This window comes from Thunnus albacares, chromosome 6 (genome assembly GCF_914725855.1).
Source record: "Thunnus albacares chromosome 6, fThuAlb1.1, whole genome shotgun sequence".
In the NCBI taxonomy this organism is placed as follows: domain Eukaryota; kingdom Metazoa; phylum Chordata; class Actinopteri; order Scombriformes; family Scombridae; genus Thunnus; species Thunnus albacares.
The window spans coordinates 4213150-4440000 of NC_058111.1; the positions used below are offsets into that span (position 1 = coordinate 4213150).

Consider the following 226851-nt stretch of genomic DNA (forward strand, 5'->3'; position numbering starts at 1 on the left):
TTTGGATAAAACGTTGGATGTACTGTAACTCTGCAGTCTCTCTACTCTCTGGAACTGTTTTATAACTCTTTTCTTATTTTGAATTTGTAATTTCTTAAGTATGCCACTTACATCATCTTGTCCTGTGGGGGAAGCAGTCATACTGAATGTGGAGGAAGAGCTTTGGATTTTCTTCTGTTGATTGCAAAAATGTAGTGCATGCTTCAATTATACATGCTGGTCAGACGTGTAAAGACAAAGATGTGGCATGGCAGATACAATCGCCTGTGGCTGTTGGACGTTGAAACCACTGTGTAACTGGTTTATACGCATCAGTGTTAAAACACACACTTTACGTAATTCTTCCAGGATATTTCCAGTGGACATGATGAACAGAACTGCATTTATTTACAGATTTACCAAAAACAAGCAAGCCGAATTATGGCAGTCTTCATCTCCAAAGGGCTGGAGATGAAGACCATGGTATACAGCCTAATGTCTCTGAACCAAGGTTTAGATGATTAGATTATTCCTCTGAGAGAACAGATTCAGATCTCATTATCTGAACCAAATTAAAAGCAACTTTACGACCAGAGTCGTTGGCAGCGTTAGATTGGACAGCAGCCTACCGTTTTATCAGGGAAGGGGGCCGTCCTCTTCTCGCAGGGCACGAAGCGACGCTGGTGCTCATCCGGGTTCACGTGCACGTCCTCGTGGCCCCCACGCCCATGTAGGTTTGACCGGAGGACCCTGCAGATGTGCGTTAAAAGTCCTCAAAAGTTTATCATCGGCTCAGCCAGTTTGCCAAGATTGCCTGTAGAGAGAGACACAAGGAGGAGGAGGATGTAAGGACAGATGCAGTGAGAGGACAATAAAGCAGCTGAATGGCACAAAATATCAACTAGTAAAATGATTCAAGTTTCTTTAATCAGTGAAAAACATCCATCAGCGAGGAGAGAGAGAAGAGAACACAGAAAGAAAGAAGAGATGGAGTAGTGGGATTCAGGTAAAAAGAGGCAGCATTACTCCCTGTGGCTCATCATCAGTGACGGAGTGACAGAGCTCAGAGTTTAATGAGACTATAGTTGAGATACAGCAGCAGAATCGCAACATATTAATCAATCCGTGTCAAGCTGCAGCCATTACAACCTCAGCTACAGACAACTGATGTTCTACTGAAAAACAAAAGCCTCAGAGGAAATGTGACTGAGTGGGGGCCTGACAGAACACAGCAGTAAGACCAGACAGGAGTTCAAACATCTAATGTTGCTTCTATAATCATAATTTACAGTTAACTATTAAACCAGGTTGCACTATGTTTCCTAACAAATGTATGTGCTGTTGCAAATTAGTTGTATGTAAGCATAATTTCTGTAGATTTCACCTTGGGCTTACAAATTTATCAGAAAGTCTGTGTTACAAATAACTAGTTTGCAGTTGCATTATGGAAAAAGGATCAAGTGTTTTTGGAGCTAAAAGTCTGTTAGTTTGATTTATGAATCAGTCTCTTGCACATCTGTGAAAGTGCAATCTCCATTAAATGTTAAAACGCATATCTTATCAAGCGTTACTTTTGCAGTAATCTGTGTCAAACCGCATTAACCGTGAAAGCAAGAGGTAAAAACTGTGCTTGAATCTGCAGGACATCTGACACACCCTCAAGCGGCAGATTGATGCAGGCAGCCTCGCTAGTCCGCAATCTGCTCGCACCTTCAATAATCCCCTGCTGACAGCACACAATCTGCAGGTAAAAAGTTGACCTTGTCTGATGCTTGACGAGGTTCTACACGACCGATAGCTGTGATGATAAAAAAAAAAAAACAACAAACAGGGCCAAGCTGGAAACCTTTGGGAGGAATGACATCACATAAGGAAGGTGTGAGGCCCTTTCTTGTTCATCTTATCTCATCTCTCTCTCTCCTCTCTTTTTTATTTACAGCTCTCCTGTGTTTCATTTCTTCATTAAATACCCATCCCTTTCTCTCTCTCTCTGTCAGTAAGTTTCCAGTCTTTCTTCATCCGCACACAGAGAAACTCCACATACAGTCTCCCACAGAGACATATTGGGAGATGAGTTTGGCCCACTTCCTAAACTGTGTTGCCACAGTTATAAAAAGATCCATTGAGACTGAAGAGGGAAAGACTAAATAGGTGACTGCAGGAAATTGTCTGGGTTTTCTAAGCACATTTTCTGGTTGGAAACTGTTAGAACTTCTGTGAAATAATGCTGGCAGTCCTCCTCCTGCTCCAACTATAATGAGCCCAACTGGGCAACTCTACACTGGTCTCCACACTTTGCTTTGTCTACTGTCCTCCTTTCTGCTAATCCCTCAGGATTCTGTGGTCATTAAAGGAAAAATCTGCTCTAAAACTCTGATGAAAAGACACAGACATTGGTATTTTAATTTGCATTTTTACAAGTATGCTTATACTGTTAGGAGGTTTTTTTATTTACTCATTTTTTTCTGTTTCTTGTGGCTATGTGCCAGAGGAAGAAAACATCCTGTCACATCCAAAAGATATTTCCTGAAGCGACAACTCAGTGTGAAAGCAAGAAAAAATAGTTTCTATCAAAAACTTCAGCACTAAGTGTTAGATTTGGGTGTCAGTTCCTGGCTGATCTTCAACACTCAGACAGAAAAGGGAAGTCCGGAGAGTTTTTCAACAGAAAACAACACAATTAAATGAGAGAAAAAACTCTTGCCCTCTTTTCTTCCCATCGATTGTTTAATCTTTGGAAATAAACTGAATTGAATTGAGGTTGAGGAAAGGTGGGAAGAACAAAATTGTTTTTTAATTTGGCAAACATATGTATGCATGTGAGGTTGTGTTTTATGTGTCTACACATGTATCTACTGTATATGTTATATACATATATGGGAATATGTGTGTATATTAGGGATGTGCAGAAATCCTAGTATTTGTATTTGTATCTGTATTTGTTGAGGCAGCAAAATTATTTGTATCTGTATTTGTATTCAAATAAAAGTGGGAAGAGGCTTAAAAATCCTGTTTTTGTTTTTATTACACTTTTAATTTTAGGAAATTATTATGATTACTGAGCTAAAACTTTACTCATCGCCTCATTACAGCCAGACCTATCTATTTATATACCCATAGCACAGAGACAGCACACCGTATAACATGTAGGGAGGAACTTCAAAGGCAATTATTGCTTTGCACTTTTCATTTATTGCCTATTTTTTACAACCTAACTTTGTGGAAAGGAGAAGGGGACCAACAGGTTATAGAGAGTCCCTTGGGAGCACTTCCCTTGTGTCAGTAGCTCAGCTTTATCTCTGGGGAACACCCCCAACAAATAATGTTTAAAATATTTGTATGAAATCCACTATTGGTACTTTACCGAATAATGTATTTGTATTCCGGCACACCCCTAATATATATATATTGTTTAAGTGTATTTGGTATTTTATTTTGTCCTGTATTCTTTTTCACTGTTTTCACTTTTATTTTATTTCCTTATGCCTGCCCTTTTGTGAATCACTTTAGTAGTAGTAGCAGTATTATAAAAAAAGTAGATTACAACAGTAATTCAGTACTAATCACATATCCATCATGTCAAATGTATTAATTATTTCATTGTCACGCTGTAACTCAAACTGCACTTGTTTATTATTTTATTGTAAGTTTTATCTTCCTCTTTATTGTTTATCTCAACATTGTTCTAAGGCTTTTCCATAACTGAATGACAAAATAACACACATACTTACAAAATACATGTCTCTTATTTGTCAGCCTGAATGTGGATTTTCTGAGAAAACACCTCCTGATCAGAGATAATTTTTGGTTGTCAGCCAGTGTTTCTCATCCTGGTAGGACGCCACGCATTACCAAACCTTGAGGATGGTAAGTGTTTTGTGTGAAGCACCTCTTTTCTGCTTCAAAGTGTTAAATGTGTGAGGTGTTTTGCACACAGCGTTCGGCTCAGGCAGCCATCTTCAGAGCTACAATGAAAAAGAAATTGCTTTCTGCCGGTGCTGAGTTTCATTTCCATTTTGAAAACTCTTCTCACAATGAAGTGTCAGGCCGGAGGAGCTCTGATCACCACACTCACTTCTAGTGGCTGCTTCAAATTTTGGCAGTAGCAAAAAAATGAATGTTAACTTACTGTTCAACACACTTTTGGATACAAGAATTACTTTATGCCTGAACTGTTAAATCGAATGAAAATGGAAAAATATACACAAGAGACTTTGTAATAACTCATACTGAAAATACCGATGTGGTTTAAAATGTAAGCTTAGATACCTAAAAATACATAGTGGACGTGTTTCATTCTACCCATCCTGCTCATACATTTTCACAACTTTTATATTAAACCAGAAATGTGATGAGAAAACCAATGTGATACAGATAAACAGGTGGTCACAGATATATTGTACCTGGCCAGAAATTGTAATTCAGTTTATAAGTAACATGAAATTGCAGTTAAAAAAATATCAAAGATATATTTAAGGTAATTTAGAAACAGTGTTTCCATTACAGGTTTATTTTTCCACTATAAAACTTCCTGTGAAGTACATATCAGGGTCAAAATTCTTTAATAACCAAATTTAAGCAATCCTTAAAAACTTAAATATCAATAATGACCTCAGACACACATTGGGATTGATTACGCTCTACTTGGGATGTGCAGAGGGCCCAGTATTTGTATTTGTATCTGTATTTGTTGAGGCAGCAACATTATTTGTATTTGTATTCGAATAAAAGTGGAAAGAGGCTTAAAAATCCTGTTTTTGTTTTTATTACGCTTTTAATTTTAGAAAATTAAAGATGAAAATTAAAGTGATGTCCAAGTTAAGAAATATACACTATGCAGCAGGTGGATGTGACTCCCCTCATTGAGATAGCGATATAACTGACCTGCTCGCTGGTACTGACATATTTTGTTTTTTTTCTTCCCAAAAAACAAATAATTTTAAAAATATTTGTATGAAACAAATATTCGTAAAAAAACAAAACAAAACAAAAAAAAAAACACTATTTGTGCTTTGCCAAATGACGTATTTGTATTCGGGCACACCCCTACTATCTACAGCAATGACCATGTAACCAATCAAATAAATGATGTGTTCTTGAGCACATTTTGTATTTTGAACTGTGCATTTCTGAAAATAATGGCAAGTGAAAATTTCTCTCTCTCTAGTATCAACTCCTGCTGAAGGAGCTCAACTTTCTTAAAAAACAAAAATCTTCAGTCCAACCTGGCAACTTAAAAAGAAGTAAATCTAGATTGTGTTGTTACTTTCATATCTACCTATTTCTCCTGCTCCAAATAACCCCTCTTTTCTCTGTCCAGTTAACAACCTCCCCTTTTTTTCTCAAATGGCTCCAAATATCTCAGAGGTTAAACTTACAACAATCCAACCTGGCAACTCAACACTGTGTAAATAATTCCTTTCATCAGGCTCCTGAAGGAAATAACCTCCTTCTGCAGCTGATAGTATTTGAAGTGGGCAACACAGAAAGCAGTTTTAACTTTAACTTGCAAACCTTACTCCAACATGGTGATCATAACCTTCTCTGCCTCCCTGTTCCTCCCTCCCTCTCTACCCGATGACTCCATCTGTTTCTCCAAACCCTGCCATCGTGCATCTAACAGCCTCCTTGTAGAGCTATCATCAATACCCAAATTGTATTGTATGTACTATGTATTGCTCCAACCTGGCAGCCCTCCCTCAATCTGGCAACAAAAGTCTTTCTTGTTTCCCCTGTCTCAAGCCAAATAACCCTCAAATTTGTCTAAAGTCGCTGCTTTCTCGAGTGGATCAAAAACATTTTCAGGGTCAAGAGTTACAGTTATCAAACCTGGCAACTCGACACTGTATTGAAAACCAAAATTAGTCCTCCTGTGGTTTGTATTTGAAGAGGAAACACAGACAACAACCTCTATCTGTCACCTCTGAAGCATCACATCAACAGCTTGTACCGTAATGCTTCTATCTGTGCCAGCCATAAAATGTTTACACTGTCTGTGTGAGCTGAAGATAGATAGATTTTAAAATGTTGACATTAAACATTAAAAAAAAAATCTTTGTTATCAAATATAATCCAGGGTTTTTTCATACGTCTGAAATACACTTCAGTTATTTATGCAAATACCTGAAACTACATTTACGTTTAAATGGCAGAGGCCTTCTAGCAGTTGGAGTAATTATGATGGGAGGCAAATGAGAAAATCAGCTGTCATCGTTATAGAGCGACAAAGTCTACATAGGGTAGAGGTCGGAGTGGGTCAACAGAGCATCGAACTTTAACACTGGAGGTTAATGTTTGTGTCCGGATTCCAGCTGTGAGTCAACACAGTTTTTTGAAAACTATGACCACAATCATTCCCTTACCTAATCCCCATGGTTGTTATTGTAACCCTAACCCTAACTCCTAACCCTAACCCTAACCCTAACCCCTAACCCTAACCCTAACCACCCTAACCCTAACCCTAACCATGACAACAAAATTCTCCTAACCTTAAGGAAGTAGTCATTTTAACTCAAACCACAATGTTTCCCAAACCTTAACAAAGTTGAGAACTTATTTTAACCAAAACCATGATCTTTTTCTAAGACTAACTAATCTGTGGCCTCTTAACATCCACCCTTTTTTTTGGAATTTTCGCCCATTTGGCATACCCAAATGGAAAAGCTGATAACAGAAGAACTGTAGGGCCAAAACGCGTGTATCAGGCTTTATTTGAAAAGTAAGATCTTCCAGTTTCTGAAATGTGCTTGTTTAGCATGTGGCTAAAATACAACCAAAGTTACATCAAATCAAATATGGCTCAAAAAAGTGTTTTTGGTCTTTGTCTACAATGAGTCAAACTTGAATAACAAGAACTAGGACATGCTTTATGCCAGAACTATGCAAATCACCACATACCTCTAGGTCTAACCTTAGTGGAGCAAGTTTTTACTTTGTCGTGTCACTGATGTCCCTGAACCTCTCCAAAACGTCTCCAAGTGGCCAAAATGTGCCAGTTGCTTTTACTCATCACTACATGACACTAAGCCACTTACAATTGGCTTAAGCAAGGTCGTCGGTGACCCGGTGGATGTTAAGAGGTTAACCACAGCACTGTCACATCATGAAACATATTTATTTTTCTACAGCGATTTGTAACAGTTTTGGAGGGCACAGGCGTGATCCTGCTGATAGAGGTGTCAGATCAGAAAGTGCTTGTATGTGTCTTTCTGGAGTGCGTGGGCCTGTGATGTATTTTGTCATTTAATTTGGAGGACTTGTTGTCTCTGTGTATGTTTTTTTGCAAGCTCACAACCTCTATACGACCACTACAGTTGCTGTTTGTGGTGAACAAACACGAAATGCAAATTGCACGCTGAAGCAGCAAAGTTCAGACAGTGTAGGGAGAGTTTTGCTTTGCATTCAGTGTATCTTGAAGGGCAACTCAAGAGGAGTACTACCCAGCCCTGTAAAACAGTTGTATACGTCATGAGGGTAATCCTGTTTTATATTTGTGGACAAGTAATGAACAGAAAGTCTCCATTACAAATAGTTGTGGAGTTTGAAAGATGTTGGGCACTGATATGCAGGGCGGGTGTGATGAAAGATGCTATCGTGTTAGATTATTGAAGTATACAGTGGGATCCAGTGTTCATGGAACTAAATCAGTAAAACCTTTTATTCGAGCAGTCACACACATCAGTTACTCTATTCGTCTTTCTTTCTGCTTAAATTGAATTAACCTCCAACAGTCAATACTGGAACAGCTGTCATACATAATTAACTGTATTCCCAAACCAATTAACAACACATTGTGTTGCAAACTAAACAATGTGAAGAAATTATCTGGCTGTTGAGTGGTTTAACAACATATACCTCAGTCTCTCAGTGCCCAGCTGCTGTAATTGCTACCCTCTATTTCTGTATAAATGCTCCCTCCATCACTGATGCTTGTACAATGCAACCCCTGAACAACAAAATTGGATATCTTTCCAAATGTGTAATAACTGCAAAGGTTGTCTGTGTATCTCACCACTAATGTCCCTTCATATTTCACCTAACACGCAGATCATCTAATAATCTGGGGTTGTAATGTTTCTTTGGTTGTCTGTTCTGCAGTTTTTGTCTATCTTTTGTGGTCCGAGACTTGTCGAGGCTGTAGCGGAAATTATTAATTAAGAGTTTTAATATAGTCTGGGGTGCAGATTCAGGAGATTTGGTCAGTAAATTTGAGTGAAACACAGTCTTACTGTTTCTGACATGCAAATCCCACTGAAAGCAATGAAACAATCCTAAATCACACAATGTCCAATATGATTCTAATTTTCAAAACTCTAACTTAGTTTGAGAAATCAGATTTTTGTTTAACTTCAAATCAGTGGCACCAACTTCTGTCCTCCCTGTCTGATGCCACCGCACTGAAACTCTGATGAACTGCTTTATGTGGAAGAGAGAAAACATGTCCAAACACCTTCCCAAGACAAATAACCCTCCTGTATGTCTGATACAACCACCAATTCTCCGCATCGCACTCTGAGTTGAAAAAGCTTCCATCAATCCAAACTGGAAACTTTGCACTGGTGAAACCTACATCTCTTGTCTGTCTTGAGACTATTAAAAGCGCAGATGTCTTCAACCATCTGGCAACCAAAGCCCCCCCCCCCCTCTCATTCCATCTAACCATCTTTGATATTGCTTCTGTCTCCATATTTTGTTGGCAAGACTTGTAACTGCTGCTCTCCTATGCCAACAAAGGGACATTTAGCTGTTTTCAGCTTGTGTCCATCCCTGACCTGAGACTAACACCACAAAACATTACCGTCTATGTAATCAAACATCATCCCAAAGGCTCAAAGGCTGCTCATTTTTCTCTGTAAAATCCATCAATTCAGTCTGTCAGCAAGAGCCCGTCTCTACCCTGGTCCTTGAATAAATAACTGTACTTGAATACAGAGCCTGAAATGGACATACAAGCTACTGTATTTTCAGGAAAAAAAGCAAGAGAGCAGATAAATATGACAGACAGACCAAAGAAATGGGTAGAGATATGGATAAATGGTTAACATCATCCAATCTACCTCTGACAGAAAGACAGATGACATACTGGATCATAAAATTGGTGATAACATACAAGTCCATTTTGCTCCTTTTCTTCTTTCTTCTTCTGCTATATTTTACCAAAGTTTCTGTACATCATGCCTTGTCCTTTCTGAATATAAAACAAAAGAGCAAAACCTCTCCCCACCATCATTCTTCTGGGCCAATTTGTATCCTTCCATGGTAGAGAAAACCATCCATAATGTTACAGTACAAATACTAGCCCTTTCATGCATGATGTCCACTACAGTGGACAGATATTTGGGAGCCATTTTGAACCATTTACGTTGTAGTACCATGTCCCAACTACCAGGTGGTGAACCCCCAAAGTGTTGTGTAGACCAAGGTGACCTGGTTTCCTCCCTGGTTCGAGGAAAATATATGTGACACTTGCTCAGTTTCTGGATTGAAATCACTCCGAAACTGGCAGCTGAGTCTTGTCCAGTCCTGCTCTTCAAGTCATAAAAGCAACACACAGCCTTCAACTCGCCAATACATTCCATCGGCTGTGACAAAATGTCTCCTAAAAATCAGCCCTGAAAAAATCTGATTACCTTCAAACAAATAAGACACCATAGACTAAAAAACACTGGCACCACTGCTTTAAAAACCTGGCAATTCATATCTACCTCCACAAAACGCCCTCACCTGTTTATGCTGGTATGAAATCCTCAAACCATAACCTTTCCACTGGATTAACAACAACCCTGTTAGAGCACAGTGTGCTTCAAACAAGCAGCACAACAACTGAGCCTCCGTGTCACCAAAATTACCCTGTCCACTTCACACCTTTAAAAACGTGAGACCAATGTAGCAACCATCCCCGTTCTCCATTAACCTTTGCACCTGTTAAACATCCTGACAACATCTGCCTCCACATGCCTCCCCTCCAGCGGCTTAAAACTCACTCCAACCTGGCAACTTGTACCCTGCATCAAACTGAACCACTTTATATCCGAAGAGCTTGACATGGCAACGTCATTCTTTCCACTGTGCTCTGTCCAAATCCACTCACCTCCTCTGCTTAAAATCACTCCAACACCGCAACTCTGCCCTGCTTGTAAACCTCCCTGCAACCTGGCAACCGCAGCAGGTGCGGCGCTCAGTGGTGAGATAAGCTGAGAAGGACTAACTCTCCTCATCCTCCCCCTCCCCCTCCTCCCCTTCCTCTTCCTCTCCTCTCTGTGTCACTGCAGCTTTGGTAAGCCTGAATATCAGCCTCTTTAACTACACAGACATACACACAATTAAACTGATGTGTGTACAAAATTGTACAAGATGTGCAGAATGTGTATGCCTAGCAGCTTCATGAGGTAAAAATCAAAGCAAGTGAGTAAGTAACTTCATTTTTATAGCACCTTTCAAGAGCAGAGACGTCAGGAAATAAAGCATAAACATACATACAGACGTAAAACACAATAAAAAACAGAAATAAATACTTTTTAAAAGGTGTCCACAAGTCCAAAGGGAGAGAGTTCCAAAGTTTAGGAGCCACAACCTCAAAAATATCCTTTAATTTTAAGCCTAGATCGAGGAACAACCATCAAACCCTGATCAGAGGACCTCAGAGACCTGCTGGTGACATACAGCTGCAGTAGATCTCTAATGTAAGGCGGTGGCTGACCATGCAGAGCTCTATAGGTGATCACAAGAACTTTGAATCAGATTCTGAATTTGAAGGGAAGCCTGTGAAGAGCAATCAGAATCGGTGTCACATGAGACCTTTTTGGAGGACCTGGTCAAGAGTTTAGCAGCAGAATTTTGGACCACTTGTAAATGATCCACGGATGTTTTGCTGAGGCAGGTGAAAAGGGAGTTACAGTAGTCAAGACAGGACGATATAAAAGCATGAATTAACATTTCCATCTCCAGTGGAGACACAGTGGGCCTGAGCTTTGCAATGTTTCTCAGCTGGAAAAAAACAAGAGCGAATCAGACACTTGACATGTCGGTCCAGAATCAGAGCCTGGTCCATAGTGACACCTAGATTTCTTATGGAGGATTTAACTGATGAGGTAAGAGACCCAAGACCATCCCTTATCTTAGAGATGAGACTAGGAGGGGCAGAAATAAAGATTTCTGTTTTGTCTGCATTTAGCTTTAAGAAATTATCTACCATCCAGTTTTTTATATTGTTAAGCCAGTTATTTAAAACTGAGAATTTAGCTATATTTTGAGGTTTAAATGAGACATATAATTGAATGTCATCTGCATAGCAGTGATAGGAGATACCTTTAAAGTCTCTTATTATCTGTCAAAAGGGAAGCATATACAAGACAAACAGAACAGGACCAAGGACTGAACCTCGGGGCACATGGCGATACAGAGTTTCAGATGAGGAGGCACAGTTGCCAACAGAAACTGCAAAACTCCTATCAGACAGGTAGGAGGAAAACCACTGCAGAGCTGACACAGAGATATCCACCCACTGCCCAAGTCTCTCAACCAAGATACGCTGCTCCACAGTATCAAAAGCTGCACTGAGATCCAAGTGCACCAACACTGAATATTCACCTGCAAAGATATCATTTAAGACCCTCAGAAGAGCTGTTTGGGCAGAAGCCAGACTGAAACTTATGAAAGATAGTATGCTCATCTATTGCAGTTGTGAGCTACTTAGCAACCTCTTTTTCTAAAATTTTGGCTACAACTTGGAGATAGGCCTGTAATTTTGGGGTAGAGAAGGATCAAAGTTTGAGTTTTTGAGAAGTGGTTGAATAACTTGTTTGAATTGAGCAGGGACACAACCAGATAACAGAGAGTTGATTATGGAGAGCACAGCAGGACAAATAGAGCCAATGACATTTTTTAAACAGAGATGTTGGTAAGGCATGTGACTCTCCTACAGTCTCTCTTCAGAGAATGAATATTGTCATTTATCCAAAGGAAGGACTCGCTCAAAGGAACCGATCGAGTTATAATAGGAGCCACTTTATCCACTGCTGAAAGGCGGTGTTCATTAAAAGATTACACCGAGTAGTTAACATCACTGTGCATAACAGGGTTTAAATGGAAAATGGCAGAAAACTTTGCATCAGAAAAAGATGTGAGAGCTAATGATACAGTGGCAAGGTAAGGAATCAAGATTAAATGAGAAATCAAATAAAATACAGTTGTGATCAGTAATAAAAAGATCTGATCTGAAAATAAAGAAGAAATATTCAAACCAAAATCAAAAACAAGGTCCAGAGTATGCACTCTAGAGCCTGATACATGCTGAGTGAGACTAAAAGACTCTGTGATATTTATAAGACTAGAGGCAAAACTGTCAGAAATATCATCAACACAAATGTTAAAATCTCCAGCAATAAATCTGGATAGCTTAAGGACAGAGGACAAAAAGTCAATTCAGTTAAAAACGATCCGTTTGGGCTAGGTGGACCGTAGATTAAAATACAGTAAAAAAGGATTAACACGTCCAACTTTAATCATTTGAAGTTCGAAAGAAGAGAACAACCCAGTGCTCACCAAGTGACATACGCAGTGGATCCTGAACGCCGCAGCAAGTCCTCCACTGCGGCCGGAAATCCTGGGCGAGCTGATAAAAGTGTAATCCTTCGGGCAGAGCTTGATAAGAGGCTCAGTTCCATATTTCTCTGTCAGGTCTCAGTCAGGAACAGAAAGTCTAATTTCTTAGACAAAACGATTTGTTTGCAATGGAGCAAGCATTTAGCAGCGCCATTCTGAGAGATGTAGAGACCCAGCTATCAACACGGGAATCCCGGGGCGCACCCCTGGGGTAGCGTGCACAGATGACAGGGACTCTCTCCACCGCACAGGTAGATTCCACTCACCGCTGTCGGGGGAGCAATCAGCTCATTGGGAGAGTCGGGGAAGACATGTCGGAGAAAGTAGAGTCTGACATTCCCAACCACGGATAAGGAGAAATCATTCCACAGAGTAACAGAATACACCGAGACAAAGGCCATTATTGTTTTTGTTCTAACATGTTACCATCACTCAAATATGTTGGCTTTACTGTACTTATGAGTAACTTGAAATGAGTTATGTTTTGTAGAGACTGTCCTTCCAAGGAAAAATTACACAATAGGTTGTAATTGCGTTGTCACATCATTATTTTTAAACATTACATTTTTTGGAAAGCACAGACAAATGATATTGTCTTGCCGATTACTACCGATAGAGGGCGCCAGATTAGAAAAAGCTCCCATGTGTCATTCTGGAGTCACATGATCAAACGATGTATTTGGTTGTTTAATATGGAGGACTTGTCGGTTGTGTGATAGGACTGGGGATATGTGTGTGCAGAGCTGAGCTGTGAGCAAAGCCAGTTAAAAAGGATTCATGACATGTTCCAGGTGAGCCTGGTTCTCATAAACGACAGCAAAGCCTGTCATCTTTAGCTCTTCATCTAACAGTTACTGCCACTGTTTCTGCATGTTCCATTCCTCCTTGCAATATTAAAAACACCTGCACCGACCCGACAGCGCCGAATATGTCTATAACTTGTTTTGTAGGCTGATTTCTTTTTTTAAAGAATAGCACTGACTACAAAGATGAACCGACTCGGTGACAATCTCATTGCATTTCCTATCGCTGCTTCACAATAAAAGTGTACTTTGCGAGTGGAAAACTTTTAATGTGAAGCAGAAGAAAATAGCAGAAACCTAACACAGCTCCAGTTCAGCTTAAAGCTTTCAAGTAAACAGCAAAACAAGGTGGAAATCTGAATAAATGAACAGAAGCGTGTGTTGTGAGGCTAAACTTCAAACCACAGTAATAAGTTGTAGTTACAAACTATAGAAATATTGATTGCTGAAAACAGAGCATGCTCTCTATTTACCAACACATTCATGGCTTTTGTTTGAGGCGGACACCAGTTGACCCAGTTCAGTTCTGCTACCAAGGACTGAGGCTACAGTGGAAACATCCCAGACGAGCTGCTGAAAGTGGATGGATGGATTATTGCTATGCAACCCAATACTAATATGACATATATGATTTAATCTATAAAAAAAATGCTCATCTTTTGAATATCAACATACCTGTATCACAGTATAAAATAACATTTACCATCACAGATGATTAAGCATTTTATTATACCCGAATTCAATATCAAATCCACTTATCAAATCTGAATCCTTTCAAATCCCTCACTGAATCTCATTAGGTTAAGCTTTTCATTTGTAAATCACTTCAACTCAAAGATTCAATTTAGATCTGTGATGAGCTTTTGTTAGCTGAGAAGGTAGAGACAGTTTTAAATGGCTGTAATGAATGTTAGCACAACCAGAAGCTCCGACATGAGAATGAGATGAGCGGTATATGATATGAAATTCTGTTTGAAAATGTCTCTGACCTTTATACGGAGCCTCTAAAGTCCCAACAGGTGATATTTTTTTTATCTTGTGTGCACAAGATAATTATTTTGTGGGAACAGGTTAATATCCGTGCAGTAAAGGCATGATAGGCCTATATGCTTTGAAGACCACAGGGGTAAGTTGCATTTATATCTTTTAATAGTTTGTTGATTTTTCAAGTATGTTAGAAACATGGCGGCATTTGAATAGTCAATTTGCTATGTTTTTTATGGAGACCCTAAAGTTAATATAGTAACCTATAGTATAATTAATATCATGTGGTAAAAAGTTATTATCTTGTGTGCACAAGATAAAAAAAATACCAACTTTTGGGACTTTAGTGGCTCCGTACCTTTACACCTTTTTTCCCCACCAGCTACTTCATGTAAATACTGGAGATCCTGATCCAGAGTTACTCAGACTGTGAGGTTACATTACTGACAATACATTCAAAAAAGTTTAACTTGAAGATTCTTCTGAAATCGATGGGATGAGACCATTCCTCTAGAGAAGAGTTACATGAAAAATTATGTAGTTTTACAGTGATGACACATATAACATTGCAGGTTGTGTATGTGTTTGGGCTTTCAGTTCAGTCTCAGGTTGAGTTCATTCATAAGGCTTTAAAGAGCTTCACATCTCCTGCAGTTGTAACGATATACAAAAGTTATGCAGCCACTTGAAAATTTAAAATACTGTAAAAAACACTGAAGCTTTTACTTAAGATTTTAATTAAGATTTTAAAGTGAAAATAAGCATCTGTGAGTGATGTACTGCCCCGCTTTGATAACACAGATTTCTCTGCTGTCATGCCAGAAGAGCCGATATGAAGATTGACATGTTTAAAAAAACAGGGAAGATGAAAAAAGGTTGAATGATTGGAAGCCTGTGTGTGTGTGTGTGTGTGTGAGTATCCCGGCACACGGTTGACCTCATGCACTCATTGTCATGGCAACCTCCAGTTGATTACGACCATATGGCCATGGTTTGTGGTAATGGAATAACATTAGTGGCGCTGATAAACTGTGAAGGTGTGTGTGTGTGTGTGTGAGTCTGGGCATCAAGGTGTGTCTTTATCAGCGGATCCTCACACCAAAACGACAGAACGGGTCTATTTCCAATCACTCTGACATATATGAGTGTTTTCAGCGCCCTCAATAGGACGGATGGGAACCAGAAGAACCCACAGGACCGTTTTATAATATAATAATGTTTTATGGTGTGACAACGCTGTTTGGTTCGGTTTAGGCACAAAACCAACTTGGTTAGGGAAAGATCTTTGTTTGGACACCAGAGTCGTAGCAACTCGAGGTGTAAACGCCATTGAAATACACTGCTTCTTGCAGGGAAAAACACACCCGAGCCATGTCTTTCACAGGGCGAACAGTGTTCTCTTGCAGCCATCTTGCTAACTATCTAGCCGTACCCCCCCCACTCACCTCCTCCTGATAAGAAAGTCACCTGAACAGCGTCGTAATTATAACATCTGCTAGATGGCGTAAACATAACTATAGGTTGTTTTTCCTGGTCTTAGTTTTAGACCTATACTGTCGTTTTTCATGTGAGGACGGGCTGGTCTTTATGTGTGTGTGTGTGTGTTTCTTTTTATGTGTGTGTGTAAAGAGGTTTCTGACCCCATCATCACACACCGACACTTTCATCCTTCAGCCTCGGCCTCACTTTCTGTTTCTGTCGCCAATCAATTCTCATCGCCGCGGTGACCATGGAATCCAATTAGAGCCGCCTCGTCACAGAAGTGCCACATGTGCGCACCGCACACATACATACATGCGTGTGAGTCTGTGTAGACGTGTGTTCATTTGTGTCTGAGCTATTACAATGACCTTGAAAATGTATCAGGAAGCTGAAATCTGAGCATTTTAAACACTGCTTCTGCTTCACGGAGTGAAAGAATGAACCGGAGACAGATGAGAGAGAAGTGGGAGAGTGGAGGAAAGGATGAGAAGAGAGTAACACAGGGATAGTGGAGGATGGATATTAATCTCATGTTTGTGTGTAAGTATGAATCTCAAGTCAGGAAGTGGTTAGCCTAGCTTAGCATGAAGACTGTAATGGGGGGGGAAACAGCTAGCTTGACTCCATCCAAAGTTCAAAATACATCTACCGACACCGCTAAAACTTGCTGATCTGCACAGACACAGAGATATAACAGTTTTAGTGTGAGTTATGTGGAGAAACTATTTCTTGGCAATCAACAATTTATCCATTTATCCAATGCAGCGTCTCCGGATATTGAGCAGGTTGCCACATACAGTCAGTATTTGTTGTGTCATAAATTTTGTTTTGCGACAGCAGCTATTAACCATTCATGCAAATGAAGCATTTGAACTTAGAACACACACTCCATTTACCACAACACCATTTACTACCCAACCACCCAGTGTCACACACACGCACACACACATACACACACACACACCGAGAGTCGCTAAGCTGTAGCAGCCCTTTTGAAGTCCGACTCGATTTTGTCACAGAGCTAAAAATCCCATTATCAAAAAGGAGAGAGGAGGTAAAAAAAAAAAAAGAGAAATGCAGGAGAAAATGAAATGAAATCCTTCTCCTGTCTGAGTTCTCTGCTTTCTATGCTCCTCAACAGTCTGATGAGGAGACCAGTTCAGAGCAGGAACCAGACAGGGTCTCACTCCACATCACAATGGACATGAGGCTCCTTTCATTATAAAAGTGTTGTGTATAATGAAAGACTCAATGCAGGCGAGATGTTGCTGTATCCTCCTCAAGGACATTTTAACAACACAGATGTAAGTAAGGACGTGTGTTTTAGAGCATTACTTAACTGAGCTTTACATGTGACCTTCATTAGACAGGTTGTACATGGTAGCAGATTGCAACAAAGTCTGTTTGCATCTTAGAAGGCTGAGTTCAGTTGCACAAAATAAAAATAAATGCTAAAAGTACCTCCAAACTTCTCCAAATGGCTTTTATGATAGAATCCATGTGTTCTGTTGTTTAACAGTTGGGGACAAAAGTTCATTTTTTATCACATTGTAAAACTGAGTTGTTTTTTGTTCAATGAAACATGTTAATTTTTGTAAGACACCTTGTCAATCATAGATGTCACTTTGGCCAATGACATCCACGCAATGTCTGTCTCATAAAGCTACTTGGGAGTCTTTCTGTTGGTACTTTTAATTAGCTAAGTAACCACAACGAAAAAAAAGGCCAATGGGTTTAGTTTTAATCTCTACCTCATTGTCATGTACTGTATATTAAAGCTATTTATTAAATAAAATCTCCTTCACTGGTTTCAACCAGGAAGCAAACGGGCTAACACTTGATTTATGCATCAGGTGAATGGAGAACGATGTAGAGACAGATCAGGCCTGAACCAAAGCATACATGGATTTTGTACAAGCATGTGTACTTTCAAGCAATCTGCAACTTATACTGAGCTGGTGTGCAACTTTAAAATGATATTTATGTCTGTCTATTGCTATTGTATACCTTGGTATACCAAATATAAGTCAAATAAAGCAGCATTTAGATCAGAAATCAAATGGGATTCAGGGAAACCAGCTAACAAAGTATATAATGTCAACTTTCAAATGGTCAGATCACATCACTGCACAACCCGATCAAAGGCCTATATATATATATATATATATATGTATAGCGACAGCAACATCAAGAAGAAGGAACACGAGAAGATTGAAACCAAAGGAAACCTTGAACCAAAGGCTGAAAGAGAAGCTAGAAAAGATGTGGAGAGTAAAGGCAACAGTGGTGCCAGTGGTAATTGGAGCACTGGGGGCTGTGACCCACAAACTGGGAGAGTGGCCCCAGCAGATTCCGGGTACAACATCTGAGGTCTCTGTCCAGGAGAGTGCAGTTCTAGGAACAGCTAAGATACTGGTAGAGGACCCGAGCTTGAGGAAGACACACCACCACCACCACCGCCGCCCCATGGGAGGGGGGTGAGAGGGAGAGATTTTATTTAGTCCACAAGTGCAGACATGAATACAGACTGAATTTAACTCCTTTTCCTCTTGGCCTATTTGTTCTGGGGTCAATGTGTGAATTACATTCAGCAAACAGGTCATGACTGCAGCCAAGTACGTAGGTTCAGTACGTTTGGTGTGATTTTACTTATCAAACTCTTCTCTCTCAGGAATAAAGAAGAAGAGAAGAATTAAAGGATAATCCAAATGCTAAAATGGAAATGTATAGTGAATAAATTAAAGAGTGAATTACTGAATGAAATAAAGAAAGACTTTACATAAAGGTAAAGCGAGGCCAGAGACTTTGAGCGTTTGAATGTGGAAAGAGGCGAAGCGGAGCAGAGAAGCATCTTAAGAACTCTTCAGTTAAACATAATTAATGTGAGGATCAACCGTCTGATTCGGTGAAGAAGAAGACGACAGAGGATAATGATCACACCGCAGCTCCTCAAAGCCTCCACAGCCCTCTCATGTCCTCCTCCTCCTCCTCTTATCTCCTCCTCCTCCTCCTTCTCTCTCTCTCTCTCTCTCAGTTTCTTTCATCAGTAGGGAAAACTCTCTCGTTTCTTCTCTCTTTCATTTTTGTTTTCTCTCTTTCATCACACAGGACAGTCCTATCACTCTTTTCCAAGTCTTTTATCTCTTCATGCAATCAGTTTCTTTCTTTTTTTCTTTTTTTACAGCGTCTCTCCATCATTCCCCTTACCGTCACATTTGTCTTTCTTCCCCTCGTTCATCCATCTTCTCTTTTTACCTCCATGTTTTCCTCTCACCCTCTTCATCTACCATCCACCACTGTTTCTTCTCCATCATGGTGTCATCTGAGCATGATTTTGAGTATTTAAAAGTCAGATTTCAACTGACTGAATGCATTTTTCCAAAGGTTTCAGTACACAATCCTTCCAAATGTTGCACCAGTATTTCGGCAGACACAGAGCCAAGTATCTAGAGAGCAGATAGGCCTGTGTTGCCAGACAGAACCATAATTCAGCCCTTCATCGAGTTACAGTTATCATTTCAGGTGATTACTGTCAGTGTGATACGTCTGCATTAGACATATCTGCATTAGAGACCGTGAGTAGCTGCTTACGTTTGAGCAAAACATAATTGGATTTATATCAACTTCATCGTAAAACAGGACTCAGTAGACTCCCGTCCACCTGTCTGTATGCACATTTTCAATTTGTTCCTAATTACTCCGAGCAGAAGCACCCCAAACATTTGGAAAATACTTTTTTTTCTTGCTTTGCTCAGCTGGAAAAGGCAGCGTGTCAAAAAAAAAAAAAAAAAAACAGGTAATGTGATAAACATTCATCTCCTGCTGCCACTCCTCTTTATTCTACCAGAAAGACCAAAAAAAAAAAAAAACTGTCAGCAATCACACTTCACATCAGAATTTAAATTACAAACATCACCAGTGTGTGTAAAGTGCACAGGGAGATGGGAGAACATTTTTAATAAAAAGGCAAACCTCTGAGCCCATTTATCAAAAAGTCTTCACCTTGTGTGACTTCAAGAAAAAAAAAAACAGTAATTTACAGTCCCAGGAGTCTGTCTGTCTGCCATTTAGTGAAATTAGATCCTGTAATATTACATAACAATGTAAGTATAGCTGGAGAGGAAGGGAGGGAGGATACCACTAATTTTACTGTCACCAGACTGTCTGGCTGCAGTAATGTTCCAGTTTATGATTTTCTTTCCTAACAGAAGGAGAGACTGAAACACAGCGAACACACACAGCCTTAATATTTCTATTCATATCTATAAATACAGACATGATCACTGAACACTAACGTCATTATCAGACGCTCTAAATCTTTCAAATTTTGAGTGTAAACCTTATTTTGGTGATTTATTTATTGCAAGTTTAATAGTGAAAAAACAGCTGCATTACCAAATATCGGACAATTTTATACTTTGAGTCAAGCAAGTCAGATTTTTTACCATAAAATGATCTTTCAGCGATCTAATGAGTTATAAAACTCTCAGCAATCAGCCGGTCTGTCAGTCAGTAAACAAACAGTCTCCTCCAATCAGACATCCATATGTTTTCTGGATGAATTCACCAATCGCTGGGTTTTAGTTGGTTTTTTACTAAATCAATGCCTCTGATTTTCAAACTGGAATAACATGCCAGCTGTTAAGGAAACATCAATTCTCTCCAGATCATTATAACTTTAGAAACGGATCAAACAGCCGCAGAATCATGATTTATTTTATACTGATTGACTTAAACTTTTTGTTTACTCTGGGGGAAACTCACTGGAAGCTATCTCTTAATTTCTGGTTTCCATGTTTGTAGGGTTTTACTTTTAATAACAGTACAAGTTGGTACATGACAAAACACAACAGCAATATGTCAAATATGTGATGACAACGTTGTGATATATGTGTAATATATTGAAAACACCTTTTATCATAATAACTTTTATTCTTCTGTTTTATCTGTCTTATTCTTTTTTTAGCTTCTTTTTATTTCCAAATTTAACACTTTTTAAATTGTACTTAAATGTTTTTTACTTGTGTTGCTTTTATATTCTGTCTTGATGCCTTTTATGCTCTACGTAAAGCACTTTGAATTGCCTTGTTGTTGAAATGTGATATACTAATAAACTTGCCTTGCCTTCAAAAGTTTCAGTCGCTTTCTAACAGGCTGTATATTAAAAATGAATTGTGGAATTCAGTAATGATATGTGGTTAAATATTTATAACAAGATGCCATTTCCCATTTACTAGCAGCAAAATTAAAGAAGCTCATTTCAGATTCATTCATAAACATCATCTCAGACCAGTCAGGATGCACAAGCTCTCTAAAGAAAACTCCTGGAAATGTTGGAGATGTGAGACAGCAGCTGTCACTCTTTTCTTGTGTCTCTTCACATAATTATTCCTAGATATTAGAAGTGTGACAGGATATAAATATGTTATTCAGCAAAGAATTCAGCATAAAAATTATTTGTTTTCAGGAAGAAAAAAAAACAACATGTCAAATACCAGCGTGCAGGTCGGTTACATCACTATCTCAGTGTCTCTCCTCTGTTCCACTGTTACGTCTATCAGCAGGTCTCAACGAGGGGAGTCACATCCACCTGCTACATGACGCACATTTCCTAATTTGGACATCACTCCCAGAGTTGGGGGTGTTCCCCAGAGATAAATCTGAGCTACTGACACAAGCAAAGTGCTCCCAAAGGGGCTCTCCATAACCTGTTGTTCCCCTTCTCCTTTCCACAAAGTTAGGTTGTAAAAAATAGGCGATGAATGAAAATTGCAAAGCAATAATCGCCTTTGAAGTTCTTCCCTACATGTTACACGCTGTGCTGTCTCTGTGTTATGGGTGTATACATAAGTAGAGATCTGGCTGCATGTTTGTGATGCAGTTGGTTTTAGCTCAGTAGTCAGCGCAGTCATCTAACAATATAATATTCTAAAATTAAAAGAGTAATGAAAACAAAAACAGGATTTTTAAGCCTCTTTCCACTTTTATTGGAATACAAATACAAATAAATTTGCTGCCTCAACAAATACAGATACAAATACAAATACTGGACCCTCTGCATATCCCTACTAGATACTGAAATTCAATTAAATCCTTACTTATTTTTAATAAATTCCTCCCCAAATCAGAAAAATTTCACTGGAAAACAAGTATTGTGGAAATACAATACAAATGCAAAATGCGAAAAAAAAAAGTAGTAATAAGAATTTTGTAATAAGTGTTGCTGTGTTTTTGCTTGAGCAAATATGTCAGTCACTCAGTTATCTAGTAGGTAAGTCAATAGAAGTCAGTCAGTCAGTAGATCAATCAGTCAGTTGGTCGGTATTTAAGTTTGTCAGTGAGAAAAGGACTGCAGGGTTTTTTTTGTCACTGAGAAGCTTAAAGTCAAACAAGTGAGGATATTTTTAGTAATCCCTGTCTCACACACATGCAAACACAGTTATAATAACCAGTAATTAACTCTGTCATCAGCCCTTCTTCATAACACACACACACACACACACAGAGACACACACACACACACTTATCCCTCTGATTGACCTGCAGTAGACCTCTTCGCCTTCATTTTCTCAGTTCTGTGTTAATCAGATGAAGATTACAGAGGCAGAACAAGAGCAAGTGTCACGCACACACACCCACATCCACACACACACAGAAACAGACACACACACAACAGACACAGAAGACAAGAGATAAGAGAGATGAACACAGAGACAGATACACAAAACCCACGAAAGAAAAGACTGACAGAAAGAAGAAAGAAGAGAAACGAGTGAGCGGGGTGATGGATGGTGTGATGGAGGCAAAGTGGCTGCTGGTTGGATAATGACATGACAAGTGCTCTTTGTAGTGTTCTTAACTGCTGGCTGAGTGCCAGTTAGTCGGGGTGGAAAACACTTCTGCTTATAACTGTGAAGGACTCCCATTTATAGTCAAGTAGAGCGCTCTCTGCCTCTCTCTCTCACTCTCCCTTTTTCCTCTCTAATTTCGAATGAATCGCAAATTGTGTTTCTATAATCTTAAAACATTTTTTTACATAACTGAAACCATTTGGTAATTAATTCATGTGCTACAAATCCAGAAATATGTAGAAACCAAAACATTGCTCCCAGGGATATGCAGAGGGGCCAGTATTTGTATTTGTATCTGTATTTGTTGAGGCAGCAAAAATTATTTGTATTTGTATTCCAAATTGGAAAGAGGCTTAAAAATCCTGTTTTTATTACACTTTTAATTCTAGAAAATTAAAGTGTTCATGAAGTGTTCATGAAGCGTGTGTCAGTAGCTCAGCTTTATCTCTGGGGAACACCCCAAACTCCAGGAGTGATGTCCAAATTAGGAAATATGCGTCATGTAGCAGGTGGATGTGACTCCCCTCGTTAATACCTGCTAATAGATGTAACAGTGGAGCAGAGGAGAGAGACTGAGATAGCATTGTAACTAACCTGGGCGCTGGTATTTGACATGATTTATTTTTCTTCCCGAAAACAAATAATTTTAAAAATATTTGTATGAAACAAATATTTGTAAAAATCCCACTATTTGTGCTTTGCCAACTAACGTATTTGTATTCGGGCACACCCCTAATTGCTCCCATATGTAATACTTACATGCATGCATGTTTCTTCAAACATACATACCTTGGATAATTAGCAACCCGTTATGTATATAATGCAGATAGAGATCCATATTAAAATAATATTGCTTGTAAACTTTTATGAGCCTAGAATTAAAAATAATAAATCCACAAAAAACATATCCTTCAATCTTTTTCTTCATGTAGGGCCTTTTCTGGTGTGACATACATTAAAAGCTCTGGTTCTGCTTGGAGGAGGTTGGGTTGACACCCACACAAGTCCTTTTTCTGTTAGTATATGAGGTTCCCTCATCTGTCACAACTCAGACTGCTTCTCTTGGCACAGCTACTTGAATAGCAATAGCGATCGGCCCTCATCATGAGCTAATGTCGTCAGAGATAGCATCATCACTCTCCTGCTCTAGTTCTGCTTCTGAATTATTTGTTTCATCACTTTGCACAAAAATATGATCCTCACCGTCAGTTCCTTCAGTTTCATTTCATTTTCAGAGTTACTGTCATCATAACCTTTCTCTGCATTGTGCCTGAGACCCTGATGCTGTGTCATCATGATACTGTGACAGTAAACTTCTTCATTCTTATTTCTGAGTTTATTCATAGTAGCAGTCACACAACAGTGTCACAATGATGCCAAATAGGAAAGCACAATATTATATGTTATAAATAGCAACTTGCTAACCGTTAATAACCTGAACATTGTTCAAAACAAATAGTTTAAGGAATAGCAGGGAAATGAGGGTTCAACTGTATACAGACTGGATTTAATATGGTCTCAGGTCATTAATGACTTGACAAAATAACGTTTTTCTTCATGTAGTTCTGGTGTGACATACATTAAAAGCTCTGGTTCTGCTTGGAGGAGGGATGTACAGAGATCCCAGTATTTGTATCTGTATCTGTATTTGTTGAGGCAGCAAAATTATTTGTATCTGTATTTGTATTCGAATAAAAGTGGAAAGAGGCTTAAAATTCCTGTTTTTGTTTTTATGACAATTTTAATTTTAGAAAATTAAAGTGTATCTCAGCTTTACCCCCAACAAATATTTTTTTAAATATTTGTATGAAACAAATATTCGTATAAAACCTACTATTTCTGTTTTGCCGCATAAAGTATTTGTATTCGGGCACACCCCTAGCTTGGAGGAGGTTGGGTTGACACCCACACAAGTCCTTTTTTGTTAGTATATGAGGTTCCCTCATCTGTCACAACTCAGACTGCTTCTCTTGGCACAGCTACTTGAACAGCAATGGCAATCGGCCCTCATCGTGAGCTAATGTCGTCAGAGATATCATCATCACTCTCCTGCTCTAGTTCTGCTTCTGAATTATTTGTTTCATCACTTTGCACAAAAATATGATCCTCACCATCAGTTCTTTCAGTTTCATTTCATTGTCAGAGTTACTGTCATCATAACCTTTCTCTGCATTGTGCCTGAAACCCTGATGCTGTGTCATCATGATACTGTGACAGTCCTGAGTTTATTCATAGTAGCAGTCAGACAACAGTGTCACATTGATGCCAAATAGGAAAGCACAATATTATATGTTATAACTGACAACTTGCTAACCACTAATAAAAATGTAACATTTGACCTGAACATTGTTCAAAACAAATAGTTTAAGGAATAGCAGGGAAATGAGGGCTCATTAATGACTTGATGTATGTATATGAGGGTTAATAATTGAACATACTAGTATAATAATGCTGCCATAACAGCCTCCACTATTCTGAGTTAAGACTTTCCACCTGATGTTGAAATCTTGCTACAGGGATTTGCTTCAATTCAGCCACAAGAGCATTAGTGATGTTGGGTGATAAGGTCTGGCTTGCAGTCAGTGTTTTAGTTCACCCTGAAGGTGTTGGATGGGGTTGAGGTCGGGGCTCAGCGGAGATCAGTCAAGTTCTTCCACAGCAAACTGGGAAAGCCATTACTTTATGGAGCTGGCAACGTACATTGTTGTGACAAATTTGGAAGGCTGGCATTAGCTGGCAACCTGCAAGTTGCATGCAAGAGATGACAGTTTGAGACCACTGGTCGCCTCCTTCTAGACAGTTTAACCTCATTTTACTGCATTCATAACTGACGGTCGCCATGTTTAACCACCAAACCATGATCTTTTCCTAACCCTGACCAAGCTCTCACACAGCACATAGAGAAATATTAAATGATTTGGTATGGAAATATTAAAAAAATTAAGTCCAACTGCATCAATTAAAGCAGATCATACTGATATTGTTCTGCTAATTGTCTTCTTTTATGATTCACAACTGAACAACCACCAGTCATTACATGTTGGAAGAAATATCACATTTTTAAAAGAGTAATTTCATCGTTTAAGTCTTTAATTTAAGCCTTGATTAATTTCAGAGTTTCAGACTATTAAAGCACCAGCAGATAAGGTGTATTTCAGTGGAACGGGGGGATTCAGGGTCACTCCTTCATCATCATGCTCCTGCAGCGGAAACATCGACCAAGCTTCACTGAAAATAAAGCTCTTAAAATGTGACGCATCAACCAACAATAGTTCCTTTTAAACAAGGAAACTGATACTTCCATTACGCTATTGATGGTGTTCAAACAGATTTCACCACACTAAAAGAGTATAAGTAGGAGGAGAACATTTCTGGCGGTGAACTCAATAACAGCATTTATCATTATGTTGTTTATGTTTTGCTGACTGGTGACCTCACAGGGTGTAGCACGTTGCTACAGCACAGGGGGGGTCAATAGGTCAACCAAACCTTAAAGATTCCCTCCTGACATGTATTAAGACATATACAAATACTCTGCTTGGAACAATAATGCGTGTCTGATATGGTTTTTCCACAAAAAAAAGTATAATTACCACTTTAAAATTCTTAAAATTACATTTACTCTTCTCCATCACTAAAAATTCCAAAATCAGTCACTCATTCATTTCAGAAGTTTAACTATTGGACACCAGATGTCTCCTACTTCACTGTAAAGTCCATTCTCAGTGTTTGTGCACTGGAGGCTTCATGTTTATACATCACACTTGCGTAAGTTGAATATTGGACCAGGACTGACTTCCAAACTAGTCACAAATTCTGCTCGCTTTCACCTCTTACACTCAGATTTTAAATGAGCACAGAGAAACTTTCCACTCTAAGCAGATGAATGTGAAAACTTCCAGTGACAAACTCTGCACAGACAGTATTCTGCACGGTGAAGCTCAAACATCCAATTGAAGGAACAAGAAAAACATCATGTTTTTGGTGGAGGAGGATTTCTGTAGCAAGGCACCGGCAAACAATGTTGTCCCGCTAATAGAGGCGTAAGATCAGGGTCGCTCTGGAAGATGGCGACAAATTTATTTTGTAGTTTAGTTTCAAGGACTTGATGGATAAGAAGCAGCACTAAAAAGTCTTATTGGTTTGTGTCTTTAGAAAAGACGAGAGAAAATAATTATTTTTTTCATCAAAATTGTATAATGGTCATTGAGCAAAGGTACATTTTGGTCACATGGGGCAAAGGCACAAGCTTTTGTACTCTAAAACGTACAGTTTCACTCGACCTGAATTATAAGTGTAACTAACTACACTGTAGGGCTGTACAGAGTTCCCAGTATTTGTATTTGTATCTGTATTTGTTGAGGCAGCAAAATTATTTGTATCTGTATTTGTATTCAAATAAAAGTGGAAAGAGGCTTAAAAATCCTGTTTTTGTTTTTATTACGCTTTTAATTTTAGAAAATTAAAGATGAAAATTAAAGTGATGTCCAGATTAAGAAATATGCGTCAGGTGGATGTGACTCCCTTTATTGAGAGCTGCTGATAGACGTAACAGTGGAGCAGAGGAGAGACACTGAGATGTAACTGACCTGCTCGCTGGTATTTGACATGTTTTGTTTTTTTCTTCCCAAAAACAAATAATTTCAAAAATCTTCGTAAAAAACCCCACTATTTGTGCTTTGCCAAATAACGTATTTGTATTCGGGCACACCCCTACTATCTACAGCATTTCACTTTCAATTTTAGAAAACTTTACTCATCGCCTCATTGCAGCCAGACCTATCTATTTGTACACTCATAACACAGAGACAGCACAACCCCAACAAATAATTTTTAAAATATTTGTATGAAACAAATAGTGCCCGAATACAAATATGTTATAATATGAATAACATATTTGTATTTGGGCACACCCCTACTACACTGGCAACAGAATTACAAGGAACACATTACATTAACAAGCCTCCATAATATAAAGTACATTTGACGGATATTTGAAGCAGCATGTCGTGTCCCGGTGGGGTCTGACACTTAGATCACCGTGGCCTCTTATGGAAGCTCTGTGGTTCGGGGTAATTCCTGGAGCGCTCACATCTGATGTTTCCTCTTATCAGTGTTTTAACTGCCAGATCCAACATGGCAGCTTGTTGCCAAGTATGTAAAAGTCAAGTAAGTTATACGCAACAGCAAGACCTCTGGGTTTAGAGACAGATGGGAAATCCACAATGTTCATTATGAATATGTTCTCATGTTGTAACATATCTGCAAGTATTTTTTTATTGTTTTATTTTAAAGGTACAAACTGTTTTAAAACATGCAACCATTTGTCAGAGACAAGCCCTCAAGTTGTCTGATTTCTGTTTTTGTTTTTTTTTTAACAGAGAAATTTGATATTTCTGGCAATATTCAAGATTATAGTGAATTATAGTCATTTTTTCTGTTTACTGATTTTGTTTCATTTGAAACTTTTTCTGCTTCTGTTTAGATACTGTAGGTCTCTCATGCAATAGTGGTTTCTAGCTACAATGGGACTTTGTCGAATAAAGGTTACATAAATGTTAAATAGATGAATAAAATGGATGTTCAGTATCCTGTGATATGATTAGACACACAAACGATGGCCCCCTTTTATTGAGTCCTTGGGATAAAACTCTATAGTTTGCTTGGTTTTTGAGAAGTTTGAACAGTGGCAATTACCTCTTCCTTCCTCTGTCTTGTGCATGATTATGGTGGATTTATGTCAGGTTCCCCTCCAGTCAGGTATCACTAAATGGATTAGAGATCCAGACCCCAGAGGTGTAACAGAGCTTCAGCCGGACAACACTGTCGTCTCAGGCTCTTTGACTGCAGCTGCATCGATCACTGCAGGTCCTCCAGAGTGGAGCTCTTTAATTAAAATGCAGATTAGTTTCTTTTTGAAAAAAAAAGTGATGAGATTTCCTCGGGGCTCTAAATGTGTTTGGAGGTCACATCCAGATGAATTTTGCCTCTACTGCCCTGTACTGCTATTAGACCTCATCATGGGGATTCCCATTCAATACATCCTCAGCTGGCAATAAAGCTTCCAATCTTTAATGCTTTGGTCATTATATAAGATACATTATATGTTATATTGATGAGATCTAATGTTTTTCATGTTTACACTTTCACCAGTGGTGAATATCTGGTTAAAATCTCGACTTTATAATGCTACTTACTAGGGGTGTGCCCGAATACAAATACGTTATTCGGCAAAGCACAAATAGTGGGATTTTTTACAAATATTTGTTTCATACAAATATTTTTAAAATGATTTGTTTTCAAGAAGAAAAATAAATCATGTCAAATACCAGCGTCCAGGTTAGTTACATTTCTATCTCAGTGTCTCTCCTCTGCTCCGCCGTTACGTCTATCAGCAGGTCTCAACGAGGGGAGTCACATCCACCTGCTACATGACGCACATTTCCTAATTTGGACATCGCTCCCGGAGTTGGGGGTGTTCCTCAGAGATAAAGCTGAACTACTGACACAAATTAAGTGCTCTCAAGGGAACACGCTACTACTTACTTTATATGCTTGTATAAAAGACACCAGTGAAAACTACTCAGTAACTGTTGGCTGAATGAACTAAGTGGACTGCAGTCCAGCGCTGCTCTTATAAACCTGTGTTCTGTACTTTAAGCTCCCTCAAGTCTCTATTCTACTTTTCATAATGTTTTAAAAAATACATCACTTGTCGTCCTCCATATTTAATCTTTACAACCATGTTCATGAAATATTTTCATGAGAAAAACCTCAGTAGAAACCCAACAACACTAATCTGGATGTTCACAATCTCTGAAGCAATTACAGTAGCTGTGTTGAATCTGAGTAGATGACACACACACACACACACACACACTCTGTGATATAACTTGCAGAGATATAATGGTAATTTTCCCAGAATGATTTTATACATAAAATATACTTGTGACTCAATTGTGGTACAGGCAGAGATGGCCAGCCAGCTCTGAAATACAGAGCACAGTAGGTAAGCAGTTTTAACTTGGTTGCAAATCTCACAGATCTGCATGTGGAGACAGTGTGCTGATGCATTTAACACCATAATCAAGAGCTGGTAAAACGGTGGCAGCGACCAGCCATCTCCTTGCTTCAAAAGAAATTCAAAACCTAATTTCAGTCTTTGTACAAGGTTTTCAATATGTTGTTTGGGAGAAAGATGTTCATCAGGCAAATTACCTACAGATTTACAGTGAAAAGGTTGCTCCTCTCCCTTTTAACTCGCTCCTGGTTCCCCACATTACAAATAACTAGGAATGCACGATATCATTGGTACGTCATCTGTATTGACCAATAGAGGCTCTAAAATGATATAATAATATCGGCTGATAAGTTCAGCTGCACAGATGGGAAACACCTCGGCTGACAGGATGTATCACTCTGTTTGGAAAAAAAAATCTTTTTTTTATAACAGCAGTTGGCAACCAGCGTATTAGGTGCATTACCGCCACCTTCTGCTCCGGAGTGTGGACCAGAGATTAAATCCTACACGTTAATCCTATCTGTCTAATAAACTCAATGAAAACTCTACTGCTCCTCCCACTTGGCAAGTTCATTAAAGTTTTAATGCTGAGCTCCTGAACTTCAGTCTTCCTAAATTCTTCCTTCATGTATTGTCTTTTTTATCATACTTAGTACAATCTATGCTTGCATGTGTAATAGTCTCCTCAGCCAGCTGGAAAAAAAATATGTGCATATATCGGTATCGGCAATCGGCCACAATGAGTTGGAAATATTGGCATATCGGATATTGGCAAAAAATCCAATATTGTGCATCCCTACAAATAACAGAATACAGGCTTCAGTTGAGTAATAATGTTATATTATGTCGAGGAGCTTCAGTCCTGCCGTGATGTTTCATTTTTTAGAGTTTTGTGACACATCAGTGACAGTGACAACAGGTGTGAATCATTCATTAGCTGCACTAAGCAGTGAGTCATTAGGCTCTGTCAAGTCGAGGTACAAAGGATTAAAACTGTTCTGTAGTTAATGACATCTGTATAATTAGGTGCATTCATGGCTGTACGTGTGTGAGTATAGAACATTGTGTTTGTCAGTAGTAACGGAGGAATTCTACATTAATGTTGATCTATGTGTTTTGAAAGCTTTGTATCAGTTTAGCTCACCCTTTGGTAACCTGAGTAGATGGTACGTCCCAGTTAGCAGGTAAAAGGCCGGTCACTGGTCAGTTGTGAGGGAGGAGGGCAGAGAGTAGGCGGCGGCAGCTTGCTGTGAGGCTGCAGGTTTTATGTTTGATTTTTTGCTTTGCTTTGGTTGTTTTTGTTGAATTTCCAGGGTTTTCTTCTGTTTCATTATTATTTTTGATAATAAACATCACTTTTTTTTTTTGCACATACTCCTGGCTGTCAACCTGCTTCATTAACATCCCATTAAAAGTTTCCAGTGCCAAACAACTTCATCTGCCCTTTATATGGAGCGGCGGCAAACTTCTATTGTCTTGCCTTCAGCTATAATAACCACTGTGACTATAGGCTTCCCTATAGCCACTCAGGAGTGAGTCCATATGAAATTATTACATCATTATAACTGTTACACACAAAGACAACAACCCATCTACGTGACTTTTTTCAACTTGCTCAAGTAAGTTCAAAGTCATAAAAATTAAGCTTCTGTTCTGAAAATCAAATACATTTTAGATTTTATCTGTTAATTTTTAAACATTATTTGTGTTCACATGCAACAAGAAGTAGAGCAAAAATACCTGCATTTCTATATTGTTTTCCATATTTAAATAGATTTAATTCTATGACACATGACATTTCGATTTGATCATAATAATAATAATAATAATAATAATGTGATATCCGCATTATGACAGTATCAGTAACAGCATTAGAATTATTATCAATGTACCTAAACTGAAGGAAACTTGAGGACAATGAACTGCCGAGTGAGAAATCAGAGAAAAATAAATCTAAATTAAGAGAAAATAAATGAAATAAATTTAGTATGCTGGCAATAAATGGTACAAAACATAACAAATCATGTTAATTAAACAATATTCGCAGGCTGCAGAGTGTGAGTCCCAGAGCTCGGTTCGTGCAGAGCTAAATGAGGTCTGACTCTTGTGGAAATTAATCAGCCAGTGTTTTGCTTGCATGACAGTGATAAGAGCAGAAAATTACCTGTTTCTCACTTCTCTTTGTTTGGGCCATGTGTTCTCTACAGCGAAGCTCTGAGTGACAGGAGGAAAAGACGAGTGAGTGCGTGTCAAGTTCACATTCAGGATGTGCAATTTGCTTATTCGGCTCCTGTCAGATGGATGTTTGGTTACTTTAACATCAAGTATTTTTCTGTCTGAAATCATTTGACATCTTTCCTAAAAGGTCCATACAGTAAAATTACAGATGGCAGTCACATCTGTTTACACTGCACTATTTGTTTATCTGTGAATAACTGGATAATGCATTAAAATTCAATAAGGCTGCAACTCACTGTTATTTTCAATGCCAGTTAAGTTCTTACTGTTTTCTCGTTAAACATTTAGTTCACAAAAATGTTAGAAATTCCAATCAGTATTCTCCAGAGGATGAGTTTTTTTCAAACAAACAGTCTTGAAACCCAAAGATATTGAATTTGACTAACCTGACTAATCGATTCATTGACTAATTTAGCGCTGCAGTGATTAGTCAATCAATTGATAAGTTCCCAACTATCAAATTAATTGCCAGTTATTTTGTTAATTGATTCATTGTTTGGAGTAATTTTCTTTTAGAAAAGAAAAAACTCCAAATTCTCTGATTCCAGCTTCTCAACTCTGAATATTTTCTGGTTTCTTTAGTCCTTTATGACAATAAACTGACATTTTATGGACAAAATAACTAATCAATTAATCAAGAAAATAATCAACAGATTAATTGATAATGAAAATAATCGTTAGTTGCAGCCCTAGACTAATCGTTTCATAATCAAAACCTGTTTGACGAGCCAACATGTCTTCTGTGAGGAAGGTTTATTACATGACTCATTTCATTTGTTATATATGATGAAGATGTGATATGTATGATATGAATGTTTGATGTGTTTACGTACAGCGATGAAAAGTGTCATATGTTGCTGTAAGTTTAATGTGTGTTAACATCTTAAACGGAACTGCCTAAGAACGCAAAATGAATTTTAGTGTAAGCTGACGATAAAGTGGTATCCTATCGTGTGTGTGTGTGTGTGTGTGTGTGTGTGTGTGTGTGTGTGTGCATCTTCCAATCAGTGTAGTTCCTAGAAAATATATGCTGTGTTTCAAATCGCATACTTCTGTACTTACACTTAACATTTTGAGTGCATAAGTGTGTTCACACAGAGAAGTATGGAAAAATGCACTGTGAGTACCCAGATGGTGCACTCAAAACGGTCAAAAAGTTGAGTGTGGAACTATGGATGCTTCTCGCCCTCAATGGTTGCCATCTTGGCTATGTAGCGATAGGGGAGGGACCACTTTTCAAACAGGAAATGGCGGCCGAGTACGTTGTAACTACAGTGAACATCGCCACATTATACAAATGTAAGTTATACATGTGTTTTTTTTAGCACTAAGCACCACTATACTGTTGTTGGATATATACCATCAGTGTGTTTATTGGGTTAATTTAGCAGTCTGTAATGATTTGGTAGCGCGAATGTGAATGCTAACGCTAGCTAATGCTACTTTGCGATCGTCATTTCTGGTGAGTGCACAACGGCCGTGTTAGATTTGAGACAACACTACCCCGTAGAAATTTGCGCACTACGCCAGTAAGTACACAGTGTACACAGTGTACTACATAAAAGTGTACTAACAGAAGTATGTGATTTGAGACACAGCTTTAGACTAGACTGCAGTTAGTGTGTTGTGGTCTTTGTGCAGTGAGGAATCAGGGTTATTGATCCTGCACTCTGAGTTAGATTGTAAATCTTGGCGGACACACACTTTATTTTAGTCTCGGACTTTGTTTTATTTCACACTGCACCTTTTTAATCTCCCTTTGTCCCAATCTCCCAAAGTCCAGAAGCTGAAACTTTCACTACACAGATCAATTGTCTCGACTCAAACTCCATGACTTAAAGCTCTGTCCAGTGAGGATTGCAATAAAGTTTATTTAAACAAAGCAGCTGCGTCTTCAATCACATTGACAAAAAAAGAGAAAGGCCACATTTCACATTGGTGCAATTCTGCTATAAACAGAAAGTAAGAAGAGAAAAACAAATATATGGAGCCATAGAAGTCTGGAAGATGCAGACAATTGGATTGAAGAACTGCTGAAACCGCAGACAGCCGACCAAAACTTTTGACCCTCCAGAAATCCAACCTGATTCTCTGAGCGCCAGAATGTTGATTGTTAAAGCGTTTAATCTGGCAGCGTGACCTCAAACTGCACATCAAATAACAACAGATCTGGCAGATATTTGGCCTGATTCCTGTCCGGGAGCCGATCAATTTTGGGTCTACCCAGCTTAACTCTCCCATAATACACCTGCTCGTTCACATAAATATCTTACAGACTTCTGTTCTGTATAAACTGATGAATATAATCAGCCTCTACTTCTGTCTACACCTCATTAAACACTGAGTCTATACAGACAAGCTGCTCTTGTTCATTATTTCTCCTCAGTGCGATCACTTCTGACTGTCTTTACAGCTGTTTAAGTTGTGGTGTAGCTTATAGGAACGATATATCATAAGAGTTTGGAAACTCACAGCGAGCCTCAGTTTGTGTACATTGACATTTCTGCAAAAATCAGCACAACTGTGATGTAAGAGGGGATACACATAAAAACTGTACTGTGTCTGTGCTTGATAGTGTGTGTGTGTGTGTGTTTGTTAGGCAGACAGCTCCCACATGTTTAGAGTCCTTTAAAAATGTATCAAGGAGAGCGACACTCAGCACTTCTCCATGATTGTATTGATTTCCTCGAGCAGGCGGCTCGGACTAATATCTGATGGTATTAATGCTTGTTAAATATTCATGATGGCTATCACTTTACATACACTAAAAGCTGTTAAGATGCACACTTACCAATGGAGACGTTCAGGCATGCACATACACACATATGTAGTAGTGCCTCTTTTAGGGATAATTATAGTTTTGGTTCTATATCCGTCCATGTTTCAGTTGCTCTGATAGTGCTACAGCAGTTTAAGATACTTCAGATTTACATTTTCCTGACAACATTTTGCAGTGAATACAGTTATTTACAAATCTTGACCCTTAAGTGCCTGAATCGTGCATTTTGTACACATACTACTGGGTTCAGCTCAACTCTCTCTTTCCAGTGAAGATAAACATCTGTGAGTACATATTTACTTTTAGGTTGTCGTTTAAGTATGAGGACTTTCTGAGAAAGACTGCAGTCAGTGCAATATTAAAGGACGGGTTCACAATTTTCAAGTGTGTCTTAAAACAACAGTCAGGAGCCCAAATAACGATTGAAACATGTTTTTCTTGCTGTAATCATTCCTCCTGTTCATACTGACCATTAGAAGATCCCTTCATGATGCACTTACAATGGAAGTGATGGAGGACAAAATGTACTTCAAGTTTCTCTGAAGCTAATATGAGTCAGATCAAGTAGATATCTTTCAACGTTACAGTCTTTTTAGTGCCAAAGTCCCTCTTTTTGTTACTATACTTCCACCACAGCTCAACAGGGAAACGCAAAGAGGGAATTTGATGCTAAAAAAGACTGAAAATATGTCAGATATCCACTTGACTTGACTAACTCAGACTGCTGAAGCCTCATATAAGCTTCACATCAACTTTTAAATGACAAAACTGTGGATTTTGGCCTCCATCACTTACATTGAAAGCACATTTGAAGAGGATCCGACCCCACTACAGCCACAAACCTCAAATTGGTGTGAAGGGTTTACACATTACTTTATTCCACTGTAACTGATGCATGTGAAAACAGTTAACTCATTTTACTATCACTGCTAGTAACGTAAAAGCAAAACAACTAAGTGCTAAAATGAATTGAAGCACTAGTTATGTTTTTCAGAACTACAGTTGTCTTTTAGTCTAATTTATGTTGTTACGTGCAGCTTTAATATGCAGCCAGACAGACTGATTTATTTATGTTTTTGTCAACAGCGACGTATGCTGAAGTTTATTTTGCTGTGTGTGCTCGTTGGGACTTGTGCACCAGAGTTCTGGGACGGTTTGTGCACGGTTAGATTGTGTTTTCTAGGTTTTTTTTTTTTGGTTTTCTGTTTGCTCTGTGTTTCCCTTCTGTGTTTCTGTACTCCACACCTGCCCCGCATCGGTCTCGTTAGCCCTCCTGCCCTCCTCCCTGTAGTCTTCTCCAGCCTGTCATCTCCTCTCCTGTTCTCCTGTTCCACCTGCACTTCATCCCCCTCTCGTCAGTTTAGTTTGTATTTCAGTCCTGTAGTTCAGTTCGGTCTTGTGGGATCGTTTGTTTGGTTTTGTTCTGTTCAGTTTAGTCTCGCCTGCCTGCCTGCCTGCACTTCTGTGTGCTGGTTCCTGAGCTGTTTAATAAATATATTCTTCAGTTACTTTTGCCTGCTGTGTCCTGCATTCAAGGTTCATCTGCTCCGCACTTCATGACACAAACAACCACATAGGTCGACTGATATATAATGATGTTATGGTGTGACGATGCTGTGGTTAAGGTCTGGTTAGGTTTAAGCACAAACACCACTTGGTTAGTGTTAGGAAAAGACCATGGTTTGGGCTAAAATGATTATCTGAAACATGTTTTCTACTTCTGTAAAGTTGCGTCACGGCAGCAGTAAACACCGTGACAATCGTTGTTACGGTTGGAAACATGAAGCTAACAACAGTCTCCTCCACTGTTTGACATCTATGTAGCCATCCACCCAACCCGCCTCCCGCCTCCTAATAAGGCCGATTGTATTGAGGTCATCTGAACGGCGTCACTTCCTCGGGTCATAATTACTACAACCACTAGATGGCGTAAACGTAACTATAGGTAGATTTGAAGGCTTCATTTTCCACCTATACAGTCATTTTTCTTGTGACGACCGGCTGGTGTTTAGCATACACGCCTGGTTGTCGTGTAAATGCCAAACACAAAATATTGCTTGTGTGTGTGTGTATGTGTGTATGTGTGTGTGTGTGTGTGTGTGTGTTAAGCTCATTTCACAGTACAGTAATTTATGTGTGAGCGGAAAGAGGGAAACAAAGAGATTGTGAGCGTTTCTTAATTTCACACTGTTCACATGTTTGCGTGCGTGCGTATTAATAAGAGGTTTAAGCACATGAAGCAAACCAGCGTGGAGCTCAGTAGATTACAGTAGATCACTGCCTGCATGTTAACATTCTCACTGTGTGTGTGTGTATCACTAGTGTCTCTGCATGTTTTCTGTATGTTAGTCTCTCTGTGTGATCGTGAACATTTAAAATAAAATAACATGAACAAAGAACTCATTGGCCTCAATTGAGAAGTACAGGAAGTGGACAAAATAAAAGGAACACATTAAGGTATTTCTGAGTGGTTGCAACAAGCAGAGATATTTTTATTACCAGTGTACAAGTCTTTGGCATTCATATTTGTTTTTTTTTTGTGTAACATTAAGTACCAGGCAGATAGATAGGAGGTTAGCAGTTTTAATTACAACTTGGATGTTGATGTGAACATTATTTACAAGTTGTAAAATTGAAATAATAATAATAACATGAATGCTGACTTGATGATAAGAATGCAGCATTATTCCTGCCTTCAGACTGGAAGCAAATCCTGTTTACTCACCTTTTCTTTTCAGCTCATTAAGAGTTAATTATCATTATTTTTTTTACCTAAAACGTGTGTGCAGCTTCTTTTGATTCATTTCTGTCCTGTGTCATAAAACAAAACAGAATTAAAAATAAAATAACATGATCATTTATATGTCGTGTTGGACACCCTCCACATGCTCAGATTTTGTTCTTCTCTCTAAATGTGTAGGCGGGGTGTTTGCAGACTGTTGGCGAGGATTTTCTAGGTCTCTTCTCTCTGTTCCGTTCAGCTCCGTCTCCTCATTTTTCTGACCACTTAATGGTGGAGCGAAACCACCAGCAGAAGTCACATTTCTGTAACTTTTCTTTTATCTGGGGAATGCTGCCGCTTTAACTGAGAGGCGTCTGTTTTCAATTGTATCGGAGCGACTGAATGGATCCTGACAGTGTTATATACTCTGAGCGCCGGGCTGCTCTGAGTGCTCTTGTCATCTCACTATCCTCACACAGCGATCTGGAGACACTTGTCACAGCTGGAAGCACACACATTGTTCCTGCTGCAACTGTCGCTTGTGCAATAAGACACTGAATCAGCCCTGAGAACACAATGTAATGTTATTGTTTACCTGAGGGTTGTTTTTTTAAATTCAAAACAACAAGATGTGAGCATAATTTCCTGAATGGTTGGTGAATGAATGGCAGGCAGCTTTGGAACATAAAGGTGAGATGTTACAACTTATATAAAAAAAAACTTCTGAGCTCCAGAAAATTCTGTCAGAAAAGTCTTACAAAATTTTATCAGCCAATGACAGAAATTTAGTAATATGCTCTGAGAAATAACGAATCAACTGTACAGAAACCCTGAAAGGCAAGTGAGAATTTTTTTTTTTTTCTGGAGATCCAATTTCTAAGTCTGATCTTCATTCTTTTTGCTCTTGAGTTAAGAACAGGTGAAAAAAAGGTTTTGCCAGGATAATCTTTCTAAGTTTTTTTTCCACCTGTGAAAATAGGTGATTTTTTTTTTTTTTTTTTTTTTTTTTTGCAAGGATAATTTTTCTAAGTTTTTTTTTTGTTTTTTTCATGTGTGAAAGTAGCAGGTGAAATATTTTTTTGTTTGTTTGTTTTGGGTTTTTTTTTTGTTCTTAGTTGTAATACTCATTTCGGCCACAAGAGGACTTTTTTTTTTCTTCATCATCTGTGAAAGTAGCAGGTGATTCTGGCAAAACTTTTTTTTTTCACCTGTTTCACAGATGAGTTTTTTTTTTATTTATTTATTTTTTTTTTTTATGGAACTTAGAAAGATTATCCAGACAAAACCTTTTTTTTTCCACTTGTGCTTAACTCTTGAACACAAGAGAGAAAAGAATTAAGATCAGACTTACAAACTGGATCTCCAGAATTTTTTTTTTTCTCGCTTGCCTTTCAGGGCTTCCGTACAACTGACTTGTGTATATACATGTCACATTTTTCACATGGTGTAGCTCTCATTTTAAAATCTTTACACTAATGTGTTCACTGTGTTGTGACTCTACTATCTTCTGGAGGACTGTGTTGACCGGAGGAAGTGGTGCAGCGCATAAACAGCCTGATCATATTTCTCCAACATCAGCATGTCACAGCAGAGACTCTCCTGTTTGCGATGGGAAAGACGCCAGAGGCGAAAAAAAATCTCATCTGCTGCTGTGGAAAAGAAAAGAGAACAAGACCGAGGCCAGACTGGGCCGCTCAGTCTGATCTTACAGGAAATTAGTTCATGTTAGCACGATGACAAACAACACCTACAGCATACGGTGGTAAAAGTACAATGTCAAACAGTGAGGCAGTGTTTCTGTCCTCTCTGCTGACAACAAGCGGATCCGTATTTGACGGTGAAGATCTGACTCTGAGATGTCCTGAAATGATTGCCTTAAAGAAGATAAAACATTGTGGTCATCTGTAAAATGTTATTGTCCAGTATGTAATGAAGATTACACCCTCTCAATTACTGGACTGGATGCAGACATGTCGACTAATCCGACACAATCACAATTCTGCATAATTTTGCAAAAACTTCATGATACATGAAAGTGGGGCTTCCATTGATAAAAGCTATTTTAGGGCTGCAACTGATTGAAAAAAAAATGAAATTGTTGTTTTGTCCAATCAACAAATTAATGTAACTATAAATTAATGACACTATTAATATAGTTTCACCTGTACACAATCTCTTTTCATCTCCACTCATGATTGAGCTTCATCTGCTGAGGTAGACTGTGTGATATGGTTGAAAGCTAGGGTTAGGGTTAGGGGTTAGGGTTATGGTTATGGTTAGGGTTAGGGTTAGAATGATCTAGAACTCTTAGCTGTGTTACTTTCTTTTGTCTCCGTCTGTCCCTCTTCTCTCTTTCTCAGCTGTCAATAGCATCCTTGAAAACATATTTGTATTTATATTTCAATTGTTTTATCTGTTTTCATTACAACACACACACACGCACACACACAAAAACTAATCACATTTCTCTACAGGAGTGTGCAGTGTCACACTCACAGTTTAATTAATCCCTCTTTCGATGCTGTGCGTTTGGCTCACCCAATGGGCGACGATACAAACACACACACATGAATACACACAAAGAGCAGATGGTTGCTCTCCTGGATACTTAGCATGCTATCGCCGCTTCCGTTTCAAAACAGCCATTAAACACGTTGAAGATAATAACTCAGCTACTGATGAGATGCCAGATCAGATTAAACACACATACACACAGACACGAACGTGCACACACACACACACATTTAAAACAGTCCAGTTGTCTGGTTTCTCCCTAATTAAAAGTGTTTGGTTAGCATCACAGGACTGGCCATAGCTGCTGGCTCCAACATTACAGCCAGGTGTGTGTGTGTGTGTGTGTGTGCATCCAAAATTGATTTTTTTTTGACATACCAGCCACATGAACCAGTGGATGAAATAATCTACCTGTCTCTCCTCACCCTGACAGGACAGATAACAAAATGTTTTGAGAGCTGAAAGCTGGAGATCTGTCAGGAAAAGAGATGTAAGCAGCCGTCATGTTTTTAGACTGACAGTTGAACATGAATGAGATGTGGAGATCAATACCTTATTCCCAAGTAGGTCAGTTCATTTGATCAAATTTAAAGGTGCAATGTGTGTAGAATGTAGTGGCATCTAGTGGGACGGACTTGGCATAAATGGAATATAATATTCATAAGTATATTTTACAGTTTTTCTCAATTGCAAAGACACGTTTCTGGAAATTATGCTCCATTTCCCCAAAACTCTAAACACATAACTGCACACTCATCTTCACAAACTTCAAACTTCCAAGACAAAACTCCTCACTGAAAACCATGTAAACTTACATCTAAACCAAACTTTGCCTTCAGACATCAGTCAAAAGCCATCAAAAAACACTACAAAACAGCCTTTACACACTGGTGAGATCAATTCACAACACTACTGTAAAAACCTGTTACTGCAATGAATAATGGCGCTTATGGTTTTTACCCCAGAACAACCTCTTTACATGACAATATAAAGACACAACACATGCATACATTTCCAAAAAAAAATTAATTCCTCGATGTACTGTAGTAAAATAAACTGAAATTGAGTGAAAAAGTAAATGTACTGTAAAAATATGCAACTGATAAAGAACGTAGAATACAGTAATATGATTTCCATGTATTTACCAATATAAACCAATTAAAAGTTCTTTGTGGATTCATTGTTCCAAAACATGTGAACTGACCCACAGCGCTGTTACCTATCCATCCTGAGGTTCTGATTGATGTGTGAACAATTTCGACCCTCAGTGTTTCCTCCTGAGGCGTTGTGTGTTAATTGGGTTCCAGCAGAGATGACTTGAGTTAATGATATTGAATGCCAGTGCTTTCTAAATGAGCACATGAGTGAAAACAGGAAAGCAGTGTTGATAGTTTTGGGAGATGGGTCTGTCGTTTGGTAGATGGCGTCATGGTTTGGGATATTTAGTTAATTGGCCCAGTTACATATGTAAGCGATTGAGAAAAAACTGTAAGCAATTAGGTGTTTGGCTAGTTGGCACATATATTGGCCTATTGGTCCATGGGTGAGGCGTTTTGAATGGCAGTGTTATTTGAAATGACAAACAAGTGACTTTATGTCAGATTCCTGTGTCTTATGTAGAGAACCGAGTGCAGTGTGATGCAAAGAAGTGCCATGCTGAATTGCAAATTGGGTGCAAAGCTGAAAATGTGTTTGAGACTTGAGCTGAGGTTCTGTAACAGCAGCTTAAATGTTAAAGGTACAGTCACATCATGTCTCAGTTCTATGAAATTTCTCCACACTGTAGAACAAAAAGGGATGTTGTGTCATATCGCTGATGTTGGTGATGAATAAATATTGGTCAGAGCGCTCACAAACTGTGAAATTATGTGCTAGTCTGATGTAATTGTGTACTAAAGATGAAAACTACAATTATAATTTCTTCATTTCCAAACACCATCCAGTGTAATGTGACCATAACTTATGATTTACACTCAGGTGTTTTCAGTTTCTGGCTAATTAGACGTCTATTCAGTAAGTGAGCTACTTACAATCACACTGTTGTAAAAGAAAGAAATGTGTTAGCAGAGCAAAAACTATATTCTGAAATTTCCTGTTCAAACCCTTGTAGACAAAGATGATGAATGTCAGGTGTCTCTGTGCCTAATGGTCAAAGATGCACACCATGTGTACATAATCCTCAGTTCAATCCCAGATGGGGACCTGTGATCCTTGTTTATTTCTACTTTCATTCTGTCAAAATAACGAAAAAGAGCCAAAAGAAAATTCTAAAAACCAAAAGGAAAAATGAATCAGAGAGAATCTGTCCCCATACAGATCTGTTCAGGATAGAGTTTATATGGACATCAAAAAGTAGGATTTAAAGAGAATATCTAACGTCTTTATCAACAACTGCTGATTTTGAACACACGCAGCTCATGTCTTCCCTCCAAGGGACTTTATTCTGTGACTAATTTAGGGTCCCAGAAATGGGATTAAGTGGAAACCATCATACAAAGTGCAGCATCCATTTAGCATATTCTGCCTTTGGTTTCATACCTCTTTGCTTAAAATCCTCCTTGCACAAGCCTATTAAAGATGCAGTGTGTAGAGTTTAGTGGCATGTAGTGGAACGGACATGGCAGAAATGCAATAAAATATTCATAAGTATGTTGTCATTAGAGAATAATTATCTGAAAATAAGAATTGTTGTGTTTTTCGTTACCTTAGAATGAGCCCTTTATATCTACATAGGGAGCAGGTCCTCTTCCACTGAGCCCACCATGTTTCTACTAGGGATGTGCAGAGATGCCGAGTATTAGTATTTGTATTTGTATTTGTCTAGGCAGCAAAATTATTTGTATTTGTATTTGTATTTGAATAAAAGTGGAAAGAGGCTTAAAAATCCTGTTTTTGTTTTTATTACGCTTTTAATTTTAGAAAATTAGTGTTACAATAAGTGTTCATAAATAAACTACCTTATGATGGAGGTCCCCACATCAGGTCTTGATCTGGAGTCTCCCAGATCATAGATGACTGCGCTGACTACTGAGCTAAAATTTTACTCATCGCCTCATTGCAGACAGACCTCTAACTAACAAATATGTTTTAAAATATTTGTATGAAACAAATATTTGTAAAAAAAAAACCCATTATTTGTTCTTTGCCGAACAATGTATTTGTATTCGGACACACCCCTAGTTTCTACACTAGCCCAGAGCGGACAAATCAAACACTGGCTCTAGAGAGGGCCTTTCATGTTTTTTGCGAGTTTCGCAACCAGTGTGGGTTCTCCTACATGCTTGGAAGAGGAGGGTTATATACAGTTGGTTGCAATCTGCAACCTCACCGCTAGATAGCCACTAAATCCTACACACTGGTCCTCTAACTAACACTAACACTTAAATCTGCAAAGACACACATGTGAAGCTGAACAGCTGTTGTTTGGGGGGATGATTGATAGGAAGAAATTCGAAAAAACTTCTATCTGTTCCAGCAAACTGTGACCACTTCACTTCCACAGGACTGCATGTGTGAATGTGATGTGAAGTCAGTATTGCAGCACTCTGGAAATAAACTTTTCATTGGTTCATTATAATTCATGGCTGTTGTTTTGTGTTCTTCATTTCCAAAGCTATTTAGGTCTGTTGCTTTTAAATTGATCATTCTGCAGCCAATTTGGAGATACTGACTGTGGTAGTTAATTTTAAAAGTAATTTCAAAGTGTTGCTTTTAACGGTTCGTATTGGAAGCAATTTAGGGCCACTGATGGTAGAGAGTCTGTTTAGTGATGCTGCTGATTAATTGAGGAAAAACAGAGAACGCAGGATTGAAACTGTATCTGAGAGATTTTTTGCATCAAGGAAAACATGAATGTTGCCAAAAAAAGGTGAAAATGTTCCTTTTTAGATGGATGCTTAGAAAGACATTAATCCCACACATCACACACACAGTGCTGCTACAGTATGTGGGAGGTAATATCACAGTCTACAGAGTCTTCAAACGCCCACATTTTAGCACCGAAAAAGTATATTGAGTAGGTTCCTGCATCAAGACGAATCATCATAGATGTATTTATACTTGTGGATAAATTATTCTGATGAGAAAATATTCAGTAAACTCACTTTTCTGGCCTCAAAGGCTAAAAGTTTAAAGATCCCCTCCAGACATGCAAGACAAATAGTCTGCTTGGAACAACAATATGTGTCTGATATGGTTTTATGAAAAGTTTCTCTGTGTTCACCTTCAGTTTAACACAAACAATTTTGTGACATTACAGCTAGTTTGAAAGCCAATCACAGTCCAATAAGCAACTTACAGAAGTGTAATGTGGACCCTTGAACCCTCCGGTGCACATATACTGAGAAGTGATTTTCAGTGAAGTAGGAGACATACAGTATTTGGAATTGAAAAAAAAAAAAATTACATATTCATAGATTCAGAACCTTTCAAGGTGTAGATGCAAATTTTTTATGAAGTAATTATTTTTATATGTCTCAAAACATGTCTGGAGGGGATCTTTAAATAAAACATAGTCATTGACAAGCTGTGTTAAAAGTGTATGGTGTATATTTTGTAACCGTACAGGGTTATCTCACTAATGCATGCCCACTTGCCAACAACTAAAGTTTTGTTATTCATATTTTAGGACAGCATATATTTTTTAAAGAAGCATTAAATGATAAACATTAACAAACAACTCCTAAAAGTCAGCAGCCTGTCAGCCATGATTATTACGATTGCTTGCACACTAAAATTAAAAAAATAACACATTTGGTGAAATCTGAGACTCAAGGAGCAAAACCTGAGCCCAGATCTGAGCTATAAACACATTCTCAGCCTCACACTTTTTGCAAAACAAACTTCCCAACATTAGACACAGAAATCTAACATGATGTCACGTCTATGAACCAACCACCACACCTATGAACCAACTGATCAAACACAGTCAGCAGGTCCTCAGACACTTACTGAAGGTGCTTAATTGTAAACTCAACACAATCAGGCGTAAGCACTATAAAAAGGCAATAGGTGAGTGTACTTGTCTTCAACAAAAATGGAAGGCAACGTTGCAGTAAGAGGAAGAGGGAGAGTAAGGATGAGAGGGGAGCCTGTGGAGGAAGAGGAAGAGGTAGACCCGAAGGAGGACATGGACAAAGAAGACGAGGATCAAATTTATCAGATGAGATTCGAGCAACATTGGTTGACCATGTTGTAAACAATGGTTTGACATTTAGAGAGGCTGGACAGAGAGTTCAGCCCAACCTCAGCAACAGTAATTTGGACATTTCGACAAGAGCGCAGGTGAAAAACAGCTTTTCTCTACTGTCTACAGTAAAATCAGTACAATGCAGTGTAAAGGCAGTGAAAGACCAAAGGACTGGCTTATCATTTTAATGTACAGAGTTGTGCCAGGATGATCATTTGCTTTGTTAATGTGTGCATGTCCTTGTGAGAAGGAATGTGCTTCTCCACTCTTGTTTAGGCTCAGATAAGGTAACATCTTGGGTCTCGGAGTAAACAGGACAGGTTAAAGGGTCAAAAGCCACAGACAGGTTAGGGCTCTTGCCTTCCCGGGTCCTTGGGAGATGTGGTTCCTATCGAGCATACATGGGCATGTAAATGTATACCTCGTGCCTGTTTGCCTTTGGTTGTAATCCACAAGTTTGTATGTATGATTTGACCAATCACAGATCATTTCTCTGTTCCTTCTCTCACTATAATAGAATAGATTTGCTCTTCGTTCGGTGAGACGAACTGATGTGTGTTCTGTCTCCTTATTGTACAATAATATTTTTTAATCTTCAACCCAGCAGTGTTTTGTGTATTATTTCATATGTGTGTTTAGTGTTTTCAGACAATTTCCTCAACAGTAGCCCACTATATGCACTACATCAGTACTTTTTGGTGCCCAATCACTTCATTCCAAGTTTGAAACAACGCCTTGTATGCTGTCCTGTGACATTTTATATGTATTTTGATTGGTCTGCAAAGGACTGAGGGTTGAGAGCATCAAGGAGGAAGGGGTCCCATATTCTCAGAGGAAAAAGAGAGAGCTATCGTAAACATGGTTTTGGGCGATAATGCGATACGCCTCAGAGAAATTGAAGCATCCTCATAATGTCCATCAGGTCTCTCTATCAACACTGGGAAAAAAAAGCATCACTTACAGATGAAACAACTCTACTGAGTGCCATTTGAAAGAAATTCTGAGAGAGCAGAAGACCTATGGCATGAATATATGAGGAGGTAAATAATGTACACTTCAGTACAGAACCTTTTTGCATGTACATTTATAGTATTCCTATATTGAACTATACAATGTTGTCTTTTTTCAGAGAGATCTGCAAATGAATGCTGATGTAATCCTGTGTGAATGTATCCTGATGAAAGTAAGACGAAGAGAGAGAAACATCTTCACAGAGCTATTTTGAAAGTCCCAATGTGGCCAATATGGTGGTGACATCACAACATCTGCTACAATCAGGCAAAATGGAGTCCTCCACTGCCACGCCAACATTACAACACGGCCCACATACTTTAAACTACACACAACATGGTCACAGCAGAAGATCAAATGGATGCAGAGCAGATGAGATACATCGTACATCTGGGACAACGTATCCTTCAACCAATCTGCTCTGGTCCAAAACTGGTTTCATCACAATTTTCACTCCAGTATCTCCCACCATACTCTCCCCTCCTTAACCCCATTGATGAAAGGTTTACTATCAGGATTTCCTTCATTCAAGCCATGAAGGAGGCCTGCGACCATATCGATGCAAGGACGGGTTCACCATTCAAGAAGATTCTTCCCTCACTGTCTTGCGAGAGAGGACGTCACCTGTGATGTTGACAAAGTATGATATCCAGATCCAGCTAGGTGAAGAGATGATGCTTAGGGTTTTGTTTTTTTTTAATTCATGCTTTCTTTTTTTGTCTCCATAAATATTTTGCTGTGTTTATCTACTATATTCTATTTAGACTGTGTTCTGTTCTGATTTTCAGTGCAAAATGCAACCTTTGGAAATGCATGGACGTATTGACTGATTTAACAATGTGGAGAGAAATAAATATTTTCATCAGTGTGCAGTACTGGTCTTGTGTGTTGTGTTTGGTCAATATGTTCATGTGCTTTACTCTAACAATATCTCTGAAACAATCACACCCAGACTATATCATTAGAAAAGTAGAAATGTTAAAAGTGTTTTAGATTGAGCACAGCAGTGTGTAAGTGGTTCAAACAGAACCAGATCGTATAATCCATGCATACCATACGGTGACAAAATTGTGTTTTTATAAATTATTGTATAGTTTTGAATTGCAAAAGACCTGACATGTTCTGCTACTTGTGTGTGTGTGGTTGTGTGAATTGTGTATTTTGACAAAATGAGCCTGGTTTGCAAAAATTGTGCTTAAGCAATCATAAAAAACAAACAGACAAACTGTAATGGTTGCATTACAGTTGTTGAGTTACTTAAACATAATGCATTTGCTCATCCTCCGATCCATGTAATATTTAAAGATATGTGTGGTATGCATCTACATTATCAAACATTAAAAGAAACATCTCTCAGTGTAAAGTCTGGTTGTCAAGGATTTACTTGAGTGGTGATGCTGTTTTTATTTATGCATTGTGTTTACTATCTTTGTTCCGGCAGCACAGAGAGTTGTAATTATGTTAAGGACACTTTGTTCCAGCACGTCCTCACAAGAAAAATGACAGTATAGGTTGAAAATTCAGCCGGCAAAAGCAACCTATTTACATTTACGCCATCTAGCGGCCGTAGTAATTATGACCTGGAGAGGTGACGCAGTTCAGATGACCTCAATATAAGGTGATAAATGCTCATATTCAAAGGTTGCAGGTCGGGTGGATGTCTAAGATAGATTGCAAAAAGAGGACTTAGCTGTTCTCTTCCTGCTTCCAACTACGAGTGTCACATTTCCAAACGTGAGTTGGGACGTTTTTTAAAAAAATGTAACTTTGATTATCGTAGTGTTTACTGTTGCCATGATGACAAAGGTTGCATAACTTTAAGGAAGTAACTTTAACCCACACCACGATTCAAGTGATCATTTTAACCCAAACCATGATCTTTCCCTGAACCTAACCAAGTGGTTTTTGTGCCTAAACCTAACCAGACCAGCAGTGTCACACTATAAAACTTATAAAACTTTTTTTTTACTGCAGATTGAGGCGACTTATTAGAAAAAACTGCAAGTACAATCGACCTATGTGGTTGTTTCATTATGAGGATGTGTTGCTATGTTCTTACCACACTGCCTTCAGGACAGGAATCATATTTTGTTTTCCTTCCCACCCACAGTCAGTGGTTCATCCCAAACTTTCAAATATTCTACCAGCCAAACTGTTGTTTTAAAATTTCACACATCAACACACATCAATGCTGTTACATCCTATAACTATGGCCCTCTGCCTTTTTCCCCTCTTTTACCATTTCTCTGTTCTCTCATCTCTCTCATTTTTTGCAGCTGATGCTGCACCAAAACCTTTAATATTGTGTCTCTGCTCATAATGAGCCCAACCTTACTGTATATTTTCTTAATAGAGCCTATAAGAAGTATCTAAAGCAGACAAGTTATTAAGCTTCAAAGATTCAACTATTGGACAACTCTGCAAAGCCCTGCATATGTTCAATACAACAATTTTTGGCTGGACTGGCCACAGACCAGCCCTATAACCCTGAATGTCTGTCCATCACTGACTGACTGATTGATGAAGTTACACCATTGGTGCAACCAGCAGAGAGTTGGAGTTTTCCCATTGGCCGCTGCTCTTTCAAAATAAAGTGGTGCAAACAGTTTCTAGTACATCATCAGGGAGCGTTTACATCCCTTCCACCATCATGTCCACAGGCACTCAGGAACTGTGCACCGTCTTATTGTCAATTTTAATTATTATTATTATTGATTTATTGATTGGGACAGTGTGCAGTTTTAAACATTAAAGATGCACTGCACCAGAGTTAGCTCGAAGCTAATTTGCATCTATAGTCCCCGACAATCAAAACATACAACAGCACAACAACAAACAGTACAAAGCAAAAGAAACACACAGAACACACCGTACACAATACAAAATACAAAGCTACACACAACAGCACATCACATACACCCACAATAATGTCAATTATAAATTAATAATGTAAACTTGTCAAATTAAAAGCAAGATGAGAAGACCATAGGTGGAGTTTAGTCTCAGTGGTCACACAGCTGATTGGTCTTTCACAGATTTTTTAATTTTAAATTTCTACACGTTACATGCGTCCAGTGTCTTTTCAAAATAAAGCACTTCTGTGTTCATAGTAAATACAAATAAAAGTGATATAACAATATGAAACACACTGTATTGGGGTCAATTACACTCAACTCAACCTTTCTACAGGGTTGGGGAAAGAGTGCGGTTATGGCAAATAAACCATGGTTAACATATGGATATGGTTAGGCAACTCTTGATTACATCTAGGTAAAGATGGTGGTTATGGATAATAAAAGGCAAACAACACTTGTAGGTCTGTAGTTTGCTGCATGGAAGTCAATTTGCTTTATATTTGCTGTATAAAGGGAAAACAGCCTCCTGCTTTGGCACTGAACGTTGGTAATTGGATGCAAATCATGAGGTGAGGAAACGTCCAATAATAACATAATTACCAGGATACTAGGCTGTAAAACAAACACCTGGATGACGCTTTATCCAGATTCCAAGGATCGGCTCAGGACGCCCACAGATTCCATCTGTATTCTGTTCGTCTGATCTCATCTACATTCCAAGTAACCTATATAGGGTCTTGAGCTAATGGTTGAGAACCTTTTGTTTGAAGCGGTTCCTCCAAACCCTGGTTGGGCATCAGCCAAATTCCCTGATAGACGGGATAAATTTCCAAGAGTTAAAGTTGACCGTGATTTGACTGGTGTGAAATTTCAACCATTATCTGCATCACGGCTTCATTAATACTTTAAGGCTTACGGCTCTTGTTACTGATGCACAGCCTCTATAGATTTGCATATACACACAGTCTGTGTCAAGGTTGTGAATAATTAAACAATGCACAGTATGTTTGACAGCTTCATTAAAGCAGTTTGGTGGGTTAGATTATATCAGGCTGGCTGGTGATGCAAGTGCAAAACTTCATCTCTCAGCCATTGAACTCAGTGAACTACAATGCACACCATTGAATAGAGACATGTGAAGAAAAAGAAAGGAGAAGATGCTCCCCTAGGTTGACTGGTTGAGGGGCGTTGGCTGCAGATTATTAATTCAGGGGAAACACTGGACTCTATATTGTCCCATGATGCACTTGCGGCGGCAACTTATAGACCTAATTTAACTGTATCCTATAATAGCATTATTTATCATCATTCACATCACTGTGTTGCAGTCATCCGTGCAAATTAACAGAGGGAGTATCGTCTCCTGTTGTGTGTGATGTTAATTTCATTAGGGGAAGAGGAGGATTGTGGGAGTTTTGTGAAAAATCACAGCTCGGCAGTGACGATTTTTATGCTTAAAATATTGTTTCATAATCGCAAATCTTACAAGGAGATAGTGTTCAGTTAAAAAAAAAAGAAGATAACAGGATGATTCAATGAAAGCCAAGTGCTGCACACCCTCATTAAGTTTAATTGCATACAAGTATGGTGGAATAAAGTGTTTCAGCCAGACTCAAGTGAATTTTGTCTCTGTGACGGCAAACACAGAGGCCTAATTTACACAACTCTGGTGTCAGTAAACATTTGACCTTTAATTATAGTTCCTTATTCAGACCAAATGATATAATTATTATGTTAAAGATGCATCTTCCCTCCAGGTCTGGACAAATATGTAATGTTTAAAAACCAGATCTGCAGTCAGACACAAAACTCAGGGTCAGAGGTCAAGACTTAAACAATGCCTCAGAAACAAATCTCAGTCCTTTCACAACCCCTCCGATGAGCCGTAGGAGTTTATCCTTGGCTTCCTCTGTGTTTAATATGTAAGCGTTCTCCCACACCGCATCATTTAACTCATCCAGACAGATTTATGACTTTCAGGCCGCTCTGAGCCGCAGATCAGCCACACCGAGGGCTGATCTGCTCTCCTAGAAAAGCAATAATCAAAAATTTAGTTGACACATAAAATATGAATATATTTCCAGAAAGTACAAATTCGTTGACAGTAAAACATAGTAAAGTCCTAGTAGTGCTAAAAACAGTCAATTGATTGAAATGAATTGACCACAATTTTGGTAATCAATCATTTATCAAGTAAAAAAGCTAAACATCCTGTGGTCTCAGCTTCTATAAGCTGATGATTTGCTGCTTATTTCTGTTTTATATCATCATCATGTGATGCCTCTTTTGGACTTTGGTCAAACAAAATGTAGTTGAAGCTGAAGCTTTTACATATTGAGAAAAAAAAAGTATAAATTAATGAATAAGGAAAATCATCATTAGTTGCAGCTCTACTGCATTTCCTGTTATGAACTATGATTGTGTTTTAAACACAAACTCCTGATCACACCATATTCATATAAAATTAAAACTTGATTAGTAAGTTACTTTCCTTTTTTAAATTCCAAAGTTAAAAGACTGAGATTGATCTGATTGACCATAATCTGTATTTTTCTTATTGTCAGCAGAGACCAAAACCAACAATGTGTCTCTCATTACTTTCTGACTTCCCTTGCTTCCAACTGAACACATAAATCTTTAAAAACAGCTCAGAAATATATAGTTTTGTTTTTAATACTCAGTAAGTTTCTGGAACTGCTGGGCATTACAGTTTTTAGCAAACTTTACTCAAACAGAAGGAAATAGTGCATTTGCTGGGGATAGTAATAGTAGTTTTAATTGTACAAAGGGATAAGGTTTATCAAGTATTGGACACAGTTAATTGTTGGTTTGGATGAAAATGTCACCTGACTTATCTTTAAAGAATCAAGTAATTACACCAAATAATTGCAGTTAAGTGAGATGTCATCTGCAAAGCGCAGTCACACTAAGTAATTGCTGTGTGTTTATTTGAGTAATTACAGCACAGGTGTTGTATGGAGCCAAACACAGTGCAGGCAGATGTAACCGACATTGAAGTAAAGATATTCTTGCAGAAATATTTCTTTTCTATTATAATTAAGGTGATTCCTACAAACTGCTTTTTTTTTAAATTTCACAACAGATGGACTGAACAGAAGGTAGCAGGACTGTTTCAAATGGTCAAAATTTTATTTAAAATTTTCTGTCTGAGCTTTGTATTAGGGATATGCAGAAAGCCCAGTATTTGTATTTGTATTTATAATTGTTGAGGCAGCAAATTAATTTATATTTGTATTGGAATAAGATTGGAAATAGGTGTAAAAATACAGTTTTTTACAGTTGTTTATGAATAAACTATCTTACAAAGGACGTCTCCCAGATCATAGACTGACTACTGACTACTGAGCTAAAATCACAGCACAAACATGCAGACAGACCTCTTCTTATTTATACACCCATAACACAAAGATGGATGTAACATGCAGGGAAGAACTTCAAAGGCGATTCTTGCTTTGCACTTTTCATTCATTGCCTATTTTTTACAACCTAACTTTGTGGAGAGAAGAAGGGGAACAGCACGTTATGGGGAGTCCCTTGTGAGCACTTTGCATGTGTCAGTAGCTCATCTTTATCTCTGGGGAACACCCTCAACTCCAGGAGTGATGATGTCCAAATTAGGAAATGTGCGTCATGTAGCAGGTGGATGTGACTCCAATCATTGAGATCTGCTGATAGACGTAACAGCAGAGCAGAGGAGAGACATGTTAAATGTATTTAACATGTTTTTTGTTTTTTCTTCCCAAAAATAAATAATTTATGAAAATTTTTAAAATATCTGTATGAAATAAACATTCATAAAAAAAAAACACTGTTTGTTTGTAACCAGTGGGTTATGAATAACGTATTTGTATTCAGGCACACCCCTACTTTGTATGTGTTTACATGCTGTGATCATACGAGTCTAATCTCACCACGTTGATACAGTTCAAACTGAATGAAGAGGTAAGAATAACAGGAGGATACACACAGATAGAACAACAACAGGCTGAGGAGGGAGAGCAGAAGAAGAAGACAGAATGAGTGAGTGAATAGATGGAAGGATGCAAATAGAGCTGATTGTTCTTCCAGCACAGTTGCTATCGATTGTTCTTCCTGGCAGAGACATCCATATTAGCAGAGAGAACGCTACGCAGTGTGACCTATTTACAGCTGCTATAATTATACACACACACACACACACACACAGATCATACACACACACAGATCACACATAAACACACAGCAGGAAAGGGAATCACATGCATACAGGATACTTATGTAATCAAACACAAACATGCATACAGAGGAAACAAACAAACTGTGAATTAAATGCTGATGAGATCAAATTACATAGACACACACTTCTAAACTATACACTCATCCATGCTGTCTGAACTGCTACACTGTTCTGCTGCACACACTATATACTGTAATAATGCACTGCACCTCTTTAACCTGTCCTATGCTATATAAGTACTACTGTATACCCTACCGTACCTATGCAGAACACTTGATTTAGGCTGTTACTGCTGAAAATAAGCATTCGCAATTGATTAAATATTAAAAAAATGGACTTGAGGCATGAGACAAGACATGTAACTCTGTTAAAGATATATATATATACTACTAATTGGTTTAAAAAATGCAGTATGCTGTAAAGGAAATGTATTTACTCTCTGGATTATGTTCACTGGCAATTCAATTCAAAATACTTTGTCCCTCATTCTACGTCCCTCAAGGGGCAGTTTGAGGTTTTGTAAACAAAGTACATATATACAGTTCATTAACACGTACAAAGACAATCTAAAAATACAAATTCAACAATGTTAAGATAGAATTAAAATACACAAGGATATCCAACACCACAAAGGCACATATTATGTAAAAAGTATTGAAGTGCAAGTGCATCAGTCTATACACGAGGTAAACTGACTATATCTGGTACTGTGGCTGTTCACAAGTCTAATGGCTTCTGGAATAAAACCAAACTTCCTTCTGTTTGTTTTATATACAGATAATCAATCAAAAACGCATCCCCGATGGCATCAGCTTAAAGTAGTTATGGAGGACATGTGTTGGGTTGTTGATTGTTAAGGAGGTGGTCTTGGTGGTCTTGGTGTGTTGTTAGGCTTAGGTGACACAAGAATTCTGGTTAAGGTTTGGGAAAGATTGTGGTCTTGGTTAAATACCACTAACATGTGATGTCTCATGCTTCAACTCACTGTTGACTTTTTCAGTATTTAACCAAGACCAGGACCTTTTTGCTAGCCTTAACCAAGTGCTTTGAGTTGTGTATACATAATCATTAAATAAGATGTTTACACCTGTTTCTGATTCAGTGTGAAAATTGTGACTTGGCAGACAAAGAAGCATTAAGGTTTGGGATGTGTTGACGCTTCTATTGTTTTAGTAGGTTACACCTGACAGCTCTTAGAGCATGAATCCTATAGTTTCAGGTGTTCATGCTTTGTAAGCTCAGCATGCACAAATATACCGGTGATTTTATTTTAGCTACAACAGGCTATTTCTTTTTAAACCTGGAAATGATTCATTCTTTCTAGATATAAACAGACACATTTGTTTTCTACATGAAGTCACCTGTTTTCATCTTACAGAGATGCTTTCAAGGATCCACCTGATCCACCTTTTTTAAAAAAAAAAAAAACGCTGTGCCAAAATAAAATGTGTCACATTTTCTACATTTGACTAGTTTGTTCTCCACTAGAGTGAATGCAGACACTTGATGATGGTGATTGGAGCTGATGCTGCTACACTTACTGTATAAACTCCACAGATGAAGATAATAGATGCAGGGTGGTTCTGCAGTGAAATGAAAATGTTTCAGTAGTGGCATCGGGTATAATGTTAAAGAAGATATATACCTCACACCTTTATATATAATACATGTGTTGCAGTCATAGAATGTGCAAAACCTGCTGGAAGGAGCATCAAACATCTACATCACCTCAGATTATATCTCTGTATAACAGAGGAGAGAAAAAGAGAACTTCATCCATTCCTTCGGTGCACCGACCCCCCTCTGAACTCCCCGACTGTCTCTCTCTCTCCACCTCAGTCCGTTCAATCCTGCGTCCTTCAGGACTGAGCAAATCCACTTACACACATGAGGAGCAAGTAAGTAACCTAAGCAAAGAACTCAATGTGTTCATTCCACATTAAGTGACAGAGAGAGAGAGAGAAAGAGAACAGAACATCTAATCAGGATGTGATGATTTCCAACTAGCAACACAACCGATTGGTCGCGAGAGAGGATGATTAGAGCGGGAAAGAGATAAAAGGATAAGAAAAGGAAAAAAGATCATTGATATTGTCTTAACTAACTGCATCAGACTGAGATCAACAACTGGAGTCATCTTTATTTTCTGTCTATCTTCGGGGCAACGGAGCTACAGAAGCAACAGTGATTAAATCTGACCTTTTGTGGTTTAAATGGTGACTCATCTGCATGGCAGCAAGAGACGCATGAATCATGTGCAGCAGCTACGACTCCGACCTCTGCACTTTACACTGTTCACTCGCATATAGTACGGCTGTGTTTAATTTGAACATCTGAGAGGAAGGTTCAAGGGGTAAAAATGCTGTTTTTTTATGTTTTTTTTTTCTCCCTTTTTAAACATTATCCTGCTTCATATTTATACAGTTGCAAATATTCACCAGTAGGAGCTGCCGCTACGCTCAGACCACCAGAGGAGAACCTTAATGCATTTGGAGTGCTTCCTCTGGTAGTATCCTGATGCATATTCATCTGTTTCTGCGTGAAAAGCAAAGCATATACGGCCGAGATTATAAGGAATCTGGTTAAAAAAAAAATAATTTTCTGTGAGGTGAAGAGTGAAGAGGTGGAGACCGCTGATAGAGAAAGAGAAAACCGAGAGAAAGTATCATGGAAAGACCAGAGTGTGTTTATTCCTGGATGATCCTCCAGCAAGGAGAACACACTGACTCACCAGCTGATACGCACACACACACACACACACACACACACACGCACACTCAAGTAACTGAAGATGGAGACATAAAATTGTTATGATCAGAGAGGAGAGTATTCAGTGAGTCAATCTCAGGGCGACTTTCACATCAGATCAACGAAATGTGTGTCCGTGTGTGTCGAGGGTGTTTGTATAGAGAAGATTGAGATAAACATCAATATGGATGAAAAAGGCAAAAATAAACCCTGTAAACCATAAAGCTCACACACACACACACACACACATACACACACACGGCATCCCATGGTCCACTTTCTCTACTTTTGCTGTAATGCTTTTTTTTTTTTAAATCACATTACATAAACGTGGCGAGAAGAGACGTGAAATCAGCACAATCATCCTTCCAGCAGTACAATGACTTTATTGACTGACATCATTGAATATGATGTGTTATCATAATAACAGAGGTGTGGACTCATAGGACTTGAGTCAGACTGGAGACTTTTGATCCTCCAAATATATATAAAATGATGTTATGAAGAAGTGAACAAATAAAAAAGAACTCTTCCTTCACCTGACAACAGAATAGACTTCAAATCAATACAACAGCCGCAACTCAGACCATCAGACAGACAACAGATGACACCTCAGATTATCACACTCAGATAAAGACAACAAAAAATGCTGAACATGCAAAACATTCACAGTTACACTTCCAAAAAGTTGAAATGGTATTTGTTGAAGGGTAAATCATGACTTGTTTAAGACTTGAAGCACAAAGTTTCAGACAAGTTTCATAGCCAAGACTTTTTTTTTGACTTTGACCCACTTCTGCAAGATAATAGAACTTTTCAAAATAGATCAGGGACCAGTTTGTGGAAAAAAAGAACAAAAGGGCATCCTTCCCTCTAGCTCCCTTCTTGACTGTCTCATATATTGTATGGACCTCAGCTAACCTACCAAAAAGCTCCAGGGAAGCTGTTCTGTGGTGCTCTGTTAACAGAGATGGGACAGTTAACCAGATGTAGGGGAGACCAGGGACGGTTGTAACACCTTGAATTCCTCCAATCAGAAACAAGCTACAGTGATTACACTCACTATACACACGCTCAGTTAGATTGTCTTCTTGCTTACAAAAAAGGAGCCATATTCAAAACTCCCAGTGACAGTTACCAGCAAAAGTGGGTTTTGTTTTTTTTAGGTAAAAATGTAACTTTTCTATCAGATGTATTTTTTGGATACTGTCCTGAGATCAAAAGTCTTGGAATCCAAACAAGTGTTATTGGAATCACTGTTTTGTAAGCTAAAAACAGAAATGGCTAACATGTGTCAAACTAGCAGTCAAGCTAATTCACATGAAGTGAAAGCATGGCTGGTGATACTGGGACGGTTGTAACGCCTTGTTTGTACAAGTTTCATTTATATAAGACCTACATAAATTGGATGGATGGATGGCAAATTAAATGTAAAATGTCATAAAATTACATGCTAAGTTAATAATAACCAGTTCCATGCTTATAGTCAGTGGAAACACACGTGTTAGCTTACAGCATGCTAAATATCATCAAAGAGGATTTATCGGGAAAATTGCAAACAGTGTTACAACTGTCCTTGGTCTCCCCTACATGTGTTAAACCAACCAGTTAGTCTTCATCCTTAAAATCTTTACTCTTGTAAAACTGAAAATATTATTTGAAAATACATCTGATTGGGGCTGTGTGTTATGACCAAAATCTCATATCCTAATAACGATACATATCATAATATAGCACATTTTCTGTAAATTGTCTTTGTCCATCTTTTGCGTAGAAGAGTAATTTATTAATGTAATCCAAGCAAAAGATGGACAGACTCCAAATGATGAAAAATATTGCCATGAAAAGTGTGACTTTCCAAATGAATGATAGACCATAAAATGAAATGACATTTTTCTATCGTCACATGATATATATTATCATATTGACTACATCTGATAAAGCATAAATCTCACCTGTTTTGTGAGTATGAGATTCTTTCATTTTTTCGCCTCGTGGACGCTTGGGGAGAAAACACGACGACATCAAGTACCGCTGGGTGTTTTCTGCACATTATGGCTTGGCGTGCCAGAAAAGACAAACTAGCTGGTTTGGCAATTGTATGTCTGGTTAACTGCCCCATATCTGTTAAAGGGCAGCATGCAGCAGCTTCTCCAGGCTTTTTGGCAGGTAAGGGAACTACTTTCTCTCAAACCTGCACAGGGAATTTTTTTTTTTGTTGTCTGACTATCTTTGTCTGTGTGTTCATTCTGTGTCGAGTGTCGATAGGTATTCTGCACAATAATGAGTTTGTACCATGTTTTAAGACAAAAGCTAGCTCTGCTAAAACTTAACAATAGTGGAAATAGGAGGCTGGCTGTGTGTGTGTGTGTGTGTGTGTGTATATATTTGTGTGTGTGGAGCTGTCCTATCTCTCCAAGCAGTAATTGTCTCATAATTATTATTCATCATAGACCATAGACTCTTTGATCGGGGCGCTCTCTACTGATATTAATATTATCATCGACTAGAGAGAGAAAGAGAGGAGAGAGAGAGAGAGAGAGAGAGAGAGAGAGAGAGAGTGATGCAAAGAAGAAGGAAATAGAAAAACAGACAGCAATCAATGAATAATTTGAAAGACAGAGAAGCCCAGAGAGATTCAGAAAAAGAGAGAGTGAGAATAAAAGAGAAGCTTGATAAAGTAACGGGAGTGTGACAGAGAGAGTTAATTAGAGTCAATTTCAAAACAAGTCAAAACAATTAGAGTCAGCAAAATTATAACACACCAGAAACAAAACTACAAACTGGTGACAAATTAAAGTAAAAACAGGTCCAGGTCTGAATGCTTGACCCCTACAGTGAGGGGATCCGGTGGCTCTGTTATGCTTTGGGGGGGGATTTCGCTGGCAACGTTTGGGTCTACTTGTCCCCTCTAGAGGGAAGGGTCACTGCTAATCAATACAAAGTTGTTCTGAGTGATCAGCTTTATCCTATGATGAAACATCTCTATCCTGATGGGAGTGGTCTCCTTCAGGATGACTATGCTCTCATCCACAGGGCACGAGGGGTCACTGGATGGTTCGATGAGCATGAAAATGATGTGAATCATATGTTATGACCTTCACAGTCACCACATCTCGACCTAATTGAACACCTATGGGAGATTTTAGACCAATGTGTTAGACAGCACTCTCCACCACCATCATCAACACACTGAATAAGGGAATATCTTTTGGAAGAATGATGTTCATCCCTCCAGCAGAGTTCAGAGACTGTAGAATCAAGGCCAAGATGAAGCTGTTCTGGCAACACCTTACTAAGACACTTTATGTTGGTTTTGCCTTCAGTTCGTCACCCGTCTGTACGTCACTGACCGGAACACACAAACAAAAGCACAAAGCCAAATGCAGTGCTGTCTGGTCCTGAAAAAGTCAGTCGAGTTTGGCAGACAACAGTGACTGACGCTAAACAAAGAACTACCTCGACAAAGTACAGACTCGGCGACCAGAGCCACAACCATCCAGACAGACACAAAAAAATCATGGCTCTCCAAAAAAGTCTAGCAGCAGAGTGAGTCCTTCACACATACACCTCCCCGACAAACCGTTACAAAGCACATGATATTACCACACACACAAACATTTTCTCCTTTTTAAAAAAATGTATTATTATTATGTTCATATTGTTGCAGTTATGTTCAGCTTCCTGTTCTTGCTACCCTTTTTTTCTCCTGCAAGCTCAATTAATTTATATTTGTATCACAAAATATTGTTGTTGTTTTCCAATTATATATATATATATATAAACATAATGTTTTATTGTTTCTATGTTAAAACTGTGCTTTTCCCTGTCTGTACCTACCTGGTCATGTCAGTTATGGGAGCATGGGGACAGTAAAGTGGGGATAGAGGTATCCTGTGTGCGTGACAGAAATCACGGAAAAGCAGGAAGCAACAGCAACACTCTGACTGAAAGAAAAGACAAGATGAGGAGAAAAAAAGGGGAAGGTGACAGAAGATGACAGCGAGAGCGAGTGTGAGAAAAAAAAGGTGGCGATAAGATGAGAGAGAGAGAAAAAAAAAGACAGAGAGGGAAGTCAGGCAGAGAGAGAGAGAGAGAGAGAGAGAGAGAGAGGGCAGAAGGTTTTATAAGGAATGAGTTATGAAACCTGCAGAGAATAATAGAAAAAAACTCATCATGTTCCGAACAAACAGCTCTTCATCCCCAACAAAACAAACAAAAATAAATATGAAATGATTTGCAAAAGTGTACAAAAGTACAGCGTGTAACTTCTGAGTGATTTTCCTCTAATTTTCAGTGTTGCTGTGTCTCTGTAAACTTCACATTACTACTCCAGTGTTGGCGTCTCTCCTTTGGCTGCCGGTGGAATGTAGAAATAAACCTTTTAGTTTTTACAGCGAGGCCCCTGAGTGCATCTCTGAATTGCTGTGTCCACATAGAAACTTGAACATCTTCCATCTTGCCCATTTTCCCCTTACAGGACCACAGTGGAAATAAGCTTTTAGCTTTATTGTGCTTTTATCTTCTATAATTTCATTGCATGTCAGGACTGCGTGACTGCAGTCTTGTATTGTTGTCAAATAAATCTGTCGACCTATCTTACCTACAAGACCGTCCCTCACCGAGAAAAACAACAGGATCAGTCTTTAATGCAGGTGTCCGAAACAACATATAGGCTATATATTTAGAAGTGACAGAAGCCCTCTAGCAGACGTAGATAACATAGATATAGAGCGACAAAGTCCGAGCGATAAAGTCCATCTATAGAGGAGGTTGGGGTGGATGGATGGGTCAAGAAAAACATTGGACTTTGACACAGGAGATTGCTGTTCATTTCCTGTTTCCAACAGCTTGTCAACACTTTTTTATACCACGACCATGATCGTCCCCTGACCTTAACCACGTGGTTATTATGGTAACCATGACCACAAAGTTCACCTAACCTGAACAAAGTGATCCATGATGTTTCCTGAAACCTAACCAAGTGGTTTAGTCAACCTGATGATAGGAGCGCCAGATCAGTGCATGGACTGACAGCGTATTTTGTCGTTGAAACCTATGAATATCCGTACCTTTTGGATGTTTTCCAGGGTCCCGGATTAAAATGAAGGCAGAATGCCCTTTTCCAATCTTTGCCCCTAAACTTTACTTTGGAATATTTTACTACTTCTACACTAAGACTTCTCAAGACCTGATTATAGTCCCTCTTCGCTTTTCTTAACTGATGTTTTTGCATTTTGTTTATTTTGTTTTATCCTATTTCCTGTTTGTTTTAATCCTCTTTGATGCTTTGTACCTTTTTGAAAAGTGCTATATGAAAGTGCTATAACAATAAATCTTTATCTACTTACTGTCTTGAGTTAATACAGCTAACATGATTTTGTTTATAGAATGAAAACTTCAATTAAGAGACAGGAAAACAGGTAAAATTTTTAAGGACATGGGAAGAAAGCATTCTCCACATTTCTGTGTTTATGATTAATCAATTAAAGATATGCAGTAGAAAAAAGTAATGTAAAATTGAAAAAAAAAAAAAAAGATATGAGCAGGTGAGTGAGCTGTGTGTTAAGTTGATTTTTCCAGCAATTAGAACTTTTATCAACATTCAATAAGTGTTAATTTTGGAACTTGTGTTCATCAACGTTCAATAAAATCTTCCAGAGAGCAGCAGGAAGCAGAAGAACTAGATGTAGAGCCTCAGGAGTTAAAAGTCAGACAGAGAGAAATAGAGCCAGAGAGGAGGTCAAAGGTCGCTCATTTCTTGTTCTATTTAGGTACATCTGCAGATTAAGATGAGATATCCATCGCCCACATGATAAATGACTGTGATGGTACGCCGGTGAAGAGATCTGAATCACAGTAAAGAGACAGTTTTAGTATTTTGTGGACTGTGATTTGCTCCTCGGAGAGTGAGCGCAGCCCGGAGGAATACCACCACGTCTCCTGGTGCAAGAACAATATATCAGGTGTGTGTTCGTATCTCCAGCCATCCACCAGGGACTTTATGTCAAGAGCTCTCTGCTTGAATTATCAATTTGGATGGTAAATCTGACGATAAGCACAGTATCGGACTGTTTCATAACGCTGCATTCTCCAGAGTCAGACAATAAAAGCCTGGAGGACCACTGTTGCTGTTTTGTCGGGTGTATGCGGAGGTCTATAATTTCAGCTCTCACCTTGTTTTGAAGCAGATTTGAACTTTTCTACGGGCTGTGGCAGGTTCCCCCTGGGATAAAGCTGCCACCATACAAGAAAACTGCCTGTATGTGCTCTTAAAAAAATCAAAGGTTCAGGCAAGAATTCTTCCGTTATCTGCAGAGGAATCAGTGAGAATGTTAATGTTTCTCACAAGGACAACATGTGACTAAAAGCTTTGGTGACATTTGGTTCATTGAAACATTGTTGATGGTTTCTTAAAGTCAGCTATTACATGTAAAATGTATTAATGCAACAACACTTCATTATATTTGTGATTAACAGACTACATGGCACTGATGCTACAGAACCAGCTCATGCTAAAGGTGTTTTCAGACCTGCACTTTTTAGTTGAATTGTTTCTTAAAACAGAAGTAGTACTCAGGTGCAGACCAAAACAACTTATACCACGACCCTTAAGAGGAAGTGGTCTTGGTTCGGTCCCAGACAAATTCTGGAGCAGTTGGTTTGCGGTGGGAAAGTGATTCAACATCAATCCAACCCAACTACTCCGCCAGTCTGAGCTAAACGGGTCCCATTTTGCATGCTGGGATGCAGATGAGTGAAATCAACAGTTGCTAGCAGCTAGCAGGACAATGAATTAAGGTCCAACCTGGACTAGCGCAATGACATACATTGCATTTTTGATATTTGGGCAGATAAGACCTTCTTCCTGTGTTTAGGTGTTTGCTCCCGCCCCCAGACACATCTGACCAATGAGCAGAGTGAACATTCTCATCTAACTTGTATTAATGTGTTTTAGTTCACTTGTATTTTTCCAAGTGTGAAAAGAAACCAAATTAAAGGTAAAATACACCAAAGTTTACCAAGTCATCAACTGATTCAGACCAGAACAAATAAACAGTAGGTTTGCGCTTAATGTCACGATTTGAAAATGTTTGACTTTGGCTTCATCCAGGGGTAGTTCCATTTTTTTTTTTTTCTATAAACAAAAACACGTGCCATCAGAATAAATTAAAAAGAAAAATGTCACACATAGTGGCTTTAATATGGTCACCTGATAGCATAAACAACAACAACAGACACCAAACTGTTTCAAATTAAAAAGAAATCAACAAAACCTTTCAATTCTCTCTTTCTCTCTTTCTCTGGGACAATAAACATTATAAACTATATTGTGATGGAAATATTTCAGAGAAAGTTCCTGGTACTTTTTAATAATTTGTACTAGTAGCTTTGCAACCAACGTCTCACACACTGAAGGTCTTGACACCTTCTGTTGATGTTCACAGTAAACTAAACAAGGACTGAAACCAAACTTGGCAGGTAAAGATGCCAGGCTCCTCTCCTTGTAACATCCTGTGGGACGTTTCTATCCTTCTCCAACTTTCCAAGGTTTCCACATCATGTTTGCTCAATGACTAGAAGAGTTTTCTGCTCCACTGATGTGGTTTCTGAGGAGGGAGGTAATGAGGACAAAACTCTCAGATATACAACCCTCATTCTTCTGATTTTGTTTATTTGCACCTTTACGTTGGGATAAAACATCCTAAAGAGAAGAGAAAAAAAACAAACGACAACAAATACTCAATGTGTGAATGAGATAAAGAAACCAAAGTTCTCTGCTTAACATAAAAAGATAAAATATAAACACCATAATGACTGCTTTAATCTGCTTTCCAAGTCACTACTCAAAGCTTAATGTGTAGCAGGAAGGTACAACAACACTTTAGTTTTATATAGAAAGAGAACAAAACAGCTGGTTAACAAAGATGAAAGAAGAATTTAACTTTAAGTTAAAGTATTAACAACATACATTACTCCAGTACAAATAGAAGTATTGCATTCATAAAAACGCTAAAGTATGTAAGTATTACCAGAAAAATGTACTTAAAGTATAAATTATTATGCAGAATGGCCTCCTTTTACAGTGTTATGTTATTATTGCACTACTAGATTATTATTACAGATGCATTAGCATGTGAGTCACATTTTTAAAGTAATAACTTATGGAAGTAAAGCTCATTTTAACAACCTCACATACTGTTGGGTGGTTGAATCTATGACAATCCATCATATGTTATAAGCTTGTTGTATATTGTAAGATGTTAATCAGTGGTAGTAAGTCAGTATAATGGAGTAGAATATATACCAAATGTAGTTAAGTATGAAGTAAGATACTCTATAAGTACTTCAAAGTTTATTGTTTGATGATGTAGAAAATTGAACAGGATTTGTTCTCTGGGAGGAACGTTATCACCTTTCTTCACACACACTCACTCCATGATTGGCTGAGAATGGACTCCCTTTCTCCTTCATCTCCTCTGTTCTGCACTAATCAGATGGAGATTACAGAGAAGGAACGGACACACACGCACACACACACACACACACACACACACACACACACACAGAGTGAAATGGCTCTCTACAGGTGCTGCTCTCACCTGGTCTATTCTCAGAAGAAATGGCACACAATTAGATTTCCAAGGCAAGTGTGTGTGTGTGTGTGTGTGTGTGTGTGTGTGTGTGTGTGTGTGACTGCATATTTCTATATGGAAGGCAGTGTGTACGTGTGTTTGCACAAGGTAGAGAGACCACAAAAGACACAGAGAGAGAGAGAGAGAGAAGTGGAAAAGAGGTCTGAGGGGAGTAGAAGCTCTCCCATCATCATGATGTCTAATCATGATCATCATCAGCCCACACAGACTGTTTATCTCTCTGTTCCTGCATATTAAACACAGTATGAAGCAGGAGGGGACGTCCTGGTGGGACTGACTGAAGACACTGAGGGACACGAGTCCAAAGGATCAACCTCTCTGGGACCAAACACATGGAGTCAGTCACTGCGTGTTATTAAAAAGAGCTTTCCAACCTTTTCATGAAGCTGATCAACTCATCTAAAGCTCGTCTTCTAGTCTGTAGTATGGGTCAATATGCCTGAGCAATGTCTTCTAACGCAGGCTTTCTGTCACAGGTTCACCGTCTTAGTGACTATTTATCATGTTGTTCACCTGCCTGATCTCTAACTCTCCTGTCATTGCAGATCCTGCCACACTCATCTGCCCTGCAATCACCTCATTCCCCTCACCTGAGTTTCCCCACCCGTCTCCTCACCTGGATCCCATTTGGCTCATCAGTCACTCCTTATATGTACTGGTCCATATTCACATGCTCCTTGCCAGATGGTCTAGTATGTTTGCCTAGCTGTCCAGCATTTCTTTATCTATCTGTCTGCTTGTCTGTTACCTGATGTCCTGCCTGTTTCCTGGTCTTGAGATTTGCGTAGTTCCTTGGAGTTGTCTGGATGGTTTGTGACCCCTGCTTGTGTTTTGGGACTGATTAAAGAATATTGGACTCTGCTCCTGTCTCTGAGGTCTTGCTTTTGGGTTCTGAGGTTCTGAGTCGTTGTTTCTGATGTTTAAAAGCTCCGTCAGAGTCATAAAATATATTATACACTGTAAAAAATCTGGTTAAACTTTTTAAGCTTAGTTTGTAAGTCAACTTTAAGATGTAAATGTCTCAGCCGTCTTAAAAATATGAGTCAACCAAATTAATTTAGTGAGTTGAATGAACTCTTAGTGAACTTACTTTCATTCAAACCATAATTTCAAATCAAAAGACTTTAAATCAGATGAACTCTCTTAATACTTTTTATTCTGAAGAGATCTGGAGGGAGAATCTGAAAAAAAAAAAAGAATGAACTTGTAATTAATAAAATATACTCACTCAGTGGCCAGTTTATAATAGTTTTAATGTTCCCTTATCGAGGATATAATGTTCAGCTTTTGTTGACATAGTTTTCTAAAGGTGTTAATTCCACTTTATGGTCATTTTAGAGGCTGTAACCCATTTATATCAATGAGTGTTATAGGCTGATTATTATTTCTGATGACTAAACTCACATTCATGTGAAAACTTGTTGGATTATTTTCTTTATGATATGAGCATATAGTTTTACTATCCAAACAATGTTACTTTAAATATGTTCCTCACTGATTCCTTATACTAATGTTGTTTGATTGATTGATTAAATATGTTTTCTGTGGTATACAGTGTTGTAAAAGTGCAATAAAATGAGTTATTTTGTGCACCAAATGTCATATTGATCTTGTTTTACCCCCCCCGTGAAGAAGATCTTTCACCACAGATCAGCTGAACTGTAACTGACACACTCTACATGCTCTGTCATCCTAAAATAAGTCCAACATTTAAACTCTAAATATAAGTTTATAGGAGTTTCTATTCGCAATGTTGTTTAGTGAGATTGATCTGATTCTTGGAACGAGCAGAGCCTTTAGTGTGACACTCATACGATCCACTTTTCACACTTGTTTCTTTTCAGCTCAAGCTTAAAAAAAAAACAGATTGAATAACTTCAACTAAAAGTCAAGACCAATAACCTTGAAACGGTGATCTAATGCAAATTGTGCTTGAAATTATTGTTTTTTTTTATTCTCATAAGAAAAAAAAATCAATCATGCTGAAATAAAACACAGTCGAGTGCTCTCACCGCTGATTTTTACCACCTGAGCAGCTTTAAAAATCAAACAGGAGAGGAATTTCTCAGTTTCCCCCCCCCTCTGAATCTCTTATTTCAGCTCTTATTTCATGCTCCAGCACGCTGCTGTAATACAGTACAAGATCTCTTTTTTTATGGACACAGGAATATTTATCCCATCTATTGTCCGTGCACTGCAGCTCTGACCCTTGCAATCCTCTTAGAGCTCTTCTTCTTGGACACTTATACTGGTGGCGATGCAGGAAGTGCGGCTTATTGCGGCTTATACTGTTGCGGCCATTGTGAGTCACTCTGGATAAGTTAGCTGAAAGCCTCAACTGTGAGGCTTTAGCGGGACGTTGTATTTCTGAAAACGGCTGAGTAGAGTATCGGAGTAAAGAAGAAGACAAGAACAAGAGCAAGAACGGTCGAGCTTCAGATACAACGAGTGTATTTAATGCATACGGCGAGGAACTAATTGCTATGTTCTTCACGCATCAGTTTGCATGGACGTCTGCCATCTGTGATGTCACGTGATTAGTTTTTAGGATTGTAGAATAACACATTATGAGGTATTTATAGTGTTGTGAAAGCAGGACTTTTATTCATAGTAGGTACAGTATGTGAGATTTTTTACAAGCTCTGCTAAAGTTCAGAAGCTTTCAGTCTGCTATAACACACACACACACACACACACACACACACACACAGCAGGAATAAAGCATAGTGCCATCAGCTGTGCATGAGTCAGCAGAAGGTCTGTCCCGTCCTTCACATCTATTCAGGAAAACACACTCATACTGTGTCTATGCACACACACACACACACACAACCCAGTGTGTAGTCTTGCTTTTAGAGTACACACACACACACACACAGAATCAAAGATCAGGATAACGTGTGTCTGTTAGTTTTATCAGTTCATTTCACCAGATCAGGCTGAAACACCTGCACAGGCAAAGTTTATTGATTCATTCCTTCCTCCCGTCTTAGCTGCTGCTACAGTTTCCTTCAGTGAGGAGTTTAAGAAGCAAACTGCATTGTGGGAACTGATCAGTGATCAGGAACGTAACCAAATGTAACAGATTCTGTCAGATAGTGACCAGACATCATGGTGGAAGTCATCATGTCCTGTTATAACCAGACACTCCTGGTTTTAAGAGTTATTAACCCTCATATTAACCCTTTCATGCATAGTGGTCACTACAGTGGACAGCTATAAAAAAGCCGTTTTCTTAGATACGCATGGGGTTTTGATGGTATAGTTGCACATCAGCCACTACAGTGGACTCTAGTGTGTCATCCCATGTTTAAAAAAATGAAGTTCAAATATTTTTTTTTCATGCCTAAAGGGGAATAAAAACACTTAGGAAAAAAATCCTGACTGAGGTTATCATAATTCATGCATGAGAGGGTTAAACCTTACGCACTGAACCCTCACAGACTTCAGTCACCATTAGTGTCTAAGTGCACGAGGGCTCCAAATGTTGTTTAAAATGAACCAGACAGAGACATATCTGTGTACAGAAAGGTCTAAGGCTATATATATATATATATATATATATATATATATATATATATATATATATATATTTCATACATATTTGATTAATTTTAGGTTTATTGTTGGTTCCTTGTTTACAACAGTTCTTTTGGGACCAAATGAATATATTAGGAAGTCAATATCATGCCAATAAATGACCAGCAAGTGCAGACTGTGCTTGTTTATGCTATTTCTTCCGGGTTTTCTAAATTTTTTTTTGTTTTACAATGCAGCGTTCCACTTTTTAATGTGACAGAATGATGCATTGTGGGTTATATCCTTGACTAAAATCAGCAGATTTGTGGATTTACAGAAAGTGTCCACAAAGGACATCAAAATGTCAAGCAGAAAGCCTTCTAATACTTCAATTTTAAAGCGGGATAACCTTGAGCCACCAATCAAACTCTGTGAGTCCATAAGACCCTTTCTACAGGCTGTGCACACAAAACACAGGACGTCTTCAATTATTCAATTACACCTCTGCTCAAGTTGAAGGTCAGTGGATGTCACCAAACTGTCCCAAATTGTTGAGCGCTAACAGGTGCAACAAAGCTTACAGAAGAGTGATGGAGATGTCAATCAAGCCTGCTGTGCACTCCTCTCTCCAACTCTGTCATGGCTGAATATTTGGTGATTTCAGCAATTACTGAACTCCCGCGAGATTTCAGAACAAGACTTCTCCTTGAGCGAGACTTGGTTTGACACAATAACAAACAGATCGGATCAAGTATAAGGGACAGAAAATAAATATTTCTCTGTATGATCCTTTCCATGTTGTCAGACGCTCATAATAATAATCTGAGCCTGTCAGTGGAAAAAACAAGTACAGGACCACGCCTCAACTACACCACTTCCGGCATTCCTATAAATACCACCTAAGCCTCTCCTCTTCTTCCGCTCTCGTATTCTACGTCCCTCCTTCCACCCTATTTCTCTCTTCCTGTTTCTTCATGGTTTTTCCTCTCCTTCGTAGGGTCCTGAGGGGGTCCGCAATGCAGTCAGCAACCAGAAGAACTATGCATATCAATCGTTTTCCTTATTAAATCATCTATCTTGTTGACGGTGTGGTCCTTGCTAGTGAAGTAGATGTACATTGACAAGGTGCCTTCACCCCAAAGGATTACATTGCGGACCGTTTGGCGGCTGTCGGCTGCGGCGCTCTCGCTCAATACTGGACCAATGTTAAAGACCGTTGTCACCATTAGTCACAAAAACATGGGAAAATACCCAAGTTTCCCTTTAATGGCACCAACTGAGGAACTAACACCACCAACTGTTTATCTTGATGAACCAACTGCTAATATTCACATAACAATATTAGATGGAAACATGCGTTAATTTGCATTTTCTTTTGTTTGGTTTTGTTTAGTTTTCAAATTCTGTTTAAATTTGCATCACATTTGGATGGAAACTTGGTTACAGTTTGTACATTCATGTTCTCGCTCCTGAACGCCAAAAAAAAGAGAACAAATGGGTGTAAAATATGTATATATATGGGTGTATATAACATGAAGAACACAAGAAAACATCCATGTACATTGTCTATGATGTAACTGGTTAAAAAATCCAGGCCCATTTTTCTAAATGTGCATAATTAACTAATCAATGACCAATATTCCAGTTGGTGCTGATCAGTTGAGTGACATTGCTGGTTTCATTGACTTCCACAAGTCAAACTTCACCAGGCGTCACTCAAACATTTAACAACCGTCTGCTTGTTTGCTGACTCTGCTTGTATAATTATTCCATACACACATATATAATCAAACCGCATCGATATTTATCACATTCGATATTCGGTTATAGACGCCCTACCTGAGCTTCTCAGTGAAGCAGGAAGTCCTCGGGTGGAGTCAGTCCTCTAGTGGTGAATTCACATTCCAGTCACATCACTGGCCTCGGGGTTACAACGGGATGACAAGCTAACAAGGACACCCTCCTACCTGGAGAAAGGCAGAGAAAGAAGAAGAGGAGGAGGAGGAGGAGGAGGAGGAGGAGTGCAGGGATGGAGAGAAGAAAGAGAGAAATGTCAACATGTTGCATCATTAATTCATTAGTATTCCTAAAGGCTCTTTCCTTCTGTCTTCTGTCCCTTGTGAGGGAACTTACACATACAACATGTATAATCAAGTCTGAATATCTTTTTTATTACACATGTGTGCTTAAACAGTTAATTTCCACTATGTAATCATGTTTAATTCTCACTATATTTGATTATTCTGAATCTTGAGCATGTACTCGTTACCAGACTGGGAGGGATGCTTCTGCTGTGAGAGATGTCTTTATTCACTGAGAGCGTGAACAAAGGAAAAAACCAAAGCTAAAGGTGCAGATAAGAACGAGTGAGAAGGTGTCTAGTCCGCCGCTCCCAGCGGATGCAGAACGTATCAAAGGCCTCTCAGCAGCTGCGGGAGTCTCCCCAGGAAAGAGAAGCATGATGAGTTACAGACAATAGACTAGCTGTAGTTTTTAATTACTTCTGAGAGTGATGAAACGCTTTGTAGCTTTCATGCCAGGTGGCTATATATCGTGCGTTTCGCTCTCTGCGTCTTCGCTCTTTGTCTAACGCAGACGCCGAGCCCGCGTGCAAACGTGACGCTCTGAGCTTTAGGAAAGTGTGACAATATTGTAAGAGATCTTTGTCTCGTTCCTCTTTGTCAGAGAGGGAAATGCAAAATTGCCACAACACCCTCCTGTCACTTTACCTCCCTCTCTTTCTCTTTATCCATACCAACCACCTCCACCCCTGCCCCCTCCCCTCACGGCTGCTCTGCCTCTTTTCTTTCCCACATGTTCCTGTCTTCAAAGTTTAAGTGTGAGGGGAAAAACCCCAGAGCTACTGGTAGTTCTGCATTACATGGATGCAAATTTCTGCGGTAAAAACAAAATGTAATTCAATTCCAAAATGATGAATTATGATTTTAACGTGCTGATAAATTACCTTTCAATCCTTTCTAGCAAGCAATTACTTGGATTTTTCCATGTTAAAACATGTCTGTCATATTTAAAACTGGACTAAATTTGGTTTTTGTTGTTTTTTTCATCCTCATAATCATCATTTCAATGGATTTTTACTGATTATATTTCAATGTAAAGTCCACAATGAAATGTACTCAACAGTAAAATGCCTGCGATGTATTGTGAACTTGTAAAGTACATGAATCATTTGGGAAGAATAAAAAAATCATCTCACATCACATTAAGTCTTAAATTCCACCTTAAATATTGAAGAGTTATTGGTAATGTAACTTCTGTGTTTTAGAGCTGAAACAATGAATTTATCAGTTGATCTACTGATAATTAATTGTCAACTATACTAATTAAATAACTGTCTATGTATTGTTTTCAAGCAAAAAGCCAATTTGTTAACATCACCTCTGGCTTTTAGGGAATTGTGATGAGAATTTGTCACTATTTTCTGACACTTCATGGACCGAGTAGTCAAGAAAACAAACGGAGGATCAATAATTAATGTCCAGTCGAGTCCACAACTGCCTTTGAATTTTGATCATCATCATCTTTATCCAACTGAGCCCCGTCCACATCAAACCAGTGAGAGAAGACAAAAAGAGGAATATGAATCTGTCTTTGCAGGACTTCATCACATCGGTTTTCCGAGCCTTTCTACTGTATCTTGAGTTGAATGGGGTTTGGTGGGGTTTATGTTAAGGATTTGATCAAATATGATACGTAATATGCAGTTTGGAGCTGAATAAAACCATCTATTCAGTTGTAGTTTTTGCTTTAGGTTTTGGTTCAGGAGTCAGATGAGGGAGAAATTAATCAGCTCCAGCTATTCAGACCACAACGACGCCCAAACCAACACGTTCTCACTCCCAACTCATCACATATCGAAGCTTAGTCAGGACCACTGGCGTTACTTTTTAATGCACTAGGTACCCCTTTAGTGTAATTTTTCAACGCAGAGTATCTTAGTAGTCACTGTTAAAAACGCGGTGGTTAAGGTCTGGTTAGGTTTAGGCACAAAAACCACTTGGTTAGGGTTAGAGAAAGATCATGGTTTGGGTTAAATTAAAAAATAAAATAAAAACGGCGAGGTGCTCTGTGCTGATTTCCAACTTTTTGCCAACAATATTACAAGCCTTCCATCTCCTAATAAGAAAGTAAGTCAGCTTATATAGATGTCATGTGAAGCAACCTCAGAAATATCGATATGATACGTATTGTTGAAATGTTAATATGCTCCGTATTACAGCTGTTGAAATGTACATATTCAACGTATCTGTGGTTTGCAGAAACGTACAATACCAACGTTTTATTCTGGCGACCAGGCTGAAATTTGTCACCTTATATAGACGTCATCAGTCTCATAGAGTCTATGTCAGACGTTGTGGGAGCTCAGCAGAAGTCTATCGGACACAGCACATTAAAAAACGACTCTAAAGCGGTACTCAGTGCGTTAAAAAGTGACGCCACGGGGTCCCAACCAAGCTTTGATATGTGACGAGTTGGGAGTGAGAAAACGACACGGACAAACAAAAATAAATAGTCTGGTAGCTTCTACAAACCAATATCACCCAAAATGCATTAAAACATTTCAACACATTAAGGAAAAGAGGAATCTGGAATTATATATATAGTATTTGACACATACTGAGAGATAGCAGAAAAGCCTTCAGCATCACTCTGTCAGAGTGGAGGAGTCAGGAGTTTTTGGAAGCTGCTGACATTTACACCAACATTCAACAGTCATACAGGGAGAAATCCATCAGACATGAAGAGGAGATGTACTGTATTTTTCTTTTTTTTTTTCTTTTTCTGAAGCCTCAACAGATGAAAAAGAAAAAAAAAAACATTTTCTGAGTAAGTGGCACGACTCAGTTTTTTCTCAGATAGAAAAAAAAAAAAATTCTTTCTTTGCATATCACTCTGTCCACCTACACATTAAAAAACCTGCAGCTGCTTGTTCATATTTGCTCTCTCAGGTTTCTCCAGAGGCTTTTCTGGGAAACACAAGAAGAAAAAACTACTAAGCGATGTTGATGAGGAGGTTACAGGGAGGAAAGGAAAAGTGGGTACACCAAAAAAAAAAAAAAAAAAAAACCAGCAGGGAGGGAGGGAGGAGAGTAGGTACACCAAAAAGAAATAAATTAGAACATTTTCTCACAAAATAACTCCTGGAACACACTGAACATCTCAGACTGATGATAGATGACAGTGTGCCAGCGAGGCGCCTGAAGGTGAAATTTCCCTGTAAGTTTGATGTCGGGGTGATGTGGGTGTAGCGTAGGTGAGCGTTCGCCTTTTAGCAGCAAAAGGAATAGTTACATCACATTCTATGCATCGGCATATAGTATATATATACATATAAATATCTCTAATGCATGTTTTTTTTTAATTTTATTTAAAGAAATCCCATTTTCTAAATATATTCACTTGAAAGTGAATCGCTCCGGGCCTGCAAGGATGTATTTCTGTTTACTTTAGTTTAGTTTAGTTTGCATGGTCATAAAAGATAGAAGGTAATTAAACACGGTGATAAAATGCAGACACAACAGACGAACACAGCAGAAACACAATTTGTGCCGCGGAGATAAATGACAGAACAAGGCGGCGTGTAATAACCGTGGCTTCAAAACAAAAAGAGAGAAAAAAATACAAGAGAGCCCCGGTGATAAGGTGTAGTTGAATTAGATAACAACATCTTAATGTCTTTTAAAACACAAAGTGATGGATGACGGCTGAGAAACAAGCGTTCGCGAAAAATAAGCATAAAAATACATGAATGAGAGTGATGAAGGAAAAGTGTCACAAGGGAAAGAGTAAGTGGGAATGAAGAGGAGGAGGAGGAGGAAGGAGGAAGGAGGAGAGACTGTGTGTGTGTGTGTGTGTGTGTGTGTGTGTGTGTTGGATCACTGGGGAGAACTTCAAGCTGTTTTGTTCAGAAGCAGAGTGTTTTAGCAACGACAGGAAGATGTCTAGATGCCAGAGAATCAAATAAACAGGAGATAACTGCAGAGAACAAGAGAGCAGGAAACTTCCATTAGAACTGCTGTAATTTGAAGATGCACTGAAGTAACTGTGTGTCTAATTCCTCAAAAGAAAAAAACAAATGGTCTGTAAACCATTAACAGCTTTTTTTTTTCTTATAAACTCTTTAAAGGATAAGTCAGGTGATATTCTCTAGTTTTTACTGTCAACAGAAAAGATCCAAACCAACAATGAGTATCCAAATCCTACCACAGACCTCTGTTGTTGTCCAAAAACTATTAACAACACATCAGTGAGCCACACAGCTGCACTGGGTGACATGTTCCTTTATTACCATGAACACACACTGTAGTAAATGTAGACACAAACCATCCTGCTGCCAGTAATACTTATTAAAGTACAAAATGTGGATTCATCCGCCACTGAAAATAGTCCCCAACAAAAGCACTATTTCCTTACGATTGAGTAACGTTGGCTAAAATCTACAGTGACCAGCTGTTTTTAGTTAATTACTAAGCTGTTTTTATAAAAATAAAACTATAAATTTGTATGTTTTTTTGTAAGATTTACTTTCTCAGTAGGAACCGATGAAGCTTTTAGCGCACGTTCAAGAAGGAAGACGTCATCACACTGAGCTATCACATCACATACTCAACTATTATCCAATGATTTCACTGGACGCTGCACACAGACTTTTCTATCTTCCAGTGATCATATCAGCTGAAAGAATATTTAAACCACCTCACCTGTTTCGTCTCTCCATGCATTTATTACAGTCTACGCCTCATCGTCACTTCATTCCACAGAACGCTGCTTTCATCTCCTAGTTCACTTGTTCCAGCATCACCTTCCACCACCAACTTCCTCTTTTGTTTTTCCCTTTTATCACTGAACCAATGGCTATAAACTCCCAATCCTTGTTGTATTTCTGAACAATGTTTACTCTTTTAAACATATTCTTGTCTCTGGGGAAAAAAAATATTTGTTTCTTCTGTGTATGGTATGTGATTTCTATTATTATCTTGCAGGATCTCCGATTGGTTGCTATTTATAGGGCTCCATCCCTATATATCCATCACTTGACAGAGTCGAAGACTGTCAGATAAAGCTTTAACATTCATGTCAACTTGTGTCTTCCCTGATTGAAATGGGCTCAGGGCTAAATATTGACAGACAGACTAAAACTAACATTGCTTGTTTTTGTTTTTTCCATAGAAAGACATGCAAGTGAAATTTGTATATATAGCACTTTTGAAACAGTACAAGTGATTTAAAAAAAGGACACAACTTGTACAGTTATAAAAGCCATCCCAAAAAACAAGTGAATTGTACAATATGCTGTTAAAATGTGCACTGATTTGGATTTTCTCGTTCTTTTTGGAGGCTGATCTTAAGTAGAAAAGCAACTATTGCAAAATCACAATCGCATAAAACACACATTTACAAAATGTGCAAACCCTTCTTTATAGAATTGATGTCAGTGAAGATTTATGACAAAGAAAGCAGGGTCAGAGTGAGGTTAAGCATCAACCAACCTAAATTCTTTGACAAAGAGGGTTGGATTAGGAAAGACATTAGCAAGAATGTAGAGAAAGACAGAATAATGTAACAGGATGATGTGAGACAATGTGGGCAGAGATCTGTTAGAGATAGGGTTATAGGGTGACAAGACAAAGTCAGAGAAAGTGACGGAGGTGACAGGTGTCTCACAGGAACTCTTCTTCTCATCTCCCCGCCGGTCAGCGCTTGTCTGACTGACAGCTGTATTAGCATTAGCACGCCTACATGACAGAGGATTAGCATTAGCACGGCCCAGCGCTACAAAAAAAAGGGATTAGCCTTAGCACGAGCTAATGCTGAGGGCTAAAAGATTAGCGCTAGCTATAACATGGCTCCGAGCTATACGAGAAAATTTTAACTGTAGTCTGACTCCAAACTGAACAACTTTAGATGATCATGGGCATACAGGACCATACAGGTGGGCATGAGTGTACAGGAAGCATTGGAAATGTGGGTGGGACAATCTAACGGGGGTCTGGAGGTCTTCCCACTCAACATTTTAACAGTTGGTTTGATACTTTTATCAATATATATGGTACATTTTGCAATTTCATCCAGAGGAAGTTGTTGGGCCCAATGAGTGAAGTGGAGACGACAACTGTAGTCAAAGTGTCTTGATGCTCTTCTAATAAACTACATTCATCTTCCATCATTTCTACTAGTATGAAGAATCAGCAGGTCTGTGTCTCAAAGCTGGATCATGTTGTTAGAAAGTTATCTTGGTGGCTTTGTTTACACACACATTTTACACACATTTTGATCATCATTATGACTTTTCTAACTATTCTATTCTTTGTGTAATGCGGCTATTTTGCATATTTATATTCAAATAGATCCTTTTTTTTTGTATTTACCAGGTTGTATTTGTAACTTCTCTGTACACTGTATTAATTAGATGGCTGTAAATCCATTGTTTATTTGGGTCAATTCATATATAACTTTTTCTTTTATATAAATATAAAATTCCTAGGTTGGACGTGTTGAGTTAGTTTTTACAGTGGCAGCATTTGGTCAACATTTGTTGCATTTCAATATGCACTAAAAAGTAAATTGCTTCGCTTAAATTAGAGAGAAATTTAAAGTTTTAAAGTTTTAATAACTTTATGGACCATATTTTTTTATTTCCATCTTATTTGATGACAAGTCAGATACTTTATGACAGATGTCAACTAAAAATGAAATTGACTTATAGAAGCTACAATTTGAAAAATGGACATTATGGCAACTTAACATTTAACATGTACTACTTAAACAGTAACTTAACAACAGATATTCCTCTGATGACAGGGACGTTCTCTTATTGATTGGCTGCCAGACATTTCTGTCAGAGGCAAGACAAAACAAAATCAAATGCAGGGATGTCAGTGTGCCACAGAGTCGACCGCCGAGGACGATCAATCTTTCGAGCAGCACTTTGTTTTTGTTTTTTGTAAATGAGAACTGAATGAACTGAAAGAAGCACGATCATGAGGACTCCACCACCTACTTCAAGTGAAAGGAGACGACCGTGACCTAACCTTAACTACTTATCACTCGCTGCTCTCTGTAAGAGGATGGTGTGAGTAGCCTCCTGGCTACATGTTCACTAAACATAGAAAAATCATCACTCCAGTGCTACATGTGCTGTGACACAAACATAAAATGTTGTGATGGTTCAAAGTGTTACCCATCAAACTTGAATCATGTGACTTAGCCAGCTAGCTGTGCCTGTAAACCTCCATTAAATAAAGACTTTTTTTGGGTTTATAGGAATGTTTTTGTAGTTATATATTGAATCTCTGCAGGGAAACATTTTAGCACTTGAACTAAAGCTTCAAAAAGAACAAAATAAGCATACCTGCCAAAATTAAGTGTCAGGGCTGCTGTTGTGTTCAGATAAAAAGACATTGTTTCAATCTCAGGAGTGAGTTCAGAAAAGAAAAAAAAATCCTTTCTGACTTTGTTACACAAGCAGCTGTCAAGTGTCACTTGTAATTACAGAGGAGTTGCCGTTCCTGCAGTAAACATAGTTTGAGGAATGAGCAGTTACAGTAAGTCATGCTGTGATGCTGCGAGCACAGAGGACCGGGGACAAAGAAAATGAGTCTGGTGCTGCTGGGTTCGGGTTTTACATCAGGGGGCAGAGAGGAGGAATAATAAAATAATAATAAAATCATGCTGTGACAGAAAAGAGGAATTTTGAGGTGTTTCAGTCCGTTCGGCGTCTGCTAAAATTCAAGGAAAATCAAACCCTCTGAAAGAAGGTTGAGCTGCTGCTGTGTGTAATTACCTTACTTGAAATGGAAGTGTACTTTATGTGAAGAAAGAAAGGAACAGAGCAAAGCAAAGGTTCAAACATTATACTTGGAGTGTTTTCTCTTCAGTTGTGAAAACTCAGGTATGTAGCTCGTTCAGTCATTTCATTTCCTCTCCCCCCCCCCAATCGTCTCATTTACCCAACAAGGTCTTCAATAAACTGCTGATTAACCAAAATTTAGAAGCATGTGTGAGCACTCGTTCCATCTGTTTTAGTCCCTTTATGATCGACAGCATCATTAGAATTTTATTAGGGTGGACTCACAGAATGTTAATGAGACCCAAAAGGCTTGTTAGCAGTTTGAGATGTGAAAAGACAAAAAAAAAATAGTAATGAAATGACATCATAAAGATGCTGAGCAGTCATGAAAAGACTATGGGTAAATAATCAAGCCATTCAAATGCAAAAGTATTAATATAGCACTGATAAAAAAACAACCACTGAGGTTTATTTTGCTTATCAAAGACAGACATTTAGCTCTTTCAATGTAATGTGCAGGCGTGGCTTAAGAGATATTGCATGTTACATGTTAGGCTGTATTAAGATTTATACCATGAGGCAACAGAAAATTGTCAATGAGAGATTTTGCCATAGCATTTATATGTTTAAGATTTTTTGCATCAATGTGATGATGTACTTTGATTTTTCTCAGGTGTTTATTTTACTAGAAGAGAAAACTTGACATTCTCATTTGATTATTTTATCTGTATAAATGGTTTCCTGAACGACGTTATGCATCAATACTGCTGTATCAAATTACATATCGATGGCCAAAGCGCAAAACCTCCTATCTGCAGAATTCTCTGATTGGCTGATTTCACTTTGGATGATGAGAACAAGGAAGGCTGCTCATATTCAGTCTGTCTGCAAGATAATCTCACCCTTCCTTGTGATGGAAAAGTCACACAACTTAGACAATTTAGAGCATCGTTTTGTAGAACCTCCTCCAACTTGCACCAAGTGCAAAACTTCCTATCTGCACTTTGCGAGGCATTAATACCTTGTTGGTATTGTTAACATGTAATATGATAATATAGTCCAAAAACAGTGTATTATGTATTGGGTATCCTTAACAAATAGCATTCTGCAAGAAAACAAGTTTTTTTTAGTTTTCTCAAAAAAGTGCATTTTTCAGAGAGGAGGTTTTGCTCTTGAGCCATTATATATACCATGATGAAAAATTTGAGTATTTTGACATGTTAGTTTGAGTTAGATGAGATGATTGATACCACTGTCATGTACAGTAAACGTGCAGTCTGTATCTGTTTAGCTTAACTTAGAAAAAAAAGTGCAGATTTAAAAAAAAGTGCATTTCCTAAAATGTGGAACTATTCCTTTAATACATCCAGTATCGCCCGCTTCTACATCACACTGTTCTTATCTACAATACAGCTGTTGTGCCCCTCAGTTACATATGTCAGACAGTCTACGGTGCTGCAGAGATGTCTGCGCTCTGTCGTGCTTCTTGACTTCCTCTCCGTCTGTCTCACCGACCGTCTAAAGCTCAGTCATCCCTGCATTCGGCTGACAAGCACACAAAAACACACGTACACAAAGAAAAGATGTCTACATACAGAATGACAGAGGTTCACACACTGCAGAGATGCTGACTTGTCTGAGTCCGTGTTACAGAGGGATTATTGTAATGAGCTGTGCGTTCACTCACATTATACGCAGTGGGTTTAGCATTGAGATTTTGTATGTGTGTGTGTGCAGCAACAACAACAACAACAAGTCTACTACGGTACAACATGTACACTAGTGTGTGTCTGTGTGGTATCTGAGCTCTTCTATGCATGTGTGCATCACTATGTTAGTAACAGTTGCATGGCTATACATACTCAGGCTGTTGGTTTATTTGTGTTTGCTTGCAGCCTTGTTGTTTGTGCATGTTTATGTAAAGATTTTCGCAGCCTGCAGTTTGTGTGTCTGTGCCTTATTTATTTAATCCAATTTCCGTCTGCTAGAAATTAACATTAACTTGTTATTTGTAATTTTGGACTATGTAAATAAGAAAATATGGCTTAGTATACAGTATTTGTGTGAATGTGTATGTGTGTAGTACTGTTTATATGCTGTTTATGTACTGTAGGTGCATGTAGGATTGTGTGTTGATTTACTTTATTCATTGACATGTCTAAAGTATGCACTTTAATTACATCCATCAGTTTCTCCAAATTCAGGTCCTCCTCATATTTATATATTTTTTGTTGTGCTCTGCAGCCTCAGAGCTATTTGAACATGTTAAATGGGATTATATCCTGGCAATTAGAATATGACAAGAGAGAGAGTATTGATACTATTCTCAAATAAACTTCAAGTCCTTTATTTTTGAACTGACTCTTACATCTACGAGTGAACTGATTACTTCAAAAACAAGTGACAACATCCTGCAACAAAAGTCTCAGTATAATATCATCACTTGATTCAAAAGACAACTGAAACAATCACAAGTGTTTTTCAAAACACTTTCATTTATCCAGTTTGAGTGGCGAGTCAAGTGCGATGAAGCCCAGGTTTTGTTTGTGATGTGACACGATTCGGGGGGAAAAAAATGCTGAACATTTAAAATCTGTTTGTTTCAAGACATTTAGCTCTTTTTAGGAAAACACAACTCATATAATGTGAGTCTGACTTTAACAGTTGGTGAATCAGGTGACATTTAAACGAGAACCAATGAAATTAGGTGAAGGAAAGGATTCATACAGTCGACACTGTCTAGAATTAAATGACATGTCAGTAAAGACCCATCAGAGCAGAACACTGAGACATATAATCAAGCTCCGATCAGTTCACACTCAGCATTGGATCCGTGACATTAGAAGAATCGAGAGTAAAATATTTCACATGAGAAGCAACAACAGAGCTTTCGTCTTTTATATGAGACGTCATCTATCAGACCTCTGAAGAAGCTCCGAGGTCTTTAAACCTGCAGGAAGCTCCTGAACAGATCAGATTTCCAGGAAGCTTTATTGACAGGATGTCAATGAGAATATGTTTTCAGTCAGCAGCTTTAATCAACCAGCTCATGCTGGGAAACATGATCCTCTCAGAAATGCTTGATTTATACACACACAGGAGCACTCAGTGTGCACATAGAGGAGCCCATGGACACACACAGAGCATGAAATCAGTGCTTTGACGTGACCTTGAATCTAAATCTTAAACATTCTAAAAAGCTAAACAAAAGATTAAAATAATACACAAACATAAACAGACTATCGGAGCGCTGCCATTTTTCCCTGCACCTCCATTATTGTCGCTGTCTCCCGCAACATGCTAGCTCAGATAGCAGACTGCTTACATCCTCTGTTACTGCGTTAGTGCTAACAGCTAACGGCTGTGAACGTGAGCAGTGCAGCAGAGGACACTGACATCACATGATGATGATGAAGCGTCTCCAAGAAGTCGCCCATTTCTCTGTCATAGACCTCACTGGACTTACAAGCAGGGGCAGCTTAACATGACTATGGGCCCTGGAGCTACAGACGTTGTGGAGCCCCCCCCCCCCCCCCCCCCCCCCCTTCCATTCCTAGTGCACACTTCCCTTCACAATTTGCCACAACATGAATTCAGCACGGCGTATCAACGGACTGCAACAAATAATAAATGGAACACCCTACTAATCAGTAAACAGGATATGAAACTCACAAAATTAGACAATACATCAACAATAAGTAAAAACAATACAATAAGAACAAAATAAGCGACATATAAAAGACGTTGATAACACAATAACACAGTCTGACAAATTGTGTATTAAATAAAGGCCATCGGACCACCTGATTCTAAAGTATCAAAGCCATGGATGTATTATATGATCTTAGCAGGTTCGTTGTTGGGCCACATTTTCTACTGACAGTAGCGTTAGATATCTTCATATCTTCGTTTTAAATGGAGATTGTGTGAGCTTACATTGATCCATTATGGATATGACATTTACATCCTGTAATCCTGTTTTAATCTGTTCCAATCTGTCATGCAATGTACTGAACATTTAATAAACAGGCTATTGGTTCTTTTTCAGTGCATTGTGGGTCGGTGAACCATATGAAATCAATCCTGCTGTGTTCTGATCTGTGTAACTGGAATTAAACCATAGTAACCGAGTTATAGAAAAAACAAAACAAAACAAAAAACAACAATAATTTAGTACAATTTTAGATTCATCTATAAGTTTTAGTTGAAAAAAGTGATGGCTGACTAAGGCCATTTTTTTAAAGACTCCCTCTTTAAAAATAAATGGAGTTTTGAACCTTGTTGACATGTCTATGTGGTGTTTTTTTCATGTGCTACAAGACATATCAGGAGCAAAATAAGCAGTCATGGCTGAGCATTTCTGCTTTGAAGCTGCACTGAACCAAGGACAGTCTCAAAAACACAGATTCAGTCAGGTAGGAAATCTAAGGAACCAATCATTTATAATTAAAGATAATTATATGCAGAGTCTATCTTCTCTGGTTTTCACCGAGAGATTCCGATCTGTACGGAAGAGTAGCAACCCGTCGAGTTGAAAGCTGAGTCTGGCATATCGCTGTTTAGGTGAAAATCACAACAGTTCCTCATCTCCCAATGAATCAGTCTCAGTCGGATCAGATCCATTTTTGTTATCCACTGAGTGAACATTGACCAGAAAGAGTGATGGAATGGCTAGCCTGGTCATGTTAGCTTTTAGCTTGACTAACAAACCTCCGCCTCCCCTCCTCTCTGAACCGTAGTCTGCTACACCAGCTGCAGGGCCTCAGGAGCTGCAGTCTGCTGAGCGCCGCACTAAGCTTTGGTGGAAGTGAGGCAGCAGAGTTGCTGCTAATGTTCAGGAGTTGGGTCGGGCTGTATATACCTTCTTGGCCTAGTTGCACTGGTTGTGTTATCTACACACAGAGTCACTAACACTCTTAACACCATAACCGGGAGCCAGAGAAGCCACCATGACTATATTTGCATATTCATAAATTATGGAATTTTTGATGAGGGATTTTAAAGTGGTAATTATAATCCCCCCTCCCACCTCCCAAAAAAAAAAAAAAAAAACATATCAGACACCCATTGTTCCAAGCAGAGTATTTTATATGTCTTAATACATGTCTGGAGGGAATCTTTAATGAGAGGAAGAAAACTGTTTGCCAAACTGCACCATTTAGTTTTATCAGCTGGATCTGATTCATTGAGCAGAGTTTCTGAGCATTGTTTCAGTTATTTGTAAAGGGAAGAGCATGTTTTATGTCTCTCTGGCCTCTTTGGCCTGTATGTGTCTGTGTAGGTCGCAGTGTGTACAGTGAGTACTGTAAACTGTCAGTGCAAATAATGACCATCTGTACAAACAAATAAAGGCAAAGGGAGGAAGGGATCGTGTACTCTGAACTGCTGTTTGGCTTTTAATGTGAAACATCTGCAAGAGAAGCAACAGAAGTATCTAAATGCACCGATATAAGCAAGAACATCTCAGTCACATATCTTGTGGTTGTTTTTGTCTCCTCACTTCCTGTCTCCTCCGCTATCTCCTGTGTCTCCTCGTCTCCTCGCGGGGATCATCTATCCTTCTTCTGTCCGCCTACAGTCGACTGTCAGCTCTGACTGATGGTCGAGCGTTTGATACTGTCGGGGTTTGATTGCCGGGGTCTTGTTATCTGTCACCCTGGCGAAGGGGAAACTCAATCTCAGTTTCGGCTGCAAAACGGTTACCCCAGACAACGCCCCTCGGTGTGGAATCTACGTGCAAAAGCGGCACCGCCATCGCCACGTTCAATCCGACGACCCGCCATCTGTCAGCGTCAGTCAGTGTCCGTGTGTGTGTGTGTGTGTGCAAACATGGAAGTGTGTGTAAGACAGAGAGTGTGTGTTTATGGCATTTATCAGTGTCAAGGTGTGTTTACTTGTTGGAATGTGTATGTGTGAAGGCAACTTATCGTGTGTTTGTGTTGACAATGAGATCGTATGTGCATGGATGGTTGTGTGTGAACTAGCAGGATATGTATGTGTGCAGGCTTGTCATCTGTCAGTGTTAAAAGATGTCTGACCTCTTTAATCTCATTAGAGCTCCCCAACCCAGTGTCGGTGTCAACAGATTAATCCGAGGGGTCACGAGATGTTTGACAATTTTTAGAAAGTAGAATTTGGTCCCATAAGATGACGTTTATATATATTTTATTTATTGTTAAATACTTTATCTTTGCGTCTCATGCTTATAGCTTATAGAAATATGCAACTTTCTTCTCCTTCTTCTCTTTCTTCTCCTTGATTTGACACAATAACAAACAGATTGGATCATTTCTCTGTATGGTCCTTTCCATAATGTTGTCAGACACTTATAATAACAACCTGACCCTGCCGGTGGCAAAAACAAGCACTTTTAATGGACGTACATTGACGGCGCGGAAGCTCGTTTTGCGGCTGCCGGCTGCAGGGCTCTCGCTTAATACATTTCAAAAAAAAATCCTCATTAGTCACTTAGACACACAAAAAAAATGGAAAATAGTGTCCCGGTTGAAAAATAGAGAAGTTTCCCTTTAACTGCACCATAGTTGCCATGCAGAGATATTATAAACAGAACTAGTTTCATCTTGATGGTGAAGTTTGAACTGGTGGAAAACTAGTCGTGGATTCCTGTTTTGACTGTCTGCAGCCAAGATGTGGAGGAGAATCTGGAGGAAAACCAGCGCCAAGTAAATAAATTATACAGATATTCATATACACAGGCCACAACTGCTGATAAATACTAGAATATACCAGCTACTAAACACAGATGATGATACTGCCTACACTCTTCGAACAGTGTCAGCTGCAGAAAAAACAACCTGAAACCTCAAATCTCCATTTTCCTGCCTCCTCTGTATTATTCAGCACAGAGTCGCCGCTACAGACGGAGCAGGTCCATCCTCGGGTTCATGATGTTTCCACAGCATAACTAATACCTGAATCTCCTCTTTCCTTCCTTTTCTCTCCCTCCGCCTCTCATCTCTTTCTTCCCCCCCCTAGACTTCCCTTGTTTTTAACCAGCTTCTCTTCCCTCCTTCCATCATTCTCCCGTCTCATCCTACAACTCGCCTTGATCTTCTTCCATCTCCTGTCATCTTCCTATCTGTCACTATATTTCATCTTCCTATCTCCTTCTCTCCTCCCCCTTTTTGTCACCTCCATCTCCTCCTTTTCTTCCCTTCTCACGTTCTTCCCCCCACATGCTTCTGTTCTTCTTTCCCTATGCCCTTCTCTTATCTCATGTCCTAGATACCTCTCTTATCGTTTTCTCCTCCTCCTTTCCTTCCTTCTTCTCATCTCCTCTTTCCTCTCACCTCTACTTCCTCGTCGCACGTCTCTCACCCTTCCCCTCCCCGGTCGTCTCTTGCTCTCACACCTCTCCCTTCCCTCCATCTTTTTTTCTCTCTCTCCCACCATGAGTTATAACAGATAAGTATGGAGCTATCTTAAGCTCTACTCTGCTCTTCTTCCAAGAAAGTAATTTGGCAGCGGGTCGCTAAGTCACCCCCAACTGTCACCCGGCAACTGCCTCTATCACAGGGCTTCCATCTATCTCCTCCTCCTCCTCCTCCTGGTTAAATCCCTCTGCTCCCTGACACACATGTATACACACACACACACACACACACACACACACACACAGATACATTTGAAGCCCCAAAAGATACTAAAATAAACACACACAGATGTGATAAAACACACAAATATGTTTAAATGGCACAAGCGTGTGTAGTTACACACTCAAATATTCATATTCACACATATATTTTACATGTAAAGGGTTCAAAGACAATTATCATAATGTGTGTGTGTGTGTGTGTGTTAGTGTGTGTGTGTGTGTGCGGGCAAACTGGTGTTCTGCATTAGCATTCTTCTATTTCCCCTATTTCTTATCATTGTCTCTGTGTTCATACATTCATCATGTCATTATGTGTGTGTGTGTGTGTGTGTGTGTGTGTGTGTGTGTGCAGTTTCCAGCTGTACAGTAAATAATGTTAGCACAGCCAGCACAGGGCTCAGGCATAAAGAACACAGTCGGGGAGGAAGAAACGCAGAGAGAAAAGAGAAAAAAGAGGGAGAACAGACACAAACAAGAGATAGAAGAAGAAGAAGAGAAACAAACAATATGACAGGGGAGGGGAAGAGAAAAAAAAAAGGACAGTGAGAAGCGGTGAAGGACAGATGGAGGTGGAGGTGTAGAGCAAAGGAAGTCTACTTTAATGGACTGCTCTGCATTCAGGTTGTTGCTGGAGGCTTTCGGAAACCCCAGCACACTGTGTCTATTAGTCTAGTAAAAGGGCAAAGCACACAACGCCAGCCTCGCCGCCGACTACACACTTCACTGCGTCGACCATTTTTTTGGACAATCCTCACCCGCTCCGAGCTTTTCACCATGTTGTTGGACACGAGCTAAATCTGAAAACCAAGTCAGTAGAAGTCTGTTCACTTTGTACCACCTGATAAAGGCGGGACAAAACTGAGTGACAAGTAGGGGTTACGTTATTCAGTAAAGCACAAATAGTGGGGTCTTTTACAAATATTTGTTTCATTAAAATATTTTTTAAAGTTATTTGTTTTCAAGAAGAAAAAAGAACCATGTTAAATACCAGCGTGCAGGTCGGTTACATCACTATCTCAGTCTGTCTGCTCTGCTCCGCTATCAGCAGGTCTCAACGAGGGGAGTCACATCCACCTGCTACATGACGCACATTTTCTAATTTGGACATCATCACTCCTGGAGTTGGGGGTGTTCCCCAGAGATAAAGCTGAGCTACTGACACAAATGAAGTGCTACCAAGGGAACACTTATTGTAACACTTTAATTTTCTAAAATTAAAAGCGTAATAAAAACAAAAAACAGGATTTTTAAACCTCTTTCCTCTTTTATTCGAATACAAATACAAATACAAATACAAATACAAATACTCTCTCTGCTCATCCCTAGTGACAAGTCTCTCTTTTTTTTGTTTTGTCCCTTGATCTACTGGTTAACTCTATATTTTACCAGGCGGATTCACTACAGAACAGAGATGACAAGAGCTGGTAAGACTTTAAAACAACCAGGTTTAATGTCCCACTGACAGGAAATAAAACACTGATTATCTGCAAGTAGCTGTTCTGTAGCTGACCTCCCAGTGGAAACAGCGTATTGAGAGAAAAGCTTAATGCTGGTGGTTGACAGTAGGATATGATACATACCATCTAACCAATACTCCCAATCCAAATTGAATCCAGCTGGTAATCTTTGTTGCATATCATCAGCCTCTCTCCGCTCTGTATAAGATTAGATCTCGAAGCACTTGTATTAAAGCTCACACTGATCTGTGTTTTGCTGTGTGAGGCATCTAAAATAAATTACCACATGTGGGGGCTGCCAGTAATATTCAGCTCTCATGTCAAAAGCTGGCTGATGTTCACTATGTTCCTTTGGCATGTGTTGACAAGTGCAACCCTGTCTCCTAGATATTACGTTCATATGAAACTAAATTGTTTTCCCAGCTATGTTACGCTGGCAAACATAATCGCTGCCAGGATTATGTTCAGAGGCAATGTTTTTTAAATGAATGAAGTGTTACAAGCTCTGGAGTCGGAGGGAGGAGGTCGGGGTGGAAGATGCAGGACGCTGCCAGTGCCTGAACATAACCATAAAAAGTTTAACATTGCTGTCGCTATTACCAGCAGATACTGTACTGCAGGATCGGATATTTTGGTGGAAAAAGAAAAATAACTGTGCTGTCTTCACTCATATGTTCAGTATTAACATTTTTTGCAATTTGCCAAGTATGTTAATTAACATTATATTGAGAGAAAATGTCATTCAGCATCATTATGTTTCCAGCGAAACATATTGTACATATATTGCACAACATATCAACTTAATTTCTAGGAGACAGGGTTGACAAGTGAACTCTAATCTGCTATCTGCTCCGTCTCCATTTCCTAAAACTGAATAGTAAGAATGTGTATTATAGTAGAATAATGTATAACAGCCCTTAGTTATGAATTAATGCAACACTACCTCCACCTTGCTACTACTCCGGCAGCTGTTGATATAAGTATGCATTATTAAAGTTTTACTATGCAGGATTTTACTTAAAAACTATATGCAGACTCGTGCAAAAATAATCCCTTTCAATCATCACTTAGAAGTGTGTGGCAGTGTGTTTATCTGCAGAGACTCGGCCTGTAATTTATTATTTTGCTGCATTCAGGATGCTTTGTGCAGTGGGTGTGTTGCCCCCCAGCCAATAACAACACAGGGTGTGAGGTCGGGAGTCATATTGTGTTTTTATTTGATTGAGTGCGTCTCCGTCTCCTTCCTGTTCTGTGTGCTGCTCCAGAATCATTTTTATTTTAGCTTCTGTTTTCAAAGTTTTGACATCATGTTGATACTCTGTCTGATACAGCTTCTACTAGGGGTTTGCCCGAATACAAATACAAAGAAAGCACAAATAGTGGGTTTTTTTTTTTTACGAATGTTTGTTTCATACAAATATTTCAAAAATTATTTGTTTTCAAGAAGAAAAATAAACCATGTCAAATACCAGAGTGCAGGTCAGTGACATCGCTATCTCAGTGTCTCTCTTCTGCTCCGCTGTGACTATCAGCAGGTCTCAGTGAGGGGAGTCACATCCACCTGCTACATGACGCACATTTCCTAATTTGGACATTACTCCCAGAGTTGGGGGTGTTCCCCAGAGATAAAGCTGAGCTACTGACACAAGCTTCATGAACACTTATTGTAACACTTTAATTTTCTAAAATTAAAAGCGTAATCAAAACAAAAACAGGATTTTTAAGCCTCTGTCCACTTTTATTCGAATACAAATACAAATAATTTTGCTGCCTCAACAAATACAGATACAAATACAAATACTGGGCTCTCCGCACATCCCTAGCTTCTACATCTATTCATGGTGTCATATTATCAGCGTGCATCTCGTCTAATCAGTCGCAGTCACAAGCTCATCAATTCAGAATATAAAGTTTCTGTTAATCGTAAAACAGATTATTGCGATAAAAAGCTATTATGCAACATTTTTGAACAGTATCATATCTGCACATGTTCTGTTTTCTTTGTTGTTGTTGTTGTTTTAAAACGAACAGCAACACAAATCGATGTTTACAGTACATAATGTGATGACAATGCAAACCTTTTCAACATGGATGCTACAGTATGTTTCCCGCTCTGTTCAATAAACAACACAGTGCGGCGGCTTCTGTCTCATCAGCAGCACTTAAGTCATCATCTGATATTCATGAGTGTTCAAAGTTGACAAAGCATCTCAATAATAATCATTTAGTTCAATTTCATTTTCAGGTATCCTCCACCTTCCTTCATCCCTCACTTGGCCTCTGTACTGCCGTCTGAATACATTTAAATAGCGAATGAAGAGATGAGATCAAAGTGTAGTTACAGCAGTGAATTTAAAGCGTTCACATTGCTCAAGGGCTCCTCATTTATGCATGAAAATAAAACATAGAAAGAAAAAAAAAAAGCTTAAAGAAATATATCAGGTTGCAGTGACGTGCATGTAATTGACTGTTAATTTGTACAAAGCAATGAATGAAATAGTTAAAACTGAAGTTTCTCTTGTATCTGACTTAAGACACAAGCATTTTAATTTTTTTCTGATTAAATGTTTATAACTTCCAGCTTCTCTTGTCAGGTAATGATTATACTCTTGTGTATATTTTATCCTTATTCATAACTGTCTATTTTCTATTTCGCCTTTTCCATTTTGTCTTCATTTAAGCTCTGTGAAGCACCTTGAATACAACGTCATGCAGATATAGAAGCTGCTTGTATCTCATACCAGACCACTTTCTACTGGATGAATGCATGACACACTTAAAAGGGAAGTATCACGCACCTGTTTATGTCTATATTTATATTCTGGGGCTCAACTTGAATATCTTTACATGATTTATGGTTTAAAAAATCTCGGCTTCATCACGGTTGACGTCTGGCTGCTCAGAAAGCTGCATCAACAAACCATGAAACCACCTATAGTAGTACGATTTCACTACTTTTTCCACAGTCATACATGTTTGAGCGAGAATCTTAGCAACAACCTTAGCAACCAAGGCTGCAGAACAAGCTTTGCATGCATGAGCTGCATGACAGCAGCTCATCTGCAAAGTAGAAAAAATGTTGCAAACTAAGGATTTGGAGCAGATTGACGCCCTGTTTTTTTGTCTTGCAGGAAGCATTTCTACGCATGTTAACCTCAAACTTTGGAACTTGGACCATGTTTAACCTCAGACATCATAACAATATATAAACAACAGAAAACCAGAAACATAATATGTCCCCTTTAACAATGCAATGGTTTAAAAAGGTCAGTCATCCTTTTATAGTTGGAGCAAACTGTTTCAAAAGATATGAAAAGACTATGAATAGACTAAACACCCTCATATGTAGAGTTCTGGACCAACAATTAGCAAAGACACAAAGTGTAAAACAGTCTTGATCTTGACAAGGAAGACCAGGACTTCCATTCATGTACCACGGAGCTGCTGTGCAGAGAAAAATAATAAAAAGTGAAAACACGAATTAACACCTTCTTCTGACCGTTTCTCCTCTGCAGAGAGAGAGAGAGAACCTGCTTCCTGCTGCTGCTGTCAGGAGAAACTAAACTGCATTAAGAATGAAAAGCACAAGTGTGACAGACTCAGCTTGTAGTTAAAATCCAGAATAAACTTCTCCGGTCTTCACTTTACGCTCACAAATGTTGTTGTTCTGCTGTCTGCTCGGCTTTGAAGCTTTTGACGAATGATTGATTGTCCGCCGTTTAATCTGCTCCAATCAGAGCACTGAACAACTACCCCCAACTTCTCCCTCTCTCTTTCTCAAACAACATCCTCCACCTCACTCCTGCACAGTTCCTCCATCTTCCTCTTCTTCTATTTTTTTTCTGCATTTTCTGAAAAGCTCCAAATATATATATTTATATATATATGTAGGTCTGGTTGTTTGTGTATTCCTGAGTGTAAGATGTGTTTGTGGTTATTTTACCTTCTAGCTAGTTGTGCTGCACTTTCATTAAATAAAACGTGGAAGTCTCTCGCGCTCAGCTGCAGATCTGACCACGATTTGGGAACGTGATAGAGGGAGGGAGGGGAAAGAGGAGAGAGGAGGGAGCGAGGGATGCAGGGGAGGAGAGAAGTATTTATAGACAGTCAGAGAGGTAAACAATGCTGCCTGGCAAACAGCTTCATTGTTTTTTCTCTTAGTTTCTCTCTCTAACACACACACACAAACACACACACGCATAAACGATGCAGTCGAGGAACACATAACTAAGCTGTTTACCTCTCCTCCTATCACTTTCTCTTCTCTCTCTCTAAAACATGTTTCCATTCAAATGCTGCGCAAACTTTAACTGAAAATGTGAATCATTGTTCTCATTGTTTTCATTTTTCAATGGTGAAAAAAAAAATACCAGGTTGCTTAGTAAACAAGGATCAATTGTGTTGTCGACAGCTCTGAAAGTGAGAAAAATGGGTAGAAAATGCAAATGAGCTGAATCCTTCCAAGAATAACAAAAAAAGTTAAACTCTACGGTTTCCACTGCAAATATAATTTCAATCAAGTATAAATAGATACATTTGATTTTCGATAAACAAAAAGCCCTAATTTTACTCTAAGTAATGTCTTTACAGTAACTTTGCATTAATTGATGCTCATAGCACACACTGAATGTATCATACTGACAGAAGATCCACTCAAGGGGCAGTGTTCAAATGTGAAGATATTAGATCTTATAAATCATGTATTGATGTGTTAATACTTATGTTATATATATATAATTTGAATGGAAGGTTGCTGGTGCTGCTCTGTCAGTGAACAGGTGAGCCAGTGTGTTTTTCTGCACAGAGGAGGAGCTGATTAACACCCGGAGTGTATATGTGTGTATGTAGCGACCAGTTTGAACCAGTTGAGATGACATCCAGCCACACTGAGAAATCGACTGACGTATTCTGATGTGTTGACATATGTCTAAAATGTTATTTATGTTACTTGCATGAATCAAATAGATGCTCTGTGGTGTTTTTGTTGGAAACCATTATTACTTTTAGATTCTGGGGTTTTTTTTGTATTTGCAGCAGCAGACTGATGTTAAACAGCTGGATGTAAAATATGTCTTTGTGCCAACATTTATTCGCCCATTAACAGTATGAAACTGTGCATCTTCAGAGCCAAAAAAAGTAGAAAAAAGGGATTTTTCACAATATTTAAGCTTTTGTTTATTTTAATGGGTTCTTTCCCTGCTTGAATTCAAAATGTGCATTAAAAACCCTGCAGCTGTGTCTCAATATCACCTCCTCAAGTGTATTATCTGCCTCTTTTTTTTTTTTAACTTTGATTTTCTTTCTGCCATTCTTCACCCCACTCTCTCTCTCTCTCTCTCTCTCTCTCTCTCTCTGCTATCCTGTCATCAGCATGTCTCTCTTATCATGCTCTGTGTTCAAGAAGCTAATTAGGTAGGGAGGTACTTCATTAATCCCCAGAGGGAAATATCTTTATTACAGCAGCAAAAGCAATAACACAGAATAGAAAAGCACAACAAGAATTAAAAATAAGGATAAAAAAATCAATAAATAATAATGATAATAAAAAAAAAAACACAGGTAGGGATTAAAATAATAATAATTAGCTTCACAATTGTTAGCCGATACATCACCATCATCACTATGATTGGGATTGAGATGCAGTAGTTCTCTAGTGAGTCTCCTCTTGTGTGTGCGTGTGTGTGTGTGTGTGTGTGTGTGTGTGTGTATGTGTGTGTGTGCTGGGTGCAGTGAGCTGCAGTCTTGTTGGTTTTGAAGACTAGAAATCATGTGACTGATTCTGTATTGGACGCTGGTTTATATTTAGCAGTTTCTTCTGTTTCCATACAGCAGCAACAGCATTTACACCATCGACAGGAAGATATGAAACTATAACAGCGTGACTTTATTTTATCAAAGGCTTCCCTTAAAGAGAAACGCTTAGTTAGTTCAGATATAGCCTTCGTTAGGCCTGACAGATGTATGACCTCGTAGCAAATCACAATTCTGTTTTATTTCATTTTAACTCTTATTCAAAAAGTCTCATTAACACTAGGCAATGAGGTCTACATTTTGATCAATTATAACTTGAGTTGTTGCATGTGTTCTTTATGTAGTCTTATTTTGAAAACCTGAGCAGCACCAATCAGGCTGCATTAATTCACAGAGGAAGATACTCGTCTCATCATTATAAACCGCTGTGTCTAAAGATCTCAATGAAGCAAACATTTTTTCAATAAAACAGGATGGAAACACTACAGGAAGCTAATTCAGATTCTGCAGGTTTCCACGAAGGCGAGAGACTTCTGTTAAATCAGGACCATCATCCTCTGGTGGCAAATGAACTTGCAGGTGTGGAGCGATTTATTGAGACACCCACTGATCTATGAAGCGCATTTTATTTGTTTTTTTCTCTCTGACTGGAAGGTCAGAGGTCACGGCTCCGAGCCGACCACGCCACACCGCTCCTGCTGTCGAGCCGCGTTCGATAATGTTTCATTTGCAGACAAGTTTTTGGGCCAACTCTTAGATTGATTAAATGTCCCCAAACTCTTTCGCCGGTCATCAGAACAGCAGCTAAATCAGATTTGACAGTGTGTGTTTGTGTGTTTGTGTGTTTGTGTGTGTGTGACAGCGAGGATTAAAGGCATCCTGCTGGATCTCTCTCTATCTCTTTTCTTCTTTACCCATCACCTCTTACCTTAACTTATTTTACAGCCGGCGGTCCTGATGTTTCAAAACAACATGCGCCGGTTCTTGTGAGAGCGACGGAGGGAGCCTCTAGCCCGCGGAGAGGTTAATTACACTGCAGTGATCTATAACTTTTTTTTTAAGAAGGAGTGTCGTTGTGTATTAAAAGTCAAAGTCACAGATCACCTGAGGTGTCACAAGTTTGCTTTCAAGTTGCGTCACGTCCCATCGCTCCTCTCTCTGTCATCTTTGCCATCTCTTCACTTCCAATTTATTGTCCAATAAATCACAGATGACGGCGAATATCTTTAAACAGCGGCGATTATTAGATCAAAACATCAGGACTTAGAAGACAAGTCATGAGTCATGAGAGTCATGGCGAGTTAGATATCTGTCCGACCGAGTAAAATGACTCAGTACGACCTCTTTCTAATGAAAGTAGGTGGCTTTTGTAAACGAGTTAGTTTCCTGTTCAAACAAGTAGTGAGAGAAGGTAAACATATGCAGCTTCTGCACAATTAATCAGTTATAAATTAATAGTTTAAACATTTTTCAAAGTAAAAGCATCAGACAGACTTCCTGTGGCTCCAGTTTCTCCAGTGTAATAATCAGTTTTCTGTTCTCTGTTGTTTATGATTGTAAATCTTTAGCTTTCGGCCCGTTGCTCTGACGAATCATAGATATTAGAAGAAGCCATGTTTGAGAGTAATTCTTCACTATTTTCTGAAATTTTATACACTAAACAATTAACCTAAAATTAATCAATTGATGATGATAAGATGATGAAACTTATTGTTAGTGTCAGTCCTAGTATGTTTACTGTACAATAACCATATAAGCATATGTAAGCATATTTCATGTAAAGCAAGAGTAGACCTCCAAATGATATATATGACATGATCACTGGTTAACTAGACAAATATATCACAGCAGACACAGAAAAACAAACTAAAATCATTTGTCTACTTCTATTTTTGCATCACAATACTGTACAAAAAAACTGCTGCAGCATCCTTGTCTCTTAATTACATTTGTATTAAATCCAAACATATCATTTATATCTTATTACTGTTGTCTGCTGTTTAAATTAGATTGTGGATGTTAAATATGTCCAGCAGTTACTGTAGCTACAAGGTTAGCACTGTAACTGTGTCATTACTTGTGACAAACCTGTTTATTAAGTGCAAACATATCAACAAAATGTAGATTTAGTAATAGAGTATCTGTCGAGCACAGGGCGGTTCTGCAGTTAATCTGAAGATTCCCTCCCTTGTAAAATTCTGTCCATTATAGAAATGTGGAGGCTCATCTCTAGCTTAGCTATTAGCTTCAAGCTGTAACAGTCAAAATATTGATTAAACTACTATTAAACATATCTAAAATAATGACTCCAATCATAATATTTAGACTGTCTTTCACTTATGTGTGCATTTTAGCCTTGCTTTCCTATAAATCGGTAAGCCACAGTTCCATACTGTGTAATTACGTTAATATGTGTTACATTATTAACATGCAATACATTTTTTTTTTTTTCTCCAGCATCCTCTTATCAAGTTCACAGATATCACTGGCTGACTGTATGAGTGAGCTGAGCCAAATAATTTAATCTGGTTGAGCGGTGTAGCTGTTAGCAGCTGAAGTCACTCTGTACCCCTCGCTGGCTGCACGCCAAAACAGAGGTTTTTCATTTCTAAATTCAGTCCCTGGAATTTAACCAGATGGTAGAACTGGATGAGGATTCACTGGCTCTGTTATCTTCCCACCTACAGCAGACTGCCTTCAGCTGGGAGTTTCTGTACTCTAACATTTCTCAGCTTTTGGGGGGGTTCTTAACAAGAAGAAGTTTGAAAAGCGGAGGTATTTAAAGGTATTTAAAGTGATATATTCCTGCAAAAACAAGAAAGCGGATCTATATTTGAGCATTAACCACAATATCCTCCTCATACACCTGAAAGATGACAGAACAGTTCTATCCGAGCTCAGTCGTTGGCAAACCTGACAGACCTGCCACGAGCTCATTAAATTCAATCACATCCAGCGGGGAGTGACTTAAAATAATATTCCTACTGAAAGTCATGACAGCACAGTAACCTCACACTCGGAGATCACAGAACATTACAAGACATAATAAACCAGATGGAGTGGAAGAATGGCTTTTTTTACAGTCATTATAACTGCAAAAGGACTGTGTGAACGATGGGGGTCTGTGTCTGACTGGGAAGACTAGCAGGTAGCTGGAAGGTAAAGGTAGAAACAACAGTGCGGTGGCAGCAGTTTAGCTGCAGGTATGGCCTCTATTCTCCTTCCAAGCTCCCTGGAGGCCAAAAGGACTGCTCACCAACTTCTAGCAGACGTTCGCCAGCAGCTGACACGTCTATGCAGGCTGTAATATCCAATTCTCAAAAAAATCTGGTTACATGGTAGAAGTGGAAAGTGAAACTAACCACAGGGGCCTGTGCAGAAACGAGCACTGGAACAAAAATAATGAAGATAGCATTCACTGGAGAGCATGCCACTTTCCTTTTCTCTCAGTTTTAACTATCTCCAAAAGTTTGATGCATCACCATCTAAAACCTTAAAGTCCCATTTCACTCAATGTTTTTCTTCTTTTTTTTTCAGTTGGATGTTTGTATGTGCAGAGTTTGTTTTCACATTCCTCTACTGAAAGTGGAAAGTTAATTGAAAATCAGATTTTTTTAGGGGCGGGCCTACGGGCCTAGGATGGTGACATCACAACTATTTTGGAAGCCAATCCTAGCCCCAATATCCAACTTACACAAGTGTGACGTGGACACTTGAAGCCTCCAGTACACATACACTGAGAATGGACTTTACAGTTAAGTACGAGTCCAACACTTAAACTTCCGAAATTAACAATATTTGCATATTCATATATTCTGGAATTTTTAATGAGGTAGAAGGAGTGGATGCCTTTTAAGGATTTTAAAGTGGTAATTATGCTTTTTTGTGGAAAAAAAACATATCAGACATACATTATTGTTCCAAGCAGAGTATGTTTAAATGTCTTAATACGTGTCAGGAGGGAATCTTAAAGATTTCCTGCTGACAGACAAAAAGGCAGAAAAGGGGGATAGAAATATGATTGCCATCCAAAACCTGCTTTTAGACGAGATGACACTGAAATATCTAAACTCCACTGAAACCCCTAAGAAAGAAAGAAATACTTCTAGAAATACCTTATAAGACCTAACCTCTGACGCGCCAGATGGTTTGTTACACAGAACCATATGAGAAGTCATTCTTTGAAACTGTTTGGAAAAAGGGCAGGCACTTTTAAAAAGTACTTGGCAGGTGATTGAATGAACTATCTGTCTATCACCGTCTTACCTTGCGAGGCAGCTGGATTTATGAGATCACAAGATCACGCAAGAATCCTCAAAGGACGCTGATTGGTCTGAACCACCAGTGAACGCATAACTTGAATACAAGTGCTTAACTCGTAGCCTGACATGATGGATTCTCACATGATTTTGCAATGTTGTAATCTTGCCAATCCAGCTGCCTTGCAAGATAATGTGTTTCCAGGTGTTATGAGAAGTCGCCCTTGGAAACTGTTTGGAAAAAGGGCAGGCACTTTCAAAAAATACTTGGCAGGTGATTGGATGAACTATCTGTCTATCACCGTCTTACCTTGCAAACACAAGATTATGCAAGAATCCTCATACGACGCTGATTGGTCTGAACCACTAGTGAACGCATACCTTAAAACACAAGTGCATAACTTTTAGCTTGATAAGATGGATTCACGCATGATTTTGCAATGTTGTGATCTTGCCAATCCAGCTGCCTTGCAAGGTAATGTGTCTCCAGGTGTTATATGTGAAGAAAGTAGTATAAAGCCTATTGTGTCTCCAAAGGGAGCTGTAAGAAATCTGATAAGTCAGCATTGGTTTGGGCAGAAGACTACAAGTCTCAAGGGGGTCTGGAATTTGGTAGAAGTGAGGTTAGCAGACCTCTGTAGCCCACTCCTCATCTCTGCTGGAGGCTAGCAGCTTCAAGCTACATTAGCCGCTCATACCCAAACTGTTGGTTGTATTGCGGGTAATGTAGTCATCATCATGTTTTGACGAGGAATTTGTGGAGAATTTATATGCTGACACAGAAACCTGCCATTGGAAGCCCAGTGGGGGGTTTCTTCTTGGCTGCTGCTGCACCTCCACACTCTGCTGCCATGACTATGCACAACACTGAGGATGTTTTTTTTTTTTTTTTCTGCTCTGAGTGTGACTGATTCTCAGCATGACTGCATTACCCCACATGGGATACCCCCACCAGCTGTTCTGTAGTAGAGGAAATACCCCTGTGGTCCTCACTTATTCTGCCCTCCTAAGCTTTCCTCAAGAGTTGTTTGTAAATGGTTTGCGGCAAGTTCTTTTGCCAAAATCTCAAATCTGTCAAAACAAATCTGAGCCAAGTCAATTTAAATCTTCAAAATGCATGTATACCTACAAGTAAGACCTTATATGGAAATGTTTAAATGCTGTGTTATTTTAATAGCCAGCTGTCTTGCTATCATATATCTATATTATATTTTTAACCAGGTGATGGCAGACTGCTAATTATCAGATATATTCCAGGAGGTATAGGAGCCACAGTATCACCTTCTACATGTAAAAAGACTAACAGGCTATGCAAAATACTTTGAAACATGCAAAGGTTAACTTTAACATGGATATTATTCAATTTTCTGTTTTCTTCTCACTGGAAAATGTTCTGGTTTTGCTGTGGAGCATGTAATGAGGATTTGGTGGAGCATCAGAGTAAAAGTCAGAGCGCTGACTAGAGTCGTGTTAGACAGGGAGGATGAGAGAGACTCAGAAAAAAAAAAAGAGTGAGACAGAAGGATAACTTGATAAGATGCACCGGAGGAGACAGCCTCATCTTCATCGCTGTTAGTCTCTCACAGCCTGCTCGCTGTCTGCAGACTCTGAAATCTTGTGAGTCAACTCATAGTTTGAGAAGTCATTAAATTCAACAACAGTAAAAAAAGCCCATTGAATGTCTAAAAGAACATCCAGAAACAATTTTTGTGGAAATGTGAAATAGATTAGTGTTTCTGGACAAACTGCTGTATTTTGTCTAGTTTGAAATCAGTTCAGTGACTACATGGAAACTTTTCAGAGAAGATAATTTCAATGTTAATATCTCTGCTGTTCCCCAGATACAGCAAATTATAATTGCAGAGTTATAACTGTAGCTGTTTGGTTCTGGTTGTGTCCAGACAGCGCTATTAGTCCCGTCAGTTCTCCTTCCTTCTTCTCCGTCACAATCTTCCTCATTTTGTCTTTGTTTCATTGCTCAGCGTAGTGGTGCATCCGGCCTCTGCTCTGTGCAACATCGCTGTAGCTTATAACAATCTGAGGGCATGGCAGAACTACGACTAAAGTTCACATTTTGGAAGGAGAGCAGAGAAGACTGAAAGAGGAGCAGGCCGGCGATGTCAAACTGGAATAGCCGTTCCTCATCAGAGAGGAGGGACGGCGTCACCACTTATCAGCTTCTTCCACTGTTATCCTGACATTTTACCGTGCCAGATTCACAGGAGGTTACATTTCTAGCTAAACAGCCTCCAGTGCTCCATCTTGATGACGACTGACTTCAGCGACAAAGGCTGAAGCTCCTCTAGAGAAAATACACTGATGTAAACATGCAGGGTGACTGGGTTGGAAAATCTTTAAAAAATTCAGCTTTAGAACGCTACTTGTACGAGTTGGGGAAGCTTTCTGACATTTTATCACATGATTTGGTACCCTCATACATATAGGACAGAGACAACAGTGCCGTTTATGAAGTTTATAGTTATAAGGTTATAAGTTTGGGAACAGAAACCACGCCAACTTCCGCACAACACAGTATTTAAACACACCTCATTCGTTCTTCTCCCTTCATCTCAGTTGCAAGTCCCTTCCACCCTAACCCCTCTCTTTTCATCAACCATTCTCTCTCCTCCATTTTAACACAAGAACAGGGGGCTCTATCCAGGCAGTCGTCGTCCGGTCGACGTACCATACATACATCGTTGACCCTCAACCCTCCATTCTATGTTCTTCAACTCTCACAACTCACCCCTTTCCTCCGCCCATCACTTCATCAGGTTCTCCAACCCATCCATCAACATCTCAGCTCTCTTTCATTATCTCAATTAAACTATTGAAATCTAATGTTCTTGGCGTAGTCTCAGTTAGTGAAATTTAAGTTGAGGGAATTAAAAGTACTTGGTTATTGTTTGGGAAAGATCACCTTGACGGTGAAAACAAACCACTGTTGACTGTTGGTAACGGTCCACATAAACCATGTTCCCCAGTGTCAAGTTGTAAAGCCAATAGACTTTCCTCTTGACAGCAACAGTCATGTGTCTGTCCTCACTATGACTGTATAAGGTTTTTGTGCCTTATTGTAACTAAACCCCTAACTGCAGCAGTGACATATCAGAAAACAGTGATTTTAATTATTTTGTTATTGGTCATACACCAACATTTGGAAGAAAATGACCAGTTTTAATTAGTCATTTATTTTGGAGGACTCAGACTTCTCTCTGTTACTCTGTTAAACACCAGGCTTTGTGCAATCACTTTATTACCATGAATTTCATTAAAAAACAATGTCATATAATAATTGTAGTCATTCTGCCCTTCTCATATCAAAGGCTAAATGAACATGTCTACACTGACACTAGTATCAATGTTTTTTTTGTATTATCTTGCTGGTTTCAAACATCTTTCTTGAGAAACCCAAATATGCTAGCTGGTAAACTCTGTTAAGGACCATAATAGAGTTATGTGTAAATACTTTATTTGGGGTCCTGACTGTCTGCTATGTGTGCACATGTGCGTCCTTGAAATGCATAGTAGTTACTAAAACTGAAAATATGATGATAACAATGTGATGAATGAGAATAAACAGTGAAAATGCAGAAGATACAAAGAAAAGTGGGTTATCCTCAACTGCTGAGAAAATTCAGTCGGTACATAATTGACAGAGACTGACTGTGATGAATCTGCACCAGACTGTGTATACAATGAAATGAATAATAGGTTTTACTATATTCTGTGTTAAACATCATTACAAAGGGTGAGACTCAAAACTGAGATGCTCATGTCATATACTGAAAATATCAATATCAATGTATTATCTGACCACTACTCAGCAGTGTTTACTTGATCTAGAATCTGCAGTTTATTTTGACTTTTTTTTACCCAGTATCACGTCTTTTCGAATAAAAGCATCAGATGTAGATGTTTCGGGGAATAGGACCTGATTCCTCACTGCTCTGCCTCCAGGAATAAAGAGATAAATTGAGGCTGAGCCCCTGTGATGAATAGGTGTCATGTCCAGGGGGCTGTGCAGGTACACCTAAGCTGCTTCAAGCCACACAAACAAGAGATAAGCTGCTGGCCTACAAGTCACCTCAGCTCAGGCTTAATTCATAAATTTACTTCTTATGGCAGCAGGAACCTGTAGGGAAGAGAGGTGAGCCTGTGAGATGTTCAAACCCTGAACTGGATGGATTAAATGGATCAGAAGTCTGCTGCCTTTATTAAAAGGAAAACCTGCTTCTTGGTTTCCAGCTAAAACTGGTTTCCAGTTGTATTATTTTTTTTTAAAACCAGTGTGTGCTGTAGTATTATGTGAGTACTATTCACTGTGTGTACTAAAGTTGCGCCTCTGTGATTTCCTGCCAGGCTGTTTAATACGCCTCCGAACGTCCAGAACGCCTCCACCTTGTTTATGAGAGTTGACTGCATCAGGAGAACACCGTCTACAGCTCTGCTCTCTCTTCCTCTTCACTCCTCCATTTCAGCATTTTCCATTTCAGCATAACAAGCGCTCCAGATGTAATCAGCCCATTAAATGGCCATTATTAGTTGTTATCGGTACCCATAGATTTGAGGTAGTATGGCCCTATTCTACCTCCTAATTGGCTCAGTAGATGGTCATCATCTATTGGTGAGCTGGAGATCACCTTTGAGTTACAGAGTAGTAATTATGAAGTTCACTTCCATGGAAGGATGAGGCGGGGTGGGAGGACGTTGCAGGACATTTCTATCATAACATCAGGACATTTTTACTGCATTTTACTGCTTTAACAGTTAACCACGTTTCAAGTGATCATTTTAACCCAAACCATGATCTTGATCTTCTCTAAATGAAGTTTATAGACTTATAAACAAAGTTCGGGAACCAAAGACCACGCCTTGTATGCATCCCATTTCCGCACCATAGAGTATTTAGACACACCACATCCGCTCCTTCCACCCCGACCCCTTCGCTAACTTTTCTCTCTTCTCCGCTTGAATACAGAAACAGGGGGCTTCCTACGGACGTCTCGACCCCCCCTTGTTCCCACTTACCTCCCTGACGTCGACGCCTCTCCTCCTTATATCTATCACTCTCCTAACCACTCCCTCCTTCTCCTCTTTCCTGCCTGCTCTTCTTTCTCCCCATCCTTCGATCCTCATCTCATCAACCCTTACCCCCTCATCCTCACACCCCCGACCCTCTCCCTTCCCCCATCCATCCTTCCCTCTCCCATCATCCCTCTAACTATCCTTCCTCCTTTTCACCCTGTTCTTCCACCACCCTCCCAATAAACCATTAAATCCATACTCTAGAGGGAGTGGTCACACCATAAAACATCATTATTTTGTAACGGCATAGTACGTAGCATAACAAAACATAGTGGTGTATTATGTTGCTATTCCAATGGGTTGATATGCATCTAATGGTCAGTCCCCATCTGAAGCATTATAATGGTAGTGCTAACAATTGATAATGGCCATTTAATGGGCTGATAACACCTGAAACGGGTGACCATACTGACACAGCAGAGCGTGACATGAAGAAGAAAACCCCTTCTGAGCCATAAAGAGGTAGACAGGATGGAATCTTTACAGTGAGCTGGCCTCTTTCTGCTCTCCAGCTCTTCAATCTCATCTGCCTCTTTTCTTTCGAAGTCTCCATTTTCTCTCCAACATTTCATACATTTCTCTCACCGCTCTCTGCTTGTCTGTTTCCATCTGGGTTTCTCCTTCACTGATCTCAGTCTCTGTTTTGTGTCGTGTTTATGTCTCTCATTCCTCTTCTCTCTCTCTCTTTAGAAGAATTGCTCTTCATTAGATTTTGTTTTTTTCCAGCTTTCTCTCCATGCCAGTTGCATTTCTTCTTACCATGTCTGTGTCCACTTTAGGAAAAAGAAAATAAACCAAACAAACATTGTATTATCTGAATATTCATACATACGTAGATATCCAAACTGAGCCCAGTCCAGCAGTGAGCAGCATTATACTTCGCTAAAATAAAAATACTGTGTTTGTGTCTGTGATGCTGAAGCTACATGTGAGACAACAAAGACAGATCCATGAGTTTGATAGATTAGGACACAAAAACACTGCACATTTTAAACTATTAGACAGTGGTGGAAGACATATTCAGATCCTTTACTTAAGTAAAAGTTGAAATACTACTAATATAAAACCCTGAATTCCAAATGTTACGAGATGATGTTGCGTTATGGAAAAAGTTAAGCTTGGTTCAACCATTTTTTTCATATATACAGTATTAATTTTAGTCTGAACATTACAGGTTGTTTTCCTGTCCCACAAATATAATTATAATAAATTATAATTCTGTATCAGTGTAAATCCTCCACATTTTTTGGAGATTCGCTGATGTTTACTCAGGTTTTGGAGAAACTGAATTCAAGTGCAGAAGGATTAAGTGTGGAGTAGTTCAAGGAGCAGGAAGCATTCCCAACAAACACACAAAGTGTCAAAACAGGGTTCGTCTGTTTAGAAAGTTTAGAAACTCAGCAGCTAGTGAGGTTATTGATTATCACTGATCAGCAGTGCTTGCAAAGTCGTGATGTATTTGGGTGTTTTGTCCCCGAACCTTTTATACTTTGCATTTATACTTCGGACGAAAATACTTTTTGTTGTCTTTTTTGATTTCACCCTCAAATGTCATGCTAAATATATTGCCAATAAACTGAGTCCAGTCCAGAAGTAGGTAGGGTCTTCCTCTTCCCTGTTTCGATTATGATGATAAAAACCAAAACAATTCTGTTTGTCATAAAAACATTAAGATAAATGGCATTTCACCGCTTCTTCCATCTGTTAGATTCTGTCTGCCCCACTTTCCCTCCTTCTCTCTCCTTCTCCTCCTCCTCCGGCCTGTGCGATGTCATCCATCCTGTATATTTAAGGTGGACAATTTCAGGGGGTTATTAGGACGAAGAGGCACAGCCTGAATGCAAGTCAATCCTGATATTAAGGTAATTCATCACACTATTGATGCTTCACGCTTGCCACATTCTGCATGCTGGGTGTGTGCTTCCGTGCTGTGTCTTAGAATGTGTGTGTGACAAATAGAGAGTGTGTGTGTGTGTGTGTGTGCAGCTCAAGGCTCGGGGGTTAATATTGCTTCATAACAGACTATTTTCCATGCCACATTAGCCCCTCTCCCTCCTCTCTCCATCCTCGCTGCCTGTCTTGTCTCAGCCCCGATAATAAAATAACCCAGCATGCCGTGGGCCGGCACCGCCATCGCAACTGTTTGTTCAGCCCGACTGATCGATAGAGGCTGTGAATATTTTCTACTCATCTCTGTCCTGTTGTACAGAGCCATCGATCCGGCCTCAACAAGATGCCTCCGAAGATACGAAGTTGAGCGGAGTGATGGACAGGAAGGCAGACAGGTAGCTCTTCAAAGCGTCCTGGAATGCGAAAGAGCGAAACCTATTTCACCTCTGCGGTTCGATCTGCGGATTGCTCACTTTATATGTTCATGACAGCTGGAGGGGGGCGGGGGGGGGATGTCTCCGCTTCCAGACCAGAAGAAAAACGAGGAGAGGACGATGTCAAAACATCAGCGTCTGATGTAAACCGGGGAGATGGAAACTGTGACTGTGCAGCTGGTGCACATACATATCCATAACTGAGACATGTATTTTAGAAAGAAGGTCACAGGCTCATGCACAGCAAGAAGTTATGTTCTCACCAGATATGATTCGTCATGTCAGTAGTGCAACACATCTTTACCTCACTTGAAGTTCCACTATTTAGCATTTATAAGCAGTATATAAACATTTAATAAATTGTTTGTAACACACTGTAATAGAGATGTGCAGAGCGCCCAGTATTTGTATTTGTATCTGTATTTGTTGAGGCAGCAAAATTATTTGTATTTGTATTTGTATTCGAATGAAAGTGGAAAGAGGCTTAAAAATCCTTTTTTTGATTTATTACGCTTTTAATTGTAGAAAATGAAAGTGTTACAATAAGTGTTCATGAATAAAGTACCTTACAAAGCAGGTCCCCAGACCAGGTCTTGAACTGGAGTCTCCCAGATCATAAACGACTGCGCTGATTACTGAGCTAAAACTTTACTCATCGCCTCATTGCAGACAGACCTCTAACTATTTATACACCCATAACACAGAGACAGCACACCATGTCACATGTAGAAGAACTTCAGAAGTGATTATTGCTTTGAACTTTTCATTTATTGTCTATATTTTACAACCTAGAAAGGAGAAGGGGAACAGCAGGTTATGGAGAGTCCCTTGGGAGAACTTTGCATGTGTCAGTAGCTCAGTTTTATCTCTGGTGAACACCCCCAACTCCAGAAGTGATGCCCAAATAAGGAAATGTGCGTCATGTAGCAGGTGGATGTGACATCCTTCGTTGAGACCCGCTGATAGACGTAACAGTGGAGCAGAGGAGAGAGACTGAGATTATTCCCACTTGTCAAGGAGAAGTGTGGAATTTCAGTCTTGTGATAACATCTGCTGAGGAAAACCACAAGATGTGGCTGAAATCTTCAGACAAACCTTGGACCTTGTGATAAGGTTTTTATTTTGGTAAATCTGCTATTTCTAAGGTGAAACATGAACCTTCAAACTCAAGATGAGTAATGTTGCCATGTAGTCAGTGAGTTAGTGGTGGGCTTTTTGAAAGTCATACTATGTTAGCTGCCTTAAATCATGTCTGCACATGAATCTTAATACAGATAACATTCATTAGACTACTGTACATACTGAAGTAAAAGTACAGACTTGATAATTAAAAGGCAATATTTGAACTCACAGTGAGTGTTTCTTTATGATTTTTAAATGGATTTAAGGACATTTATCTTCAGCAGACATATGAGAAGAACCACCACTGGAAATGAGTAAGTTGCACTGATTCCAGTAGTGTGAGTGTGTCGTCTGTGTGTTCTGGTTTGACTGAGTTATGTCACAGAGAAGAAGGGTCACAATATTTAACACAAAATGTCTCAAACAGGCATTTGAGGTTAAATGATTACCAAGGAATAGGACTTCAATGTTACATCAAGCATTCACAAAACAAGTTTTACGTCTGAAGATTGAGCTGAAAATTGATTTAAGACTTTTTCTTTTTCCACTTATTCTACTTTTTGAATGACATGAGGAACACAAAAAAAAAACAACAAATGGTAGGCGAAATTGCACAGCAACAACAACAAATTACTTACTGGAATTGTAGAGTTTGATTCATACGGGCGTAGTATTATCAGGGGGGCCACTGTCTTCAGCAGAATATGGAAGGCAATTTGCACTTTTACTTTTACAAATTACAGACGCTGCAGATTCCTTGAAATCACTGGCAGTTTCCACAATTATTACAAATGACTGGTGTTCCCTGGTACTGTAGTATTAGAGCTGAGTGAACAAGTTAAAAGAGAATAACGTTGAAAAGATGGTGATGCTTTTGCAACGCTGGGGGAAAATTAGGGAAAAAAAAAACTGTGAATCAAGTGTTCAAGTGACTTTTTAATCTTAAAAAAGGTAAAAAATTGTCTGATGTACAATTATGATGTCATTCACAGGTAAAAAGCACCATTTTTGAAAAAAAAACAGGTCTTCTATTTTGGAATAAAATGGTCTTAATTATCTTTAATACCTGTTTAAAACTTTCCAGGCTGTAGATAAGGTCACAGTAGGGGTTCCTGCTAAAATCACCTGCCCCCCCCCTACCTGAGCTGTGACGCACGTACTGTAAGGAAACTTCCTGTGTCTCCCTGTGACCGAGTGTTTGTTGTCAGCGAACATCCTGTAGAGTTATTAAAGTTGAATCACGCCGATAAAGGTTGTCCTCTCACTCTCTCTACTTCTCTGCTGCTCTTCCCAGAGACAAAGGGCTTATTTTTAGACACACACACACGCAGATAGATGTAACCACACAAACTGTCACGCTTGATTGTGAGCTCTTTCACACAGTCGTATAAAGACAGCAGAAAAAGCAAATGTACACAAAGGTGTCTTTTTTTTTTGTGGGTGAAAAATGTATCAGACAGAGAAGTAATAAAAGTGTACATATTCACACTCATGCACATCATTTAAGAGATGTGGAGCTGAATGCTCAGTCTTTTCTTTTCTTGCACTCTTATCTTATTTCTGAAAGGAAACGATTTAAAAAGGGCTGAAACAGAACAGAAAAATGTCAAACCTTTGACTTCATTAGGAGTCTAACCAGGATTACTGGAGGACTGGGCACAACTGGAACCACAGATTACACCGCATCACTTACATATGCTCTGTATTTGTTTTGCAGGTTACAGCAAAGGCACGTGGTGAAGAAGCAGTTACCATAATGCAGTCGAGTGTCATATACTTACTGCACATATCTTAATATTAAATGAGAAAAACGCATGATGATCTGCTGGTGTATGCCCCATCATATCAGAGTACCAGGAGGAGAACGAAGGGAGAACAAAACTGTACTGAAGTGCTGGATTTTAACACCAGAGACCAGAGTTTATGTCTTTACTCTTGTCAACGAAAGCACTTTGGTTCATGTTAGAGAAAGATTGTGGTTTTGTTTAAATGTTAATGAACATGTTGAGCTTCAAGTCACTACAGATTTTTTCTCTGTATTAAACCGAGACTATGATCTTTCTCTGAAATCTGTCTTAGGTTACACACACAATCAAACTAATTTCACAGCTCAGCTGATGTTGTCTAGAAGCTTTAGTCTGTCGTTTCGGATAATTAGCAGGATACCCACTGTTAAAAAAAGGCACCAACACAGTGCACCAGAGCTGACATCATGCTAGCTTGCAGCATGACAGACGTTAGTGCCTTAGAAATTAGCATTTAGCTAAACAGTGGTGTTTACCTGCAGCCCTGCTGTCAGTTTAACATGATGTGCAGCAGGTGAGCTTCCTAGCAGGATATTAAAACAGCTTCAGATATCACAAACACGCTACCAAGCATCAAATCTGTGAGCTAACTGGTGAGCTGGCGAGGTGGCGATGCTCAGACAGGTGGCTAACAGGCTAACAGCAGAGCCCAACACAGACGCAGCTGCTCGCTGTTTTCATAGCATTTACCGTTAAAAACAGTTTGGGCTCCTGATGTGAACCGTGCAGATAGTTCGCTCTGCCGTGAGATGCTTGTCGCTGGAGTTAATTTTCTCCAGCAGATTGGAGATCTGGTACAAGGCGCTCGCCATGTCGGTGCTGTTACTCATTTGCTAGTAGATTACGCTTGGAGCTGAACTGATACAATGTGCACTGTAGCACAAAACTAACGATCTCTCTTTAAAGGCAGACCGTCTAGACATTTTAATTGTTCTCAATCTAATATCGCCATATCACACACCCCTACTTGTAACTGAATCAACAGTAAGCTGATGGAAAAGCCAGAGTACTGTGGGACTCATTAAAAGTCTAATAGCAACTATCAGCTCCATTAGATCAAGGGTCCTTAACCTTTTACAGACAGGAAACTCCCTGAGCTGCACTCAGGCTCATTAAAACATATTACTTCTTCACAGCTGAATGCAAACCAAACAAGAAGGTCAAACTACCAAACACCTCATTAACAATCTGACATTTAAAAAAAAAACAAAAAAAGTGGTTTCACCTCGACAGTCAGACTCATTAAAACATATTACTTCAGTTTAACTGCAAACCAAACAATGAAGCCCAAACTATAGAACCAATTATCAGCCTAATGCTATGATAAAAAAAAAAAAAAAATAGATGTTATTGCCATTACAGAGGGAAACAGTCACAGCCAGAAGATCAAGTAAATAAACTAAATGGATTGTAATGCAGTGCTTCAATTGAACTTCATCTGCAGTGTCACTGAAGAATCCAAAAATACTTAAAGAAAAACTTTGGTATTTTTCAACCTGGACCCCATTTTCCCATCTTTTTGTGTCTAAGTGACTAATGGGGACAACATTTTTGAAATTGGTCCAGTATTGAGGAAGAGCGCCGCTGGCTTCTTCTTGTTTTGTATTTTCTTATCAGTTTGTTTCCTATATTCTTCAGACTATCCAACATGTTCTATATATTGTAAAATTTTCTGTGACTACATTTTCCTTTGCAGAGGAACCTTCTCTGTAGCTTTTTAATGGGCAGTTTAAAGCAAGAGGCAACTACCACGGCTTGAGGCTGAAGCCGATGCAAAAAAGTGCCATCAACAGCCTCTAGATGCTCCAACTGACTCCCATTTTAAAAGCCTCGAATTCTCTCTAGAAATATGAAGTCAATGTTTTCAACAAGTCGTTATAATCTCTAAATTCAGGCCCCCAATAAGTCTGCTGGTGGTCATTTAGGAAGTTATTGCTCTGTTAATACGATTTGAAGACTGAAACCACACCAAAGGGCAGTGAAGTGCGGCAAGCTTCCATGCAATCTCTATGGAAAACCTGCGGTGGCCGCATTTCCCCATGGCCTCTGCCCTCTGCGGCGAATTGCGGCCAAAGAAAACCTGCAGCCAATCAATACGCAGAACCCTCTGTCAACATGTCGAACTATGTTTCAAAGAAGGCTGTATGGATAGAGATCGCCAATCTGCTTGGTGTAGCTGGTGGTTTGAACTGAGAAGCTATAGTTGCATGTGGGTCAACATTTGGATGTGCAGTTTCATGATATTCGTGCACCAGAGTTTGCCTTTCTGCTTCAAGTTCAATATCCACCTCGCACACAAGTGATAAATAGGCTGTTTATGTCGGAGACGTAGGCAGAATCATTGTCATATATGACAGCACACAGGAGAAAGTGCATGTCCAAAACTTTGTTTCACATGTTACTAGCTAGACTGTACCCTATACACAGTGGAGGAAGAAGCATCCCATCTCACTTCAGAGCACATAGCCTATCAGATATGTCAAGAATGTTTTTTGGTTCACATCACTAGTATATTATTGCAGCACAAAGAATGATAGAAATGAAAAGACGTCCTTCAGCAACAGAAAAATGTATTTTTTCTGATGAACCACATTTTGCCGCCTTTTGTTGTGGTTTCAGTGTTATAGTAATTTTGATGTCTGCTGTGTGGGTGTTGATGAACAGCTGTGATTGACAGTTGTCTCACCTGCTGCTCTTCCCGGATCAGGTACTTGCTCTGAGTCGGACTACTGTTGCAATATTTCACTAAGTTTAATGTTACTTGATTAAGATACCTGCCCTGTTAGCACAATTTAGCTAAAGTAGCTAACGTTAGCCCAAAAGTGCAGTGCTCGGTGTTCGCAGTAAGCTAGCCTTAGCTTGAGTCCGAGGTAGCGGTTTGTGTTTCCAAGAAAGGCAACATCCTGTACTTCTTATTTGGAAGGTCCTGGCTCCAAACAGAAAAGATGGCGCCGACTATAAGCTGCAACTCTGAGCTTCAAACCAGCTCCAATGTAAACCAACCAATGACGTCACACCTCGTGATGTTAAACTCATATGGTTTCAACTTGTTGGATGATTTTTTTTTTTCCTAAAAAAATTTACCAAACTGTACTCATGTCCAAATACTTTGATGATATCTGACCACAAGGTGAACCAGACCTCCTCCAGATATGGACTGGATGATTTCATGCCTTTCTGTTTGCAATGTGTACATTTATAACTGCATTAACAACAGTTTTCCTTTTTAATACAGTATCAGGTGGAAATGGTCCTGAGATCCTGTATGAACTGTTACATGTTGAAAATATAGTCCTGGAAATGTCATTAATATAAAAGGTCATAGCAGACATTTACACATCTTTTCACCTGCAAATCACAGGAAACCACACTGACCGGTTGGTGCTGTTATCAGCTGCTCCACAAGCATTTCACTTTGTAAAAAAAAAAGCCTCTGCTCTGTGAAATCAATTCTGTTTTAATTAATCTACATTAAATCCTGTTTTCCGTCTAAAACCCTTATTTGTTTGAGGGGGCGATTGCCGACCGTGATCAACCGAAGCATATCTGCTGTCACTGTCTGTAAAAATGCTTTCAGCGTCGCTCAAGCGCAGGAGGCATAAATCAGCTGTTGGATTACACCAACAATCTGCCTGTATGATGAGTCCAGCACTGCACAGTAGAGAGAGGGGCGAGATGATGATGATCATTTCCCAACCGTATACATAGTTTCGATATTGCCATGTCGGTTTGAAAATGTGACATTAATCTATCGCGTCTAACAGCTGACAGCAGGCTTCATTTCTCCATTATGAACCACAATACTACACAAATGCAGAGTGTCTTTGAAAAGTTCTGCTACTGAATAATATCACATTTCTCTCTCCCTCTATGTCTCACGTCTATCTTTCTCTGTCTTTTCTAGCAGCAACCGTTCAGCTGCTGTGTGAATGGTTTTCCATATTAATTGCTTCGCTCTACTCATTCCTCCCTTCTTCTTCTGTGTTTATCTGTCTCACTTCCTTTCTACTTTGAGCTCAGTGCAGATTTTTTTCATCTTTAAAGCGACATTAATCCAGCAAAACCCTTCCTTTCCACTTCCAGTTCATCTTATAATTGATTCATAGTTTTTTTACTCATAATTATGATTGATTTTGACATTTTTTTTGCTCCAGGGAAACCTATCCCTCTCTTTACTGCCATCAAATCAAAATTAAATACGAAAATGCATATCAAAATTACAGTACAATTTCATTTGATTGAGGCCAGAACAGTATATTAACGTGTTAAAACTGCTTCCATATAGATTTGTCAGTACCTGAAGGACATTCAGTACTGTGATTATGAGTATGACGGTGTTAAATAAAAGGTACAAGGCAGAGCTGAATGAAGTACCTCTAATCACAGTATTGAATGTCCTCTCAGGTGAAACTCTGCCCTGCAGGTAAAGACCAGCGTCAGTGTTATAACAGTCTTTACAGAACAGTCCTCTCATAAAGCACACATGCTGTTGTCTTAGATACACAAATGCAGGGAAAACAAACCACAGAGGATGATGCTGAGACAGATATAAGGTGATAACAACTGAAAACTGGACTGAAGGTCCACAGCAATCATTCTTACCACAGCTGTGTTTTAATGATAGATTCATCTCATTGTATATACAACCACCAGTGTTTCAAGAAAATCATGCAATACGGCCCATGACCCGCTCTTTTTTCACTATTAATTTCCACCTCCAACATCCATTAACAGTTAAACAGCTTTATTTTTACCCAGTTTATAATTAATTACAGTTTTAATTGAAGCTTTAAGTGTTTGCTTATTGACTTTTGTGTTGTATAAATATTAATGAACACCAGTGGCTGCCAGAAATTGTAGGAAATATACAATCAAAACTCTAAAACAGTTCAGCAAAATGAAAATTATACACAATCAGATGATAGCAAAGGAGCTAAAACCCAAATATGGTCCTCTGAGTTTACTTTATTGCACTATATTTTTAAGATGTACCTATTAATTGATCCTCAAAATGTCTGGATTTACCCACAAAAACTAGAATTGAAACACCTTTCTGACACTGTCTCACTTAAATTTGAGCTATTTAAGTTTCACAAAGGTGGTTATTCTTGTAGATCTTTTCACATTTACTGTTATTGTTACTTTTATTGTGTCCAAACTCTTTAAATCCTAGAGTTTAATATAACTGTAAATACATGAAGGAAGCACACACTCTGCTGTATCACTGACCAGATGATCAGCCAGAACTGATTCACATTAAATGCAGTTTCTTCATCAATATTTTGTGCTTATATTTACACATTAACCACAAAAAAAATCTCTATCCACCTAATGGTCATCTTTCACTATCTATAAAAAAAAGTGAACACAGTCTGCCATGCGTGTGATATGGGTGAAAATAAAAGTGGAGGATAAGAAATGACCTGAGCAAAGTGGCCTCAGATGGAGGTTGTGACATCAATTGAAGGAGAGAGAATGAGGTGTTGTTGTCATTCAGAGGCAGACCTGCACCAGATAAATGCTTCTGGTTTCTCTCATGAGCATCAGAAACACAACATCTGTTTCTTATTGTCTCTCTGTTACATCACTCGCTGGCTGCAGCAGGTCACTGCTCTGCTCTTCACACTGTCTGCATATTTATGTGTATGTGTATGCGTATGTGTGTGCATTTACAAGTGTAACCATCTCTGCTTGTGTGTGTGTGTACATATAATAGGGTGTAAGACACGTTCATATATATATATATAGCACACAGCAGACATTATGTTTGTGTGTGTGTGTGCATGTGTGTGTGTGAGAGCAGTATCCATCTGTCAGTCTGACGCATCACCACAGTCAGCAGCGGTCTCTCCTTCACATGTCATTGGCTGTCGCCGTGAGACCAGGACTTCTTCAGCCAATTAGCTCAGAACAAGACAGCAGTGAAGAGACCTGCTGTGTAAGCTCTTGCCGCATCTCTAAATGTCAGCGGCCACAATCCACGGCAGTGAGAGGAAGGTGAGGAAACAGGCGCTGTACTGTAATATGTCATCATATCATTGGATGAAATCTCGGTGAGGTGACACAGCTGCTAAGTGAAAAGTCCTGTCATGTCTAATTGTTGAGTTTGGGACTGTTCTTAAGTGCTTCACAGAAAAAAATGAAATGAAATAAATTTTTAAACAATCACACGAAATACTAGAGACAGAACACATGGGCTCAATGGAGCAGAATGCATTGCAGCCTGGACTACAGAAAAATTCACACTCTGAAATGTAACATAAAAAGGTTGGCAAGAGAGCATCCTGGGAAATTTAGGATGTTGCCCCGTGTGTCAAAACCTGTCAAATAGGTAGTCAGGTACTGAGTGTCTGTTCAAATTTGTGATTTTATTTACTTATTCTTTATCTAAAACAGGAAGTGTCTGGTTAGTTTTTAGATTGAATTTTATTTAGACAACTTCTTCTATAGCTGCCTGTCATAAGACAACATGAATCTTTTGAGGGGCTTTGTAGAATATAAAAGCATGTCAATGTTTCTTGAAGTTAATATCTTTTTTTATTTATTGTGTTGCCTCCTTGTTGCTTGTTGAATGCAATTCATGGGAATTGAACCTGTCAATAAATTTTTATCTCTCTACTCTGGTGTCTGTTCTCTACCATTAAAATCCCAATAAGCATATACAGTACCTGATACCTACAGCCTGAGTGATACAAATACGTTATTCGGCAAAGCACAAATAATGGGTTTTTTACAAATATTTGTTTCATACAAATATTTTAAAAATAAACCATGTCAAATACCAGAGTGCAGGTCAGTGACATCGCTATCTCAGTTCTCTCCTCTGCTCCGCTGTTATATCTATCAGCAGGTCTCAGTGAGGGGAGTCACATCCACCTACTACATGATGCATATTTCCTAATTTGGACATCACTTCTGGAGTTGGGGGTGTTCCCCAGAGATAAAGCTGAGCTACTGACACATGCTTCATGAACACTTATTGTAACACTAATTCTCTAAAATTAAAAGTGTAATAAAAACAAAAACAGGATTTTTAAGCCTTTTTCCACTTTTATTAGAATACAAATACAAATAATTTTGCTGCCTCAACAAATACAGATACCAATACAGATACTGGGCCCTCTGCACATCCCTAGTGGATACAAATATAGATATTTGACTTTTTTAAAACTGATAACAATATTAGATGATATTTAGTTTTTTAAAATAAATGCATAACAAATATTTTTGATAACGATCCCTTCATTTTCTTTTTTGTCTAAGAACTGTTGCCGAGATATGACTGTGGCATTTAAAACATAAAATCATCAGAGGTCTCTGTAGGTAGCACTATTGATCTAAAACACCATCTATAGCGGTTCTTTACTACTTTTTCTGGTTATTTATACACTGATGCTGGTATCAGTCAGGCTCTATTCCTGAGTTTACAGTATTTACCACAGTATGTAAGTGCAAGATCCTTACTTTAACTGCTTGTCGGTCTCTTATAGGTTAGGTCTAATCCTCTCTGCAACATTGGCCTTAGCGGCAATTACAGACTTTTCTGGAAAAGTCACTTAAAACTGAGAAGTTTTGCCTCGTGTGGCCTCAGCCTTTAAACTAAGCTCTCAGTTCTCTCTGGAACATACACCAGACTGACATTCACTGACAATGTAAGCAGAAGATGAAGAGAACTATATAAAGAAGCTCCTGGAGGACACAAAAGCTTCATCGAACGCTGACTCTGTCTCTTCTCCACTTTGCCTTGATCCTTTCAGCTGAAGCTGCTGTTGTTGTTGTTGTTGTTGTTGCTGAATATAAGACCGGACAGTTGTTTGCCTATTAGCGCCACTAATCACACTGAGCCACCCTTGTCAATAAAATTCATTATATCAAATGAGCGGCTCATCAGCCAGGCATTGCCCTGCTTATCAGCACGGCCAGGTCCAATTCATCATCGCCGTGTTTATGAAACATCATCATCTTTTTAAATCGGTGTGGGCCTGGCATGTAATGGATTACACGCTGAACAGTGCACGGGTTAATAACTTTAAAGTGGTAACTCCAGTTTGTACAACTATTTAGAAAGGATGCTAATAACATAAGATAAACGTAATGTTTTAGAATTAATGATCATTTATTGTTTAATGCTTTGAAGCAGGCTGGTTTTTGCTTGGTTTTACAGACTGATGGTACAGGCTATGGATGTGCAGAGGGCCCAGTATTTGTATTTGTATCTGTATTTGTTGAGGCAGCAAAATTATTTGTATTTGTATTCGAATAAAAGTGGAAAGAGGCTTAAAAATCCTGTTTTTGCTTTTATTACGCTTTTAATTTTGGAAAATCAAAGTGTAACAATAAGTGTTTATGAATAAACTACCTTATGATGGAGGTCCCCAAACTGGGCCTCAAACTGGAGTCTCCCAGATCATAGACAACTGTGCTGACTACTGAGCTAAAACTTTACTCTTCACCTCATTGCAGACAGACCTCTAACTAACAAATACTTTTAGAAATATTTGTATGAAACAAATATTCGTTAAAAAAAACACTATTTGTGCTTTGCCAAATAATGTACTTGTATTCAGGCACACCCCTAATACAGGCACTACATGTTTAGCATACCTCACAGTATATTGTTCTTTTCAGGATAAGTAAGGCTTCACACATCTTATATATAGAGTAACCTGTGTTGTAGTAGAGGTAGAGGTGTAGAGGTGAACCAGCACAATAACACGGATTTTCACAGGAGTTTACTTTTAACCCTTTTTGCTGAGAAATATATCCAAGAGATCTAAAGAAAACCAGAAGATCCAAGGCTATAATGTGAAAAACCTTCTAACAAAATGTAGTCCAGCAACTCCAGACGGCTGAATACATTTTCACCTGCAAATCAATAAAAAGCACACTTACTGTTCTGTGTTACAATCAGCTGCACCAGTGATAGTCTTTACCTTTGGAAAGCAAAATGTACAAGCCTTTGATTCCTAAAAAAAAAAAAACGCCTCTTAATTCAAGGTTGCCTGACAAAAGCAGTATGTTTAATTTAATTTGAGTGTTTATAGAGGAATAACCTCCACACTGCAGGTTAAATTCATCTATCAGAGGGGGCGGTTGCATACTGTGCTTACCCAGACATCTCTGCTGTCACTGTGAGTTTGTCTCTGCCTCTGCAGAAATAGCAGTGTCATTAAACAGCATGACACCTGCTGTAGGTCAGGTGAATTAGTCTATTAGAAATTGGTTGAATGCAAGTTAAATTGCTTGTTTTTCATCCGTATGTGCACAGGTTTTCAATGTACAGCAAATGTCTGAACCGATAGAGTTTCTTCCATTTTTTTCTCGTTAAAGGTTGAATAATAAATGAATAAATACAAAAGTGCAGACTTGAACTCGAGCCTCATGTCTGAGTCTGTTATTTGTTTACATTTCCATGAATCTGCACGATAGAAACTCATCCTCCATTAGCTACTAGCAGTTCCTGTTTGCACTAGGGATATGCAGAAAGCCCAGTATTTGTATATGTATTTGTTGAGGCAGCAAAATTATTTGTATTTGTATTTGAATAAAGGTGGAAAGAGGCTTAAAAATCCTGTTTTTTGTTTTTATTACGCTTTTAATTTTAGAAAATTAAAGTGTTACAATAAGTGTTCATAAATAAACTACCCTATGAAGGAGGTCCCCACACCGGGTCTTGAACTGGAGTCTTCCAGATCATAGACGACTGAGCTAAAACTTTACTCTTCGCCTCATTGCAGACAGACCTCTAACTAACAAATACTTCTTTTTAAATATTTGTATGGAACAAATATTTGTAAAAAACCCATTATTTGTACTTTGTTGAATAATGTATTTGTATTTGGGCACACCCCTAGTTTGCACTTTAACCATGAATTTACAGACAACAATCAGAGATGTTGGAGAGATTGCTATCACTGAAAAGAGTTAACTTGTGGCACTTCTATATATTTGTGCGCTTCAATTTGACAGACTTTAAAAAGAGGTTCTTATGACCATTTTGAGGTAACATGCTCAAGGTGCTTCGCTCTACCATTTATTTGTGACAGCTTGAGTTGTGAGAATTCACACTGTTGCACTCATTATGGGTTTATCTGAATGTCAGCAGCACAGTTATTAAATGTGAAATGGAAATTCAGGTGACACAGATGGTGTTTTTTTTTTTCATTTTTGAACAACTCTTCAAATCGTACATGTTTCTTTCTACAAATTGACTGAATTGAAAATGTATTTTACCACGTTGAATTGGTTAAACTTTCTTTTCACATTTCAAAGCAGAGAGTGCAGAGGCGTGTTAATATTTGCTGGCTGAACACACAGATGTAACAAACAAGCCCAGAGAAACAGACAGAGATCATGTCAAAGCATACAAGAGCTTAACCAACTAATTAATTAGACTAATACAGCCATGTTGTCTGTGCCAGCTGCGCTGTGCTGAGGTGTGTGTCTGTCAGCTTGTGGTACTTCATCACTGTTATTGTCACATGTCAGTGTGCTGATGCCAGACGTGTCAGTTAGTGTTTAAAGCCAATTAACAGTGTCAGACGTGATCGGCAGCAGCTGGACAAACAGTGAAGCTGACATTATGTTGCCTTTCAGCCAGAGAGACAAATGTACATGTCAAGCCTTGAGCTTGTTTAGCTGTTAGCTTCTAATGTGATACACTATTGATCGTTGCAGGGAGGTGTCTGTCCCTAAAGGAAGGTCAAAGGTCAGAAGAGCTCTCTGGGAGCTTTTGTCCAGTTGAATATGTCAATAAGATATCAATAATTCAGGTGTCAATGTGTGTTGTAGAGCAGATTAAGTGACTGGTTGCAGAAAGTTTTGGGAATCTGACGAACATTTTTTTTTCATTTTTACACAATTAACAGAAAAATAAATTGGATTAACTGGTAATGAAAGTAATCATTAGTTGCACGCATAATGTGATGTATACTTATTTAAAAGATCTATTTATGTTACAATTACAATTCTTATACTATTGATTACATTACAATAATAATACAATTATTGGTATAATGATGCTTCAAAATATATTGCAATACAAAGAAAAGCAGTAGTTTAGGTACAGTATCTGAGGAGCAGATAGAAGCAGTAAAAAATGTCAACGCTGTGAAATTAACATACAGAATCTGCATAGGTGCAGTATATTATTTATATTCACTTTAATTACATTGTTAGATGCATTTATATTTATATTCTACTGGTCCTAGTTTTATTTCAGGTTTACATTTGGACTAACCTTTTAGATGATCATTTATGATTGTTATTTGTGTTTATTTACTTGTTTGATGTGACTTGGCTGCTCTACACTTTCAGCTGTTAGGTTATGAGTTGTATTTGTGAATTATTGCAGCAGATATTACAGGCGTTTTTCCAGAGTCTATTGGCAGATGAAGCGACAGGCTTTATCTATTCTTTTCTTCTTCCTCTGCGTTCACTGAACCTTCAGGACAGCGTGGAGCCAGGTACACCCACATGTTAACTTCCAAGACAGAGTTTACAAACTGTTTTGGTCATGAAATCCATATTGTTTATTTGTACAATATCAAATTAAGAGTTAAATGTCAAAAGTTACTGTAAAATTATCAAAACAAGGACTTAAGACTTTACTTTACTTCAATATGAATCTACAGATGTGCTTGTAGAGACCTTGCAGAACGTTTTTCTACACATTAATGAGCCTTATTTGTTTGTTGATGGCTAAGCTCACATATTTTGTGTTCCTATGGCATGTTGGTTGTGTGCATCCTCAGATATTAACGGTAAACATCTGCGAGATGCAATCAAGCCAATGAATGACGGGCTCAGAACTTTAGAAATGAAGCAAAGTCAGTAACAGACTCTGAACAAACCACAATAACAATGGAGGGAAGTCCTGAAGAGAAGCTAATAGAGCTTGTCGTCACTGCTGCTTTTTCTTTGCCATGATCATTGCACTTGCAGAACTGGAAGTTCAAGGAAGGTGGGGGGTGATTCAGCCCTGATCTACCCCCTACTAGTAGATATAATTCTGAATACACATACGGGGACACACTTCTTGGATCTGACAGTTGTATGACACAAAACAGGTGCTCTCGATTATCAATCAAGTAAATTAAATTGATTTTAGCATTTTTTTGTGATTAAATTCAGCAGTTGACTGAATATTTACTGGGTGGCTGCCAATACATGCATACATTTTATGCATGCACACATTTCCATTAGAAAGCAATACTAGTAGTGTGTGTGTGTGTGTGTGTGAACTTGACTACTAATTGAGTTGTTGTAAGTGATCCGCTGACAGAGAGGAAGCTCGGTAAGATTCGTTCAGGGAGCTCCAGTAGACACTTGACCCAGTGCTTCTAGCTAGCTAGCATCGTCTGGCAGCTAGCTAGTCAGCTGGGTCAATACTTATTTGGCTGTTAATTCTCTGTCTGCGGTCCAAAAGCTGCCTGCTCCTATTACTGCTATTCAAAGGCTGTATTCACTCCCCTTCTCTTTTTGTAGGCCAAGACGCAGTCACAGCTCTGGCACTGTCCTGACTCCTCGCTGCTTCTTTCCAAACTCCTCTAATTCTATCCTCTCTTCTGCTCTCATGTCCTCTCTTTTCCTCCTCCTCCTCCTCCTCCTCCTCCTCCTCCTCATCATCAGTCTTACAGCAGCCTGTGCCAGATACTTGAAGCATTGAAATTTGCATGTTTCTTTTGCAGCTCCAGCAAAACATACATCGGCCTTGTTGAGACGATCAATATTTGCGCTCGGCTTTATTCATCACAGCCTGCAGCTGATAAACACTGTCTCATAATAAGTCAGTGTTTTTCTCACCAGATTGACCTCTGACTCACGTTTGTTGTACTTTTCCTGTTTCCTCTGAACTTCTTCTTTTCCCTCCTCACTAATTTTTAAGAGGACATTAAAATTTGAGAAAGTAGAGACATTAAAATGTGCAGTGACTCCTCCTGTTTCCTACTTAATAGTCAGTCGGTCTGATGTCAAGACACAGCAAATATACAGACATTTGCAAAATGCTAATAACTAAAGTTACTAATGTGATGATTTTCAGGTCAAAACACGTCTAGAGATATAGGTTTAAACCAGTTTGTGACTCACATATATTATTAGATTTGAGTCACAGATCTAAACATGCAAATTTTTGTAACATAAATGCATGACAAAGTTTGTAAAACTCAGAAGAAGAAGAAGCCATTTTTACTTCTACTTCTTGTCCAAAACAAAGAAACAACATACATGACAAAAATACTACTTATTGTGCAGTGGACAAAATACTTTTAATTTGAAAGTTTAGTTTGAAAGGAAAAATCTTTGAGAATTCTGGGAATTCGGACAAATTTCCACAAATTCAGAAAAAAAAAAAAACGTTAGGGAAATCCTACATTTGTTTCTTGGGTCAATTTCAAACCTGTAGTTAGGTCTATTTGGTCTGGACCAAGTGAAAAAAATTTTTTTTGTCACCATTAGTTCTTATGAGGAAGTGCCGGAATACAAAACGCACTTTTAATTCCTTTTCAATAAAATACTGTCATTAAAATGCTGTTGAAACAATGCTTATATGTCATGTAACAGCTAAAAAAAACACATTTTGCCATGTTTTAACCTAAACATCTACTTGTCAATTAGCCTTCCACTTACCAAACCAACAAGTCCTCCATATTGAATGACAAAATACATCATTTCATCAGGACCATCCATCCGCCCCGACCTCCCTCCTATGAGGACTTGGTCGCTATGAAATCAATCACCTGATTTCCACCTTTGTGAGAGGTCCTCTCATTCTTCTTGGGAGGACAGTCTCTACCAAATCAGTATTTTCAATCTGTGCATATTTTAAAGCTGGGTTTGCCTTTCGTTCCATCGTTTCAGTCTCCAGTCTTCTCTTTCCATGAGCTCAAAAAAGCAAACATGGTCTGAGAAATTAATTTCTTGAGGGCAGATTTTGTCTCACTACAGAAGAAACCCTGGCACAGTACAGCTCAACTCTTCACCCATCACTTCCTGCTCTCCCTCCTCCTCTTAATGATATCAATTTGCTGCTCCTCTGCTCTGATGCACTGCACCTTTTTAATCCCTGAACATCTGAGTCTTTGCTTAATGATTCCTAATTCCATCCCACTGTAACATACAGAGAGAGATGATGTGTGCCTAATGTTGATTTGTCATAGGAAGGGAATCAGAGTTATGTAAGAGGGCCTTATATATACTTTAAAGCTTTATGAAAGTAACATAGGACCTGGAAATATCTACATACCCGTTTATCCTGTCTGATCATGTGATCATTCATGTTAACGGACTCTGTTCCTGCCTTGTTGCAGCCTGATGAGTTGATGAGTAAATGTTCATCATCGCAAACAGGAAAAGCAAAATATTAAAATAATGACGTCTTCAATGTCTTGTTTTTGTCCAACCAACAACAGAGTCACAGTTCATTCATCTTTTCATTCAGTCATTGACTCATCAACTGCTCTGTCATTTCAGATTCAGTCACTCCCATCTACCCTGCAGTAACCTCAGCTCTTCCCGTCTTTCCCTCACACCCACCGGCTCACCTGTTCCCCATTCCCCTCATTAGCTCCATAGTATATATACCTGTCCTCTTCCACTTGCCCTCTGCCAGAGTGTCTATTGTAGATGCAGAGTAAGGGTCTCTGGCACAACTTCACCTACTTCCAAGGTGCACGGAGAAGGGAAAGAAGTCTAGGGAGATGAGAACTCCAGCAACACTTGTCTTCATACTACAAGTGTTGCTGGAGTTCTCATCTCTCTAGATATTATTAGTTGACCGATGCGTTTCGGCTTGTGGCCTTCATCAGGGTCATCATAAAACACATTACAAACAACATATAAATAAAGTAAGTTCGGTATGAAAAAAGGTAAAAAAAAGTTTAAAAAATTAAAAAAATATAAAAGGCAACCAATCATATACATCCAGACACATATCAGCCAATGGGGCATCTACAAAGATGGGTTGGATATATGGTCATGTGGCTTCAGGCCAATCGTTGTCCAAGATTAACAGAGGCAAGGGGACTGTCCAAGAAGGGACATGGGTGACACTGTATTTGGTCCATTAACTAGAAAGGTGTGACTAGGGGGTGGTACTTGGGTTTTTGTTAATCCAAAAATGTGCCTATTAGGTATGGCACACATTAGAATAACTTTGATTTGTCATTTGTTACTTTGTTATTATCTTAATCAAAGTTATTCTAATGTATGCCATATCTAATAGGCACATATTTGGATTAACAAAAACCCAAGTACCATCCCCTAGTCGTACCTTTCTAGTTAATGGACCAAATACGGTGTCACCCATGTCCCTTCTTGGACACTCCCCAGATTGTCTATTGAGAAATACCAGCTGTAGTGTTTCAACCTTAATTTTTTTATATACTGCCTGTTTTTGCCGCCCATTTTTTGACCTCCTGCATGTTTTTGGACTCTGCCTTTTGCCTGCCTCTTTTTGCCAGGTGTTTTGGCCCGCCTGTTACTGACCTCTGCCTACCTGCTGACTTTGTCCCTCATCTTTCCCCCATACCTGCTCTTGCCTGCATTACCTTAATAAAGGTGAACTGTTTTACCACAGTGTCTCTGAGTGCTGCACCTCTGTGTTTCTGAGCCACGACAAACCCAAAGACACATTTTTACCTTTTTTTGCTTGTTTAAACTGTAAAGATTAATTGATTATCAAAACTGCCAATCGATGAATAGACAAATTATTTACTGCCTAGTGTCAGAGTGATGTCAGAGAGTATTACAGCCTATCAGAGCTAAATGTGAAACATGGCTGTAAACGGGCAGAGAGATAGAAATGACGACAGCAGCTATCAGCAGGCAGAGAGACTTTGATTACCACCCAGCTCCAGTCTTCACCTCGGACGAATGACTGATTCACTGACTGTTTTCCTGGCTGAGTAAAAGACTGTCTGCATGTACTTCATAGGTTTCACATCACCACTACACTGTACAAACATCTCTTATACATATGCACACACATCTGAATGCAGTTTTCTGACTCTGTCGTGCCAATAACTAAAAATTCTACTGCAAGTTACCCACCAAATGTGGCCTTGACTGAATATATTAGGCCTGTGTTATATACAGTATATCTCCCTGTGTCTCCATCTGAAATTCATGTATATATTTCACAAGGGTTCCTTGGTTTTGCCTCAGAGATTTTTTTCCCCTCTCCTGGGCAGAGTATTATAGAGGCTGCTGTGGAAATTATTAATGAAAGCTTTGAAAGCATTTTGGGAGGCGCATCTCAGAATGGAGAGTCAGAGGGGGGAGAAAGCTCTGAAGTGAGTCAGTAAGTTTGAGTCAGTATGTTGAGTCAGTTTATTCAGCGTGAGTCTGCATGAAATCCACAGATGTTAGGGTTAAATTTCTTAATCACATGACGTCCCTGAGTAATTGTAGTCCATTGAGAATATGGCAACAAACATTCACTAATGAGCTCAGTAAACTTAGAATATGCAATGCTGCTGGAAAGTTTGTGAACCCCTTTAGAATTTTTTCTCTATTTCTGCATAAATATGACTAAAACATGATCAGATTTTCTCCTAAAACTAGATAAAAGGGAACCCAATTAAACAAATGAGGGAAAAAACATTAAACTTATTCATTTATTTATTGAGGAAAATTACCCAATTTCACATATTTGTGTGAGGCAAAAGTATGTGAACCTTTGCCTTCAGTAACTGCTGTGACCCTCTTTTGTAGCAATAATTTCAACCAAATGTTTCCAGTAACTGTTTATCAGCCCTGCATATCGGCTTAGAGGAATGTTAACCCATTCCTCTTTACAGAACAGTCTCAACTCAGGGATGTTGGTGGGCTTCTTTGCATGAACTACCCACTTCAGGTCCTTCCACAGCATCTCTATTGGACTTGTGAATTTAAGGTCATTGCCTTTCTGCATGAGTCACAGATGGATACCTTGACATTCTCCTGTAGAATTTGCTGGTACAACTCAGAACTCATAGCTACATCAATGATTGCAAGACATTCTGGTCCAGAGGTAGCAAAGCAGGCCCAAACCATGATACTACCACCACCATGTTTCACAGATGGGTTAAGGTTCTTATGCTGGAATGCAGTGTTTGCTCATCGCCAAACATAACGCTTCTCATTCGAGCCGAAAAGGTTGAGTTTGGTCTCATCCACAGAACATTTTTCCAATCACCTTCTGGTTTATCCAGGTGGTCTTGAGCAAACCATAGACGAGCAGCAATGTTCTTTTTGGAGAGAATCTGCTTTTTTCCTTGCAACTCTGCCCTGCACACCATTGACCCTTTCCAGCCTAGTGAGTATCAACAACTCTTTTTCTAAGGTCCTCAGAAATCTCCTTTGAGCCATGACACACTTCCACAAACCTGTGTTGTGAAGCTCCGACTTTGATAGTGAAGACCCAGATTCCTCCTCTTTAAATAAGGCAGGGCCTCCCAGACTCACACTTGATTGTCATCCCATTGATTGAAACAGCCAACTCTAATTTCCCCTTCAAATGAACTGATAATCCTAGAGGTTCTCATGCTTTTGCCACACACAAATACGTAACATTGGATCATTTTCCTCAATAATATAAACTAACAAGTGTCAATTTTTTGTCTTATTTGTTTAAGTGATGTATCGTTATAGGACTTGTACATAAATCTGATCATGTTTTCAGTCATATTTATGCAGAAATAGAGAAAATTCTGAAGGGTTCACAAACTTTCAAGCAGTACTGTACATGTGAGCCATACCATGAGCACTTAATTACCTGCCTATCGTAATCTGAAAAAGATCAAATAAACCCATTGATTAATAGTGAAAATAAGTAATTGCATTGCGTAATATGGATAAAAAGATAAAAAGATATAAAACAGAAGCAGATGACTATAGAAAGAGGCAGTACACAAAGTTCAAAAGTAATAAAAGATCAAACAATGAAAGCAACACAATCGTATAATTAAATGTGACATTTAAAAATGTTAAGTAGGCTGGAGTGGGTATGAGAAAGAACTGGATTACTGACATTTATGCTTTTATGCTTTTATTGCTTTTAGTTTATGTCTAAAGATGAGGAAACTATTAAGATGAATAAATAAAGCAATGCATTAATATAAATAAATGAACAAAAGCATTCTCCTTCATAAGGTCAACGTGGCTCTGACCTAACACGTAAAATGTTTTAGGTTCTGATGTTTAATTTATTTCTTAGATGAAAAGGCTCATTGCTGCCCCTCATCAGGCCACAGTGACACATTAGTGGCCTGATAGACTGTCAGGATCTTTACAATATTACAACATTTTCTCTTATCTAACACCACTATAGTTTAAGTTTGGGTACAAAGTGAATGATAAGGGAAAGATTGTGGTCATAGTTAAAAGAAACCAGTGTTGACTGTCCTCCTTCCTCTGCGGACTTTGTAGCTCTGTAACAACGTCACACAACAGTATTTCCTCCTCTTCTCCCGACGTAAAAGTCCTCTTTGGTCTTTGTCACTTGAACGTAAGCCTACTTCATTATTGTTTTGTTATTGTTATCGACTTTTGCTGAAACAACTGATGCTGTCATTTTTTTTATGTTTTTGAAGAACAGTGATGTGGAATCAGGTTATTTGTTGACATCCTGCAGGAGTGACAACTCCATTTTAGGGCTGTAACTAAAGATAATTTACATTTTAAAATTAACTGTATGTTATTTTAGATTCTTTAACTGATCATTTACTCTATAAAATGTCAGATATTTGTGAAAATACCCTTCACAAGTTCAGTGGGTGTCTCTAAATCACTTGTTTTAGTCTGTCAAACTGTGCAAAACCCCAAAGATATTAAATTTACAATCATATATAACAGAAATGAGACATAATTAGTTAATTGATTAAATGCATTCTGCTGCTCTGTTGAATCAGTTTACTGGTCAGCCAGACCTTAAAGCCTGGACCAACTAATCACATCGTTATATATTACACAGCAATCTAGAGCGAGAGATTTATTGATTCAATAAAACAATATTTTTAGGGCTATTGTATCGGATTGTATTCTACACATATGCAAAGTCTCTTGCTGACAACTGGACTGTGGATTAGAGCGTCTCATTAGACTACTTTTTAAACTCCCTCAACAGCTTGAGTCAATAAACATTTATTCATATTCAATAGGCAGCTGCCAAATCATTTTCCACAAAAGCTAAAATCATTATTTTTTGCAGGAAAAATGACTGGACTCATTACAATTAGCTCAGAGATAATATATTGAAACAGCACAGTACCCATTGTGATTCACAATCCCTCCTAATCCAAAACCTCCCTACAGCAGCAGTACGTGCCAGGCCAGCCCCTTTATTTCTGTCCAATAATAAACGGCCCAACAGCACCGCCGTCCCAGAAGCCCCTGTGGTTGCCATGGTAGTTAATAAGGCTTGTTATGATCAAAGGCACAAAGAAGATTGTTGACTCTCCAGGGGAGGCGAGTAGAGCCCAGAGGAATGCAATTAAGGCTGAGGCAGGGATCCTCCGCATACCTGATGTTACGCTAACAAGTGCGGATGGAGCTACAGGACTCGCAGCAGCTTCGGAAGGACTGTGTGCAGGAATGTGTGTTCATGGGCCCGTGTGTGTGTTCCAGAGAGGGAGTTAAACAAGCTGTATGTGAATGTAAAAGAGAGCGGTTTGTGTATTTGCAAAACAAGCCCCAAATGAACACAGGATTACAGCAGGTGTATGCATCCGTCTTCAATTCTATGTGTGTGTGCATGTGCGTGTGTGTGTAAACCGAAAGCAATGGGTAGGCACAGAGGGAGATGAAATGGATAATGGGTGCTCACTGAAGGCAAAAAGCTCACCTCTAATAACACAGACTGATGGTTACAATTACTATAATCACTAATAGATTTAGTGTAACTGCCATTTTAATGTGATTTTTTATGGATTGCAGAAATAACTTGGAACCAAAGTGAGCACATTTAATTTAATTACATACAGAGTTCAATTACTGGTTTTGTGTGCAGTTCCTCCGAGGCAGCAGGGACATCCATTAGAGCACATGTTTGCGTAACAGTGTTTTTGCAGCTCTGCATTCTATGTCGTGTGATTTCTGGTCTCAGGAATAATAAGAGAGGAGGTATCATACAGTAGCACTTTTTCAAATAAAGTTACAATGTGAGTGACATAGCATCAACGGGGACATATTCTGCACATTTCCAGCTCTATATTTATATTCTGGGGCTCTACTGGAATATCTTTGCATGATTTACAGTTCAAAAAACTCCTACTGTTTTAGCTCCTGTCTCTTTAAGACCCCCCTCCGGCTCTGGAGGCTACATCAACAAACAGTAGTTGTGGGATTTCACTTCTTTTTCTTGTTCTTTACTCAAAATGGAAATTTCTCACATACATCCGTACATGTTGGAGCTTGAAGTCGATCTGAAATATACATGGCTTTCAGGGAGCATTTTTATATACGTTTACGTTAAGTTTTGGAACTTTGACTATATTTAACATAGGCATCCAACATTATAATAGTATAAAAATAACAGAAAATCACAAGAAGCATGATACGTCCCCTTTAGAGCAGTGGTTTCCAACCAAGGGGTCCCATGGTGAATCCATAAAGGATGTAACCCATGATAACATTAATTTACTGATCATGTTAAATCAAGACATTGAGGCAATCTTTATAGTCTGATGAGTTCTCACTGTCAGTCCAGCTGCTACTATTTGTCTAGATTGATTTTTTCCCCCCTCCTCCTGTTCCAGTTCCCCACTTGGTGATGGCATTTCCTACCTACCAGGTTTCATCTACGTTGGGTCTGCTGGGTTCTGTTATGTAAAACCCGTAGGGGGGGGGGGGGGGGGGGGGGGTTGGGGGTTTCTTATTCCAAAACCAACATGTCTTTGTACCTGAAATGATGAAAAGGTCATTTCCAAAACTTCATATGACCTTTGTCTGATCTACTATCTCTATGGTTACAGTCTGGTGAAGTTTAATCTTTCTCTAACCTTAAGCAAGTAGCTTTAGTTGCTTCAAGTCCTGCTCAAAAGAAACCAAAGTTGCAGTTGTTTTCTGAGACTGACCTTTCAAGAAAAGAAAGCATCAGTTGTTTCAGCAAATGTGTTCAAGTGACAAAGTCCTCTAGCGGCTGAAGAAAATAAGATTTGTGTACATTGGGAGCAAAGGAGGAAATGATTGTTTTAAAGCCAAAATCAGCCTAGATGGGTGGGTCAACAAAATGTCAGACACAGGACACCAGTTTTCACCTCCTGATTCCTACAAAACCAGTAAACACTGGTTTATTTTTACCATATACACAATCTTTCACCAACCATAATCAAGTAATGTTCTGTTGGTTAAGATCCCCTAACACTTTGTCCTCATGCCTTAAACCTAAAGAAATAGACAAAGGATGTATTTGTTGTTTAATTTGGGGGACTGCGTTGTATTTCTCTGGTGAGGATTGAAGACCAACCTTGAAAGGAGCAACACGCTGATCTACAGCAGCATTAAACATTAACAGAATGCAGAAATAAAGCAAATAAACACCAACAGACACTGACACACACACAGGCAATAACACTGACTTACCATCTTAATGTTCACAGAAGTGCATTGACAGTAATTGTGTTTCATGTCTACAGGAGAATAATCAGCACTATCGGGACCACTAGAGAGAAACTTTAAAATACTAAATGTAACATTGCCATCACCTTAATGGAATTAAAGAAAAGACCCATCAGGTTTAGTATGTGTGAGTCACTTCTAGTTCATGACACTTCTACTGCCTGCGGTGAGCACGTCTACACTTTCCTTTAGAGCAGTAATTATGTATTCATACTATGTATCAATGAAGCACAAAGCTCACAACACCTTTCTGATATGAGAAGGCAAGTATGCAATATGTTGTTAACAGTAAGAACTCATACTTTGTCTTTGAAAAATCAAAATTCATGAAAAACTGATTCCAGCATTTTTAAAAATCAGTGACAATCAAAACTCAAAGCTTTAAAATGATTTCCACTTCTGAAGTCTGAAGACCACATCAGTGGTTCATTCAAATTGACCCATGACTCTACTGGAAGGCGTTGGGGAAGACAATTACAAATGAACACAGCAGCCACAATAGAAACACTGGTTGATTTTTTTGGGATTGTGAACTCAAGCCAGTTTGTCAAAAACTATACACTAAATCTACTTTTTTGAGTTAGTATATTCTATGTACAGTCTTTATATCCCCATGGTCCCTGTCTGTAGTGTGGATTGAAGAGACAGTTATTTGCCCTTTTCCAGAGGAAATCAAGTAATTCTGTCATGTAGACCAAATAGAGAAAATATGAATGCCTTGTACTGCATCCCCCATGTATAAGCCCAAGTCATGTTCAACACCCACCCTACTACAGTTGCAATTACTACTACTTCTAGTACTAAGCTTGTAGTTCACGGTGATGTATAAACATATAACCATCCATCATCTCCTCTGCATCTGCTGAAGCCTTGCAATACCTCTGAACCTCTGCAGTGGCAGACAGTGAAGGTGGGAGACTAGTGGAGTTTGAAGTCACTGTCACTGTTTTCTATGGTGGATGCTAACGGAGACGCTTTTGGTATGCAAGTGAAATGTGAACCACTGAGCTGCCAATATAGAAGTTAAAATAAGAGTTACATATATAACAGCAGCTGTATTATCTTGGCATTATCACTGTTGAATTGTGTTGGGATGTTATGTTGCTCTTATAGATACGGTAGTAACGATAGTACAACAATAGTAAAAGAAAAGCAGGGTTGTCTTGCATTTGAAGCATAGGCGTGACAGTAAATTTCACATAAAGTTGTATAGAATTATTGGTGGTATTTTGTTTGTACTCTGCTTCTCAATCTTCAAGACCAAAGACCAAATTCTGATGTTCATATTTTAGGCTTGTTAAACCTCGAAAGAGCATAAACCGCTGTGCCGTATCTTGGCAACTAAAAAAGCCTTAAACTAGACTTCCTCAAAGTCTAGTTTGAGGCCTGTAGCAACATGTACCTGTAGCAACATGCTCACAGAATGCAGCCCCTAAGATTTTTTGAGACAGTGCCGTTGCTGGTCTGAATGTGGCCTTGAACATGCATATTAATGAAATTTACATCACTTCTTCTTGTTAACATCGATATAATGACTCTAAAAAAGTGCTTTGAACCTCTTTGGGAGAGAGATGGTAATAAACAGGCGGACTGAATGACGGAGTGACGGTTACAGAAACAGAAGGACAAGGACGGAGACATAACAAGGGTGATAGGAAGCGAGAGAGAGAAACCAGAGGTGGTGTGACAGAGCGTCAGTCGGACGTTTCATGTATGTGTGTTGCCAGTTTGGAAAGCTCGGCAGGATAATTGGTGTCAGAGTCTAGCTGAAGAGCCTGTCATCGCTCGGCTCTGCGGGCTGACTGACTGTCTCCAAGAACAAAAGGTGGATGAAGATAGTGATAAAGACCTGAAGACAGTCTTGAATAATGACACAGTCAGAGCATGGTCTAATCTTTTTACCAGGCAGTGAGAGGAAGTCAGGATTGTCTAAAGTCAGTTTTTTTCTATTTTTAGCTGCCAAAGTTGATAAAGGAGTGGTGGCCTGTAGTCAAACTATCTCTCTCCTCAAGAAATTCTAAGAAGCTAGAGACAAAAAAACAGCCCAGTTCAGCAGATATTTTACAATAGCAGTTGGTCACCAGGGGAAAGTGAAGTGAATTGCTCACAGTAACAAACCCACAGAGAATTACCACCAACTCTGCAGCTCTACAGAGCTTTTTTAGTTCCTTTTAGCTGACAGTTGTGTGTTGGCACAATGGCACATTAATGGTTGAGCCTCTGTGCTTTCATCAAACTTGTTTCTAGCAGCAACAAAGCAAGAGACTAACTGATGAAGCAGGTAAAGAGACAAATATATTTTCTCAGGAAATGGGTAGAAACCAAACCAGAGCTAAAAGGAGAGTGAATATTGGACTTATATTTATAAAATAACCAAAAAAAATGCATCTTCTAAAGGATGATAATGTCGCTTCATCATTGCTAGATGTGTATCTAGTTGTTACAACTATTTGCAAATATTTTAGCCACAAAGACTTAACTCTTAGTCACTCTTAGTCAATCAGTGAGCTTCAGAGGTGCTGACATGTGGATTTTACCTTTAGACAGAGCCATGCAAGCTTTTTCCCCTTGTTTTCAGTCTTTATGCTAAGCTAAGCTAACCAGCTGCTGGAACTAGTGGTTTCAATCTTCTCATTTAACTCTCTGCAGGAAAGCAAATATGTGTATTTCTCAAAATACTGAACTATTCCTTTGGTTGAGGACAGAACTGAAAGGCAAGGGTTATTAGATCACATTTTAACATCAGTGTAAATTTTTTTTGCTGGTCTTATTACTCACTACAACTACTCTACTTACTTCCTTACAGTCTCCGTAAAAACCCCTTTCAGTCCAGTCCAAGCTGTTTTTGGTCCACAGTGTTTGAGCAGTGGATGTTGGGCCTCCACTGACAGGTTTGGGTCTTTAAACATAACACATAACTTCAGAGAAAAGTCTACCCCCCTCCACCCCCCACCCCACACAAGGTGAACACACACCATCTGCCATGAGGCTTGTGTGGCGAGCTGCACACAGGGATTGATTTAGTTTGAACTAACTTCAAAGACCATACAACAAACTTTAAGGACTTAAAGTAAATCCACTGGAATCCATTCAAGAGAACAGTACTGGGACTGTCTTATTGGAACTTAATCAAATATCTTATGAAGGGAGAATATTGAAAGTTTGAAGTTTTCTTTCAAGTGTCCCTTCAGTAGGAAAACTGGTCTACCCACTTTCTACCCACAAGACAGGAGGGGAGAAACATTTGTTTCATTTTTTCTATAATTAATCAATCAATATTTGCACGAGTGAGGAGATTAAAAAACGGCCTCACTTGCAACTGAACAACAAACATCAGATTATTACAACACAGTCGTCAACAAAGAGGCGATGAAAGAGCCTGATGTTAACTCATATTGATCTCTTATTGATCAAGTGTGTCCAAAGTGTTTTTTTTCTTTTGTCCACTTTCACCTCCATCCTCTCATTTATCAATGTATTTATCAATATTGACTTTTAAAGGTCTGAAATTGACCCAAATCAAGAGAAATCTGATTCCTGAATTTCAGCAGTTGAGCCAAAAAAATGACAAGTTCTTAAAAACTGCCCCATAAAGAACTGAAAAACAAAGACAAAAAGCAGAAAAGAAAAAACACTTGTATATTATTCTATGATTCTCTCAATGGTGGAAATGACGTGTAGAGGCAGGACCCCTTCACAGCTCCAACAACAGTCTGTTGGTATCAAACTCTCCTTACATACTGTAACTGGTGTGGTGTCGTATACCATCTGTGTGTTTCCACTTGCAAGAATCAGTTTCCCACTTTGTTATAAATAGCATTAATGTTAGTTAATCATGATTTCCAACCTGTGGGAGGCAAATCCACAGCAACCGTGTCTCCCAGAAATGATGTTCATATACTACTAAACTTCAACAGCAAAATATGTTTTGCAGGTTCTCTCAAAACAGTGTGAAAATGTTTTTTGCAAGTTGCAAAAATGTTGATACTTTTAATAAAGACAACTTTTATTTCCCTTTCTGCCAAAATATCAAATCTTGAGGTACAATAGGCCATCCTCTAACTTTTTTATTGTTATACTGTTTTCAGACTCTGACAGTACTTGGCTCAGGTTAGAGAAAGATCATGGTCTCAGTTTAATACAGAAACAGTCTTCAGTGACTTGAAGCGCAAAGTGTTTATTAACATTTAACCATGAACACAATCTTTCACTAACCTTAACTAAAGTGCTTTTGTTACCTGAAGCTAAACACAGTCAGGATTATGGATGCAAACTTCAGTGTCTGGTAACAGAGTCCTGCATGTAATATTTAAATGTAGCAAAACATATTTGGAGTTGCCAACATAACATATTTGGGACAGTTTAGTATATAAATGTAATTTCAAGGAGACAGTGTTGGTCCACAGCTGTGTCTCTTGCCCATTTAAAAAGGGTCACATTGTCATTTCATTATTTCCAAAAGCATCCTCCAAGTGGTCATCCTTAGAGAGGAGTGGAATATTCTGATATTTAAATGGTAAATGGACTGTACTTGTATAGCGCCTTTCTAGTCTTCCGACCACTCAAAGCGCTTTTTTACACTACAAATCACATTCACCCATTCATTTGCTGAATGGGTACAAGGGCCACCATGCAAGGTCCCAACCTGCCCATCAGAGGAAACTAACCATTAACACACTGATGGCACAGCAAGCAGGACCAATTTGGGGTTAAGTATCTTGCCCAAGAACACATCGACATACAGACTGGAGGAGCAGGGAATCGAACAGCTGATCTTCCAATTAGTGGACAACTCGCTCTACCTCCTGAGCCACAGCAGATATTTACATTTGACATTTTGTCATTCGGCAGATGCTTTTATCCAAAGTGACTGCAAGCGAGACAAGACAATCAAGTGTCCCAAGAGACACTGTCTCTTTGTGATTTTGTTTGTATGTTTGGTAGGGGATCAGCTACCTCAAAGATTAGACAGGTTTGCTATTGTTTATTTCATTAGATCTATTTACGTTTTCACTGTTTCTATTTCCTCACCCAGTGTCGTTACTCTATGTAAAGCCCAATGAAAGGTTACTGTCATAAAGGATTGTATGAATAAATAAACTTATGAGACACAAGTAGAACCAAATGAGGTACTTGCATACAGTATTGGTGCAATGAAGGATCATCCATCTCTTTTATGTTTAATTCCCTCCCTCTGGTCCCACTATGCAACCTCACAGTGTATTAATTGTTTCTCCTTCTTCTCTGCTGCATCTTTAATAAAGATGCTCAAGGACCAGATCAGTCTGCCTGCATGTTTTTTGCTCACATATCAAGGGTTTTTCTTGTTTCAGTGAGGTTTGCTTGTTTTTCACCAATTTTATAATGACGCTTCTATTTTCAAACAGATGATGCATCGAAACAACTTTATGGGTCAATTGTGAAAATTCTCCTGAAGGTTGCATCGAAACAGGAACTGCATTCTTGAAAACATCGGTCGCACAGGCGCCAATCAAGGTGAAGGAGAAAATGGAGAAAGTATATGACAATTCAGCATCTGGTGGCTTCAGGCAAACAAACAGAAAAACTGGAGGAGAAAAGTGTATTATTCTGTCTCAAAGTCAGAGCCCCATGTACCTCAACACAATGATGCCTTTATTCTTCATGACACATTCTCATGACCTCCTGCATCACCACTGCTCTGTTTTTATATGACTGATGGAGGCCACTCTGCTCAGAATCTCTACAGGTTATGAGCATATAAATATATAAGCTAGAACACAGACATACACTTGTGTTAAGCACACATAAAACAAAGTATTTGAAGTGTTAAGCACGTATAAATATACAATATACATACTGTGTTGAGTGGATTGTACAAGCAGACATGCACCGAGTATACTGGCTCTTACAAAGTCAAGCACAGGGTTGCAAACTTTGTGTGGAGGACACTACAACTATCTATTATTGTTGCTCATATAAACAGCAGAGTGTTTGAGGTTTTATTACAGACGGAGAGAGCAGAGGAGAAGATGAGGTGAAGAACCGGTGGTCAGGTCCTTCAGCCATATTGTATATAAAAAAGGAAATAGTCATGTTTTATTGGAGGATGTTTATAGTTAGTGCAAGGTTAGGGTTGTCTAAGAACACAAGGACATTTTGAACGAGGTGACAAACTACCAGCCATCAAACTGGAGGAATAAACCTCCATTTCCCTGTTCTGAACATCATGTGATTGAAAGCACTGATCAGCTTTAACCAGTGACAACACAAGAAGAAAACTGTTTAAAATTAAACTTTTAGGCCAGTTGGTATTCAACATGAGTCACAGTACTGAGGCTTAAACAAAGCTATAATGCAAGTGCTCAACATCAGTGGAGCTTACTGTAATGATGCCAAAATATCAAATTGGAAGTGATTTGTGAGCATTCAGAGGCGACACATTTTCAGGCTGAGAAGAACAGAATCTGAATCATTTAACTGCATTAATCCATATGCTTGCATTGGTTCCTGGTTTCAACAAGAACTAAAAATACATTGCTCGTACTCTCTGCTTTGTACTTTAACACTACTGTATATTTTTAATTGTCTTGGTTTTTGGTAAAATAAGGTTGATGATGATGAATTTTGTCACACTGAAGACAAGGAGCTGGTCTTCTGGTGTTGGTTAACGCCACTGTATCAAACAGTCTAAACACATTAAATGCAGAGTTGAGGTGTTCTTGTTAAAACAGCAGGGACAGTAGCTCATTAATACTGTAATAATAACATTAATCATAGTCCCTAACATGGCGCCATATGTACACAGATGTGTCTGACATGCCTGAATGAGAACATTATCTCATCACGGCAGCATCACAGTCTGCTGACACACTGATGGGCTACAACGTTCACTGTTGGGACACATATTATGAAATCCCAGCATCCTACAGGACCAGTGCATTCTTGTGAGCCTGAACTCCTGCCACCAGTAGAGGACTGGTTGTGCTGGGTTGCATGCTGTAAACCTCCTCTGGATTGTGTCTAAAGCTAAACAGAAGCCTACGAACCAAGACACCGCAATCATATTGGCTATTTCCACTAACATACAGATGATATTTAGTCCTAACTGTCCGAGAGAAGCATTAACCGAGTAACGTCACGTGCCTAACCAACCTTCCAAATCCTTCAATGTTCAGGTACCAGAACAGAAACATCCACCAAATGCATTTCCTGCACTAATTTATGTTGCATTTGGGCACAAAGGAAAGACAGTAAGGAAAACAAGACAAATATGGATGAAAATGTGGGTTATGAGATGTGGGCAGTGGGTAGGTTTTAAGGTTTTAAAGCATTTTATTGAGTCTGAGCCCAATATCAAATCTTAATCCTTTAGATTTCACCATAAAGTTTGCCATTCGACAATGTTTGCCTTATGAGCCTGTCTTATGATTTACTAATTCTTAAAAAAAAAGAGAGAGAAGAAACAATATAGAGATTTGTTATATTCAGACTTTAATAAATCCGGGTATTTTTACCAAGGAACCAGATCCAAAATGAAACCTACTGAACCCAAACTGCAGCCCAGACTGTAAACTCTGCAGAGTAGATAAACATCAGCTAAGCACAGAAAACGAATAAACCGCTTACTTTCACACCTCAACACACCTTACTTACACATATAAAGCATGTGGGATTCAGGAAGTTATGAAAATTGTCCGATGCAGACCTCCATATTCCTATGTCAGAAAGATTTAATCTCCTAGCTGACTCCCAACAACTGGCAAATACTGGAAACTCTGACTTGATCTGATTGTGAAGCCCAAATCGGGTTTTTTTTTTTTTACTACAAATACAGCACCATTAATCAGCTGATGCAGGTTAAACAGTTTCAACAGAGATGCAGAGGAAGTCCTGTCCTCCTTATCTGTGATCTGTTTAAATCCCAGAGCGGACGAGCGCAGATGAATGACTGCAGTTTCACTTACAGATAATGAATGAATGCGGTTGATCCATTGTGATCAGATAGAGGACGTTCTGTCATTACTACAGTCCCACTTCCAGATAATGTCCACTCTAATCTGATAGAGTATAGACGTCCATTATTCAGACAGTCAGTGGTCAGCAAGCTAGATAAGTGGAAGCTTTATTAGAGGATGGGTGGGCCACAACTGTATGTGTGTGTGTGAGATTTTACTGTTTTTTTAACATATGTTTCATTGTGAAAATGTAAATTTGCTTGTGTTCGTTGTATTAAACAGTCCCTCGCTTGTTTGACCACAAAGCTCTTGTCTGTATGATCCCATAATGCATCTGTCTCTTCAATAATATCAGACATTTGACTCTTCCCCTTCTATACATACTTACAGCAGTTCATGCTCATTCAATCCATTAAATCTGTAATCCATTCATTCGGTTTTTTTTTATCCTTTAGTCCACATGTCCATTTGTACATACCTTTTAATATTCATTCACCCACATCATCTATCCTCCCATGTACAGATGTGACCAAAGCTTGTATGTTTCACCAGAGGTTGCTCAGAGTTCAAACAGAGTTCAGTCTCTTTAGAGAGACGGTCAGGTACAACAAAGCAGAAAAGGTCAACGGTTCTGTGGGTTTAAGTTTGGGTTCACAAATGTCAGAAATGTTCATCACTTACCTTTCTGTCATCTGGTGGCCAGATCAATCCTTCCTGAGAGCTGCAACGAGAAAAAAAAAGGGGTTTTTTTGTTAATTATTGTTGTAAAAAGTGGAAATTATTACTGCAACTGTATTATTTAAAGAGGTACTGCGCACTAAAATGTGTTTTTTGAGCTGTAAACTAAATTGGATGACTGTACTAATGACTGTAATATTGACATTGACACCAAATTTATAAAAATATGCATTTCATGTGTTGAAAATGACTCAACGTGTCATTTTCTGTTAATAATCAGCCCTGACAAGGTGGGGCCAATGCTGACATAGAGTTGACTGTTCAGGAGTTCTTTACATCAATATTTCAATAAATTTATATAAATGGTAGAATGTTTACGCCCACGTCCCCCAGCCCTGCACGCATTTTCAAATATATACTGATCGAGACAGTTTTAACTTCAGCAGCTAACGGCGGCGCTGGCCTACTTGACAAGGTCTCTCCGTCTGCGACTGTCCGCAGTGGGAAGAGCTGCTGGCAGCCGCAAAAACAACAGACACCCTCCACGCATCTCGCCCTGCAGCTCTTCAACTCTCCGGCTGTCTGTTCCTGCGGTTATCAAATGAGTAAAATCTCGTTTTAATATGTTAAACCGCAGTATGACCGGAACTCCGCTGAAACTGTCGTAACAGCTTTGGTTACACTGTGATTTAACGTTTTAAAACAAGATTTTACCAGCTGATAACTGCAGGAACAGACGGCCCGAGAGTTAAAGAGCTACAGGACGAAATGTGGAATGACTTCTGGCTCATTTAAATGCTGCTGCACTGTTTTATTATTATTATATGTCACTGAGCAACTCCTGCCCTCCTGCCTCACACCACCATGCTAGCCAAAATTATGCAGTGGGTGGAGTTAGGCTCAGACCTGGGGGGTGCAGTTACACTTTAATGTCATGAATAGCAATAACATACAGACTGTAGGGGGAATTCTTGTCGCTCTTGCCTTCCTACAGAACCATTTTCATAAATCATCAAAACAAAAATGTTTTCTTCTACCTCGCCAACAAGCTGATGTCGGCTCGTCACATATAGTCTCGGTTGCCAAGGTTGTTGTTAAGGTTTTTCCATGTTATTTTTGTCGTCCACTCTCATATTTTGGATTGGATTCCTTCTTGAATATGTATTTGAGAAGTTTATATTTCAAGTAAGGAATGAGTGAAATCCTGCTGCTATAGTTTGTTTCATGGTTTGTTAACGTAGCCTCCACAGTTGGTGGATATCTGCCGAGGGGAAGCTTCCAAGAGCCGGCCAATCAGAACAGAGTGGGTTCATCAGGAGGCGGGTCTTAAAGAGACAGGAGCAAAAACGGCCTGTTTCAGACAGAGGCTGAACTGAGGGGCTGCATAAGGGACCAATATAAGATCAATAAGGAGTTTTTTTTTACTGTAAATCATGCAAAGATATTCCAGTAGAGCCCCAGAATATAAATATAGAGCTAGAAATGTGCAGAATACATCCTCTTTAAATGTGAATAAAACTAGCCTCACTCTATTTTTCTTATTATCAGTAAATCAAATCATGAAAAAACCAAACCAACAACGTGTTAACCCATCTCTTAATACTTTGACTTACTAGCCTTTCTGTGGCTCTCAGCCTCCCCCCTCCCGAGTAGTTTTTAGCAAATGTTACTCAAACAGGAGGAAATGGAGCATTTGCAGGGGACTATTTCAGCAGCACATGAACCCACATTTGGTGCTCTGGAGAGTATTTCTGGCAGCAGGATGGTGCGTGGGATGAGATGGGATTGGATCAAAATAATCTACAGTGTGTGTGTGTGTGTGTGTGTGTTCATGGTGATGAAGAAACATGTCACCCAGTGCAGCAGCGTGGCTCAATGATGTGTTTTTAATAGTTTTTGAACAATGGAGCTCTACGGCACAGAGGAATAAGATATATCAGGTGCAGTACAGTAAATCAATTGTTGGCTGCTCCTTCTGTGGGATTTTTTGACAGTAAATATTTTACTCCTTAATGTGTGACAAACATTTAAACATGTTTTTGCTTTGGGGGGAATTTTGCTGGCATGGTTTGGTTCCACTTGTCCCCTTAGAGGGAAGGGTCACTGCTAATCTAAATCTATTTATGTTGGTTTTTCATTTAATTTGTCACCCGTCTGTATGTGCAACCTTTACAGGTAATACAAAGAGTGGATCTACCAAAATAACAAGAGGCATTAAAACAAATCCGATATGCAGCATTCAAACAGTCGTCTTAAATATTTTTTTATCGCAGCAATTAGAGAGAGGAAGGGCAGAGCGAGAGTGAGACGACACACAGTAAAGTCATGAGTCAGATTTGATGTTTGCGAGAACATCGTTGAACCCGATGAGTCATCATGACACCGATTCTCATTTCATCTTTTTTAGCATTTGTTGCCAAACTGCATCTCTTCGCAATAAAGAGATGCTGAAACGGGAGCGATTCAGAGGCAAATGGATTCATTTTAAAGACGCAAAGGCTGCTGACAAATGGATGTCATCACGGAGGAGAGAGAATGAACAGCGACGAAAAACAGCAGAATAAATTACTGAGACGAGTTTTGTTCCATCTACATGTCTCTGTATCTGATAGATGACTTATAAACACTGGGGGAGGAGGGAGATGGGGGAGAGAGATGGAGTGTGATTCTAGGAGACAGAGAGCTGAGATGCTGAGAGAGAGCAATTCAAAGAAGAAGCAAAAAAATTGATCAGCTACGAATGCGGTGCTCCTTGTCTCCTCGTTTCTCTTTTCTCTCCATTTTGTCTTGTGTCGTCTTCTCCCCTTTTCCCTCTGTCTCTTCAACCTTCTTTTCTCTTTTCCTCCTTTCCTTTCTTCCTTTATCCCCTCTCCTTCTCTCTCAACTTTCCTTTCCCTTTCCTTTCCCTAACTTATTGCAGAGGAAATCTCATCAGACAGTGTAGATTATCAAAAGCCCTCTCAGGCTGTCTGCCTCTGAATCAAATTGGACTACTTGAGTTTTAAAAGCCAGGCGGCTACTTTGATCTTGAGATAGCATCGCTAACATCACATAGGGCCTTCCACGCATGCGTGTGTATGTGTGTGTGTGTGTGTGTTCGTGTGCTTAAGAGATGGCCTCACAAAAAGAGGAAAATCCTCCAAAGAGAAGACACAGTGGCTCTCAAAATGAGAGCCGTTTTGGGATTTGGATTTAAAAGTGAGGGCGAATGTTAGGTAAAGGTCGGTTTAAGCATTAAACGGTCAGGTGTTCAGGTTTAAGAAGTAGCAAAAGGATGGCGTTTGGATGAAATGCCTTCGGGTACACAGTGATGTACAGGTACAGTATGTGTGTGTGTTTTCTGTCAGCTGCAGCATCAAAGTATCATGTTTCAGTGTGTGGCGGCTCCAGCTGTCTCTGCTCACTGCAAAAAGTCGACCTGATTTGGAGCAGCGCCCACGACGCTTCCGCTGACTCGTGATAGGAGACCCCCAAGTTTCACTCTGGGCTCAATTAATTATGAAGGTAAGCAGATAATCAGCTAATGACCATATTCACTGGGGTTTTTTTTTCAAGCTTATATTTTAGTTCAATTATAAGACTTTCTGCCAATGACGGTCACTTATCACAGCACATATGCAGTGAATCTACCAGGTGTCTGCCTGTCAATAAACATGCTGTAGATTCCATCTGCACTGAGCCACCTAACAACAGCACACTGTATGTGAAACCCACAGATGAGTGCACACAGTCAGATACTGTTTACAGGTACACACACAAAAATGCTCTATATATAAAGACAGAAGCAATTTGGGAAAAAAAAGATCTATTTTTTTTTTATTTATTTATTTTTATCAAAAGGTTCACATGGAAAAGCCAAATTAAAAAAAAAAAAAAATCAGGGTTTTCCTCTGATACCAGACTTGTCAAGAGCAAACAGGGATCACAAAGTCACAAATCCAATCCATAATTGTGCAACAAGTGGAAAAATAGTCCATTTCTATTGAAGGTAATTGATTTTCTGGCTGATTCTATGCATATAATTCATGAGAATGACAACTGTTCAGTCTAGTTGTCTAAACACAACATCAATGACGTCTGCAAAGGGATAAAATACCAATGACTGGTTTCCAAAACAAGAATCCAAGATCAGGATCAGAGGACCAAAAAGTTCTGTGTTTGTTAGCAAAACTTTTTGTTGATGATTTTTGCTCATTGATTTACAGGTTGTGGGTTTGTATCATGATCAGAACTTAAGATTGATATTTTTTATATCATTCATCAAAAATATTCTAAGAGGAAAGACTAAGTTGTGGTTAAAATGTCACAAGACTTCAAAGATTCATCACTGCTCCCACCGGTATTCAGTTGAACAAAACCTCACAAAAACACAAAGTACGTCCATCATTAGCAGCCCTAATATGTGTTGTAAACATGAGAGTGATCAGAAACCTTGATGACATGTTTTCATGCCACAGTATCAAAGTTATTCAAACCTGGGAGAACAGAATATTCCCAAAGATCAATCATATAATCAGATTACTAGCGTGCATAAAAACACCATAACTGAGACTCTGCAGCAGCCGTCACATCACAGCCTTCACATCAACTCCAGCAGCTGATCACAGCTGAGCCTCTGCACCGTCGTAGGAGAAACACAAGTCATGGTTGTCTGGTCTAATCAGCTGTAGACCTTACTCCATCCAAACAAGCATTCACTGATATTATTCTTTTATGAATCCCTCCTCTGTGTGCCATCATTAACGGTGAGGCCTGTTTAAAGATGTGATGGCAGAAAACAAGCATTGAGGGCGCCGTAAAGTTCACGCAGACTTTGATGCTAAGTAAAGGAGGAGTGCTGGAGGGAGGTATGGATTCAAGGGAAGGCTAATAGTCTATTATTGTGTGGCTTTCCTTTTCAAAGTTGGTATATGGGCTAATGGCATGCAGCATGGAAACTTTTTATGCTGATGACGGTGTATAGTTTCAAGTATAAGTAAAGGAGTAAACAAGAGAAGTGCTGAGGCATGAATGTATTAGCATTTGAACCAGCAGACAGGCGGTTGAGTCCAAGTACGTGGTATATATTCAATAAACACATCATGTCCATACCTGCATACACACACACAGCCACCCATGCACACACACACACTCTATACATACACATACAAATGACTAATGAAGCATCAAGCATGAAACAAGTTAATTTAATTGATGTCTGTCTTATCTGTTTTTATAAATACATTTTTACAACCTACAAGACAGTCATGATTAGACACTGATCCCTGATGAAACTGATTTGAAGATAGAGATTCCATTATAATGTCTTAAACTTTGACAAAAAGCTTAAATTACTAAAAAAGATTTACAAAAAGTTTACAAGACGATATGGAACTAATACAATCAGGAAAATTTCAATAAACAAAGGATATATATTTTTTACCCCTTAACATCCACCCTTTTTATAGAATTTTCTCCTATTTGGCATACCCAAATGGAAAAGCTTATAACAGAAGAACTGTAAGGCCATAATGCATGTATTAGGCTTAATTTGACAAATTAAGTAGTTTGTGGAAATGTGTTTGTTTAGCATGCGGCTAAAACACAAACAAAACTACATCAGTTCAAATAAGGCTCGAAAAAGTGTTTTAGGTCCTCGTCTATAATGAGTCATATTTGAATGAACAATGAACAATTTGAACAATAATTAGGACATGCTTTATGCCAGAACTATGCAGAACACCATAAACCTTCTACATCTTCCAGACCTCTAGGCCTCTAACCTTATGTGAGTTTTTAGTTTGTGGTGTCACTGGTGTCCCCGAACCTCTCCAATCATCTCCAATTGGCCAAATTGTGCCGATTGCTTTTACTCATTACTGCGTAATGCTACTGCTTACAACTGGCTTAAGCGGGTTGCCGGTGACCTGGTGGGTCAAGGGTTAAATCAGTTTGGAGGTGGTTGTGATGACAAATCTCAGATGAGCTACAAGATTGAACCCAATAAGGACAATATGGTGAACTGCAGGCCAAAAAACATCTAGCTTTAAACTTGACTAAGTGGATTAAAATGTTTTTTAGACCTCTAGGTCGAACATTTAAATGATTGTCTGAAAGTCATCAAAAATTTCCTGAAACTGTTAATAAATCTAAACATCTGAAACATTCACTTTTCAAATAAATTTCACCTACATGTTTTTTTCACCTGCCAGTCATCAAATCAGTACTTACTGAGGGGGGTTAGTTCAAACAAGGCAGAGATTAAATTTAAACCTGGTTTCATAATTTTCAACCAAGTTTATCTTAACCACAAATAATCAGAATCTTGGCTGAAATTCCCCCTTGTTTGTGCACAAAACATTCTGCACAAAATTTTATTTGAATGGATTCACTGGTTTTGCTTAAAGAAGCAAAATTAGTCTGTGCACAAGGTCAATTAGAGAGTGCTTGTGTAAGTTGTAAGTTATATGAACTCTGTTGATATAAACACAGCAAAGACTTTATGCAGATGTGTGTAAAATGCAAAGAGCAGGTAGCAGCAACGTTCATTATAGGAACACATCCAACGGGCGATTGCGATCAGAAAAGCATGTCCTCACACAAGAAAGTCAAGAAATGATCACACTGTTACTGAAAACAGGACGAGTAGAGATCAATGTAAAAAAGTATAGTAGAGTTTGGAGAAAATGGCTGTTTGGTTTTTTGGACTGACTAGACAACTTTCAAAGGAATGAACATTGAAGAAGATAAAATCAAGGATGCCAACCACAATAAAACCTCAAAGTATGCAGATATGTAGTTAGTATGTCTCAGAACACACAACAACCTTCAGCAGCAAATGAAAGACATTGTGAGGAAACCACACAAAGGGAATTAAATATATTAAATCTACCTTCAGGTGATTTTAAAACACATTCCAGTCGACTACAGAACGCATCAGAGATTTCTACTGGAAATAGTTTCAGTAGAAATCTCTGGAAGAATCACTAAAAGACCAAAACAGAGAATAAGCTTCATTTAATAGATTATAGACTCTTCAATCAACTGTTACCAAGGAGTTCAATCTAATCTTTTTGTTGTTTAACAAATAAATGATTTGTGGCTTCATGCCGTTTGGTCTCCATCAACTCCTGAGAAAAATATCTGGCTCTGTAGCTGCAGGATGTTCCACTTTGTTCATCAACTAGTCTTTAGCTTTGTCTGTCTGCCTTTTGGTGTTGTGCTGGTGGTGTAGAGTAGGTTCATCAGAGCTTATTTTATGAGAGTGTGAACCAAAACAGTAAATGTGCCGTAAAAAATCAAAACTTTGAGCCAAAGAGGCTAAAAAACCTCCAAAGAGCTGCAGAGTTTCTGATAATTCTCTAGGATTTCGGCACAAAGGATTAATTCTGTGCAATGTTAATATCCAAAAATACTAATTAATGTAGACTGAACTGTACTGTGTCAAAGTACTTAATATACATGCAGGGCCTGAGAACTTGAAGTTCAGTGTGTAACTGCGGGGAACTATGACAAAGAGAGAACACATTTCCTCAGCAAAACTCATAAATGAAGGGTAAATAAATCCTTTTTAAAGACCTGCATAATATGACGGAGGGCCACAACTGTGACTCATTACTATTATCATCCCGTCACAGCAGCCTGATCCACTGCACCACTGCAGCTCATTAACCCCCCTCACATCTTCGCTGCACCTCTCCAGCTGATTATCTCTGGTTGGCTATGAAACCGCAAAAACACACAAGCTTCCTCAAATGAAGTCGCATAACACAGGCCTCTATGCACACAGCTGTACATCGACATTCATTATACTGATATTTTGGTTTTAAACACTACCTACACTTCCTGCAATTCCATAAAGTGATCAATATGTGGATGTTTTACTCTGTTCTTAAAGAGTAGCTGGTTAATAAATTAGCAGTTAGTTATACTGATGTCTTTAATTTGCTTGTTTTGTCCAATGTATAGTCCAAAACCTAAAGATTGCTTTGACATCAGACAAAAAGACTTTATTTAATCCTATGTAATATTTAGTATAATGCAATAGAAGTGGTACAGATGGTTAATGCTGTAGAAACTGACCCTGTTTGTCCGCGGCTTCTACCTCAAAAGGTGAAACCCAGAACTTTCTGCACCTTTAAAGGGGACATATAAGGCTTTTTGTGTTTTTTTACAGGTTTTTTTCTGTTTTCTGTTATTTATATACTGTTATTATGTTGGATATCTATGTTAAACGTGGTCAAAGTTCCAAAACTTTAGGTTAACATGTAGAAATGCTGCCTGCAAGTCAAAAGCCAGGGCTTCAACCTGCACCGACAGCTTCGTTTATGACGTTTTTTTCCTACCTTGCAGACGAGCTGACATCAGCTTGTTGCACATTCCCATAAACAGTCATCCGTTCCGTAGCCTTGGTTACTAAGGTTGTTGCTAAGGTTTTTCCATGTTTTGCTTATGGTGTCTACTCTCATATTTCAGATTGGATTTTGGCTCGAAATTGTACAGATGTACTTGAGAAATTAAGATTTTGAATAAAGAATGAGAAAAAGTAGTGAAATCCAACATCTATAGTTTCTTTCACGGTTTGTTTATGTAGCATCCGTAGCTGGCAGAAGTCTCTTGAGGGGCAGCTTCCTGAAGCCGACCAATCAGAACAGAGTTGGCCCATCAGGAGGCGGGCTTTGAAGAGACAGGAGCTAAAACGGCCTGTTTCAGACAGAGGCTGAACTGAGCGGCTGCATGAAGAACCAGCATAAGATGAATAAGGAGTTTTTAACTGTAAATAATGCAAAGATATTCCAGCAGAGCTCCAGAATATAAATATAGATCCTGGAAATGTGCAGAATATGTGTCCTTAAAACTAGTGAAACTGATCACTCATTGTTGTTGGTCTGCAGTGAAAACATCGACTGGCAGAGTATCACGAACATGAATATTCACTACAGTAATGGAGTCAGCTCTGGCACTGTCAGCTGAACAGGTGGAACAGGACAGGTACAGGGCACCAGTGACCACATTAAAAGCTTGAATTTTAGTGTTTCACCACACAGATGGATATAAAAACATACTCATTAAAACCATTGTGAATACAGCCGGGTCCTCTGACAACAAGACATAGTCACTAGAGAAACATGCAGTATGAACGCATCCATAAAACGTCAAAGTCTGGACAGTTTCTCATTCATACTGCCTGTTTTCATGGCCTCGGTGTCATCTGTGTAAAATCAATGCTGTAGTATCTTTCTACACACACATCTCTCAAATTATCTCCGCTCAGCCTCTCTCTTTTTATATCATCCCTCTATATCTCCCCAACGTACCCTTCCCTGGATTTAAAGGGTGTTAGGTTAAGTTACAGCACCATCAGTGACAAAATGTAAAGTTTTTAATGCCAGTGGAGATTGGTGATGGTGCAGAAATGCTAAGTAATCTTTTTCCTATTTAGTAAACTCACCACACACATTTCTAAAACAAATCACCCGATGGTTGCTCTCTATCATTAACTGGAGGAAAGACTGTAAACACGATTAGTTTAGCTGCTAAAAGTGAATTCCAGTTTATTATAACTTGGGTTATAACTTTTTTTCTAGCTTTGGCCACCATTTCATTTTGCACAAAAATGCATTTAAACATTGATGTGAAGCTTCTCTGAACCCTCCCACTGAGCCCCACTCTGTTCTGATTGGTTAGCTTCAGGGAGCTGAAGCCCCTCAGGAGACTTCCGCCAGCTGCGGATGCTACGTCAACAAACCATCAAACAAACTGTAGAAGCAGGATTTCAATACTTTTTCCTCATTCTTTACTTGAACTGTTAAATTCTTAAATACATCCGTACAAGTTTGAGCCAAATGTTCAGTATGAACAAGAGGAATGATTACAGAAAGAAAAAAACTGTTTAATTTGAGCTCCTGACTATTGTTTTAAGACAGACTTGAAAAATGGTGAACCTGTCCTTTAATGTCATTCTATACTTCAACTCCAGTACATCTCAGAGACAAATAATACTCTACTACATAAGACAGCTACAGTTACTAGTCACTCTTTACTGAGCCGATTAAGAATTTAAACATAGGATCATGATGCACTACTGCAGATGCTCCACATTAACATGTAAGCATTGTATTATTACATTCAGTAATATCAATACAAGGATGGTACATTTTGCTCATAATTCCTCTCTAGATTTACTTACAGTAAATAATGTTTTTTAATGCTGGACTATTGTTCAAGTAAAGGATCTGACTAGATTCTCCACCATTGCTGAGATTTAGAACATCAACATCACATTGACAAAAAAATGTGAGTCAGATGATCAGACAGGTTGTAAACAAGCTGACGGTTCATCCAGATTATCCAATGGGGGTCAAACCGAAAGCGAGCTCACCTGAAATGTCTGTAATAATCCCTCATTGCACAAGAAAATTGCAACTGCAGTAAGTACAGTAGGTCAAAGCTGAAGCAGGAAGTTCAGATCAGTATTCACTTGCTGAATGAAATTTAATTATTCTTGATAGGAATGATGGAAAAAAAGCTTCAATAATAAGATGCATGTTGTATGAAATCTGATTATGATCAACGCTGCCTGCGTCTCCTTTCATATTTTTTTGTCACTGCTGGATGCTCATGAAATGTTTATTCATCCCGTACACACACACACACTTCACACAACACCCCCTCACCCTCTCTCTCTCTCTGCCGTCCCTTTTATCTCCCGCAGCATCTTTCTTCTCTTCATCTGCTCCCTCCTCTGTATGTCACACCCTCCCCCCATCTCTCTCTCTCTCTATCGCTCTCTCTGACACGAGAAGTCCATTCCAGTGTCTCTCTGTCAGCGGACACCGCGCTCCGTGACAGTTAGCCTGCTGACACTCACTATCAGCCACAGCGTACTCCACACCAAAGGTACAGCTTGTTAAACCAAGTGGTACTGTGTGTGTGTGTGTGTGTGTGTGCATGAGTGAGAGAGAGGCAGTGTGTGTCTTTGTCGGTTGGTTGGTGTGTGTGTGCATGTTTCTGTGTCTGTATGTGCTGGTGTGTGTGTGTGAGTCTGGTTAAGTGGTGCATGCCGTAGGTATGTTTTGAGAGAGCACCCACGCATGCATGAGTCTGTGGGTGTCTGTGTGTGTGTGACTGTGTGTGTCTGTGTGTGTGTGACTGTGTGTGTGTGTGTCACATTGATTCTGTGTTGATTTCTGCCATCTCTTCTTCATGAATGATTCAAAGGACTCCAAATAGGAAATTGTCTCTCTGACCAGCCCACTTTCCATCTCTAAAGCCCTCTCTCTCTCCCTCTCTCTCTCTCCCTTTCTCTCTCTCTCTCTCTCTTTCTTTCTCACCCTGTCTCTCTCTCTCTCTCTCTCTCTCACTCACACACACTGAAACTCTCCATCTCCCTTGGCATATGCCACTTTGGGAGTGTGTATGAATGTATTTGTGTGGAGTGTCTGTGTGTCTGAATGCATCTGTGTGTGAGTGAGCCGCCATGCTTTCAAGAGTGCATATGTGATTGTACACATTTGTGTGTGTGTGTGTGTGTGTGTGTGTGTGTGTGTATGTGTGTATGTGTGTAGCTGATCAGAGAGGCGGCCCGAGGCTGTGGCCGGATCAGATTGAGTTGGCGGTGCAGAGCAGAAAGCAGCGATCAGAAGGAGATGCTCAGCCTTAATCTGATTGCGGCTCCAAACTCTGCACACTCGACTGGCTGAGAACCGCTGAGGAGAAGTCTGGGACCACAGACACACACAGACACACACACACACACACACATACAGGACAAGCACCTTTCCAATCCAGTTAAAGGTGCTGTTTACCAAAACATTGCATGGGACCGAAACTATCCCTAAAGCTATGCTAGTAAACTACAGGCTAAATCCAAAAGATATTCAATTTACAATGAAATAAATCTGTGAAAATCAGTAAATCCTCACATTTGAGAAGCCAGAAAAGGATTTTTGATTATCTAAACAATTAATCGATTGCAGTAGATGTATTGCATTTAATTCATTTTCCTTTGATGGATTAATTGAGCGATCATTTGAGGTACATTAGAGCCTTTAGAGGGATCAAGAGATAGAGCTGGTTGTCCACAAATCAGTTGGTGAACTCCAAACTGAGGCTTTTTAAAGCATTTAATAATGTCCATTTATCACCAATCTCTGGATTATATCCATCCATTAGTTTGCCCTGTAGCATGATTTATATCCTTGTGAACAGTAAAATCTGCAATACTGCATTTATAGAAAAGCACAGATTTATAAAACTGAATCAGATTTGTGGTTGGTGGCTTCTTATTTAGATATTCTCTGCCGTCAGTCTGTGTAGGCTTGAGAGCACTTGTGAGTGTTTGACACTGAAATCAAAGGTCAGATCAAAGCAATGAATATATTTCCTGTTCTAATGAGACTGGGGGATCCCTGAGAGAAATAAAAAAAACAAAAAAACAACATGTGTACTGCCTATACTGTTATAAATAATGGAAGTCCGTCTTCAGGGATTGAAAGTGAAATGGCTTTTAGAGAGTGATACAAGTTCTCAACACGGTTGTCATCTACTTTTGTTGTTGTTGTTTTGTTTTTATTCATACTTTCCAGATGTTTTAGTATCTGCAAACTAGCTGAAACGCAACAATGAACTCTGCATAAATTCTGCATGAATGAGAGTGAAACGAGCTCTGAATGTCTGGAATCATCTCCCACACGGCACGTATAAATTAATCAAGATGAAAACCTCCCTTAAGCCACCGAGAACCCAAAACTCATCAGCCTCCGTGTGATCCACATCTGCAGTTTGCACGTTTAGCCTGTAAATTAATACAACAAAGCAAAACACGTCTGACCTTTTCCTTCAGTTATCCCCCACGAACAAATGTCACCCTTTATTCATACTGTAATAAATATGGCTGAACATTAACAGCCTCTATAAAGTTGCTGTGTAGTATGGAGGTCACACACTGCCATTATTAGACACTCAATTATCTCATCTTTGTCATATCCGGGTGCAAATTTGAATCCATTTACGGTGTGGCCATCAGAGGGAATTCACACATCGGGTCTAACAACAATATTTATATTTGAAAGTTTAAATAATCTGATGTCCATATTCATTTTTTAACATAGCCTAAAGGCATTAGCTGTATAACTCATCCAGTTCATGACAGACCAGGGCCCCACTGTCTGTTCATATTTAGTGCAATGGTGTAATATAGTATAGCATCTACACAAACATTTTTGTAATGATTTCTAGTGTATTATGACCAACAGTATCCGGTATTTATTGAACAGGACATGTTATAATGTGAAACTAACATGAAAAAACATAAATAGTGGATAAGACATGTTACCAAAAAACAAAAAAGTCATTAGGATCTATTCTCAAGGGAACAAAAAATTGTGTCTGAATGCATCTAGTAAATTTGGAGATATAAGTGAAAACTTTACCCTGCTGGTGGCGCTAAAGGAAAAGTCAAAGTGCCTCCTATTAACGTCAAGAGAGATCATGTTAAATCACAGGTTGTGTCCAAAATCACTCGCTGTTTACAATATAGTTCACTATATTCATCCTGTGTGAGTTCTATCCACTGTATATTGTGCTCAAAAAGCAGTGCCCACAGCATGTACATTACTTTCTCTACTGTAATGTGCTGCATGTTACAGAGGTGAAAAATGACTGTTGTGCAACTCTACAACTGACAGCAATGAAGTAAAATGATGATGGTTAGTGAGCGTCCAAAGTCTCTATTTTCTGAACTATTTAGTGTCCATTGTATAGTAAGGAGTGCATGACTGAACGAGGGAGTGATTTTAGACAAAGATTGTACAGGACTTCTTCTTCATTCATGCACTGGAGTGCTTATCTGCTCAGTAGCCAGAAGCCACTAGTGGCAGCAGCAGTAAGTTACTAAGAACACTGCATGATGAATGAGTGACGGGCAACAATGATTTGCCATGGCAACTGATAACGACTAAACTGGAAAGATAAATGGAAAAACACAAGAAATATGGATAAGTTAGGAATACTGGCCCATAAGCTCTTCCTCGCGGTTATGACCTTCATGCAATGGTCACCAACATGTGTTTAGTGTTGAAAATATTTAATAAACATAAACAGAAATGTAAAACAGGTAAGAGCCAGAAAAAATCACTAATTATCTGCACATTCTGTCTTTGGCTAAAGCAGAACCTCCTGCAGAGCCAGGCATCTGTCTATGTTCCGGACAAGAAGTCCTGGTGGATTTCAAACCCTGTCAGAGGTCACGGGGTCATGGAGGCAGCATGAATACAGCTGACAGGCCGAAATAGGCTACTGGTGCCCAAAGGAGAACCACAAGGTGCAGGCGAAGAGGGAGTCTGAACCTCTGCAGGGAATAAAATGAAGAATAGTTTAATTTTACCAGAACCGCTGGAGAGGAGAGAAGACAGCTGTGGTTCGATGGGAAGGTGCGAGAGACTCAGAAGGCAAAAATGAGGAAGTTTCTCTTGGTAACTAATTGTGTGTGTCACATTTAAATTTAAAACATGTTACAAAAACAGGGCCACACTAGCGAAAGCCTCAGGGAGGGAGCGGAAACATTAAGACTGCTTTACTGCTCATTTTTTAGCTTAATATGCCATATGGTGGCTGTTTCTCCTCCTCCATTAGACCCTGATGAATTCTCTGATTGCTAAAATACATCGGTTACACAACGTTGTGGAAATGTTTCCCATTTATTTAATTTAAAGAATGTTTTTATTTATTATCACCATTTTATTTTTTTATTTTTTCATTCCTTGCAGAAGTCACATGCTATACAGGTTGTCTACTCCTCCAGTCCGGGCTACAGTTCCTCTGGACTGAATGATTTACACATGACACACCGTCTCTGTTCAGCTTTAGGGCTGACTCAGGTGCAACAGTGTCCTATTCTACCTGAGCAAAGATCAAAGCGTCAACAGCATTCGCTTGTGTTGGCCCACTCAGCACACAGAGAGCACAACTACAGCCTGGTGTTCTCATCGTATGGTACAAAGTCAAGAGCGGGAGGAAAAGAGGGAGGTGGAGGGGTGGAGAGGCAGAGGGAGGGGGGAGGGTTGGCACAATTCAAGGTGAAGTTTTAAAAGGAAACCAGGAGAGAATGTAGGTGACCCCTGCTTTTCCTCCCCGAGAATGAACTAGAACAAACAACAGCCCCACCAGTATCTGCCTCTGAGGGAAACACTGGTCTAACAACTCATTTTCAAAGTACACTGAATTATTAATTGCTTGAAAAATGGCCACTTAAAGTTTAGCATGTACTGGCAGAGGGCGAACACGATAAGGAGCTGGACTTAGCTGCTAGTGCTAATTAAGTATAATAGGTGAAAGTATGTGGTGCCCTTCAACAACTAGGATGGTATTTTTCTCTTCAGTCATGAAGACAAAAATAATTTAGTGGTTAAACCACCATTTAAGTCATGACATTTTTTTATTTTTTTATTTATCCAATCATCACATGAATCAGAGAGAAGCAGGATATGGGTTGGCAATAGGTTTTTAATTCATCTTCAACAATTACTCTTTGAATGAGTGTTGGATTTATTACAAGTGATGTTACCTCTTTGTTTTTATTATTGATTAATCCATCATCAGCATCAGTTATTTTTTCAATGAGTCGATTGATTGTTTAGCCTATAAAAAGTGAGAAAATAGCAAAAAAAGAGAGAGAAAACTATTTCCGAGAACCAAGGTGACGTCTTGAAATTGGTTGTTTTGTCCAACCAACAATCTAAAACCCAAAGAAATTCAATTTGAAATCCAAAAAAAACGAAGAAAAGAGGCAAGTCAAGTCAATTTTATTTGTATCGCAAATCACAAATTTGCCTAAGGGAGCTTTACAATCTGTACAATATGCAACATCCTCTATCCTTAGACCCTCAAAATCCTTACATTTGTAATATTAAGAGACTGTCCTCCCAAGAAAAATGACACAATATGTCGTAATGTCATGGCGCCCAAAAATGACATACGGAGCTTAGCAAAAGTTCAGTCAGGAATACTATCTTTTGCATGCCAGGTGTAGTTCTACTGCTCAGTCATACTCATCTCTCACGCATGCTCACTCTATTTCCTGGCTGTCATGACCGGTGGTGTAGTGTGCGTTTCAGTTGTCACCAGCTGATCACTTCTATCCAACAGCACAACAACACATTTTCATTGTTAGCCCATCATCTGGTTGCTGTCTTTTTTAAATATGTCTCTCCCTCTCTGCTTTAGTCCAGTCTCTGCAGGATCATCAGTCCCATCTGAAGTTATCAGCCACTACCACCAGTGTCTGGACTCCATGGGGGGATCTATCTTTGTCCTTGTGTAGTCCAAATGCCAAAGACTTATGACTATCATTTCTATTTGTATAATAAACATCATATTTTCTCCATTCGCTTGTCTCTCCTGATTGAAATAGTTACATTTGAGTGGCAGATGCCATTTAGTCATAATAATTCCGACCCAGAATAGTGGTGCAGTCCAGATGACATATACATAAATTGACAAAGTTCCCCATTTAGTGGATGGAGGCATTAACCCAGCAGTGGACTTTGCCAGAGGAGACAGCTGTTCGTTTCCTGTCTCAAGTGTCACATTTACAAACTGCAACCACAATCGTCCCCTAACCTTAACCCTGTGGTTACAACTGCAGCCATGACGATGAAGGTGGTCTAACTTTAAGGAAGTAATAACTTTAACCCACCACATGTTTCTCTAACCTTAACAAAGTGATCATTTTAACCCCCAAACCATGATCTTTCCCTAAACCTAAGCAGACCTTAACCACATCATCGTCACATCATAAAACATCATTATTTTTTAACAGCGATGTGTAACGGTTTTGGAAAGCACAGACAAAGCACAGATGTTGTCCTGCTGATTACTGCCGATAGGGGCACCAGATTAGAAAACACTCCCATGTGTCATTCTGGAGTCACATAACCAAATGATGTATTTGGTCATTTAATTTGGAGGAAATTAACCAAGTCGAAGTCTTGAATGACTGAAATGAATGATTGAATGAAAAAGCAGTGTTGATGGTAACGAGCTCAATCTGCTAAAGGGGGTTATATAACTGTTCCTGCCCACTGCCCAGTTGTTCCACTGGAGCAGCCCAGTAACAAAGAGATGAACACTGGGTAGCTCTTTGGTGGGAATATAAAGTAAAGCATTTATAACATAAAGATAGAAATAGAGCAAGACGGTAAAAAAACGAACAAACAAAAAAAAAAAAACCAACACTGGCATTAAAATGCAGGTATAAGTGTGGGATGTAGACGGTGTCAAAGCCTTTTCTGGTGGGCTTCTAACCTGACAGGATGTCTGATGTAAGGAGCTTGAGGCCGAGTGTGACAGCCAGTTCATTCTATCTGTGTCCCGAGTCGGATATGTAGAAGAAATCCAGGCCTGCAGGCATCTCTACAGGAGCAAAGCCTCAACCAACTAAATCCTTCTGCTTATTGGAAGATCCCTCTGCTCTGTCTAACATATCCTGCCCTCCACCTCCTCCTCCTCCTCCTCCTCATCCCTCACCTGAATTTCTTCAACCCCTGCACACAAACAACAACAAAAGAACTGTATCTGTGTCTGTTTCTTCTTTCAATATGGAAATTATCTTTCCTCTTCCTCTGTAGCAGAGCAGAGCGCAGCATTGCTAGAGCCGACTCTTGCTCAAGAACACTTTGGCAGGGTGTGAGCTTACCAACACTGGTGAATATTGGGCTGCAACTATTGATCATTTTGTTATTAATCAATGATCATTTGATCTATAAAATGTATAATGTATATAAAACAAAGAAAAGCAGCAAACCCTCTCATCCAACAAGCTGTCATTTTTGCTTGATAGTTAACTTGACTTGAAAGATTAATCAATCATCAAAACTTTCTGCCATTGATTACTAGTTTCAGAACTCCATAAGGTGATTGGTCAGTTGGTTGGCAGCTTTGTCAGACCTGTAAGTCTGGATTAAGCCCAAAGTTATCCAGATACCCAACTGAGTGTTCAGTAATTTTCTGTCAATCAGCTGATGAATTAATCATTCAGCACCACGTGAATGTGTGACTTCTGAATTGTAATGTGTTGTAGGAGTGTATTTGAGGCTGGTTAAAACAATATATGATCTCTGGTAAGGCTGCAAGTAATGATTGTTTTCATCACTGATTAATCTAATGTGCAGTGAGAAATGTTTCAGGTGAGAAAATACAAATAATTCAGTGTTACCAAAACCTCTGTATCCACACACAACATTTTGAATCTATTTCCTCCCACATAAATTATTTGCAATGCTGATCATTTTAACATTTTTAAACCTGCATTGTTTCATCCATGTTTACTAGCTTACAGTCTTCTCTCTTCCTGTCATTGCTGATTGCTGATGTTTTGTTGTGTCTCTTGGAACATTACCATCAATACCTGTCGATCAAACCACCGGCAGGAATCTGTATCACATCACCTTTATCATAAAAAAAAACCCAAAACGCTCAACAGTGCACAGGTACACTATGAGGTGGTTGTTTTGGTTCAAGTTTAATTCAGTTAATTCTGGAATTCTGTATTTCGATCTACTGAAATAATTTGAATCAAATGTTTTAGGGCCACAACTAATAACTGTTTGCATTATTGATTAATAAATCGTATATTACATACAGTCAAATATTTTTTCATTCAGCTGTTCAGTCTAAAAATGTCAAGAAATAGTGAAAATGTCACAAAAGTCACAATTTCTCAGTCCAAGGGAACAAAATAAATGGCTAGTTGAGTCCAACCAATAGTTCAAAACTCTAAAATTTTAACAATGATATAAAACATAAAAAAGCAGCAATTCCTCACATCTGAATCTTACAGCTTGTTTCAGCTCAGATCGTTTGACATTTCCAACATGTTTCGAGTCAATTAGGTTTTCAGAGGAAATAAACAAAAACAGTAGAATAGTGAGTATGAAACATATAAACCTTAACTCAGCAGCATGTCGTTGACAGTTAGGTGTGAAGTTTCCCACCCTGGTTTGCTTACAAAGCTTTTATCATCCCGATGACAAACTCGGTCACAGTTTGACAATATTACAATCATGCACCAAGCACTGACAGGATTACCATATTCACCGTTCTGCTCTCACAGTTATGCCATGGCACTTAGTGATATTATATGAGATCAAACTCTGCAGTAATACAAACAGAGGACATCAAATGTGTGTTTTGTAACTGTTGCCAAATGTGCACTTTGATGTGATGCAGAGCTTTTTTGGATGACAGAAGAAAAAGAAAAAAACATGATACTAAAGCAGCGTTTTGTGTCAGCTGCTGGAATCTTAATCCTGTTCTGAGGCCAAAGAGAGGAGAGAGACACTGAAACAATGAGCGGAAAGGTTGGAGAGAAAGAGAGACAAAGGGGAAGGTAAACAAGAATCGAGCATCCTAAATAAGAAGAGGCAGGGAGAGTGATGGAGGAGGAAAGAGAGGATAGAGGTGGATAGAGGCGAGGAGATGGAATGAGGAAAGAAGGATGATCGAAAACAAATAGAGAAAGGCTTAAACAGAAGCCCAAGAAAAGACATCACTAAATAAAAAGAAGGACAGAGGTCTTCTCCTGTGAGTGGAGAAAGAGGAGAAGGAAGACAAGACTGATGTGTCCCACACCTGCTTAGCTTAAGTTATTGACGTCATATGGATGAAAGTTCGACTGGAGAATGCGGCACCTGAAATTGACATGACATGATCCACTAGAGAGAAGACGTATCACTCTGTTGCACTTGTTGGAACCACAGAAACACTCCAGTCGATTCGCAGATGAACAGCGATGTTACAGAGTGGAGTATCTGACCTTACAAATGACCCTTGGCTAAGTACAGACACTGACTTGCAGAGAACACACAGACCTGACAAAAACTTTTATTGACACTTAACACTTTTCCTTTTTTCCTATCATCAAATTACTCATGGGATTAACATTAATTAGCGACAGCTGATATGAGCAGCTAAAAATGAGAGGCTGCTAGCTGAATGCTGCTCTCTGCCAATGAGAAAGGGAGAGCTGGACTCTGAGTTTAGTGAATGTGTATTTCACCAATCGGGAAGTTCAGATTCACTCGCACCAGTGCGCCCAAACAATTTTTCACAATCGCACACTCTAATTTTAATACCTAAATAGGAGCGAAATGCTGCTCTGTGCTGCAACACCAGCAGGCTGAAGTGAACAAAACATAGTCGAACGTAATGAAGAAAGAACCTGATTTTGATCGGCTTTATTTGAGCTAATACTGATCCTTTAAAATATGCTAGTTAACGCACTCTCTAGGTTAATACTGTTAACAAATCCAGGTTGTAGGTGGAGGTAAACAAGCTGCCATCACTGCAGTGGCATCTCACCAGTAAAGCTTCACTTCTCCAGCACTGAAAATATAGCAACCAAATGCCAATTACATACACTTAGAATTACAAGATTATATTCTAAAAAAAAAACTTCAAGTTTTCACAAAATGTAATTCAGTTTTAAGCTCTAAGTCTTTTATTACATGTGCTGTAATCAACACATAAAAAAAGAAATTCCACTTTTATCAATCTCCATTAAATCCTCATGTTTCAATCACATTCTGAGCCGCAAACCGACAAATGACCGACAGAGGACCACTTAAGACCGAGCCATCTGTCTACACGGAGCCCCCACTTTATTGAGCTCTGTTATTTTGGTACTAGTGTTATGTTTCCTGGAAAAAAAATCCACTTTTACGGTATCATGTGTTTCCAATTTTTTATTAAATTATGTATTTCTTCAGATTACAATGTAAGAAATCATTGAATTGCAAGTTTTATAATATAATCATGAGTAATTCCTTAATTAGCAAACAGAACTTCACATCCAGACTGTGGATTTTGGACATTTTTTCCCCCCCAAAAGCCAGTTTCAGACTTAAGTTTCATGAATGAGAATTACTGCCACCGCAGTAATGGCGACGGAGCTTTTCCGAACCTTAAAATCCCCACATCGTGTCTCGATATATTTCCCGTCTTTCAGATCAGTTTGTATTGTGGATGAGAAGAGTAGAGACATGGAACAGAACAGAAGAGCCTAATCCTGGTTTGCTCACAGGGCAATTCAGCCTCAAGGCCCTCTGGGTAATATGAGCAGTGTTGCACAAAGCAGATGCTACCCAGGGAACCCAACCTCCACCCCCTCCTTTCTATCCTCAGTCACAGAGCCAAATCAATGCCCATTTGTCCCCTCAGCTCCTGTCTGTTCTCTCTCTCTGCTGTTTCATTCTTTTGTTTATTTCATCCTCTCTTCTCTCTATTCTTCCTTCCTTCACCCATCCTCACTCTACGTATTCCCTCTATCTTCACTCTCTGAACTTATAGAGCCGTTAAGTGACATATTCTGATGTTTTTACCCTGTTTTCTAATCTTTTCATGTCCCTGGCATTTAATTGCAAAAACACAAAACCCTTAAAACACTTTTCAAAACTTTTATTGTCAATTACCAAACAGCAGCATTCTGACAACTAAATCACATAAATGCCAAACATGTTGTGTATTCGACTTTCCATTTTCGAAAATACAACTTCACTAGTTCAATCTGAAGGCAGCATTATTTCACTTTAATTAATTTTCTTGTTCAAACTCTTTCCGTCTGTCTGCTCTCTTTGGCTGAATCCAAATGTCTACCCGTCAGACTTGCAGACTGAGCTAGACGTCTTCACGGGTCCACTCCGTTCTGAGGAACTGAGACCCTAGTCAGACCAGGTCCAAATTCTACTCAGTCTAATCGGGTTGGGTTGTTTCACCTTTTACTGCCGCAGGTCTCAGGTCTGTATGTCAATAGGCCTGAATGGACCCGAGTGTACATGCCGTAATGTGGTACGTCCATCCTAGTGTCACATCTAAATGTATAATAGTAACGCAAAATATATTGGCTTCACAATAACGGCTCTAATATTGTGAGATGGTTACTTTTTTAAAAATTTTTGGCCTATTCTTTACTATTAGCCTGCGTCCATGTCATGTGACTGTCAAGTGTTTGTCTGCGAAAACAAACAAAAAATTTTCATTGGAAAATGCAGCATTCTAAGACAGTGTTGTGCATTTTATTTTCATAATCTTCATTCAGTGAATGTATATGATGTTTAGTTTGACAGTACTTAGTTGCATGTTGTTTGACGCGTTGTCTTTGTGTAATGTAGTTATCTGAGCTGTTGTTAACTGACGATGTTATTTCAATAAAAAACGTAACTTTAGAGTGTTGAAATTAATTGAATTTGAAAATTTGCGATTGGCTGACCGGAGTACCTGCTGCCCGGAAGTATTTCCTCACTGTCACTGCGTTAAGGTTTTCTTTTAACATTTCTCAACAGAAACACACGAAAGTTTCCTTGACAACTCAGCAATATGATCATGTTATAATTAATGTTAAGGCCATCAGTTTTTGATAACGGAGGGGTAGAGGAGAGCATGGTGTTGTGGGTGGATGTCTGCTGTCAGTGGGCTTCATTCCATTTCACATTTCTGCCGGTCCGCTGCAACCCGAATCCAAAAGCCACAGTCTGTGCTAAGAAAAGGCAATTTATAGCCTGTGATTGTAAAATGTGACGTTGCTCATTTAATTTTAAATTTCCAAGAATATGTAGCTGACTATATTCAATATAAAATCATCTTTCTTTGAATATAGGGTCTTCCATAGCAAGGATCATCTGAGGATCATGGGTAATGTAGCCTTCCGCAACCCAAAACTGACAAAAAAACCTGTATTTCTCAGAATAAGTAAACATTAACATGAGAACTGACAGAAAGGAAAATACTTCCGGGACGGATGCTCACAGCGTCGTATAGTGCTGTTGGTCGGGTTAATACTCGAGTGAATGAGTTGCTCCGGGCATCTAATATCGCCGCAGACGGGTTTACATCAGAGTTAGTTGAAAGCCTGGTGCGTCTCATACAGATGCTAAAGGGCGCCCTGTCTCAGACGCCAAGGGCTGTGACAAAGCAGCGGTATTTGACAACCTGGGAATGAGAACGGGTTGCTCAATCCTTCGCTCACTTCTCGTTGCTCGAGCCTCGGGTTTGCGGGGCGCCTACAGGCGGCGTTCATTGCCTTGGTTGACAGGAGGTGACAGAGAGCATAAAGAGGGAAAGAGAGTATCAGGATGATGAGGAGATGGAGATGGAGGTGGAGGGAGGGAGGGAGGGTTGACGGTTGTGACGGGAGGAACAATGAAGACAAGATGAGAGGCGAGAGGAGAGAGATGAGAGGTGGAGGACAGCAAATAATGTCACTTTACAATGAAGCACAGGAACCTCAGGCAATCATCTCATTGATGGAACGAGTGTGAGTACAGAGGAGGGTGATGATGATTGGTGATAGAGGACAGGATGACAGAGGAGAGGAGAAGAAGTGAGGGGAGGTAAATGAAGGGGTGAGGAGGGTTAAAGAGAAAATGAGAGCAGAGAGCGAACAGGTAAAGAGGTTGAAATCGATTGACCGTCAACCAGAATCAGCAGATTTTTTTTCACTAAATATGAGCTCACCTAAACGCTCAGAATTGATTTGTGAGGCAGAAAATGTGTGCGTGTTTGTTTCAACTCTTACTATCCAAACAGCGTTCTGCCTCCACGCCGCATTACATTAAGTCATTAAGTCATTTTCTTGTTAAAATAACAGTTCGGCTCGTCTGGAAATGAGTGAAAGAAGAGAAGAGAGAGGAAAATAAAAAATAAAAAAACTGGAGCATGGAGGATGAGGGAGAAAACAGGTAGATAGAGAGTAGGAGAGCAGCATGGCAAATCTTATTTCATGGGCAAGAAAAAAGAAAAGAAAGAAGCGGGAGGATAGAATTATTTTTACATAATCCAAGATACTGTTTTGTTTTATGTGCAGATATCACAGCTGTCAACATTCTGAAACTGTAAAATCTGCTTTGTACTTCGTAACGCCAACATCAAAGTTCTCTAAAGACTCTTTGGTATCATAAGCTCATAAAAACAACAATTATCAGAGATCATAAAAAGCCTGTGAAGATTATTCTCCTGTATGTCTCAAGCCTATAGCCAGCCTCAAGCTCAGATTCATGACAAGACTGTGTTCCAGAAAACATCCATAAAGATGCCAGAAAAATCTGTTAACCGTTGGAGAGCTTTAGATAACGTTATATACCTCATCTTGCAACATTTGAGTTTACTTCTTTATTTAAATATATTTTCTGTTAGTAGCTTATAGGGATGTGCCTGGATATAAATACATTATTTGGCAAAGCACAAATAGTGGGTTTTATATGAATATTTGTTTCTTACAAATATTTTAAAAGTTAAAGGTTTGTTGGGGGTGTTCCCCAGAGATAAAGCTGAGCTACTGACACAAGCAAAGTGCTCCCAAGGGACTCTCCATAACCTGTTGTTCCCCTTCTCCTTTCCACAAAGTTAGGTTGTAAAAAATAGGCAATAAATGAAAAGTTCAAAGCAATAATCGCCTTTGAAGTTCCTCCCTACACGTTATATGCTGTGCTGTCTCTGTGTTATGGGTGTATAAATAGGTAGAGGTCTGTCTGTAATGAGGCGATGAGTTAAGTTTTAGCTCAGTAGTCAGCGCAGTCGTCTATGATCTTGGAGACTCCAGTTCAGGTCCTAGTGTGGGGACCTCCATCATAAGGTAGTTTATTCATGAACACTTATTGTAACACTTTAATTTTCTGAAATTAAAAGAGTAATAAAAGCAAAAACAGGATTTTTAAGCCTCTTTCCATTTTCATTCGAATACAAATACAAATACAAATAATTTTGCTGCCTCAACAAATACAGATACAAATACAAATACTGAGATCTCTGCACATCCCTAGTAGCTTATACAATTCTTTTTTTTTTCACTCTTCAGAAATGATTTAGAAAGTGATTTCAACACATTTAGATATTGGCATTTGATAATGTTGAACAACAGCTGCCTGAGTGTGCAGACAACACTGTTTCTATGATTTGAGGCACTGCAGCCGTGAAGTAACCAGTATAACCAGTGACAACCAAATGTGCTCTTGGTTACACAGTTTATCTGCTGTCATATCTCTGCAACTATACTGCTTGTGACTGGTCAAGGGTTTCGGCTCCTTTAGTCGATGTTTTCCATCATTAGGTAAAAAACTGAGATTGTTAGGAATGAAAAAAAACACAAACAAAAAATGCCAAAATGACAGACACCTCGCACCATTTGGATAACATTTAAAATAACAGTCGTAACAAGCTATAAAATCAAGAATAACCATGAAGTCTCTAAAGTGACAAGAGGAATAAAACAAAAACCTATCCAACCAGCAGATGCTGTACTTGTAAGTCAAATATGTATTCAGTCACCTGAACGGTTCCATTCTGAACATAAAAAGCAGATTTTGTGAGGGGAACAACTGAAACAAAGAGAACTCCAGAAAAATACCCAAAAATAACTTGTTGGCATGTGTGGGTGGCTGCTGTCCTCTGACTGGCTGAGGTTTCCGACACGCTGCTGCTGTAGAAACCAAGAGTGCATCACATCACAGAATCAATTTTTAATGGAAGACAGGAGAGAGAGAGAGAGAGATGTAGACCGAGAGGGTGAACAGAGGAGGAAAAGGAAAGCAATGAGAAACACTGAGAGAAAGGGAAACACTGTAGCGGCGGGTGTGGCGAATCAACAAAATGGTGACAGTGGAGGATACGCTGCTCATCTCTACGCTTCCCTCTAAAGGCCTCTTTCATTTCATTTTACTGGGTCACATTCACATCAAAGGACTGTGTGGGTGAGCATTGTGCGTGTGGAGTAAATGCAAGCTGAAGTGCATGGAGATATTTTGTTTCTTATTATTTTTTATAACCTTTACTCGGGGAAGTTTCACTGAGATGTCCAGCTTTATTTTTGCAGGAACACACTGACCACACTCACAAAAATACAGACTTTCACATCTGGATGCTACCCAATACAACCACAGTCTGACTTGCAAGGCACTGAGCAATGCACATTTACCCGGCAACAGTTAACAGTTTCATATTGTAACTCATAAAATTAATGATACAGCTTATAATGAAGCTAAAATGAGAAGCTTGAAAACACCACTGATCCTGCCCTTGATTTTATGGGTGACATGTGGATGGAGAGAGGTTGTAGTGATTACCACTTTGATATAAGACTGTTTACTACATCAACCTTCTCATATTCACTGGTATCAAGCTGTAAACCTTTCCCAGAAGCAAAACAAAACATGGAGAAGCCCGAGACTGAGAAAAGACTGAATTCTGCCGAGCTGACAGTACTGGTAGCAGGCAGAAGTGAGTAATATGACGATATACTATGAGACAATGTAAATATGTCAACAGTCAGAGGTTCTTCTATAGCGTTGATATTGTGGAAGTTATCCTTTCATTATCTCTGGTTGTATTACGGCCATGTTGCAAATCAATGAGCAGGATGCTTTATGCATAATATTGAATTAAAAGGTTACACATTCCCATCAATGATTGTATCTATACAATATGAGTTTTGAATGTAATATATCATATAATATGTATTTAATATGTAATATATTGAGTATAATAATATTATAAAATTCAAATATAAATACCACAATAAAACAGTTAAGCATTTTAATACTTACTAATTTCTACATTACTAACACTATGCTATAATCTTTTTTTCAGTTTTTTAACTCTAAATCCTTTTTTCCCTAATTTTTATTTCTAATTATTGTTTTTTGCACACCAGCCTTTTTGGAACAGCACTGCTATTTCACTGCTAAATATCATATGAGCATGTAACAAGTAATTTGAAGATTTTATCTATTTTGACCGACTCTCTCTCTCTCTATCTTTACATGCACCACAGATGAATAATTTTATTTCACCAACAAGCTAAATGCATCAATCATACTACAAGAAGTGTTCAAAAGGTCACAACAGCGTTGTTCAAAACAGGAAAGAAACTGGAAGGAAAAATCCTCCTCTCAATCACATCACATGCTCTCCTCTAAGAAACTGTTCATCCTCCTCTCAGCACTAACAGAGATCCTCACTGATCTCTGAAGGACACAACTCGTCACAGTGATCTTCCTGTGTGTGTGTGTGTGTGTTATGTATACTGTATGAAGCTGAGATGTGACAGCGTGCTCCAAGACCCACATCAGTCCTCCAGGCTCAACCTTATTTATATTGTATACATCTCCTCTCGCTTCCTGCTCTTTATTCACCCTCCCCCCCCGCCCCCCACACGCAGGGCTGACCACTCACGACTCCTAAACGTGATCTAGAAAACAGCAAGCATTACTGCATTAGTGTGACCCCGATCAGGATTATCAAGTAAATCATGAACCCCAGCAGTTAATAATAACATGAGCTGTTCTGAATCTAAGTACGAACACAGCAGGAAGTATATGATTCACAGCCCGGTCAACCGCACTTAACACAGCTTAACTGTGAAAAAGAAAACAATGTATGCATCGCTTCTTCACTATATATAAATAACCTTTAATTATTCAGGGTCAAGCACAGATGCTCTCGTTCATTCACGCTCAGCTTCACATGTAAACACATACACACACTGGGGTATAGATAATAACTCAGATACAGTATGTTTTCATACAATCGCGTCACTAATGTAATTAAGGGTCAGAAGGCAACCCCGTCCTCAACAAAATACATTTAGATGAAACAACTTTGCTTCTTTTCTTCCTCAGATTAACACATATAAACATTTTCCGATCTGACACCACTATGACATCATCTGTAGGTGCCTTCTAAAGCTGTCACGCATCACTGTTGCAAAAATAAAACTGGTTTCTGATCTGATGTCTAAGATTTGTTCAGGGGAAAATCGCGGCCATGGTTGAAATATAAACATTGACTGTCGGTAGGAAACAGGAAACCAACATTGGTCTCCCGTGTCAAAGTCAAATGTATTTTGACTCATCCATCCGCCCTGACCTCATCCCTCTGTGGGCTCTGTATGACTGATGATGTTGTTTTTTCTTGGGAGGACAGTCTCCAGATTTATAAAGCCACACATATGCAGGCTTCTGTTTTACTTTATCTCAGTCATTGTGAAACTGGGCGTAATTTATTTCATAGGTCGCTTAATTTTATTCTAATTTCCTGGTATTTTATTTTGGAATTTGCAGGTATGTAATGGTTAATCTCTTTGACATTTTACAGAAAGGGCAGTACCATTTGGCACAAGTCATATGAAAAAACAGAAAAAAGTGTTTTGTTTATTTGGTAAGTGCCCACTCATTAATTAGATGTGTCTCATTCTTAATAAACTGGACTATTGACAATTCTGTCACTAACAGTAAATTTCAGTTACCAATATGTAGTTTTTTTGTGTCAAACTAAATATTAGCATATTATTGTTTCTTAAAAACTTTATGATGAGCGCATCTCTTCTTTACTACCAAATTACATAACCTCTGCAAAGTTAAAATACAAAATTAAGAATTTATGGTAAAAATTTGGATTATTAAGAACTACATATGAATCCAAATATTCAGACTAAACCAACTTTTTTCCATTTTTTTATAATTTGTACCAAATTGCAAATTGCAACAAATGTTTTGCAAAATATCCTGAAAATTAACTGTTACATACCTCCAAATTACACAGAAAATTTCCAGGAAATTGGCATAAAATGAAGGGACCTGTACAATAAAGCATCACCTCATAGATAGATAGATAGATAGATAGATAGATAGATAGATAGATAGATGGGTATCAATACCTCAAAATAAGTTGCATTCCAGTATGACATACAGAAGCGTTTTCACATAAATATATTAAAATTTAGAATGCAAAAGTAATTAATCTTTAAGTAAAACACTATTTATACATACTGTCCCTCACAAACACTACATTTCCACTTCACTGTACACATTCAGCTACATGTACAAACCATGTGTACACTTGTCAGAAGTCTGGTGAATCAAGTTAGCATCAAGTTTTTTTTAATATTTAACCAAGTACAACATAACCATAAACCATAAACATGATCATAAATGAATGATGCTTTAGTTGCCAGCAGCAGATACTGTATGAAAACAAATGAAATATTAACATTTTGCAGATACATTTGTGTTATGTTGACCACAGTCTCACCTAATTAAGACACACTGCGTTTTCCATTTGTGCAGCTTGTTTCCATGAAAACTCTCAGCTTCAATATGTTGTTCTAGTGGCGTTTGAGAAAAACGCAGCCAGTCATTAAAAATATTTTTTGCTTCTGCTGGTGTTAGCTGGAATTTATGGTATTAATCATTCAATATCCCGTCTTTACTGCCTTTGTCTTATTTTTAGACTTGTCTAGTAATTCCATGTGCAGTTTGTATTCTTTGAATCTTTATCTCTCATCGTTTCATCTCAATAATGAATCACCCCCGACTGTCTCTGCAGCAAAGATTTATGGAAGAAAGAATGAACAGTTAACTGAAATAATGATCATTTTGTGATAATATATTCAACTGTAGGGAATTCTCTCTTCTGCAACAGCTCAGCAGGGATGTCAAAGGTCAGATGCGGTTAGGATTCAGTGTGCTGATGAGGAAAAGCGGGTTGGATACCTGCTGACATGTCTTTATTGTCGCATGGAGGTCACCGGCTGACCTGCGCACGTCTGCTGTGTCGCACACTGGATTCCTCTTAAAGTCAGTAACAAGTGAAGCCCGCAGGTGAGGAAGCTAATCGATGTCTTTAATTCAGCCCACTGATTGATGGGGAATAAAGAAGTCTCTGTCAGCAGTACTGAGTCGCCACACTGCTACTGACACTCCCTATTGACTGAGTGAGTGTAAGTGTGTGTGTTGGGGAACATGTGTACATATGAGATGGCATATGTTTATATATTCATTAATTTGCGATGATATTTGTTTCTATTGTAACAGTGTGATGATGTGTGTGTGTGTGCAGACAGATGTTACAGCTGTACAGTTTATCGGGACCTACACAGCTGGTTGATACGCTCAATGTGAACATCTGTAACTACAGCAACCGTGCAGTACCCACCACGGAACACACAACACGACTGCATGTGAGGTATAGATCAACATTTCACATCAAGGTTTTAAACATTTATTGCAACAATATGCATTTTTTTGCATTTGCTGAGCTCAGCGCTGTTGATGTCAGATGTCAGATGTTTATACAGTACCGCCTAGTGAGTGATTTCTCAACATTCACAGGAATTCTCTTTTGTCATTTCTGTATCCGCTGAGGGACAGTACAGGTATTATAGGTATCAGATGTTTACTTAGGGATGCCATAATCATGTGTTTTGTTTCCCTCTGTTCCAATATTCCTTTTTTTTTGTTTGTTTGTTTGTTTTTTATATTACAGCTTACAGTGCTTGGCACAGTCTTGATTTTTTTTTTTTTTCAAAGTCTACTATGGGAGTAAATACAGTTGTTTGTGTCACCTTCTTTCATAAATGCATTTTTCATGTTTCAGCAAATCCAAAGATTATAACAAATTTAAAGTGTTTTGTTCTAGATTGAGATAAGCCTTTTGAAGTGAAATTGTCTCCTAAATTGTCCATAAAAAAGCAATTTCTTTGTTGTAAAAGATGCCTCTCAACACCTCTCCTCAGTAAATCTCACATTTGTTTTGGAGAACAATCATCTTTTTTTTTTAAATATTGATGAGGGAATTGCAGGTGCAATATTTCCCTAAAACAACATTGTGAGCTGCCAGCTGGGGGAACATCTTCATTCAGCGGTAAAGTCAAGTATCCTCCTGACCTCTGACCAACCGCATTCAATTCCCCACTTGAGGTTTCAATGAAGTTGTAAATGACAGTGATTTTGAACAGAAGAACATTAAGCTACTCTGACTTGCAGATTAAGCTGCCTTGAATAAGACCTGTGTGGGCTGTAACACAAACAATTATTAATAATTATGAAATGTTTAATGGGTGAGTGGATGTGAACTGGAGGGTGATCAGTGATGAGGATCAATGTTCAGATGGTTTGTCAGCTGAAGTTACCGCAGCGAAACTCTGAGCTGAGTGGAACAACTTTAAAGGAAACAGATCAAAGGGAAGTCTGTTTCTTTCTTTGCTTCTTTGACTTCAAGATGCTCAATCAAACTTCAGATTCAGCAGGGTGTTGTTCCCTCTGCGCTCTGCCTCTTTGTATTTTGAAGGTTTTCAAAAATAACAACAAGTGTCTCAAAGTCATCTCTGCTCCTCCTGGCGCCTGAACATAGAATAACTGATGAATTCTACCTGAAGACTCGGTTGCCTTCACTGAAGATTAGTGTGAAGGTTTGACACAATGCAGCAGGAGACCTGAAGACACGTTAAATCAGCACATCAACAGTTGTCAAGAGTCAATAGTGTGAATCAGTCAATAGTCAATAGTCAATAAATGAAGACTGAATCATGAAGTGATAAGTCAATCAACAAAAGCTTAATTGGCACTTATTTTAGTTAACCATTTGTATATTTTAAAAAATTCTTAAAGCAAATTCTATTTTTTAAGCAAGAACATTTGACTCCAGCTTTGCTTTTTTTTGTTTGTTTGTTTGTTTTTTTCAATTTTATTTTTTGAATTTTTAGTTTTTGAACTGTTGGTCAAACAGTTACACTATTGTCTGATATTGTACAGACTAAGCAATTAATTAATTTACAGCAAAGTTCATCAGCAGATTATTTGATAGTGAATATAATCATTATTTTCAGCCCCAAATCATTTATTTCAAATCACCTGCTCTTAATGAGGATGAAGCTGGTAGCTGACAAACCATCATCAAGTCTCTTTAATTGCATTCCTTCCATTCTTCTTCCTCGACAAAATCTCGTGCCTACATCACCCACAATGCAACTTGACTGCCGACGGTTTGGTTGGAGACTGTGGTGTGACTATAAGAATATAAGACAACATGGCAATCAAACACTGGAGAATATTCCTCTTTTTTTTGGTGGAGGTCTGCCACCTCCCTCTGCCTCCCAAACCCCTGGCAAGCTAGGATGCCATGGAGCTGCCTCTAGAGTGAAAACACACCAAGACTGATTAGATTGTCCTCTAAAAATGCCAAAGTAACAGGCATTACTTGAATTAATAACTGTAATCTTCATTAATTTCAAATTGTAATCCCTTTCACTACATGATAATAAACTTTGGGTTATGGACTGTTGCTCCGACAAAATAAATACATCAACCTTTGTCTCTGGGAAATTGTTACTTTTTTAACAATTTTCCGACATTGTATTGACAAAGTGATTAGATCAAGTGAGATTAATCAATAATGAACATAATCGTTAGTTGCAGCCCTAGTTTATTCTCACCTCTATCGCTCTAGGATTCCCAAACCTCACTGAGGATTAGATTTGGTCGATTTCTGGTTTATAATTTGTTTCCATTTAGTCTGTTTGCATTGTTTCTAACCACTCGCTCTAATCTTTTCTGCTGCTTTGTGTTGTTTTGTGTTTTGGGGTGAATTGGACAAAGACAATGGAGTGTTTTCATTGTATTTCTGAGTGTGGTAACAAATATCTATCAGTCCTGCTCCACACACACACACACACACACACACACACACACACAGCAAACAGATAGACATACAAACAATACACACAGGAGAACACACACACATGCACACATGGACAGACAAAGGCAGATTATTCTCTTCTCTCTCTAAAACAGGGATTAGTCAGCTGCTCCTCTAATAGAAAAACTGGCCTAAATACACACCACTGACTGTGTGACTGTCTGACTGTGTATGTGTGTGTGTGTGTAGATATTTTTTTTTTCCAGGTTAAAATTTGAGAATTACATAATGTCCCTCTCCATGTAAGTTTGTGCCTGTAAATATATTCAGTAGTCTGACTGAGATGATATCAAATGTTAAAAAGGACAAATGTCAACATGTCTCTATGGCAGAATTACATGAGAACCTAATAATAACACCATATTTTCAGCATGTTTGATGGTGCAGCTGCATTTATCCATTATTTGAGTAAGAAAAGCTTGATTTTCATTGGATTTCATTGTGTGTGTGTGTGTGGTTCCTCACAAACAGAATACCGGCACTCATAGATCAATAGTCTTCTTATTTATTGTAAGTAAAAATGAATGTGTTTCAGCTAGAAGCCATCATCAGCGCTGATGAAGAGAAACTATGTGTTAGGAGAGGAGAGAAAGAGAGGTGACAGTCAGACGTCACGAGGAGGGAAGAAACGGGAAGACGTAAGGAGGTGAGAAAGGTTCGCCAGACACACCAATCAAAGTGCTGAAGCAGAGGACAGGAGATGAGAGGAGAGATGAAAATGAAAGGCTTTGTCAGGTTTGGAGATAGAGAGAACAAAGAGGAAAGGGGAGAAAAGGGAGGGAGAGAGGGAGGTGAGGGAGAAAAAAAATGTGTCTCATTCCTCTTCGTACAGGCAAGAGGGGAACACCGCATTGTCCAAATTTCCCATTAGCTTCTTTTACTTTATACACAAACTTACAGACACACACACACTTTGACACAAGCTGACAAACACATAAAAAAGAAATTCACTGAAAAACTATCCAACACCTCACCCCACACACACACACACACACACAAACTGTGTGTAATAATCTAGCCAACTCAGCTCTGGTTCCACTACAGTGGCGTAATTGGAGAACTGGAAAAAGGAACATGAAAGCCAAATGTGATTAGTGGCGTGTGGAGAGAGCAGGTCACAGCCGTAGATCGACAGAGCTGATAAAAAGGCCTCAATGTGTGACTTCAATGAAAAAACTAATGGACGAGGTAGGACGGAGCCTGTGGGGAATAAGACAGCAGATAGATCAGGGACGTGAACCAGCAGGATTCTGCTGATATGTGATATTGATATTGACAGTTCATTGTCTATTGAGATTCTTTAAGCAGTGAAATATTGTGATTCAATACTAAACATTTCTGGTTTCATTTTTCATCACTCCAAAACTAAGAGAAGGAACTGTAGTATGTCCTTTATGTGTTTTATCATCATTTTTTATATTATTTTTCACAATGATCTAAATGGACCTTAGAAGGATGTTTCCAGTGTCTGTTGGGCAGGTGCAACAAGTCGACTACCTTTTTCTTCCTATGCATTAAAATTGAGAGTTCCTCAAAGGGGAGAAAGAAAGGCTTTATTTTTTTCGTGAGTATCCTGCAGAAAGAAAAAATCTTTACAATACAATAGATATTTGATGAGTTGGTGCCTTCAGCATGGAGCTACTGATGTTTAAAAATCCAGGTGGTGAATCTCTAACTTCAACTCAGCGCTTTACCTAAAATGTGCAACCAGCTGATGATATTCTAACTAATTGTTTGACGAGCACTGATGACACCGACACTTAACACTAACCTGGATATTCAACATAACAGGTGATTGCAAATGTTTCAGACATTTACAGTGAAGATTTCAGTAAAGTTTGAGTCGGTTTGGTTACTCTGTGATGATCTACACGATAGCCTCATATGGTCTTTGCTGCAAGGTTTTATTTCATTTAAGTGTATAATTTCCTCTGACATTATTGGAGGTGAGGTAGTCACCCTCCACTATAAACATCACAAGAATAACTTAAGTCTGTATGGTGTTGAACCAATTGCATTCGCATCTTCCATATTTATGAGGTTTATGTTGATTTTATGCTCTTTGCTAAATATCTGCAGGAAGCATTCTCAGTTCCAATGATCCTCCCTCGTTTCCAGTCCTGTCCTACAGTGTTTGCAGTCAAAAACACATTCAAATGTCCCAAACAAAGCCAATGTGATGACGAGTACTTGGAGTTAATCAAATGATTGTCATCTAAATTTGCTATCTTTTGTTGTGCACTGACCCTTTTTCCCTTTGTGTTTGCCAGGACTATGTTCATTGCCGTGCTGTGATGGAGGAATACTAATTGTAAGGGTGTCTTCCAAGAGATAATAAGAAAACTGTAGTGAGTCCTTCACTCCCTCTGAGATCAGCAACACAGCAGGCCAACCTTACAATGACAAGTTGACTTTAGCAGCATTGTGTGTGGTGGCTGCTGGTCATTTCCCAGTGTTTCCACTGTAAACATCTGTGTGAGTCCTGGCTGTCATTGATCATGGAACCTCCCAATCCCTGGACAACCAAAATCAATATTTTCACATTGGGGAATGACCAACTAGAGCTGACACAGACATGGAAACAGCAGAGTCACAGGGATGGACCACAGAATCCAATCCCACATCTTTCCTGCTCCACTCCCCTCTGTCGTTGCATCCCTCCCTTTCTCTTTGACCCTCAATGCATCTGTCCCTCCCTTCTCCACCATTTATCCGTGTCCTTTTCCTCCTTTTCCACTTTCTTAATCCCATGTTCCGTTGCATTCTCCATTCATCAACTTCAACCCAACATTCAATTTTCTCCTCCTCTCTCCTCTTGCACCATTAGCACCTACCGTCCTCCCTGATTCCTATTTTTCTTATCCTCTCTGCTCCATAATAATCATTCTTGGATTGCCATTTTGCTGATAAAATGGCTGCCATAGACTGTTTTCAGTGAAATTATACTGATTTATTTTGACCTGTGAACCTCCAACAATTATTATCCTTATTATCTGTTGGCACTTCAGCTGTACTTTAAACACTAAATGAATGATCAATCCAAACATGGTGACCAATATATCCTGCTATTAAAAGTTGCTTACTCATACATGTCCTACCGATGGACCCATACACATAGCAGAACACTAATATCTTAGACTGGTTCTTGGTTGATTTGGCCATTATACCCAAATCACCCTACAGCTTGACAGCCTTCCTTGGGGCCTTTTTCTTGTGACCTGCTGACAAAGGTTAGCAATTTTGCAAAGGGTGTCAGTTTTTATAGCAGCAATTAAATCAATAAGAAGTTTACTGAAGGCTGTTCTCCTTTTGTTAGTTAGTGCCTCATAGTAAAAGACAATGAACCAGGATATGACTGAAGCCAATAAAACTGTTAGACTCCTGTCCAGTACCGACTTGGGCTTATCCATCTTAAACTGGCCCATTGAAACTGCAGAAAAATAAGGTGACAAATCTTACAAATGTACAATTTCTGAATGCTGTTGTTTTTTTTTCTCATTTGTTTCATCATGGGGGAACTCTTTAGTTTTAGTATGCTAATGGTAGGGAGTGATGTTTTGAAAGTCAGAACTCTCCATAAGCTGACTAATAAGCTGACTGGTTGAAGGGCCTGACACCTGTGCTGAGTCACATTACATGATATGGGACAGTGGATAATTGGAGACATTGGTCTGTGAGTGGGAGAAGTGTCTCTGCCCTCGCACCCACTATTCACTGACTCACATCAGTCAATTTTAATGGTGTCTGGGTCAGTGGAGTGTAAAAGCTTTACTGGTAGTCAATGGCTGTTTTTTTTTTTTTTTCTTGTTTTGTTTTATTTTTTGTCCTTGATTCATTAGAAAGTGATGTGTGTATTGACCAGAAATAAGCTACGCATTGATTAGAAAAATTGAGTTTTCAGCACCCTCTTACCCCGCTGCCTGAAGCACTAAAGATTGGTCACCACAATCAAGCATAGAGAAAGTTCACAGACCAGAAGCAGGAAGTCTAAAGGTGCTGCTGCTAATGATGATGATAAAGAATAGAACTATGAGTGTGGTTATGTAGAGATGTTAATACTGATGAATCTGTTAAGAGAACATATAGAGAAACAACCAAACTGGTTTTGAAATCCAGAAAATTTGGCAGCCTCTTTCATTACTTCTCCTAGGAAATTCAAAACTGAATGCAAAGTGATCTATGATGATTGTGAAATAAAATGTTTATATATATTAGAGGTTACCTTTCACACTAGATGTTTAGGATATCTAGTTCAGAAGCCATAGTCAAGTCTTCCCTCCATGTGACGAGTAAAATGATTATAATTATTCAATTTTGTTTTTAATGGAATGCAATGTTCTTTATTTTTCTTATTGTACATAACTCCATACAACTTAATTCATCTACTGACAAGTACTGTGTGTTTATCCAAAGCCTGATATCTTATTCCTCTGTGCCGTAGACCTCTGTTGTTGTCAAAAAAACAATCACAGACACATCAATGAGCCACACCGCTGCACTGGGTGATATGTTCCTTCATGTTTATATTGACTCAATCCCACACATACCGTCATGCTGCCAGAAATACTCACTAGAGCACCAGATGTGGATTCCTCCACTGCTGAAAATAGTCCCCAACAAATGTGCAATTGCCTCCTGTTTGAGTAACTGTAGCTTAAAAACTACAGTGCCCAGCTGTTTTAGAAAATTATTTGTCCATTTTTAAAAATTAAATTCTATATTTATGACAGTCATAAAGATTTAAATTTCCAGCGTGAACCAATTGGCTTGAGAGTAAATCACGATACCATCTGTCTCTCCCACCATGTTTGTGGCTAACACATTGTTGGTTTTGGTCTTTTCATGTGAATAGTTGATAATGATAGATGTATCAAACAATGACGGCCTTGTCCTTTGGGGGGGGAATCAGTAACTACTAACTGTATGAATTGTATTCATATTTAATTGAATATAACTGAATCAAGTTTGACTTGTTGTTAGTCATCTAATCATTAGAGAAAATTCTTTGTAGGCATGTGCTCAAAGTCAAACACCATAAACAGCATCACAAAATGCCAATAATGTAGTTCAGCTGTTCTCTACTGTTAGGCAATGTGCAGACAACTTATCAATCCATTTGGCAGTGAGCACCAATCCTGCATTTTGGTGAGACGACCTTTTTGTTCACATTCGAAGAGCATATGGATCCTTTGACTCAAACCTGTCGATCCCTGGCAAATACTGCAACACAGACAGACAGAGGAGCTTCAGGAGGAAATCTGGAGGTGTTTGGCTGCCTCCAGACCTGACGGTCTTTCTAACCTTATCTGACCTGCTTTAGATAACACATTTCTACTTCTGTAGACAAGACAGAGAGAAAGAGGAGACAGGGACGTGCACAGAAAAGACAAAGAAGTAAAACAAAAAGACACAGAGGGAGAACTGTGAGTAGGAAAAGTGTAATCACTCATCTTGTCCTTCACTGTTGTCCGTACCTCTATATCCATTTCCTCTTTCCTGAAGCCTCTTTACTCTCTCTTGACAGCTGAAACGATTAGTCGATCACCTGAAAATCAACAACAACGAATTGTTTAAGTCAACTGTCAAGTATATACATCAAACATTCTCTGGTTTCACCTCTTTTTCTGTTTTGTATCATTGTCAATTTAATGTCTTTGGGTTGTGGACTGTTGGTTGGACAAAATAGGCAATTCGAAGAGGTCACCATGGATTTATATAGATTAAAAGATCAATTAATCTAAAAATATTAATGGATCTGCTGGTCTAATGACTCAATTTACACTTTACTGCTGATCTCACATTACCAACCAATTAGACCAGTTACAAACACTCTTTTATGTCAACCAATCCCACGCTAATGAATGTTAGTACCCATCCGCTATCAGAGTTTATTGGAAAATCTTGTCCGTCAGGGTCTTGCCAGGGTCTGTCAATCAGTCTTTCCTCCTTGTCCATCCATCCATCTATTTGCTCATCGTTTGGTGTGTCCATTGATTTATGAAGCCATCACTGACTGATCCATCCATCTCTCTCTGACAAATCAATGGACAGACCACACCCTAAAGCCATCAGTCCTCTCTTCTGAAGCACTGATATCACCCGTGGGACAAGGACAGGGACACAATTAGTACACTCTTCTAACACCCTGAGAGTGCAGTAAGAAAAACAGAGAAATAGTCATAGTCATACCACAACCATCATCACTCATCTGTTGCTAAAACACTCTCCACTGTTCTGATTTAAGGCTTTCCAGCAGATGTTGGCTGCTGACTGCAGGGATTTGCTTCCATTCAGCCACAAGAGCATTAGTGAGGTCCAACACTGGGTGATAAGGTCTGGCTCACAGCCAGCATGCCAGTTTATCCCAGAGGTGTCGGGATGGGGAGGATGGGGTTGAGATTAGGGGCTCTGTGCAGGCCAGTCATGTTCCTCAACACCAAAACTAAGTCTTTATGGTGATTGCTTTGTGTACAGGGGCCCTGGCATGTTCAAACAGGAACAGGACAATCACAAAGTGTTGTCAGAAAATTGGCACACATTTGGGGAATAAAAATTGGGGCATAAAGATTCCCATTCATTGGAACCAATTGGCCCAGTCCAAACCAGGAAAAAACACCACTAATTATTTTCTTTTTGATTAATTAATCACTTGTTTCTAAAATGAGGAAAGGCCTGTTCCAATTTCTTAGAGTCAAACGTTACATCTTTAAATGTCTTATTTTGTCCGACTAACAGTCTAAAACCCAAAGATATTCAGCTGACTATCATGTACGACAAAAAAAAAAACAAAAAAAAAACATTAAATCATCACATTTGGAAAGCTAAATCCAGCTATTTTTTGGCATATTTGCTTGACTAATACAATTATTTATTGAAATAGTTGCTGATTAATTTTCTGTTTGTGAATCGTTGCAGTGCTACACTGAACCAAAAGTACATACACATATGTGGACAAGAGTCTTCATATGCACTTTGGTGGTAATTTGGTATAAACTCAGATTTTCAATTTTCACCAAGAAATCATGATTTTCAATATGTGTGGATTCCTTTTTATGTTTTTCTACCTTTGCCCATCTCACTCACTTCTGTCAAATCCTTTTCAACTATTTTTGCCAGCCCTCTGTTGAAAAACAAATTTTCATATCAAGAGGCCACTCTACTTACTTATAAGGTCAAATAAAAACAAATAAATATACTTAATGTTCCTCCACTGTGCATGCTTATGCCTGCATCTTTGAGTCTGGAAGGAATCACTTTATTGTTATTGTTTTCAAGGGCATGTTTAGCTGAATATTGGGAGCCACACAGACTAAATGACCACTGGACAACAGCCAACTGCAGCATTGTTAAAGACTCAGGAGACGGAGAGAGCAGGAGCCCTTTGCTTATCTGTGAAAGACTGATTGAACATGAGAACGCTTTATTAGCCTCCACGCCTCCATCCCAGACACACTAACACATCATAGTATAGACTCAGGCTAATGTGGAAACACATTAAGGTGCAGTTTAACCCTGATAGTTGTATAAAAAGAGATGAACATGACCACTAGCCGGAAAAGAAAAGCATGTGTTATTGATTGAGAGGGTGTCAGCCTGTGAGTAATAGTTAGTATTACATGGGATATTCCACTAACATCCAGCTGACTGATGGTACTGCCTCCTGAGCAGAAGAGCAGAGAAGTAAATGTCATTAATCAGTCAAAAATATGAACACTTATACTGTACCCCTTTTAAGGTTTTTTGGGGGGAGTTTTTCCCTATTCCAATCGAGGGTCTAAGGATAGAGTGTCATATGCTGCACAGATGTAAAGCCCCTTGAGGCAAATGTGTGATTTATAATATTTAGCTGTATGTATTAAATTGACTTGACTGAAACGTAAGCAGCATTTAATAATTTAATTTAGGACTCATTTAGGGCGTTTTCACACCTGAAAGTCTGAACCAAAGTTCATGTTTTTGTTACATTATATACTTTTGATCCGACATACATTTGATCACAATTATGCGAGCGCACTAAAGAACTTTACGTGACACACCTACATCCTGTCGTCATCACAAATGACGGGCTGTGCCCCCCTAGACTTGACATTGATTGGTTTGTAGACAGGCGTGTGTCTGACGTAGGCATGTTGTCAATTTGGAGGGTAACCTTCTATCGCCATTTGAATTAATGGAGAAAAATGAATAACAGATTCATTCCATTGTCACTATATTATATTATTATAGTATATATACCACAGTTTATTTATCTTCTGACGGCATTGCTCTCCTATCTTCTCATATCCTCTCTCTCTCTCTCTCTCTCTCTCTCTCATCCTCTCTGAAAATAACTGGAAAGTGTTGGCATTTTTCTGTTTTTTCTGTTTTTCTTTGTCCGTGATGGTAGCCTGCTGGAACTTCCTGTAATTGGTCTCAAAGTCTGAAACATCCAAAAAATGTTTTCACACTAGAAATGAACTGAACTATGGTTCAGTTTGATCTGGACTGAGGCCACCTCTTTTCATCTGACCAACGTCCAGTTGTTTGGTCTGGACCATGGTCTTGGGAAGGTTTCACACCTGTAATTTTGGTTCACATCAAACTGAAAAGTCCGAAAGTCCAGACCAAACAAGGTAGGTGTGAAAGTGTTCAACATGGTCCATGAGAACACTGTTGTTCTCATGGACCATTGATTTAGGGTCCCAATTAGAGAGCTAACACACCTCCATATTCTGGTTTCCATTGATGTATGATAAATATATACATGCAAAACCGTCATTAGTGTGTTTTTGGAGTTAATAACTGGTCTCTTTCTTTTTAAAAGAACGTAATCATTAACTTCAAGACTCTTGAAATAAACTATTTCATTTATCTAGATGTAATGAATTGTCTGCAATGACCCAGATATCTCCTAATTAACCTGCCAATTTCACTATTTTATATGCCGACCAGAACTTGAAGAAAATATATCTAATTTCATAGTGATAGTGCTGAAGTATGATGTTACCAGGTCCTTATTACCAGCCTCATTATTTAAGGACCTCATCAAATGATCATCATTTGACCACCACAGTCAGGAAACACCATTTAACAAGTACATTATGGTAATGGTATGTATGGTTAAGACTGAGCTGACTAATGGTTGTAAAGCTTGTCTTGTTGATGGGATGGTATTGATGTTCTCTACACTTCACTCATCGTTGTACGACTTGGGAGGAGAGACGTGTAATGGCTTTAATGGATACGAATCGACTCACCAGAGTTAAACTTGGTTGAGCTGAGGTGACGAGACATTATTAAAAGTTAAAGGCCATGTGATACCCTGTACATTTAGAAAAGAAACGTGTTTGAAATGTACTTGAGCTAGAACATTAAGCAGTTTATTCACAGTGAAAATGAAGCACTATTTGATTGTAATAGTCTGAGTCTGACCTCTCTTTGGAACACAGAATATTTTAGGTTCTTTGAATAGATTAGATCTATGTCAGTGTAAACACAGGTTGCAGGCAAAACCTGATCACTGACATTACTTATCTCTGTCAATTGTCAATCACTTGAGACACAAAGAAAGAAAGTGAAGTCACCCTTGACAACATTCATGTCCTATCATGTCTTTGATTTAGAGCATCTGCAGCATTGAGCAGGACAGAAGTTAAAATCAAGTCTGACACTGTCAATTTACATAAAAAATGACTGGTAGAACAACTAAGGCATAAATAAGGCATAGGACAGTAATAAATTGGCTATAAATCTATCAAATTACAATCAATTACAATTTCCTTTCCAATTTCTTTAGGAAAGTTGGTTCAAAAATCCAAACTGTCGTACAGTATCACACATGGTGTTTTCTGCTTCCGTTCATTCTTATCTACCCTTTCCCCAAGAAGGCTCATATACTGCTAATGTACAACCCATTCATCCAGTCCAATGATGTTTTTAATGATCATTGTGGCCAAGTCATAAATGTTCTTATTCAACATATCTTCAAAATATTGATTCACAATGTATTTAATTTCCTTCTTTTTTTTTACAATATCCACTATATGCTATAAAGCATTAATTAACATTTTTTTTATGATGATTTATGATTGTGGTTTAGCATTCACAGCGCTTGGTTAAAGTCATGGACATATTGTCTTTTATGATCTTCAAAATTTAATTGAAACCACAATTTTTTTCTGAGAGTAAGGATGTAAAACCAAGAACATAAATATATTCATTTTATTATCATCAGGGAACATAATGCAGGCAGCAATTACAATTCCCATCACGTAACTGGGAAAACAAATGTATTATGAAAGCTTAATTTCTAGTTGGCAGGGTTAGAGACTCGAGGACTGTTGCAATAACCACAATATTGCAATACCGCGCCAGAGACAAGCCAACCATGGTGGATGGTAAACAACTGCCACAACCATGCAATGGTCATGTTTTTTCTTTTTTTCATGAGGCTAGGCCCTTATTTTGCACAGCGATGTGTGTGTATTGAATGTTCGGTGGTTCGTTCAGTCCAGCAGCTTCGGAGGATCCCGCCCACTGCGTACAGCATCTCACACGCTCAGTTCTTACTCGTGGAGTTCCTAGAAGCCTAACGCAAGTCTCCCACAGCTAGCATCCAGGCTAACAAGCTAACCTGGCGCCCAGCCCTCCTAACAGAGCCAGGCTCAAGACGAACTGACCCGGGTTTGGTGCTGATGCTCGGAAGTTTAAAACATGTCTGTAGGAACATTTTGTCTCAGTTATATATTTAAACTCTCCTGGGTCACCACATGGCCGAGCAGGCTGTTATTTAACTTGCAAGGTAAAGTAGTTTTCCACCAATCATACAATCTAAAGGTCAACCAGGTCCCCGGTTTAAGGGGACTCGGCTGCAGACCAACGTTGTTTCCTGCCACAGCACGTTTTAAAGTGTTTTCCATATACATTAGGTACTGCTGCTCTATTTAATGCGTTGATTTTCGCACACACACACACACACGCACACAAAAAAAGCATTAATACCACATATGACTGCATACCGTGCTGTTGAGCCACCCTAAATCATCACAGGGAAATTCCTTCACCGTGACAACCCTAATGGACACATTACATTTGCTCATGTAAATGTCTAAATCAACTAAAGTGAGACAATGTCAGAGATATGAGCTGCTAAACATGGCATGGAAGCCAAAGAAAAAAAAAAACCACAGTTTTCTAATTCCTCCACTTCTCTAAGTAAACCAGTGAAGCACTTTGCCCCTGGCTTCATGGAATAATTACTTTGTAATGAGGGGGCTCTGGGAACCCGGGCATTATAAGATAAATCACACGCTTCTCAGTTTTTTTTAAGTCTTCCAAATGTGTCCCAGGGGTTTAGTCTGTGCTCAGAGACCATTACACTGTAAAAATGTATCATTGCATTTTTACAAAAATCATGTTTGACCCAGAATAAGTGACGTATTTGCAATTGTAATTACACCAGTTTATAATTTCAATTAATCTAATTTAATGATTTTTCTTACTTGAAAAAGTAAAAATGTATTATATACAGTATCCCCGTGATCAATATTTACATAGCATTTGAACTAATTTCAATGCATAAAGTGTGCTTGAGGGTAAGTGGGTTTATTTAAATTAGTTATATTAATAGCTGTATTACACAAAAATGTAACTGAAGCAAAATACTGGGTGTGACTTCTCTTATTTTGATTTTTTGAAGCAACCAGAAACATGTGAATCATCTTAAACCTGGTCAGGATATAAGATATGAGAATCCAGTCAGTACACATTTGTGCCTACAGAAAATGTGTTGAAAGTGAACAGCAGATACAAATCTTACTCTGAGCATGTCAATTTGTGCAGTGTAGGTGGTGCGGCTGGTGCCAGTGGGGTTTATTTTGGAGTGGAGTTACGAGATTTAAGGCTCCTGTGGAGCAGACAACATTTAAAAGCAAATACACTCCTGCTGGAGAGCATTCAGATGCCCGGAGCAGAAAAAGGGCAGCACTGAAGATAAAAATACAAACCATCCAGCAATATTTTTCACTTTTAAATGTAGGACGGCCAAAATATCACAATTAACTCCGGAAAGGTTAAACTCAGTCGACTGCTGCTTTTAATTTTAAAACCGGAGGACCTCAGATTTTTAAAATGCCCTTCCATTGCCTTTTACAGATTGTCCCATTATAGTCTAATTACTTTAGCAGACAACCACTCATAACTCTATTTTATTAGCCACTCCAAAAAATATCCTTTTAAAAACACATGCATTTTCTTAAATTGTTTTTACCACATCTCTGTGTATTTTTATACATTTGTTTTTTTCTCCAAATAATTACAAACTTGCTTTGGAAAAGTACTTGTTTAAATAAAGTTATTAACACACAATGACTCTAAAATGATATGTTAAAGTTAAGGGGTAGTAACCTCTCTCTTTCTCCTTCCCTTTCTCTTTGCAGTCGTTGCTAACACAAAGCAAGTAATGCACTTTAGGAAGATGGATTGACCACTCTCCTCTAAAAAAATTAGAAGAAAGAGAAGAAGATTGTTGTCCTATATAAATGGGGTGAAGGAGAGCAGGAATCAGCACTTGCTTAAAATGCCATTAGATAAACACATAAAGCCTTATCAATCACCTGCACTGGATAACAAGGTCAGCATGCTGCTATCAAACACACACACACACACACGTCTTCTCTTCCTCTTTCCACATCATGGATAATTCCATAAGTGGCCTGGAGGAGGTCTGAAGCAGACGTGGTGCCAGACATGTATGCACAGACACATATGAAGTGGAAGACAGAGAGAGAAAGAAGAAAGAAAGGGAAAAGGAGTCGGGTGTCTGGAAGCATGTGAGGCACTTGTCGCCTCTCATCTCCTGTTTGTGTGGTGTCGAAGCCACTCGTCCTCTTGAAGAACGGCGAGTCAGGGAGGGGGGGGAGGCTCTTATTACCGCCTTCTCTTCCTCTCACTTCACTAACCGTCTTCACTGTCAGAGAGAGGGATGAGAGACGGAGGGGAGAATAGATGGAGGGAGAGGAAAGCGTACAGTAATCAGACAGAGGAAGCAGAGAGGAGAGGGTAGAGAGGAGCGTGGGCGAGTGTGTGGTGAACATCTTTATGTTTGTTTACTTTAATCTATACTGTATATGAATTTTCTGTCTTTGATCCTGTGTTGGTGGTTTTGTGTTCATCCTGTGAGGGTCAAGTGTTCAGAGTGTGGGAGTCTTGCTCGTGGGGGTCAAATCGGGGTTACTTTTGCTCTCATCGTTCACCGTTAGATTTGTGACATTAGTGTGAAAATGCGGCATTGTAGAACAACGTTTTGTTTAATGATGTCAAACGTTTCAGAAGTTTACCATGGTAACGCCGTAATCTCTTCCTCTACAACCTCAGTATTAAGTGGACCGGAGGGTGAAGGGAGGGGCGGGGGGGGGAGGGGCAGCTGTTGTTGAGTGGTTCCCACCGCTCTTCTGAGCAAACTGTTACTCAACTGTTCATCTGTCACCATGTGGGTCTGATGGAAAGGAATAAACTGGGAGATTTATCTAGATTACTAAAAAAACATTTTTCAATTACCACAACAATTACACACAAACAAAAGCCGAAATAGACCAGTAACATTATTTTTTACTCCAGTAACCACCAAAATAACCTCATTAGATCAGAATTTGCACCACAATAATTGCACAGCTGTCTCAATCAATCTGCTGATTCTTTACTAGTCGATTCATCTTTTGGTCTCAAAAAAAAAAGGAAAATGTCCGTCATAGTTTTGATTGATAATCTTCATCACAACATCCAGAGAGTTAATGAGCATTTAGGTATCTGTTGGCACCTTTCTTTATCTTTTATAATCATGTATTCATGAGAAAACAGCTTTTTTTTCCCTGAAAAGGCAGTTTCTAGCATTGCATTAAAGGAAATCCTTATCCACTCATTGACTGGATTGAATAGAAAGTGAATTAAACCCTGCTGGACTCTGAAATCTAATAAGATTAAAAAGGCATTTCTAATCCACAAACAACCAGGACTTTTTCAGCCCTGCAGCCTCAAAGACACGCTTCTACTTATCTTCTGTTCACCAAAACACTGAAAAAAAAAACATCATTACCTAAAACTCTCTCTTACAGTATCTAAATGTCGCATCTTTTGCTTTAGAAATTGCCTCTGACTGATTTTTTTTTATGATAATGCCATTAAACATCTCATTTTTCCCATAAACTTTGGCCAGGAGTCATCGTAATCCCGTCAGATCTACACCGACCGGGTCTATCTGTGTCTTTATGAGTGAAGCCGGGGTGCAGAGAAAAGCCTGTTTAGTACTGTGGCTGCAAAGCAATGAGTGTAATGACAGTGTTTTATCTAATAAGATCAGCAGCACTCTGTCTAATCCTCCAGCCACCTCCTCCACTGTCAGAAAAAAAAAAACAACATTAGCATTTTTATGGTGCAGCTACGGTACACAAATGTCATCATGATTTCTGATATCAGCTTATATTACTCTCGTTAAGGCGTCAGGCTACAATAACACTCTCTCTGGATGGAAATATAACCAATTGATGTATGCTTAGTATTCCAATATGAAGAAATAAATTCCCTCTGTAATGCTCTGTGATAGAGTCAGTCAGCAGCAATCACAGCCTACAAACAGCCCAGTGATGATTGTATATCAGCAATAACAAGGTCACGGGTTCAGATCCCCACCAAACTAAAAATCACTGGGATACAGTGATCAGTATGGCACCAAAACAACATTGAGTTAACTTTAGCAATCTGTTATTTTGACCTTGTTACGCATAACAAGCTTTAGCTAAAAACTGTCACAAATGTATTGTTTGTTGTACAAAATGATGTGGGTATGACATTCAAAAGATACACAAGTTATTAACAAAATACTGGGCCAAACAACCCTTTGTCTTAAGTGGCTTTCTGGGTAACATTAACCCAGTATTGTGTTGGTGCTATGTTGACCCAAACTGGGTAAAATTTTAACCCAGTGATTTTTAGTGCAGTGACAGCAAAGACATGGAACTATTGTAGCTTTATAACAGTGTTACTGCAGCTGAAACAACCAAAGATGATAATTTAAATATCACTGACATAAACCAACACCAACAGTGTTTAGTGGTATCACTTGGCTTACAGGAAGGATGTGCTGTTAAGTGGTTTTCTTAAAATGACCTTGTGTAAATGATTCAACCTTCCTGGATACTACTGTAGGCTATTATTTAACCATTAAGTTTGGATTATTTTTTGAATTTCCTTAGAAAAAAAAACACAACTAAAACTATCTGGATGCTTAACCCCTTCACCCTTTTTACAGAATTTTCACCTATTTGGCATACCCAAATGGAAAAGCTTATAACGGAAGAACTGTAAGGCCATGATGCATGTATTAGGCTTCATTTGACAAGTGACATCTTCTAGTTTCTGGAAATGTGTTTGTTTAGCATGTAGCTAAAACACAAACAAAACTACCTCAGTTCAAATAAGGCTCAAAAAAGTGTTTTTGGTCCTCGTTTATAATGAGTCATATTTGAATAACAATAATTAGGACATGCTTAATGCCAGAACTATGCAGAACACCATAAACCTTCTACATCTTGTCAACCTGTATAAAATTCCAGACCTCTAGGCCTATCCTTATGGGAGGTCGGGAGTTTTTAGTTTGTGGTGTCCCTGAACCTCTCCAATCATCTCCAACTGGCCAAATTGTACCAATTGCTTTTACTCATTACTGCGTGATGCTACCACTTACAACTGGCTTAAGCAGGTCGCCAGCGACCTGGTGGATGTTGAGAGGCTAATGAAAGGTCACTAAAGTTTTTATAATATACACTTTAACTATAAAATAAAAACTACATAACTGTAATGGGACTAAAATCTTATGAAATTCTATCAATTAAAAATTTAGAAACTGACGACTGACTAAATGAAAATGGGATATAAAGTAATTAAGAGTATATATGTCAAAAGATTAAATGCAATTACGAAATAAGGTACCAAACTGAACTGACAGGGCTAATGACACAGAAGCAGACAGTCCAAAGATGAACAGATTTGTGATTTAAACTTGGATATTGGAAAAAGAACAGCAACCAGTCACATCTCAGGGGTAGAAAATGTACTGAATCTCGAGTGTAAAAGATAGTTTTTTGTAAAAAATTGTTTTGTATGGTGTGTTTTTCACCTTCATGCTCTTCTTTTCCTCCTTCACTATTGCTGCGTTAACCCCTAACCTCAAACTGACTGAAGCTGCAACAGATTAGAGATGTTCAGCTCCACAACCCAACCGTTCATCAATAGTACTCAGTAAAATGTGTGGATTACAGTACGGAAACCAGAGCACAGCTGCAAAGATGAATGTGTGCACAAGACTAGAGACAGAGCTGCTGAAATAGTAACACAGATGAGACTCAGATGATAAGGCAGAGGCCTGGATGCTATTCATAATGCATAAAACTTGTCTGTAAATGGGAAATTTCTAATATTTCCCATAAAAGATGTTCTAAATATGAGCAGAATCATAAAACGATTAATCCTTATATGCATAATTAATGTTCATTTTTCCCCTAACTAACCAAAGACCAAAGTTAATCTCATATCATGTCCTGATGGTCCACTATACTTCTTCTGTCATGCTTTAGACAAACTATAGTTTAAATTCAACCTTTCAGCTGTTTCTTTTTCAAATTATTATCAATCCCTCTTTTGTCACAGCTCCAAAATACCATCATGTCATTTCAAAGGGTCTTTATTCACTTCCCTGGTGTGACTTTGTGGATCTGTATGAATGTAATGCAAAGCTATTGCTGCAAAGAAACCACTTAGGTCCAATCAAGCTGTGGATAAATGTTGCTATTTCATTTAGCAGAATGACTTAAGCCTCGTGATGTATTCGGGAAAGGTGAAATCTCTGAGGCAAGTGGTTTCCTGGAAAGCCTCGGACTAACGTTAGACTTTTATCATTCACTGAATGTGTTTCGACATATGTTGAAGAGCATACTGAGTGCGGTATGATGGATGGATTTGTCTACTCAACACAGGTTGTTTTATAAAAGGTTTTTTAATCTACAGTGCTATGTCAATACTTGAATATTCTGACAGATACAGCAGTTTACAATAAAATCTCAGTTACTTTCAAGACAGGATTTTGTAAAGTTATTTCATGATAATGTCACTTAAGTTAAGACTAAAACCTGAATTGAAATGGTAAATGGACTGCACTTATATTGCACCTTTTTAGTCTTATCAACTACTCAAAGTGCTTTATGCCAACTTTCACCCATTCTCACACACATTCATACACCATTGTGAGCAATCTGGGGTTCAGTATCCTGAGCCACAGCCATCTCCTACTGAAAAATACACTGAAAAATGCAAATGAAATCGGATCTGTCTGGTCGAATTTTTACCTACATTGTCTCATTAGATGTTTCCTTTCTTGATTAAGCTGCTTTTAATGTCTGCACTACTTAGGGAATCATTAGTTCGAGGTGAGCGGTTGAGCAGCTACAAGACCCAAAAGAGCTGTAAGCAGAATATGAAATTAAGACCAGATATGCTCTCATTGTGGGTAAATTCTGGTTTTGACTCGATCCCGTTAGCTACCCAAACAACCAAACAACCTGGCTAAAAACCAACAAGTTCTGGCTGTCAGTGCCTCCCAGAACAACCATATGACCATTTTCCCATCTCTACGGTTAAAGTCTGGTCAAGTTTAGGAAACAAAAACAATTTCCTGAAGTTTATGGACACTTCACCTTCATTGTTAAAAGGACTATTAGTAGGACAGCAGATTGAAACTTTCCCTGACACTCTGGGTGTTCCTCCATAACTGACCGGAGTCACAACAACAACCTTTGACTTCAGTTCCTACTGTTAAAATAACCAATACAAATTATTATTATTATTACCCTCTGACACCTGCCTAAATCTGCCAAAATAAACACTGGACCACACATACAGACAAACATAATGCACAGCTGCACTGTGGCCCTTTTTTATAGCACACAATGATGTTTTTTCTTGTAGACGATGGCTGAAGTATTGTGTCCCCACAGCCTTGTCTCTTGTCTTTAGGCTGATCTGGCCCGTTCCACAGACAGACTGCCAGTCCGGAGCCATTAGTCAGACAGAGGTGAACGCGTCTAGTCGATCAGAGGCGGACCCTTCACAATGAGTTGTAAGGTTGTTCTAATGGGGTCAGCCGGCTCTGGCCTCATTCCACAGTCTGAGAATTATTTCTAGACAGCGCCATGGACTCTATCAGTCCAAACAGCCAGGCTATTTTGGCCCACGCTGTAATGCTCAACACATAAGGGATTATTACTGAGACTACATCAGGATCAACAAACACATAGGAACGCACATCACGGACTTATACAAACACAAGCAAACAAACAGAGTCATTACCACATACGATTATGAACACAAACACAGGATAGCCTCATGTCAAAACTTCCTCCGTGTGAGAATAGCGCTTTTATGTGCTATTATGTTTCCATATATATGTGTGCACGCTGATGATAGCATCCACAACAATGATAGGATCTTTAACCTCTCCTATAATGACAATCATGATGGCAGTCGAAGTAGAGATGAGAGAGGAGGAAAAGAGGGATGGCGCGGCAATGATACTTATGGCTTGCATCGGAGAGGTCGGGATGTGAGGAAAAGAGGAGGAGATGGGGCTCCGAGGAGGTGACGGAGGGGTCAGGGTGAGACGAGGAGGAGCGGAGAGGAGATGTTAAAGGGGTAAATGTGAGGTGGAGGACATTGCGGGGGAGCGTGAAGGATAGAGGGAGAGATAAAGGCTGGGATCAATGAGTGAAGACAATGGAGGAGAATAGAATGAGAAGGAAAAAAATGAGGTGAGAGGTTAGATGCATAGAGGGCAGCAGAGATGAAGGACTGACGGATGGATGGAGGAAATTTGGAAGGACGGAGGAAAATAGCAGTGGGATGGATGGAGGTGGTGAGGCAGAGGTGGATGACAGGATGGACAGGATGGACAAGATGGAGGAGAACATGTAGAAAGGAAAGAGGGGAGATGCATAGAATGGATGGAGAAAGGAAAAGAAAAAGCAAGAGAGATAAAAAATAATGGAATATAGAAAGAGGAGAGAAAAGAGGCAGACAAATGTTATCTATGGAAGTAGGATTCCCCTCCGAGTGTTTTTGGTTGGATGGATAAAAGGAAAGGACATGGAAGGAAGGATGTAGAGGATAAATGGAGGAATAGATGGAGGGATACAGACAGAAGGATGTCAGGATGAGGAGCTGATGTTGAGAGGTGGAGCAGAAATAGAGGAGGTGATGGGGGATAAACAGGCCCACTATGTCTCATTAAAGTTGGATCAGGGGCTAAGCTGGAAAGGTAATTGTCTGGTTCGGTCTGGCATGGACTGGTCTGGTCTGGCTTGGCACACTGACCCCTGCGTTCTCTGGTTTATTAACCTACTAGCTGCCGGGCGTCTCCAGTACAGCTGGCTGGACTGAACAGATGCTGGAGGATTAGCTGCTGGTCATGGATCCTGCTTTCACTTAAATCTTACTTTTAAATAACGCTCAAAGCTCTCTGAAGCTTCCTGTGAGCTCAGTGATTCATGGACATACCAGGTACTGTCTGATTTGTGGGTCTGAATCTGGTGTCTCATTGCTTTTTTTTTTTCTTCACAGCGAGACTAATGAAAACCAATTGAAGCAGAATGGTCCCCTGCTACACACTTGAGGCTTTTTAGCATTTGGGGTTCTGGCCATTAAACACACGCTAACCAGTGCTCACTGTTGGAATCAAACCGCAGCATTACAAAAGCACAAGAGGAACATAGCCGTAAACTAAAACAGCAGTAATATCTATTATTTATATCAGGATGAGGATGGAGTAACACGATATGAGTCCAACATGGCAGCAATATGAGGGGTCAAACAACCAAACTCCCTCAACAAAATTTCCTTCCTGGAACAATAAAGACTTTTTATCAATCTAAACAGGTTTGCAGTTATTTTGGCTGATTAGACATCTGCTCAGGCCCAGGAATGCCGTGAAGCTTCTGCAATTTTTTCACATTCATTCCCCAAGTCAGCACATCATAACTGCAGCACCTTGACTTTTTTCTTTTGTTTGTATGACACAACTGGTATGTGCTACAGGCATCAACTGACATGATGCAATGTGACACAGCTATTGTCTGTTGCCCTTAACAAGTGCAACAAATCAACAATCACAGTCTGTATTAGTGCTGTCAATCTTCCTCTATAATCCAATTCGAATTTCATTCCTTATTATTTGTAATTTTCAAATTATATTCACATTTTTAACGCTCAAATTTAGTCTATTATTAATATTTACTATGTACCTATACAATGTATATACAGGCTTATGCATTGCCAACGCTGTCAGCATGTGGTTGTTATATGTTCTGTCTACTAGACGACATTCCAACATCACCAATAAACAAGTGAAAGCTTTTCTTGCTCAGTAATAATTAAGCTTAGTCACAAAATGAAAAACGTTAACTAAAATATAAATATTAAATAAGCTTTCATCATACTGAATCATAGCAATTAAACTATGCACTTAACTGAAATATAAATAAATCCACATCACTATGCGCTTGTTTACATCAATATGTGACATGTTATTTGGGTCGGGATGCGTTGCAGCTCAAATGATGGCGTGAATAGGAGCTTTGTGTCCAAACGCGCTGATCACTCAGACTCACTTCTTTTACTGTCGGCCTGCTTTTCTTTAATGTTTTCATTTATTGATGGAAATCCAAAAACTTTCCACACATTACTTCTTAAATGGTCAGGAGTGGTGATATCCATGGGTGCATCGATTTCTGCCATTTCTGATATTGTAACGTTAGAGGTTAACATTGGCACACTGAAAATGTATCATTCATCAGATGTAAGAAAAGCATTTCATTTTAACATGCGGGTAGGCGAAGGCGGGATTTGCTAACGTTAGCCAACACATTTATAAAAATTTTAAAAATACACATTCTAATAGTAATTTCAGCATTTTATTAGTATGAATTCTTTACTATTGGAATTATATTTGACTCCCAAAATCCATTCCAGCAGCCCTAATCTGTACATGCCTACATAGTTCCCAGGAAAGGTCATATAGATGTCGTTGTAATTACTGACTTGTGTTTCTCACCTGTAAATAACATTCACGTCAATATCCAAGTGATCATTACAATTTGGAAATTTGGATTCATCTGAAAGCTCCAACATATAGAACTTAGCACCCAATAATACAGAAATGCCTGAAAACCAAACAAACATGGATGCCTCACAGCCAATGTAAATAAACAAATAAACCCTCATTCAATGGTGGTGCACAGTATTTTAATTCTAACACAACCAGCTCTGTAATCATAGAACATCTTGATGACGTTAATGCTCCCAAGCTGTGAACATGGGGGTCTTTCCCAGGTTTACCATCCATCCCATATAATATGAATTTTTCTATGATTAAAACAAAAGTGAATGCACCCAAAATATCAATTTTATTGAAAAACATACTTGGCAATCAGTCAGGTCAAAGATGAACCAGGACGTACCTTTGTAAGATGTAAGAAATGTGCCTACCTCACTACTTTTGCTTGTTTAAAACCTCTGTAACATTGTGTACTACTTGTGCAGACAACGTGTATGTAACATTGTAGATTATATTAATTTGGCAGATGTTGTTGTCCAAAGCAACTTTGCTCAAGGACACTTTGTTATGTGGACAGGAGGAACCAGGAACCCACTGTACCACCTGAGCTACCTTTGTAAAGCAAGGTTAACAAAAACTGTCTTTGTAAGTTATAAATAAATGCAGAGTAGGCATCTCTGGCACAACTTCACCTACTTACAAGGTGCACGGAGAAAGAAAGAAGTCTGAAGAGGTCAAAAAAAAGTTGTTCTTTATGCTACGAGTTTTGCTGAAGTTTTGAACTCTTCAGTTATAAATGTTCAGTACAGGAATAATCGAACAGGCTCACAGCTTATTATGCCACGATGCCTAGCGTGTGGACGACTACACTTAAACATAATGTAGACTAAGACTGTCAATCATTGTTGAAGTAATTGATTTCCTTTGGAAACCACAGTGGTGGCATGGTGAACATTGATATGCAGTAATAGAAATAAAGAAACATTCCCAGAAGTTAACATTTCAGGGTCAAACATTAAAAAATATGAAATATTTTAAGGATCAGTTGTTGACAATGTTTCGAGCTTCTAAACATCACTTCTCAGTCACTCTTCTGTCTTAGACTGTCAGGTTAACTTGAACATGTCAGCTTCACTGCACTAATTTTATTCTGAGTAATTACTTAGCTTTTTAAAATGTTAATAATGGTACCATTATATAAAAAGTCTACCTATAAAGTATTTAATGGTGCACAGACTAACTTTCCATTTTACAACAGGATGCTCTGTTGGAGTGGATAAGAGGCAAGGCACAGCTTGCATTAGCACATCGCTAATGCTAGGTGATGGATAGGTGTTCCTGACGTATTCTTCAACATCCTTAACGTCAATACGGTAATCGTATCAAGGGGAGTTGTGGTATCAAAATAAAAATAATAGCTTTAAAGGAGTCAAGTTTCAACTCTCATGCTGGCAAGACAGTCATTTGTAGATGCAGCAGTGCAACTAAGGTTATTTCTAGATCATTTTTTGACCAAAACAGTCACTCTTGAGCTGTTCTTCACTTCACAAACTGCTGCTGCCAGATTTGTGGGTTGGAACTTGACGTATCAACATAAGATATTAAATCGGCTTCTTCCAGCTGGAAAGTTGCAAAAACATTTAAATTTCATTACATAACAGTTAAGATGTCAGTACAGCTGTCCATATAACACGAAACCACTTAAAAAAAGATCAAATTAAAAATAAATGAATAAATAAAAGTACACAAGAGATGTAACCAAACGTAAACTGTCCCTATCCCCTAAATGCACAGGTAAATCTAGAGAAAATACTATGTCAAATCATGCAGACTTCCTCTTCTATCTTTCTTGTCTGCAGACTCTAATGAGGCAGAAATACAGATGAATGTTTATCTGAAAGTGATCTGCTCTCTTCACTAAGGTTGTGATGTGGATGGGAAATTACCTCCAGGTAAATTTTGTGGGTGGTTGCACATCTTGTTTGCTCTAACAGGCCTTTTGGCAGGAAAGCAACCAATTACTTTCTAAAGAAATCAACTTGATTGAAAATGTGAAGAAAACAAACTTCATTTTTGATCCCTAAGGGTGCAGTGAGTAATTATAGCACAGAATAAAGATGGACTGGTTTAACTGAGAACAAAACGTGAATAAAGGATATAACCTAAATGTAATGAACTGAAATAATATCTCCATCAGAGCTTCAGTACAAAAAAATTAGTTTGGAAACTACTAGAAAATAAATGTTGTTGAAAAATGCATCAGTGACTGAGGCTGATAAAAAATAAAGTTGGAAACTACTGAAGCAGAATTTTCTGTCTCATGCCAAATCCATACTTTTTAACTTTAATCTTTCCAAAGTACCGGGGGAATCGTTCTGACCTGCGCTGGAGAGACAGAGGAGAAGCTGAGGTAAGACAGGAAATGATTCCAGGATCAATATGCTACTTCTAAATCTGCAGCTCTTATTTATAATGGACAGATAAAACAGCTCACTCAACTAAAACCTCCTATTGAAAAGATAATGAGTGAATACATAATGATATAAATGAGATTTTTTCCCTTTTTTTATAACAGACAAATATTTGGGCAAAAGCCAACAAGTGTGCTCATGAGAACTACAGACAAAAACAACACAGCATGTTTCATTTTCACATTTTACCTTATAACTGCCTTTTATGCCAATCGAAGGTTTATTACTATTTCCCCTTTTGAAGGAATTTCAAAAGAATCTTTCCAAATTTAAGGTGATTTATTTTTTCTGACCACCTAAAAAGTCAAGATAAAAAAACAAAAAAACACAACCAGTATTTGTATTTGTATCTGTATTTGTTGAGGCAGCAAAATTATTTGTATCTGTATTTGTATTTGAATAAAAGTGGAAAGAGGCTTAAAAATCCCGTTTTTGTTTTTATTATGCTTTCAATTATAGAAAATTAAAGTGTTACAATAAGTGTTCATGAGTAAACTACCTTATGAAGGAGGTCCCCACACTGAGTCTTGAACTGGAGTCTCCCAGATCATAAACGACTGTGCTGATTACTGAGCTAAAACTTCACTCATCGCCTCATTGCAGACAGACCTCTACCTATTTATACACCCATAACACAGAGACAGCACACCGTATAACATGTAGGGAGGAATTTCAAAGGCGATTATTGCTTTGAACTTTTCATTTATTGCCTATTTTTTACAACCTAACTTTGTGGAAAGGAGAAGGGGACCAACAGGTTATGGAGAGTCTCTTGGGAGCACTTTGCTTGTGTCAGCAGCTCAGCTTTATCTCTGGGGAACACCCCCAACAAATAATTTTTTAAATATTTGTATGAAACAAATATTCGTATAAAACCCACTATTTGTGCTTTGCCGAATAATGTATTTGTATTCAGGCACACCGTTAGTCTATAGCACTGAGTATCAAATGTCAAGTAGCAAAAGTTGGCATTAAGTACTTTGTCAGATTGTGTACTTGCACTTTGATCAAATGTTTTCTAGCTCTAACTATAAATTTGCATTCAAGAAGTTTATGTCACGAGGAGGGATTTTGTAAAAGAACATGTCAATAATGGTCAATAAGTATAATATTGAAAAAAAGTAAAAAGATCGTCTGGTATTGATACAGATTTGCTGGTATGGAACATTTTAAATCGCATCCATTCACCTTTCACCTTCTCTCATATCCATCCACCTTCTACAGTTACCAGCCAGGCCTCTTGACAGATGAGTTAAACCACAAATGTGGGCTTTAAAATATTCAGTAATGTGTATAGAAAGGTGAATCATGAATGATTAAAGACGGCATTATGATGAGTGCCATTAAACCTCTCTACCCTCGTCCTCAGCAGAGCCATAAAAGACACACTGTCATGCAAATACCACCTTCCATTTTCCCTCTACAGTGAAAATATGGACATTCACCAGTGATTGACAGTTACAGATGATGTGAGATATGTCATTTGGTCAACTGTGTGTGACTAAATAAGCCTAAAACACCAGTTAAAAACCTCAAACTCTTTCCTTTGAAACAGTGTAATGACACATAATATAGGAGGTATTCATATAGTGTTTAATGGACGCTTTCATCACCTCACAGTTTCTTGAGTGCTTACACTTTATGACGGCCTCCAGGGGGAATTGAACCAGCCGTAGTGTAATCTGCTACCTCCTGAGCTTCGGCACGCAGAGAACAAAGGTTTCTATTTCATCTGCACAATAAATATTCACTGCTGTGGAATGAAAGACACGTATCCTCAAAATGTCAACCTTGTTATACGTTTCAGGATAATCCATTGTTTAGATAATTCAAAGAGTTCTTAGAGGTTTTTTTTATACTGTAAAAGAATTAAAGCTAGGCCAACGTTAGCTAACTGCACATATATGGGTAACGGTGTACGTGTCCGCCGGTAAGTCACAAGAAATTTCAGTACAGTTTGAGATAATTTAGAAAATATATGTCTCCAGTACATACGGAGCTTCTCCAATGAGAATATTTGCTATTTAACTGGTTTATACTGTTGTAAATTGAATTTGTTTAGGTTTTAGATTGTTGGTCAAAGAAAACAAGCATTTGAACGCATCATCTTGGACTATGGGAACATGTGACAGATATTTTCTTTTTAGGGCTGCTTATCTCGATTAATTGATAATCATTTATCCAGAAAAACACCAAAAAACTGTGAAAAAATTGCACAATTTCTCAATTTCTCAGACGCCACAGTGATGTCTTCAGTTTGCTTGTTTTGTCTGACAAACAGTGCAAAACCAAAATATATTTAATTCAGTGTCACATATCATAAAGAAAAACAGCAAATTCTTACATTTGAGAAGCTGGAAGCAGAAAATTTGTGGTATTTTTCTAATCTAAAAAAACATTTTCTCTTGATGATTAATTGACTGATTGTTGCAGCTCTGTATCTAAAACGAAGCAGTTTAAAGTGATTTTTCACTATTTTCTGACGTTGTACAAACTAATGATTTAATCAAAAACGTAACAAATGAATGAAATAATAATAAAGATAATCATTATGTGCCGGTCCTACCACACACTCAGTAAGACACCTCACGATTTTCACGAAGCATCAAGACGCGTGAGCGAACCAGTCCAACCGAAACAGACGGGTCAGCATGTCTGCAGGACTGTCGTATGTCAGTCACCAGGGAGACGACACTGACCCTGCACTGAGCACAGTCCACAATACCATCTGTCATCAGGACTTCACAGCAGACCGCTGAGATAAAGACGAGTATTCTAAAAAATAAAAATGGTCTGAAAAAGCAGTTTTATGAGCTAAAATGTACTTTCAAATCAGCCCAGAGAGTTAAGTTTGTCAAAGTATTATAATTTAGCAAGGAATTAAGTTATCTACACGTTTAGTAGCCATCATTTCAGACAACAGTCTGTTCTTGTCTATAGATTAGCAAACACCTTTTCTGACAGACACCAGTCCTACTGTAGCACCTCCTGTGAATCAGCAGTCTGTGTCCATTTTACAATTTGCTGCAGACACTTCTTGTTTGGCTGGTCCTATCTCATGACGATGAAAAAATTCTGACAATTACATAAAACGAGTAAAAAAAGTAAATAATCAACAGCAGAGATGAGTCAAATGGGAAATATCTCATCCCTAAAAGCACATAAATGCAGGTTAGAGCCTGAGTGCCCCACTGCAGCGATGACCCTCTTAAAATGAAATGTCCAATCACTACAAACTCCCTGTTGGTAAATGCGAGCTATGAAATCAGAGACGGGATCGATGCTGTTAGCAGGTGTCTCATTTTTTAGATTTTTATCTGCTGTATCATTGTTGGTTTGCTAGATGGTTTATTAGAGAGAGAAACACCACTTTGTACTGTTGTGATACTTAAAAGTTTAGCAGGAATTGTGTCTTTTTTTGCTGACTATGCACTAAAGTTGCAACCATTAGTCGATAAACTGATTAGACAGTAAATGAATCAGCAACTATTTCGTTTTATTCTAGCAAAAATGCCAAACATCTGCTTGTTGCAGCTTCTCAGATGTGAGGATTTGTAGATTTTCTGATACATACATGATAATAAACTATCAGATTCATTATTTTCCAGCTCTGCACGCACTAGCCGACTTGACCCTCTCACAGAAAGTCTTGCTTCAAACACTGCTTATTCATGTAGGAACATCATAATTTACATATAAACACATCCACTGAGAGTAGAGTCACATTCACACATATTCAGGAGTTTCCAGGAGTCTCTCTGAGCTGACGGCAGCCAGGTGAGGATGTTTATTTCCAGATATGTGTGTTGTTTCTCTATTTTTCACCCAACAGGAAAAAAAAAAAAAAAAAAAAGATTTATTTTCTTCACAGCTGTATCCACATAATTTTTTTGTATTTTGTCAGCCGGTTCTGTAAAATATGTTTTTCTGATGTGTTTATATTCTGAGCTGAAGAGTTTGAAATGTAATCTCTCTGCCTTTCTACCTTTCTTCTCCTCTGCCTCTCCCTCTCAAATCCCTTCCTCTCTTTCATCTCTCCCTCCTCCCTCCCTCTCTCTCTCTCTGCTCTCCCTTCCCTTACACCTCTGTCATCTTTCTTCCTCTTCCCTCCTCTCTTCCTCTTTCTCTCTCTTGTTCTCCCTCCTTTCTATCTATCACCGCTGTCAGCGTGTGACAGATTAGCTCTCATCTCACCATTACCATTTAATGACCCGGCCTTACATGGAGACACTCACCCATGAAACTCATTACATCAAACATGACATTCAGCTCACAGACTGTGTGTGTGTGTGTGTGAGAGAGAGAGAGAGAGAGAGGAAGAGAGACTGTGTATGTGTGTGTGTGTGAGTGCAAAATGTCTCTCTTCTTGTTTGTTTGTCACACACACACACACACACAGGTCCGTCTTCAAATTCTCTTTCCACATCAGAGGTAATTGTATAATTGGTCATGGATAGATCTAACTGAAAAGCTTGCTCTGTCACACACACACTCACACACACAACGGCCACTACAGTCTTAGTTTGTGTGTGTGTGTGTGTGTGTGTTTCTACTCATCCTAACAAGGAAGTGAAAGCTCAGTCAATTAAACAAGAGATGTTTACTCCCCACCACCTCACTGCACTGTACTGTCAGGATACACACACACACACACACACACACACACACACACACACACACACATCAATAAACCCACAAACTCGATACACATTTAATTGAAGAGCAAAAAAAAATGCAAATAGATATTATGTCACACATTCAGATGCACCTGAAAACCCACACACACACACACACACACACAGATAAACACAGATACAGAACCCCCACCCCAACACACACACACACACACACACACACACACAAACATACATCCCAACAGATAGTGTCTATTTTTATCTCTCAGCTGACAGCACCCTGTCCCACTGTTCACACTAAGCTAAGCCACGTAATTGGCTGCTATCTATCCTCTCTCTCTCTCTCTCTCTCTGCTTTCTTTCTGCCTTTTAATTCTGCTTTTCTTTCCCTCCCTCCCTCCCTCCGTCTCCCTTTGATATCCCTCCATCCCATACTTTGTGGTAACCCCGGCGAGTTGTGCATTCGGAAATAAAACCAAGCTCCCATTTTCTGCCTCAGCAGGAGTGCTGAACTGCAGCAGAGCTGAATCACAGGCTGTGTTTACGCTGAGGCTAGAGAGAGAGAGAGGGATGAGTGAGAGGAAGACACGAGAGAGAGGGAGAGAGATTGAAGAGGAAGGGTGGATGTAAGAGGAAGGAAGAGGGGAGAATGAGAAGGAAGGAGAGATAGGAGGGAGAGAGACGGAGACAGACAGAGAATGTCTCTGGGGGTATTTTTAGGTCGCTATCAGGCCTGTTATTTAACACCTGCTGGGGCTCTGTGAGAGTAGAGAGGAGATGAGAGGAGATGAGACGAGAGGAGAGGAGAGGAGAGATTGTGAACAGGAGTAGAAGGATGAGAAGAGGTCTGAAACCTTGTTATTGAATCCATATTCTCTAGATATTTCTTATCGAAGCTACTGAGTTTAAGAATTCAACAATGTAAGGTAACAAATGTAAATGAAAGCTGCAAGCAGCGTTGGTTGGGACCTCACACTCTGGCATGCTTAAAAATAAGGAATATTTCTTACAAGTGTGGTGCTTTTATTTTGAAAGTTTGAGTGAAATTTGTGTGAGACAATAAGTAACTGCAGCTGGGCACAGAAAAATACTCATATATTTGAATGGAGAGTGTGAGTGAACCCACACCTTTTTGAACATTTACTGCTTCCACATAGTTTTAGTTACAAACTTCATTTGAACTTTAAATGAGTCACGAGACTTTGACCTACAAATCTTGAATTTACATGTGTTTTCTATCTTTTATTGTTTTTGAGATATTAGAGTGTGAGTCTTAAAGTCTTTTCTTGCTCCTCCTGTGATTTTATAATGAGTGTGTATTGCGGAATGTTTCACAGCACTGAGGAAGTGACATCACCAGGAGCAGTTGGAGAGGAGGATTTTAGAGTACACTTTTTGTGAAATATCCTCATAAATCCCATGATTTTGGCCAAATCTTACATTAAAAATCATATTTTTGTAGGAAATTTTGTTGCGAATCCATTGATACAGGTTTGAAAGTGGTCAGACTTATAGTTTAGACATCAGAAGCCTCTGATTGACACAAAGTGCATGCCCATAGATTGCCTCCCCATTGGTTTACATTGTAATGGTGATGTGGCACTGCAACTTTCAGGGCTTATAAAATCCAAACTGTTCGAGTTATTACAAAGTTTTTAACAACTTTTTTTTCAGCACAGTGTCATAAGTCATGTATTAAAGTTTGAAGCCGATACCATTAACGCCCTTGAGGAGATAACGTTTGTTCGGAGTCCAAAACTGGGGCAAAGTCTTATTTTGAAAGTGAGATTGCGAACTTCCTGTTGGATTTAGGTCAGGGGTGTCAGTGTATGATTTGTAGGTCTTGATGAGACGAATAATTGAGTTTTGGTTCGACCTCTCTACGACATTGGCCATGGTGGCCATTTTAGTTACATAGGTGGTGCTAGAGAGCAAATTTTTACATTTTATCAAATTTTTCACCAGACCTGATGTGCATGCCAAATTTGGTGAGTTTTTGAGCATGTTTAGGGGGTCAAATTTAGGATTTAAGTGGCATAATAATAAAGAAACAAACACACAAAAAACAATAGGTCCTTGCCCTTAGGCGAGTAGTCCTCTGCCTTTTGGGTTTGGTCCCTAATAAATTAATATGTAAGATCTAAAACCCATAGATTGAAATTTAGGTTTTGCCTGGTGATCACATGTTGACTGTTGTTCTTTGCATTGATTTACTCATTTGCTTTATTTTGTTTTTTAATGCTTAAACTGCATCATCACAGTTGTGTCTCCACATAAATGGATGAAATTCAAAGAATGGCGCAAATGTACAAAGAGAGAGGACATCCTTAATGGATGTATAGTCAACAGAGCTGCTTCAAGCATCACTGACTAAGCAAACGGTTAAGTAGCTTCTTCTACTACTGTTCAGGAACTGTAGGTTTTCATGGGAAAGTAAAATTAAGGTAAAGAGCGGAAAAGACTTAAAAATCATTCTTAACTGTCATGAACACCACAGACTTGTTTTGACTTGCATCCTCAAGCACTCACCAACATCTCTGATGTGTGTGTGCTCATGCTGTGTTTGATGGACAGTGAAATGGAGGGTAAATCTACAGTGGCTTCACCTACAGTAACCTCCATCTGTCCCTCTCTCTCTGACACACACACACACACACACATGCATGCACACCCTTTGACCTTTGGGAGGCTTCACATTTATTGAGGAGAAGAGCAGCAGAGCCTTAACACCACATGACAGACAAACAGGGCTGCATTAAGAGGTAAATGAAACGCACCCTGAGACCACCACATCACATTGGATTAATTGTTGTTTTAGGGCTGCTTATTCTTACTGTTTTTAATTTAAAAATATTCATCAATAGTTCCCAGAGACCAAGTTGAGGTCTTTAAATGACTTGTTTTGTCCGACCAACAGTCCAAAACCAACAGACGTTCAATTTACAATCATATAAACCAGTGAAACAAGAGAATGTTTTTGCTTAATCTATTAAAAAAATGTTGGAAATTACTTTTCTGTCAATTGGCTAATCAATTAATATTATTTCATTCAGTCTTATTCTGACTATAAGTGCTGGAGAGGACTCAAGAGACAACCACACACACACACATACACACCAGTTTTAATATAATTGTTACTCTGAGCATGTGCACCAACAACACACACAGTTATTGTGTTCACTTCTCTTAAATCATACTGCGCCATCCATCAGCGAGCTGTCAGACGTGACCTTCAACTTGAAAAAGAGACAGAGAGAGACGGAGGAATAAGTCAAGCAACAAAGAGAAAAAGAGGAACAACGGGCAGGAAGGAGAGAGGAAAAGAGAGAGATGGGATGGGAAGAGTGAGAGTGATCGACAGTAGTACGGAAACAAAAAGACAGAGCTGGATGTGATGATCATTAGATCACCGTCCTGCTGAGATTAGCATGCTGACATCCATATTGAATTTACACCGGAGTTGTGCTTGTCATGTGTCCTCACGCTGTCAGTTCTCCGGGGGTCTGCATCGTGCCTGATCATATTCAATTTAAAACTTGACACTTTTTTACCATTTTTCTCATTAATCCCTCCGCCGTCGGATCACATGTGAAGACTCGCCGCGGTGGCGAGACGGAGCAAAGAAAACTACACCCTTGTTACACTCGAGCGTTATCTGCTCTGAGCTTTTAATTCAATTCAATGTGGATCCTTACAGACCTGCGAGGGGGAATCTGGTTTGTCGTTTTTACACAAAGGAAGTCACTAAAGCACAGAGGAAAGACGAGACAGATTTATTTGCCGAACTGTTAAAGGCACTGAAGTGTTGCTGATGTTCCGGCGGGCTCCCTGATCGTGTCTGATTTAGTTTGTGTCATGATTCCTGCCTCGACTCTTTGTCTTTCTACCTGTTGCCACTCTCCCAGGTGCTCCCTCCCTCCCTCTCTGTCCCTGTGTGTGTGTGTGTGATTGTGTGAGTGGAGACAGGTGTGTGCTGGAGCCCCACCAGCTGCAACCCCATTCCATATTAAGACCTGTACTTACACCCCTGCCCTGCCAGATCTTAGCCCTCTGCTCAGTCGGTCTATGCTTCAAGCCATTTCTGCTGCATTTATCCTGTTATCTTGTTGTCGCCTCTTTTCCTGGTCTAACCCCATCTCCTGTTCCCTGCAGTCCCATCCGCCCTGGTTCCGGTCTCCATCTCCTGTTCCCCCCGCGGTCCTGTCTCTGCTTTCCCCCCCCACGGATTCCTCTCCGGATCTGCTCCCTTTGCCCCCCCAGCTTGCCTTAGCTCCTGGTTTCCGGCTACCAGTCCAAGCTTCCCCAGGCCTGCGTGCCCTTTTCCTCACCTTAAAATAAATACCTTGTTCCTGCCATATCCCTGCTTCCTTGCCTGTTGATATATTAATATTAATGATACACCAGCTTCCCTCTCAAGGTGTAGTTCACCTAAATTTAAGACAAAAACAAAGCAACAGTTTTCGATCATTAGATCCTTGTGAATAATTTTGACACACACATTGGACTACCAGAAATCACTGTTCATTATGCGCTGATGAGTAAAGATGAGATGAAATAGTTGGCTCTGTTTGGGCGGACAACATCAAAGCATTGGTTGTTTTCCTTTTTAACCAATCATCTATCTGCCCCACCATAGTTACACCTCGCCACCCCCCAAACCGACACTTTTGACACCAATGGGCACACACATACTGCATTTATGGACACTCAAACTCTCTCTCTCTCTCTCTCTCTCTCTCTCTCTCTCACCACACTGTCCAAAACTTCTCATTAATTTATGCATTTTCTAATTTATGCAACTCCCCCTAACTACATAATCGTCTGCTTAACAGGAGAGGAGAAGGAGCAATTTAACTGTAATTAGTTTGTCTTTTTTTATGCTGTCTTATGTACTTTTTATTTATGAAGTAGGGTTATTGTAAATTGGGAAGACAAACAGGTTTTGCACACAGTTTAATGCGTGTTTTGATGCCTTAATAAAAAAACTGAATTAAAATGGGCAAACAGTAAAATCTGATAGGTGTTTCGATGCCCTAATAAAAAAATGAAAGTATGTGTTGTAGATGTCTGCAGGAAATAAATACAACCTGTGAAGGAAATTATGATTGTATTGCACTTTTTCTAACAAACTTTAGGCATTAATTTTTATGATATATGAAAGAAGTAGCCCAACAGTCAGTCAGTAACACATTCTCAACCTAGATGACTAAACACATACTGGAGCTCAAGGTTTGATTACTTCTCAATGGAATTTTTACAACCAGGAGAAATATCCTTCAGCAAAATCCATTACAGTATCATGAAACTGTCTGAGTAAATTATGACTAAAACATTGCCTAAAATTAGACTAAAATTAAAACTGAGTTCCACTGACTAGAACAAAACATAACAAAAAAGACTAAAATGTGACTTTAAACCAACTACTCTACAATTATTAGTAAGCAACTAATAGAGACTAAAACTAAATTTAAAATTCTCAAAATTAACACTGTTTGAAAGTACAGATACGCCACAGATACGCCATTCTTTCATGTTTTGGTCGTGTATACAGCAGTGTATTATGACCACATGGCTTTTACAATGGGGCTTCCACTTGAAAATGACCACAATGATCAGAGAAAACAGTATAATCTGTTGATATGACACGTCCATATTCATGCAACTTTTCATAGTACTAACACAACATGGAAATTACATGGTGCTAGCATCCTGCTGGCAGGACAGTAGAGGTGTTTAATCTATGAAAATGTCAAAAGATAGTGACAAATAGCCTCCAAAGTGATATTTTAAAATGATCTTATCAGACCAAAAGACCAAAACCCAAATATATTCAAACTACAATGAAAACATCACATTTGAGAAGCTAAAATCTGAAAAGGTGAGGCTTTTATTTTTCTTGATAAATGAATTAAATGATTAATCAATTATCAAAATGTCATACATTTTAAATCTCTGTGCTACAACAAACCATCAGATGCTAAATTGCTAATTGCTAGCGTGAGATTTTTTTGTTTTTCCAACTGACTCAATTGTTTCTTTCATCTGTCTCAACAATTAAAGAAATCCATGTTAAAACACCTCGACAAAAACATGTACACTGGATTCGCACACAGATGGGATCATTTTACACCACTCTGTTAATTTCACCATTAGTCTGACTAAAGAGCAAAAGGAACTGAAATCCCTTATTCGGGCTGAAATGTAGGTCACACTTCTGTGGTCTATTTATAAAAGCCTTTTTTTTTTCATAACCAGCTTTTGAGAAAAAGAATTTATAAAAATAAACTGGAGACAAAACATGAGGAGGAGAGGTGAAAATGAGGAGGAGAAGAGATAAATTAACACTCTATTGCGGTATCTGCGGCTTGTACGTGTGGGTGTTTGTGGTTATTACAACACAAACTAATAGCAACCATTCAGATCAGACAGGAAATGAACAGCCTTTTTTTTTAATCCAGCTGTAAAAATATAGTGTGATAGTTTATCATAATAGAAGCATTGAGTTTAAACTTACAGTACAGTAAAAGGCTACACCTCTTTATGTTAAGGAGATCTATTCTAAAATGAGAAGAAATTAAGATAAATATACACCACAGTCCTCTGTGCTTTAGGGGGGAAATTTCACTAAATTACAGTAATTTTAAGTTCCTGTGTTCTCCAGTGGTGGTGGCGGCGGTTGTGTTACTGTTCCTGCTGTGTTAGCACACCACTGCTGAATGAATAATAAAAAAAGAAAAGAAAACACCTCATGTGATGTCTCCAAAGCGAGTGAGAGTGAAAAGGAAATGAAATCCGCTGATAAGAAGGAGCTCCTGAGGGCTGAAGTACAGATAGTGGCCGAAGCATTTCATTTGAATGTAATGTCTTTAGTAGAAAACAGTACACCTGCAGTCTGCAACAAATCTCCCCCCCCCCCCCACCCCACCCGCCAAAACAATCAAGAGAATCTCTAGAAAGAAAGAAAATTAAAGAAAACGACAATGCAGGCAAGACAGGAGTGCTGGCTGGTTGGATGGACAGATGGATGGAGAAACAGATGGGTAAATAGATGGAGGGATTGGGGGTATAGCTCTAGCTGAGAGATTAAGCCACAGATTAATTCTTTAACCAGACAGGATGCAGAATTTCTACTGGAATGTAAATCACACATTATGATTTAGATATTTGTGACGGCCTCTTACCTGATTATCTGTCACTGAGAGTGGGGGTGTTCTTACATAACAGTCCTTTGCAGGTTACAAGCACTGCTGCTTCTGGAATTAATGTCGGTTTTAAACTCAATAAAAACAAACTGCTTTCAATACATTTAAAGTTGTAAGGAAAGGAAAATAAACATTTCTGCATGGCAGCTTTCAAAGATCAAAACCAAAACCTAATTTGCCGAGCAGAAAAAAAAGAACTTTTTCTTTTTTTCGACAGAGCAAAGCTCAAAGGAAATTAGAAGTGATTCAGCCAGTTTTGTTTCTAAGCTGCCGAGCAGGTTTAAGAACAAAGAGGTTTAATCATAGACATGCTGGACGATGGCCAAAGTGCCAGTTGAATTACCAGACTTTGTGACTGCCATTAAAATACAGTCTGTAATAATTTCAAGGTCTGAAACACACAGAGAACCCTCCGACTAGACAGCAAATACACAAGGCCTGATTCTTTCTATTGACTTACAGTTAAAATCATTTGATTTTGCTTTTCAATTTGTCAGTATTCAGCTTTCTCACTTTTCCCACAATGAGGCCATGCGCAGGAAACTGGAGTTGCACAGGAGTTAACAAATACAAATGTAATGTATTGAGGCTGATCTTTATATTTTACCCACTGTATAAAAACTCAAGGTTTGTGGTTCTTTGAGCATTGATCATTGAGCAGCTTGTCTGTCTCATATGTCTCCTTTCAATAGTCCTTCCCTTTCAAACCTCCATTGGTTTGAGGCTCCGAAACTAATTCAGTTTTACACTTAACTGTTTAACTTTTTAATACACTCTTTAAAATTGATGGAAACAGATGTGGTACTGGAATAATTAGTGATGATTAATTGGTTAGTCAATCATTACAGAGGGACTGTTCTAGTATTTCATCAATTGAGTCATTAAGTCATCTATCCAGTAAATATAATAACCTAATCTGGAAATGAAATATTCAAGGTGTTTTGGACTATTGACAGGACAAAATCAGCAATTTTGAGACATCACTTTGGGTTCTTTAGTACAATTTGTGATGGACAGTTGTCATTATTTTTGTATTGTATCTGTATCACAAGTCATAAAGTTATTAGGAAGTTAATAAAAATATTATCATGAAAGAAATACAATCAAAAGATGAAAATAATCATTAGTTGCAGCCATAAATAGATGCAACTCCCTGATTTTCATATCCAAAGCCTTTTGTTGTATTATATTGTATCATATTTTCAGCTTGTGTTTGATTAGATGAGACTTGTTTTTAAGAACATTTCATTAAAAAAAAAACGTTTTGTTGGCTGCTGTTTTTTTTCCTTTTACATGCAGCACAGAAAAGACCAATGTGTCATAGGTAGAAGAAGGTGGAAAACACATCAGACTAGCATGCTGAGAGTAAGTGTGGAGGTGGAGATGTGCTCTCTCTCTCTCTCTCTCTCTCTCTCTGCTAATGGGATGTGAAGCACATTGTAATGCTCTCCATATGATAATAGTCGCCACAAAACAACACATCAGTCCAGTCGCATTAACACATTTCACTCTATTATCACACTCAAGCATGACACTGGATGGCTTGCCACCTGGCTAACTGTTCTTTTGCCTGTCTGGCTTTTTGTCTGCTTCCCTGCCTCCCTGCCTGTCTGTTGCTTTTATTAGCCAGTCTGTCTTTTGTGTACTGTGTGAGTAAGAGTGTACAAGATCTGTCTGTGCTACTGACTGTGTCTGACTACCTGTCTCTCTGTCCATCTGTTTGCTCTGTCGTTCTCCTACACCAGCCTTATGTCTCTCTCACCTCATATTCTTCCAAACAGTCTATATGACTGTTTATCTGCCTCCTAGGCCTCAGGATGTATCATAATGACATAATATAAAAAAACACATTCACACTAAATCCATGGCCCACACTGGGATTTGGAAGTCTGTTACAAAAATAATCAAAACTGTATACAGTATTAAAACAAAAGTACAACCTTTTGAACTTTGATATAAAAATTGCTAGAGCTAGCCAGTAGAAATCTAACACTGACCTAAATACTAACTAATAAAACTTTTTGTTTTCTACGGACATTTCCTTCAAGCCCTCCCAGCTTGTGTGGCTCTCTCCAAGGTGCTGAAACCACTGCAATTTCAAATGCACTATCTTAGACACTGAAACCATCTCAGCACAATGCTTACATACCCAACGGTATTGGGTATCATTCTGCCTTGTGGGACTGAACACTGAGCTTGAGTTTCGCATCATAAGGGAGAATCTGCTTCCTGCAATCATCACAGATTGTTTTAGACATGCACAGAAATGTAGACATTAATTTGAAAAGTAATAGCAAAGGTCACATTTAACCATTGTCATTGCTTGTGACAGTCACATTCAGATATAAAAAGGCAGAAAACAAGCTGGAACCCACACTTCTGTGTCGGTAACAATCAAACAAATTATCCATATATCAAAATATGTGTAATATATATGTTTTTAAAGCAAGATGAAGGAGGAAAAGATTGACTTATATGATGACAGTATTAAGTATGGACACTAAATAGTACACACTTGTATTATTATGGGAGTTCAAAAGCACTTATGTGCTTGCTATTGGTTCTAAAAATAGATGACAGTTTATAGGGAAGTATCCGTTAACAGAATAATAGTTACATATTTTATTGATCCTACTAAAGATACTCTCTACTCAGTTAACCCTCCTTCTGTAGGGAAGTTAGAGGTCAGGGTCAGCTGCAAAACAGAAGGTGGTAGAAATTCAGTCTTACACCTCAGCAGGGAGAGTGTTTGCTGACATGGGGTTCACACCTGGATCCTTTATGTGCAAAACATTATCTGCAGTTTCTTAGAACATGAGATGAAATGAGCTGGCAGGGCAGAAAGGTTAATGTAGTGAGTGCAAACACAACCACTGACAGAATTCAGACCACTTGCTTTCTCTGCATTTGTCTGGTAATTATGGACTTGGCACTGACATAATCACCCTGACACAATAAGCTAGAGTGATTATATCTTTAAAATGAATTTTGCTGCATGATAAAACCTTATTAGAGTTACAAAATAACTCTACTCTTTACAGTTTATACAGAGCTGCCAGTAGCTGGGAAACCACCAATGCTCACTACTCATGACTCTGTAGCTCAGTCTGTATCCAAGTGCTCTCCATGGTCCTGAAATCTATGAGAGACCTCAGCACTGAATTCCAGTTTCATTTTGCTTTGTTGCAGCTATGCTGGAACTATGTTGGAGCTGTCCATGGTGCTGATACCATGTAGGAGCTCACTGTGACACCATAAACTGTGGTATGTGTTATTGAGCCTCTTTACGGTTCTTAATAAACTACATCAGTGTTCTCCATGGTGAAGAAATGATGTAGGGGCTCCCTATGGCACTGACATCATGTTGGAGCTATCCATGGTTCTGAAACCATCTGGAGGTGATGGTGGCACTAGAATGACCCCATCACTGAGATCAGTTTCTACACTTTTCTGTGGAATCAGAATCCATCTAGGGAGCTGTCCTCGTTCCTGGATTCCAGTCAACATGTTTAAGTCTATTCAAGAATAACAAGCATTTATGTTGGAACCATGTTGGAGCTGTCCATGGGGCTGAAAGCATGTAGGTGTTAGCTGTGGCACTGGAGCTCCCCATGGTTCTGAAACCATCAAGGTAACTGTGACACTATAATGTTCATGGCCATGGCTCTGAAGCCACATCAGCTGTAGCCATAGTGCTAAAAATGTATCAGATCTCATCGCTGAGGTCTGTCTCATTGCACTGTTTATTTGTTTTTTTTTTATTATTTTGTTTTGTTTTCTTTCCTTTTTTTAGATTGTGCCATAGCAGTCCCCTTAGGAGCTCCTCCTGGTACTGAATTCCAGTAAACATGTTTGAATGTATCCAGGGATGACAAGCAACTATGCTGGAGCTATGTTGGAGCAGTCCATAGTGCTGACCATGTGGGAACTCACTGTTGTACTATAGCCATGTGGGAGCTCTCCGTGGTTCTGAAAACCACATTGCTTAATTCAATGGTAGCACAACCATGTCAGATCCTAACCACTGTGCTCAGTTACACTCTCCCTGTGACTCAAACCGCCTCTAAGCAGCTTCCCTTTGTTCTGAATCCCAGTCAACTTATTTGAATCTATCCATGAACAACAAGCAGCATGTTCAGATGTCTGTGGAGATATTTTTGGACAGCTCTTTCAGATCTTTCTTTGGAACAGCATCTCTCCCAGTGTGGAGCTGTCACTGGTTCCTAAACACTCCCAGGGTCCTTATAGGCTGCCCTGTAGTGTCCTGTTGTCCTGTTGTTTTCTGTGCTGTATGAAGGACAAACAGTCTGGTCAGTCTTATAAATAACACAATTTAGCATGATTTAACTACATGTTTATTACTGGTTACTGCTCTGCCTGTACGATGAGTTACCAGTTACAGTGTCTCTCAGAGCAGACCAATTCATTTAAATTCATTTCATTTGCATATGCACCTTCTTTCTTTCTATGTGGTGCTACAGACTTTAAAATGCTTCATATATCTGCTGAGATTATGTAACATTTTGGTTAATTTCTAACATTAATGTTACTTTTTGCTAGTATTGTCTTACTGTCTCTCCTCCACTCTCCTCACCCTCCTCTCTCCTCCCTCTCTGGCCCTCCCCTCCCATCTACTGCTTCTATCTCCTACCATCTTTTCTCACCTCACCGTCTCCTCTCTATCATCGTCTCTCTCCATTTGGATCTCCACTCCTCTGCCATTGTCTTTTTCTGTTTCCCTAGTTTCACACTCCCTGGTCCTTCCCTCCCCTCTCTCCCTCGTCCTCTGCTGCTCCCTTTACTCACTTCTACCATCTTTCCTCACTTCACTCTCCCCTTACTCTGTGATCCTCACCTCCATTCCTCTACCCTTTTCCTTTTCTCCACATCTCCTTCTCCTCCCCTCTCTCCCCACTTCTCCTCACCTCTCCTCCCCTCCTGTGTTCTCATCTCCTAGCCTCCTGCATAATAGATGTGGCTGTAATGCCAGTCAACTGGAGCGGCATGATGAGGCAGCTTTAGAAACAGAGAGTGAGACAGATAGAGAGAGAAAGCGAGAGAGAAAGCTCCCCAAAATGGGTTCTATTACTGCGCTCCCACACACACACACACACGCGCGCGCGCGCGAGGGAGAACAGATGCATCCACACGTGCGCGCGCACAAGCCTGACATAGACGCACACAAGAACACACACACACACACACACATATACACACACACACACACACACACGGACATGCACGCACACATTCCCTCACAGGGACGGCGGGGCTGCCAGCCTGGCCAATGCATCGCAGCACACAAGTGAGACGCCAAAATAACAATTAGCCTTTCACCGGAACCACCAGAGAGAAAACTGACAACTGCGCGAGCGCCGGTGCGCTCGATTTTGGAGAGCTCCAAATAAATTGTCTGTAGCCTGAGAGAATGGCAGAGTCCAGTAACGGTGCCAACACAGGCGCAAAAAGAGAGCCGTCACACACAGAGCGGGGTTATGGCAGAGCCTAATCAGATTACAGCGATGATTCATTGCCTGGGCACTAAGAACAAAACTATTGTTGGCACCGCGTTGAGGCTGGCATCCCCGTGGTAGAAAAAAAAAATCCAACTGCATAGCAGAGCTCGGTCCCACCGAGCATCCTCCGCCATCTCACACACCCTGCATTATTAAGAGCCGATCAATCAGCCTTACCTTCATCGATCTCCAGCTCTACTCCTCCCGTCTTGTCTCTTTTCTCCAAAATCCCGTCTTCTTGCTCTCCTGATCCGTCCACTAATGGATGAGTTAAATCACAATACAGGCTTTTTTTTTTTTTTTTTTTGAAAAAAAAAAGAGGGCGATCAGGCTCAGCAGCTTATCCCAACTCCTGCTCTCCTCTCCTGCGCGACTCCGTTCCCGTCCACACGCGGAGAGAGAGAGGCTATCTTGGTAGTTTTCTGAGGCTGAATAAACGGCTGTGTGTGTATGTGTGGGACCGGACAGAAGCAGCGGCAGCGGCAGAAGCGGAATTACCGGAACAGACGTGCGCGCAGTCAAGCAGAAGAAAAAAAAAGGGGCGAAGCGGGAATCCAGGTGCCGGTGGTCTCACCGTGCAAAGCCACGAGAAGCACTCACGTAAACATAGATCCTCAAACGAGAAGGGTGGGTGGGTGGATGGGGAGGGGGTCAGATGGGTGCTGAAGAACTCCTATTAGCCTCCCATTCGCCTCCCAATTAACGTTACTCCAATAATATATTTAAAGTAACGGAAGCCTAAGAGCTCGTGCCATCCATACACAGTCCTCAGGGAGATATCCAAAGCCACACGAAGCACAGAAAAGTGATGTTGGGAGGCGGAATAGCTTTAATTCCAATAACGTTCATCTCAAGCCCCGGCAGAGATCCGTGCGCAGCTCCGGTTTGTGGTTCAAACCCCGAATAGCTACTATAAGAAACTACACCCACCAACACAGAGGGTGCCCTTGAGTGCAAATAACCTTTTCACTTATCCAAGCAGCCGTTTGGAGCGATGAACGGCCGGTCTGTTTCCAAAAAAGCATGCAGCTATTCCTCCAGGTAGGGCCTATTTAACAAATACAATCATTTCAGTCCCCAAACATTCCGGTAATGTGCGCGGTTTCCATCTGTCAGCCTGCAGGGCTGGAAGCCGGCTGCCTTGTTCTTCCCTCACACGAACGAGAAGGGATGCAATCCCGATCCCGTAAGCCTTAAGTCTGGTCCGGGCGGTGTCCAGAAATAATAAATCACACAACTGACAGCGGATGAGCTCCGAGAACACCTTTCCCGGGTGGAAATGCAGTTTTGAGGGAAATTAACAATCTTTTGGCAAAAAACTGAAGCTCTAGCCTACTTTAACAAAGCTAACATCTCGGTTCTCGTTAGTAGAGGCTTGCAGACCTGCAGCAGGACGTGCATACCGAAAGTCGCCTATTTTTAGAGGAAAAAAAAATCGCCCCAGCAATTGGAGACTGTAATCCTCGTCAAGGCTCCGGAACGTCACATTTTCGGTCAAATGTCCTCCTTTGTCCGATTAATTCCTCCGCTGCATCCCTCTACGTCGGATCCGTTCTTCCAGTGTCAGCTGCTGCTGCTGGGGATTTTTTAACAGACGGTTAAAGTTTGAATTTCAGCCACAGATCCCAGCGCGCGTGCTTCCTGCTGGTTGGAGGTGGCTGTGGCACACAAGGCTGACTGACTGGAGGGGGTGCAGTGTGCGCGCGAGGCTGCGCGAGGGGGTTCGAACAAAAAGACACACCCATACAGCCTACCTATCTATCTATCTATCTATCTATCTATCTATCTATCTATCTATCTATCTATCTATCTATCTATCTATCCTTTAATCATACCAATCCATTTATCATTGTCTCCCTGTTATGTGCTCCTTCTGATTAAAGACTTTGATATAGACTTTGCTTTTTTCCCCCTCACATAGCCCTAACATGTCTTGTCTAGATGGATACTGCAGGTGAGGCTGATAAACAAGATTTGAAATTGATGACATGTAGAGAAAATGAGGTATTAGTTCCGTTCTGGGTCTGTGATTCTGCAGCTATAAACATAATATAATGGATTTTCATATGCTGAATGTTAGTCATTGGTTTTGACAGAGCTTTTTACGCAGCACTGCTCCTCCCAAATCCCAAGATGAGTCTATTTGGATTCCTGTTATTGTAGTTTTATAACTGTTTGCAGTTTTAAGAGGTCCTGACTAACAGAATATGTTCATGCATGACCCATATAACATATAAAACATGAAATATGAAATATTATTTGGTGATGACAACATTTTATGGACAATGTCAGCAGCACTCAGGGGTCAGTGACATATCCTATAAAAAGTTGAGTCCAATCATTGTAATGTATCATGAAATCTTTGTTTGAGTTAAAGTTTGGATCAGTTACTGTACAATTATTGTAGCAAAGGCATGTTGTTTTGGTGAAGAGTAGGCTGCTGGTTGCTTCTTCATGTGTACTCCCATGAAAAGTGTATAAACGTTTAAAAAATTAAGTTAAGTATAAGCAAATAAATCAAAGTAGTGCCTGACTGCCTCCTCATAGATGACATTTAATTTAGGAATATACAGATTAAGTACCAGAACATTCATTTTTGTAAACATAAATACATATTCACAGTGAGATCACTTGTCAGAAGATGTGACACCCTTCTTTTTGTTGCTTTTTCTTAACATCCTCTGCTGCACAGGTACTGAGAGGACCCTCCATTACTCTTTACATTTACAGTGGCACTCTTTTCCACCTGCCTCTCAGTATTTCTTTTTTTCTAATCGAGGAGCAGCTTATATACTGATTTTTTTTTTTCATATACGCTGAGCACATTTTTCTTTTTTCAATACTGCAACTGTGCTGTGCTCGCTCCCTTCAATTTCTTTTCTCTCTCTCTTTCTCTTTTTAAAGACGTATCAGTGTAATCGGTACCAGTTTATAATACGGCACACATTATATAGGGTGTATAAGTTGTGACTATTGACTCCCTTAACAGTTAATACATAATTAGTATTGATGCTTTATAGATCAGTTATTAGTCGTTAATAAAAATAACTTTTCAGCACCATGGAGAGTTCCGCTGGAGGCAGTTAAACACAAAGTGATTTTCCACTTTTCATCTGGAAACCCAACACTTAATCTTATTAACTGATACACACAGCATCAGTAAATGACTAATCAAGTCTGACATCTGCCTGAAGACTCTTATATTGTATTTGCTTGTATTGACAATCACACGCAACGACACAGGGGTGATAATTTGAAAATAAAGACTCTGTGGGTAAGTTTGCTTTCAATTAAGTTTTCAAGATCATACGTTAGTGCCACTTGGATTTATTTTACAAAATGCACTTTAGTTGTGTACAATGGATATATTGTTGAATATGAATTGCAGCAGCAGTATGTTGATGTAAACTATTTTAGCTTAGGTCGGCATATATTTGAAAAGCTGTGCACTTTGTTTTGGAGTTGGCTTTCAGAAAGAAAAAAAATATGCTAGATTTCAAAGACAATACTTTCAAACTTTTCAAACTTTTAAATAAAGCAACAACAGATTCCTCTTGTTCATCTTAGTGCATTGTTCATTTATTGTGTGCTTTCAGTAAATCATTTACTTGATGCACTTTTCAATTTTTGAGTTATGAAAGGCAGATATGAATAGGTTTTAACTTTTAAATAACACAGGGCAAGGGAATTATGCCATGTTTTTAGTCACAATGCAGGAAGAGCTGGGCCAACTTAATAAAAGAAAAGACTAAAATCATTTTTACATCTTAATTCCTGTATGTTGTATGTGGTGAGTGACAGGAGCATGGAAGGACGAATGGAAGAAGTATAGAAAAGTAGGAAGGGGGTAAGGAAGGAAAGGGTTTAGGTGGCATGAAGGGTGGCTGCTGTTACCAGTGCGGCTGTGAATTAGAATTAGCAGCGTCAGGGGAGCGTAGACGTGGGCTGAATGTTGAATATTGTAACGCTGTGTAAGTGGAAACGTGCTTTGCATCTTTCAGTCAAACACCAATACTGTTAACCTGAGAGAGCGTGAGCAGACACGGCGGTGGAGGACAAAAGAGTAGTAATGATGGATAAGTTGTGACTTGGTAATAGACGGAAGGATGTCACCATGTCACATGGTGGTGAAAAGACATGTACTGTACACACCAACACACACACACACACACACACACACACAGTCATGTTTCCATCACTTCAGAAGACATTACATTGACTTACATTCATTTCCTGGAGACTTATCCTAACCCTAACCTTAACATAACCCTAAACTAACCTTAACTTTGAACCAAGTCTTCACCCTAAAAGTAATAATTTACATTAAGGGGACTTGCTTTTTCTCCCCATAAGGGAGACGAGTCCCCACAACATGCAGAATACCTGGTCCAGACACACATACACGCCCACACACACACATAATCTCTGACCCATATGCACACATGTCACGACGGATGCATAGATTAGACTTGATAGATTGATGCAATGGATTTGAAATATGAGGAAAGCCCCCCCCCCTCGCTCCCCACCCAAACAAATACCAACAACACCCACACACCAGCAGTTTGATCAGTTTTAATCCTGGAGACCCCATATGGGAAGATTCCTCGTCCCTAATGATTTCCTGCCGAACTGTATTAAACCTCCGGAAATAATGTGCCAGTACGACCCAGGAGAACGGAGAATTTTAATTTCATAAAAACACTGCAGCAGCTGATTCCACTGATAAAATGAACAACAGAACAAGGAAACGACCCACTGCTGTGTTTAGTTGCAGTGAAAGCCTCTATAATCTTTAAGTATAATGGCGCAGGATTGAAAACCACTGATCTGCTGTTGGAGGGGAGATAATAGGGGTGAGAGTGGCTGCTGGTACATGAGACACATTTTTTCCTGTCCAAGTGAAACCAAGTCAGCTGATAATTCCAAATAAATTAAGAATATGGATGGTCAATTTTCACTGAGACTTTACCTGAAGGTGAGGGTTAATGAATAAAAAAACATGATTGACAAGTTGGAATCCAGTTTATTTATTTTTTGCCTCAGGAGGTAAAACATACTCAACATCTAATCTAATCCACAGTCACTCAAGTTATTATAAGAAATTTAATAGCAATAGTATAATCATCATTACCAAAAGATACCAAACACAGACACAAGTAAATGTTCACAAGGCAATGAAAACATACAGTAACTGATCCACTGTAATGTAATTATTGTTCCTTTCTGTTTTCTAATGAACTAAGTTCAAGTCATTTGCTATTAGAGTAGTATTTAATAAAAAAAAGTTCTGCACTTCCGCAAATGTTTAATTTGGCTAACAAGTGATAAAGTAACTCCAATCTCATCAGTCGCCCCCTGAGAAATTATCTCAAACAAATGTCATCTGAATGCAAACAATGTTTCCCTGCTTTCTTTATTAAAAAAAAGAAACTTCCTGCTGGCCTCTACATCAGTCCCCCAACACTAGAAAACATTTACTGGTCTGAGGATCCTTTTTTTCTTCACCTCAAAAAAAGGAGAAAGCCAGACATCAACTCTAAATAGTATATTGTGTTATGCCTGCTGCTTAACATGTTGGGGGATCTGTAATGATATGAACAATAAGACCTAAAAATGACTCATATGAATACTTTCTGATCTGCCTCTGAAAAGGTTAAGGTTTGGTTAAGTGTAAGCAACCAAACTAGTTCACTAACCAAGACCACCATTAAACAATAGTTTAATATAGATAATGAAAGAGAGCTGAGATGTTGATGGATGCGCTGGAGAACCTGATGAAGGGATTAGGGATGGGGGGAGGAAAGGGTGAAGGTCGAGGAACGTGGGATGGAGGGTTGAGGGTCAATGATGGATGTATGGTATTTTGTCAATTGGACGATGACGGCTGATGGTGGGAAGGTACGAGGGAACAAGGGGGAAGGTTGAGACTCTGAGTCGGGGGGCTGTCTCGTCAGTCCATCGGCTGGTTCGAGCTCCCTGTTCCTGTGTTCAAACGAAGGAGAGAGAATGGTTAACAGAAGGGGTTAGGGTGGGAGGGACTTGCAAACTGAGACGAGAGAGGAGAGGAACGGATAAGGTGTGCCTAAATACTCTGTTGTGCAGAAATGGGATGTATACAAGGCGTGGTCTTTGCTCCCGAACTTCGTTTATAAATCTATAAACTTCATTTGGTTAATGTTCAGAAAAGATTTCCTTCATGATCAAAAGAAACCAATTTTAACTGTTAGCAGAAAATGGGACATGAGCCACAATCACCTGCGTTGATGTGACGTGTTTTGTACACCGCACCATCCAACATGTTTCTTCATTCAGAGTTTTTTTTACAACTTCACACTACTTCCACCCTTGCAATAGAGAGAAGACATTTGTTATTCACACAACCACAAGAGGATGATAGTCAGGAAAATATATAATAATATAAACTCACTGGTCTTCTCCTCCAAATCTTCATTAAATGGCTCTGGTGTAATCACATGAGGCAGCTCCACTCATGATGACAAGTGGTTGAAAGCTAGTAAGTGGACCTTTGAGCTTACAATATCCTGTTACATAGTTTTTAAAAAAGCATTTTAACTGATGACTAAAGCTCATTCTTTGTTTCTAGATTTAAACATGGTGACACCCTCACAACCAATGAAAATGAGCTCCTTTAATTCTAATCAGATCATAACATCTGCAATAGTGCGGCAATGATTTATGTTTCTGGTCACAATCAGCAGAAGAAGTTGTAAAACTGACATTTTTTTTTCCACCTTATAAAGTTTGTTTGGTCTTGTTACGACCCTCTAAAAACAGCTCACCCACAGAAGGTCCAACATAATTAAAAGTCAGGATATTCCACAATAATTAAACCAATTTATTATCAAAAACAACAACCAAATGACAAAAGCTGGTGAGCCTAGACCAACCGACAAAGGGCCGTAGGATCTGAGCTCTCCTCTCTAACCTAAACCCACATAATAAACCTAAACCTAACAGAAATAAAGCTGCAAAAACTCATCAACCAAACCAAGAAATCACAAAGGCAAAGCTAAAACATAGCAGAACAAACACAAGAACAAAACTGCTGCTGCTCAGGCTGGAAGATGGAGAAGAGAGAAACAAATGGTCAATAGATTATCAGGTTATACATATCCCATCCAGCAGGGGGGGCAGCATGTAACAGGTCTCCTGTGTCAAAAGAAAGTTTCTCCTTCTTTGCTTCCAATGGACAGGAGTCATTATTCTGGTCTCTTTCTCTCACTTGAATGTAAACACGTTATTTTCAGACCTTCGCTGAAACAACTGATGCTTCGGTTTCTTTTGGGAGGACAGCCTCACAAAGCAATATAACCGACTTTTTTTTTTTACTAAAAATGTAGCATAACATGACAGATGTCAGCAGAATAATCTATTTAGTCATATAGTTAAGTTTAGGAACATTTATGCCAACGCAGTGTTTCCTAAACAATGAGCCAGGCCCCCGAAATGCACCAGGAGTCTGTTTTTCTGTCGAGTTCTGACATGACAACAGAACAATATTCTATTGAATCTGGCTGACAGAGTGAGAATGATTTTATTCAGTTTGAGCCCTGGGCTTAAAAATTTAACAGCTGCTTCATTCAAGTATCAGTGTTCATGAAAAACCTCAATACAATTCAAGTAAACACATGAATTATGGAAAAAAAAACGAACTATTATGCATGTATGGGAAGTGCACCGACCGGTGTTATGGTTAGGGAGGATGGAGTACAATTTGAATGGAAATTTAATCAATCTGCATTAAGGCTGTATGATACAAGCAGAATGGAAGCATAAAAGTGAAAAAAAAAAAAAAAAGTTTGCATATGGGACTCTGTCGAAAAATTTATTATTTCAGAGTCACAAACAAGTCTGTTTACTGTGCAATCAAGCTTTCAGGTTGCATACGTATCTCGTCTCATTGGATTCGTGACCTTTGTAGCCTGTCATCTCATTTCTGTTTCTTATCTATTCTGTGATGCTGTTCAGTAAACTATCTAATGAAGCAGAAATGCCTTAAAGACAGCCAGAAAATTTTAAATGGCCTCCCAAATTACTCTGGAACAACATCTGATGTTTTCTGACAGGGGGGGAATTCTAATTTTGTATGAAGCCACCAGCTACGATATGATGTTGACATGTCCCCTGTTCCCTGCAGGAACTGACAGCAGGGGAGATAGCAGCCCAGATGTTACAGAAGTGGGCTTGTAACTGAAAGGACACTAGTTTGAATCCCTGTGTGGTCTGAGTGGGTAGTTAGTTAGAGATAGCTTCTCTTCTCCTTTACAGAATAACCAGTGTCCTGGGTCCAAATCCGGTCGCACACCTTTGACTCATATTGTTCCCTCATCTGTTGCTTCCCTATGTTGACAACCCTTTCATGCATTATGAATTATTAAATCATAGAGTAAAAAACTTTTGTATTGTTTATTTTTACTCTTAAACAAGTGAAATATCATGTCAGTAACTTTTTTTTAATATACTGAATTTTGAAATGTGTCCACTGTAGTGAGCACCATGCATCAATGGAGTAAAAAGTGATTTATGGAAATCAATACAGGCAATATATATATATATATGTACATGTTTATATGTACATGTTTATATATATATTATTTTATTACTAAGAGCAAATGGTATGAATACACATAGGAACATTAAATAACAACAACAATAGAGAGGATATTTGAAAAACATGTCATAGGCCCAATAGGCAGAATATACCCTTTGGTGCATGACGTCCACTGGAGCGGACAGATGTATTTAGAGTCACAGAAAAAAATGTGCAAGAAAAATATTATTAAAAACTTCATAAAATTATTTCAAACATCTTATTTAGTTGAAAAAATATACTTTTTACCTGTTTTTTTCTCTGAGAATAAAAGTATTTAACAGATATTCCTGAGCTACTTGCTGCATCTCCTCCACCCTCCGCCATTTTGAATTTATGATTCAATATCACAAAATCACAGAGAGTCAAAAATGATATTCAGATGGAATTGTAGACGACACTTCGGGGGTTCACCACCAGGTAGTTGGGACGCGGTACTGCAATGTAAATGGTTCAAGATGGCTTACAAATATCTGTCCACTGTAGTGGACACCATGCATGAAAGGGTTAAAGGGGATCACTGCATTTTTTTATGCATCTCCATGTGTTTCCAGGTGTTTGGGAATGATGGATATGTGTAAATATGTATATAAAGCCTTTTGTGTCTACAGAGATTTGTGAAATCTGATAAATTGACTCAAGTGATGTCACTTAAGTCAGCGTCAGTCGGGGCTAAAGACTACAAATTTGACAATTTAAGAAAATCTGGCCTCTGTAGCACAATTTATGTTGTTTATACACGCACTATTATACAATTATCAAATCTTAACATTTTTTAATTGCATTATCCTAAATTCTGAATGTTGCACTGTAAAATTTGTCATCCAACACAGTTCTTTATCTAAAGTAGACCAAACACGATTTATTTTGCTCACATCCCAAGCATATCATTTGCCTCAATGCTGAGACGTGTCTTATAATGACACATGGTTTATTTATGATCCATTATGCATTTCACTTTAGTTAGCACTGACTCTAATATACATTCTCTGATAGATAACAAGTCATTAACATTTATGAGATGCTTGTACTTATGATACATTTTAAGTTGAATGTTTTATGAGTGCTGATATAATGCATCAGTGAGCAGTATATGTTCCTGTTAGCATGCTCGAACCCGCTGCAACTGCATGATAATAAATGTCTGAATTACACTGTGAGTGAAGTCAGTGACAAGCAATGTAATCATACACGAGATAAGGAAATGCTACAACTTGAGCTTCAAATTTAATTTAATCTTTCATGGGGGAAAAAAATGACCGAATCAAATTTGAAATGAGAGTTTCCAGTTTGCCTAAACATGGTTGAGACCGAGACATGGTGCCGCTGTACTGAGGAGGATGTTTTCATTTTCCTGGTGTGATGAGTCGAGGGAGGATGATGATTTTCTTGACTGGATTTGGTTTACAAGATTAAGGGAGTCTTAGACGTCAACTGGTGGGAGACCATCATCCACATACAGCCTCACGTACTGTATATGACACCATCATGCATACAAGGATGTGGCTGCATGGATGACGATATTATGACATCATCATCTGGGTAACAGGTTCCTCTGCAGCCTCCGGGACAGGATGTACGGCAGTTCACAGTGCTTTTGTATGTAGCCACTAAGGATGTGCAGAGATCCCAGTATTTTTATTTGTATCTGTATTTGTTGAGGCAGCAAAATTATTTGTATCTGTATTTGTATTCGAATAAAAGTGGAAAGAGGCTTAAAAATCCTGTTTTTGTTTTTATTACACTTTTAATTTTAGAAAATGAAAGTGTTACAATAAGTGTTTATGAGTAAACTACCTTAGAAGGAGGTCCCAACACCGGGTCTTGAACTGGAGTCTCATAGACGACTGCGCTGACTACTGAGCTAAAACTTTACTCATTGTCTCATTGCAGACAGACTTCTACCTATTTATACACCCATAACACAGAGACAGATCACAGTGTAACATGTAGGGAAGAACTTCAAAGGCGATTATTGCTTTGCATTTTTCATTTATTGCCTATTTTTTACAATCTAACTTTGTGGAAAGGAGAAGGGGAACAACAGGTTATGGAGAGTCCCTTGGGAGCACTTTGCTTGTGTCAGTAGCTCAGCTTTATCTCTGGGGAACACACTAAACAAATAATTTTTAAAATATTTGTATGAAACAAATATGCGTATAAAACCCACTATTTGTGCTTTGCCGAATAATGTATTCAGGCACACCCCTAGTACTTGCCACGATCTTACCCTCCGTGGTGCCGCCTTTGTGTAGTGTCTTTTAACTCTTTTTTTTTCTGATTGTACATCTCATGAACCTTTTCATTCAGTAATTTGATCAATTAAGTCCTGCTCTTGTCTGCATATTCAACAGTTCTCTGTAACAACAGTCAACTCTCATCGCATGGCCTAGCACGACACTCCAGACCAGACAGGTAAAATAGAACATTTACTTGTAGTAAAAAAACAAGTAAAAGTCCAAACCAGACAGGCAGGGGAGATGAAGTACTTGTCCAAAAGGGGATCAGGTTAGAGAGCTGGAGTCCAAAAGGCAAGCAGGATGCAGGGAAGCAGAGAATGTGAGTGGAACACTAAGGCAAAAGCACAATAGACGATCTGGTGGGGAATGAATGGAAATGGGTCAGTAAATATACGACAAGGCTGATGTATGACTTGGCTGACATCATGACACCACCTTTACATTCGTCTGGTGGCCAGAAAGATGACTACAGTACATAAAAGAGTAACTACAGTAATATGACCTGGGCATAAGGACAGATTGTGTTTGCAAGATTTGTAAGCAGGTGAATATTTGTTAAGACTTTAGCCATAAGCTCTTGGTAAGCCAATTGCATGTAGCATAACTATGTTGCTGGAAAAAGAGCAGTAAAAATGAGAGAAGCAGAGGTAAAAGGATGGCAAGATAGTGGTTTCAGCTTGTGGTTTCTCTGGTTTCCCTGTTAGTTTTGCCCACCATAGAACAGCTGCTGACATAAAAAAAAAAAAAAATCGAGGAGGAAGAGGTGGGAAACCACTGGAATTTTAATTTACATCATTTGGCACTTCCACCTACTCTGACAAATTCAAATTATCTCTGGCATGGGAAGTAAAACTCACTGAATATGTTCTCTATCCATTTACATTTACAGAGTATAGAGGATGCAAAAATTGGAGGAGTCGTGTGTATTTGGAAATCCTGTGTAATAAAGTATCCCCCCAGCCTGTAAAAAAAAAAAAAAAAAAAAAGATAAAAAGATGCATGTTCTGTATTTTCAAATAAGAATCTTTTGGAGATATATGCGCCCAAGGAAACAACTTAAAAACCACTTGACTTGAATCAGTACTGATGAAAACCTCAATCTAACTCAACCGCCTTATGAATAATGGAAACACTAACTGCTACAGCTGTAACACTGTAACCTCATCCATTTTGTATCTCTCTTTTTCTGTTTCATTTCCCTCCGTTCATCCATCACATGCCTTAAAGCATATCCTCCTCTTTCCTCCTGTTACCTCCCTCTCTCCTTACCTCCTCTTCTCTTACTCTCACCCACAACTTTTCTCCGCAGCACGTTCCTCCCTCCGCCTGCAACAAAGTCCACGTAGGGAGGAGGTCAGGTTGGATGGGTGTATACTGTCATTTAACCTTGTACTTTTGAATGAGAGATCACAAGAGTAGATTAATGCATGCTTGGTGTGAGTCCAGTTTTAATTGCTCCTTGTGTCCAGTGTGTCTGCACAATATCACCAACAATCCTACACATCTGGAGATAATGTGGAGATGTGACAAGGAGAAGATTCATTCATGTTATGGTGTGTCAAACTTATGGCCGTCCAGAAACACCAGTTAAAGTGAGTTAAATATCACAGAACGCAGGTGGGCTGCACCTCTCATCCTCCTGCAAGGCAAAAACTTCCAAAAGTGAGGAAATACTAAACAGCATCCCAGGAAATTTACACTCTCCCTGTAATTTGCAACTAGGTGAAGATACCAACAGAGGGCCCTTTGATTTCTGCAATACAGAAAACACAGATGGAATCACAGACTTTGATAATGAAGATGGAATCAACTGTAAAACATGGAATTTGCCAAAATGTGGACGCAAATTGATAAAAATCCCTGGGTTTTCCCTGCCCTTAGCAGCATTTTTTCACAGCGCCTTAGCTGAATGAACAGAAAAAACTATGCTGAGATACTGTGTTTCTGTGTCATTTATGGGCACGAAGATGCTGCTGCTGCTGCTGCAGCTTCTGTCCTGCTGTCTGTGTGTTTCACTGAGGGCAGGGCTTAGCTCCTCCTCTACACACACACACACACACACACACACACACACACACACACACACACACACACAAACACAGTTATGTTGAAGAGGCCCTCTGAGACAGCTAAGTCATCCAAAAAACTGAGGAATTCGACACTAACAGCTAAATTTAGAACAGAGCGATATCCAAACGACTGCTATGAGTCAGAAGTACATTTTGCAAAAGGATGGAATGTTTTTCTTTACATTTATAATGTGAAGCTCAGATGTGCAACACTTTATTTCACTGTATACTAGCGCTGTATTGAAGCACTTTCTTATTGAACTGTTTTCTATTCATCCACCACATGATTAGACACTTTCTGATGACAAAATGTGCTCAAATCATAAAACACAGAGTTCAGAATAAATGAATGAATTTGAATGAATGAATCTGCAGTTATGTCGCTTGCATTTCCTTCTCTCTCTGTCTTCATCCATCCATTTTGTAATTAAGCAAAGCAAAGCAAAACTTTATTTATACAGCACATTTCATTCAAGGTGGAAACACAATTTGCTTCACAGAGCTACCAGGGAAGCCGCAGCCACAAAAAAATCAGTTCATCAGTTATCGAGAAGACCCTGAGAATAACCAGACGGCCTGTTCCAGATGAGCTGAAGGGTCTAAATGGTTCATGGACAAACTGGACGCCAGAATATCATCTCAACATTTTTAAAGTGACGTATTTCACATGTGATCTATATGAGCTGACTTTCCTATTAGGAGGAGGAGGGGTTGGTGGATGGTTAGTAAGTTTCTTGGCAGCAAGTTGGAAATAAATCAGCAGAGCACGGTTTGTGACCACCTCGAAACCAACGCTCGCTTCCTGTTTCAACCGACAAAAAGTGGGTGTTTTTACTGAAACGTCAGGACATTTGCAGCTTTTTTTATTTTATTTTTTATTTTATTTTAACCCAAACCATGATCTTCCCCTAACCCTAACCAAGTGGTCTTCGTGTCTAAACCTAACCAGACCTTAACCACAGCGTTGTCACACCATAAAACGTCATTATTCAACGGGTAAAAATGTTAAAATGCTACTTTTGTAGAAATGTTGATATGATACGTAATTCACGTGTTGAAATGTATATATTCAACATTTCTGTGGTTTGCAGAAACGTTCAATGCCGACATTTTGTTCTGGCGACTGGGTTGACATAGATGACGGACATGTCAGATCCAGACATGCAGGCTCTTAAAGGTTCACAATTTTATTTTAATTCAAGTCTGCCTTAAAACAACAGTCAGGAGCCAGATGAACATTGAAATAGGTTTGTCTTGCCATAATCATTCCTCCTGTTCTTGTTCTTGGACACCTGACTGTTGTTTTAAGACAGACATGAAAATTTGTGAACCTTTAAAAACGAGTGGTAAAATGTTAAAATCAATTTTAAAACTTACAGGAAGCCAGTGTAACAACCTGAGCACTGGTATATGGTCATATTTCTAGCTGCTGTATTCTTCAGTAACATGAATGATTAAAACAATCACATTTGGCCTCTTCTTGTTGTCCTCTTCATGTCCTTTTAATCTGTCTCCTGTTCACATCCATCCCTCTTCTCTCTTCCTCTAATCCCTTGCTCACCTTCACTCTCCCTCCCGTTTTCCTTTTCAAATGGTCTCTCCTCTTCTTTCATCCTCTCTCTCTGGTCTCCTGACCCGCCGCAACGAGAGCCGGGGAGCAGAGAAGAGAGAAAATAAGAGGTGCGGATCAGTTTCCGAAGTTTCTGAAGCTCTTCTCTCCAAAGAGCTCGACGATAAGAGAAGTATTACAGAGGAGGATGATGGGTAATTATGCTGGTCTGGAGATATGCTTGACTAATCTGGCCTCTCTCTCTCCCTCCTCATCTCTCATTCTGTCTGTCTCAGAGTTTCTCTGACTTGAGTCTCAGAGTTTCTCATTATCTATACCGTCCTCTCTTTATTTTTTATAAAGTCTCTCTCTCTCTCTCTCTGGAGCTGTAGGATGTGATATGTGCAGTGATTGAAAATGCATTTAATTCAATTTTGGACCGCAGGCATGTAGATTTTACTTAGTTTTGACTGTGTGTGTGTGTGTGTGTGTGTGTGTGTGTGTGTGTGATATAAAAATGGATTTAACATGTGACGGACACAGAATACAGGATACAGAACATAACAATTCTAATGATCTGTTTATTTTTCACAATAAATGTTGCTGAAATTGATTTCAACGGAGAGAAACAAATAAAAATATTCTTATAAACAAAGCAAGATAGTTTAAACAGCAGTTACAGTGTATAAATCATTATAATATACTTAGTATTATTTTACAGTATTGCTTTTTTAACCTTTTCAGTTTTTTTTATTTGTCTGCGTCTTTTTGCACAGCTGTCATAACCAGTGTGACACACCTGATTAATTTAAAGTTAATACTGTATAGTCAAAGTATAATATTATTGTAATTTAATATAGTGTTATAGTATCTACAGATTTACAGTTTTTGTCACTTGTTTTGGCTTAAATGACAGTTGAAGTCGTCAAAACAATATGTGAAATTTTTTGTACCATTTGCAAATGTTTTAGCACATTTAGGCAAATGACTAAGTGCAATTAGCTACAATTATTTGTTGTATATGTCTTTGTGATCAGAATTGATTATGTTTCTTTTCAGTTTAATAGTTTTACTCTCAAAATATGTTTGAATTCTTTCATTGTGTAAGTTATCACATGCAGATTAGTCCATCTAATTGTCAAAATCTGCTGAGCCCATGTTTCATGAATTTGCACTGATACGTAGAGATGATAAAGTCTGCTAAATCGATTAATTTGTTTTTACATCTCAGATCAACCGATGGCACATGGTGTCCATTAGCTTACAGGTGAGAGTCATGAGTATGAAAC

General features: G+C 39.0%; 1 long non-coding RNA gene across 1 annotated transcript; it reads right to left on the reverse strand.

Annotated features, from left to right (window-relative positions):
* Nucleotides 1–613: 613 nt before the first annotated feature.
* LOC122984075 lies at nucleotides 614–137687 on the reverse strand. The gene is made up of 3 exons (XR_006403818.1): nucleotides 137639–137687; nucleotides 70031–70158; nucleotides 614–793 (listed from the first exon to the last, which is right to left on the reverse strand). It is a non-coding gene; the product is annotated as an uncharacterized LOC122984075 (long non-coding RNA).
* Between the last annotated feature and the right edge of the window lie 89164 nt (nucleotides 137688–226851).